Source organism: Vidua chalybeata, chromosome 1 (assembly GCF_026979565.1).
Source record: "Vidua chalybeata isolate OUT-0048 chromosome 1, bVidCha1 merged haplotype, whole genome shotgun sequence".
Taxonomy (NCBI): Eukaryota; Metazoa; Chordata; class Aves; order Passeriformes; family Viduidae; genus Vidua; species Vidua chalybeata.
In genome coordinates, this window is record NC_071530.1 from 19,773,498 (window position 1) to 20,061,855 (window position 288,358).

At 37.7% G+C, this 288,358-nt stretch overlaps 3 protein-coding genes and 1 long non-coding RNA gene across 14 annotated transcripts; 1 reads left to right on the forward strand and 3 right to left on the reverse strand.

The window, feature by feature from the left end:
• Positions 1–2,425: 2,425 nt before the first annotated feature.
• On the reverse strand, positions 2,426–19,963 carry ARL5B (ADP ribosylation factor like GTPase 5B). Of its 2 annotated transcripts, none has more exons than XM_053956363.1 (7): positions 19,762–19,963; positions 12,190–12,250; positions 10,906–11,053; positions 9,159–9,242; positions 7,311–7,462; positions 5,361–5,400; positions 2,426–2,564 (listed from the first exon to the last, which is right to left on the reverse strand). In XM_053956363.1, the coding sequence occupies exons 1-7, from the start codon at positions 19,805–19,807 to the stop codon at positions 2,490–2,492; spliced, it is 606 nt and encodes a 201-aa protein (XP_053812338.1). In that variant the 5' UTR covers positions 19,808–19,963; the 3' UTR covers positions 2,426–2,489. The 2 variants fall into 2 exon arrangements, with proteins under 2 accessions (XP_053812338.1, XP_053812348.1); XM_053956373.1 differs by lacking the exon at positions 19,762–19,963 and adding an exon at positions 14,901–15,001.
• A 44-nt stretch (positions 19,964–20,007) lies between these two features.
• NSUN6 (NOP2/Sun RNA methyltransferase 6) lies at positions 20,008–41,673 on the forward strand. Of its 7 annotated transcripts, none has more exons than XM_053957416.1 (12): positions 20,008–20,195; positions 22,915–23,009; positions 23,719–23,874; positions 25,530–25,609; positions 26,341–26,450; positions 29,109–29,262; positions 30,728–30,809; positions 31,819–31,938; positions 34,034–34,178; positions 35,853–36,001; positions 36,805–36,930; positions 40,081–41,673. In XM_053957416.1, exons 2-12 carry the CDS (start codon positions 22,935–22,937, stop codon positions 40,291–40,293), a joined length of 1,410 nt encoding a protein of 469 aa, XP_053813391.1. In that variant the 5' UTR covers positions 20,008–20,195; positions 22,915–22,934; the 3' UTR covers positions 40,294–41,673. The 7 variants fall into 7 exon arrangements, with proteins under 7 accessions (XP_053813391.1, XP_053813147.1, XP_053813226.1 ...); XM_053957172.1 differs by lacking the exon at positions 20,008–20,195 and adding an exon at positions 20,703–20,761 and having other exon boundaries at positions 22,901–23,009; XM_053957251.1 differs by lacking the exon at positions 20,008–20,195 and adding an exon at positions 20,906–21,139.
• A 4,904-nt stretch (positions 41,674–46,577) lies between these two features.
• On the reverse strand, positions 46,578–149,915 carry CACNB2 (calcium voltage-gated channel auxiliary subunit beta 2). 4 transcript variants are annotated; one of them, XM_053956888.1, is made up of 14 exons: positions 125,021–125,111; positions 124,052–124,171; positions 86,521–86,643; positions 82,158–82,294; positions 80,281–80,357; positions 76,314–76,447; positions 72,845–72,925; positions 72,505–72,563; positions 69,399–69,508; positions 55,339–55,490; positions 54,506–54,601; positions 53,051–53,236; positions 51,579–51,622; positions 48,376–48,406 (listed from the first exon to the last, which is right to left on the reverse strand). In XM_053956888.1, the coding sequence occupies exons 1-13, from the start codon at positions 125,087–125,089 to the stop codon at positions 51,617–51,619; spliced, it is 1,350 nt and encodes a 449-aa protein (XP_053812863.1). In that variant the 5' UTR covers positions 125,090–125,111; the 3' UTR covers positions 48,376–48,406; positions 51,579–51,616. The 4 variants fall into 4 exon arrangements, with proteins under 4 accessions (XP_053812785.1, XP_053812708.1, XP_053812633.1 ...); XM_053956810.1 differs by lacking the exons at positions 51,579–51,622; positions 125,021–125,111 and adding an exon at positions 149,841–149,915 and having other exon boundaries at positions 46,578–48,409; XM_053956733.1 differs by lacking the exon at positions 51,579–51,622 and having other exon boundaries at positions 46,578–48,406.
• Positions 149,916–231,301: 81,386 nt separating this feature from the next.
• Positions 231,302–273,216, reverse strand: LOC128796175 (uncharacterized). The gene is made up of 3 exons (XR_008433747.1): positions 273,122–273,216; positions 231,443–231,553; positions 231,302–231,370 (listed from the first exon to the last, which is right to left on the reverse strand). It is a non-coding gene; the product is annotated as an uncharacterized LOC128796175 (long non-coding RNA).
• Between the last annotated feature and the right edge of the window lie 15,142 nt (positions 273,217–288,358).

Here is a 288,358-nt window from a genome sequence, read left to right on the forward strand (position 1 = left end):
CACTATCAGTCTTACCAGCCCTATTTTTGAAACAGGTTTTCTGAATTTTTTTTTAAAGAACTCAGTAGACATTTTCCCAAACAACAGTACCTTTTAATTAATTTAATTCTAAAATGTCAGTGAATCTGAAACTCACATCTGAAAATTCAATTAATACTTTCACTGAGGTTTATCATTTCAGCTTCCAGTGACTTCATGGTCATTTCAAGAGAGGAATGAAGTGAGATCAAATTCATCTCTGGAGGCAGATCCACCTCATTCTTTGTGGACTCAGCAAGTGCACCGTGTACACTGCAGAGCACAGAAACCTCTGCATAGGGCTTTGGAGATGGCTTCTGTAGGCTGAACAACCCACACACAAGGTGTACCCACAGATCCAGGGTGTGGGGATCTCCAGGTCAGCTTTCTTGGAAAACATGCTTAAATCCTGAATGCTGAGCCAGTACATCTGTCTGAGTGGCTTTGGAAACAGAATGGGAGCACGGGTAAGCTAGGACATGACTGCTCCCATCTGGCCCACCAGATGTCCAAAGATTTTTCAACTAAACTCTTTGTTACAACTTGTACATACTGCTTCTAGTTGGAAAAGGTGAGCTGCCAAAACAGATAGTGAGTTTCAAGAAGCTCTTGTTCATTGCTTCAATACAGAATGCACTTAGAAAAGATATGAAATTATGGTCTTACATACTTCACTCCCTCCTGAGATAGCCCAACACTTTTCACCATTTCTTTTCTTGTTCAGTATGGAGGATGAGCCCTTTGAGACCATACAAGTCATTTCTACCTGTAATGAAGATTGGCTAGCAATAACTTTCAATGTGGGCATAAAAATGAAGTGCTAATTATTAGGAAATACTCTTGTCAATAGTTGTAGTTATAATGTAAACTTTTAAAACCACTGGATAAAGAGAAATACACAAAAATGACATACATTTTATCACTGCACAAGAAACAACATGGGCAATGAAAGCCTGTTGGTGGTACTGCCCACTGCAACAGTTGCTATTTTGAGCACTACTTACATTAAAAATAATCTAAATCATGCAAGAGAACAACTATTTTACTTGAATTTAGCCTTCAAATGCAGGAGTATATAGTAAAGACTACAAATCATCATTACAGCTAAACATACTGCAAGGTGACAGTTCAAATGTTCCAGATCCTTGCAATTTCTGAGGAGTAGCAGTGCAACAGAGCATTACATGAGCAACTGTCACCAACCAAAGTTCAAAAAAAAAAATCAAGCATGTCATGGGCGACAGAGAGAAGTTATTATTAAAATGAAATATGCCAGGAATTGTATTAATTCTTTTTGTTGTCGACATTCTCAGTTGCAGCAACAATAGAAGGTTTGGAATATAATTCTAACCATAAAGGATTAAGACAAAATGCCTTTAAGCTACAGAACAGTTTAATTTTTTTAAAACCTCACTGTAAGCTTTCTTCCCACCAAAGATGTGATTCAAGCTTCCCCTCCTTTATGCTGTCTCCATTTTATCTAAGCACGATCCCCACGGTTCAGGTAGTGGTACACAGCCTCTTCATTTTAGAAGTCTTTCAGATGGATGCCGAAGAACACAAGCTAAAGCAGGTAAGGCACTGTTAAACTGATCTTTTCCTGCCATCTAGGGGACACAAACTGGTGTGCAACTGGAAGAATGTCTTCAGTTACATCCAGGAAATCTTTCTGTATGAAATGCATATCTCTACCCAGCAAAACAGAAATCAGCTAAACTGAAAAGTGGCACACCTAGCAAGAAACAAACCTAGCATAAAGCCACACTCTCCTGTCTGCAGGGCAGGCACACACACACTGTGTGGACAGCGTGCAGCTTTTCTAGTGTACTATCCCCTTAGAAGCAAAATACAGAATCACTCAGTGTTGAAAGATCATCAAGGTAATTTTAGAAGAAATTGAAGGTTGTTCCAAGATGCCAGTTTCTACTGCTAGTGTGGGCATTCTGGCTAGGTTTTTTTCATCCTGCTCTCCTCACTGCTGCCTTCTGGGCCCTTTGACAAGGCAGACTGTACAAAAAGAAAGAGCAAACTCAGCTAGATGCTAAGCATAGTCAGTTGCACACACAAAGATCCATACAAGTTTTTTTCTCAGTCTTGTTTGGATTTGTTTTGTTCTTACTGTGAAAGGGAACAGTCCACTAAAACAAACACCCTTCACTAAAACAAAGAAAGACCCACACTTCCCATGGCTGAAACTATGTGATCTTTAGGATCAAAGCTGGAGCTTCTCCGAGATGAAAAGATGCAGGTGTCCAGCCAAGATGTTCTGTGAACTGGCTACAGCTGCACATGATGTAGGCCCCCATTTTGCCCCAGTGAACAGACTGGAGATGAAATGAAAGTGACAAGGCTACACTGCTGCAATACCTCTACACCACAGAGTACTCAGACAAAAACCCCATCCAACTTCAAAGAACAACTCAATTTTATTTTGATGACAAATATTTTGAGCAGCTGTGCCCAAGTCCTCTTCACTTTACTGAGTGCAGTGTGTTTAAAGAGCTGGAAAGAATCCCTGCTTTGGGGATACTGAACTTCTTTGCCACCTAGACAAAAAGTAAAAAAACATAAACAAATAAAAAGCCATGTGCCAGTACATTTACAGCAGTACAACATAAATGTGCATAGGACACCATAATTTCTTGAATTTAAGGTGATTAACATTGCTCTTTGTGAACAGCATATTAAACACAGAATACTTTCAAAGTGCAAAACTATTGCAAGATATTTACTACATTCAAATTAACAAACATAATGCAGTACTTGGCAATGCAAAGACACACACAGTATTAATTCTAAGGCAACTCTTTAAAAATACTTTGATCGAATCATTTTTAGTTTAACAGGCTCTGAAGTTATTAAAAATAGGCCCCCCAAAATTCCATACCAAGGTGTTTTCCCCCTAAAAAATAATAATAGTAAAAAAAAAAAAAATCACAGCAATAGTGCTGTGAACAAATCAGTATTCTCAATGGAAAACTGTTGCAGAAAATGAAGTTGTTAGGTGATAAAAACCACAGCATTTGTTAGGAATGTTTTATTCTGCAAAGATACTCAAAGGTCTTGAGTGCTAAAAGAAATTAAAAGAAAACATCCATTATTCTGATATTCTAATATCTACAACCAGACCATTTCCCCCTAATCAAAGTTTATGTATTACCTCAGGTAAGACTGGATTTAGAGTAATCAAACTATAGATTTACAAATGGTTTTAGCTAGAAAGCATTAAATACGAAATCATACATTAAAAAACAAACAAACAAAAAAAAAACCAACCAAAGGGCTATACATCCAGCTAGTGCTCTTTGTAAGTATTCAGGACTACATTCTGAATGACATAATTTCAGTCTGCAATTTAGATTTCTTTTAGGGGTTTATTTTTAAGTCACCAAACAAGAAACATCATTCATACTATCATTTTATTTTTTTCCTTTATAATTTGCTTCCCTAAGAGCAAAACACATCTTATTTTCACACATTAAAACAGTTGAACATCACAGCAAGCAGCTTTAATATCAGATTTCAACCTAGCCTTGCATTCATCTTTTTTCTTTATACACTACTTTTCAATGACTTTAATTATTTTCTGAACATTTTGACTTGACACTCAATGTAGTTCTAAATGTGACTTTTTCTAACTGGCAATAATACATAACTTCATTCAACCAATCACTGTTTCCATGTGCATTCAAAGTCTTTCCAACACTTATGACAACATATTTACTGATACTTTTAAAATTTCATTAAGTTTTATTTAAATAAAATGGAAGCAAATTGAAATTTACAAAGCTTAAAATTTTATTAAAGAAAACTCAGTGTGCTTAAATTTTCAAAACAAGATTAAACAAAAACATTTTGTCATCAAAGGCCTGCAGTCAGTTTGCAAAACTGTTCAGGTAACCAAACTCCATGTGGCTTTTAGGCATGCAGAAGTGCAGAACGGTGTTTCTGGAAAACCTGCCAAGCATTTAGGCTGGGTACCTGACTGCTGCTGGGACTTTGCTAGGAATTGGGTGTCCACTATTGGTTTTGATTTGTTGGGTTTTTTCAGTCTTCATGTGGGGTTTTTTAGGGGACTAGTGGTTAGGTTCATTTGATGCTTAATGTTCCCAATTAACTCCATATCTTTAAATTATCTTTAGATTTAACTTAATTCCCTTCAAATTGAATTAGTAGTTACTGGGTCTACTCTTTCATCACCTTCTTTTTCAAGTTTCAGGTGAAGGAACCTAACTCAAACACTGTTAAAAGTTCTCTGCTTGTGCAAATAAGACCAAAAACAAAAATGAAGGCAAAATAATTTCTCTGCAACAGAATCTGAAAACATGTATGACAGTAGATAAATGAATGTCAAGATTACCTTCACTCTGAAGTCTACAGATACAGCACCATGGTTTTGTTTATAGATCTGGCTTCCCTTTTGATTTGTATTCATTTAGAAAACAGCACTCTCACTAAAAGGTGAGGAAGGCTTATGTATACAGAATTTAAAATTTTAACAGAATACAGCAAGTCTACACATAACACTGGCTGCTGTGATTCCAAATTTAATTACCCATTTATCTTTGAAAAGGTATTCAAGTTCTAAATGACTACACCAGCACTTAGTAATAATAATTTTATGCACCGTACGAAGATGTATCTTCAAGTAGAAGAATATAAGAACATCCTAGAACTACATACCAGAGAAACTGAGACTGAAACAGATTTCTTTTAAGGCAGAAGTTCCATTGTATATCAGATTGAAAGCCACCACAATATTAACTATAACTAGTTCATTAAGCACTCAAAAATTTGCATTCATAACTATTAAGTCTCGTGCTGACTAGAATGTTACTAATGTTCCAGGAAGTCCAGCTGGAGATATGGTTATCCTTTGAGGTTAAAGCTATGGCAGAGTAAAGTTAACCTAAACACTACTTTCACTACTTTTAATTATTAAATAAAATGTGCTCATTTATGTTAGTAAATACAACTATTTAGAAAGAGGACATATGAAATATTGAAAATGACAAAACAGATTTTAAAAAGCTATCATTGAAAAAGTTAGAATTCATATTCAGAAGAATTTCAATGCTTAAAAACAGATTCACATATGTTCATCCAGTTGAAGATTAGTGTATTAAAAAAAGTTTAGAAAATACTTTTGTGTTTCAGTTCAACTGCGCTTGATTCAAGCACAGCTTACAGGTTGGCTGATATAAATTAAACACTGGTCACTGCCTCAGCAGCCAAAAGTACAGAAAAATGTACATGTTCACAGGATAAATAGAAGTCTCTTCTTTTGGAGGAATAACAAAAAAAAGGAAAAAAAAAAAAAAAGGAAAAAAAAGCTATCTCACTCCAATACGGGAGGTCATCCACTCCAAGCCTTGGCATAATCTGAAAGATAAGAAAGGTTATATTTGGTACGAGTTCTATTCCAGCATCTTGAAGGTATTTTCTACTTGTTTTTATGTGTAACAAGAGCTACTTAAAATAAATTAAATCAACCGGAAATGGGATTGAAAGCTGAAGAGAGTAACCAGTGTTTTAAACTAAGTCTACTTCGGCTTTAGCCACATGAAAATGGTCAAGCATTCTATTTTATTGAATCTTGGCAGTATTTCAATTTTTTTTTCCTTGTAAACCTAAAAGACACTATCCTTAAATGCTTACTCAAAAGTACATGCAAAGAAAAAAGTTTTTCTTGTTCTACAGAAAGCTAGACCTTTACATACTAATATTAAAAGATAAAGGGCAGGTTATCCACACTGAATTGTCTCATGAAAAGACAATATATCAAAATTACATTACAAAATTAAAAGTGTGTTTATATTGAATACTAAGACTGCATGGGATCTAATCTGCTTCCTAACTCAGTTTGCATCTCCATTTAAAAGTCTTCTGTTTTAGAAGATAGACTTTCCTTTGATTTTCTAGGGTTCTAGTTACCTAATTTATACTCCTTTGAGCTTTACCTTTGTACAGTACATCAGTGTTTAGCTATCCAAGAATGTTAGCTTCACTCACATCAGGCTGATCCCCCCAGATTCTTGTCAGATTTTCCCAAGGAAGACTCAGCTCAGCTATCTAACTCTGGGAATGTTTTTTCTAAGTTCTTCTCACTACTGTCATAGTTTGAAGTATTCTAAATATTCATTGCTTTTTGTTTTACAATATGAAAGAAGCAGCCTAGGATGGCCACTATTTCTAAACTAAACCTCATATTTATTATTTTCCTTCAAATGTCAACTTGGTTGAAGATATTGGTTAGTCCATAAACTGTGTACTCAAAAGAGACTTTAGCAAAACTGGTAGAAGGAAAGTAGAGTTAACTCTTCGAATGAAATAATACAACCACCCTATAAAAAAACACCCACTTTTTCTCACTACACATTCCACCCTAAGGAAGTTAATGGCACCATTCACTCTACAACACATCTCCATGACATTAGACAACAGTTCATGCTAGAAAGTGAGGTAGATGCTCTCCCTTCCCAAATACTCAGTTGGATTTACTATTTTTGATGTCACAAGACCACAGTATTGTAAAGGTTGTACAACACAGCTAAAAAAACCTCTAAATATCACACATTACAAGACTGCTTTAAAAACCAAGATGAAAAATCAGTACACTTCACACCATACAAGCAAGACATTATCCAATTTGTAGAAGGTATCAACATTTTTTTTTAATATTTACAACCTAAGGATCCAAGGCTAGCCCAGCATTCCATTTTAGTAATTGTTAGCATAAAGTATGCAAATGTCAAAATTAGCTACATTAGCCAGATGGAAACAAAGTTTAATATTGGTAAAAAGATTGTTTTATGACAGATCTATATAACTTTTGATCAAAAACAATGTTTCAATGCTAATAAAAAAAGCCAACCAACCAAAAAAACCCTGAACACCTCAACCTCCCAGCTTAGAAGGTTCCTGTAGTTTAGAATATAAACGAATAGAACAGTAGCTTATTTTTTCAAATACAAAAAGACACACAAGAGTAAGAGAGTAGCACAGAGAGAGTAGACAGCTATGTCAACAGCTACATACTTAGGTGGAGGGGTAGTGTTTGGTTTTTGGTTTGGGGTTTTTAACAACAAATGGAAGATGTTCATATGAATTTGGAGTTTGAGCTATGAAAAAACCCACAAGGTTCAATTATGAAAGAGAAAAATTCAAAATGTCCCTCTGACAGCAAAGTTCAGAAAATATGAACTTTCAGAAAATCCACTTTGGTGTCAGCAGGCTTCTAAATCAGTATTCTCATTTACCAGGAACTGCCATAGTAAGCAGTAAGCACTTACCCCTCTCCTGTCAAAGCACAGCAGGACTGAATGTGCCATGGGTGATCCTTTATGGAGCTGAGGGTGAGGTATGCAGATATCTCGGCGGCCGTCATGCAGCCTTTCATGTCCTGCTTGTTCGCAAAGATGAGAACCGCAGCCTTCCGTAAATCCTAGAAATGATTCGGAGTACTCGTAACAGTTATTATACAAAACTAAAAGGCTATTGTGCTAACTTCATGTGTTAAAAGAACTGTACCCAAGCTAATCTACAATTTCTCCAGAGCATTGAATTTTAACCATCTTACTACACAAAGTATTTGTTACAGTAAGACTGAAAACCTAATTTATTCAGAAGTGTTCACCACCACAGAGAATCAAATTGTAATGTATTATATGAGGATCCTTTTGGTGATGACCACATGTTCATACATAACTAATGAAAGTCTTGTCAAAATACATTTTATAATGCTCCAAATTACTCAGTCAGTGGAATTATTTCTGGTTAAACATTGCAAGTCCTACAATAAATACTATTCAAATGGAAAAGCCTGCTAGATATCAGTCTCTTGAAATTCTTTCAACTTTATTAAAGAAGTTTGGTATTGATTAAAGCAGTAATAATTTAAGAAAGCTTTTTGAATTCCTGTTAAGTTTAACTCTAGTGTTCTAAGAAGGGAGCTTTAATCATGCTGCATCAGCTTTTATAACTAATTAAAATAGTTTTGTTCCAGCATGGAATTTAGCATTCTGAACAGACAAGAACTAGAATGTATGGCTTTAAAAGAGCAGAAGCGTAAACAAATCTAATACTCAGGAAGCTGACAGTTGCAACTAAAAGTGTTCAATACATTTCAATGTGTGTTAAATTTTGAGAGTATTTTTCCACCAAGAGAAAAAAAACCAACAACAACAAAGCTTTATGATCTACAGCTGAAAAACCCTACAAGTAGCCCAGTCTAGGCCCACCAACTGATTTCAAGAGATGGTAGATCACAGTTTCTTAAGAGCTTGAGATTGGAAACCAAAAAACTACATGGGAAAATTCTAGCACAAGAAATAATTTTTCCACCTTTTCTGGTAATGAATTTACTCCTTACTATTAGACCCAAACTACAATTACTATTAAACTGCAAAGTAAAAACTCACTTATGTGAAACACAACAAGTCTCTCAGAGAAATTAATTCAACAGCATTACTTGCCCTGTACTACATCCTTTTCTTTCAAAAATGAAAGAGAATATTTAGATTTAAAACAACCTTAATTCAGCTTCAGAGTGATCACAAAAAGTTTTAACATATTTTATCTAAGCGAATGTACAACTTAATTCAGGATGTTTGAGTGAGTTGACCCAATGCTGAACAGTCCCCACGATAACATACAATAAAAATACAAACAAATAATTCTGAAGGAAAATGAACTGAAATAAATGTTCTCATATTGTGATATTTACTCCTTAATTTTAAGAAACAGGATTCGAACAAAGAAAAAAAGGAGGCAATTCCATTTCTCTAAAATAAAAACTAAAATAAAAATGTTTCCTGAAATTTTAGCCATTTAACTGAACTAGTCAGTGGTAAAGGACAACAATACCCAGTTACAATAATATGAAGCACAGCATATTTTACAAGTTCAACATTTGCAAAGTAAAGACTGATTTTATTACAATTAAGTAAGTCCTATTAGAAGGGTGCTTAATAATTTTTCTGCTTATTTATAGCTTACATGGTTTTAAAATGTGATCAACATGAATGCATACTTATTCTCAAATGTTTTTTTTCTGATGGAATTATTTTTGTTAATATAGGAAACATGAAATGTTACTAAACTGTTCTCAACAAAACTATCATCCCAACTCCCCACCATACCTCATGAGCCAGCATTCTATAAAGTTCTTCTTTTGTAATAGACAGTCGCTCTCTATCAATGCTGTCAACAACCAGAATGATGAACTAGGGAAAAACATCAATAGTATAATATGTAAATAAAAACTACAAATTACAGAAAGCACAGTTTCAAGAGACCACTACCACTAGTCTGCCTACAGAAGAGACAGACACTTTCAGAGGACACTAGAAAAGAGAAAGTGACAAAAGAGAGAAAAGAGAGTAGCAAAACAGGAGGATTGGAAATCACTGCAGTAATTCTCCAACATATTCTCCAAATCACTTTGCCTTATAAAATTAAAGGGATTCATTAGTCATGAAAATGACCACAAAGTATGAAAACCTGAGTCAATTTAATGCTGCTGTGACTTTGAGATGCCTAGCAGATGATGTGGAACAGTAATAGAATTATTCATATGAGGGAGGCTAGGATTAGCATAGTAAACAGATCTCTTTTCTTCCTCAGCTGTTTCCAGCAGACTGGAAGCTTCTAAGTAAAGGGAAAGTTCTTTCCAAGTACTACAAGGTACTGAATTTCAAACACTTGCGAGACAGAATACGAAGAACATCCCAAAAGTATCAGAAAAAATAATACATGCATCTCTCCAATTTCCAAAATCAAAGACACTCAAGGGGTAAATGCCAAGAACTTATTCCTCTATACCAGATAATGCTGGTAGAAGTCTCTTTATCTTCATGTGTTTCTTAGTTGTAGCTGCACTTTTCCAGATAAAATAAAAAATTAGTCTAAAATACTGGAGGTGAAGGTTGAGATGTCATCATTATCAGGCTTACAGTAGATCTAGGATGGATCACTGATCTTACCTCTCTTCAAGAGCACAGGAAAAGATATAGAAAAAAGAAGAGATAAAAAAAGCTAATTTTACAAGAGGATTCAATACTTCTTTAAAGAGTAATATCTACAAGAGGTCTCTGCTTTTAGGAGAAATGGTAAGAAATGAAGTCTAGAATATTTTACATCACTGTAGATGTTTCAAAAGCAGTTCTCCGTGATTATATGTGCCTTTTTGTATTGATAACCTCTTGGCCTCAAAAAGACTGTCATAAAAAACAAACCCCACAAAGTAAACTGTTGCTGAATTCTTCTCCAACCTTTCCAGCAACAGCAGCTCTGCCAGTACCTCACAAGTAGTGCACAGCAAGACCTTCCTTCCTCCTCTGGATAAAAGCTATGAACTGATGAGCTATTTAAATACTGCTGCCTAGGCTTAGAGAAAGTTTCATTCCTTTATTCCTTATTACTTCATTCCTCATTACTTCAATTCCTCATTTCCTTCTAATTATCATTATTTCAAAACCATTTCAGACTGGATGTACAGAAGTCCAATTGACCACTGCAAATCATCACAAAATTTGCAAATTACATTTCAAAATTTTCTTTTTAATCTACTTTAAAAAAGCAAGCAAAAAATCTGATCTAAAATTTATTTCATTATCATTTGATTGCCTAGGAAAAATCTAATTTCACAGTTTATAGCATAGACCAAATAACACTACAGTAAAGTATACAGAAAAAATACTTAAAATATTACCAGAAAGATGGCAGCATACCAGCAATACCTTACACTTTTTGAATTTATTCTCTCTCATTAGAAGATAAAAACAATACCACTGCAATCTCTACAAAAGTCTACAAATATCCCTAATAAATAAATAAATATAATTTCAAACTTATTCTATTTGCAGATTTCAAAGCATCTTCTCATACCTCTGTATTTGAATAATAGGTATTCCATGATGACCGTAATGATTCCTGTCCTCCTATATCCCACATTAAGAAATGAGTGTTCTTCACCACTATTTCTTCTACATTGCTTCCTATGGTTGGAGAAGTATGAACCACTTCATTCATTAAGCTAAAGGAAACAATATCACACCATAAAGACCAGTCAGCAAAATCCACAAAGCTTGTTAGAGTTCAGTTATAACATTTTTTGTAGAAAAAGTAAATATATGTAACTGACAAAAAAAATTTAAAATTAGGCATATTTTTAAAAAGCTATACATTTGAACTTATAAAGTAGTGACTGTAGTCATGCTTAAAAAATCAGCAAGGAAAAATAAGCACATAAAAGGCATAACAAATGGTTAAGTGTTATAGGAAGACTGTCTTTCTTAAAGACATTAAGAGACACTTAAAATGCACTTGTTTCAAAGTAGGAGTTGCCATTCTAAAGATCCCAAATACAAAACCAAATACAAAACTGTGCAAAATATAAATCAGAATATAATTTTATCAAAGCATTCTACTTAGTAACTAGATATTAAATCCCAAAGGATTGTTTGGTTACATAGCTGAAAATTCCTCAGTTACACCTTTAAGCTTGCTCAAAGTATTCACAAATAGAGAGTCTTTTTGGAAAGCACACTATGCTGCTTTGATATCCAAATACAAGGATATGAATTTATCTATACTCTCCTCCTTTTCCACAATTACAATAGTAATTATGGTTTTGACAACACTCTTCAATTTATTATGGATATTCTTGTAATGCTGCCAAGATTTGGGTGCAATGATGCTATTGAAAATGAGTAAGGTAGGACCTGGGAAAGCTGAAATATTATTTTTAAGAATTCTCTATCACAAATTTTAGACACTGGAATTGAGAAACATTTGGAAACATTTCTGGATTTTTGCAGGGTGGCTAGAATTTCCATTAATTTAAAAATCATGTTATTTTCTGCAGTTACTGGAAACAGGATTATTTCTATGCATACAAATTCAGACAGGCTTTCATGGGGAAAAAACTGCTGTTCACTTTTGCTTGGATGTACAAATTTGTTGTTCAATTTACAGTTCACTTTTAAAGCACGGCAGTTCCTTCAATTATCCTTCAAATATTTACTCTGTTTAGAACAACTAATATCATTAATGTACAAAGTGTGATCTAGAACCCTAGAGATTACACCAGATTACAAAACTGAATTTTCAAAGAATAAACAATGACAAGTAATAAAATGCAAACAGAAAACATTTAGTTCATATACTTACAACTGGTAAAGAATAGTAGTCTTTCCAGCATTATCAAGTCCCACTATGATTACTTTGTGCTCTGCATAAAAAAAAAAAAAAAAAAAAAAAAAAGACAAAAATAAGTTAGTGAAAACAGGGAAACAACAATAATTATAAGTCTGCTTTATCACTCTCCCTTACTGAAGAAAGTAACTGCTCATTTCTTTTAAGTCAATACCTTACACAGATTAGTGGAGACTTCAGGACAGAAAAAAAAAAAGCCAAACAAAGCCTCATCTTCTCTTGAGACTCCAGTCTCAGGAAAAGTCAGCACTGGAAATTTAATAAAGGTATGGCTACTAATGATTACTTCATCTGCAAGATCTACTTTTAGAAAGAAAAATACAATGAAAAAATATAATCCATAGCTGTGTTTCACACTAAGAACACCAACAAATATCCAAAGACTGCAAGAGATACTACCCTAACATTCAAGGATCAATAATAACCATTTATTAAGGTACCACCATTATTCACACAGTAAAATCTAAGAGGAAACTGTATTTTGAATAGGCCACAGATTCTAATTTTGCAACTTCTGAACTGAAAAGTCACAGAATGATAAAATGGTCAAGGTTGGAAAACACTTCTGGAGGTCATCTGGTCAAACCTCTTTGCTGAACCAGGCCCACAGAGCCAGTTACCTAGGACCATGTCCAGATGGGTTTTTAATATATCCAAGATGGAAACTCCACAGACTCTCTGGACAGTCTGGGTCATTGCTCAGTCACCCTCACAGTGAAAAAGTGCTTCCTGATGTTCAGAGGGAACTTCTGCGTTTCAGTTTGTGCTCAGTGCCCAGTCCTGTGACTGGGCAGCATTAAGACAAGTCTGGCTTTCCCTCTTTGCACCTCTTTTTCTCATATGTGATGTGCTCCAGTCCTTAATCACCCCTGCAGCCCACCACTGCACTCTCCCCAGAATGTCTATGACTCTTTTGTACTGAGGAGCCCAGAACTGGACACACTACTCCAGGTGAGGCCTCATCAGTGCTGAGCAGAAAGGAAAGATCATGTCCCCTAACCTGCTGTGAAGTCCAGCATACAAAATAGTGATCTTGCAATTGCTGCAATACTGTTTGTTTCCAGGCACAGGTGAAACAAAACAGAAATCAACCAAAAAAACAAGATCAGTAAAAAAGTCCTCCAGAATTTATATGCTTCTCTGTAAATAATCCCTCTTAGAATTTCAAATCCAGTAGCACAACCACTTAGAATGGTGGTTCTTTTGCTACATGTGTGAAGCTACAGCATACTGATCTAATTACTGATCAAAAAAAAAAGCAAATCACTTGAGAGTGAAAAATTTGGAAGTGGATACATAAAAAATCCATGAACAAGCTCACTATTAAAAAGATAATATTTACAATTCTAGGGCACTTATTTGGATACATAAAAAATCCATGAACAAGCTCGCTATTAAAAAGATAATATTTACAATTCTAGGGCACTTATTTCAAAGCAAAACATGGTTCACAGCTTAAAGATTTCCTACAAAATACCACACTTGATCTACAGATCTATCTTATGTATCAAATTGATGTTTTTTCCCCCAAAAGTGGGTGGTTTAAGGAAAAATTGAAGTGTTTTGGTTAAAAATCTTTTTATATATAGTAACCTAGGTCTTTTTACACTGAATATTACTGTAATGAAATAGTTTCTTGTTTGGAACTTTTGTAAGTTTTGCTATGCAGTAGGGTCACAACAGATGGTAAAATGTATTTCCCTGTGCCAGTTCCCCTACTACTGCATCCTGTCAACACATTCTAAAAAAAGAACATTTCCTGACTGTAAATGCAGCAATACTTTTAGCCCCACTCACAGCAGCATCAGTAATTAATAACCTTTCCCAATACATAAGTAGTATGAAGTCGTCTCTACTTTCAAGGCTAATAAATCATGCCTAGTAGCTTGACTGTCCATCTCTTCTTCAAACACACTTAAATTTAAAGAGCTTTCAAAGGTCCAAACACAGAAATACCATCCCGTTTTTTTTCAAACCAAACATGTTGTCAACTATTGCCAGGAAAATGATTCTACTTTTGCAGCATTCTATTTAAGTTATTTTCAAGAAAGAAAAGAAATTCTAGTCAGGCATTACACTGCTCTCTCATCTTCTTATCAGAACACATCATCTTAGGCATGAATGATTGGAGTGTTGGATGATACAACATCACACTAAGTAATGAAGAAAAAGCCTCCATTGAGATGGCTGCTTTTGAAAGCCACTGAAGTGTGAATGATCCAACACTAACTGGGAAAAAAAGGCACATCTTATCTGTGTTACTTCATAGTCAAATGGTGTTTCATACAGTGATTGAATAAGCACAAACAATAAACAGTCACACAAGTGTTAATTAATAGTGATCTTGGCATGAAAATAGTAAGATGAAATCATGGGTATTTCATACAAGTAGCAGATTCCAGAACTATAGTAATGGAAACTCTTCACTTACAAACATATTCAAAAGTTGAATTTCTGTCTAGTTTGATGAAAACAAAAAAATTGCACATAGATGTGCATTAGAGGAAAAACATGTGAGCTTAAAAACTACCAAACTAAGACAGAACAGAATTTTAGCACGACAGCTACTTGTTTACAAGAGTAACTAGGAGTAGATGCCACATTTAGGAGGAAGGACAGTTACTGGGTAAATCATAGGCAGTGATTTATTTATGTTCTGTACTTACAGACTAACCCAAGTTTCTCCCTTTCACTGGCTGGTATTCAAACTCAGTTTAGGTTGTATTCATGAATATCTTCCCAGTCCACCATGTTCTTGGCAAAAGAAGAAAATCCATAACAAAGTTGAGAGAGCAGAAGAGTCTTTATTAATCATGTAGGAAGAGGGAGGGAAGATGGGGAAAGTAGAAGAAGTAGGCATAAGCAGGGGAAAAAAAAGAAAAGACAGTATTAGACTACTCTTTAAAGAATCCAAGGACTTCTTGGTTTCATCAACCATTTCTAGCACACTGATTAAAAAATTGATATGCAATACAGTTAAAAAAATCTGTGGCAGTTTAGTATTAGAAAAACACAGGACAGTAAAGATTATCTTCTGGCAGATGTTAGAAGAAAGACATAATATGCTTTTCCTTACTCATTGATATTTCTCTATGGTAAAAGGACCCAAAAGTGGAGAGTCAATTCTCCCAACATGCCTTTTTCTCTACTTTGCAAAAGATAACAATAACAATAAAAAAAATCTAAATACTTTAATGATGAGACTTCTAACATATTTGGAAGAAATGACTACTGAATGAGTACTGATAGCTTTCAAGCTGTGAAACAAAATACTCATCTGGTTCCAAGGAGCAACAACCTTGGAGGACTTGGAGTTGAAGAGAGAATGCAGACAGAAGTTTGCTAGAAAGAAGGCAGGAGGAATAGCATAATTCTGGAGGTCAAAGATGTTTCAATACACAGACTCATTCTGTACACAAACAGCTAACTTACAGTCCTCTCTTAAGCACAAAATAACTGCTAAAATGCATTTTGTATCCCCAGATTTGATTACAAGGAAGTAGAGAAGCTGTCAATAACTTTTAGCAGTCAAAGGAACCAAAAACCATTTGGTTTTTCAGATAATGGTCTCTCCTAACCTGACTGGGAACTGTCAGTAAGGCTAAGTGAAGCAAACTGTGGAGTTACAGAAGCTCAATCATCTTGATTTAGAGCTTACCATTACTTTTCTTAAAGCAACTTTTTAATAACTGTAGCAATTATTCAGACCAACCTGTAAGACGCTGAATAATTACTGTTCCAAAAATAAGTAAATCCCAGATTTGTGAGCTTCTCAAAGAATTTTATACACCACATAAAAAAAATAAGGTACTGATAACAGTCATTTATCTTTATCAGGGTTGCTGACATTCACTTCTATTTTTAACCCACAGTTTAATTAAGAGCTATCTTGGTAACAATGATGGAATGATAAGTTAAGCAAGTTTTACTAAGACATGTGTTAACACAGACACTAACTTAATGGCTCTACCATCTATCCATACAACTACATGCTGCTTAGAAGAATGTGCCATCACTACTGAATCATAGCTTCAGCAGGTCATTTTTGGAGTCTGATTTTTTTTAAACTTCTGAAAATAAGTTACTAATAAAAGTAAATTCAACTGAACTTCTGTAATTTAGCAACTAGACTTTAAATGGCTGCAGAGAATGATATTTTGAATAAAACAATACTTGAGTAATGTTTTTTTGTCAAATTAAAATAAAGGAAATATCACAAAGCCATTAGAAAGTCACCTAGAAAAATGACAAAAGTCTATTTTAAAGCCAACTGTTTCTTTTATGAGTAAAAGAATCTCTATTTCAGTTCACATCATTCAATTATATATTGAGAGCTGAAAGATTTAGACACACCTCATCCGCTATGCTCTACTTGATGGAACACAGATGGAACTTTCAAATCTTTGCTTAGTTCCACCTTTCATTTTGCCAGTCTCAAGTGCTGCAGATTATCACACAACTCACATCAGACATGAGAACTGATACCATGATCCTCACACAGCAGATCGTATTTGCATCTTTGGAATACTCTCTCTGTGCAGCCAAAATCAATGTGTAAGTTACTGTGCTAGTCTGCTCAACAAGCAGCTTCACAGGACAGCCAGTGAATTCTCCAAGGAGCTATCAAAATTTGATGTAACTGGAAGAGCAACCAAAATCAACTCAGAAATTACTATGCTTTATTATTAGTAATGGTATTATTTAGAGAATACAATTGTGTTGTTGAAGAATAATTTCCCATTAGATCAAAAATTTATGTTTGAAGCAAATTTTCTAAAATGAAATTTCAGTTTTGGCCATGAAAAGAAACTCTTTTCTACGGCTACACAAGAAACGGAGGTAAAAAAAAAACCCAACAACCCAAAACAAAGTAAAAACGAAACAAAAGACAAATCCCAACATTAAACCAGGATCAGGACACACCCTAAAGTCTCTTATTGGGATAAATGCCAAGGAGTAAATATTTCATGGTATTATGTCATCTATTTAACTGTGAGACTAATATTTCATGAACCATTTAAATATATGAATGTATTAGGTTTGCAGTGTGAGATTTTGATAGTGGAGAGGGCTACACAGTGTTTTCTGAGAAATTCCTAGAAACTTCTATATGTATGCAGCCAGTGCCATCAGCAACAGGTGTAATGCCTCTGGGATAACATATTTAAGATGAGAAAAAGTTATTGCACAAGTAAAATTACGGTCAGAGAAAAGAGCGGTGAGAATATGTGAGAGAAACAACTCTGCTGACTCCAAAGCAGGTGCAGAAGGAGGGGGAGGAGGTGCTGCAGGTGCCAGAGATCCACCCACAGCCCATGGTGAGGCAGCTGTGCTCCTGCAGCCAGAGGTCCATGGGGGAGCAGAGATCCACCTGCCCCGTGCTAGAGCAGGTAGATCCCAAAGGCAGCTGTGACCCCCACTGGACACCCGTGTTGGAGCAGGCTCCTGGCAACCTGTGGACCTGTGGAGAGAAGTGCACTCTGAAACAGGTTTGTGACCTTGTGGGGGATCCACACTGGAATGGCCCATCCCTGAAGGACTGCGCCTCGTGAAATGGACTCGTGTTGGAACAGTTAGTGAAGAATTGTAGACATTGGGAAGAACACGTATTGGAGAAGCCCACGGAGGACTGTCTCCCATGGGAGAGATCCCACACTGGAACAGGGGATGCAGTCCTCTCCATAACGAAGAAAGAGTGGCAGAGACAATATGTGATGAACTGACCATAGCTTGTTCCCTCCTGCAGGGAGGTGGTAGAGCTATAAATAAAGCTAATCCTGGGAAAAAAGAGGGAGGAATGGAGAGCAGGTGTTCAGAAGATCTGGTTTTATTTCTCAATAACCTGTTTTGGTTTGATTAGCAAAGAATTATATTAATTTCACAAATTGAGTCTGTTTTGCCCATGATGGGAACTGGTGAGTGATCTCTCCCTTTCCTTATCTCAATCCAGAAGCCTTTTGCTGTGTTTTCTCTCCCCCTGTCCAGATGAGGAAGGGAGTCACAGAGCTGCTTTGGTGGGCATATGGCACCCAGCCAGAGTCACTCACAATGAAGAATAACTTTTCTTCCAGGAAATAATATACAATAACCAAAACAATGTGTTTTCCTGAAGATAAATACTGACATCATAAGCTACTATACAGGCAGATACTAAATGCCATCAGTTATCTGCTGATCAGTTCCCTGCTTATAGATCTCTTCAGAGTCTTTGAAATACTTTATGGAAGAAAAGGAGTTGCAGATTGCACTACTTCATGAAAAAAAAAAAGGTACTCAATATTTTTCTGGAGGACAGGGGAAACGCTGGATCTTGTGAAATATGTTTGAGAGTTCAGGAAAACAAGAAATCAGCAACAAATTCAGAAGACTCTGTTAGAAGACTTCAGGAATTATGTGGTAGCATGGTATATGCATGAGAAAAATAAATGATCTGGGATTGGATCCCAATCCCATCCCATGAGAGACAGTTTGATATACAGATATCAATATGCACACACACTGAAGCTGTGCTCTGGTATGTACAGAATTAAACTGGGTTATGTGCAATCACAGGCACAAAACTATTGAAGTACACCAGGTGTATCTGCCTCCAAAAACTTCCAACAGAGCATTGCACAAAAAAGGCTTATCTACATTTTCAGTAACTTTAAAGTGGAAATGAGGTACACATTTGGAAACTTGATGAGAGAATAATTAATGAATTTGTTTATATTGTTTTTCGTTGAGGCCCTGAGCTTGGAGCAGGCAAAATGATATTACTGTTAACTATTTAATTTTCTAATCAAAGCTGGCTAGGTAAACCAAAATCATTAAAACAAATAAATTAACAGACAAACCATAATTTTCTACTTTTATGATATCCATCTGAGGTAAATGTGGTGGCAGATGCAAATTCTGAGCTCTGGATTAGAACATGAGCTATGATTGCAGGGCTGGGTGAACTGGGCAGGAGAGCATGGAAAGCGATACTATCCCCTTACAACCTTTTTTATTTTTGGCTAGAGAAATTATTTTCTTGGGTCACTAACTGTATTTAAGTAACATCTTTGCCAAAACACAAACAGATCTTTACCTCAAAGGCCCCTACATGTTTGGCGTTCTTCCTTTCCTTCTAATTAAAGACTAAAATAACATTATTTTAATAACAGACCCCGACGTAAAAAGGAGGACCGACGAAGCCAAGACGGACCGTCATCGTCCATCAAAGCTTCAGCAGTCCTGGCCGCCGTGGACGCCGGGCGCGCACCGCCTGAAGGGCTCCAGGGGCACAGGACGCGTTTAACGCGCCCAGGGCGGAGGGGGAGAGGAGGGACCACCTCGGGAACTCAAACAAAGCGACCCCGAGCATGAGGCGCCGCGGGACCAGCGCTCACGGCGCTGCACAAAGCAAAGCCCAACTTTTGGCTGGGCGGGCCTTCAGGAGAAGGCCGGCGAGCGGAGCCGGCCCCCACGGCTGCCGGCGGCCCCCGCAGCCCCGCGGGCTCCACTCGCCGCCCGCCCCGCCGCGGTTCGGGCCCGCGCGCTCACCTTGGCTACCGAAGAGGCTCCACAGTTTGGCGAAGATTAGGCCCATGCCTGGCGTCGGCTTCCCGCCGAACGCCCGGGACACCCCGAGCTCACCCAGGCGGCGGCCGCGGCGATTCCCCAGCACCCTCGGCGGAGGCTCCGCAGCGGCCCCGGCTGCGCCGAGCGGGCGGGCGGGCACAGGAGGGGGCGGGCACGCGGCACCGCCCCGCCCGCCAACGGCCGCACGGCCCCGCCCCGGCGGCGCGGCCCGCGCGCGTCACTGCGGCGTCATGGCGGCGGCGGCAGCGTGTCTGCGGGGATAGTCGCGAGGAGACGCCAGGGCCGGTGGAAAGCCGAGGGGCTTGCGGTCGGCACACTCGGGAGGACGGAGCCGTCCCGCAAGGGGCGAATGCTGAGAGGAACGCTAGGCCCCCGCCGCGGTGGTCGGTGCCGGGGTGAGAGGCGCTGGCAGCGCGCCTTTTGCGACCCCGTGTCCTTCAGCCCGGCGGTGCTGTGGCCTGTCACCGGCCTCTGCCATTGGGAAAGGTTGAGGGTTTCAGGGCAGGCAGTGCTCCCGTGTATAGTAAAACTTGTGAAAGCAGCGGATTCGCTTTCAGGGCTGTGCTGCAGGTTCCTAAGCTGAGCTCCTGCGGGGGAATTCACCCGGGTTTCCTCGCAAGCAGCACCTTGGGGAGGGTCAGTGCGCACGAGCCCGGCTCCGCGCTAGCGAGCGAGCCCGCGGGCATTTAGGTGCAGAATCGGTGGAAGTACAAAGCCTGTTATTTTACTCCACGCGGCAGAATTTCGGAAAACAAAACAAAACAAAATAAAAAAGAAGCGATGTCAGCAACGTCTTGTCCGATAAGCTCGGGCGCGCCGCGGGCTCTGCGGCCGTCGTCCCCGTGCCGCGGTGGGAGCACGGGCGCTGCGCCGCGGCGTGCCCGGCTCCCATGGTTACGCTGGCAGCCGGCACTTCCTGCTGCCGCCCGGAGGAGGCGGGGCCGGCGGTCCCCGGCGGTAGGTGTGTGTCGGGCGGTGGGTCTGTGTCTGCGCGCCGCTGCGGGCGGGCTGAGCGCCGTCCCGTCCGGTCCGGCCGGGGATGGGCACCGGCACCGGCACCGGCACCTGCGTGCTCCCCCCTTCTCGTGGAGGAGCCACGTGTGTGCCTCGGGTTCGTTGGCGCTGCGGTGGCGGTGGCGCGTCCTGCTGGGGTGCGGCCGCCTCCCGGGTACCTCTGGGCTGAGGCGCAGGGCCTCGGGGGGCTGCGAGGAGCTGCGCGTCCCGTTCCTCCCCGCTCCCTGATGTTTTCAGTAACAGGCGGGCGAAGGACTAAAGGCGTGAACGACATATTCCGATCCCTGCGACAAAGACCCCACTCGTTTTCCTCGTGTGGCAAAGGGTGGGTAGGGAGCTTTGAAAATCTTGCTCGGCATCTCTGGTGCTGGCTGCGTGTGACTTGCTGGTAGCGTTCATGTGCGTAGCTGGATCATAGCCCTGCTCCTGCATCGCGTTTGCTGATGTAGTTCCCCACAGACGCACATAAAAATCCGTGGAAAAAAAAAAATGTAAAAATATTTTCTTCTAAAGTCCATCATACCTTTTCTGGGACAAGGTGTACGGCACAGCAGGTCTGGAGGAAAAAAAAAATATTCAGGTACTACGAGCCTGCCTCCTGCTGAAAGTTTGAAGCCTGACTCTTGTACTTGGCACTAGGGGCACTAGGCAGTCTCCCTCACCAGCCTGGCTTCCTGCTGTATCTGAACTTACAAGCATCTGTCCTGTCCCTTCTCAGCTGTGTTCCCCAGCTTGGAAGATTGCCTTCATAATGTAAATATTTAAGTCACACATAGGGCTTAAAAACACCACATTTCTACATGTCTGCTTAATTATTTGCAGGATTCCAATTCTTAAGAAAGTTTAGAATGGGATTTTTTAAATGGCTGGTTTATTATGCTTCTGAAGAAAAACCTTTCAAAATATGAGCCATATGGGGATCTTTTTGTGATTGGTTTGTTTGGGTTTTTTGGGGGGTTTTGTTTGTGGGTTTTTGTTGTTTGGTGGTTTGTTGTTGTGTTTTTTTTTTGTTTTTTTTTTTTTTTTTTTTTTTTTTTTTTTGTTTTGGTTTGGTTTTTTTTTTTTTTTTTTCCCTGTAATGTAGGCATTCTAGGACAACAGGGACTTGATATGTCGCATTTTCTGAAATGTTAAATCTGAGCTTTGGTGATTTCAGTTGTAGCGACTGTTAGATTGTAGTACTATTGTAATACTATTAGTTTTTGTGGCAAAAGCAGGGAAAATTCTTGACATTTGGTAGACTTAAAAGGAAGTTAATTCAGTTGCAGTTCCTTTCTTTCAATAGCTGCTAATGTTGTGAATAAGGCTTTGAAATTCCTACCCATGAAACTTTGCCTTTGTCTAGTCTCATAGTCTCATTCAAATCTTAATCTTTTAGCATTAAGACTTGAATTGAATCAGAAATACTAAAAATAAAAAAATGTTCTTGAGGGGTTTTGTATGGTAAAAGTGACAAATAATCTCTTATTCAAATAAAATGAATACCAAACGTTCTGATCTCTCTAAGTATATTTAGTACAATGAAAATGTATTTCAATAGTCAAAATTCCTTATTATGAATGGAATAAACCTAGAGTGATGTTCTCGCTTTCCTTCCATTTAAGTTGTTGTAAGCAAATTCAAATTTTTAGGTAGTCTCATTCCAGACTGAAGTGTATATAATTTTTCAAAATTTTTGAGAGGTGGGCAGATACCATTTGGGAAGATAAGTGTATTTTGTTACCTACAGAGAAAAATGGTAAAGAGTAAAATCTCTATCAGAACTGAGCTACAATAAGACTTTATAGCTGGTCTTTTCAAGAGGAATAAAGCTACATCTTGAAATATCCTGTACCTTTTATCCATGTATTTTTTTTTCACCAGATAGCTTGAAGATTTATTTTAAGGATCAGTAGAATTCTTGTAATTGAGACTAATGTTACAGTCATATCCTGACCAATATTTGGAAATTTGAGTGCAATAAAATGGCATTATTAAAATAGGAAGAATCGAACCAACAGCTTAGTTTGTGGGTACATCTTATGTTAAATTTATAAACTTACAGAATATGATAAGAATCATGAAGAAAATACTTTGCTTATTTCAGTTCCTTGCCAGCAGATTTTAAAAACTAAAGGAAGATGTCCTTTTTCCCTAAAATCGTTTTCCAATATGAAGTTGAAGAGTATCTCACCAAAGTGTTCAGAAATAATGAGGTATGTGACATAGCTACCCCTAACCATCACAAAATAATAAATGTTTGTGTAACTTTAATACTTTATAATAAAATATTGTCTTCACATTAAACATGGAGTTTTTATATAAAATATTTCTATATTTAAAATATAAAATTACTGTTTATGCCCATTAGCTCAAGGTAGCATACAAGTATTTAAATTAAATTGAGTATAAATCAGAGAATTCAGTTTTGGATCCCACTGAAGAGTGGATCATAGATAATTAAGCACATATTCACCACATAATATTGACAAGAAATACTCCATTACCCAATGTAGAATACTACAGACAATCTATTAATTCCTAATGCCAAGGATAAACAAATTGCTTTTTTATGTGCATGTTTATCAGTATGAAAGTTACTGATTAATAGATTTGAATTTAATTTTCCATTTCCCTAGGGCTGGTCTATATACAATAGCAGAGAGCTCTCTAGCAGTTGCTTTGATACTTGCTGCAAACTGTTTGTGGCGATTTTGCTGATACAGCTGTTTTTCCAATAAGTATTTTTCATTAAATTTATAAGGCTTCCAGTGGAATTAGGCTTCCAGACATAGACATTTGTCACTATTGCACACCACACAACAATATCCCTCAATTTCTATGGAATGTTTATTCAGTGGTGTTATTTTGCATTGAGCAAGAGGCTTCTGTGTGAATCTCTTAATATAAAATCTCTTCTTTCAGCTTATCACTGCTTTAGGTACACAGGAGGCAGAGAAAAAATACCAGTCTCTGTTAAGTCATCTATCTCATCCACCAGCTTTTACAACTGTAAGAGTAAATACCCACTTGGCCTCGGTGAAACATGTGAAAAAATTGCTATTTGAAGAGATCCAGAAGGTTTGTACAATTTCTTTGTTACAACAAAATAGCAGGTTATTTCATCTTTCATCTGAACATGAGACCTTTTCATTACTGGAAACTATACCTTACCTCAATGCATCCAGTGGTATTAACATTATAAAATCACACTGATTTCCTGCCAGCATTGAACATTAAATGAAAATGTATTGTCTATCAGTATCCCTCATCTCACCCCTCCAAGAAAGGCAGTAACAGGGAAAAGGCATCCAACTCTTTTTCGTATGGCAGAATTGATAGGATTGAGGTACTGCTGTGGTAAATAATGTAAAGGTGTCATAAGTCTGTAGGAGAAGATGACAGATAAAAAGGATAGCTCAGTGTGCTGTCTTCAGCATGCTTAGAACACTTGTTTAAGACTGAAGGAGAATGTCTGTATATCTAGATATCATTGGAGAAACCGTTTAGGAAAGTGAGAAAATCAGTTTGTTTTGGAAACTGGAGCCATGGTGATGCTCTGCAGCCACTGTATTTTCTTTTTTTAAACCTGTTTTTAATCCTTATATAATTTTCTGCATTTTTACTTATTTTAATTAAAGGTTTATTTATCTGATAATATGTAACCCATTATGTTTAAGAAATGTATTATTTTGGAATTGTGTCCTAGATCTTCACTCTGTCTACAAAGTTCTGGTTCTTTAAGTAAATTATTAATGCTAGTGGGTGTACAGAGAGCTTTTACACGACAGGAGCCAAGACATTTCTGTGATGCAGAGGGAGTTGACAGTGTTCTGCTGGCTGGGATGGTAATGAGTTTTGCTAATTTTAGTTTGATTGTAGAAGTCTGGAAATGGGTATTGCAGGGTTATATTATGTTTTTAGAGAAAAGGATTTGCTGAAAACTGACTTAAGATGAGCTTTTCAAAAACTTCTTGTTTTTTGAAGTGTGATTACACGTTAGAAAAGGAAACCACATAACGCTTTTGAGCAGAGGTATGGTCATGGATTGTTTCCTTTTTTAAGAGAAAATATTTATTAGATGCAAACTGATTTATGGTTTTAAATGCTTTAAGGTTTTATTTTAGAAGGCTCAGATGAGAAGACATCTGAAGACGTTTTGTTTAAATCCTGGAACCTTTATAAAATAGCATTGTTTTTTTCAGCTAAATACATAACTCGGCTATTAGTGCCCAAACTTGGACTGACAAGAAAAATGAAAATTATTGCCAGCCTGGCCTATTAAGTAAGACAACCAATTCATGAGTAAACAGTGGCTTATAAATACTAACATCTAAGAGTTAACACAGAACACACCCAAGCTTCTAGGGTGTTGTCACTGTGTTCTGTGTTCTGATAATTCAGCCTTCTTCCAGAAGAAAGCAATAGCCATTAATAGGGTTATGAGTGTCAGAACACTCTCCCACTCCTTGAAGTCAGTTCTCAGTCAATCTCTTTGTGATTTTGTTATTTCTGGATTTGTTAAATGTTTAGTCTTTTGTACCAGTACTTTTAATATATATAATGTCTCCTTGCACACTATTTCCCAGCTGCTTTTAACTGTTTTCACTACTGTTGTGTTTTGTGCTCTACAGCTAGAAATTATGAATGGAAAAATGGTTTTCAGTTTTAATTAGGTATTTAAATATTAAGTTTATTACTAGTGCTTACTAATTATATTTTTTTTAATGAAACAGCAATTTAAAGGACTATGTGTTCCAGTTCTCGAGCACCCAAAACTTCAGGACATTTTACTAATTCCTGTCATTGGACCCAGGTTTGAAATTTTCAGTCTTTAGCCTTAAAATGTTGTGTAATACAATTTTCTTACAGATTCCTTGTTAAACAGTTATTATAACTAACTCACTATAACTGAGGCACAACTTCATTTGTATTATGACCGCGTGGACAGTCCATACACTAACTAGGTCAGAGTTTTAGTCCTAAAAAATGAAAGAAAATATAGAGCTCTCTCCTTATTTATAAGACTAATGTTTTAGAGGGAGAAAGTGACATGTATGCATCCTCCCTGGAAAGTCAGGTAGGTGGCAGATAGAAGAACCAAACTTTTGCAGTGGAAAATAGAACTATGGCTTAGTACAGGCAGGGCTTCCTTCCACTGGAAGAAATGAAGTGGAATCAAGAGTTACTCAGCAGTTGTTAAACACAAAAAATCACTTCACAATCATCTGGCATAGGAAGGGATAGAGGACTATTTCTCCATCCCAGTATAATTTATTTGTATTCCTGTGTCAGATTCATAATAGTGGCAAAAGGTGCCAGAATCTGCGTTATTTTGAGGATTGTTTTTTTTCTTGATTCCTTCCTTTGATTTCTCTAGAACTAAAATAAATATTTTAAATGTAATACATGATAGTTAACTACTTTTTCTCTGTTATATCTGACAAGATCATAGTTGTGAACTAGGGTTTACTTGGGGAGTATTTGGCTTTTTTTTTTTTTCCAGTATACTTTTCTTTTTTACTCAATTACAATTTGTATTTCTAGGCGAGATTTAAAAAAATATGCATCTGAAGTCATTGTTGGAGCCCAGTGTGGATATGCAGTACTTCGAGGAGCACACGTTTATGTCCCTGGAATTGTATCCACCTCAAGATGTAAGAGTTCTCTAAATACACCCAATTAACTTGCAAAAATGGCAGAAAAAATGTCACCCTTGAATAATAGAAAAATGAATAGTGACACAAAATTGTTTTCTATTCTCAGCTGAAATTAATCTTACAGTTGTTGTTTATATGAGACTTTTTAAAGTTTTTCTGGCTTTTAAAAAAATATTTTCACTTTTATTTTACTTGTAATAAGTTATATGTAATTATTTCTCACTGGCCTGACCTGTTTTAAATTCCTTTTCCCATATAATTTGTAGCTGAAGTATTAGTTCTCAAGGATTTCAGTTTCTTGTTTCTAATTCCAAAATATTTTTAAAGTTGAATTTTCAAAGTAAAACCTGTTTTTAAGAATGTTTTTTTACTACTGAATACTGTAACTTTTAATATGGATGTTAAGTTGAATAAACTTAGAAAAGTTGGCTGCTTAAAAAAAATGGAATACCACATCTGGATGGTGACTAGGTGTATCTTGATTATTTAATAGATACAGATTTTTTATTTCTTCACTCAGTCATAAAGCCACTTACCTTCATGGTTCTGTTAGATTTTAAGTTACAAATAAAAAAAAACCCCAGATTTTCTTTATTTTAATCCATTGACGATTCATTTGTTTACATAAGAGAGATGTAGTAAAAATCTTTTTTTCATTGATGAGAAGAAATTTATGTCAGTTTTTATGTCAGATTCTTAAGAAAGGGAAATTATACATCAATGCATATGAGACAAGATTAAAAAATCTACATATGCATGCTTTTTGTTCAGCAACCTATTTTTGTTATTTAAATGTCAAATTAACTTTATGTAAAACCAGTATAATTTTGGATGATTCACCTTATTATTCTATTGTGATGAGATCTAGTGATCATCTTAATTCTTCTTATTAAACAAAACGAGTCAGAAAAGCATTTATCAAGTCACTTTGTTTCCTTTCAGGAAATAACCTTCAAGAAGTTTTAAGCATGTGCTTAAGTCCAATTCACTGAACAGGAATGTTTTTCAAACTGGAGCTTGATAATGAAATAAGTGTATTGGCATAGCAGTTGTTGGAACTGCTTATTTAACACAACTCCATAAATATTCAAATCCTTCTTTGAGTCAGCTAGTGATTTATCATAATTGCCACATGTAATTATGCATGTAACATCAATTAAAAAAATAAAGATACTATAAAACTTATGGAACACTTCAGGGGAATTGCAGATAAGAAAATAAAATAAAAGGGCACACTACCCACTTGATGCCAAATATAATAAGGCTGTATTAAGCACAGATGGTCTAACTAGGGAAAAAAATAGTACAGCAAGAACACATATTTAATTACTGATCTTGCAAACTTGCAAATGAGGGTAAACTAGTGATCAGGGGACTTTGAGCTTAATTTAACTAATTAAACTCTAACGTTTGTCTTTATGGAATGCTGCTGTAATCTACTTAAGAACCCTATTCAGGACTAGTGTATTTTGAAAGGATAGTTGTCAGCAGAGAGTGAAATAATTTATGTTTGAATACTGCAAAAAACATTGACTGATATGCTTGATGGAAGAGTTAAATTGCTGCAGGTTTTTGTTCAGTGAAGTTTAAGCTGACATTAATACTGAGCAATCACATAATTTTTTGTGTCACATTGTGTAAAAAAAAGGAGTATAAAAAATATATTTTCAATGGCTACCCAACAAATACTACAATTTAAGAATTCCAGGGCATTTAAGCATAATCAGAAGGGCACCTGAAAATGGGAAAAAGGATTCTCTAGTACAATTCCAAGAATTCTTGGGAAGCTGAACTGCCATTAGTCATGTTATAGCTTCTTGTTCCTCTAGCCTGTCAGTCACTTCAGAAGTGCAATTTTGGATTTTTTTTTTATTGCTATCAGAAGAGGCTTTTATTTTTAAGCGTATTTTTCAGCCAGCCAACACATAGCACTTGTTCACTATTATGTAAAATCACCTAAACAATCCATTTTCTATTTTTTTTTTCTAACTCAAAGTTTGTTAAGTCTGTAGGATTACACTTCTAGAGTTTGGTGTATATTTACATACTTTACTGATATGGTGGGTTTTAATTGGAGATACAAAACTCTCCAAGAGGATTATTGAGAACAGCAGTTCCCTTAAAGGGAAGAAAGCCAGACCAGAACAAGAATATATAATCACTTGTGTCAAAGCAATAAGTAGTTAGAAAAAAAAGAAGCTATAGCTATGTTCTAGGTAGCTATTGAGAGGTCATTAGAAAATTTAGCACTCCTGTCTTAGTTCAGTAAGTGTGAGCAGTGTTGTTTCATGTACTTGTGTGCTTGGAGCACACGTGGAGGACTGGATCCTGAAGAGTGTGCTTAAAACTTATGGGTGACCTTGCCATGATAAAATAAATAAAAAGCAAGTTTGTGTAGCCTCTTAGAAAACAAGACACAGTGCCTGACTTGCAGCTTGATGTCTCTCAGTACCTCCAGTCATTTGGTAGCTGTCATTCACTGTGTAAAACTTTAAAGCTTTATATCAGTTGATCTTCCTTGATTACATTTAGGGAGTGTGAAGTTTGGTATGATAGAAGAGTTGAAATAAGTAGTCTACTGAAAATCCTTACTTGGTCACTACTGTTTTGTTAAGTGTCATAATGATTTAAAGCTTTCCATTTTTCTTTGTGCAGTTGTGAAAGCTGGAGATCTGGTTTCAGTGTATTCAGATATTGAAGGAAAATGCAAAAGAGGAGCCAAAGAATTCGATGGAGTCAAAGTTTTCCTTGGAAATGGGATTTCAGAACTCAGCCGCAGTGAAATCTTCAGTTCAAGTGCCCCACTGAAGTAAGTCCATAGTAATTGCAATCTACATGTAAAAAATTTCAAAGGGAAGGAAGAAGATGGGAAAACACTTTGAATTATTTTGTACCTTATGTGAAGTCACAAGATGGCTTTGCATGTTGAGATTTCCAGTATTTTTTGGGAAGCCGTTAGTTTCATAGTGGGATCCAGATAACAATTTACTTGAGAGGTAGGAGGAAATAAGTGGGAGTCTTTTAATAATTTGTTTATTCAGTTCAGTAATATCAAACAGAACTGACAAATATTCTCACTATAGCAAAATTGCATTTTGGTGAATTGTTTAGTACTGTTTCCCCCTTTGGAAGGAACAGAAGTGCAGCCTTGTCAATTTCTCCATATTTTAAAAATATCTTAGAGGCTTTTTTTTTTTTTTTTGGTAGGACAAAGGACAGAACATAACGTCTGGTATCTTAAAAAAATTACTAACATTTGCCAAAATAGTTACCTATTTCAAGATTACTTGCTTTTCTATTTTGTTGATGAAGCACGTGGTTTATTCTTCTTGTGTCACCTAAAACACATATAAAAAGTAATGTAAAAGACTATGGATGTCGAATTAATGACCAAGACTTTACTTCCTGAGAACAAACTACAAAAGTTCTAGAGAAAATAAAGTACATTACCAGAGAATTTCTGATTTATGAGAGCTTAAATTAAGTAGTGGTAGGATGTAGCTATTGAGTTGGTGACAGCAGTATGTGACACTAAATCTGGTGTCTGCAAGTTTGCTTTCTCATATCCTTCCTTCTGGTTGGGCTGTCCAGTACATAGGCAAAATAATACTTTTTCTCTTTAGTAATATTTTGTTTGTAGACGTTTGTGTTGCTTTTTCATGGCTTTTCCTTTATTGTTATCCATTTCCTGGTATTGGTTTAACAATTACATCTGCATCAGAATTTCATCCATATTTAAAACTTTTAGGTGATTTCTAATTTCAAACCATAGCTTTGCAGGCAAATCAATGCTTCTGCAAGGCTTTTCATGTAGGAATTCTGTAGTATGACTGAAATCTCAGGAATGTAGGGAAAGGAGAAAAATCTAACTAGGAAATCACATGCCAGTGCCCTAGTGCATACACATAGCTAGCCAAAAGCAGTTATGGCTTGAAGTTAAGGTATTTAGGTCTGGTTTTATGCATTTCTTTACAGTATCAAGGCTTGGATTACATCTTGGTTTATCCTGTGTACAGAACAAGAAATTTGCTTTATGCAATTTTACAGATAGTTCCAATTTATCATGTAATGATTTTTTGCCATGATTTACTCAACTTAATGATGTCATTTTAGAGAATATCATATTACAAAATCATAGAAGTATTTTTCTTGGTTGTGCTTTCATTCTTGTAAGATTGTTGTCTCAAATTGCTATTTGTAAGCATGATGATTATAATTGACTACTGTTAAAATGTATAAAACTGAGTATTTGATTTTTTTTTCATGTTTTTCAGGGGGCTGGGCATAAGAATGATAGAGCCAGTCTACCTTAGTCCTTCATTTGACAATGTGCTCCCTAGTCATTTGTTTTTACAGGTATATTTGTTCCAAAACCAAAAGTCTGTACTATCTACAGAATAATGAATAGTCTCTTAACACACATTCATGGTTTCTACATTCCTTGTGCACTGTAGCACCTAATTCAGTCTTTGGATTTGAGGAACACAAAGCATTTTAAATTAAGTCAGTATCTACATGTAGGTGGTTTAATCATACTGTGTCTGAGTTATTATAAGGGATTTCAAAGCAACATAAGAGATATTCACTTAAAAACGTAGAAATTCCTCTTGCACAGATACTCTGCATAGAACTACGAGATTTTGGAATCTGCCTATGAATCTTGCAATATGAGCCCCTTTCAAGGTACATAATTCTGTAGATAATCAGGAAAATCTCCAAATACTAGGTTGATTTGAAGCTGTCATTTATGTATTAAAGGCAACTTTAAAAGGTTTTTATTCCTTTGTGTTGAACTGAGAAGAAAGTATTTCCATATTGTCTAAGGTGCAGTACTGTGCACAATTATTGCACATTCATTCCTTTCAGTGCAGCTGTTCTGTTTATACAATTAGTAGCACAGTTCAGCTTCTTCCTACTTTAATTCAACAAGCTTAGTTAGACGTCTGCATTTTGATCTTACTGTTCTTTAGCCGCTCCAATATGTTAATACAGTAAATATTCTAATAAACATGTTAATATAAAGTATTTGTAATAAACAGAGCTGCTCTGCTCTGTGCCAGTATCAGCTTATTTTAGTTGGATTTTTAGCACTGTAGTCTCCTCAGTCATGAGCTCTTAAACTTCAGTCATAGATACTCAGACGTAGCTTTAAATAATGAGCCACTGGAGATTTCTGATGTAAACTGTCCATTATATATAATATAAATAGTTCATTTTCTGTCAAAGAATTGAGAGCAATATCATAGGTATCTTCCCTGCTGAATGAATTACATTTTTAAATGCAGTTGCCATTCCTTAATAAAGGAGTTGATGCAGGGTAAAAAGTTGGAATTCTCCCATATTTAATTATATGTTTTAATTATAGAATTTACCTTCTGTGGTTGTGAGCCATGTTTTAAACCCTCAACCAGGAGAGAAAATTTTGGATATGTGTGCTGCACCTGGAGGAAAAACAACCCATCTTGCAACACTAATGCATGATCAGGTAAGAGATGTAATTTGGCATTTTCTAAGGGAGAAAATCTGACTGCTGTTCATATGTACAGCTCTCATCACTTAACTATTAGAATGCACAGATAATTTACAGCAGCAAACAATATTTTGATATTTTACTTACCAATGAATTTTGCTACACATCAGTTACTGAAATGGCAACAGACAATCTTTATCAAGTATTCACCATCAGCTTTAAAGTCTTATTTGCTACAAACTGACAGTTATATCTAATTTCACTTTTTTAAATATTCTCAATTTATTTTTAATCATAGAATTTTTTTACATGCAGGGCATAGTTATGCAGAAATATGCTGGATTCATGAAACTGAGAGGCATAAAAATCAGGGGTTACTACGGTGTGGCAAAGAAACACACAACTCTCTACAAAAACTTACTGAAAAATATCTAATACAATTAGGATTTTTCTCAGTAAAAATTATCAATTCTGCATAGAGATATGATTTTAGGCTGAATTTCTAGTTTGAATTTGTCATTCTATGGTAGAATGTCACAAATCCAATATTATCTAATGAGAAAGCAATAAAAATGAGAAGAAACAAAAAAAATATGTAGAGAAAGACAAAGGAAAGGAGAACATAATAAAATAAGAATGTAGATATAGGATTACAACTTTGCATATGTTGAAATGTTATGTGCACAGTGAAATACAGAAATGCAGGTTACTCTTCTCTAGCAGAGGGGAAAAGCATGTAATATCTCCTATAAAATTTTGCAAGGCTTTATTATTTTTGTTGAAATAGGGTTATTAGAATATGTCAGATTGTTTAGAAGTCTTGCAGTTACATTATGCAGTACTGTGACAGTTGCCTGTGCATAAATGTGAAGGCACGGCATGTAATGAGAAAAGGCAGGTATTCAGTTCTGTGATGGTCTGTGGAAGTGTTTTCTTCCATCAGTATGGAACAATGGCAGAAGGCCATCCTTTCCAACCCAAACCATTCTATAATTCTATTGTTTCTGTATCTCTGCAGTATGCACAGATGTGCAGCAAATCTCCTGTTCTTGCAACAGATGAAACTTTGAAGCAGAGTCAGCTCCTAGAGTACATGTGCAGTAGGTGTTAGGGGACAAGTAGGAGGTGATTTGGCTCACAGCAGCTGAAGACTGGACACCACTGACACAACATAAATCCATTCTTGCCTCTCAGTCCTAGATCTACATATTGCCTCACATGCCATACAGATAACACCTTACCTTTACTGATTTTTTTTTTACTTCTTGAACTATCTTAGTCATGTTACCCTTCTATAAGACTCTAGAGAGCCATCACCAAATAGAAAAAAGTTGTTTTTTTCTCAGCATATTGTGTTTGCTGTAGGAGGTCTAGTCCAAGTTTTTGTTTCTTGGGTTGTTCTGTTCTGGATTTTACTGATGCTACTGTTTACTTTCCTTTGTGTTTTCATGTAGCAGGTAGTGATGTGTGTCTTTTAAAATTTATTTTGGGGAGGAAAAAAGAAATCTTATTTTTACATAATAGGAATTGTGTAATTGTGATTTCCCTCCCCTCACCTCTAAACTTATTCTAGTATTTACACTATTTCCCAAAATAACTTGAGTGACAATTACTGCAAGTATTCCAATATGTTATGAATCTGAGCAAGTCAGAGACATGGCTGTGGGCCCCATTACCTCAGCTCTGAGCTGTAGTGTGATCATATTTCCTACTCTCTCCATACAAGTTTAAAACCTGTTGACCTATTATGCCATGTATTTGAGGCTTCTATCCTCATTCAAATGATTAAATTTTTATCTTAGTGCCCAGTTCAGCAGTTCAAAATAAACAAAAAGAAACAAACAACAAAACCACTTTCCTGAAGTCAGATATTACAGAATCCCTTAGAGTGACAGTGCCAAGCAGTCAGAATGTCCACAGCTTCAGACTAATGTGGCTATTGTGGAAAACATGTGGGAATAAGGACTGCAGGAGTGTGGATTTAAGAATAAAATAGTTCTGTAGGGAAGACTATACTTTATTTATTACACTGCCCAGGATTGGGGAAAGGAAATCAGAAACATCGATTTAATCCCTATGCTTTTAATGAAAACTTCGGGATTTTTTTCAGGGTGAAGTCATAGCCATGGACAAGATAGCTAACAAGATCAAGAAAATCAAGCAGAATGCTGAATTGCTACAGTTGAATTGCATTAAGGCCTTTTGCTATGATGGAACAAAGGCCCTTTCAGTAGAGAAGAGAGAGGATAAACAAGGTAAAATAAACAATTTGGGTAGTTGTAGCTTCTAGAAGAAAATAGTAATGTTTTGCAAAAACAGTATTAAACCTGTCACAGGTTTACAAGTCCTTAGGCAGATACCGAAGTTGCTTCAGCACTGTGAATGCGCTTTTATTTTCTACTCTTTTGCGATTATCAGCCTCTCTATGAAGCAAATAGAAAGTCAAATTATCTGTCCTTGTCATAACCTAATATTCTCAAAGGAAATGCATTCCTTTCCCAGATAATATCGAAGACTGAAGAAGCCTTAAAGCTTCTTACATGATCACATTTAACCCCATACTGGGAAGTTTATGAGCTAGTCTGAGAAAAAAAAAAATTTTGCAGACTTGCTTCACTTTTCTTCCTCATAATCCTCATCAGTAAAATGGGGTTATTAATACCTAACTCCCAGGAGTATTGCAAGGTTTAGTTCATTGATGTTTGTTCAGCTGTTCAAGGGAAAGTTATATACAAGCGCAGTGTATTATTTTAAGTAATTTCATTTGCTTTTTTGAAGTGATGCAGTTATGATATTGGTTCTGTTCCCATGATGGAATTATTTAAATGGTATCTGCTGCCTTGATTATTTTTAGTTTGTTGTGCAAAGTATGCTGTTCTTTCTCAGTCTATTTTATCTCAGTCACTGGTTAGCCTAAGTAGGAATCAGATTACATAATTCACCTTCTTTGTCCCTATGCATTGCAGTTATTCCTGCTTTGGAGGAACAAAGGTACTTTCTTAAGAGTCTTTTTATGAACATCAAATATTGTAGGTGGCAAGTAGCAATTACGGAGATTAACAAGAGCAAGCTGTAATACAGAGAGATAATGAAGGCTTTTCTGTACATTCCTGCAAGTAACATTACATATTTTGAACATTTTAGTAATGGATCAGAGGTAGATAAACCAGATAGACTCATTTTGTAGTCAGGAAAAAGCTAGGTAGCAGTAGTGTGATAATACAAGTTCGGCAGCAGTAGTACATAGTGATGCTGAGCCAATCTCCCTAGCACTGGGAGATAGAAATTTCTGGGCTGTTGATCCATTGGGGTACAGATTAAAGGATAGGCTCTGCATATGGAAGGATACATATTGTCATCCAGGTAACAGTCGGAAATTGTTCTCTTCACAATCCTTTTTTACTGAATTGTTCTGCCATGAGAAGCTGCAGTAGTTCATGTTATTATGAAGTGCTTTATTTTATCTAGCTATGCATACATCACAAGAAACAGTTATTATATAGACAGTCCAATTATTATAAGGCAGTCTCAGTGATTAACTACGGGTTTGTCTCAGTAAAGGTGTGCACACTTTTGAGCTGACTGTGGTTCTTTACAGCCTACATGTACCCAGCACCTCTGACCAATCATATTTCAACTTTTTTGATTACTTTTACATTTTACTTTCAAATATCTGAATTAAGTTAAAAAAATACTGCCTAGTGTGATCATTTTTGAGCTCACAGAACTTAAACTGTTCAGTTTTCTGGGAGAAGAAAACTGCCACCAGCAGTGCTCAGGCTTGTCTTTAGCTGAGACTAGTTTTGCAGACACTGTCTATAGCACATAAATGTTTTATGTCAAGGAAGTAGTAACAGCTTCTCCTTACCTACAGTGAAGTCTCAAGGAAGGAAACAGCCACATTTTACATTACTAACTGCTTTTTACAGAAGGACCTCCATTCTTATCAGAGTCATTTGATCGAATTCTTCTTGACGCTCCATGTAGTGGGATGGGACAGAGACCAAACATGGCTTATTTCTCAACTCTAAAGGAAGTGACTTCATATCAGCCACTACAGCGCAAGCTTTTCACTGTGGTATGTGTTAAACATTGAGTAGATAAGCTAAATTGAACACAAATGCTTTTGCAGCATAAAACTTACCCAAGAAATGGTGCCTCATTTTCCCTACTTTTTCAGCAGCCAAGAAGTATTAGGGTCCTCTTAACATCTCAGCTCCACCACATCTGTTGCTAGGTGAAGCCAATTCATTGGAGCATGGTAAAGGTCTGTGTAATCCATAATAAATAAAAAGCTTTGTGTTTTTTTACTTCCCTCAATTTCATCAGTTTTACATGATAATAATTACAAAGGTCTAAGTCACAGAGCAGGTGACTTAGGAACATGCTAAGGAGTGTGCTTGGGCTGATGCTGAAGGATAAGATGACACTTGTCAAAATCTGAATGATACATATTCAAAGTGAATGACAGCACTTGAAAAGCAGCATAGATACAGCTTCCATGCCAAATACATGGAAACAGTTGACATCTGATATAACTGACATAAGTATTGTGTATCCATGGTTGGCAGCAGGTGGTGAAAACAGATCTAATCTGTCTGGGGTATTCAGAGCTGCACAAATAACAAATCTTACAAGGTGAATCATCTCAATGACATTAATAAACTGCATGAGCTATAATGCCTATTTGGAAAGAAGAACCTTTCTAATCCATGTTATCCTCTGCTGTATTCCCTGAGAGGAATTAGTATCATAACAGTTTGAGTTTAATTAAGTGTTCAGTTTTAATATTCTAGGGACATGGGTTATTAGTTAATGTTGCTTAATATGAAAGTTTGAAATTTAAAAATAAGCTGAAATATTGTTTATTTCTCCCTGCAGGCAGTGAAGTTGCTGAAGCCAGGAGGTGTTTTAGTATATAGTACATGTACAATTACACTTTCTGAAAATGAGGAGCAAGTTGCTTGGGCCCTGAAAACTTTTCCATGCCTCCAGCTTCATCCACAGGTAATACTATTTTCAGGGTACTTCACACAATCTAGTGATTTTATTTTGGAACTATAAAGTTACACAGTATATTTACTATCAATAAATCTTTTTTTCACTGTGGACAATTTTAACTGCTGTGGATAGAAATAACAGAAGGATTTATGAGGCTTTTAAAAAGTCTATTTTTGTGCTTAATTGAGCTTATTTAGGCATCATTAAGTATTTTCCCACTCTGTATTATGGGTTTTTTTTATTTGTACAACAATCTATTTAAAACACAACAGGGACAAAAGATAGGTCGGACAGGTTAAAATTTCTCTTGCAGTTTCTTTAATGCATATATTTTATTCTCTTCTTTTGCACATTCACAGGAGAGGTGAAGTTTTTTTTTTATTAATGCCACTGAAGTCATGAAGACTTGCATATAAAGTATGGGACATAAATGAAAATAAATTTTTATTTCAAAGAAGGAGAATTTTATATGTATGGGACCTATTTTGGATTTATTTAAAAGGAATGGGAAATAAATTATTTCAGGCTTAATGTCCCAAGAACGTACCTTGTCTTTTTTGGAGTCAGTGTCTACCATTAAGATGTCTGGAAGGAGGTAATACATATAGGTAGATACTAGAATGTTTTTATCTATACTAGCTACAGTTCATACAATTTGGAAATACCTGTTACCTTTTATAGTACTTCACGAGGATTTATCATCAGACCACGTGTGTCCCACTTCCTTTTTAATGATGAGTTGGGTGTGGTAGTTATTTATCATCATGGCTTTGAGGAAGAGTCTAACTCTGATACCTGTTTAGCTTACACATTCCATGATGACTTGTACCTGTCTTAAGAAGCTTAGATGAATCTTTAACTGAAACTTAAAAAATATACAATAGCTGTACAATGAGAAATTAATATGACAGCTGGTAAAGATTTAACAGAACTGAAGCTCTTCCTCAAAGTTTTTTATGGTGTGTTCTTCTGTCTGTATTCTCACCATCCATTCACTAAGAATTTTTCAGTGCCAGACATTTCAACTGAGATAATACATTTAACCTAACAGCATAAAAAATCCTCTTTGATAGAATGACAGAATAAAACACAAGCCTTATTAACTCAAATGCAAGATTAATTCTTGCTATATAAACTTTCTCTCACCAGTAATACCAGTCTTGAATAAAGCACTGTTTTTCACACACATATGCCATATCTGTAAAAATAAATCTTTTATGTATAGTATATTTTAAATAAGATGACACTGAATTGTTTACCCACATGTAATTTATAATACCTTATAACTAGTTGCCTGCTAGTGTAAACTAAGGTGATCTTTTCCAATGAACTTGAAGCAGGAGTCTGCAATCTACTTACCTCATGTTCCTTTATGTATTTATTTCCCATATTCTTTAGTCTCAATAGATGCCTCCTTTTTTATCCAGTCCACTGTTTCCCACTTTCTTGGTTTGGCAACAGATCCTGGAAGCACATTGGGTAATGTGCGCAAGGAAAAAACAGGAGATGGAGCCATAAGCATTGTTCTTGTAGGTGGAGGTTACCACATGGCAGCTGCTTCTTTGTGCAGACTTCCTCTTAGGAGTTTACAAAGGAGATACTGTAGATCAGCTTAAATGCTGTAACTTAGCTGGAAGGAAAAATGAAAGGTCTGCCTTTAAGCAAGTTACTTGAATCTGTGGAATACTGTTTTCCCTAGAATTTTACCTTTCCTTACTTCTATTACATCAAGTCGCTACCTGTGTCTCCCTTTGTATATTACTTTTCTCTCAATTTGCAATAGACACCTCTGTCTTTTGCCTGGAAACCTGCTGAGGGAAAGGAAGAATCAGTCTGTAACCCCTTGGCTACCCAGCTCTCCAGCCTGCAGTACATGGTTAAGCAGCTATCATCATATGCTGACTGGGTGAGCTCATGAGTTAGCAAAGTGTGATGGCTGAAAAAATGCTCTGCTGTAGGCTGCATTATGGACTACATTAGACTAGATTGACAAAGGAGATCTATTTTTGATATTGCAGTGCCAGCTTTTGCACACTTTGTTCCATCTCCTTACTGAATGCATTGAAAGAACAATCCAGCTAAGAATTAATTTTTCTTTCAGGAATTAGGGTATTAAATAAGAAGCAGTCAAGGCTATTCACAAGAAATATTGAGAAGAGGGCTGGGATTTTAAGTCCTTCTCCTCTCCAGGATTTTGAAGCCAAATGTTATCTCTTGAAATAGATTCTTTCTTTCTTCTCTGTCTCATAGACATGCACATGTAACAGTAGTCCCCTTTACCTGTTAGTTTTATTACATGATGAGAAAACTCAAAAGTTACATTTTTCTGCTGCATCATCTTCCAAAATGATGCCTCTTCAGGCAGTAAAATATTCTGGACTGGGGCTTTTAGTCTCTCCAGTTGAAGTTTTTACTGTGAAGAATCCCAGTATTTTAGGTTGGACATCAGGAAGAAGTTCTTCACAGAAAGGGTGAGTGAGTTTTGGAATGGGCTGCCCAGGGAGGTGGTGGAGTCACAGTCCCTGTGGATGTTTAAGGGAAGACTGGATTGCAGTTGGTGCCATGGTACAGTTGACAAGATGGTGTTAGGTCATAGGTTGGACTTGATGATTTCCAAGGTCTTTTCCAACCTAGCTGTCTCTGGAATTCTACTGATGATACTGGTAATGGGCTAAGGACTCATTATTTTTGACTTAACTCATAGCTGTTAAGTCAGTATACAGAAGTGCTGAATGATTTAGAAGTGGCAACCTAAACCCTTTAGACTGGCTGTCTGGTGGTAACAGCTTTCTTGGGATGTTTCAGCCCTTGGAGTGATGAATTGTTTTAGACCTGTTTTAGCACCTGAATTGTTTTAGCACCTATCCTCAAAAAGTGCTCTAAACTACAGAGATAAAGTGGATGAGGGGCATCACCACCTCCTCAAAATACTTGTATATATCTTGTATAAATCTTGTATATATGTTTGAATAATATTGGCCAGATGAAGGAAAGAAATGAAGCCACATTACTTCTGGATCTTATGGTGTGAGTGATACAAGCATAGCTTGTCCATGTTAATTGTTCGGTAGCTCTGCATATCCTCAGCAGAATACATTTAGGGCATTTAAGAACTTTAGAGATGCAGTAATTTGTTTTTATTTGTTACTTGAACAGGAACCTCACATTGGAGGAGAAGGCATGAAGGGAGCTGGACTATCACTTGATCAGTTGAAGCTGCTACAGAGATTTGATCCATCTGCTGTGACATTGCGAGGAATGGATATCAATTCTTTGCAAGATTCTGGAGAAGATGACCTGATTTCTTTGGCAAATAAAGACTGTATAGGATTTTTCATTGCAAAATTTATTAAATTGAACAGTAAATAAGGATTTGGGAATGCAACATGAAAAATACCTCAGTGAGTCTAAGAACAGTTCAGACGTGAAGTGCCTTTCTTCCTGCTGCAATGTTACCAAGCCAACGGGCTGACGGCAGGGTTGCTATGGCAGCACTAAAATCTGCCAGCTGTTCTGATGGGAAAGAGCCACAGGTTGCAGCAGAAAAGTCATGGCTGGGGGAAGGGTAGTATCACTTGTAAGTCTCCCTCTGCTTTTGTGTTTACAGCAGGTCACTGCCTGAATGACAATTATGTTCACTTATACTGCTGTCTGCTCTGGTTTCCCCTTATCTGCGGCATGCCTAGGAAGGGGATGTAAATTACTTTACAAAATGCAAACATAAAAAAATAGATGGGAACTATTACAATGAATTTTGGAAAGGGTAGTTTTCTATGTAGGTTTACCAATAGTTAGTTTCATTAAATAGTGCTTCTCAAAATACTGCAACATTTTACAAAGAACTGTTTTATAAATTGATACTTAGAACCTCATTTCTCTTTTATTTTAATACAAGCAAGATTCTCTGTACACATAGTATATACACAAAATACGATTAGGCTTTGTAGCATGTCTTTTATAGCAGCATGAATATATTAAACCATCTCACTCTGGGAATGTAAATAAATATTGTTTCAACATCAAACTTCCCATGCATAAACTGTATTGGTTCTGAAATAGCCTATTGGACGGGCTGACAAGTGACAGTTTTAAAATCAAACATTTGTAACAGAAGGGGCTACAGTTATGATTAATATATCAAAAGACAGAAAACAATGAATAATACCATCTGAAATGTTGCAAATCATCTTTCAAACAATTAAGGATATTAACTCTTTATTGGTTAGAAAGCATCACCAGCTAAAATCATGAAAATTGAAACTGGGGAAGCATGCTAATGAAAACTGCCTTACTACACTGCTTGAAGTTTAAATAATCTAAATTTCTTAAAAGATGTTAGATGTATTTGAAAATTCTGCTTCAGTTCCAGTTTGAACAGTATTCTCAGTCCTGCTGGAACTGACAATAGCACTAAAGAAGGAAAGCTAAGGACAAGGAAAAACAGAAGCTGACGTCTATGTGTGTTTGGAGTTTTCTTCTCACTCATCAGTTTCCAGTTTTAGAAAGCATTATCTGAAAAAGTCTGTCTTTTCACACCTATTTGGTTGGATTAAAAAAAGCAATAGTTCTTTTATCATTTGTCTTTCTACTGTAAGAAGTGCATCTTTTATTTGCTTGCAATCAAAACAATCTGTACAATTCTCTTTCTCGGTAGTCTGGTTGTTTACTTCTATTTTCCATAAATGTTTTGATACTGTATGTTTCCTACTGCTCTTCAATAAAAGTGAAAGGTTTCTTCTGTCCTGCCAAGGTTGACAAGTACATCCTCTGTAAGACCTATCTTAGCAGGATAGGAAAATGGAATTCTTGTCTACTACTTCTCTACTTCTGTTGGTCATTCCTTGCCATTAAACACACCACGTCTAAAGAAAATGTAATATTGTTCCATCAATAGTAGGTGAGATATCCTATTTAGAGTTACGTAAGTTCATACTATAATTTTTCTAGGCTAAATATGGTGAAAATAATTACCTGGGAACAAAAGGGATGAATCTTATATTGTAGGAACGTGTTGAAATCTTTAATTCAGTGCTAGTAAAAAAACATTTTCTTTTTTGCAGATTACAGAAATTTTGTAAACATTAATCGGCACATATAAACTATATACTGAAGTCTGTATTCATATAAAGTAAGGAACTTTACCTCCAGTTTCATTAGCAGGATTTGTGCAATGCTGAATTTGAAAGAATTAAGATTGCTGAATTTTTAGTGGAATATTTGTTGAGACATCTCCCACTTCCTTTAGTTCTGTGTGACAGGCATTTTAAGGAGGTGACCTCACTTGATATTATAGAAGTTTCTTGGGGATGGGAAGAAAATGTAACTAATCTTTCATTAATTCCAGTGTAATTGCAGAGCAGACTTCATCTGAAAAAATTACTGATACATGAACTTTAGCTATTAGGGTTCTTTCTGCAAAAGTCAACTGCTAGCCTTAGAAGAGCACTCAGCATATTGAAGGGATTGGCCTCAGCTGTTTCCCGAGGCCCTGTCTCTGTTGGGAACAGGGGAGTGACTTTGTCAGGCAGGTCAGAACAGAAACTCAAGTAAGATGCTCTATCCCTTGAAGGAGTCAGCAGCCTTTCTCTCACTACAGGTGTGGCTAAGTTAGATGACTGAAGTTGGATGGATGGCCTTTTTCTTCTTTTCCAATCTTACTGTGACTTTAGAAGTGGTAGGAATACCTTCTCATTGACACAGTTCTGATGGATGGTGTATATATGTTTTAAACATAACATATGATTACTTTCCTGATAATCTTTACACACTGAATCATTGTGCTTCACCAGTTGATGCTGAAGCACAATGGAATATATTTATATATTTATACATATATATGAGATATATATATATTAAATTTAAAAGTTATTGTCATTATAATGAAAGATTAAACCTACAAAATAGATAGATTAGGCATGCAATCAGATCCTGTTCTTAACAAAGTCTGAAAAGTAGTTTTCTCTATTTGCAGAAATAATGATTAGTAATAATGCCAAATCTAAATATCTATCTTGGTCAGTATAAAGATACTAAAATAGGCAGCCTCATATATTATGAAATTATAATACAGTTTTTTCTTGTTTCAGTGTCACGGAATGCACCAGTTTTTTGGATCACAGGATTTCATATGCTTTTTAAGGAATGGGCTAGTGAAGGTGATCAATCAAGAAATGACTTTAAAGTGGGTAGTTTAAAATATAAAGAACTTTGTTTTTGTTTGTTTGTTTGTGAATAAGACATTTATGAGAAAATCCAATTTTGTACTGCTAGAATTCATTGCAGAGTAGGTATGCATGATAGATAAAAGTGGCAAGAATAAAGGAAGAAATGAGAATATGGATGAGTTAAAAGAACCTGCTTAATCTCTATTATATCTGATATAAACCTTTTCTGGGGCTGCGTAGGAATACATTTCTAGGGTGGTAAGATATAAAAAGAAACTGTCTATAAAACTACTGTAAGCTCATATGTAATAGTTTGTTATATAAAAGTAGGGAAATAAATTACAGACAAATTGCCAAGCAATAAAATTGATTGAATAACTTTTGATTAAAAACATTCACAGTAAAAATGGCATCCACATATTTTACAGATGATAGAAGAACCAAGATTTTGGTGAAAGATCTGCAATAAAGTAATAAATATAAGTAAATGTACACTAGAAATGTTATATTACACTCTGAGAAATAAATTTCTCTGTTTAAACTTTGTAATAAAGTTTTTTTAAATGTGCTCGATTTTTATGGATGGACTAGAATTAAAGTAAAAAATATTTGGAAAACAGCTTTCGGCCTGATGTTTTAAAGTAATCAGAAGTCATATGTAACCGCAAATCAAAATACATTTTGAAGAGGCTTTAGTAACTAACAAACACAGGAGGTGGTTTACACCAGCTCTTTTCCTTTGTACATCCATTGATTAAAAGCAGTCAGACCACTCATTTCTTTCCAGCTGAGGGAATGATAATGGACGCCATGAAAACCTTTGCAGGTGTCCCAGAATGTAAGCATGACTTTACAAACCAAGAGAGCTTAAAAATGGTAATTGCTAACAGGTTCATAAAAGACAAAGTATTAAGGGGCAGTGTATTAGATCTAGGCAGGAACTGCCTGTACAGGGTGAGTAACCTGGTATGCAGGAAGAAGTAAAAATGGGCCTCTCCCCTTATTCAGGGTTCAGTGAGTGGAATTTCATTTTCCTATCCTCCATTTATAATAAGGGCTATAGGCTAAGAGTATACAGATTGCTGTGAAAAAAGGAGCTCCACTGAAATTCTTTGTGGCTTTAAAACTGATCTTCATTAAATAGGTCCAGAGCCTTGAATTCATGGGCATTCTAGAAGAATTCTTTAAATTCTAGGCAGTAATTTATAGATCAATTTAGTAAAAATAGTAATTTCAGCATATAACTCATACTGATGCTGCCTTTGTGCACAAACCTGTTTGCTTATTCCTCCCCACTCTCCTGTCCCTTAGCAGGTCTGGAGACTTTTACTGTCACCTCCTTCCAGTCCCTCTGGAAGAGAATTCATTCTTCCATTACTTTTGTGTGACTCTAGACAACTTAGTAATAGACTAAAGCTACTCAGCACTGATGTTTAGTCACTTGAAAAAACACATTAAAATAAGGTTAACATCTAACATACACATGCAGATTTTGAAATGCATCCCGTTCCTTCCATGTACTGAAATTCTTTAGAAAAATATAGATTTGAGCTGCCCAGACTTACATATCACTTAACTATTTTATCTTCCTCCCTTTCCTTCTGTTTCACTGGTTTTAGTTCATCTGAACAGAAATTTGAATGAACTTTTTAGTTCTTTTGAATGGAAATTTTACAGGTTGTTTTGTACCACACATCCATAAGACTCTGGAGCTCACTGGGTCCTCTACCATTTCTCAGATTCAAAACCCCTGAAACCAGGTACAGAAGTATGAACTCATTAGTATCCTAATGCAACCAATATTAAACCTTCTAATGGCAAAACTTTGCAAAGACATTTCATCACAATAATCTTTGATATGTCCTCCATTTGGAGTATTTTTAAAGCTTCTTATTGACATAACTCCGTTAAAGTGCTTTTCAAAGTAGTGCTCAGCAGGCAGGTGGTATTGTGCAATATATGTAATACAAGCTCACATTACAAATGATTTGTCACTCTTAAAACAGAAACTGAAAAAAAGTATCTCAGCTAGTAAAACCTATTCAGTGAGTCTGCCTAAGAAATACATGTGTTTGTTTGTATGTTGTCTATACATAAATAGCAGCACTATATAAAACACAATTCTATGACCAGTTGGATTTGTCTTTTTTTTTTCATGTTTGTACTCCATGAATCAATATATAGGCCATACTTAAATACTAGGGCTAGGACTGTGCTCTTTATTTTCTCATTTATTTGTCTATATACAACTGCCTATGCCATAGTTTTCATATACTACTCAGTGCTTTGAAATTCGGCCAAACATTCCTTAAAAAATACTTTAAGAAAGCTGAAAAATAAACACTCTCTGGAGCAAAAGTAAAAAACGAACAAACAAACAAACAAAGCAAAAAAAAAACCCACACCCAACCAAAAACCCAACAAAAAACAGAACAAAATATTCAAAGCATTGAAGTGGAATCACTTCTTAGATGACATAGTTGTCATGAATTGCAGGGAGCAACACCATTTACTGCACCTGGTAAATTAGCTACAGCCAGGCTATACAGAGCAAGACAAGATAATTTTCTTCTCACTTACATGTGATCTGATATGATTTAAGCAACAGTCTTTTAATGTAATTTTTTACAGATACCCTGAAAATTCTCTAGTATCAAAAACCAGTTTATGTACTCTTCTATATCCATTTAGTAATACAACAGATCTACTTACCTATTCTGCCTTTCTCTACAAAGCCATTTAGTGATGTTTAGAAAATGATGAGAATTTTATTTCTAGAAAAATAACCTTTTTTTGTGTTCCCCACAGTTCATGCTTTGATCCAAAACCTACCCTTGAATAACCACAACAGTCAGCAGCACTGGGAGGAATGGCCAGATAACTGACAGCAGAATTTCCCACTCTTAGTTGTTGTAAAAATGCTTTTAAAGCATCAGGGAGAGGGGTAGGAGAGGAAGGGCAGAGAATGTTTAAGCAAGTTTCTTGGATGCTGGGCTAGGAGACTGGAGAAAGCATGCACCTGCCATATATCTTATCCATTTCACTAAAATGATATTCAAAATCAGGCAATGCTGATATTCCCAGAATTGAAATAATAAATAAAAAGAACTTCCAGCTAAACTAATTATTATCACACTACAGTCTTTATATAATGTGCTATTTACAGGGAAATACAAAAAGTATTTCATTAATACAAGTACTACAAAGACTACAAGTGATGCAGAACAGCTTTTACACTAGGCAAGGGTATGGAACCTGGAGTCAAAAATATTAAGAGAATTTCCCCCCACTTACCAGTGCAACAGGTGTTCAGTGCAAAACAAACTGTGTTCACTCCCTTTGATTTCAATGCATTTTCTCTAGAAAGCTCCTAACAGAGTCACAGTCATTTTTCTATGCTCTCATTAGCAGCACAACAGCTTTGGTGAAGGAAAAGCAGTGAGCCGGCTGCAGAGTGGGAATGCAGAGAATTGGCAAGTGTAGAAAAAGTGGAGAAGCTACAAAAATTTATTTTCCAACAAAATAACTCTCCACAAGCTGTGTAAACTTTTCTTACTAAAACAAATACTCTAAAACACAAAGATTTTACATTTCCAGTGAAACTCAAAGTAACATTTGCCTGTTTTTACTCTCCTGAAGTCTCAACAAAGAGCCAGCAGATTTATGCTTTCCCAATTACCTGGGTCAGTAAATTCCCTCATATTCCCTGAATGCAATTTGGATTTTTTAAATTAAGAGACATAATGTAGAAATAGACTTTTTGGGCTTTTGAGTAACCTTTGTTTTCTTCAGTAGATTCTCACAGGTTGCTGCCTAACGTGCACATACACACGAACATCAATCCACCACCCACCCACTCACATACACACCTCCAACATGTGTGCTCTGTTTACTGACAGTAGAACAAAAATTAAGCTGTGCCCATTGCAATATTGTGACCTGAACAGAGAATAATAATTTATAGTGGTAAGTTCATTATCTTTACTGTAACTTTAAAATGCAAAATTTGGTTTGCAAGGACAGCGTAAGGTATAAGAGTTACACCCTTTATCTCAAGCACTCATCCATATTTACAATAAGTATAAGCTTTCTGCTACAGAAGAAAAAGTATTTAGATTGAACACTGTTACAGATTTCCTAAGTGAGGCTAGTTCCAGTTGCCAGTAATTCAAAAGCAAATCTGCTGACTTGGCATTAGGACTCTAAAACAGTGTGATCAAACTTATATAGTAAGAAGGTGTCTGCAGAAATAACATTTATAAACTGTATATACAGTACACAGTACCAGTACATAGAAAATAGATTTTGACTCCATGATCCCCTGTGTGTAAGGCAAGACTGAATTCTGTCTTCATACGGAGACCACCAGAGGTACAAGCAACAGAGTGGTGCTTAAATCAATATGCAAATCAAGTGCATACAAATTAAAAATCAGAGCAGACAAAAAGTTTTAGATTTTTTTATGTGCTGATCCTGGCTTGCTGAATACATGGGAAGTTATTAAACATCAAATGTATCTTTTTTTTAAAAAACACTAACAACACCTTGATGGCAACAGATATTGTTCAAGTGGCAGCTACCAAAAACAGCTTGAAAAATGTCATAGTACAACATCAGAAACTCTTCAGTTGTACTACACTAATTCATATAGCACTAACCAAAAAAATAAGTATATGAATATTCTATTTCATGCTATTGCTATGCAAGCAACAGCAATACAAATCAGCATACAGAAGGATACCATATGTTCTGCAAAGAAGAACCCAAGATATTTTCAAGGGGCATTGTTACAAGACTTCAAAGAAACACAAGACGGCCAGAGGCAAAAGTTACTGACGGATGTAAACATCCCTGTTCCACTCTCCTGCATCGTTACGTTTTTTCGATATCGCTTCCCCATCCTTGTCACAATATTGGTCCCTTGATTTATGACGACTGCGCTGTTTGTTGCATTCATTGTGGTCCTGCTCGCGGTCCCTCTCCTTTGAGCGATGCCGGGACTCTCTGTGTCTGTGTTCACTGATCCCATGGGACTCGTCTCTGTGATTATGATCCCTGTGAGAATCATAGTGGTCACCATGCTCATGTGAGTAGTCCTCCTTTGGCTCTACGTAAGCTGAATCTCTGCTGTCTTGTGTTTCTGAGTCAAAAGTTTCTTGCCTGTGAAGGCCTCTGACACCACTGCGATGGTTGTGGTGCTGGCTGGAGGAAGAGCGGTGCTGGGATTTCTTGATGGGTTCGACCCTTGCTTCCTCTTCAGTGTGGGAACCGCTGCGCTCAGGGACCGAATGGTCATTCCTCTGGTCTCCTTGAGATCCCTGCTACCAGAAGCAGCAGTAAGGTCATGAGGTACACATTGGAAAGTTTCCCCCAATATCAAATTCAACTAGAAAGTACCATGAAACCAATAAAATTTAAAGTACAAACAAATCCACTTTGAATCTAAACTAGGAAAGAAACCGTTAGTATTCCACTTTTACTGAAAATTCAGTATTATAATACAAACAATTCTTTTTACTCTCATTAGAATTTACGGTGACACTTGGGTTATTCTGTGGCACTTTCTCATTTCTTGTGATGTTTCTGACTACTCCAGTTAGCAGTAATTGTCACCACCCTCCAAAGAAAAAGAGAGCATGCAGAAACAGGACAAACCACAGAAAAATTGAGAGGAGATATCATGCCAGGATAGGGCATATATCATTTGAGAGTTTACAGATGTGTGTCTGGAAACAGCTGCTATGGGAAAGTGATTTTAGAGGACTGAGGAGGTGGATTCCAGCAAAGAACCAAAGTACAAAACCTTGGCTCTTATGGAATAAGTTTTTTTTTAAGGAAAAAAAATGCAATTGAATCGGGTATGAATAAAGTTTGTATTATGATACTAATAGTATCACTGACCTTCTGTTTTCTCAGCAATAATTTGATTTCTTCTTGGTTATGAAAAATTAAGCATTGACCTCATAATTTTAAGAGCTCGAGAATACAGTCCACTGCCAAGAAAAGCAGGAGGAGAGTGGTACTATCACATACAAAATTTCCTAACACACCACTGCTATTAAAAGACTGAAATAAAAATTACCAGGCAATAAACCTACTCTTCACCCGCATTAATGCTTTGAAATCACTGCAAAATGAACAAGTGGCATTATTTACCTCATTTGGGTGTGTCATTACATTAACCTGCTTTTATTGCCAAACCGCAGCTAAGGACTTTTCAGGCTTAATTGCAAAAGTTTTAATAGTAATATTGAAATTGAATTATGCTTCTCACATCAGATGAAGAATGTCAAGACAAAATCATCTCTGCTGCCACAAAATTAATATAGATTTTACCAGAGTTATACAGGCATTTGTTTGTAAGACTGTTCTCATACCTAAGTTAGTCTTAAGCTTGCCCTTCTATGTTCAGAATTGTCTAAAAATAAGGATTGCCCCCAGGGCAGTTCATGGACATATCTTCTTTCTGTCTTTCTATTTTGTGGAAAAGAGCTAGGGGAAGGAGAAAATTTTGTCCTTCAGACACAGATCCTGGCAGGTGGGTTTCCTAGCAACCCAAAAAGTAAAATTACAGGAAATTGGAAAGGAAAATAATCTGTTTTTAATCGGAAACTTATAAAAAGCAGCTTATTTCAAATCAGCAATTGGGTAAATTTGACAAATTTTAATTTTCTGAGACTACATTTTATAATGTAAACATCTGAGAGACAAACTGGGTTTCTAATTTGAAACAATCGGCATAGATGAGAACAAGGTAACAGGAATAGCAGTTGAGTTTCTTATTTGTTCTTGCTTTTGTGATTCTCAAGATGATTCTGATTTGCCAGAAAGGAATATAATTGTAAACATGAATAGATCTGTTCAAGGTGAAATGGAATGACTCAACAGAGGTGAATTGTAAATGAAATTAAGAAAAAAGCAAAAGAGTCCAAAGCAGAAACATGCCTTTGCACGTGTAAACACAACTTTCATCAGTTCATCACCATGACTGGTTTTAAGGCACATAAACATAGTTATACACGTGAAACCCTATAGTTCTCATGTGGTCAAATACAAGTCCCTATACATAATGATGACTAATAAAATCTGTCACTGCTGTGGTTTGAGAAAAAATTTAAAATTTGAACCTGCATTGGAAACACTGCTGCTCTTACAAGCTCAGATGCATCTTCTGTGCTATAATGAGCACATGTGAAGAAACACAATGAATAAATTTAGAACCAATACCTGCAATTTCAGACTAGTGTTAGGCCAAATTCATTGACAGTAACTTCCATTAAATATTACAGCGACATTGAACAGGTAATGCCTGAACCTAGATTAGAGTCCAGCTTTTTGGTCCATAACCAAATTCGAGCTCTGATTTGGAATAGATTCTTCAGTGCAGGAATTTTATGGCCAGATTTCATAAGGGTTTTTCTTTGTCTAAAATAGAAAAAGTTTGAGATAATCCCATTTCAGTACTCAGTTTGTTCTTTCAAAGAAGTAGGAGTTATTGGAAAGAAGTTTTTACAGTGTTGAAAGAGGACAGAGAAGCCTTTGTCCACTGAGTGGATTTGCCTTGCTCCTTATTTCCAGTGGTCCCTGATCACTTGCACCATATGTGTGTGAGGTTGCTCCAGTCCTTTTGGAGTTAGCCAACTATTTCCACACAAATTTGTTCCGAGGCTCTCCCTCAGACAGACACAAGGTCTTTACCTATTTAATTTCAAACCGTCCCAGGACACCTCACGCCTTCAGGCACCTTGTGCCATGCAATGCACACAGGCAGCTTCACGCTGTAAAAATGCTACTCTGGCAGCTGGCAATACAAATCCCTCCTTACAATGTACACTGGGGACTTAAAAACCACAAACCCAAAATATGTTTCATGGCAAAAGGGAACTACATTGGCCCCAGGGGAGGATGATTCCAATGCTCTGCAGTGCGGACGTGGCTCCCCCAGACCAAACAACTGGTGGCTTTTCCCTGTAGAGCAGTCCAGAAAAACAGCACAGGCATAGACTTTAAATTCTCTAAATAGAGGGTCTTAACACCACTGAAAGAATGGGTTCAGCAATCATCATTAAAAAATAGACCCACTCTGTGTCAAGGCAATGACAAGCTCAGGTTTGAGATGTCAGCTGAAGATGTATCATAGGAAAATTAAACCAAAGGAATGGAAAAGTTTTATGTTCCATAAGGGACCCCTGCTGATTCACACTTCTGTATTAGTAGACCTACAAACAAACTTTGAAACTGCAAATACACCCTCATTTTTAGTCCTTAAAATAAAAATCTGTTAGTTTGTAAGGAGACAGCACAGCATTCAGAAAAGTGTTATTAAAACTCTGCATAGTTCCTCCAGAGAACGTGGTTAATATAATGAGTATGTGAGCTATAAATCCACACTCAAAAAGCATAAAAAACTTGAGCAAAATAATTTAGAAGTTTACAAAGCAAAGAAAGTTTATCTAGCAAGGCTGCACACAACAATACTGAATTTCATACTCAGAAATTCTTCCAGCTCACAATTTTTTCAAGGTGTTTCAGCTCTGAGGACAGAAAGAAAGGCAGAAATGAGCTATAGCTTACAATCTCTTCTGCAACTGTACCTGAAAGCAAGAGAAGGAGATACACTTCAAGATGGCTAAAGAATTTTTTCTCGTTAAAGAACGAACCTGTCAAGTCTGTGGTTTTCTAATGAGATATAAATTATTTTACACAAAAACTTGTTTTGCAAAAGCATAAAAAAAGAGCACAACTCTCTGCATTTTAACTTGGGTGCAGATACATTTTTTCCTTTGATTTTCTAAAAGGAGTTGTTTTTCTTAGCCAAAGTTATGAATTGTAACTTGCATATGTATGTAATTTATGGGCATATATTGAATTTAGGTAGAAATTTAGATGTAGTAAGCCTTTATTTGATCTGGGACAGATCTATTTTATCCCCCTCTGTGTACTTCTCAGCCTCAAGGAGTCACTCACTACTTATAATGAAGTAGTGAAGTAGTTTAAACACTTCGTTTCACATCATGCAACATATATCCAAAAGAAAGCATCTCCTTATGCTGAACACCTCAATAAAATTATACAAACCAAAAGTCAAAGGAGAAGAGAGGGGACATGACATGCCCATATCAACAGGCACATCAATGCAGAGGCAGGAATAAAGCCTGCTTTTGCCAGCTCACTGGAATGTCCTTGCTGTTCAGAACATAGAGCCTCTCTCAAGGTCTTTCTGCACAACATGCAGTGCAGAGGGACTTGGATTTGACATAAGTTTGGCTTGAAGGAAGTCTGTACTTTTCACAGCAATGGGCAATGAATAAAAGAACAAAGAAAACACTGGAAGGGCCACTTTGACCTTGAGTCTTTACTAATATAGCCAGTAATCCTCAACCTCTGCAACTCTACAGCCTGTGGGAAGTTCGGAACAGATTTCCCTCAAACATTTGTGGATCTGCTCTGTACATAACCCAGTTTGTCATGCAGGGCCTCTGGGGCCAGGATTTGCCTATTAGCCATAGTGTGCCCATCAGTCAGGATGGTACCAGAGGCTGGAACGTTCACAGTCTTAGTTGAGCTTTATTTCTCTCATTGGATTGCACATGGCCAGCTATAAAAATGCTTGTGGCTGGTACACATATTACTGGCACAGCGGTGTCCTGAGCACAATAAAACCTGAAGTATTCCATTTCACATCAACATATGTTTTAAGTCAGGCCAGCTTAGTCCTTGGAATCAAAACCAGCCCCCTAGTCAATACACGAACACATGCTACTATGAATACAATAGCAATAACAGTAACATGCTTGCATTTGCCTTTTACACTGAAAATGGGTGAATGTCTGCTGAAAAAGCTTTCAATCTATCAACAACAGGAAAACATATTCAGCATATTCTAGAATCAGCCTAACTCTGTGCTTTGGAAGGAGAAGAAGATGACAGAAGAAAAAGAAGAGATGGCATAAAAACTGTACCTGTAAATTAATATTTGGACCCGGGCTAATAGGAAGAGTGGCTGTTGCAAGTGTGCGAGTGAGAAGCTGGTTAGGAGGATTGCTGCTAGGTGGATGTGTGGCCTTCCAGTAGGCTTCCAGATAGTCAGCAAGGTGCTCACAGGCATCTTCAAGCTGGTTCTCATCAAGAATTACATCGAACATTTCCTGATAAAGAAAAGCTTTTAGTGAGAATAATGACCAGGTAAAGGGAGATCAGCTAGAGGCACTTATCATGCTTTCATTAATCAAAAATGGACCACATTTTTAGTACTTGTATTAAGATGTTTTACCTTTTTTTTTTGTTTGTTTGATTTTCTGAATGCAGTTGATACAAAAGATGGTAATCATAACTAGCACTAATATTACACTTGCTAAAGCAAGGCCTTGTGATTTCCACATAGTAATGCACAAACAGTCAAGGGAAGAAGTAGCTTGAACAAATCTTAAATACACAGAAAGAAGGGATAAATATTGAACAATTAACTATTGAAAAAATGGGATGGCAAGAAAGGGATTCAGTCCCCTTGTTGAATAACTAAGAGAAAACTAAGGTAAACTAAGACCAATAACTAACAACCATAAGAATACAGATCATTCAGTTTCCAAGTGTCATACAAATATTACGTAAGAGATTAGTCACACAGTCTAATTTTAGTCTCCTAAAGTTAGGAGGTGAGTTTTATCCATTTCCTCCCTGGTCAGGGAGCAGAAGGCAGCTTTTAGGGCCTATGCAGGTCTCTACCATTCTTCAGTGACTTCCTGGGCATCTAAGCATTGCTTAACTGAGAAGCTTGAACTTAAATGATGAAGACATTCCCTTCACTCAGCTCTGTAACTATGGCAAATTATATCTGCAACTGAACTGTGCTCTTGTCTTCTGGTTCCTTACCCATACTCTTGGCAGCTGAGTATGCAGGCAGCAATGCATGCCAGGTTTAAAACACAGTTGGGGTGCCATCACCTGCACTTTATAGGTGGAAATTGAGAGAATTTGCTTCAGCGCACATCTGAAGAAGAACTGCAGAGCTGTCAGCTATGCAGTACCACTCAGGTCTTTGGCAAAACCCTGACCAAGAACATTAGCAGTGGTGGGCCATGCTGACAGATGGCCCAGAGGAGCTCTAAACTACCAAAGTACAGTCACTAAGAAGGTTCATTTTTCAACCAATAATCCCCTAAAACTTAGCAAGTAAAGCAAATGCTCAGTTTACTGAAGCACTGACTGTACCAGCACACATCCTAATAACTGTGACTAGGACTCTTTTTCCCCTGCACCCTAAAGCAGAGCCCTGAGACCTCAGGAGGTGTTCTACAAAAAGCAATAGTTAAATATGGCCAGAAGAGGGCAAACATTCCCGAAAATTATGTAATTAATCCCGTGCTTGAAAAGAAAGGCACCTTTCAGAGACAAGACATAAATTAACAGTAACTCACGGGTGGACACTGTGCCAGTTTATCAGCTGCTACCATCTGAACATTAAGGTGTTTGGCCTGAGATTTCCCTCGAGATTTTATCAACCTCTGTAAAACCTGTTAAAAATAAGACATTAAAAAAAGTGAGCAGACTCAGACTTAATATACATATATAACCACTTAAAATGTTTACATTTGAAATTGCTCATATGAGCAGAGCAAATTCTTCATTTGATGGCTTCAAGAACATTTCCCATGTTCCCTCATCCAGGATGTGGTAATTTTCATTTACATCCAAATATCTCCTTTCCTTTACAAGCACTAAAAAGTTCCACTCCTGCCTTTTTTTCTGCTGCTTCTGGTTTTGTTTTTTTCCTAAGCTGACTTTTTAAAATTGATTTCCTGAGTGCTCTTCCCACAAATTCAGTTTTCTCTTTCAAATGACTCTTCACAAGGTCTGTGCATTTTTTTACACACAGTGAAAGTGTATATTATCAGATGTTAAAGTTTAGCAATCAGTGTGATACTCATTCAGTAAAAATCATTCTTTCATTTCCATATTATTTTGATTTAAGAAATCATGAACACTACTTATATAATTGATACTGAAACTGGAATTACAATGTAAAATCTCATTGGAACTACAGCATCTTTTCCAAAATAGGTTTTGGTTAACACTAGAGCTCAGATATTTTTTTGATTATTAATGGTTCACTATCCAAAGGGAAGCAATAACAATATAGCTTTGATCCTAAATGAAGATATGTGAATATCTGCATAAGGCCCAAAAAAACCCCAAAAAAACCACCAACCCAAAAAACCAGAAAGAACATGAACGTATCTAAAATATTTACCTTAGGAGAAGAAATCTTTACGTATACTATAATGGGAGCCAGAGAGGTTTTGCTCAGTTGAGCTGGGTGATTAATGGTATCAGCATCAAGCACTACCAACTGCAGTGTCCTGGCCAATTCAAAAATCCGTTCAATTTCACTTTGAACTTCAGCTGCAAAGTAGAAAATTAGAGAAAATACTAAGAAGTGATTAGCTTTAAGAAATGTGACAGTATAGCAGACTGGTGTGTTGCTCCTTCTCTGGTTGCAGGAATTGTTATCCCTGCACATCCCTGGCACAGCAGGGTAATGAATACAGCATTAATGAGAACGTTTCACCCCTGCTTTGCTGCCATTGCAGGCACTGCCTGCCTCTCCAATTCCTGCTATTCCAGGCTGCAGAGATACTGATAACACCATCTTACATGACCCCAGACCATGTATAAAAGAAAAAGGGGTACAAATGCTTGCTGCATCAAATGGCAACTTTAATACGCCACAAATCTGCTACATGTAAATAATGTCAGCTCAGACATTAAACCACCTCACCCAGTAACCACCTTGCTCAAGCTGGAGTGCCTGAGACAGGCATTAGGAAGTACTGATTACTGTACTAGTAGAAACTACTGTTTTCCCATTTACTTCAACTTATCAAAGCTCTGGAAAACAGGTTTTGTTCTACTGGCCACAGTATGGTATCATGTTAAAAATTTGGCTGTTATGTGTAAAACACTTTTATAAGAGAAAATAACTGAATAATCCAAATAATGCTATGGTATTCTCCTAACAATCCCAGGAGTTGTGGAAAGATGATTTTCCCAGAGGAAAATAATCTTTTCTTCTGGTAGCCATGCTCCCAGCTCCTCAGCCCCCTGTCTGATTGGCATTACTTTCCAGGGCAAACCTGTCCAAGACAGATGGGCTGCATCCGCTTTCACAAGTGGTGTAGAATCTGTCTTCATTCTCCAATGAAACAAAACTACATCTTATAATAGCAAAATCATCTTTAAAATGAAATCACATTTTCCTGCTCAGATCTTGCCATTGGCTGATTTCACAGAGGAATTAGAGAAGCTGGGTGATTTATGCAAGTCTATAAAGTAAGTCATTGGGCCAGACAAGATTAGTTCGTATAGGTTTCCCTTTAAAGGTTGTGCATGCTTCATGAAGCAAAAACCAGATTAGATATGTGCCCATTCAAAGAAAATATTAGAAGACAACCAACAGAGACTTAAAGGTCAAGAAGAGGTACCAAAAATTTAATAGAGAGTTTCTTGAAATTACATTATCGGCCTTTTAGCTATTATGCTGGCAAAAGCTTAACTTTTGCTTGAAAACACAACTTATCTGATGTGGCTAGAGAGAAACTTTTCTACATCAAATGGTCTCTTTCAAGAGATATGATGAGATTGATTTTTTTTCTATCTTAGAATAGCAACTGAATAAATCAGGTACTATAGGTTTTTACAGGTTGCAGAATTTCTAAGAGAGAGCAAGGCATCCCAGCTAGTATTTTGGTTCCAAATCAATAGGTGATTGCTATGGTCATTTTATAAACAAAGTAACATCTAAGTGGCCATCAGAAAATCTATATATGATATCCATTATTGGAGGAGATGGACATTGGTTTGGATTAATTAGAGATCACTTCCAACAGTTTGTGATTATCTGCAGTTTTGGGTGAGCACATACAATCAGTCTTTTACAGCAGTGAACACTGTGAGATGTGCACAGTGTGGTATGGAAAACATCGATGCATGGTTTGCTGCTGGTCAATAAAAGCAATGTGGTCCCACTGCAGTCTGAATTAGGACCACATTTTTTAAGACAGAACTTCTGATGGTTCTTGCCACATTCACAATTTATTTTCTACAACTTTGTTGCATAGACATGCTGCTGAAATCACTGAATACCACTGTCTCAGAGTTTTAGTAGAAGATAGTCAATAATCTATCCCTAATTTAAATTCAAATGACAACTAGAATAAACATATCAGAGAGAATTTGTCACACTGTTCTGAGGATGAGTTTAGATTGCTTTCCTGCAATTTCAAACCAGGCTCAACACTTCAGTCAGTATAACAATATTAGTTAATGTATTAAGACCATTTCAGACTGCTCAAAAACTCTTGTTCAAGACAATTTATAATGAGCAAAATCTGCCTCTATGCCATTTTATTGTAATTTTGTCTAGGGAAGCAGTATTTTCTACAATGCTTGCAGCACTCTGCCAGTAGAGAACACATCTCTGTGCACTAGATTTCCTGCTATACTTTTTGAAACGCTCTCTGCCAGGGCAGAGTTTACCTCAGGGTACGTTCTATTGTGAAACACACCCACAGCAATAACTGCAGGTAATTATGGTCCTATGAACCAATAGTTTCCCTTGAGTCTGAAGATGGAGAGAGATCTTTTTTGCCAATTAAAATGTATTTCAGTACCTATTTTTCTTAACTTGAGTATAGGAGAAAAGTTCAAGGAACTCCACTGCATGACTGGTGAATGAATACATGTGCCACTACCTTTTCAGTCAGGAATGGATGGGAAAACACCACAGGGATAGCTGAAGAGGTCCTGATCTCCTGTTCCTTAGAGTACTTCTTCAGCTTCTGGAAAAACTTTCACTTTGCTTGAAATTTTGTTTGAATTCCAACTTTACAAGATTGTTGCAATTACTTACTCTTTTTAGATGACAAAGCTTTATCCACTACTACTACTTTGGTTTTCATTTTTCTTTAGCAATATCTCAAAAAACAAATTCTCTACCTGTAAAAGTTCCTTCACAACGAGACATTCAAGACAAATTATCTCTCAAACATGTGCCCAAAGTAAGGAAATAACTCAAAAAGTCATGTGGGGATAGTAACACAAATGTCACTGGTAGTTAAAATAGGGAGCTGAGAACGGTGACAGTAGGGTTTCTTCAAAGCAGCATAGTAATAGCTTTGCAATGTTTCCACCTCCATGAATACCATCTATTTATAATAATGTCCCTTCTTAGGTACTGGAGAGGCATAAGAGTGAAGTTATACTAAACTCCAATAAATTCTATTTGCCAATCATAATGAGAGGCATAAAAATAATTAGAATTACTGTGATGATCATCATGAAATGCTGACAGCCCAGCTACAACACTCAAACCCAGAAATCAGCTACCAAATTTTAAAGTGACCCTTACAATCTATTTCATATGGTCTCCTTGGTAACCAGAAAGTGAACATATTTTAAATGACAGGAGCACTCAACTATTTATTCCATACAGTAAGGAGTCAGCTCTAAGAAACAGTAAGTACATATCTCCCAGAGAACTTTAAATACAGCACATTTAAACTTACTTCCAAATATTAATTATCAATATCACTACTGTGCCTTGAATAGAAATTCAATGCAATGAGAGGACAAGTAAATCACTTATCCCATTATGGGTGCAGACAAATATTCTTTACACCAGTTGGACCTCATAAGTGAATTCCAAAAATTTCATGTAAAATACAGGCAAGGATACAACAACACTTTAACTCTGTCAATTCACTACTAACATGATGAACTGTGGTGCAACTTAGGGTCACTTATGTAATGCTATGGAACAGGAACATTCTCTGTGGTACACAGCTGGAGAAACACAACCCTCCTGCAAACCTGGGCTCATCCATAGCAGCCAGGAGTCACCAGGACTCAGCTTGAGAGCAGCAGCTACGTCAGCAATTTGTTTCAGCAAGACCCTGATGAAATAGCAGTTCCATGAGAGGGATGAGATGCAAAATGGACATGCATCTGGCCTGCAAAGGCCCAAGTGAAGCACAAACTGCTGCTTAGAGGCAACAAAGAAATTTTGATCTTCACAAGGACAGTGAAATTCACATACTGAGCACAGTACGACTTTTATAGCCTATTAAATTTGACCTTGGCTCCTGTCTATGGTATCGGTGGCTCTGTTTTGTTCATTGAAACAGATAGGTAAATTATTATTTCAACTCCAACAGACACAGAGACAAAGCATGTTTTTTTAAAACAGGGCTGCTGATATTACAGACAGATGGAATCAAAGAACACAACTCTGTCAATGTATGCAATACAAAATGATTAGCAACATCTCACACAAACGGCTTTAAAATAATTATATAAATTAAGGAGAACAGCTATCAGTAGCCATAATTTTTTATGTTAATTATTTTATACCAACACAATTACTTAAAAAATAATTAACCACTAAATTCCATGACTATAATTAATGAGAAGTTTAAGGCAACCTCAGGATTTCCAGAACAAAGGAGAAGGAAAAAAATGTAGTTTTTATCCCAGTGCCTTAAAACCACCAAGAAGGTCTTGCACCAAAAAAACCTGCTAGAAATGAGTAAAGGTCATATCTGAAATCCAAGAAAATTTAAAAAGAAAAAAAAAAAGGAAGTGATAATTATTGAGCTGTGCCTGCACCAACTCTAATAAGAACAAAATCATGAGCTTGACTGACAGAATTAAAATTTTAAATTTTCATTTGTGAGCATGTGTGTGTATACACATGCTTCATATTGAGTGCAAAATCACCAGTGTCTCCATGGGGTGCTGCTGTAAGCAGAATGCAGGCCACAGCAGGCTACCCTGGGCTGCTCCTGGGATCTGTGCTCCCTGGAGACAAAGCAACGAGTCCAAGACGCTACCAGGGTGATCCAATAAGCTACAAGGGGTTTAACCACAGCAGAGCAAGCTAAGAAGAAACCCCACAGGTATATAAGTGTTTGGTCTCTTTCTTTTCATCCTCCTCTTTCCACCCCTGGAGCAGCAATGCGGCTCTGGGCAGGCAGGGAGCGAACGAGGGCTTGGGCTGGACAGTCTCCAGTGCTTCCCCAGGCAGGGAGGTTCAGTCCCAGTCTCCAGGCAGGATTGCATGACCCACCTCTCACCGTGGGGTGTCCCAGTGTGGGGGAGCAGAATGCTTTGTGCCTCTGCTCCTGTATATCCAGCTAAGAAGGAAAAAAATCTTGAAAAACATAAGCAAGAGGGAATAAATGCTTTAGCTTAGTCCTCAGGCAACTGGTCAAAAGATGCCTGGATTACAGATGTTTTAATCAAATGTCTAACCTAAATGTAGTTTTGTGAATATACTTAGATTTCCCTGGCCTCCACCAAATAGCTTAGCCACTAGCTTGTTACGTAAAAAGGGGAGGGTGGGAGTGGGAGGATGACAATATTTTCCAGGAAAAGTGGCTGCATGTGTTACTCATGCCTAACAGATGGGGCTCCTGCAAGGGATAAGGCAGAAAGGAGAGAAGCATGTCTGCTGCTCTGCCTGGAGCTCGTGTCTGGGCTCTGCTGAAGGGGAGCTGTGGGGTGAGATGCTGCAGGAATGCAGGGTTTTCCTCCTCCTGCCTGCTGAGGCTCAGTTTAGGCAGAATTCAGATGGCTTTTAATGTACACACACGTCCAAGTGGTATTGACAGAAACAATGTCATGTTTGGAAACCTCAACAAAACCAAGATCTATTTATAATGGACTAACATCTCCTGAAATGCAGCACTGTAATTATGTGAAAATATAAAACAGATAGTGTCATTTAAAAATACTAAATGGCACATAAAAATGTCTACTTCCTGCCTCATTTCTCTGGGCTAGCAAAACAATAGCATTCATGGAATGATGCTTCTCATGCCAAGTTTAAACTGGAAGTAAATTTTAATGGCCTATGAATGGAAAAGATTGAAAGCAGCAGATTGCAGCAGTAACACAAGTGGTTGAGCACTGCACAAGGGTGCACTGAAATGACTGTGCCATGAAGAACCACAGCAGCTTCAGAAGGTGCCATGCTCCTATCATCAGGCTCCCTCACACTCTGTTAAGGAGTAATTGTAATAGGAAAACTGAGCAAAGAAGCAGTAAAACATTTATTTTGTCCACAGGATCAAGCAAGTGTCTCTGCATAGTTCAGAATGGACATAATCATGTCAGGCTGGCAACAACTTGGGTATTTGTGCACCATGCCTCATTACTCAGTGCAGTGCTATAGGTTTTTACAGATCTAGTCCATACATAGGCACCAAGTGTTCCCTTGGTCTGTTGTTTTTTTCCCAGAACAAACATAAATAAAAATGTTCAGCCTTTTTCACAGACAGGATGTGGAACTACTCCATCCCTGGCTATTCAACCCCTCCTGCTGATGGTGTGCCACTCACCAAACATTTGCGTATTCACTGAGTGGGAGAGATACTGACTCTGCAGCCTGATGCTCAGAGTGGGAGGCAAAACACATGGATTCCAGTTCCTTCTCCAGGGAAAGTTTAATTATTATGCAAAGTGCGTAAGACTCAGGAGGACCAACCAACAGCCATCCTAAAGGTGATCATAGCCCTGTCATGGTGATGGGGATGATGAGTCCATGCCTTTCTTAGCAGAGAACAGAACTGAACTCAGACTTCTTTGAGTTTTGGTTGAATAATGCAAACTTTTAGTCTTGGATAAAATGGGGACACAGACACCAGCTTTAATCAGTTCCACCAGCCCAGGAGAAATAAAAAACCTGGATCAATTCAACCTACAGTATGAATACCTTTAAGGGAAGCAAACTGTACTCTCAAACAAACATGTAACTAGCTAAAAATATTTTATTCACCTATCCAAGTATCCTGTCTATTACACAGATCTCTATAACCTTAGAAATTATTCTAACACATTGTTACACTACTTTGTTTCAAGCACATGTTTTGTTTCAATGCATTATCAATCACACATATTTCTAAAATAGTATAATGAGAAAATATAAGAACAGGTTGCTAAGAGTTATTTCGAATTTACAGAAATCAAGATTTTTTTCCCCCCATATACCCTTTGAAAACACTCAGGAAATTTAATTCAAATGCTTTGCCTGTACTGTATCAAAACCTTATTTGCAAGTTAGAATATTGGTAAGTTAGTAACAAACTTCTAATACACAACTACTGTTCATTAGGGATGATGAATTTCATTAGGGAAACTCTGACCTTAGATGTCAAGAAAATCAAGATTGTCCCAGCAGGATAAAAGAGTATTTTGGGACATGTGAGACTGATAAATTATAGCAGGTTTACTAAATTCATGCTACTCTTTCCCCATTTGCGGGCAAAAAGAAGTATAGCTACATCCTCATAAAACCCCAAAAGCTCTTAGCTGCTATTTTACTGCATCCTGGTTCAAGGCAGGTTCAGGTTAACCAGGTTGACATATTTAACACTAGAGAGTGAGAGTTATGGACATTTGTCACAGCTATCTTGAACATAAAATTATAAAGGAACAATCAGGATTTTCCTTAACACATTGAACATCTCCTTTATTTTCTTTGAACTGTAATAGGTCTCTGTGACTTTGGGAAGGAAACGCACTCTTGGTTAAGTCCAAATTTTGATTTCCTTTTCCTTGGCCTCTGTAAGTAATGAAGGATTTTTATGAGGCCTAGCTAGCACGCTTTTAAATTTATCTTTGATTTATAGTTGAGGAAGCCTTTACTTGAAATTTATCCTGTAGCACAACTGTCATTAAATTACCAGACATGGAGAATACATGGCAATATCATAGATGTATATAATATACAGTATGTATGTATGCAAATATATATATACATATGTATATATTTAACAAATAAATTGCTACCATAGTTTCAAGCATTCATTTGCCTTCTCACACAAATATCAAGGAAAAAAAACCCACAAGGCTGAAATTTGCACAGCTAATCCACAACTATCTCTTCGAGCATTTATATTTCATTTTCAGAAGACAAAACTTTATGGTATCAACCTAATGATGTGAATGGAAGCTCTATACACTTTTTAGAGATAGCCTTCCAAAGGTAGGTGCTCAATTGCACATGCAAACAGGCATGTAATGCCTGACAGGTTACTGCATATACACACGTGGAAAGGAAATAAACGCTCCCAGGCACGTGATGGCAATCAATTTACCATAAAGACAATGACACGTTTTACAAACACAGTCACATGTCTGTGTTAGAACACACAGATTAGCTGCACACATCTCAGAAATACACAATGGGATACCTAATCTGTAGTGTTTACTTGTCAATGTCAACTTTATTTTTATAATCACTTGAAAATAAATAAGGAAAACCAGCAAGGTTTTCTAAAAGAAAGACTTAGCAACACAGTACAGGATCGGCTTTTGTCTATCAGTGAGCCAGATGCGAGAAATACGGTGGTTCTGTCAGGCACAATAAAGCACTGAACACAAAACAGCAGGAAAAGTAATTTGCAAGCTTGTATACATACCTAAAACATCTGGAAAGGGAGAGCATTAATGAAGCAAAGAATGGAAAAAGCCAACACAATCAGGTTTTGTACAAAGCATACAGCATGAGGCAAGGTTATAACAAGTGTAACATACACAGAAAAAGGTTTGGGTCCTTTTGACAAAGAAATGCAGCAGAAGCACAAAGCTGGTTCAGTTTCTGCAAATGGCATGCATCCATATAAAGAATTAACTAAGTCAATTGGGGCTGATTTTCAGATTAATAAGATTTAACCACATTCTGTACATTCTTGGAGAAAAAATCTGTTCAAAATTACAGATTTCTTCTAGCCTTTTAAAGAAATTTGCCCTTTCCTTCAATTTAGTTCTAACATCTCACATGTTAAGACATGTAGCAATATTGACAAGCAAATATTTCCCTTTACATCAAAACAAGCTTAATTAGAGAGTGTCTAGTTTCAAACTAGGACAGAGAGGAACAAGACTGTACTATCCACCTAAATCTTTATCAGCCAGACACTATTTTAAAAAAGTTCTCAAGAACATTAATTTTATACTAAATATTCCGTGGCAGCATTGGTTTCCAATAAGTCAAATCCCAAGCCTATTTTTAACTGATTCCATTACAAAAGCAAACTGTCAGTCGATAGGTGTGTGTAGCATTATAAACTGATTGAGACTCCCTTATAATCCTGTAAATCCAGTTCTTCGTGGCTATTCCTGTTTCTGATTATCACATTGTTGCTGCTTGTCTCTTTGAAATTAATTCTGGTTCGTCTATTAAACCATTCCAAAGAATGGGGCTTACTTCACTGTTTCCTGTGCTATGTACAACAATGCAGACCTGTATTGGGTGATAAGGTAAGAGTTCTCAAAAGGAGGTAAATTTATTTCCCAGAGAAAAGTATTTGATATTAATATATCAAGCACAGAACCTTTTTACTACCTTAAGTAGTTGATGGAACAGTTATTAAAATAATAAAAAACAACCAAGTATTTTCAGAAGTCTAAGAAATAGCCTTCTCTGCTGCAGTTACAACTGCTGCTCACAAATGTGTTCATAAGTGAAGGGTAGATCAGTGGCCTGGCTGCATGAGGTACCACTACACAAAGTTTGATGAGTAAAAAAATAGCTTTCTATTGAATCTGAGAGGAAGGAGGGATTTGGATTAACAAAAAGCAGTTCTGGGGAGCTGTATTTGCTATATATATATAGCAAATATGTATATATTTTTTTTTTTCATAAAGGAATTTTTAAGTTGTACCAGACGTAGGAATTAATCACACAGATCTCTGTCCACGTGCCAATGACTGTTCAAGGAGAAGAGAGCAACTCATCTCCCCACATCTCATATTTGTGCAGTCAGGAAGCCCTTTAAGAGCAAACTAAAACAAACCAAAACAAATACTGTTTTTCCTTAACAAGAAAAAAAAATTTGTGATAAATACCAGTTTTAAATACCTAGACCAGAACTAAGTCATTATATATAGTCTAGACAAAAACAAACAAAACAACAAAAAAATCCAGCACAAATTTAGAATTTAGTATTTGCTGAAATTCTAGGGATTTTTTTCTTCCCCCCCCCCCCCCACCTCCAGTGATTTGGGGAAAAGAACCTATTTTTTTCATTTTATAGAAGGGAAAATGTAGGTAGAGAAAAAATTATTTTCCAGGACTCTGAGCAGACCTGCAGCAGATACTAGAAAAGAACTAATGTGATCTGAGTCCTGATTTAATTATGTATCTATAAAACTTGTAGTAGTAGGGAATGCTATTGGCTGCAAAGCTAATGCTAATAAAATATGAAATACCAAAACAGCTCTACTAAACCAAATCTTTTGCAATCTGTATTTCAAGAGAGCACATTCAGGAACATACAATATAGCTGTTCCTTTAGGGCTGCTGTCTCATTCAGTATGCAGCTCCATACACTGTCAACTGATAAGAAGCCATTAAATAATTTACTTTCTCTTCATTGTCAAAAACGTGTTTCACATCTCATTTAGAACACATGGCTCTAATCTTTCTCTGAAAACAGAATGCATAAAATATTTATGGGCTATTTTGTGGAGCTTACTTTGCTGGTATATGCAAAAAAATATTTTTCTCTTTGAAACATCTCAGTTAGGTGAGAAGCTGGAATTATTTGTATATTCCAAAGAGAAAGTTGAATTACAAAGAATAATCACAAGTTATGAAATTCTGGAGGATTAATTTTCAGAAATGTCTGATTCTTCAGAGTAATTACCAGTAAAATTTATATTCAGAACAGAAATGCAGGAAATCCTGATTCTTGGGGATTCTTTTTTTCCAAATGGAACACAACCTTGAAGCTTGTTTTAGAAGTCAGTACTAAGACTCAGGACATTCCTGATGCTGCTCTGTACTGTCAGTACAGACTATCAGTACTGATCTGAGAGAAGGAAAAAATTCTTTGAGCTAGGCTGGGAATGAAAAGAATACCTTCCCAGTTAAATATTTGTGAAGACTAGAGCCTAAAATAAGAGAACTTCTGGGGAATGAGGATCCACAAGGCTGATATTTTACAAGCTCCCAACAGGAGCTCCAGTACTACATAAAGGACTGCCTGCTTTCCATCCTCCTTCTCCAAGTCAGTGCATTAGCATGCAATATACTGATTTTGATGGCATACACTATTATTTGACAGGTCCAAAGCCTGAATTTCTGTTTCAGCTACAACACTCAGTCTTTTTACAGAAAATGCCTGAAGCACACAGAGAACCCTGGGAATTAAATAGCCATCTTCATAAAGTCAGTAGTGTACAGCAGTTCTGTATCAGAAGCAGTAAAAGCCACTATTGTACTGGGGCAATTGCACTGCATCCAATTTCCCACACTGTTTTATACACTTTTCAAGAATATTAAGGCAGAGGACCGGTGGAAAGGTAGTCTGTAAATATTTGATCAAAGACTGGATCACAGCATACATAACCTTAAGATACTGAAATGCTGCACAGTTAGCCTTATTATCACTTCCTAACCTTTATCTTGCACTGCTTGAATTTGTAAAACTAATAATATTCTTTTAATAGGATATTTTGTTGATTTATAGCAAATTCATCACACAAACTGAAAAAAAAAACCCCAAAAACTCCACTATATAGTGTGATATTACCACTCACCTCTTCTACTTCAGCCAACTAAGTATAGCAGTGGTGTATTGTCACCTACCAGCAGACTACAATGATGTTTTCTCATTCTGACTCTTATTTCTGCCTTGAGGTACATTGCATATAGGCAAGGAAACAGGCTGTAACATGCCCTGTACTTTTTTCTTTTGCCTTCTGCAAGGGTTTTCCACTGTCTTACAAAAGCAGTTACCTTTTCTGACTGCAGTTTATTTTATTTAACTCAGTTTTCCTCCCAACACTGCTGCTACATCACTTCCCTCCCTGACTTCCTGTCTGATTCCTGTCCTCCCATGGTTTATCCCATGACTAGAGCACTGACCTGGAGATGCTTTATCAGCTGGTTTGACTATCACAACTTCTTCTCCGTAAGTCCAACCTTTTCCATAATGGATTTTCACTACTTGCCTTCCTGCCTTAGCCTGGCCAGCCATCTATTCCTCCAGGTGAACATTTTTCAAGTAGATGAGTTTTTATTCCATTCTCCATGCTGCACAGCAAAGGAGGGACTGCAAATTGAAAGATGAGCATCTTTTCACCTCAGTGCTGCTTGACTGCCCTAACTCAGTCTGCTGGGAGCAGGTTCTGCTCAGCATCATTGCTGGACCTTGCCAAGGAAAGCTGAGTCTTCAAGCTATTCAGATGCAAAACTTGGCATGTGTTAATAGCAGCTTCTAATAATTTGGTCAAGTTTTCTCATTAGTTTCATAAAATTGCCCAGAAACATGTAACTGAAATTTTGTTCAGTTCACTACCAAATTTCAAAACCCTGCTAGATTACTAGAACAATGGAAGCATTACAGCTTCTGAAAGAAAAGGGTTTGAGAATATTTTAGTATACAAAATTAATTTTTGCCCTAACTTATGCTAGAATGACCCAGTTGCTCTGGTCAAAGATCTTCAAAGTTATTTTATAAATCAGTTGATTTTTAGAACAATTATACGCAACTGAAAACCTGATATGTAGAAGGAAATCTTAGTTAATAACAGGCCTGTTACAAAAACTAGAGAGATACATCTACCTATCTATCCACATATTTGCATATATATATATAAGCACTGTCATCTTTTGGGTGTCCCAAACTGAGGTTCTGTCAGAACTCCCATTTTAAATACCTCCATATAAAGAAGTACCTTGACACAAAGGAAAAATGTTGATGCTCTCAAGAGACAACATTTATCTCATGTAGAGTTCTACATGAGATAAATGTGTACAAGATTGGGCAGCATTCAATTTTTATTGATTTTTTTTTTCCTGTACAGAATTTTGTGATAGGTGACTCACTTGGAAGCTATAGACTACTTTCAAGCAAAAATTCACAGCCTCCATATAGCTGAAAGCAAAGGTTTTACGAAACAAATTTTCAATAAAGGGAAGTCAAAATTTTTAAGGTGGAGAGGCTTATTCTAAAAAGTACTACTATATTAGGCAAATGTTAAATATTCAGTCACACTTCAGGTATTGTTGGATTTTTTTTTTCTGCAAAACTGATAAGAACTTATTTAATACAATGAATGAAACTATTTTCTTGTTCCACAAAATTTACAATTTTTCAAGATGCAATGGTGTGTTCAGGGGAAACCAATCTCTCTCAAAGGCTACTAAGAGGAACCTGCAGCTCTCTGAAGGCAGAAACATGACTGAGCATTCAGCCGGGATGTACAAGTTGCCCTTTTTTTGGTATTTGATGGGGGATTTGTGCAAGATTTATTATGGGATTTTGTCTTGTATCTCAGTCAAGTATGTCAAGTACTCTTACACAAGTATGTAGATGTAGACTCCTGGAAGGATTCATCTTAGAATCATAGAATGGTTTGTATTGGAAGGGACCTTAAATGTCATCTAGCTCCAGCCCCCTGCCATGGACAGGGAACCTTTCCCTAGACCTCTTGGCTATTTCCAGGTGTCTCTACACAGGGAATGCACCAGTGACAGCAGCAGAGTCCTGGATACATCTCAGTCTAGAGGAAAGGCAAAGGCAGTCAGGAATTAAGACTCCAAAATTATCACCTTTTCCTTCTAACTCTAAGGACACCTTGAGATGGGAAGCTCCAGTGCAGCCACTTGTACTGTAAATGGTTACATTTATTTACAACTTCCCAGCTAAGCTTGTTTTTGTTTATGGGTAATAAATGTTTAATTATTGATACAACTGGACAAGTTTCAGTACAAAAAGACTCATGTAAGTTGACAGATATTTAGGCTATGAATGTAGCTATATAGTTTTTTAAAAACATCTCCCTTTTTACATCCTTCCTTTTTTTGTACCAACCTTATCATTAGTTAAAACTGATACAAAATTCATAAAATCTGTACTTCAATAATTTTTCTCAGGCTTCATGTCAGTAGCTATCACTACTAGTAATCTTATTAAAATAATGCATAATATCAATAATATTAATATAATTCCAAGTATTTAACCAGAAGAACATGTGTTCAGATTTTATATGGATGGCTGCCTCTCCCCACTGAGGCCAACAGCAAAACACGAAAACCGAGCACAAGCAGAATAAACAAAAATCAGCACTATAGGAAGTTTACCTGACAGTGATTTTAAAATTATTTCTAGTGAGAGGATTTCTGAATTATGGGAACTGTGATTTTCCCACAGCAGAGAGAAGGCTATTTTTAACTTACACATATGAAATGAGAGTAGCATACTTCACAGGCAATTTGTAGATAGCATCCTTACAGGTACTTACCTAGGCTCGATCTCGTGTTAGACCGTTCTATGATCGCATGCTTACTGGGATTGTTTAATACCGAGCGTTTGGCAAGCGAGATGTCTGCTGTGACTCGTGTAATTGATATACTGCAAAATAAATACAGCAAAATAGCACTGAACGTTATTCATCTTTCAGGGATGTGGGGAGAAGTCTCATTTAACACTAGAAGATGGCTAAGACTATAGGAAAATAAGTTCTCAGCAGCACAGTATGCTTCACCGAATATGAACAGAGAAAAAACTTTATCTAACTTAATACTGCTACAGTAACTACTGATAAGTCATCCTCCTACATGTGCCTGGGGAGAGGGGAGGCAGGAGGAGGTCAGGGATTGCTGCAGAAGTGACTTCACTGGGGTTTCCAGGTCTGGTGAGGGTCTGACATTTCACCAGTATCCCCAGTATGAACAGGCTGGTTTCTCCTTTCCCTGACTTCTTGAATGGTACTGAATGACAAGCTGGCTTACTTTAGCCATACCTGTAAGATATGTAGGGATATGCAGAATTAAATGGTAAAGGTAAGGCTTATTAGGGAAATGAGTCCAGCAATATAACTGAGGGTTTTTTTGTTTTGGTTTCGGGTTTTTTGGCTTTTTTATTGTTCAGCTTACTAGCATGTGTTTTTCTAACAGAATGCAAGAGCGACCTGTAATTTTCCAGAAAAATTCATGCTAGCAATGAAATGCTAGCACCTAAAAATAGGAAATGTAACTTGGAGAAGCACATTCTTGAAAAGCCTAGGTTGACTATCTGGCAGGCTCAGTTTTGTGTTTATGAGAAAAGATGAGCCAAGAAAGAAGTGGTTACTTTCAGTTGTTTGCAGTGACCTGCTACATAGCCTTCTGCATAATTTTCTTCCTAGGAAAACAGTTACCTTGGTTTATTTTGCTTTACAGAGTCAAAATGCACCCTTAAGTTTGTTTTAAAACTCTCTGGTCTAATGAGGTTTAGAGGTCACATTTTTCCACTGCTGAGAGTTAAATCAGACTGATGATATTCTCTTGTACTTCCTTGTAGGATTTTGCTTGCAATTTAAAAGAGGAAATGTATTTGCTAAGAAGTGGGAGGGCTCCTCTCTAGCAAGCACAGTCAGATGCTGTTTGTTCATCTGAAATGTAATCCAATAGGCCATTTCCCAATGAACTCAACATGTGTATGCACTTATCTAAAAAATGTCACAGAGCCAGAAGTTAATATGAAAAAACAGAATTATGTGCACAATATGATTAGTAATATAATTTTGGAAATCTAGGGGTGATTGAACTTAAGCTAAAGGCATAACCAAAAGTTGTGATTTCTGGCATAGCTCCTCACAGATAATGCCATTTGTCTTAAAATTAAAACAAGCAGGTATATTGGGATACTTGTTAGTTTTCTTTATTTGCTAATGGAAGGACAGTGCAAACTTTTACAGCTTTTGTGTTGATTTGGATTCTTTTATGCCGGTCTTTCTTCCTACAGGCAATAGTAAATTTTTGCCTTTTAAAATGAAATGATGATATACTAAACAATGCCAGATTTATCAGTCTGTTTGTCTATGAAAAATACTATTTTTCATTTTAAGACATTTTACCATCTTTCTGAGGACATTTTCATGTTTTTGAGAAACGTCACATCAGGAAGACCAAGTCTGCCCTTAAAACAAAGGATGCGTATATTGATATTGCAAGACAATTGCAACGAGAGCAGGGACAACAGTGTGGCAGCTCAAAGCAGTAGCATGAACCTGAGAATCTCTGCTGCAAATTTGTTCAGGATATTAAGTAATGATTCCAGTGGCTACTGAAGTTTGGGATACCTCAAACCTGCTACTATAGACACAAATTTTGTTTGGAATATTTGTGGTTTCATCATGCCACAGTTGGATCTACAACTGAAAATCTGACATGCTCTAAAATATTTAAAGACATAAAGATGCAATAATTTTTTTCTGCTTGCAACAAATGTTAACTTCCAATTCTGAAGGTGTGCTTATCTAGGGTTTGACAATCCTGACTAATATAACGAGGGATTACTAAAGCGGTTAGGTATTGACATCATTATTCTGACTGAGAAAATCCTCCAGCTTAAACTGCAATGTGTTGTATTTTAAAGTACTGAAGCTATTGACAAAAAACCTCAAGCTCCCTCTTCAAAGTTTTAACAGCAGCAGGACACACAGAACAGTGTTATGGATCTGACCACTTCCAAACTAAATAGAACATTCCTTGAAGTTACAGATTTTATTATAAGATCTTCCTGTTTTCACATTTTTTCTTCCCATCCATTAGGACATATTAGTCTGGAGCTTGATCTAATACCAGTATAGTCATGTCTGGAGAATGCATCTCATGTCTCTGCTCCATGGGTCTGTGATGTTGGAGTTATAGAGAGGGCACTGCTTTTAGAGACAGACTGTCATTTGACATCTGTACCACAGTAATGCCTGAAGGCTCAAATACAAATCTCACTGTGTTACAGCCGAGTGTGCTGCAACCACTAGGATCAGAACCCAGCTAGTGCAGCCAGTGTGCTGCCAAGGGTGACTGTATTTCAGCAAGGTACGGCACTGCCCCACCCCTTCATCCCATTCCTTTTGAAACTTCCCACTACAGAGCCCAGAACTACTGTCAAACCAAGCTCCTATCTTGAGGGATCAAAAGTTTGACAATCCCATACACCAGATAGTCTAAATCCCCTATCACTCTTTCTCAGCTCGATGCCAAGTGAGGAAGTAGAGCTGAGGAAGAACCGTGGCTCTTGCCAGTTTGCTCAAAACCTGGGAAACATTGATGAGATATCACTTGAAAATATTTAAAATCACTTTTTAATCTGTAGATAAATATCTAGCAATTTGGAGTGGGAATGTCACAGTCATCAAGAAGACATCCTTTTTTCCACTCTCAACAAATATATGCCCCAGAACACTTCTCACTGCAAAACAACCTCTGCATGCTCCGTCAAAGAAACTTCCAATCCACACTTATATTCCACTGATCAAGGAATTAGCTGTCATTCCTAATTTTGTCCAATGTTATTATTTCTTAAAAACCTGGTAATACCCAAATGGAACCTGAAGTATATTTGCATTGCAAAGTACTTACCGCCCTTCGAATCTATGTTTTAAAAAATCAAATAATGCTTTTTGCATCATATCTGTTACCTAGAAGGAAAAAACCACAAATGAATAATTGCATAGGAAATTCATAATACTGAATGCCAAGAATATTATAGAATAAAGCTGACAGTAAATCTCGTATCCGAACAACGGGATTGGAATGCAATTTATTCTTAATCTCAATTTTGAGATGAAGTAAAATAAAAAATAAGCAGCTCTTCAGTAGGAGTAAAAACTGTCTGATGTTTGCCTATGTTATAAATTATCAAATACAAATGAAGCACAGTATTTTGTAAAAAATGAAAGTATTTACAACAATCAGTTACCTCATATCCCTTCAGAGAAGGCCCCACTAAAACTACTGGTCGCATAGAAGGCACTACATCATAGGGAGGGATGTGCTCTGTCTGCAAAACAGAAATAGTTTTCAGTATCACAACACTCAGAGAAAGTGTTATACACTTAAGTATTAGGAACTGTGAATTTCCAGTAATGTCACAAGAATCTCAGATTCATTAACTTTTCCCAGGAACCGGTAGCACAAGATAAGTACATAAGAGGTTCAAAGATTTATTTTGAAAAAGCTTTTCTTTGACTTTAGGGTTTCCTACTGTTTTCATATATACTTTGGGTAGTTAAAAACTCTTATTATGGGTCATGCACATTTCCCACTGCATAATAACTGGTAAATTGAAAAGGTTATTTCCAACAACTAATGAATTGAAATGGTTAATCCTACAGCTGTTTTCTGTTTTCAACAGAAATTTTATATAGGAAATTATGAAAGAGAAAAATAAAACAAAAGGGGATGAGAAAAGTATAATGCATCTTTTTTTTCAAATGTTCAGATTTGCACACTGTTTGGAAAAACATTGTGACATCACTGCAAATTCCCATGGCAGCACTCAGTGTGACATCCACATTTGCACCCACAATTCAATTACAAATTAAATCAAAATAATGACTGATCAAGTTAGTATTTCTAGAAAATTATCATAAGCAGAGCTTGGGATAGCATTTCTTCCACTTTGGGAAGTTCTTGTCACCACCCAAGAATGGATTCTGGTAGTATCATATTTACCAAAATACTAACTGATGTATCATGCACAATTTCTAAAGAAGTATTCTAGCATACAAAGATAAAATAGATTGCCTCCTTTTAAAGGTTGCAAAAATTTGATATTGCTATCACAATAAAATATAAAAAGAAATAAACTGTTAAGTTTGGTTTGTTTTTCTTCTTTAGTAAGTGGCTGTTCAATATATATCACCATGAATGAATGGGTCTAATCAGAAAGAGGTTTTTGTTCGTAAGGAAAGTTTTGGTTTATCATTGTCTTGGGAATAAAAGATTGAAATCCAAACCCAGAAATGTGTGGGTGTTACAGAAAAAGAAATGCCAGATCTATTTTTCAAATGCTTACATAGTACAAATACATCAGTCAAGATCACAGAATACAGACATTGTTCATTGTTCCAGAACTCAATGTATCCCAAGGTGTTTTGCAATAACATTAAAATAAGTATATACATTCCAAAACACAAACCCACAAAGACAGACATTTATAGTGACAGCACACAATGCTACACAAGCAGCAGTCTAAAGCAGTCTAAAACACAGAAAATATTTTTGTGAATGTCCCTCAATGTAATTTATTTTTTGTTACCTGTAGTTTCACAAGATAATTAATAACATAAGAATGAAGACCAGTGCCCAAGGCATCATAAGCATGTGAGATGAATTTATTTTTCACAGTACAGAATCTGACTCAACATGTTTCAAAGTGAACCCCTGCAATTAGGCTGGGCCTGTATCCAAAAACAGTCCTCCACTGTTCTTGCTAACATTTTTAATAATCTGATAAGCGTATTTGAGACAGATTCAAAGAAAAATTCATTACAGTTGTGCAAGTGCTTTTAGCATGAGTGCCCTGATGCAACAGATCTTTGTCTTAATGTGGCAGAGTTAACCAAAGGCATTCATGCTAGAAGTTAACCATCTATTTGACAATCAGGGCAAGCACAGAAATTACCTTATTTGATGGAATATGGGGTATTTTTAAAATCTGTTCTGTTGCAATGGGCATTTTTTCTCTAATTTTTACAACTTGAAATAATGAAGCTGTCAGCGGGAAATTGAGTAGAAGTTATCTAATGGAAACATTAAAGTTCTTTAATTTAGCAATGGAGAATCTAATATTTTCTAAGAGACTGGCACTGAACTATGAAGCTTTCACTGCAGATTCAAGTTCAAATATGAATTCAGAATAAAAACTGGCAGATTTCAACATATGGCTTTTACTCAGTGGTTTGACTCTGTAGATTACTTTGGGATGGCCATCCAGTACGCAGTGTAGATGTCAGTATTACAAACCCCACTAACACTAGTAATGATTCTGATATGGAAGAAAAGAGGCACCACAGAGTCAAAGAAAGATGTGGAACTAACCCTCATCCAGGTCTAAGGTGGTTCATCTGGAAGCTGCAGCTTTGAAAGATGCTTATGCAGACAGCATCCAATACATGTCAGGATGTATTATCCAATTAAAAATATGATTAAGTAAGAAATTACTCAGGAGTAAGAACCCGCTGTTGATTTCTACACCAGGCTTAACAGACCAAACTGAAGCCAACAGTAGTGACTTCGGAAATGAGAAGGATTCAATACTATGCAAAAGAGTTCAAGAAAAGAGAGACAAAAACAAAGATCTACTTATTGAACACGAGACCATCCACAGCAGGGACAACAATGTCACTTGGCACTGTGTAAGCACTATAACAGTCAGTTATTACCTGTAGATTTAAGTGAGTGGTTAAAACCAAATGAATGAGAGCTATGAAGACTACAGATTTTAAAACAAAACAGTCAAAATGTGGTATTTCATTACATAGTTTGGCTGCTACCTAATGTCTTGCTAACTTACTCCAGCAAAGGCCCTAGAAACCTATTGCAGCTTTTTGCAACAGGATGTCAGTTGCATAATTCTGTAGTTATCTAGGTTATCTGTGGAGAGACATAGGCTCTCCTGGGAACCACCAGTACCACTTCCAATAGCTGAGATACTAAAAAAGTCTCAGTGATGGATGGCAAGAACATTTGGCTGGTAATTTATACATAACAACAGGAAAAACCTGAAGTAAACTGTCAAAACAAGTCTGAGGATTTCCATTGGCCTTGTGCACTTGCAGACTTTCCACCTAGTGAATTAGAAGCTTAAGTATAGACTAAATTAAAAATAGAACAAATTTGACAATTTGTTTCCAAAGTCCAAACTGAGTATCTGATAGATTCCAATAATGATTTCAACAGAGTAACAAAGAAAAAAAAAAAAAACACTTGAGAAAGATATAGAAAGAATAAACATGCACTAGAGAGGTGCATTACAAAGCTAGAAATAATTTTCTCAAACATTTTAGAAGTGTGTCCTTTTATTCCATCAAAAAGGATAAGTATGTAGCAGAGTTTCACAGACACACAGAACTTTTGCCTGTTTTCCTGTAATGAATTCACTATCAGCTCAACACATCTCTTCATCCTTAATTCTAGAATAGCTGCACTGTTAATCTGGAGTCATAATGCTAATGATGCCAGTGGCAGGATAAACACAGGCTATGTCGATATAAACTTACCGATTTCTGCTTCTGCTTAGCTACAGCAGCATGGAAAAGAAACAAAGAACAACAAAGCATGCATGTTATTGGCTTGTCAAAGGACGCAGACAGTTAACAGGACTAGAAATGCGACGCAGTGCAGGTGAGCAGGTGGACAGATGGGAGCTTGGAAGTTGGTGTTACCTTCTTAAAGAAGGGCATTCTTTTCTCTTTGGAGTGGGGTGATGTTACACTGTTTGCACTGGGTTTGGGGGAGCGATGGTTTGCTGGAATATCATTTTCTTCTGCATCTAAGCCAGTGGCATCTATGTCTACAGCTATGTACAGACAAACAATTCAGAATTATCAGATGACAGGGAAAGTAAAGATAGGTTAAAAAGGAAATTACAGGTAAACAGAAATAAAAATGTCCAGAGTAATAAATAAAGAAATAAAGAAATAAAAACTAAAAGTTGACCATGAGAAAAAAAAACCACAACAAAACAAAGGGAAAAATTAAAAGTGCAGTACTTTAGAAGATAGAAGGCGATCTGTAAGAGCTACTGTAACATTTACAAAATAGACCAATGGCCAAGTTTGTTCTTGTTACACCAGCGTAAATCCAAAATAATCACTTGAATAGATAAGACTTCCACCAATGTAGACAACAGAACTTGGTCAACAAATCCAATAATTTGGATTATTTTATAGCAATGAACACTAATTGAAAATGGGTATCATCAACTGAAATTTGAAATGTTACTACTGTGTCTATGGAAAATGAAGAATTAGAAGAAAAATAATTCTGTTGACAAAATCAGCCAGATATTGGTACAATTTTATCTACATTTATCTCAGGATGGACTACAATTGGCATTTTTAATCTTTTAAATAAAAATGCATTGTACTCATAAGATACATTTATTAGGAATAATTAAACATAGATCTACTAATAATGAAAACTAAAAAGAATGGATAGCAGAAGAAAGGAAATTTATTCCAGCTTAGCTCAGCAACATGGATCCTATGTAAAGAATCAGGACGTACGTAGGGTAAAATGGAAGTGAATACAATAAACCATTGCTGTTCAATCTCTACCCCAAAAGAATATATAACAAAAAATGCTTATACCATAACCACAAATTATTTACCCTTTTTAGCAAGTAAGTAATAACAGTTTCAACAGGAATCCTCAAAGACTCAGTAATAAATACACTTTCAAAACGCAAAGCCATATTATCCTGAATGCTGAGTAGAACAGATACCTGCCAACCACATGCAAAACCAAACAAAATCTTTCTCGTTTACAACAATCAATCCTAATCTTAAGTAGTGGTTTAAACTTGTCTTCAGAAAGCAAGCAGATGCACAAAAGTGAGCCATAAACAGTCATACATCACCACCCTCATGTGTGAAGATGTTACCCACCCCTCCACTCCCTCTGGTAACACACACTTATCTTGCCATGCCATGATGTCGAACCGAGCCTAACCCTAAAAAGATCTGTAAGCAGAATCGTTTGTATTGATTTTATCCAAATCCTTAATTAATCATTGCAAACTATTATGAAACCATCTTAGTGACCTGATTTCATCTGATTCATGAGTGGGACATCAACTAATACAGTGGCAAGTGCTATTAAATTATGTAACAAATAAATATTTCTGTCAAGCCTACATGCAACTACTGATGGAACAGATACTTGGGGCAGCTATCTCTTTTGTTTGCATAAAGTGCATTTTCCCACTTTAATTATCCACAGATCTAATGCCTTGATGCCTGACATTCCCTGAGTTACTGTGCCTCTGAGTCTGTCCTTCCCAGGAAAAACCCAGTGAGTAGATCCGCATCCTGTTTCTATAATCCTGCTCCTAAAAACAGCCGCAGAAATCATGCAACATTTTCTTCTAGCAACACTATTCCTTCATCCTCTTCATATAGTATAAAAAGAGCATATTATCTTTTCTTGAATACAGGCCAGCACAGATGCTGTAAATCACTCACAATAAGACACATTAAAACTCTTTTGGTACTATGTTCAACCGAAATTGTCTGTAAAGGAAAATCAGTTACCTTAAGCTTTTCCTGTAAGAAAGAAATGCAGGATTTGATCAGCTAGTTACCAATATCTCCTTTTTTCTTTCTCAGTCTTCACATTATGGAACATCTCCTATGACAATGCTTTTACTGTAAAATATCTTTAGTTCACTGGGGTCTTTTCAGTCATTTTCACCATTATTCTTACCCAGTTTGGTGGCTTAACACGACTGTATGGATTGTTTACTATATCAATATTGATTATTTAAATAGATATTAGCCTCTCTTTCATTTGTTATTCACTGGTTCTTCATCTTATTTGTGAGTTTGTTTTGGTTTGGTTTTTCTGTGGCACTATTTTATGTTGAAAAAACCCATCCCTGACTCAAAGTAAAAAATGAAATTAACTAAATTAACTTAGTTAGTATTCTTCAACTTATTAAATAATTGATGTATTTGTAATTGATTATATTTTCAAAGAGAGGAGGTATGGGAATAATAATTGAATTGTGCTTCAAAGTCACTTGAATTCTTTTAGTCATAAACTATGCCTCTTTAACCTTTCTTAGGATGTCATACGCAAAAATTATTGTAGAATCAAAATCTTGGATCACAGAATAAGTTAATGTGCACTATCCATACATATTTTCGAATCTTCACTGTAACTGAATAAACTTTAACAGATTTCCTTCTTTCTCCAGAAAACCATGTTTCTTGAAAGACAGTGTCTGAAGAAATGACTCAATGCAATGAAAATTAGAGGATGGGTGGCAATCAGTCAGCTGGTAATCTAGGTGATATCTGTGCTCCTAACTCTAAATTCTGTGCAACATTTTGGAAATACATGTACTAATCTTCAAGTATTTTTTGATAGCAAATAATATTACAGCATTTCACATGCTCTAACTGTAAAATTACAACATAGGTCGAGTCGATGGACAATTTTACTACAAAAATGCAGTTGTTGAAAAAGTTGGCCTTAACAGTAAACACATAATTTTAAAGCCATGAGAAAATAAAAGATTAAAGTGTGTTCTACACACTTGTTACAGACATACATTAGTAAACTAATATAATATTTTCAAAATAAAAGAGAAGTTAAATTGAGGTGGAATTTTTATAAATAAATTGCAATTGCAATAAAGTTGGTTGTTACTAACAAATCCATGGTTTCACAAGACAGATACATTTTTAAATTGATTGAACTAAATGAAGCCACTACCAAAACATGATTTAATTTCTCTGTCTCCCTTTTAAATGACCAAGTAAATACTTTAAAATCTTCAGGCTCATTTTAAGATGCCTGCTCTGTAGACCAGACTCAATATAAATGAATATGATTGGAGGATACATGTCTTTGCCCTAGTAAAAAAGGCACTAGCAACACTCATTAATATTTTCTGTTTTCAGGTATTTACAATGTATAGGAGAAGATAAAACATCCAGCAGCACAGCAGCTGAATTCAATAGAATTTTTTTTGTGATCTTCTGCTGAGCTTTTTAAACGGAGCTAATGCCAGCATCCTCCCCCAACTTGCCATGTATTTGCTTCATATCACGTGAATCCAACCTAACTAAAGTTAAATCTGTATGTTGATGCTCTAAGTACAAAGCAGTATTTTTGAAAAATTTATCAAAGGCAAAAAATATCCAGCATCCTAGAATTATGTGAAGCACATCCTCATGATCAGAATTGTGAAACTAAATGTTCCTGATGTTTTAAAAAAATGCCTTTCTTAATGCTACTGCAGAAACCTCTCAGGAACTTCTATTTTTATTGCTGTTTTTTCTCCTGTACAAGGAAGTATTTATTGTTCAGTATGAGTGCTCAGACCAGACCAAGCCTTCCACTATGCTACTGTAACGTAATCTCACAGATCTATTATGTCTTTGCTACAAAACTCTGTGATAAGAGCAAAGAGGGAATTTTGTGCATTAACAGCTCTATCATTGTCTGAACTTGCTGGTATTGACCCCATTACTTCAAACCAACCTAAACCAGCCTTATCTGGAAACACGTCACTCGGGTTTTACCTAAGAAGAATGGGAGTAAGAAGAAGAGGTCTAATGGTCCATGAATTTTAACAGATTAGGTTCATGAGTCTCTTTACTGAAGGGTTCACAACCTACTCACCAGATGATGGAGGCGTTGATTTTCTGGAACTAGGAACGATGTCACCCAAACTGGATGAAGAGTTTCCTCCTGATTTACTGGAGTAAAGTAATATATTAGTTTGGAGTTTTGTAGCTTTTTCAATATTTAATCTAGTTTATTTATTATCTGCCTTCTAAATGAGGTGCTAGTTGTGAGACAAAAAGTATTTCTGGCAGAGGTATAAAATATACATCTCCCACAAAATGTGCGTATGTTTTGAGACCTGAGGAACTGCAAACATCAATCATACTTTCTGTGCTGCTGTGCAATTTATACTGCTGCTCTCACTTCCTCAGTATCTTAATACAATTCAATATGGCTACTGGTACACATTAATTAATATTACTGCCCATTAATAAGAGTAATTCTTAAGCCAGTGAGCATATCTGTTTCCTTTAGCTGAGGAGTTATTGATAAATTGCTAATGAAGATGAGACTGTGTCTATCATCTTTTCAATTTAATTAATGTACAAACTCTTTTGCTTTCTCAATACAATACAGCACTTAAGAAAAAAAGTCTCTCAAACAAAATTAAAGCAGTCTAAGGTTTTTGTCAAGTTCTGCTTTGTGAAAACCTATCCAAGTTGTGAAAATGAAACAACAGTTCTAGTCTTTTTTATTTCAGTTACCATAATGAGAAAAACTCTGAAAAAAGTAAGAAAGGTTATTTCACTCTTCAAATAATTCATGTGATTGTACTAGTTTCCACTTTCTCTATCTTGAAATATTAATAAGTTAATGCATTTGTGGTGTAGGACAATGTTATCTTCTGTGAGAATTTCTGGAGAATGAAAGCCTCTACAATTTGGAAAAGAACTGAATCACTGGGACACATCTGGCTGTCCCAGACGTGTCACTAGAGGAATAAGGAATTCAGCATCCTTCTGCTGAGGACAGCATGCTCACGGGAAAGCCATTTCACAGCTGGTGAATGCAGCTGAGCACTGCCCAATCATGGTGTCCTACTCTAGACATGCTCTACAAACACTGCTGCCCTTCCTATGGAGATAGGAAAGCATTTCTGGTTTCCCAAATGGTTCCTATCTTAATTCCAGGTCCATCCCACTCAAATACACTGGGAATATCTGTCTTCTTTATACTCAAAAGGAAACAAGTGACATTTCCTTCCACAGGTATTGCTAGAAAACTACTTCATTAAGAATTCGAGAGTAAAGGTGACATTTTTCTATCTTGTAGTATTATTCAGAACATCTAGAAACAATCCTTTTTCTTATGCAATGATGGCTGCAGTCAGAGATAACAAATGACATGGAACTTCCATCATAAAATGTAGTGCTCTTAAAAGCTGTGATTGTAGGCAATGAATTTGACAAGACTATTTTTTCCCTATGAGCTAACTAACAGGCACTGGCTTTGGCTTACAAGTAAACTCATTTTAACATTTTCTGTAATTTCTGAAATGATATTGATATGTGTTTAGACATAGGAGGATCATCAAAACAACAATGCTACAGAATTTAGATGAATCAATTTTAAGTAAAAAAATTTACTAGCACATAGTAAATGTACTTATTGTAATGTATATTAGCAATTATGTTACAAAAAAGGAAGGAAACCATTTCAGTGGTAGGCCACCACAGATTGCCAATCTAAATATCTACTTTTCTCCCAAATGGCAATGATATTAATAAGCTTAGTAATTAACAATATAATATTTAAAATAATGTTATATATGATACAATAAATAATTCATTATATATTAATTTCTTCATTGATCAAAAATGTTTGTAGCTGCCACTAACAACATTTAAGCATATATATGACTGATACACAGCATCAATTTCCAAGCTGTGTCACAGACAATGTTGCTATTATTAATGATTTCTTGTTATTACCTGGAGTAGAATTTTCCTTGTTTTGCCTTTTGTTCATGCTGCAGCCTCATGTTTTCTAGTTTGACTGGGCTTGGTATGAATCCGATTTCACAGCCTTCTTTTACCAATCGTCCTATCCACCAGTCATTATTAAATTTCTACAGATTAAAAAAAAAAAAAGGAAAAAAAGTAACATACTAAGAAATTACTGTATCTGGGATAACTTTGTTATTAGTTTTAATTTGCAGCTATGCTATTTTTTGTAATTCTTCCCTGCAGTTAATCACTGTGCTATGTTATTATGGCAATGAATAATTGTAGTAATTCTCAGAAATACATTAAAATAATTATTCCTTTCAAATTATTAAAATCCACAGTCCTTAAGTGGAAACCTTCCAGCAAAGACTGGTTTTTATTTCTACCCATTTCACCATCTTCATTTTTTCTTGCTTCACAGTCTCCTCTCATATATGAGAGCTGCTTTTGTTCTCCCTTCATAGTTCTCCTTGGTGAACACCAGAGACTTAGGATCCACTCTCACCTACTGCTAGAATTTTTATAGCTCTGTAATAATCTATTTTTCTTATTCCATTTTATTCAGTTCTCTATTTAAATTAAAAAATACTACTTCATAAATTCCCCCACATCTCACTAAAATCTTCAGAAGTATGACTGAACTTGGCTGCTTATATATACCCTACCTCAGATAGCTCACATGATCTGCATCTCAAACTCACCATGATAGATCCACAAGGAACAGACATCTCTGGATAACTAAAAAAACCTAACAATTACACAAGTCTACCAGATAGCCCAATTAACTGAATTTCAGCTCTGTTAAATATGAGCTATTGACTACTTTAACTCAACACCTTTATTCATACACCCCCCCCCCCCCCCCATGTGTGGGAGACGTTGGTTGATTTGCAGAAGTCTATGCAGCAGAACTATTTGCTTTTTCCATTCTTATTTATCCATCATTTTTGAAGGAGAATAGGTCACTCATGTATGGGCCCCACACACAATACTTCTGGTGTTCCATGGGAATAACTATCATCATAAAGGAATTTTGGGTAATTTGGAATATTTATGAAACTTTAAGAGAACACCTGAATGTGAAGAAAGTAGCTCTCTTGAATCTGAAGCTATTAATGTAGATATTATAGTGCATATTTAATTATATAACAAGTAACTTTAACAAGTGTACAGTTAGGAATAAAACATGTAAAATGTGTGGGCTCCCCTAAAAAGAAATTAATTTTACCATCATTGGTGGATCACTAATATACAACCTACATAGCAGTATTATCTTTCACTTTGGCAGCTACAGAAATCTTGTGGTGCTTGAGACCAACTGTAAGATATTCCAGCTAACAAAAAATAGAGATTAAAATAAAAGCTCTTTTAAGCTCATAAAACATAAGGATATCTATAATCATCCAATGGGATGCCTTTATGAGTAAGAATACCAGCATTCCAGGGAGCTACTCTGGAATAGGAGTTTCTCAAAGCTGTGTTAGACTGAAATGCATTATTAAAATTACACCCGTTCATTACAAAAGGCTAACTAAATCATTAACTTGGTAAGAGATAGATAATTTAAAAACACCATTGAACTAAAATCTGAACAGTCACTATTTTTTGCCCACAGTACAACAGATTACCATGCAACAATATTAATTTTATTAGATGCAATAGAAATCCTAAATCCATAGGAATTTCTTCCTATAGAAATAAAATCATACTTCTGCACGGTCTCAAAGATAAATGCTGTATCAGTATATGAAAAGTATAAGATACTTTCTGAAGTTAATAATAACACACATAATACTTTCTAATTTAATTTTTTTTTTTTTGAAATCTTGGTAGAGTGGTGTCCAGCTCTCAAATTGCTGGCTCAGTTGAGTGAATTCTCTGTAATTCACCTGTGTTTGGAGTGCCAAAGGAAATACAAAAATTAAACACAGAGCAAAATGATGACCATGCATTAAAGCCTCAAAAGATTCATAAGTTACTATGATGCAGCAGTTTCTTCATGCAGGAAGGAATCCATCATCCTTATGTGTACTGAGTTTTAATGAATGTAACCTAATAATGAAGATAAATTTCCCTCACACTCAATCACTGCATTGCTTTTCATCACTGTCCATGTACATTTTGAACCTTTTGGAGCCCTCTCAGCAGCACAAATTGGTGAATAGCCCTTTCACCAAAGAAAAGGACAGCACTGGTCCAGTATGGCATCCTTATGCAGGCAGAAGCTACTGGAGATTAACTCAGCTTTCTTTATTTCTAGCAATAGGTTAGGTATAAAATAAGTAAGCAACACTGCATTTATAGTCTAATATGTTTTTTTCTTTAACCTGCATAAATAATTGAAGTTCGGATAATTCAGTTCCCCCAGAATTACCTGTAGGGAGCACCAAAAGTACTGAAGGAGCAATACCTGGTGGGATACAGAGCCCTGGAGGACGAGCAGGGCCTGGCACAGAAGATGAAGGAGGGGACACGGCTGTGCAGGGAAGGGCTGGGCTTGGAGCACTCTCTGAAGGAGCTTCAAGCCACCCAGACACAACAGCTGCTGCCAAATGCAGGGCAAGAGTCTAAGTCCCAGTTTGACTCCTGTGGATCCCTTCCCATCTCGCCATTCCGGCGGTGCAGCTGGCCTGGTCCCGGTGTCCCTTTCCTACCAATCTCTGGACCAGCACCAGTAGAAAATAACCTGTCCTCGAGAGCTTACAGAGAAAACCAGGCGTTTCTAAAGGCAATCAGCACAGAATGCTATTCTAATACTCCTAGGGTTGCAGGAACATTTTAATCTGTTTTTCCACCCCTCAGCGCTACATGCAGCCACAGACAATACAAGACCTCAACTGAGCTAAGCTCCCCTTCAAGGCATTATGGAGATCCATAAAAGTTCAGGAGACTTTTCCTTCCAGATTTTCTCCCATATATATATATATATACACATCTGAGACGAAGTTGTGCTCTGAAGAAAAATGTATTAACTTTTAACAGAAAACTGCTAACCTTGTGTGTCTGGTTTATATGGAAACAGGGGAAACACTTGATGTAAAGTCTGAGATTACCACTTCATTTGAAGTGCAGATGGAATACATGACTACACAAAACCATTTGATTGGACCAAACCAAGCCTTATTTTCCAGTGCTTAAAGACTCACTGGAGAAGGCTGATGGTCTTCTCTTGCCAGGACTCTGTGCCTGCTCATCTCTTCTTTTGTCACAAGACAGAGCAGAGCAATTTCACAATATCATCAGTCAGAAAGCAAATTTCCCTCACCATATACAGTCTGATTCAAAATTATTTTCTTTTTGTGTGTTTAATATATATGAAAAATTACAACCATTAGCCAAGCATGTTTCTTGTGTTCCTCTAGTCTCTGTCTACCTGTGTTTCTCCCTCTGTATTAGGAATGTTTCTTTTGTCCCCAAAGCACCTGTGCTAGCAGAATCATTGTGCATCATCAATCATAACTACTGAGGGATTTTTCCATAGTCTAAAATGAGGTAAAGACATAATTTCAAATACATGGCTAGGTTTCTCTACCTTAAACTAACTTTCTATTTATTTTCCTATAATTTTCCATATCCAGATGGGGTGTTTTGAGACAAACCACAATGGAATATGACCAAAAGCTAGGAAAACTATTAAAATGAAGGAGTCATTCAAAAGGGAGCAGCAGGCTACAGAGGAGGGCCTGCATGTGAAAGTCACCAAGTTATTTTTTGGGAGTGTCTTGCAAGGAGCAGAGAAAGAAAATTACTTTAAGTGTTTAAAAAATTAAAATTGTCAAAACCAAACTACAGGAAAAGAAAACCAATGCAGCAAATGCAAAGCTCATTTATTGACAGTTGCAATTATCTTGAAACATCATTCCAGTTCTTCAGCATGTAACTGCTAACTAAATATTGTCTATGCCAGGGAAGTAGCTTCAGTAAAAAAACAGGAGACTTGAGGATTTTGGGGTTAAATGAGATGCAGTCACACAGATAAAAGAGCAGCAACCCTTGGCTGCTGCATCAAACAAACCCTTACAGTACCAGATTAGAAAAAAAAAAACATAACTATTTCATCTTTGAATAGTCAGACATAGGCATTTAAACCTACAAATAAGCTATTTTTACTAGAGGAGGAAAGTACTTGCTTTCTGAATTTCATTAATTTGACCGTAATAAATTTGTGCCGTTGCTTCTACAAGAATAGCATTTAAAAGAACATTCAATTCCTTATACACTGTTAGCTTCTTTAACATTTGTAAAGTGCTTTGGCAATGTGAAGTGTTATCAACATTGCAAAATAGTAGCACTATTACTCAAGTATTCGCTTAAAGAGTGATTCACTTACACCTCTGGTTTTACTTACTTCTTTAACATGAAGAAAATCTTTAGCCTCAAATGAGATGGCCATGCCTGGGACTGGGACATCATCTTCATGAGCTGCACTGTACCCAACATTTGTCCGAACTGCAAATGCAACAGGTTTTGACTGCAAAATAAAAGATTAACATCTTGAAGATTTCCCTTGCAAACGCATATATATGTACAAATGTATACACAAGAGATGATTTCTCTGTTATGCTGTTAAAATCATAAAAATTACAAAGAATTCTCAATGCATACATGAAAAACATAATGAAGACTGGTTTTTACTGACATTAGCTATTAATATCAGCAAATTTCATAGAATACAGATTTTAAGTAGGTGATAGAGCTCTGAATTAATTTGAGGTAAGTCAAGTCAGTAATAAGTAATCACAATCAACTTGGCAATCCATATAATATTGTCAGCTTGCAGTTCTGCTGCAAGTTTAGTCTTTGGGAGCTGCCATAAGAGGTAGGTTTTCAAGAGCTACAAATCCTAAGCTCCATGGACAATGGGGCTGCAAAAGGATTTGCAAGAGGAGCATGGCATTGCACCAACATTGCTTCTTCCACACCATTCTTATCTGGACATCCACGTGCTGGTCACCTCAGGATCATTCTAAGGCTGCTCCAAGTGTTGCCCTCACAGCCTCAGCCCCCAAGAACTATGTGGGGAAATTGCAAATTTGGAGAAGAGGTGCCATCAGTTGCCAGTAACCCCTAAGCAAGTCACCTCACTGCACTCTGAGAGCAGAGCAATGTGCCTTGAGATCATCATGTCATTACCCAATACCAGCCACAGAGAGATCTGTTAATTTCCCTAATTTTTTCTTACGCTGCTAGCTGACACCACTGAGTTAGAGGATTTTCCCAAGTTTTGTTTCAAGAAGCAGTTGCCAGAAGAGGCACACAGAAGCCCCACATCTGCACAGCTTCTCCTTACCAGCACCACCAGTGCTGAACACCTCTCTGCACAGGTATGGTAATAGAAGGTGTCATCCAGCTCAGCCCAGCTACAGCTACCAAGGGCTTCCTCCTCTCAAAGGTACAACCATTTTACAGGAGAACAACATTTCTTTCTCCTTTATTCTAGGCTAAACAACAGCTTGAGCTTGCTCTCCCCACAGAGGTTATCACACCATATCCCTAGGACCTACCACTGTCCTACCCCAGGCTGAACCTTTAGCCCACTTTGCCATAACCAGATAAATTGTTAGAAGGGCATCTTGACGTGATTATGTATTCATTATTACATTTCTGAAACTGGGCATTTGTGAGAACAATAATCCAAAACTAAAGTTTGGTGATTTTTGCACATCAATTAAAATATCTTGCAGTGTTGATACAATGGGAATATCCACTTCCTAACAGCCCAAACTCATATCTTAATTATCTCCTCTATAATTTTCTCAATGTTACTTCCAGTATTACCCTACATAAAAGATACCAAACTATTACAGAACTACTCATGCCACAAAAAAAAGGAGTCACACAGGCACTGGATTCAGTGATATAATTTATCTTCCTTAAAAATAAAAGACTCAATAAATTACTGGATTTAAATATTCATACAAACCCTCAAAACTTTCCTGAATGTGGAAATTACTGACTAATAGAGTTGATGCTTTCTATACTATTACTAATTTCAACACTCAAAATACAGATATGAATAAGCATTGAATTGTCAAATCTCCTAAGCAATACTTACCATCAAATAGTAAATAATCAAATAAATAATTCCCTGTTATTAATAATGACCATTTTGTATGACAGTGACCTGTCACTATAGAAATATATTTCAGAACAGGAATGGATCTATTAAGGAACAATCTGTGCCAAACACTGATAGGAGGGATAGAATGCTTACTTATCCATTCTCACATTGCTATATCCTCTAGCAAATAATAATAAAAAAAAAGCTTAACCACTGTTTCTTACTCCTAAAAGTAACAGTGGATGAGAGACTTTAGGTTGATTAAAGACTTTAAAATCTTGGCAGCATTGCAACAAACAGACATCTCCAGGAAGTTAATGTCCTTGACATACTTCTTAGAAGTGATCTAAAATTTCCTGTTAGAAGAAAACACCTGACTACCCAAGAAAAAGAATACAATGGAAACTATTCCAGAACTATCCCAACATGAAAGAAAAGTAGCAGGTGGAAGTTCTCTGTCATTTTCTGCCATCAAAAAAATTTAAAACTCTGAGCAGAAAAACAAAGCAAAACATTGAGTTACAGGTATTGACAGAAATGCCATGTCCCATTTTAGATACTTGCCACACTGGTAGAAAGGGAGATTAAATTATCATGGGATTAGACTACAATAATTCATCTAATTGAATATTTAAAACTAATTAATTTATAGAAGTTAAATGCTAGCCTTTTTACATAAATAATTCTGAAGGTTTCATAGCACTATCAAATTAAGTACTTTTCCTGAACTACATTGTCTTGAACTAAAAAAGCCCAGTTGTTATGTAATTAGGGTCTTATGTAAAAAGAAAAAAATTGACACATTCATATGTATATTTGAAAATGTATCTAGCATTTGCTTACATATCCTGCAGTTCTAAAATAAGACTGGGTCAAAACAGTTAAGCACTTGCTGTTCATCCTCTAAATCTCCATGAAAATGGGATGGCAGTTTAGCACTCAGTTAATCCACAGGCTGGACTACAGGGAGAGATGCTCCCAGATGTTAGACAGTTTAACATGTCATGTCTCTCCAGAGAAACAAAGTAGCGTGGAAAAATTCATTTATCTTCAAAATGAACACTTCCATCTTGTTTTTCTTTTTTTTTTTTTTTCTGATAGAAGTACAACATTCAACCAGCTGAATAAACCCATAAGGAGAACAATCAGATCACGAACATTACCATCGTCTATACCACGAAGGCATAAGGGAACACTCTCTAGAGTGAGGTTCTTCATGAACCAATTTCAGATTCTGGTATAAACTCAGAATATAAATTGTATTCAATCATATTCATAAGTCATATTCAACAACTGTTTAACCAATTTTGGCTGTACACTTTTGGTAATGTACATAAATTAAAGTGTGTCTAGAGCAACCTTACACAACTTTCTCTTTTTCTATCTGGATCTCACCTCTACCTTTACAAATTATATTTATATTGCACATCTTCATACCAACCCTCATTACTAATTTCATACTATTTCATACTATTTACAGTATTATTATATTTTACTACTTATAGTTCCTTGTGCCATGATTAACTTGTATTGAATGTAAACACGAGAATTTGCACATTCTGTCTCGGTCAATTTGTCAGTTTGTACCTGCTTAGTTGAATTTGTATTCAAGAAAAATTTCATTCAATAACAGAGCAAAAGAATACAATCTGTTCTCTAGTAATGTACTTAAAACATGACAGGACCTTTTTTTTTTCCTCTAACTAATTGCAGATTTTTTTATGCTGTTCAATAAACACAGTGATGGCAGCCCCTGGGGATCCCAGCCAAGGAGGCAAATTTTCTGTCATAGAATTTGCTCACAGAACAGGTCATCTCCTTCATGGCCACTAATTTTGGAATTGTTGCTTGATAATCAAAGTATCTATATTCCTCATCCACTACCAGTATGTAGAAAAACTGATGAAAACATTCTCCAAACCATTTTTGTCTACACTTGATCTTGATCTAGGATCTCCGATCCATCTTATTTCTTACTCTGTTAAATCATTCTCATAGTAGAGGCACCTCTGTATTTACACCAGTTTAAATAAAATCAGAATGCACCTCTATGAAGGCAATGCCAGCTGAGACAAGAACTGACTCAGAAAACGATTACAGTTACCATTTCAACAAAATGCTTGTCAAAGCTGGTGTCTGTGTTACAGTTCAGAAAATGTGTCTCAAAGCAAGTTCACTCCCTCACTATTTCTACATAAAGCTACTCATTCTTCATCCTATCCACTTTTCACATATGCATGCAACCTTATCCTGAAAGCAAGGAATTATTCTTCTCTTGGGTAATGAATATAATGGGTGTCTCTCAAATCACTAACAAGTTTGCACTCATGAAAATTTAAAAAGTCACACCATTTCGTTCATCTGAGGAAAGGTGATTATTACTACTGAACTTTTCACTAGCAGTCTTAGTGGGGAGCAAATATGACAGACGATGACCTATGTTCAGCACTTTTCTCACAGACTAGCCCTGTACACAGCATTTGTGCCATTAACAATATTAATACTCCACAAAGGACAAAGATCAATAGCACCGTGATGGCCTAATGACTGCTGTGTTGAAAACATCTCACTTTATTTTGCCCTGCTAATGACATAGAGTCAAATATATAAAGCAGAAGCAGTTCAAAACCTCTATGTTTTACAGAATTATATGATTTTTATTACTATTATAGAGAAATTTACAATGTTATGAAACCTATATTGTCACAAAAGCAGCTTGAGACTACAAATGCAAAAATTATGAAAGAATTTTCTATTTTACCTTTCTTTGTACACTAATTTATGCACCCGTTACACAAGAAAGAAAACCCAAACCCCCTGAGAACACAAAAAATTTACAGGAATTTTTTTATTCTAAATGCTGATTATTGCTGGAGCCTCATGACAGATAAGAAATTGTCCAATCTTTAACAATAGCATCTGCTCAGCAATTTCATTGCTAAGGAAGCAATGACAACTCATGAATGTCCCAACAGAAAATTAGGAGCTGAACAGAAAATATACAGCTGTTGTCACTAAAAGCAGTGATCAAAAATATGATTTCCCAGCAAACATCGGGCCTTCTTTTACAGCCATAGATGTGTGTACCAAATAAGCCTGGTAGGAAGCCAGAAGCACAGAATAATTGAGGTAGAAAGGACCCTCTGGAGTCTTTCAGTCCAACACCTGCCCAAAACAGGTCTGTTAAATCGGGCTGCTCAGGGCTGCGTCCCAGTGAGTCTTAAATACCTCCAAGGACAGAACAACATAACTTCTCTGTGCATCTTCCTCCAGTATTTGACCACCATGGTTCTGAAAAAAACATACAGGAACTATGGTTCTCTCACATATCAATGAGTGAGGAACATAGAAATCCATAATGGAAAACAAATACTTACTTTTCTAGTCCAGTACAAGCAAAATTAAGCATTATTACAAGTAGAATTTATCTATTAACAGTTTTAATTTTAAGCGGTCTATAAAAAGAGGGTTTATGCTGGATTCAGGACTTCCAACAAAGTGAAGGATCTGAGAAGTACAGTATGAGAACAAAACATAGTACAATTGTAGTTAATAAGTAGCAGCCTAAGTACAGTGGTATGATGATATCCAAACTTTGAAGGCACGGGTTAGAGGAGAGACTTTTCCACCTCTCGGGGTCACCCCAATCTGGGGGTGAGCCCTGTCACAAACTCTTCTGAATTATAATGGCTTTGGATAGCACAGATGCTTTCAGAAGGATCTGGGAGAGAAGTAGTTAAACACAAAATTGTTTTATCTGAGTACACTTTCCCATCTGTTTCCAAAATTAGGGCAACATGAACTCTGCCCAGCCATTACCAGAGCTTGCTCTGCTACTTTACAAAGGGTTGGCTCACTGAATTCTTGCCTAGGACATGTCACAACTGCTGCTCTCTGGTGCCTCCTGCAAGAGCAGCCAGCGAGGACTGGTGCCCGCTGCACAATCCCCCCTGCGCCATCAGCTTCCCACCCAGACTCGACACAGGTTGAAAGGGTTGCTGCATGGAAACTCAGCTATAAAAGATTAATTCTGACTTTCCTTAGGATCAAGGTCCATTGGAGAAATTTTCTGAGGAAACTTTTGAATCCTTCCAGTTCCTTGGAATCCCTCCTACAGCAATGCCTGCACTCAGTGTTGAAGAGAAGGAAAATTTAACACATCCAGCTGGTACAAAAGAGAGTCTGCCTATTTTTCTTAACAATAGGTAGATTTCAGAGAATTATTTTTTTTTGTCCTCTAGTACTCTCTAGAGATACTTTTGTTACTATTTTAGCTCATCTTCACACACAGCTTGAAAGTCATGTTTCTTACTTCCTTTTGCGAAATCGTATTTTAATAGAGTCACCAATGTCGGTTGACATTCAGCTCAGGAGGCAGCAACGACTGAAATAGCTGTACTGACGCACACCAAGCTTCCTCATATGAGCAGGATCTTTTTTTATTAGAGCATAATGCCAAAACTCGATGGTGGCCATGTGTTGTCTGCATGCAAGTACACCAGAAAGGTGGCTCTTCCATACCACCCACTTGGGGAGTAAACAGGAACCGCTGGAAACCGGCACAGCTGAAAAAGTCTGTTTGTGCTTACTGAAAACATGCTTATTCTGGCAGCAAAAGCCAACAGATGAAAACTGTCATTTGCAATAAAAATACTGTGCTGGGATTTCAAGTTCTTTTTTCAATGTCGCAATGAGGATGTTTTATGCTTATGAGACATCTTAAGCTTATGAGACAGCATTTTAGCAGATCTTAGCTTTTTGGCTAAAATGAGGTTCACATAGAGAAAAGATTTGCAGTAACATTTTCAGGCTCTTCACAAAAAATTTTCTAGGAAAAGCAAAATTCTGTGACACAGCGAGCTAAAGTAAACAATAAATAAATCAGCAATGCAATGGTTAAAAATGTAGACTCTATTATCAAAATCTCTTTAAAAAATGCTGCTTCGCTGAAATTGATTCTTAATTCAGTGTTATTATGCAAGTTTTTTTGCTCGTTCCAACATTTAAGTAATTCTGCGCCTCATTTTTTTTTTCAATTGGATCAGGAAGTCTCTACAACTGCTAGAGTCAAAGGTTAATGTTTGTTAAAACGTTTCACTTTACATAATATTTTATGCATGTTTTTCTAAGAAACTATGCTGAAAAATTCTTCCTTTATTCAAAACATGCATTTTGTAGCTAGACTGCTATGTTTCCAGGAACTATATGGCTATATGTTCCAAGGATGATATTTTAGAGTCTGAAAAGCCAAATGTTCTATTAGCTCTTAACTCATATGCTGAACTAAAACTGAGAAGCTATGTGAGGATATGATAAACACTACTACTGCCTCAGGGCTCCTGCCCCTTTCAAATTATTACATTTTATGGCCATAGCTTATGTTACCTTATGCCTCACCTGGATATCTATTGTTTATGTAAGTCTTGCACTATATGAGACACTTCTCATTTTTAAATTAAAATGGCATCTGTACTTCAAATCTCCCTGACAGCCTCGATACAGATTACATAAACACAGAGCACATATTCACAGCACATTCAAAGCGGTGGTAAATAAGAATTTGTTAAACTTGAAAGTTAAATATCCCAGGCTTAGGAAAAGTGAAAATGAGGCTACCTTTACCTTAGGGGAATGGTGCTGGTATCTTTAACTTAGACCTCACTGTGTATAGTAAATTTATTGCTTAAATTTAAATTTATGTATAGTAAATTTATATATTGTTCAACCATTAACTTCATGGTTATTTATTTTCTCCCACCTTCGCACTATAGAATCACAGCATCACAGAAGCATTAAGGCTGGACAAGACCTCCAAGACCAAACACCACCTTGACCAAATATTTGACCAAATACCACTTTGTCAACTAAGCCACAGCATTAAGTGCCATGTCCAGTCATTTCTTGAACACTTCAGGAATGGTGACTCCACCACCTCCCTGAGTAGCCCATCCCAATGCCTGAGCACCCTTTCTGTGAAAAATTCTTCCTGATGTCCAACTTGAACCTCCCCTGCCATTTCCTCTTGTCCCATCACTGGCTGCCTGGAAAAAGAGACCAACCTTCTCTCAGGTTGTTGTAGAGAGCAATACATTCTGTATCTTACTTGCATACAGGAGGATCTTTCCTTGCAAAAAAAACAACAATGCATGAAACACGAGGAGCTCTCCATAGCATCCAAAGGAGCTCTCCATAGCATCCAAGAACCTTTCGATGGATTCATTTTTGCCATTAAGTTCTCAGTTCAAAAGTGGAAAAACAATTGGTCTCTAAGATTTCTCTCTTTTTAAAATGTCATGAACGTTTTGCCTGTCTTTATCCCCCAAGCAGGGAGCTAATGCACCAATCCCATGACAACAAAGGAGAAACAAAATAATCAACAACTACTTGTTAATTATTATCAGACTAGACAGTAAAGTCTATAGATTTATATATCTGCACAGGAAAGATAAGATAGCACAAAACACTTTGAATATGTCATTTTCTACCTTTGGAGCACCTGACACTGTATACACGGTTTGTACGTTTTTCTATTTAATTATATGTGTATGTGCAATTAATTTTCTATGTTTAATTAAAACAAACAACAAAAGGATCACCCCAGCAATGTCTTTCTAGTGTCACACTGACATTTTCAAACACCATCAGTATGACTAAAATCTTTATATCTATTGCCAAAAACTGCTTGCAACTTCCAGCATAGAATTAACAGACTGCAAATGGTTTAATATTCTGTAAGATGCAGAGCACTAGAGCCAAGGCACACTTTGGCTCTGCTGTTCAAATATTTGCTGGAAGCAGAACAACTGTGAGACTCGGGAACTAGAGCTTTTCAAAGCAAAGCTAATGAGAAATGTAGTTTTATCTAATTTTTTTCATTTTATTAAAAAAAAACCCAACGTTTACATGAAGCTGATACAAAACTTATAAACTATTAGGACAAATATCATAATTTTGGTAGAATAACACACATAAGTAAAATAAATTAGCTATTATAATTCTCCTGTAACTTGTATCTCTTCTATATTGTAATCTTCCTTTCCTGCTTTAGACAAAAGCTCAGTTCTTGACTCCTCAGCCTGGACACCACTGTGTCTGTGCACATCTGGGAGACAAGTGAGCACCAGCCCCTCCTCCTTTTTGAATGAAGGAGCTCCCAGGAGGTTTAGCACCAGCACAGCAGCTGCTGCACTACAGTTCTCCTGCCCCAGTACAGGAGGAGCCATGGCCTTGCTCATATGTTCTGGAGATGCCTTTCTGCTATAAAAAATCCTTCCAAAGGTTTAGAATTAAGGTAGAGCAGTACTAGGGCTTCTCTGACATAAGCCAGGAACCAAGGAAGAACCATGCCAGCAAAAGAACAGCTAAAAGCCAGGCTTTGGGCCATTCTGTGTCTGAGCTGTGCCAAAAGCAGTCCATCATCAGCACCTAAAGATTTGTGGGAGCGTTCATCTAATCCCTGTCCAAAAACAGTCTCTCACACTAACAAGCTAACCAGAATTACTTCTCTTTAGTATTTCCTAATATTCTTATTTACTTTTCCTTGAGACATCTCATTTGTATTCCTTGCTCAGAGCACAAGATAAAACATGTCTCCTGGTGGGTGTATGAGATGCAGGAGTGAAGTGCTGTGATGATGATATCCTTACAGAATATATTATGCAGCTGGTGCACAGCTAGTCATCTAGCCAGCAGATGAAACATTAGCTGGCAATAAACCTTACTCTTATTATAGCCATAGAACTGCTAAGGTTTAATTCCAGGCTGGATGCAGCAAGAGTTATTATAAAAACATGAAATAAAATGACACAGAATTGTAACTTTTTTTTTTCTTTTTAAGAAAAGAGACATGGCATCAAAATGCAAAGTGGCAGTAAGAATTCTAATTTGGGTTTCTAGACATTTCTAAGTTTACTGTACTTTCCTTGGCTGTGTGGACTGAATTTTCTGTAGGTATGCAAGACATAACTTCTCAGGCTGAACCAAAGCCAGTGGAGTGGCCTGTGTTCAGTCTGACCAGGGAATCAGCCCTATATGATACAGCTGCCTAGGTGCACACAGCTGTTTTTCTCCACACACAGCAGGTAGAACACATACAAGTGTTTTATTCATAAGCAGCTGCCATTTACACTCTCAACATCAGGATTTTACCTCCTACACCTGTTGCTGCAGCTGGTTCTCCTGGGAAGTGACTGCCACTGGTATGAGAATCAGGCCTTCTCTCCTCCAACCCCCAAACTGCCTTGCCTTTTATTTTATAGGGTCTAATTTATATCAGAGAAATCCAAAATTCAGTTTCTTTCTCATTGCCACATACTGAAGAGGGGAGAGCACCCAGAGGATGATGAGGACACTCAGTAGGGGATCACTTCTTTCTCCAGCTGCCAATAAGAGTCTTCCCTTGCCTTTTCTCCTCTTTCTCCAATTTTTTTTCTGATTTTTTCCCCCAAAGTCCCTATCCCTATAAAGAGGTGATGCACACTCTGGATCTGGTGGGGCAGTTGTGTGCACACCAACGAGCCTCAACACACTCTGCACCAATGCCCTTTTACGGGCAATACAGAACATTACTGGACCCCAAATATGGTTCCCTAATAAGCAACTAAAACTTTGCATACTACTAAAGCTTCTAAAAGAACAATTTAAAAATTCTGCATCTTTCCTCTAGTATCAAAATTATATAAAATCCACGGCTATACTCCAAGACCTATAATCCTTTCTGAATTGCTGGTAGTCAACCAGAAGTTTGTAAATGGCTTTATGGCATAATCCATGCACACAAACTGACACTGGAGATACAGGAAAACAGATGGCGGACTTCTGCTCTTTTTTTTTTTTTTTCATTTAAATTAGTTTTTTTAATAGCCATATTCTACTTCTGTATTTACTTAGACACATTAAGAAACTGGAATGAACTTTAAGAGTAGAATAATGAGCTGCAATGCTGTTAAAACATTCTGGTTTTTGTGAATAAAAACTTCATGCAAGTTGTGGAAAATGGAAAAACAAAAAAGGAATAAAATTAGTGTGTTATTACTTAAATTACACATTTTAATCTTGCTTTTAATTTGTATTTCATCCCAAGGAAATACTATTTTTTGCTAGCATGAAGAACTTTTAGAATTGGTTGACTGGTATCAAAGTCAAAATTTTTAGTATGTGTTTTCATGGCTGTGTCATATTTTGAGTCAAATACTGGAAGATAAAGGTATGTTTTACATGTTTTCATGTGAAATGAATTCTCTTCTGCACAATGAGAATAAAAAATTACTTAAAATTAATAAATATAAACCCTATATTAACTTTACACAGCTTCAAATTTTTTATATTACTTTAATGCAACATTATCTTAAATTTTCAAATAGTCACTGTAAAATAACAGTTATTTAATAGCATTTGATATCATGATGGGTTTATAAAGGCTGGTTTCACATGAAAAAATACAGATGGTGCACCTAATTAATCAGCATCCAGTTAAAAACTGAAGACAATTATCTCTTTAGGTATCACTAAACAATTTACACAAAATTTTTTGTCACTTTTTATTCTCAGCAATATGGTAACTAAATGAAATGGAAGTCCACTGCATAACAAAAATCATGTTATAACAAGGTTGTGTAATAACTTCATAATCAGAATTTACATGAAGAGGAAAACATTTCCTATCCAGAGACAGAATTAAAAATACGTTGTCTAGCACAACAAATATACAGGCCTTCTCTGAAGTTCAAAATGCACTGTGAGATAGACCACTGAAACTCTCTGATTTAAGGATAAAATCAGCAAAAAAGCCAAAATAAACAACCCAAGGAAGGGACATGAAAGAGACACATTATAAACAATCAAGCCTGAAGATGAAAAGGGTTTTATCTGAATAATTACCAATTACATAAAGAGAGTTCATTGTCCTAATGGCATCTGTAAACTATGTAGACATTTATGAAGAATGGAATCAAGCAGGGCAAGAGTAACATCTTTGAGTGTGCTGGAAACTACAAGCAGAGAAACAAAATAAAAGGGGCTTCTCTAGGTTTGTTTCTAATCAGTTGGTAGAAACTGTTTAAAGCATGCAAGAAGAATGAAACAAGTGATCAGGATTTGGACAAAAGTCACAATCAGTCAGGAAAGACTGATAACAGGGGAATAGATAAAACAGTCCATATGGAAGCAGATTTTAATATACTTGCAGTACATCCTCAAGTATAAGCAACTCAAGGAAAAAGTTCAGGAAAGTTACAGGTCCTCACTGAAACAATATTAAAGGCACAAGCACAAACTAAACCATATGAAAAAAAGATGGACAGTACCTGAAACTGTCATATGAATACAAAAACAAATAAGAAACAAAGAGGGAAAAAGTCAGCATAAAATTATATATTTCTAAACTGGAAGAATGAACTAAATGAAAAAACAGAGCACAATTTTTAAGGATAGATGCAAATGGCCAGATACTCCTCAACTCTGTATGAAAGAAACACTTAACTGACTCAATGGCTGTCCTAATGACAGGATTTATGAACTGGACCTCAATCAGGAATGACTGTCAAGCATGTCAAAGTCAGGACCCCATGGAAGATGACCAGGCAAGAATACAACTCACATTGCCCCTAAGCAATCATTCTGAGAGGGTCTGGGGCCTCATGCAGCAGTGCTGCACTGTCTTGAGGACAGCACTTCAAGACAAGGTTGAAGGAAGAAGACTAACAGTTTGGCCAGGAGCAGTAATGATGATGGGAGGTGTAAAAAATGGCAGGGAAACAAAGAAAAATACTTATTTTCTAACTTTCAGAGGTTGCAAGAAAAAGTTACACAAATACCTATAATGTATGTAGAAGAACAGACTTGGAAGTACTTTCAAATATCTTTAAGTCTTAAATTTATTTTACTCTCTGAACTTTTTCACAGTTACAGAAGTTTATTTTAAAAAGATATGTCAAACTGTACTAAACTCTTTTAATTTTAGACTTTATCTCCAGATACTGTGTCAAAAGAGGGAGTGAGGCAGGAAGGCAGGCAGGCAGGACGGACGGAAGGAAGGACGGAAGGAAGGACGGAAGGAAGGACGGAAGGAAGGACGGAAGGAAGGACGGAAGGAAGGACGGAAGGAAGGACGGAAGGAAGGACGGAAGGAAGGAGAACTTTAGATTCACAAAGCACTCAAACTCTCTCAGATTCACTGCTTCCACTTGGTCAAACTTAATGCTTTACATCACGGAGTCAAGAGCACAGTAAATCTCTCCTGCATATCTCATAATAGTGTTTTCTATGAACTGAGGTATTTCTAATGAACTATTTTTTATCTACCTTTTGTCCCCAAAGCAAGCAAGCTCCATACACATGTATTTTGGATTAGTTAACTACCCTTTTCTGTTACTCAATGAACTTCTCATGTTTTTATTAATGTGGCATCTAAGTGCTATATATAAAAAATTCATACAAACATTCATTTTCAGCTCACAGTGATGTAGAGAGAAGCATAAAAAAAAAAAAAAAATGACTATACCCAGAGTGACAGAAGAAAAGATTTAAAAGAGACAAGGTGGGGTTTATTTCAACTGAACAAGTCATTAAGTTGTTGGGCAGAAAACAAGCCTTAAAGACTACTCAGAAGCCACCTGTAGTAGGTCAGATCAAGCAACTTACCGAGACACAGAAAGTGCATAAAAGTGGCCCATAAAGCCCTCCTAGATCCCTCACAGGATCTAAGGGGGATGCCTGTATTTGTAGGGAAGAGAAACAAATCAAGCCAACTACAAAGGTGGCAGGTGAGCTAAAAGATGACAAAAAGACAGAAAGAACTGTGTCAGGAAACAGAAGCTCAAAGGAGCTAGAAAAAACAGCAAAACATCCTGGATTGCTGAGCCCAAAGGACTGAGCCCAAGAAGTTAACATGGGTATTCAGACTTGCATGGGTACATGGCTTACATGGCTCTGAATACATGGGTATTCAAGGTCAACCCTCAAAACCTAAGGCACAGAAAGCAAAGCATCAGGTGTGAGATACTACTAGGCTGGTCCCAATCCTAAAGATACCAGGCAGTGCAGTAGCTGCAACACCCACACTCAAGAAACAGCCAGGGGAAAGGCCAAGAGAGGTGGAAAGGAGGCATTTTGTTCAGGATTATCTGCTGCAGGGAAGATAACACAGAGGGTCAGGCAATGATGACTTGGCCTCCATAGGCCAGACAGGGAAGTGTTAGAACTCACTCATAAAACACTTTTTACACCCAACAGAAATGTGATATTTAAAACACCCTGAAGACTGAAAAAACTGTCAGAGAGGAAAAACAAAGAAATAAATAGGCAAAGAAGAGAGAAGGAGTGAGACAGCCTAAGCTGTGAAAGACTCTGTTAGGAGAGAAATGGGTGGTATGCTGTCCTGCCACTTGCTTTAGAGCAGCAGCTCTAAAAAAGTGTTTGCTGAGCCACTGGAAGCAGCCCCAGCACATGAGCTGGTACTCCCCTACATCTCAGCTCTGCTCAGGGAGAAAATCAGTAGAAGGAGATAGTGGTAGGTATGGCCTTTAGCTTTAACTCTAACATGATTACTACACAGCTCTCCCCAGCTGGCAAAAACACAGCAGCCAGCAAAGCAAGGACAGAGTCTATTGCTCAAAATATATTTGAAAATTCATTTCCTTGCCTAATTTTTCATCTGCGCTTCTCCCCATCGCCTTCAACTGCTGTGCCAAGCAACAAATGAAAGTCACAAGCATATCCAAAGTGCAAAACTGTTCGTGCTCTGTATCACTTGGCAGCCCTTCTTGCTAAAATGTGTCTATGATAGACCCAGGGGCCACAGAGAGAAAGGAAAATCTGGGAAGCAACCAGAATCTTTAAAAATTCAGTGTCACAGTGAAATGCAGCTTCCCAAGTCGCTGAGGCATTTTGATGGAGAATCGCCTGGCCTCAGTTAGACATTTCTGTCATGGCTCCATCCTCCCTGGCTGCAGCACTGCAGCCACGTAGCATCAAACAAAGGAACCCTGGCAAACACAGCCCTAGATGGCAGGGCTGGCCCTAGCTACACTGCTCAGGCAGCAGGTCTGTCACCCTGTATATTTATTTGGGGGTTTTTGTTACATTACACTAAAAAGAAATAAATAATTTTAAAAAAATCCAGTATAGACTATCTTTTCCAGCTGCTTGTATTTTTGTGATTGGAAGTACAAAACAAACACCAATGAACTTTTCTTATCAGTTACAACTGTAAATTAATTCCTTTTATTTATCCTCATTTTATGCAACAAGTCAAAGGCAAAAGTTACAAACAGAGTTTAAGTTGGAAGTATTCCCCCTTTTTTATAGTCCAGCTCAGCATAATGTGTTCTGGCCATGTAATTTGATGTTCTCATAAATCCTCCACAGCCCAAAACCTTCTGATTTACCAGAACCAGTGTTATGTGCTCACAGTTTTATTTCTTTTTTTTTTTTTTTTTCCCTTTTCCTGCACAGGATCAAACTGGCCATTTCTGATTTCAGAAAGAACAACAGGGTGTTTGTTACAATGGTCTTTGCATTGAGACTGTACTTTTCTTTGTTATAACCTTCAGAACCACTGGAGCTATGGGAAGGCAGTAAACCAAAGGAAAAGTGTGAAACTTTTACGCTGGGTATCCAGGACTGTGCTCTGGTGCTCATCCAAGAAGCCTTCCCACACACCATAACTTCTGCACCCACAAAGTTTTCAGTCTTTTACTTTATCATTTGATAGAGGGAGTAGAAGTCTAATACTAATAGCAAGAACTCTTGAATTTTGTGATGATAGGTCAGCAGATAAAAGCAAATGTGTAAACAGTGCAACCAAAACACAAATGTCACCACACTTCACAATCAACTAAAAGGCAAAGTCACATAAAACCCGCACTTAATAGTAGCACTGGAGAACTTTGTGGTAGTCCAGTAACACAACAGCTTCAACAAAGAGGAGTTCAGTGTGAAAAAAGATCCAGAGTCTACAAATCACATTTTTTATCCTGAATATCAAGTTCAGTTAAACATTACACTTACAACAGGTAACATAAAGACATTCTGTGAAAAAGCTCTGTTCTTTCAAGCCACCTACAAGAGTGTTTTTCTGCCCTGTTTCAAGCAGTGAAGAGCTCACTGCCTTTCCCTGGCTTAGTACATTATACCAGATTAGAACTGTTAACATCAACACCAACCAATGGATTCCTCGGGAAGCAGAAGCCATGGCTGCTGACCCAGTAACCCCTGAGCAGCTTAGGAAAAGCTTATGGCTTTATAAAGCACAGAGAGACAAACACCCAGAAGATCCTTTATCATAAATACTGTGTCTTCTCTGGAAAGAGAAAATCCTACCACCCCAGTGAAAAGTCCTTGGAAGACACATCCTTCTTCTCTGCGGGGGATATTTAGTCAGGCTGCTGCGAGAAGCACCATCCCATGGGATGGAGGAGGGCAGGGAACAGAGGGAGGGGACTTTAATTCCTGGGAAAATGCCTCATGAGGTCAGGACATAACTGCTGATCCAGCCAAGAAAAGGGATGCAATTGTTCCCAGAAGGAAAAGGGAAGAAGCAAACAACATGAAACCTTTAACCTTTTTGTTCACCATATCAAAGTGGTCAACCAAAGGGTAATGGTAGCTGACTAGCTTTCACTTCCCATAACCTCACAAACCATTAGATTCCCTGGCCTTGTCATTTCTCTCCCATCAGCATTTCATGAAGTGTTTCAAATATTGTGAATATTTTACTTTTCATTTTTAATTTTTTTTTCAAATTATAAATGAACTTGTTTATTAGATCACATTGGCATAGATCTGTTTTTTTTCCATCTTCATCTTACACATAAGTAACTAGTTAAATGAAATCCAAGATATCAATGTCTGACTTTAAAGAAAAATAAATCAGCTCATTATTTAAAAAAAAAAAAAAAGTACCCAGGGCCAAGAACAGAAAAAGGCCAAAAGACCAGGGAAGTAAACTCCCATGTTAAGCCAGACCCAGCATTTCTGTAAATGGGCAATGAATATGAACGAAAGGACTAAAAGCTTCTTAGGCTTAGAAATTGCTACCCTTTCTTTTATATACAGAGAAAAATGAGAACATCCACAAGTAATTCAAGTCTTTGACATAGAGGATAAAGCGTATACTTTGAACACACAATATTACAATATCTTAACATTAAAGTATCCATTTTTTTTTTAACATGTGCAATTTTTCTGTCACCTTTACATGCAACTTACAATACAGGGTAACCGTGCTCCCAGACAGAGGACAGAAATTAAGGTGGCAATGAAGACATGACAGTTCAGATCTACCACTGCTATAAACTTCACTAGTTCTTGTGCTTGAAAAGGATACTGTAGCCTTTCACCCAGAATATCTTCCCTCTTTCCTCCAGCTTTAACTACAGGCATTCTCTTGCCCCTCACAGACCTTTCTGCAGTTTGGAGAAATTCCCAACAGGCTCCTCGATTTCACTGTGCTAACCCCATTCCTCCAGGTTAGGACAAAGCTGCAGCCAAAACCTCTGTTGCTCCCCTTGTTAACAGGCTGTAGAGAGAAAAATCACAATCCCTCTCCAGTCCAGTCCAGCTTCAGCCTTTCCAACCTGGCTGCACCCTCTGGCAGTCCTGGTCCTCAGAAATCTCACTGAGCACTGTGGTGCTCTCACTGATTGCTGCTCTCCATTCAGTATCATATCCCTGCTCCCTCCTGGCTCCCTGATTTCCGAGAGGATGGAAGTTAATAGCATTTTTTGAGCTAGTATTTGATCGTTGCAGTGTTGGGACATCCTGCCAACATCACACAACCCTGGAGAACTCAGCTTGCTCAGTTAACTGAGAAGTTAACGTGATTCCCTGGTAAGTTAAAATGAGCAGGATCAGTCTTGGTTTTACATCACCCTTTCAGTAAGGTAATATCTTGCAAACCCCTCCTCTTAAAGTGTATTGAAGCATGGCCATTTTCCACATTCATGTCCAAGGAAGAATGAACAGCACAGCACACCATGACAACACATTACTTAAATGAAAAACACAAGTACTGCAAAAAAACCCTGAGGAATTTCTGTCTTTGTATTGACCAAAACTCAAGATGTTGAGTCCTTATTGAACTTAATGGAGCTCATCAATATTGACACAGTAAGGTGAGGAGGGAGGAAGCCCAGCTCCCTCTGGAACAGGCAGCTGATGCCCCAAGGGACAGGGTGGCTGTTGTCTGGTGCTGCCCAGCCATTGTGTCCCCGCAGCAGCAGCTCCTGGAGGCTGCACCTGCTCAGCCTCCTGGGAGCCTCCTGCCTCTGCTCAGGCACAGAGCTCCCCACCCTCCTGTATAATTCAGATAAAATACAAAATTGAACACGAAGTATGTGCATTATTGAATTATTTAAGAAAATACTATGCAGGATCTTACTCAACAAGACAGTTTAGGGTTGAGACTAAGCAGAAATTTCCATTAAAACTGTTATGAGAAATGCTGCTTCCCAGCCTTGGTTATGGTATGGGAAAGGCTGCTGATGAAAGCAAGCTAAGGGAAAGCAATTCACTATCTACTGTTTGTGTAAGCAGTCCATGAATGACAGACCTCCAACCTTTCTGCCCTGCCTTTTGACCAATCTTCTACTGAAAAATTTCTCTTTCTAACATAAAAATTGAAATTGTGCTACAGGCTCTAAATTTTTATTTCATTTACTTGTTCCAAATTGTAACTAAGCTGTACTGATCCAAAGTTGCAGACTTCTTTCCCTCAATGATGCTTAAAAACTGATTTGGATTAGAAAGTCATAGGTTTGAATCAAATTATTAGCAAATTACTTTTAGAAAAGTGTAAGAATCACTTTAAGTTACATAAGAAGTAATAGTAACAATCACTTTCCAGAAGTTATTGTATTTCAGAGAAAGTTAATCTTCTCAGTCTTTTGTAGTAGTTTTATCTAAACCTGTACAGAGTCAGATGCTCAATTTTGCTCCTGAGATATCCTGGGAGGCAACTTTTACATCCATCAGAAAGTTCCAGGACAATTGGAAGCACAATTCATTAACATACAATAATCTATAGGGTAAAAAACAATAGTGAAGTGCTCTCTAAGGTACTATCATGACAGGAGAACATAAATAACTTACTGTTTTCAAAGTGTGATAAACCAGCTACTTTGAAATAATATTTATTGCTAATTTAAAATAAAAATCTTTATAAAGATATAATAATGAAACAAGAATGCTCAAAACAGAAAATGCCTCTTTTTTCATCATGTTAATTTACCAGTAACAATTTTGCATTTAATACAAGATTCTTGAATTTAAATTAGCTATCCAAGTATATGATTATATGATCAATTCCCATTTAGCAGGGTTACTGTCCTCCATTCAATGCTGTTATTTCCATTAGTAAGCTTTGAAAATAATATGATAAACCTATCAATTCTGAAAGCCATTACTTTAATGCAATAATCATAAACTGCCTTTCATTTGACATTAGTCCTGGACAACAAAAATGACCAAGCATCACAAAGGGTAATTAAGAGATCACATATATAACTTCCAAGTGCAAAGAATATCACATTGAAGAACCAGTCTTGAACGAGAAGTTGGCAAGACGGAAATCCTGAGTAACAAATCTTTCAAGGAGGAAATGGTAAGTTTCTTCTTTAAAAATACAAAATTACCAGCACATATTCTTGTAAATACTTACAAGAATAACGTATGTGAGCACAAATAGACTAAGACCATGGCAAAGAGTTTTTTCTTTGTTCTTCCTCTGATGTGTAACCAGCTTAAAAAATGGGAGCATTTTACCATGGAAAAATGTTGCATGGGTCTAAAAGGCCACAATAAAGAAGCTTATATTGCTACCTGCATGCATTCATGACTGACTAAACCTTGAAGTTTACAGTACAAAATGTGAAGTCACAGGTATTCAGATCTGTGATGTGCTCTAAATATAGATAATTTAGGTCATAACCATAAGAGATACAAACAGTTCTCTGATATAATCCTCATGTGACACTGTTATTACTTTAAAAGGAGTATTTCTATAATAACTCCTGATTAAATATAGAAATTTGACAGCAGTGACTAAATCTATATGCTATATGGCTTTTCTATAAGCCTTTTCATACAAATTTTGCAGAAATTTCTGGACAGACAGTGCTAGAGCTTCTCAAAACAGGAGAGCAAACTCAAAACTCATTTTCATTTTCTTCTTGATAAATGGAAGTCTCCTTTCCATGTATTTACATCTTTGAAAGATGTATTCCAGAATGTTTTCAGAGATACAAACTCACTGAAGAAAGAAAAAAAAATAAAAATGAGGCTCTGTATAGTCCTTGCCACAAAAAAATTGGTATAGATACTATCAACTTTCTAAATGTCACTAATCACATTTCACCTGTTGTCAGTGTTTCCATTAATTCCCAGAAACCTTGAAATCATGAAGGCAGTAATATGCTGGAGTATCTAAGTTACTTGCTGAAGTCATTCAGAAAAGAAGATTTGAAATGTAGAAGCAGAGGTGCACAGACAGCCACATGCACTAGGAGACAGTTTTCAAAGGTGAAACAACAAAGCACATTCACTTTTCTCCCCTCCCCATCAGTTAATGACTTTATGAAAGCAAGCAAGTAGTGTAGCCAATATGCATAATTTTTAAGTCTTGGATTACTTGGTTCTTACTCTTTAAGTCCATGGTTTTAAAATGTTATAGTTCAGTTACAAAATAAATTGTCACTAAAAAAAGGGCTTATATTCTAGTCCTTAGAAATGTAAAAGAAGTCTTGAAAATATTTTCCAAATGTTGCCTAAAGGCTCAGAAACTTGGGCGCACACTTAAAAAATATTATTTTTGGTGTTAATCTTGTGACTTCTCGAAGTCTGCAACTGAGGAAATAGCATTTACTTCCCTGATCTTTCCCCCCCATTTGTTTCAATCCCTTCATTGTCACTTCATCACAATCTGTGCTTCTCCAATCCCATCAATTTTTAGTTTTTATATTTCTTTGGGGTTTTCTCCTTCCTCTCTCTCAAAGGACTCTCACCACATCCATTCTCTGTTCTCCTGCTCCCTGTGTGAGTATTAACTGAGTAAAACCCTGCCCAGCCCCTCAGCCCTCGGTGCTGTCATGATGCCTCTCTGGTACCTCTACAAATCTTCTTTCAAAGGCTCAGAGGAAAAGATGCAAGAAATGCCAACTGCAAATGAAGAAGCATATAAAATCAACATTCTGCAGGCCTTGGAGACAAGGAAATAAAGTGCTGCTGTCTCTTGTGACAGGCCACAAGCCTATTGTTAGGTTTAACACCACAGATCCGAGGTTCTTGTGCTTCCCTGCAGGGAGACTTGCTCCTACCAGAAACTAAGTCCCAGTAACTGGCACACACTTTGCTTTCCCTTTTGCTTAGCTCTGTACAACTGTGTTGTGTAACACCTACTGGATATATTCCCGCACCTAATCAGAAATAACAAATAATATGTGGAATGGACTCTCTGTGTCCCTACAATAAAGGGCCTAAGGGCTAAAAGCAACCTTCACCGTGTTCTAAGAGTTGCCATTAAACAAGTTCAATTCAGGCACTGAGTAAAAACAGTGTTAGGGGATAAAAAGAGAAGATAAAAAAGAACCCTTATCAGCACACATAAAGCATACCATACTCAGGAGCAACAGTTGTAATGGAGAATTAAAGCCCAGTGCAAGCCCCAAAGCGTGCTGACAAACAGGTAAGAACGATTCATGATGGATCTTATATGGAAGAGGAAGAAACCACCAGTAAGGATGCTGGCATGACTCCCTGAAGTCCTACCCTAATCACAACAGCTGCAGCTGCCACTGACCTCAGGACCCAGTGGTGCAGAGGTAAAAAAGGAAAATATCAAAAAGTTTGTGTGCATATCCTTTTAACTGCGTATAATGCTAATGTCCTATTCTATTTGATAGACATTTAATGGACTAGACTACTGCATTTTATCAATATTGCACATACCTCACAGTCTTTTTAATCACAACACACAAACTGAACAGGAAAAAAAGTTTCAACATTAAGGAAGCCAACAAACAAAGAAACATGGAACTAAGCAGCAATAGCAATACTACTGTCATTCTGTGGACTAGTCCTTGTTTTCTAGGCAAGGAAAAATGTCTGACACGCTATAAGTTTATTAAAAGAGCCAGCTAACTGCCAAAAAAACCTCAAAACAAAACACCAATATACTAAAAAGGAAATGGAAAGGATTCAATGTTCTGTTCCCGATGAGAATGCAAAAAAACAAACCACCAAAGAACTATAAGGAAATCATACAAGTGTGCATTTGAAAAGAATTCACACATTTAACAATCCTTTTTCTCACTGCTGGTAAAAGGAAGAAAGCTCCTGCTCTCTCTCAAGGCAGTTTAATTCTGGCATTGAGAATTTTACCCAACTTGCTAATTGCTTGGCAAAGACATGAATGAAGACAGTTGAGAAGGACCAGCAACTAGCTCAGACAACGAAGGATAGATGATGTGTGCTGTATACACAGTTGGTTTTATTTCCACAACTGAGGAGCCAGCTACTGGTGATGAAGGAATTTCTGCATAGAAGGTCTTAGCCTTCCCCTTATAATTTCCTCTCTCCTCTTTGAACAAGAGGGAGCTTTCAAGATTTCCAAGAATGACACTTTCTTACTAGGATGCTGATGCCTCATCTTCCCACATGACAGGCAGCAGCTCCCAGCCCCTCCTCATCCCCTGCACCACTGTCTGCCTGCAGAGATGCTCCAGCCAAGCAGGAAGGAAAGGAGCAAACTGCCCAGGGACTGGGCACATCATCATCATGACTAACAAGGAGAAACTCAGGAAAAGGTGAAAGGAAAGAATTAGAAATCTGAAGAGAGTAAGGTGCCAGGAAAAATATAGAGACAGGTTAAGAAAATGAGGGTAAAACCAGCACCAAACAGAGCTGTTGTAGTTGTCCTACAAGGTGTTAATTTGGATGCAATCCTCTGTTCTAATGAAATCTAGACAAACCTTGCATTTCAGGAAATTAGGACTAGTCAACTTACATCTAAATATAAAGTAGACATCCACTCTATAAAGTACCTTTTGGAGAAATACAGAGATGAGATGAACAGCCCTGGATCAGATGTCATGTACTCATTATTTATGAGGTGAAGCAGAAATCTTTAACCATGTACTCTCAAGGGTATTTTAATAATGAAATAGAGCCCTAATTCAGAATGACCTTCAGACATGGCTTTATGCATATTTTCAATTCCTTTCAGCCAACATTCTCACTATGAAGTCACGTAACAGCTATTCCAGCAAGAGAGCTGGATCACAGCATTCACCTATAGCAAATTGGTTTTTTATATCATTAACCAATTAGTATAGTCCAACAGGAAACAAACAAAAAAAAAAGCGTAAATTAATTCTGCTTAGAAACATATTTAAATACAGTATATTTGGAATATTGGAATATGTTCCTTTTTAAAATGTAAACTTTATTTAGTTGATGACTCATGTCTTTCTTCAAGTAACTGTGGGATAAAAGCACTTAGCTTCATGGACTACATTTTGACAAAGTTGAAAGAATTTCTTTCGCTATTTAACATGCAGAAATTCACTGCAGCCTTACTTACAAACAAACAGACTTCTTTCACAGTCAGTGCAGGCTCATTTCATTACCTGTATCTCCTAATTGCATACATAGATTATACATGTAATAAGTGCCTGTCTTGATAGACATTCTAAACTGATCAGAGTAATTTTTAAAAAAATTTAAAAGCCTATCTGCTAACTTCTACTTTAACTAGGCTAAATATAATGACTAAGCAAGACTTGAATACAGAATTCATATTTCAATTTAAAGATTCAACAGTAAACAAAATGTTACTCAAAACTGGATTTATGCATATGCAGTCTATCTCCTCTCAACTTAAGAGGAAATAGGAGAGATGTAGGGTCTATTTAATATATGACACTTTTTTTTTTCCTTTTAAGTTCTAGAATGACATTAAAATAAATATATCTAATTTGACCCTGAGAGGAATTAATAATTAAAATATTATGCAAGTGTTACTAAATAGATCTATTTTTTTTTTTTTTTGTAGTGAAGTTGATCCAAGAAATTCACTGTTTAATGGGGTTGAAACCAGGTCTCAAAGCAGATACTGGGAGCAAGACAGGGTCATTATGGGTCTCAGCATCATTCACTTTCCATGCCAGTCTGAGCTGGCTTTTGGCAAGGATGTGAAATATTTGAGCTACTGGTCAGGGAAAGGAAGCAATTTAAATGTTTTCTAGCTCTAAAAGCAGACTGGAAGAGAATCTGGTGTTAAAGCTTCTGTTGGCCATTCCAGAGGGGACACACTGAGGAAGTGTGTGTTGGGATTCAGAAGTGAACAAAAGGATCAGAAACATCTGCAGAATGTTTAAAGAAGATTTGAGGAATTTTATTCTCTCTGCCCCTTTCCAAAATGAAATAACTTTCTGCAAATACAGAGTGCTTCAGACAATGCACAGTGAACCACAAGCAGTGGTTTATGGTGATGCTTTTAACTAAGTTTTCTGTAACACCACTGGCCACCACACCCAGCAGCTCCTTGCATATGATAGTGATAGAAGCTTTGAAGCAGAGATTTTTACTGCTATAATACAGTGTTTAGCACCCATCATTTGGACTTTTACAGCTAATTAGAGAAGCCTTACTCTCCACGCATGAAATTTCTTTGGGTGTTATTCAACTGACTGCTAAATTTGACAGTGTTATGCAAGAACATGCGCGTCCCCCACCTCTGCAGAAGGTTTCTCTCACATGCATACTAGATACTGATTTCACACAGGGCCTAACATTTGCTAAAGCTCTTTCTGTCCTCAGAGTAGCTAAAGCAACACACAGCAGCTATTCAACGTTTGCTAGGAGAAATAATACACTTAATTTGCTGAGTCTTCAACAATTTATCTTCCTTTTACTGTATCAAAGGCCTCATACTTTACTAAAAATCTCAAACTTTATATATAAATGTTAAAAATCAAAGTCACAAAAAACATTGAGTGTACTGAATAAGCTATTAGAAAATAACTTAAGGAGTTTTTATTCAAGCAAAAATCTACAATAATGAGAAGTAAAAAATACTTTTTTAATATTTTGAATTCTGCAAAAATTTGAAAAAGCTCTACAAAAAACATATTTTGACTCTGAAAATCAATACATTTGACCAGATCAATCAATTAAATGTATATTCCTTGAGCAATATAAATGTGTGCTCTTGGACTCTGATTAGCTGCTTAATTTAAAACTTAAATTCACACAGTACATTCAGTCCCAAATATTATATTATCTTTTATTTCCATTCAAAGTTCTTTCACTGAAAAAAAGAGTATTACCAGATATAACTGATTTGATAAGACCTTCTTCCACTTTTATCGCCATCTAAACTTTCAGGTTGGCTCCATAAGAAGAATTACAAAAAAAAAAAAAACTGGAGCAAAAGAAACTAACTTAATTCCTTGATATAAATCAAGAAGAATGGTATCCAACCTGGGTCTCCCACATATCTCTCAAATGCTTAGGTATTTCTTCAGCCTGAATTGGAAGAGGGATCAGCACATGAATTTTTTTCCAGCTGTATTAATGTGACATAAATGCTTATGTACACTTTTTCACTTGATATCTTTCACTTCTCCTTAAACTATTCAACACAAAATAAATAGTTTCAACAGGGAAGAAAATTGTTTGTGGGTTTTGACATGGAGGTTCCTGTGTTACCCATGGTTTATAGAAATTCCTGAAAATAAATGAGCTTATTGATGAAAAGCACCACTTCTTTTCCCATTTTTTTATGTTTTGTTTTTTAAAGAACTAACATAGTATTCTTGTATTATGTCTAGAGCTTGGTGCTATAAGCATAAACAGAATCTTAACAGAGATTATAGCAGTATTGACACTGAATACTCTGTATAAGCACCTAAATGAACTATCTCACATAACAAACACAGGCTTTATGTATCACTCCAAATAAATGAATTTAGGACTTGAACTTATTTTGGTTTGTATGGATACATAACAAACCCGACAGTATCAGTTATGCATCAATTTTTAAAATAGTTTTTCAAAAGAAGAAGTATTTCTGTGTTGACAATTAATAAAATTTATAGCATTGATAACATATGATGAATTTTAATTTCATATAAACACCTGAGAACCAGATACAGATATAGCATATTTAGTGGCCTTTCATCTCTGCAATTCCAGGCTCTCATAAAGGAATGGGTATGGTTTATTACGTGTAGTGTGGGGGGTCTTTCATGCCAACAAATCACTGTGGTGATAACTTCAAGTCAGCATTAAAACACCCAGGGAGACTCTGTAGGAAGTCATGTACAAGAGCAGACATTCATGGCATCTAGAAATAATGAACACAGCTTCAAGAACCCAGTGTGAACAAAATTCAGAAAAAGCTATTACAACTGTCTTTGTGATGACATGAAAGATGTATGCAGGATGGTATCTATATTATATGTTCCAGCTGTTGAATTATGGTTGTCTTCATTTCTGTCCTAGTGTGCAACAGTCCTGCAGTAACAGCAGAGAGCCTATAGCTCATGAACAGAGTGAAATTGCTGCAACATACACTGAAGTTTAAGGAGAAAATGTAGTTTTACTTCTGACTGTTAGAACACAACTATCCACCAGACTGCATTAGACAAAATTTCTACTGGGTTTGCAAGGGCATTCAGGAAGAAACACTGAAACGTAATTTTTGAGACCAAAATAAGACCTTGTCCATTCATGAGAGAATGAAGCAGGTAAAGCAGATACATTCTTTTATGATTTTTTATGTCTTGCTCATTTTCCTGGAATTAAGCAGCAAGTGTGTAGCCATGTCCCTGTTCACATCATACAACTTCTGAAGGAAAAATCCTTAAGAGTAATCAATTCACTGCCAGCTGTTAAACAAACACCCAAGGGCATGTGCTGCTGTATCAGAAACTACGATCAGCAGGAGGTTAAGAGCAAGATCCCAACTCACCCAGGGGAAGGTGGATTTCTCAGCTGAAAAGGGTACACTCACTTTTCCAGCCTTGTGCTGTGGAGCACTCCCCGCTCCACAGCACACCGCTGCCTCCAAGGCTCCACCAGTCACACTGGGCCCAACTAAGCTGGCTTCAAAACAACCCTCCTGAAACAAATGAACTGAGCAGCTGCAGATGGAAATGTCTCAAAACAATGCTTTGAGCCAAAGCCACTGCCATGAAACTGCGCTGCCAGAGAGACACAGCACAGTCAAAGGGTGTGAGAGAAATACTGTCAAGTCTGAGAAATACAAGGTAGAAGTTGAATCTTTCAAACCTGCTCAATAATGCCAAATCAAGAACAGCTCCCTGTTTTTCCTCCCCACTGGATTTTCTTCAAGCCGAATCACAGAACAAAGCTGTGAGAGTCAATCCACACAGTATCTATTCCTTTCCAAAATTTCTAATTCCTTTCCACTTTTGCCCCTTTATCCTTTCCTAACCTCCCCTTTTCCTCAGGCCTCCACTGTAATCATGGGCTTCCAAAAGAAACTCCTGGACTGAGAGCTTCTTTCAGAGATTTTGCCCAGCATTGAGTGTAATGCCAAGACAAGCTCTTGCTCTGGAAGGCAAACAGGGCAGATATGGATTACACTGGCAAATTTAATCTGGCCATTTTCTGCTGAGTTTAAATCTAGGAGTAAGGAACCTCTTCCTTTCTGAGGTGAAAGTAAGGGTTTCATCAGAGTTCACATGCATACAGCTATATACACCTGCACAGCTGTGTCTTCCTTTACCTCACCAAAGGAAAGCACCCATCTCCTTTGGCACAGGCTGCTGGAGCTATTGGGGTCCCCCAGGTCACTGCCAGCTGAGTGGGGACAGGTACAGAAAACACTCCTCTTTCCTCATGTTCCTGTCAGGAAACGTCACATCCCTGTGCCTGCAGAAGGCAGCTCAAGCCCTTGGAGGGCAACTGGATGAGGCAGGCCCATGCTCAACCCCAGCAGACCAGGTCGGCTGAACATGCCAAGGCTACTGTAAAGGCAGCAGAGTTGAGCACTTCCATGGTGGGCCTGTGTTATATCTCAATTGGATTAAACTACCAGGAAACACCAGGGCAGAATGCAAGGAAATGTGTGTTTTGTGAGTGAATCATGTGCCTCATTGCAAAAAGGGAATAAAAGGGTTGAAGTAATGAGAGAGCTGGGATAAATGTAGCTCCCTTATAGCTCCTCTGGGAAGGTTACGTTCATCTGTAATCTGACTGCTTCTGAAAGCCAGAAATAGATTTTCCTTTCCAATTCCTGCCATTTATTACCACTGATTATTAAAAGCAATGTGCACAGCTGATTTACAAGATGGCAGGTTCCCAGCACTTCTCATTTTCACTTCAGTAAGGAAGTGCTTCTCTTATGATAGACAGAGGTGATAGGGATGCAGAGTAACCCCAGATGCTTCGTGTTCACATGTTTTACCCCAGCTGACATATTAGAACCCAAAAACTTTTTAAAATTCATTTTTAAGTAATTAGCCAAATGGATAGAGCCAAAAGGCAGCAGGCACATCTCTTCTCTCACTTCAACCATCTGACATCACCAGTCAAAAAAATCAAAGCAGCTGCAGTTTGATCCTTCATCTTCCCTTTCAAGTTGGTTTTTCCCCTTGGCTTTTCCTTCACTCACTGAAAAAGGATGACTTGCAGTTCAATAACACAAGCATATCTGCACAACAAAACTCAAACCATGGGGTGCATCCCTGCTTTCCATACCTGTCAAATGCAGATTTGTTCAAAATACTGAAAATAAATCATCAGTGTTCAAACTGGATTCTGCATTTTAGATGTAAACAACAAATCACCTTGAAAATATGTATCTTATCTGGTAAGATTTCCAAAATGATATTAAAGAGTAATCTCTCTAACATGTATTTAACTCACATATTTACACACCAACAAGTAAGAGGAAGTCTCACTTCTAAGAATAATTGAATGAGAAGTTCTTATTTGAATGTCAGTTATGACAGGCAACCACTTGAATTAACTAAAAATTAATATAAGAATTACAGTATGCTAAAATCACCCAAATCTCACCAGGGAGAATACTAAGAAAAGTAAAGTTGGAGATAGTTAAAAAAAAAAAAAAAAAAAAAAAAAAAAGGGAGAAACCCTTAAATTCTCTGCAACAATATTAATCAGAATTTTCTGCACCATTGTACTGCTTGACATTGAATCATTTTTTTAAAACAGGTACTGTCTGCGGGTCTTGCTAACAATAAAATTGGATTTAAAATTCACCCTCTAGCTATTTAGCAAGGAGAAGAAGGCATTTAAAAAAATAAGTCCAAGAAGTAATATTTCAGTGATAAATATCTCATCCTAAGCTAGAGAATACCATTTGAAACTTATATGTTAAGATTTCATATCAGATTCAATGAAAGTAATTGCTTGCTTACTTGTTACTAGAGCTGATTGCTTCACTCAAGTAAAAATAAAACTAGGTAGTTGTGAAAGTTACAGGACTAAAGCCCAATGGCAACATTTCTATGACCAAAACGAAAGGAGAAGGGTAAATGGTTATCTATACTTTCACAAAGAATAAATGTCTGTTTAATCTTTGATGTTTTGTGGCAGCCTAAAATGCATCTCAGTATATACATTTTACCTCAGGACTGATCCTTTTAGGAGTATAAAATAGAGTGTTTATCATATTTAGTGTGGGAATGCAACCCAGGTGGTTATGAAATCCTGGAGGAAAACATCAAAGCAGGATTGGAGTTAATATAGAGAGGAAGTGTTCAAAGCTCTCTGCAGGGTCCACAGGTGAAGGTTAAGGGAAGTTTTTTGCTCTAGGATATGCATGGGCTTTACAAAGAATACAGACAAAAAGAACACATCCAGAAAATATCCAGAACATATCCAGAATATAAGCAGAAAAGCATCAGTGGGACCTCTCTGAATCTTCATTTTAAGGTAATTTCTCTAATACTCTGAATTATGCAGAATCTAGATGCTCTTCATAGTTTAAGCTGAGTTTTGCAGTTAAAATTTTCCTAACCTGGGAACACAGAGTATCCTTCTCCCAGGTCTTACAGGATTACTTTGAGTTCCTACTTACTTTTTTTTAAGTTTTATACAACCAGTGACTAGTTTATGTAACTAATATTAAATTTTCCAAAGGAAACACTTTAGAATTGGCATCTAATGTCAGTCTAATTTTGTATCAAAGCACTCTAATGCTACCTATAGTTAGAACTCCTTGGCATCTTGCATGTAATTTTATAAAACAAGTTGCAATTATGATGAAAAGAAGTGATTAATTTTGAAGCTTCCTTCCATTTTTTTCTGATTATATATATAGCCAAAATGATAGATACTTGTGGGTTTTTTCTTCTTTCTTCCTAATTTTTGGGAGCTTGGGTTATGGAGAAAGAAAGAAATTTAGATCTTTGCCAAAGACTCAAGAACTGTCTGGAGGTTTGTTTTCACTGCAGACAACAAGTACTTCCCTGCATAATAAAACGCATCAGCGAGGTGTCTGCTCCAACAGAAATGAGGTTAGCTCCTGAACTGGTTCGAAAATAGTCCCCTCAGCACAGGAAGCAGAAAGCACAGGGCTTTGTTGTCCAAACAAGTTTTTCTCCAAGGCACTGTGCTACATCACGTGCGTCACTGTGCAAGGTGAGACACTCATTGCCTGCACTGAAGTCCTTACTCCAACTCATTCCTGCTTCCAAAAACCCCAAGACAGTCCACTACCAGCTCTGATCACAGGGTAACTTTGTTCTCTGACAAAACCATTGCATTTTTGCACAAGTTAATACTTTGGTACAACAGTTTTCCCTGCATACAAACCAACCATTTTACAACAGGAGGCTGTAGAGCTGTAGAATATAAATGGCCAGTACATGCAGCCATATAACCAAAGGTATATTCATATATACACAGGGATGTGTATATGGATATATATAATGCATACATATGCATGTATAAGCCCACACAGATATAATTACATGTGCATGTCTTCCTTTAACAATTCCTTTATGCTCCTGTTTACAGATTCACAGGAAGTTTGGAGTTGGAAGGGACCCCCAAGGATCTCAAGTAAATAGCACCATGCTCTAGCCAACTGAACTGATCTCTGGCTCAGAGGTCCAGAACCACAGACTTTTATATTCAAACATCACACACATTGTAGCTACCTTCAACAATGGCTCATGCCCTGAAATCCTACCTCCCCCTCTACATTTGAATCATTATTCCCTTTTAAGTTTGAAATTCATATGCTAACCATTAAAAGAACCATGGCATCTAATAGGTGGAGCACCTGCTGATAAAAATTAAATTCTGGATTACAGTGTCTTGGATTACATTACTGTCTTGGATGTTGGAAAAAGTAAATCAGACTCTATAAACATTAAGAAGGTTAATGAACTGGGTCATGTGTGTCTTAAGTAGATATCACTTTGCTTAGAGCAACCAGCAGCATCTACCTCAATCTGATATCAGCAAAACTGCCCACCATCGTACCAGCCTGAGCAGCCTGCAAAGACGTACCTTAATTCCTCCTTTCCCATGCCACACTCACTCCCTACCAGCCACTGAGAACATCCCCAAGACCACTTCTCATCCCCTTGTATGGCTCCTGTGACACTCAGCAGCTTCTGCTGACCCCCAACATGCACATCTGGCTCAACACCCAGATCCATCAGTCACCACCCCTGAGCCACAGGGAGGGCTGGACTGAGCACACTTTATCTGCAGCTTGGTTCAGCAGCCACAGGTGGGATGCAGGCACTTGAGGGTTCAGGAATCTCTGCTGTGACCTGTGCAGTAGCAGCCTGCAGCAGAAGCTTACAGTTCACTGGCTGGGTGTGCCAGGGACCTGTGGGACAAGGAGCAGAAAAACATCCAGGCGAGGATATTTGCACCTGGCTTACAACACCTACTTTAGTTAAAATACTTCTTTCACACTTCTCTTCATAAAGAAATTATTGTTTTACACAAAGTACCACTGGCACTGCTGCCCTTTATGTGGTAATTTAACAACACAGAACAAACAGAACAAAGACATCTCACCAGGAGAGCCCGCTCATGTGAAAGCAGCCCATGAAAGAGCAGGAAAAAAAGCTGTGGTTGTCCTCAGGAACCTTAAAATGCTGCCTCAGTACTGTGTCCATTCTTTGAGACAATTTATCTCTTTTCATTATTATGTGAAGAAAGCCAAGATACTAAAGTATCTACAGCTAGGTATATAAATGGAGGCTGTGTTAATATCCCTGCACTCTTTTTTTTTCTACTCAAACACAAGAAGCAGAAGAAGAAATGCTACTTAGTAAACATATTTCATCACTCTAATCATGGTATGAATGGGAGATGACAGATGTCTTGTAATTAGAAATTGTATTGTCTCTGGGACATTTGATTCCAGGTTATGTGAGACCTCATTGGAAGAAAGAATTCCAGCCCAAACAATGCAGCCCAATGGTAAAAAGGGATAAACTGTTCAGGGAAATAACCAATATAACAGCAGGCACTAGTGTAGAACAAGTACATACACTTTAATTGAAGACAAAATAGATCATGAATACACCAAGAAAAAACTATAGGTCACAGAGAGTAAAAAGGAAGCTGCTTTACATCCCAGTGTTACACTCTCAAGAAAAAAACAGCAGCAATTAATGAAGAAAATGAAGAAAAATAATATCTGTAACCTGATTTGAGCAGATCCAGTAATGCAGAACTCACCTGCAGCTAAGCAACAACCTAATTTGCAACTGTACTTTGGGATCAACAACTCATTCATTCCTTTTCCAGCTAGACCTCTGTGCCAGCTTTCATGTGATCCCAGCAACTATGACACAACATTAGTGATTTAAATGGTTACATGCAATAAAAATATTCTAAAACATAAGGGCAAATGAGAAGAAATCAGTGAAAAAAATATTACCACACACAACAGCTAACAGTACCATCTTGTGTTGCTATAGCTTTGTGTGCTGTTCAGAACCATGACGTTCTGGTAATTGAGAGAAAATAGAAAGAATGTCCATGAGGGAACAAGCTGACATAACATAAGGATGCACATCAAGGAGATGGGCACTTCTGGCCTGACAAAAATGCTCCTGCAGCTTCAGTAGACATACCTCAACTAGCTTTGCAGCTGCCCGCTAGCAGCATGGGGTCATTCTGAGGCTGTGAAACCTGTCTGAGAGTGAATAAATACTCAAATAACTAGTCCTGGCACACTGCACTGGATAATTACATCTGACACTCTTTTTCATGCCCTCAGCCTCAGCAGGCATTATCCCAGCCTGCTACACATTTCAAAGCTGTCGTCCCCAAACCATGCATGGAGGCAATGCATTACATTTAAGACATTGCATTATTACTCACAGTCACAAGCCATCACCACTACTACAGCACACATCAAAAAAGCAAAATGTGACAGCTTATATCATTGCCTCAGACCCAGAAAAGGGACATCTAGTATCTAAATTTCAGTGGTTCACCCTCTTAACATAAAAATTATTTTAATGGCATTTAAAACTAGAAGAATATATATTTCAAATTTTTTACAAACTCCTAAAAGGATGCTAGCAGTGGAGCATTAGGTGGAGTGCAAACAAAGCAGAGTTGAGGGGAACTGAGATTTCCTATTAGTAACACAATTACTGACTTCTCATAGGCCATGATCTGATTTTGACAGTCAAGAAGTTTTAGGACCACAGGATGCTGAAAACAATCCTTAACCGAGAACAAAGAGCTGTCCCATAGTCCCAAGTGAGAAACAGAACCTGAATTATTAACTGGCACTTTCAGTACCCAATGTACTAGAAATACCTGAAAAAAAAAATCATTTTCTAAAATGCTGAAAATATTCTATAGATCTCTGTTGAAACCGTTTCTGAATAAGGAGCTCTAAAGCCATGGGAGGGAAAAAGGCAAAATATAAAAATCTGAAGAGACAAGAAAGAAGCTACTTTTGCAGACGAGAAAAAAGGTTTACAGAACATCTGACTAATTATATCTCAGTCAAAAACTAGATTCAAAATGTATGAAGTACCTGTGGAAAAACAAATCAATGGAATATTTGAATAGATTTGACCAGAACTGGAGAAGGTAAAAAATTCCTGAAGTCCCCTTTCTCATGTAAAAACTTTAGCTCAATTAGTACTGTATTGAAAGTTATTATTATTACTTGTACTTCAGTTTTCCTTTCATCTCATCCCTCTCATTTGCTGATTGCTCATTCATAATAAGGAATATTTAATTGAATACTTGCAAGGAATAGACAACAAAACCACTTTACTTGCTATAATTTATTTTGAATCATCATACTTCAACAACTAAAAAGCTTTTTTGACTCTAGAAATGACAGGTTTTAAATTATTAGTGCTAAACACAATTAACATCATTATTTTTTTGACTTGTCAATGCTGAAGATTCATGGTTTTCTGGAAATAGGAAACTTAGCAAAATACCACTGGAAGCCCTTAGATTTGGATGCTATTAGCATACCCTACCTGGACACAACACAGGTCCTCTCTCTTTATCCTAGATTTAGCACATGCTATGGTCTGTGAGGAGAACACTGAGGAAATCCTCAACGCCTTGAATTTTTTTTTCTCCTATATAAACCCAACCAAACCAAAACCAACAAAAAATCCCATCCTTTTTTCATTTATATTGCTAAACTATTCTACTCAAGAACATTTCATCTCAGCTTTGAGCTTAATAGCTTCACTCCAGATCTGTTTCCTTCAGGAGTAGACACTGGCCTGCAGGTAACCTCATCAGCTGCCTCTTAATTTTCTGTCCCTGGATGACTCCGAACATGCGCCCCTGGCCCCGCCTTCCTTACAGTAAGTCACATGCCAAAGTGAGTCAGCAAAATATGCTTAAGCATTTTCCAGAGAAGCAATGCTTGTATTAAAGAAATATAAAAGTGGCCAGAATGTGGATTTCCTTATGAGCTCTTTTGCTTTTATTTTCCCTCTTTGGATAGGTATAAGAGACACATTCCGACTTCACGTCACACAAGCACTTAGATGCTATAAAAATCCAAATTTAAAAATCTTAAAATTGTCCTAACAATTTGGCATTGTGTGCTCTATCACTGTATTTTTATCTTCAGTTTAAGGTGTTTTCCCTAGCTGTAATAAAGGAAAATGGATGTCACTTAACTCTTTTCATTAACTGTGTGACATGGTTCAATAGTTTTTTATCTACCCTTAATTCACTATCATCTTTCCTCCACCACTGCATTATGCATGTGTGTCACCCTCTTCTAATTCCTGTGACAAATACATTTGTAATGATTTTATTTAGGATCAACACTTCCTCTCACAATGAGAAAAGGCAAAAGTTAAAGCAGCTTTGTCACTTGGCTCTGCCTGGAAGTCAGTCAGGGCAAAGGCAAGGCAGCCGTGGGGAGCAGGCAGCAAACCTGAAGCCTGTGGCAAACACATCTGGGGGGTGACAGCAGCCAGGAGGCACCACCAGCAGCTACTGCTTCATTAATTTTACTGTGTTTCCGGGAGGTGAAGGACTGAACCATCAATAAAGGCAAAAAACCACGTATTTTACATCTACCGAGTTAGGTTTAATTTAAACACATTTTAAATCACTTATTTCAATCAAAAGCACCAATTTTACACATTATTTTATTTAATAATATTAATTTAAATATTACACTAGACTAAATATTACACTGTTACAGCCTCTACATAAAATTATTGCCATACATTACATCCTGGAATGCCTTTTAACATTTAACTAGAGAAATAAAAATGCTAATCTAATTCCAGCCTTAATCTATTTTAAAGGAAAAGGTATTCAAATAACTATTTTTGTGTTTTCTACGACTGGAATAGCCATTGTTACAACAGGTTGGTTTTGGCAGTGCCTTTACTACTTTGACTGTTCACAAGTTGTCTTACAGTTTCAGACGGTGTCAGACCTAGAGACTATATCTCATGCCAGCTGGAGTGGGAACATTGGTTTTATGTATAGAAATACAGCTTTTAGAAGTCAAGGTCTGCTAGCAGATTCTCTACAAACTACAATGGCAGCTGTGCTAGAGGTCATGAATATTACATAAGGGCTGTCCATGTATTCAAGCCAGCATCAGTAATCCAAATTCCCATAGCAACACTCGCATAGATTTACTCATTGCTAAGGGAGGCATCAGTTCAGCAGTAAGCACTGCACTGCTACCCTGATTAGTCTGCAAGATACTATTACTTCAACTCTTCTTTTCAAGATTGTGCGTTTACTGATAAAATTCAAAACTTCACCTGAATTTCAGGGCAGCCCTTATCATCTTTCCCAGGAGCAAAAAAACCTCAAACTAGCAAAACCCACCCCTGATAAAACTCAAACTCCTGACTGTAATCAGCAATCTCTGAGATACAAGGCTGAAGGGAAGAAGTGAGCTGCTTCTTGAGCTGCTTCAGTGTTGAGTTTCTGCTACACTGATCCCAGAACAGCAAGATCCAACTTCAAAGAGATGTTCAGCATCTCCTATACTTGGCACATTCCAGCAGCTCATTAAAAAGCTGCTGTAGGAGCTCTTATTAAATAACAGATAACAATTACATTTTCAAAAAAAACATTTTTGGCTTCCCTATTCAGGCTTTCTGGCCTGATGAAGATGTCTGCTTGTGCATTATAGTACTGTATTATTTACAGAGCTGGTTCTTGCCACACAATCAGCTACAGAGTGCAGTGATCTGGACTCACAGATTTCAGAAGAGCTCTTGTAAAACAGGTGGCATAAATGGGCATAGGTGAAGCTGGCAGTGGAGAATTAAATGGAATAGGAGACGGAAAGGAGATAAAGAATTTTAAAAACTAGGCAAAATGGAGGAGGGGACTCAGAGAAAGTGAGAGAAAAATGTACATCAGGTAGATCTAAGAGGGGATCTCAATGGTGTATTTAAATGTATTAGAACAAGAACCAGATTTTGGAAAACAGTTAATACATTTAAATCTTGCAGCTAGCATACCAAAAAAATAAAAACTGGAATGAAGATAAAAGAATGGTAATAAATAAAATGAGCACAATTTTTACAGGTGCAGTATTATTTAAAGATGTAGCACATATGAAAGAGAAACAAGCCCACCAGTTTCACTGCTAAATCCTTCACACTACTAAATACCTCTCATGGAAAATATATAAACACACAGCAAAAACCTAAAGCTCATTTAGTGTTTTCTTACTACACTGTCACTATCTGCCAGGAGTATGGAGAGAGGAGAAATCTGAAGAAGACCTACAGCAAATGGCTCATGGGGTCACTTAACACACAAACTGTAAAGAAAGTCAGTGAAGTCTTTAGGAAAAAAACCACACTTGTAACAGATTCTCCCTGTTTACATATGACTTGTAGGGACTGATCCTTCATTGAAGGGAGATGAACAGGATGTTCAATTGAGGGCTGATTTTTGACACTGTAAAAGCATGAAGTGCCCTGGCAATCCATGAGCAAACTTTCAGAAACATCTTCAATAAGAACTCCTAGCATTGATCCTATACACTGCAACAAATGCTTATACTTAATAAAAGAAGAAATGCGCACATTTAAATAAGGATATTCTGAAATACATAAGCCAATCAAGTGCCTGCTACAGAAAACTGATTCTAAGTGATTTTTCATGGAACATATATTTTCAACTGCTGTCTGGAAGGTTTATAAGAGATCTATTCTATATGTTAACACTTTAAAAACAGTTTATCATTAATGGATGAGATGACAAAGAATCATGGAATGGTTTGGGTTAGAATGGATCTTAAAAATCATCTAGTTTCAACCCCTGCTTCGAAGCCAATCATTTTATGAGTTTGTAACATGAAACAATACCTTACCTTTGCTTTTTCCAGCTGTGCCTGGGCCTGTCGCTCTGCCTCTCTCCGCACTGCTTCCCTATCTTCTTCCAGAGATACATCTGAATCAGATGGACGGCTGGTGTAGGAGTCCGCCGAACCCTGCAAAAGAAAAAGAAAAATAATGTCACAAGTTCCTTTGATGGTAAAAAAAAAAAAAAAAAAAAAAAAAGTAGAAGTAGAAGTGGTTATACACCTAGCCTTTTCTCTTACTTCTGTATCCCTGAAAAGAGATTAATTGCCCAAAAGCTTAATTTACTTAGAAGAAATTATGTCGAGGTAAACATTTTGTTCTGGAAACTTTCAAAAAGTGCAGGTGCCTTCTCCAGTGTTTTACTTCCTGCTCTATCTCTGCACTCTTATTTGTGTGCTTTTCAGCAAGCAGAGCCAGTTTCTCTGAAGACTTACAGCACTGGTGCAGTGCAGGGCTGAAGGACACACAGCAGCTTCAAGGATGGCTCCATAAAAATTAGAACTCTAAACAGTGACAGAAATAGCAAGCAAACAGACTTTTTATAATCAAAATGCAAATTTAGTATCAATAATTACCATTACACAATGTCACTGCTAAAAGATTTAATCTCTGCTATGCATTTTTATTTTAGGGCAGCCTCTTTACCTGACACACTTTCCCCATCAGAACAGCAAATGGCTCATATCCATCTCTGCCCCTCAGCAAGACATGCAAATGACCACAAATCAACTTCCAACTAATAAAATCCGTCTGGACTCAACACATGTCCCTGTATCACCACAATGGAAGCAGCCACAATGCCAGAACAGCTCTATAAATAATGACAGCTCTGCTTTCCCTCTGCATCTCCCTGCATACAAAATAGAGTTCTGGTAATTCAATCAGAATGAAAACAACTGTCCTCTCCTTACCGCCTTTTTTCTCTCCCTCTTTGCAATATATACAACATAAGGTGATAAGGAAAATGCAGGGCTTACACAGATATCAGAATTCTTCAGACGTCCTCCTTTGGCTCTTTTCAGAAGCCTGATCCAGGTGGCCTTCATTAGCCAGACAGCTCAGTTACTGTCCGCAGCTGCAGCGCCCGGCACTGATCTCATAAAACATGTGCACACTGAGCACTGCAGAATCACAGCTCCTTTCCTATCCATGCTCTGCTGTGAGAGCCTTCCTTCTCTTCCCTCTGCCTTTCAAGCTTCCAGCCTCACTGTTTCCAAGTATTCTACTGGAATTAAATTCTCAAATTTTCTCATGCCAGTAGGAAAAAAAAAAAAAAAATTCAAAAAAACCCCCGAAAATCCACACCACCTCCAAAAATCTCAACTTCAGTGATAAAAACATAAAATAAAACCAGCTTCAGAAATATTGTGAGAGATGCTTCAGCTGATCATAAACTGAGATCGATCACAGAAAAATACCTAGGGCTTTTTCCTTTCTGTTTTGGGGGGCGGATTTGGCTGTTAAAAATAGTGCTTGTAAAAGAACCTTTTAAAATCCTGTGCAAAATGTATTCAGTGACATTTGCAAGTGCAAAGTTCATTTCATCTCCTCCTAGATTGGCTGGGGGTGGGGTAACAGGCTGTTCATACCACTGGGCATGCTCCATATGTGCAGCCTTTTACGCAGATGCTCACATCACACCGGGCTGTTAGCCTATGCCAAATTGCCATTTTACATCTCAAGGGTAAACAGCTGGAAAACGCGAGGTCCCTGTGAAACTGGAAGAGCTGGTACAGTGTTTTGTTCCCGTCATGGATGTCTGCTGCCAGCCACGTTTCCCTTGGATGTTTCCCTTGCTTCTGCCATGGAGTGCTGCCCTCCGCTGCAAAGCGCTGAGCTCCGCTCACATTTCCCTTACAGGAACCAAAAATACGCCTGTTGAGTGGGAATTTAACCCTCTGCTTACTGCGTATATTTTTTCTGACATTAGCAGAGGGAAGAAGCAAAGAATAACTGCAACATACCATGTAACACACAAATATTAGATCCTAATATGACAAAAGACAAACAAAACCTTAAATTTCACTGTTCTGCTTTTCAGAATCACTCTCTACCCTGTAAGATACTGACATGGGAGCTACATGCTAAGGCAGGTTTTCCTAGAGTGTTTACAATTTACTGATGGACATGCAGCAATCTAGTTGAAAAAGATCACTGTAGCTGACTGCAGTGCCCACCTTTGATACAAATTCAGATTCACAAGAAAAACAGCCAATAGAGACAGCTGAGAACACTGACATGCTGCATGCAGTAGGTCAGCATATCCCAGGAATGATCGAATCCTGCCATGATTTGTGTCTGTATAACAATGAAATTGCCCATCACAAGAGATGCAGCAGCCTACATTTCACCATTATTAGAGCAAACAACAGTTGTCACTAAACTCACAGTTCTAAATAAAGCTATTTTTAACTTTACAAATGTTTTACTTTTTTCTTTCCTGAAGCCTGTAATAGTTACGGCATAGAATTTAATAAGCTGCCTTTGAACTGAAATAAAGAAAATTATTCTCCAAGGAATATTTTGCTTTTCAGGAGTTCAGATACATGTGCTAAGTTATGGTGAAATGTCTCCTGAGCTAGAGCAATAGGAGCAGAAATCAAAATAAAATACACTCAAAGTTTATTGCATTTTTAAAAATATCATGTCTGTTAAGAAAATATACAGAGGCCCTGTAACGTCCCCAAAGCCTGTCAGATGTTGCTGTTCTTTAAAATCCCCCTTTGCCACAGCTGCCAATAGAAATAGTGTGAAAAGATGAGCATCGACAAGCAGACAGAAGTTTAGTGCAGTGTTTAAATACAGTTATAGCTGACACACCAGTGGCCTGTGGACAAAACCACTGATGGTATCACAGCACTAATGAAAGGTGAGACTGTGATGAGCTCCCCCAGAGTCCCAGCCCCCAGGACACTCTGTGGTCCCTCAACACTCAATCCTCCTTGGAAAGGGCACACCCAAACCCTTCCCCACCAGCACTGCAGCTCCCTGGTGCCATTCTGCTGCCATGAGGAATGGTGCCATAAACCAACCCGGAAACAACACGTGTAAGTAAGAGGAAAACAAACAGAGCAGCCATTATGCCTGACAGGAGATCATAGGACAGTGTGGGTGTTTGCTTCCTACAGCACTTCACTATGGTGAGCACACAATATTTGACACTGACCAAGCAGCATAGCATCACCTTTACTGCCCTTCATTCTGCTGTGCACAAGGGATGCTACCTAACCAGCCCTCACCCTATAAAAAAAATCATGAAGCACAGTAACATAGTTCCCATCTCCCCAAAGGGGGCAAAATGCCTTTTGGGTCAGGCTAAAATTGCTAAAATTTGAATTTCATCTTCCCAGCCACAGAGATGATTTACAGTGCTTGTCATGTTTTGTGCTGGCCACAGTCCCAACACACATCCAAAAAATCAGAGTGATTCTATTTATTTTAATTATATTGACAAATTGCATGAATGAACCACAGTATTACATTTATTTTCCCTGTGGTACAGACATGGTCATGTAAGTTTTCTGTGCAAAGGGAAAGCTGGAAGCTTTTTTGCTTTATGAACATGGAAAAAACTCACAGCGGGATAATACAGGAAAAGGAGGAGCATACAATTACATTTAATTAACTGTGTAAACTTCTGAGTATTTTTATATGAGCTAAGAATGCATACAATCAAATTAAGATAAAAAAAATAAACCTATACAAAAACTATGATGGAACTATAATAGAAATACCTTGACTAGTCAAAAAAAAAAAATCATGACAGGTGGATGTGCATTTTTCATTCATGACATCTAAGGAAACTATATTTCCTCCCTGGGTTACTGAAGTTTTTTTGTGTTCCTCTGGAGAACAGCAAAAATCTTTTCCCAAGAGCCTCTGAAATTCAGTCTTTGTGAAATTCTTCATGTCTCCAACTCCTTCCTTTGCAATATGGAAGAGCTGCAGTAATATCTGTATGCAAGGTATGTTACTCCAGCCCCCAATTCATCTTTCATGGGAAACTGTCTAATAAAAGTGAGATAATTCATGTTAGTAATTACTCCATCTATTTATTATTATTTTTATTTTATTCCTTACTTTGCAGGTTTACAGGCCCAGTTTGTTTGAAAAATAAATTCTGCTTTAACATGCTTGAAAAATATTTCCCAATTATCTTACCACTTATTATCTTAGACTAGATTCTATGAGCTCTTCTTATAGTGCAAACTCATACTTTTCACACTGCTAGTGGTCATATGTGATTATATTTGAGTTCCTTTTCCTTCAAGACCATAAATGCCTGATGTTTTTAGTATTGCAGAAGTGTGTCATCTTTAGGAGATTGGGTTCTTCAAGTAAAAGGGTTTTTTACATTATTTCTGTTTACTTGCAAGTAGAAATTATTTAGGTAAATTCGGTAGTGCCTCTAGATCTCTTATTTTTCTTGTTAGTTTTCTGTATCCATGCTTAACTTTCAGGAGCACAGTTGGAACTTAAGTACAGATTTTGACTGATAAATTCTCACTGGGTTAGTACAGCCATCACTACTCTCACCAATTCAGTTGTGGCCTTTATATTATGTTTTTCCCTTGAAGAATAAAAACAATCTGAGCACCATGACTAACTTCAACAGGATAATCCAGTTAGGAATTAGGTATCATTACACATTAGAGCAGATCATTTTCCAGATTACTGAAAATTATGAAGTAATTAACTTCTTAGAAAGATCAAGCAAGTTCCTTCAAGTAAAGACTTTTCACATTATCATTTATTAAATGAAGGCAGGAAGCAGTAAGCAAACATGCATTGAGATTTTACTAGGAATAAGGAAATATATGTGACTGCACACATATATAAAACCCTTAATTTATAGCAGTGGGGTCTTCTCTTAGATATTTTTTCATCTTTTCATTCACTTGATGCTAATGAGACTTTTAAATCCAAAAGGAGAAATTACTTTGTCTTCATTTGATTTATACTTTGAATATGGAAAGCTCAGGCCTCAATGTGCCAGTAAGAGGAACAATTCACTTCAATATTCAGAATTTATGAAAAGATATTGTTAACTGCTTATGTTCTTATCCTGTGGCAGCAGTAAGAATGGCATCACACATCCCTCTAGGACATGATTCGAGATAGTGTATTATGTCCTTGTGATGTGCAACTCCTTCTTGTTTACTATGAACTAAAGTAAAGAAAAAGAGTTATTTCCATAAAATGTTAATTTATCTTAAAATATTTTAAAATTTATTCAGAACAAAGGCAAAATGTGAAATGCCAAAGTTTAGTATGAAGTGAAACTGCTGACATTGGTACATCATAATATGCCAGGAAATACAGATTGTTGCTTCACCCTGAACTGATCAACCTGAAAAATATAGAGTCAGAAGTCAGAAGCTCTCCCACAAAGGCACCATGAGTAGAAGGGACCTCAGTTTGGCAGAAGGACCACAGGTGGTGAACATGAAAATTTCTTATCGATGAAGTTTTCTCCAGATGTCTAAACAATGTCATTGATTTGAATTATGTTGAAGAAAACAAAAAACACTGCTCTGATAATGGTATATAATATTATATGGATGTTAATTATTTGAGTGTACAATTTATAGAAAGACAAAATTTAATTTAATTAATTTTTTGCAAGATATATTTGAAGTGTATGACAAACTGTAGAAATATCTTTTAGCAATGGAAAAAAGAGGGTCCTTGTTTTCTTTAAGGCACTATCAAACAGAAATGTTTAATTTCTTGTGTATGGGTCATGGATGCTTCACACCCTGGCAAAGTCTAGTCCTGATGTCCTCCCTGCTTCTTGCAGTGCCACAAAATTACATGAAAATGGACAATTACGTTCCAAGGAGGGCTACCAGCTCCTACCACAGGCATTGAAATACTCAATGTTTGCATTTAAAAACCAAACCAAATGTTGATTAGAATGTTTTTGTTGTTCTCTAGAGCTAATGTGGCATTGCTATGGCATCTACAGCCATGGGAGATGTTCAAATCACAGGACTGAAATTTCAGAACAACTGGGAGCTCTAGGGTGGCAATGTGATTAAAAAGGAGATTATAAAGGAAACCAGTCTTTTCTTTACCCTTAACATGACTTTGGCAAGCTTGATGGTAGCATCCAGCTCTCCACTGACATGTTTGCAAGGCACCAATCCAATCAACAGCTGCCTGAAAGCAGAGTTTTTTAAAACAGCTCTTAGGTTTGCAGAAGACTAGATTTTGGCATTCAGGAACCAGGTAAAAAGCTGTACCACGTACTTTATCAGGAAAAATCAAAACAACAAAACCAAAATAACCCCCACACCAAGCAAACCCACACATTTGCACTCACATTTCATGATACTAGCCTAAATGTTTGCTTCTATGTTGTTTCACTTAGAAAAAGTGGAATGGGTAGGTATTTTTAGAGGAATTATGGTCTTTTCATGGAGACTCCAGAAAATCTTCAAAAATATGCAAAAAGGCAGCTGCCGAGCTCAACCTAGTTGCAAACAAATAGAACCCTCATAGTCAGAGCTAAACTTTTCCCAAATCTGTGGGATGCTCTGGTGTGTTAGTTTACCTGTTTTTTTCCAAAAAACATCTAAGACTCCTTGAGACCATATTGTGCTTGGCAGTGCGCAGTCACAAAGTGAATGACAAACACTGCCTAAACGAGCTTGCAGTTTAAAGGCTGAGAGAATATGAGCAGAAAAAACAACAAAAGAGTAACAAAGGGATCAAAGTAGCAATGCAATAGAAAATAAAGCATTTTTAAATACTCGACACCAGCATTATGACTCATCCCTTGCATAACCACAGTGGGTTGTTCTTTAAGTAAGTTTCCTATATGTATTATGGCAGAGATTAGTTCTGTGAAAGCCTCTGAAGGAGGATAATCTGGTAGCTCTGTGTATTCTGACAGAGATTCTCACATTTATGAAATAAGAGAAAGGGATTTTGAGGAAGAGGGCAATGACAGATATAGAAGGTGGTCTCCAAATTAATTTAAAAAAAAGCTTTATCAATAATATAATCACATCATTGAGAACTTTAAAAAAATGAAACAAGAACATCTACCAAGTTAAAGGAAAATAAATGGAATTTGATGTTTTGAGACAATTAATTTGCTCTAGCGAATGGCGCTAAAGTATTAATGATTTTGAGCTATAAAGAAAAGTCAGAGCGGTGACAGAAATAAGATAGTGCCAGTGGAATGACTTGGAGACAGGTTTCAAAGGAAGAAAAATACCCAAGGAAGTTATTGCAAACAGCATGAACCTAAATCATCTCACTTTTGTCTCAGACTGTCAGCACACACATGGATATTAACACAGACTGATTTACTCATGGGAACTTTTGAAAACTTTGGTAACTTGATTATATGTTTAGGACCTTAGGTGAAGGTAAATCAGACTTAACAGTAACAACAAGCTGACCTGTGGTGCTGTTTACTGGGACAGAAAGGGCTTAAAAATTAATGGTTTTAAGGAAAAATGGAAATATAACTTTTGACTGTATTTATTAACAAGCAGCAAATATCACAAAGAAAGGATTTTAAATTGCAGGAAGACAACTCAGAAAGAAAATCATTTAGAATATAAAATGCTATGTGTTGATATAAGAGCACAGACAGAAAGACAAAGATTGGGTCAGCCATTAAATTAAAAGTGGACAGTAAAAAAAGAGGAAAAATGGAAAACACATCTGGGATATCAACAAAAAAACCAGAAAGCTAGAAAAGGAAAGAATTTGCAGGAAAGCATGGCAACCATCATCCCAATTTGTCTCAGCTCAGTTAAAAGTGCCAATTTAGATTCTGTGTTCCAGATCGTCAGTATATTTTTATCTGGGATTTTGGTTCAAGTCATTAAGATTTTCTGCATACTTAAAAATAGCTTCCTTGAAAATTCAACATGAAATTCTGTTACCAGTGGAGAATTCTGAAGGAAAAAAAAAGACTATTTTCCTTGAATTTTATTTTTGATCTCCATACATACAGGCCCTACCTAGTTTTCAAATCTAACATTTTTAGTCTACTCCAGATAAAAACTTGAAGGTTTGGGGGCTTGCTTTCTTATTCATTTTTTTACCTTATTAAAAACTGTGATGTTAAGCATATGCTTACGTTTGCTTATGCAAACTCTTACATATTTTACTATTTCACAGAACCATAAAACATGCTGGGAAAGAGACCCACAAGGAGCATCAAGTTCAGCTCCTGGTCCTGCAAGAGACCATCTCCATGAATCACACCATTTGTTTGTGAACATTTTCCAAACTCTTCTTGAACTCTGTCAGGCTTTGTCCTGTGACCACTTCCCTGGGGAGCCGTTCCAGTGCCCAGCCACCCTCTGGGTGAAGAAGCTTTTCCTGCTACCCAGTCTAAACTTCCCCTGATTCAGCTTCAGGTTATTCCCTTGGGTCCTGTCATTAGGCAAGACAGAGAAAAGATCAGTGTCTGCCCCTCTGCTTCCTCCCACAAGGAAATTGCAATTGTAATTGTAATGAGGTCTCCCCTCAATGTCCTCCCAGCTCAACAGACCAAGAGACTTCAGCTCCTCCTCACACAGCTTCCCTCCAGACCCTTCACTATCTTTGTTGCCCTCCTAAGCTCTCTTAACAGTTTAATGTCTTTTTTATATTGTAGCACCCAGAACTGCCCCCAGCACTCGAGGTGAAGCCACCCCAATGCAGAGCAGAGCAGGACAATCCCCTCCCTTGCCTGGGTGGCCATGCTGTGCCTGATGCCCTCCAGGACAGGGCTGGCCCTCCTGGCTGCCAGGGTACTGCTGGCTCATGTTCAACTTGCCATGGACCAGGACCTCAGGTCCCTTTCCATGGCGCAGGTCTCCAGCCTCTCATTCCCCAGTCTGTCTGTACAGCCAGGGTTGCCCCATCCCAGGTGCAGAATTTGGCACCTTCCCTTGTTAAGCTTCAACGGTTGGTGATTGCCCAGCCCTCTGATTTATCAACATGTCTCTGCAGGGCATCCCTGCCTTCAAGGGAGCCAACAGCTCATCCCAGTTTAGTGTCACCACCAAATTTATTCAGTATATCAGTATGCCCTGTGTCCAAGTCATTTATGAATATGCTGAAGAGAACTGGTTCTAAGATGGAGCCCTGTAAAACCCCAGAATCCCATTAGATTCCAGAGCCCCATCAGATCCCCAGTCTGGTGTCACTCCATTCACTGTAACCCTTTGTACCCCACCCATGAGCCAGCTGCTCACCCATCACATGATGTGTTTATCCAGCTGTGAGGTGGACATCTTGTGCAGAAGGACTCTCACTGTGAGAGACAGCATTGAAAGCTTTACTGAAATCCAAAAAGATTCCATCAACTGGCTCCCCTTGATCAACTGTGTGGATTGTATTGTCATAAAAGGAAAATAAGTCTGTCAAGCAGGACCTTCCCCTCAAGAAGTGGTCTAGCTGTGACCAACAATGCATTGTCTTTTAGGTGGTTGTCAGTAACTCCCAGAACAATATTCACCATAATTTTACCAGTCACTGAAGTGAGACTGACAAGCCTGTAATTTTCAGGGTCATCCCTCTTGACCTTCTTGAAAACTGGGACATTTTCCAGCTTCCAGTCAACTGAGACTTCTCCAGATCACCAAGACTGTTCAAAAATCATTCAGAGAGGTCTTGCAATGACATCAGCCAGCTCTTTGAGGACTCTTGGATGAATCTCATCAAGCACCACAGACTGACAGGCACAAATCCTGCACAAATTTGGAGCTGACTGTGAGTTATCATTCTCACAGCCATAGTCCATCCATGCTCAGGGCTCTGGGACCCCCAAAGCCCATCATCAATGCTGAAGTACTGCTTTTCCTATGTCCCTGTTTGTCACCCTGTTCTTTTAAAAGTTTTAAAGTTCTTCTAGAATTTTTCTATGCCTTCTGATGTTTTACATATTTCTACTGGCGTTTCTCACACTGTTCATGTAAATAATGATTGTTTTGCATTCCTCTTTGTGGGAGGAGAGAATTGACGGACTGTTGGTTTCACCGGCATGGTTGGACAGGTGGCAATTTCATCCTCCAATCCACTGCCACTTTTGTAATTCTATATATTGTGAGGTTGGGAATAAAGTTCCCTCCTTTTGCTCTCTTTTCCCTCTTTTGCATTTAGCGTGCGTGCGTGAGTTATTTCGTATCGTAGTGTGACACCTGTTTGTGAGGAATGCCTTGCCTGCTGGACCTCTGACATTTTGAAATTGCCTGCTCCTGTGCCATTAGGAGGTGGTGCCAAAAGAGCAACTAGCACTGATGGACTCAAACTTATCTTCAGCAGTGTTTTCCTGGGAACCTTATTCACCAGTTCCCTGAGCAGCCTGAAGTCTGGTCCCCTCATATCCAGCATATTTAGGGTTGAAGTTTTGCTGGCAGTTTTCCACCTGTTGACAGAGATTTTAAACTCAACTGCTTCATGCTCTCTGTCACCAAAAAGGCCACCAACTACCATTTCATGAGATCCTCTTGTTAGCAAGCATCGAATCAAGGAGGGCATCTTTCCCAGCCAGCTCCCTTAGTACCTGTAACATGAAGTTATCATCCAGATGTTTTAGGAATCTCCTGGACCCCTTTTTGCTAGCTTTGTAGTGATCCCAGTTAACACTTGGCAAGTTGAAGTCCCCCATAAGGACAAGGATGGATGATTTAGAATTATATCTTAATTCTTTAAAGAATAATTCATCAGTGTCATCATCCTAGCTGAGTGCCCTATAGAAGACACTCACAATGATATCTGCTTTGTTTGTCCCTTAATCCTTATCTAGGGAATCCTTAGCTGTGCCATTCACAACTTCAAGTTCCAGCACTCAAACTTTGTCAGCTTTCAAAGGTAACAACTGCTTTTATATATATTTTTGCTTGCTAGTCTTAATTTTCATACCATAAATACAGTTTTTTTGTCTGTTTAAATAACTGTCTTTTTTGCCATCTCTTAATTAGTTAGTCTGACAATCAGACACTCTGAAGAAACCACTGTCATACACTAGTTGTCTACTGATAAGTTTATTTTCCAGACCATCTGCTACTGAAATTTTGATTTTCTAGTCATGGTCTCTTGTTAACAACATTTGATGACTGTCATGACATAGAACACTGCCATTTGCTCACCACTTAGATCAGAAGAGGTTTTCTTACCAACACCTTTGTTAAATTATGCATACGAAGACTAAGCAATTAATTAAATTTCCCTCACCCAGGCTCATTGAAACCTCAAGCCCTTAAACAGAGGTTCATCTGTGACTCATCTGTATCTCTTACAGACAAAATGACTCTTTAAGCACCTGCAGCCTTCCTCTCTTTGATACTGCCAGAAACACCAAGTAAGCAGTTTTGCATTGCCTGGCATCATTTATTTCAGGATATAAACATGACAAAAAATATATCCTCATCAATAAGCTGTATGTAAGCCCAGTTTCTAAGCATGTCAAAACCACATGAGTCCTTGTGGTTTCAGATGTTAGTGCTTTGCTTTGGTCTTCATCCTCATAGACTCATTGAAAAATACCAGGACTGTTTCTTTTTACCCATTACCTTTCCACCAGGTCTAGCATAAAACAAAGCAAACTACTTGCGATTTTACCAACAGGATGAGGCTCCTTTTTCACTATTTACACATTACAATTACTCTCATCTGATTTCATGAATACAACAGTCTGCAATACTTTACATGAATGAAAATATCTCTGGAAAGGCCTTTTGTACCTCTTGTTTATCACCTATCAAAATAATCTTGAAAAATTCCCTTTCTTTGGCATATATTTTCATAATTTTTGTTCTAAACCAAAAATACAGCAGTTAACATATAGATTGCATGGTGCCAACTGTTCACATCCATTGGCTCATTGAGATTTGTCTCTAAAATCCACCTGACCTAGTGCCTCCACACAGAGTGGATGAGGGTATCAAGCTAAAGGAAGCACTACATGCCTGATTCTCCCATCTCCATCTACACAGCTATCACTGCTTGCACAGCTCCACCAACTGTCCTTTGAAAGTAGGAGAGTGAGACAGTTTGTGATTCTGAGTCTGCTCATTTTTAGAGCACTATCCCCATCTCTTTATTAAGAAATAAGACTGAAGGCTCTGTATGTTATTGTCCCCATTTTTCATCAGCAAGGAAATGCAAGAATGTGAAGAGTATACACAATACTTGTTTACAACAAAAAATAATAAAAGGTTCTAGGAAACCATCATATAGTACAAAATATACAATATTGAATAAACCTAAATGTATTTTCTCATAGATAAAACAGATCTTGTACTATGGATTTATGCTAACGCTAGAAATAAGATTGCTTAAATGAAGATGGGATGGTTAAAAGGGCAGAGTATGTTTTAGACAACATGGAAACAGAAATGTGCTTGCTGATGAAGATGGTGCTAACCTGATTAGGTTAGATGCTAACCTGAAAGGAAATAAAATATAAATGAATTCCAAAAGAAAAAAATCAAGGAAATCAGAAAAGCATCAAAGGGTGTGGTGAACTTTCATAATTCAGTGTTGGAATATTTTTTGTATTCTGGGACATTCAAAGGTTGGAAAAATACAACAGATACTTTTTCCAGGATAACAACTGAACTCAGGTTTCTAAAATTATTGCAACCTAGAACACCAAGCATTTTCTGGTTTTCAGCCATAGGAGAAACATCAGGAACATTCCACTTCAGAACAGACTTTGCCTGAGGAGAGCACATTACATCATATCCCTCACTGAGCCATTTCCTCTTCGGGAGGATATACCACTGGTTGTTCTTTCATCTGTTGTTGCAATACTGAATACTGGCAGAAAATACATGTTTGATTGCCCTGCCACACACACCTGAGGAGCCTAGCTCCTTGCTATTGATAACCTCCTTTTGGATGCTGAGGGATCTCCACTCCAGGCTGTGCAAGCCCCATTCCCTCAGGCTGTATCTGCAAGTCAAGTGATCCAGCTGCAACCATCCTGGCATGCCTCCACTGAATCATTCTCTCTGATTTATCCACATCTTTCTGTTGGGGCACCAAAACTGGTCACAGTCAAGCAGCTATATTCTAATGAATGCTGTGATCATCTCCTTGGATAGAGTGCCTGTACTACTTTTCATAAAGTAATCATCAGTTTGGGGTTTCAAAAGAATCTGCAACAAGAAATACAGCAGGATTCTTCTCAAAAAGAGACAACATACACCTTTGGCAAACCTTCTTTTTTAGATTTGCTGTGCAACAGTCAACTTATTCAAAAATTTTAAGACAAGCAGTAAAGCGACTCACTTTGTTGTAAAGGGGCATTATTAATGTACTACCAGGTTCAATCAACTTTTTAAAATCCCTCAGATAAAGAGATTTCCTCCAACACAACCCTTGCAAGTTTCTGGTTACAAATGAGTCTCCAGCACCTGCAGGGATGAAAGACAAAAGAACAGAAACTCCAGTTCTGCAAGTCTTAAGGTCTCAAAGTATGTTATGCTAACTTTCATCAAAGAAATACAAACAAGCCTATGTCATCGCCAACAATTTTTTTTTTTCAGGAACTGCACTGGCTAGAGCCTGTTTTTTCCTCTCTGATCCATGGTTTGGAAATGAAATTAATTTTCTCCTTAAACTCATACGGTTATGTTCACTCAAATGTTCTCTTTCTTCCAGTTTACAAGGTTCAACCAGTTTCTGCTTGAGGAATTACCACACAAATGTATCAGCTGTACCTCTGCTGCTGTCACTGCTGGATTCCCACTGAGTGACAGGAATATGACAAAGCTGGCTCTGAGATGGCTGCTATGCTGTGCTAATTAGGAAAGCAACTCGTATTTGGATGAGAGTCCTAAAGATAGAGTGAACCAGGAGCAGCCAAATGTAGGTAGGTGGATGATAGGCATCATTCAGATTATCCAAAGGATGAGCACCATGACAAAGCAGCAAAGATGGACAAAGCTTCAAGAGGAGAAATATCAGGGTAATATGAGAGAAATATTTCAGGCATGTAAGAGATGGATGGTAGGCCAATGAGCATTTTCTGAACTTTTCCTAGTTCTTGCCTCTCTCCAGTTTAGCAGCAGAGATCACAAAAGCAGAAAGGTATCTTTTCTAGGATGAAAAATACTGTATAAAAATACCAAAAACCAAAACAATTACCTCAATGTTTTTTGGGTTTACCCAGCAGTTCTAGGCTTCTGAATTGAAGCACACAAGTAGAAAGAGAATTCCACAACTGTTTTTTTCTTGCTTACAAGCATTCAACAGGTGCTCTGTGTTCACCCTGATTTACATAAAGTCAGTGCCCAAAGTGTGCATGGATGGAAAAAAACTTAAAAATGCTAAAGAAACCCAAGATCTATCACCTCTCCTAGGTCACATCTACGGCCCATTCAGTAGACTGTATATGCACTGCTATACCACAATTCAAATACATTTGTATTCCAAACACCTCAAAGATTCTCCAGACACAATGCTAGATTCCCTGTTCAGGTAAAAGTCAGAAGTCGCCACTAAATTCAAGACAGGATTTTCACACTTTAAGAAATCCTCCTGCCTCTCAATATTATGCCAGCTAAACTCCATTTTGGAGAAAAAGAAAGACATTTTGTATCTTATTTATTCCATTTTTTTAATTTTACATTTATTCTTAACTGATTTCAATTAGACTAAAACACTTATTACAAAATATTGAATATTTTTATTTAAGTAAACCAGAATGTCATTTTTGATTTGCACTGCTCTCCTTCCATTATTCCTTCTGTAAGAGTTATTCCATTTATGATCAGCAATAATTCATACAGTTAGCATCTCCCTTCCTGTTCAAAGTTTTTAACTTTACAATGCTTAAAAAAAGAATCGCGGCTTATTGTTTCCTTTGTCATGCAGAAGAAAAGGAAATTCTTGTTGCTAAAGCTGGCACAGTAACACAAGTGTGCTCTTTTATGACCTCTCATGTTTTGTCAGTTGTCTGCAAACCTGGATCTTTTCATGATTTGAAAAGGTGTCAGTATTTTTTATTCCTGGTAATTTTCAAAATCATCATAGCCTATGATTTCCCTAGAAGTTCCTTCTTGTTTCCTCTCTTGACTATGCTAAAACAGACCTTATTTAAGTTGAATAGCATTGCATTCACATCATAAAATCTATCAGAGAAGTGCAAGGACAACACTTTCAATTGTTACAGGTCAAGCTGATCCACAAAATGTGTTGTGTAACTGGCAGGACTAATCTCTCCCACCACACTTACAGACACAGATGTCCAGGTTTATTTAAAATAACCCCAAACAAAAGAGCAAAATTTGCAGTGTTTGGATTTTTTTAAAATGTATGCATTTTACTGGAAGGCATTTGATTATAGGAATATCTCAAATTTTATTCCTGTGGTGACAAGGCAAAAACAGCTATAGGAAATGGTATCAGCTGAATTATGTTTTCTCCCTCAGCACACCAGGACAGTCCCATCCAGACCATTTCCCAGATGTGCTTGCCTGCTAATTCCACTGGACCTCTGGATCCAAAGTGATGAGAACATTATTTAGTACTAAAAAGACATGTCTGAGCTGAATTATTAATTTTTCCTTACAAATCTATATTCCTGTCAGGAGAGGAGAGAGATAACATTCATGCATGCAAAGGAAACCTCCTAGATGGCAAAGCAGCTTAATTTGTCAGGAAATAGGTGTATGTGGTGGATATTTAAAAGAAAAAAGCATTTTCCCTATGTCAAGTTCAAGTGAAATGTCCATCAGCAAAATCAGAATTTCACATATGGTACTAATAATTCCCTGTTCCCTTGTACAGGGAACCTTATGATTTCACTTAAGCATGTCTGAAGGCCACCCATGTTCTTGCCAGGATGTCTGTAATGAATAACAGAATTACAGCACACAATATGAATTATTCCATTTTAGAAGGAATTAAGGGAAACAACACAACTTTCTTAAATATATGGGGTAAACCACAATATGATACATATGATAAATTGACTATATTTGAGCAACAATCTAATATGTATCTCTTTCATACCTCACTTTATAGATATTATCCCCATATTTACATGGAATCCGGATGAAGGCAAAACAATCACAGTAAATTAAAGATTAAAGGTCTAAAATTTCAGAATTATGCTGGGCATACTTCACTAACAAGAACTAAATCATGGGCAACTGCTGGACAAGATGAAAATTTCTAAGAGTGAGTTTTGACTTATGAAGTAAAAACACTGGGATTCCTCCTTTATGTCCTGAAGATTTTTACATAGCTTGCATCCTCTCAGTAGAATCAAAGAAAAAAAGCAGACTGGTGGGAGGACATGTGGAGGAAAGGACATCTAGTCCAACCTCTTGCTCAGGAGTACCATATTCAAAGCTACAGCAGATTGCTCAGGACCCTGTCTAGTTGAGGTCTGACAATCTCCATGGATTAAAATTTTGCAACTTTAGAAAGAGTTTTAGTTTTATGTCACACTGCGACACGAAATAACTCACAGAAGCAGGCTAGATGTAAAAGGAAAGAAATATAACCCAGAAAAGTAAACTTTATTTTCTGACTCCACTATATATACAATAACTAAAATGACAATGGATTGGAGGGTCTCTACAACCACACTGGTTAAACTAACAGTCTATCAATTCTCTCCACCCACAAAGAAGAATGCAAAACAATCATTATTTACATGAACATGCATGAGAAAATTCAGTTGAAATATGTAAATATCAGAAGGCATTGAAACTTTTAGAAGAACTTTAAAACTCTCAAAAGAACAGGGAGACAGTTTTTAATCTTTGAAGTTCTAAGAGTAATTATGTCTTAGGATAATAAACTATGAAGTTTGGCATTTAACCTCAAAAATTAGCCTGCTGAGCTGCCTCCACAAGCAGACAGAAACAATTCTGTAAAGATATGCGCAAAGTTTTAATTTTAGTAACATTTTAGTAAAGCCCATTTCTTTACATATAATAAACGTCAAATACCTCCAGTTAAGAGATAAAACTAAGTTTGTCGTTTCCTTTCAGGCAAATATACCTCATGAAAAGACATGTACAGATGTTTTATTTCATACTTGTTGTTACTAAAAGGAATAGCTTTGAAATACTATTTTGTTCTTATGATACTCAACTAGTAATATTAATGTATCAGCCTTGCTCCCAGAAACTGGCCTTTTATTGTTCCCTCTGCTTAAAAATTCTTGTAATGGTCTACCTGTTCTTAGACTTAAGGACTCAGCTGAGTAGGAAGCACTCTCATTTTGTATTTCTAAAAGAAAATTGTTTTTCTTATACCAATAAAAACTACTTTGATTTAAAGAATTTATTTTTAATAAGAACATCTGTATAGATATTTGTAAAAAACATAGAAACTGCCTTAAAAAAGTAAAAAAAAAAGGTATTAACCCCAATTCTTATTAACTCAATTTGACTGATTTGTAAGCTCTAACAGAACACTAAAACTCTACCATAAACCATAAAATACAATATGGAATTCTAGAATTTTAAACATCAAAAATTCCTACGCATTGCTAAATTAAAACGTATAGAATCACACTGTGTTGTAAATGATAATGTAAAATGAAATGTGCACAGGAGAATTTCCCAGGGATTTTAATCTTTCATTTCTCAGGCAAAATATTTTTAAATGGCTGGTTCCTATGGTTCTGTAGTTACAGCAATGAAAACACCCAAGTTTTGCTAAATTTCTCCCAGAAGAATCTTCGACATTAATCTTGTCAGAGATGTATAAAATAGTACTAAAAAAGCATGCTATCATTACTCACTTCAGTGTAAATAAAAGACTGCTGAAAAAAGAATTGATGATTCCTATCAAAGATGTGTTACCTATCCTCAGGATTTTGTAATTCTTACTCATCAGCTGGAGTAATTACTGGAGTAAAGTAACATGCAGTGTAAGTACACAAACAGCATTTCATTTAGTCAGTCCTGGAGCTTGTTTATAATTTAGAGAAGACATGTCTTCATGATGATAGATGTCCATGACTTTGATAAAGAGGTAGATGGACTTTTGCTCTGTGATAGCCTTCCTGAGAGCCAATATTGAATAAGAACAGATTATAGATTTGCTCTGATCAGCTGCTACTGAATTTGTTTATCAGATCAAACCATCTTACTTATTATCATCAACTGGACAACAAAAACATATTCCCAAATAGACATAAACACCCAGCCTCAACTGTAAAAGAAGAGGAAAACAAAGGGGAAAAAAAAAAAAAAAAAAAAAAGACATGTGCCCCAAAAAGACTATCAAAGAAACTTCGTATCAAATATTCTGGAATGGGATTTTTGGTCCTTGATTTCCCTGTGTGGAAGATTTCTACCAAAATGCCCCTGGACTATATCCAGCCTGCCTACTAGAAGCGCTTAATTGAGCTGTTGTAACTGCTGGAGTTTTGAAAGGTCAAGAGAGCAACAAGCTAGCCAGGCTGCCAGCCACCACCTCACACACCATTGATGGGAGAGTAGCTGTGCTGCCCAGGATAGAGAGGCTAAAACAGGCAGCCTGCTGCACCAGGCGAGCAGGCAGGATGGCAGACAGCGCCAACATGCCTTCTTGACTTCAGCTTTCCATATGTGCTGTAGGGAAGTCACGATTTCCATTTTGCACATAAAACATCTTCTGCTAACCCTTCTGCTACCCCTTCTGCTACCTCACATCCATCCACAGGCTAAACAACGTAGACATCAAAATGCATGTCACAAATACTTAAGTGGAAAACAAACTTTAAAGTAATGCTATTATTAGAGGCAGAACACTGGGGTTCCTGCAAGACCTGGATTTATTTTGCACCATATTCATGCACAGCATATGCATGTCCCATTTCTTTAACTAAAGACATTCAAGCCAGCTTCTTCTAAATATCTCAACCTTTGCATTTAGGGCTCCACCCCAAGCATTATAAATTGATTACTTAAACCACATGCCATTAGTATTTTTTACCCAGGGGACATCTCTGGCTACATAGGTCTCCTGACATTTAATTAAATAAGAACTATGAATATATGTGGCATAAGAGGGAGGAAGTTGTAAATAATTTCCAAAAGGCTGGACACACTCACACGGTGTGCAGTGGAATCCAAGAATTAAGTATGTAGCTACATAAATCAGGGAAGCCCATCTAACTAGCTTGTTGTTAACTCTGTACTGCCCAGCCTAGATTTCTACTCCTACCATTAACACTTTTTATGGCTACATTAGCATCATACAAATTCTTCATTGAAAAATAGCCATATTTTTCTATCAAAGCCTATAGAATAAATGATGAATATGGAATAGAAAAACTCATATATTCCTGATCATGAAGTTGTCTGGTTATATTTTTTCCCCAAGTCCATGCTAGTTCACATCACTGAGGTAAAGTGCCTTGTGCAGCACGAGGCTGATCAGTGCATTGCCAGGAAGTAGGTCATTATCATGGCCATTTCCCTCAGATGGAAATAAACTGAAACCAAGACCAATAGATGAATTTACAGATTTCATCAGGCCTGGGTGCTATCAATTCACTCAGAAGCCAGGTCCGGTGAGAGACCTCCTTCCCTCCATCCCACTGCTGTCTCACAAATGGGAAAGTAGCTGAGACATTCAGAACTCCCTCAAACACTTTGGTAGGATTTTTAAGTACGTTGATTTTTTTATTTTTTTCTTCATGTTTGTGAGGTGAACTGCACTGGTCCTGCCAACCTAAGCCAGTTTTCACACTCCATTTCTCTTACACTCTATTTCTTAAACAGAAGTAAACTTCTCCTTTGCTATTTCATCACCTGGAGCTGGTCATTGGGGCTGGTTTCTAAATGTCAGAACTTTCACAGGGCTCCCTCTCACACACACCTCAGGCACAAACCTGCTTCTCAAACATCATGCAGTCACCATGATCTTCTCCCACAATAACAGAAATGCTCATTCCCTTCCTTCATTGCATTCAAACACCACTCAGCACTAATCCAGTGCAAAAGGATCCAGATAAATTGCAGTCATTGACTTGCCTCACATTTTTTGTTGGAAATACCTATTTCTAAAAGTTATTTCCTGAAGGGAGAAACCTTGTCTCTAATCTCCCAGAGCTCCACACTCCCCAGGATCCTACATTAAAAAACAGCTATTCTGAGCTCTACACAGGGGACAGCTGACCCACTGCTCACAGACTCACGTACATAACAGGGACTACAGCTCGTGTCTGCACCCATGGCCTCCACAGAGCTCCCCACCTTTGTATTGACTGTTCATGTGTTGGATTGCGGGGGCAGAGGTAGGGGAAGGTCAGATACACTATAAATAACTTCAATATTATCTCAAAAATATAAAAGGCTCCATCCTTAGTCACTGAAATTCAAATTAAAGACAGGAGGCACAGAAATAGAAGCTATATGAAACAAACAGCATCATTATTAAAAAATCTACTTCACATAAACTACAGGACACTAGATTAAACACTGATTTTCTCTGGGGATAGAAGTATGGTCACTACAGTTGTGCAAAACACTAACTGACAAGTACACTGGGTGTCTTAGGAGTAACACAGAAATGACCAATACTTTCATCTGCATGGGTTTATTGAGATCTTCCTCTCTAGTGTTTCCCTATCCTAAACTGAAACTGTTTCAGGAGCCATTCTGCTACACCATCAGAACCAGCAGCTCTCCCAGGCTTCCCTTGGGGAAATCCCAAAACTCATATGCAGTGCTTAAACACAGCTGCAAGGTCTCTGAACTAGTCATGGGGAATGATGCCATAAAGAATGACCCTCATTTTTCCAATTTAGGAAATGAAAACTATGTATTGCTTCTACACTTTGGCTGCTGCAGAAAATCCACAGGAAAAAGGCTTGCTAAGGGTGACTGTTTCACAAATCTACATCCACCTCTGGATGTGACCCCATCTGTCTTCACATATAAGCACTTGTTTCTTCCACATAGGAGTTCTTCTCACTAAACACATGGTTTCAGGCAAGAATAACTCCATTTCTTGTGCAGCTGTACAACATTTGCAATTGAAAATTAACCAAGTGCTATTGTCACTACAAACAAACCAAGTGTCTCCTAAAATTTAAAGATAAAGAATCAAAATGTCAAGGGATTTTTCAAAAGATGGACTTGTGGCTCTGAAGCAAACCTCAGAGACTGAATTTAATTTGACTGCCTTTCAAGTTACACTCATGTGTTGTACAACTTATCTATCTGAACATAGCATTAGTTGTTGCTGCCTTAGGTTGAACTAAGGTGAACGTGGAAAAGTCATTCCAAAATCTTATGGTTAAATTTTTATGGTGTTCTGCCGCAGGTAATTTGCCAAACTATCCTTGTAATAACAAGCATGCAATTCAAATGAGAGGTTCCCAAAGAAGCAATTCTGATTTATTCAGATACATTCCCATGTCAATCCACAGTATGATGAAAACTACCATTGCTAAAAAGTTACAAGTGACTCTCTCATTTTAAACAACATCCTTTCCTCCCTTCACTCAGTTTCTGAAATAAGGTAAGTAGCAATGACTCAGAGTAAATACATCACTGTGTTGTCCCTACTGGTTTCTAGGACTTACAATATTTGTAAAATAGGTGGGGTTTTCCCTTGAAAATGTCCTATCAGCAGAATGCCTGTACACACAGAATTGGAATCTGTCTGATTCCTGCAGAACAGTCAAAAAGTAACTCTTCTCAAACCTGAATGACATTTGACTGCTCCAAGATATTCCCCTCCTTTAGAAATTGAGCAGACAGATTTTCATACTTTTTGGAAGATAATTCTGCCTGGCAGGAGTCATGAATATAACTGGCATTTATCAACATCATACTTATTATTCCAAAAGAAGTGCCCCATCCTTCAAGACGACATATGGAAATGAAGATTTAATTTAAATAGACAAGTTCAAAACTTTTGCCTGGAGAACACAAGTGACAAATGCTCTATTTCCAAGGCAACCAAAACATATGCTCTGGACATCACAAGCAATTCACTGGACTTATAAGAGGTTTCCCACTCTTTTTAAGGATATTTTCCAAGAAAAATATCTATGGAGATCAAAAAAAGCTAAGTTTTGAATTTCTTAGGAAAGTTAAAAGTTGATCACAAAAATCTGAAAGTTGCATGCAATAGGGTAAATGAAGTTCAATGATTTTTCTTAAATGACCAATAACCAAGAAAACTCACTGCCTCTGAATTACTCTCCTAAGAGAATAGCTTCCCAGTGATTAGGTTTCTCTCAGAAGAAATCATAATTAACCCTACACTTACCATCACAGTGTTGGATCATGCTAATGAAACAGAGCCCAAAGTCTCTGCCAGGAGACTGCTGGTGGAAGGAGTGGCGAAACACTAAAGGTGTCCTGTACCCAGCTGAGGACAAGTTGGTGCCATCAGTCCTGGCACACATCAGGGCCCTGGAAAGGCAGGAGGGATGAGGCTGGAGCTGCCCAGCACACACAGCCCTGGCAAGGCCCACCTGAGGGAGGAAGAGCAGATGTTCTGCAGCTGTGGGAAATGCTCTGCTGGGCAAAGTGTAGCCCGGGGACACAGGAGAGCCTCCCAAACTTGCAAGCACCATCTGGAGTCCCATCATCCCTTATGTGGAACTCAAAAGTCTGTTGGGAGTAAGTTTTAGATGCTTTTCTTTTGGGACAGTAATGCAGACTATGATCTACCAAGCATCTGTGAAAAGGAGTTCCCTCTTTCTGTTTCATTTTTGATGAACTACTCCATTCTGTTTAATTTATTTATATATTCCCTTTAACCAGAGGTTTATTTCACAAACAAACAGGAAAAGGCCTAAACAAACAAGTTACAGCCACAAATGAGACTGCTGGGCCTGCACCTTTTTACAGTTTCCTGTATTTATGAAATTAAATTGCTTACTATAGTCAAACATACCTACTTTGCCAGATATGTGGCAAAGAATGCCTAAAAAGATTCTATATGTTTATTTCATCACTCATAAAGAGCTTAATAAGCATCTACTTAAAGTTTTAAAATGTAATGTGAAAGACACTGTGCATCCCAAGTTAGACCATTTATGGAAATACTAATGGAAATAGGAAAGGACCACTGCTACCTGGTTTATTATTAATAAATTTATTTATTTATTTTATTTATTTCATTTATTTCAAAAAGATAGCTTTTGTGACTGTGTCATGACCCTTTGTTTTTATTTTTAATATGAAGTGGTCATAAACCCCAGCTTTTTTCTTTTGATAACTGATTCTTAAGCGGTATTATCTTTGTCAGCTGGGGTTGGTGGGAGATGGTATCAAAGATTATCATTATCAAAAGTTTATGATTAACAGTGCTGTCAGATATCTGGACTTATTATGCACTCAGAGTAAGCTAATAATCCAATCTTGTTTATACACAGGAAAAAAAAAGAAAGCAAAGTGGATGCAAAAGCTGGTAGTACCAGTCTGTGGCATTTGACTATTAAATGCCACTGAGTTAGAATACCACCTCAGATACTCAAGTTTTCTGCAAACGTGTGTGCGTGCTCACGTGAACATGTGTGTGTGTGCATATGAAATGCAAACAATGATCACACACAGTTCCATTTCTCAATTTCTCAATTTAAATATTTAGTTTTAAGAGATGGATTTACTGAATTCCTCTAAGAGATGCCTTAATGATGCTATGTTTCTTTTCATCAGTAGTCTCCTCCCAAGGATAAAAATCAAATTTTATATGCATAGCTAGAATTCCTTAAACTTATTTAAAATTGCTTTAAATTAATAGTAAACTTAAAATTAAACCCTGAAATTCTTCACTGTCACTTTTCACTCACTTTGTCCTTCAGTGACTCAAGTAATTGTGTGGGAAGATAAAACAAATGCCTTTTCCACAGTATAGAGCATATGGCTTCATGAACAACAGATCATGTAGAGACAGAAGTTTCACATTTATTTAGCTTTTACTGAACAATAAAAGTGTTCTTCAAGCTTTATGTACACCATCAATTCTATTTTACTTATCACTGAGTAAAGCAAATATCTTGGTAAGTCTGGCTGCCAAAATAACACCAAAAAAGTGCTTCCTTATTTTCTCCCAAACTGTCCTGCTCTAAAGAAAATCTAAGAAAAAACCCAAATTGTATTTTAATTTGCATTTAGTGACACATTTTATTTGATGAGCTCATTACTCTTCAGTTTCAGAGACTTCTAGAGATATCAAAGTGAACAAAAGAAAAAAAAAGAAACAAGAAAGAAATAAAAAAAAAACCCCACACAATTCATGGTGGGCTTCTTACTTTTTCTACTGATGCTATTTCACTTTGCACAACAATGTCATAGAAAAGGGATTGAGATGGCTCACGTGCCTGGGAAAGTTGTCTGAAACATTTAACTACTTTCTATGAGACAGAGTACTTCAATATTTTATAGAAACTGAAAAAGCATCAGAGAAAGAGATTGAGATTTGAATCCAAAGCTCTAACACCATTCTTCAGTCATTAGGTTATTTTCAAGACATTTTAAAATTTCAGACTTGCTTGCTGTATGAACCAGGAAGTAACTCCACAGGATACAATGGAATGAAGAGCGAAATTCAGAAGTCTGTTAAGGGCTATTTGTTACCCTTTACAAATAACTGAATGTAACTAATAAAAAAAAAAAAAAAAAGCTTCAAAGTTTGACACTCTCTTCTGCTTTACCATTTTTATATACAAGTCAACATTCTATAGCATAATCATTGCAATGCCCTGTGGCTTACCGCTTTGGAAAAACTAAGTTCTTTTCAGCTCCCTAACTTGGTTTGTGAAAGTTTGCGCAAGTCACACATACACAAATGAGTTCAATGTGCATACAGCTGCACTTAAATTATTTTCCTGAATGCCTTCTACATTTGTTGCATCGAAAAAAACATAGCTGGCTGGAATTTAAAAAAGAAAAAAAAGAGGCAAAAATCCAAAATAACTAAATTAATTCCTTGAATTGTGTTCTAGAAACCAGACTGCCATAAAAGGCCCTTTCATACTTCAAAGAGCAACTTCAATAATCAAAACAAAACATTTGCAATTGCCAGTTGTATGCAAAGAATGTAGCACTTCTGAGCTTGTGAAATTCATTTTGATGTCCTATAGTAGAGTTCATACACATTTTTCACTGTTATTCTTCCCCAAAGCTCCTCAGATTTGGACTCGGTCACAAATGTGCGTGGGCGGAAGAATCCATCCACTTTGCTTACAACGTAGCACTTGAACCACAGGCTGCAAAATTGCAAACTTTTATGTCAGCTAACAGTGTCATGCAAAAGTGTGGAGCTGTTAGTGGTTTACTTCTGGGCTTCTCTGACATCATCAATTTATTTCAAACACTGTTTTTTCTACACAGGTACTTAAGTAAAGAGTGTCAGATCTTAACGCGGGTGTTTGGGTTTTTTAAGTAGCTCTTTTGATGGACATTGCAGTACATTACAATGACATGCTTTGAACTTTTGTACAAAAGAAATGGTTTGCCAACATCCCCACAAACATACTATTAAAGCCAGTTCCGTAAGCTCCTTGTAGTCTATTTACATTACAAAGTATGAGACAAATTCTGAATTATGTGGAGGCATGGGTTTGCTTAACTCAGAGTCCAAATAGCCTCATAATACTCAGTAGTTAAATACTTTCAATACTGCCACAATGCAATAAACAAGGAAAGTAAATTCAATTTTATCTACCAAATAGTACCCCACTACTTGAAGAATTTGAAGAAAAATGTCATATTTAAAAAGCAATCGAACTGGTGAATACTGAAGTTCAAACGCAGAAAAAACGATACTGACAGAAATTCAAAGCTGCCCAATAAGCTCTGAGATTGGAACATTAAAAGTAAGTAACAAGTAAGAAAAAAAAAAAATCACTAGTTTACATCTTACCGCTTCGTACTCCTCACTGCCAAAAAGGTACATAGTTACTCCTTCGCGGTCTGACAGCAGCTGCCCAGAGCGCCCAGTCGCCTAAAGTCAGATCTTCCACGGCATCTTCAGCTCCCGTGTCCCAGCCGGGCAGGCTTCCCAGGCTGCTTTCCCACGCCTGGGCTGCTCCTGAGGCACCGGGGCTCTCGGGCATGAACTCGGAGTGTGCTGCGAGGGCCGCGGGACCGGCGGGACGGAAAACTGCGAAACTCCGCGGGCGGCGGCGGCAGCCCCGCGCCCCGGCGGAGCCGTGCGGAGCCGTGCGGGGCGGGGCGGGCAGCGGGACGGGGCGGGCGGCCCCAGCTGGGGAGGGGCAGGACAGGACAGGACAGGACAGGACAGGACAGGACAGGACAGAGGGACGGAGCAGTGCGGGACAGGAGGATGGGGCAGTGCGGTGCGGGGCACGCAGAGCGGCGGTGCGGGCGGCGGGACGGGACGGGACGGGACGGGATGGGACGGAACAAGACGGGGCGGTGCGGACAGCGGGATGGGGCGGTGCGGGCAGCGGGGGGCGGCAGCGCCGCGTTCCGGCCCTGCCCCGCCTGGCGCGACGCCGCCCAAATTGTGAGCGGCGAAAGCGCGGCCGGGAGAGCGCGAGTGCGGCCCGCGGGGCCGCGGCTCGGACGGGAGGGCCCGGGAGGAGCTGCCGGGGCCGGTGAGGGAGCGGCTGCTGCGGCCGGGACGAGCCGGCAGCACCGGGTGAGCCGCGGGGAGCTCGGTTCACACATACCCCTCGCTGCTCTGACCGTGCTGCAGAAACCCATGCAGCTATCTCACTATTTATGTCTTAAAAAAGAAAAATCTCTTCTGAAAAACAAGCAAACAAACAGCCCACAATAGTTTCCCTTTCGCATGGTTCACTCGCTTCATTGCTTCCTCGCACTGATTAGTCCCGGACTGCTCTGTAAACACGGTGTAACTTTATCTCTGTGCCACAATGGTATTCAGGTAACTGAAAAGTTACACCCGCTACCTCCAGTGCACGGGAAGCGGATCCCACGCAATACCACACCGGGACAGAAGAATCCAAGGACCCGCCTCGCTCCTGGCCACTTCTAGTCCAGGCAGAGCAGGCAAGAAAGAGTAAAAAAAGCCAAAGAGAAGGATAAAACACAACTAAAAGACTTCAGAGGCCAATTCCCCGACTGCATTCCCAAACTAACATTAAAATGGGGCTTAAAAATAAATCCCATTAAAGATGGTTTAGGAATACAGCATAAAGTAAACCAGGCACACAGAAATATTGCCCTCTGGGAAAGGCTGTTCTTTACGACTGAAGAAGAGGCCACCAGTTGGCATCCAGTAACACAACCCCGATCAAAACCGCTTTCAAACAGCACTATGAAACCTGTCCCTTCTCAGCTCAGTCCTCTCAATTCTTTATAGTTCATACTGATGATAGCACTATATCCTATAACCAGAACTATACATAAGCACTAAGAAAAAATACGGAGTATGTAATTTCTTAAGGAGGAAATGTGTGGGTGTATGCTTGCCCATTTATATCTATAATCAAGTTAATATAATGTACACAGCATCTCATGACAAGATATAGCATTGAAAATCAGTTTGTGCTACTCAATTTCCTTCTATTCCACAGAAGAAAGAGAACAAGACCTCTTTCCTAACAAAACCAGCAAATTAAGCAGTTCAAATGCATTGTAAATTCTACCCTGTTCCTTCCTCTGCATCATCCCCTTCTTATTTTAAATACATCTCTTGACTAACTCAGTTTCTTTGCGTGAGTTAGTAGAATATTCTTCTCTCAATCTGTTTTCTCTGTCAAAACAGACCTTTTGTCCTCTGTTGACTATATATGATGTGACTCATGAGTCTGGATTTTTTTATGTTGTATGTATCCACAAGCAGAGTTAAACCCAAGAAAATGGTTGGAAAAGGGCAAATCAGAAATCAGAAGACATTAATTTTATTTCCAACCATATGTTTACAAAATAGCATTAGTTTAAATCTGTCAGCTGAATTGGTCACTTTGCATTTTATCAATTGCAAATTATGCTTCAAACAAGCAATACCGTAATAATGCATTCCCAGAGCGTAAATAAAACATGCATCGTTCCTACATGGAGGCTAGCAGGCATCAGACACCTCTACTGGAATGTAATCACCGCTTGTCCAAGTTGGTTGCTGCTATTGATGCTGAATGAGTGTGGTCACACACACTTACCAGCTTTAATGTAATTGCCCAAGTTTTCCCGCATAGTGTTTTTAGTGTGAAACCACACCTGTCAATACTGGCAAAGCCAGTGTCATCACGCATTTCTTTGCTTGTCTGATACAGCTCTTGTAAGCAATTGAAATTTGGGTGCTGTAGCTTGAATGCTCCCTTTTGGATATGGCTCTCACAACTAATCTGGAGAAAAAGAAAACGAGCAGGAATGTTAGAAGTACTCCTAACATCAAAATAAAGGAAAACATATTGCTTTGTATGTATTAAAAATTATGATAATCAGCTCCTGTACTTTGGCAATGAATATGAAATCAGGGAGGACTGCAGTTCACATATATTCAACAGAGACTTAGGGCATTATTCAGGCTGTCACCGTAAGTGACTTTCATGTCACAAGTAATTCTCACTACAGACAGCACAAGCAGCCAGAGTCTGGCAGCTTGGACAGTAAATAAGCTGAATTGCTCATTGCTGTCTTGAATTGAAACATCATGACAGGTACCAAAGTCTGTCTCAGGGCTCCACAAAGCAAATTTGCATATAGCTTTTATGGTTCAAGAATTAAAAGTCTGCAAAAATGCCACCCCTCTTGAGGGTGTTTAAACTTAGCAAAGCACTTCTGGATGACCTGTGCTCCTCTCCCAGCTAAGTGAGAGCACAGGGTTTTTGCTGCACATTGTTCCCCCAGTAGCTGAGTGTGGCAAGGGACTGGCCAGCAGAGGGTGGGCAGCATCTCACCAGTGCTGACCCTTGCAGACAGATTGCCATAATCCACACAGGAGTGAGCAGAGAAATGGAGGAGATGGAGGAGCGCGAGGGGGGCGTGGAGAGGGAGAGAGAGGTTGGAAAAAGGAAGCTGTGAACAATGGGGCCTGAGAGGTGATGAGATAGGAAAAGCAGAAAACCAGAGTGCAGAACAAGGATGGATGGCAGCAGTGTGACCCACAGAGAGGAGAGCCTAGAAGCCAGGCTAGAAGACAGGAATTAAGGTTATGCAAGAAAAATGTTCATGGTAGGCAGGGAGCACAACAGGATTTGAAAAGGCCTTCAAAGAGACAGCTGGCTACCTGACTAGCCTGAAGCTAGGAGGTAACCAGGAAAGAATGGAATGGTGTGGACCAGGACAGAAATGCTGAGATGGGATGCCTGGGCAGAACTGGCTGATCAAGCAAATACGGGCCACTGGAAAACCTGTCAGTTGGAGACTTGAGCAAGAGAAAGTTGCTGCTCTATTTTTGGGACAGAATGGAGTAGGGATGAAGGCAGAAAGTGTCAAAAGCACAGAAATAGGTCTAAAAAATGGTAGATGGAGACAAAGCTAAGGGTGGAATTGTTCCTCTCCCCAGCTGGCACTTTCCAGCAGGACACGTTCTTGCAGATGTGTGACAGAGAGCTACACCAACACGACTTGATGAAGGCTGGACCTTAAGAAACAGCATTCAGACTAAATAAAAATAAAATACTGTGACTGTGAGAGTCAGGATTACAGTCTGAAATGATGAAGTAAATCACAAGGATAAAGTAAATCACTTATTCAATATATACAAGCACTTTTAAAGTAGCTCTTGCTCATCTGTGGAAGCCAACACAGCAATAGCAATATTAATCATGTGTTAACAGAGGCAAACAGGTACAAACACAGGTGTATCAATACGTGTGGAGTTTGTTTTCCCTGATTGCTTCCCAAAGTTTTGTTCCTTACATAAAAAACTATGAAGGTGTGCAGTATCTGGTGGAAGGGGAATAAAGAAGACAGAGACAGACTCTCTTCTCAGTGACTCCTAACGAAAAGCCAAAAAGAAATGAGTATTGACTGAAGTATAGGAAAATACATTTGGTCACAGAGAATTTTTTTTTTTTTTTTTTTTTTGCATGATAGGGTTTGTTTTGTTGTATTTTTTTATTTTACTGAGAGAGTGAGAGAGCACTGTCACAGATTACCCAGGCAGGTTCTGGAGTCTCAATCCTTAGAGACAGTCAAAAGCCATCTGAACATGGTCTTGGGTTACCAGTGTTAGGTGGCCTTGCTCTGAGCAGGTAACTGGAATAGTTCCAGAGGTTCCTTTTTACCTCAAGCACTCTGCGAAATTAAAAATTATCTGATTTACATTGATATTTTAGGGATTCCATCTCTCCATTTTAATTTTCAGGGATTAGGCATAATGACTTTTAAAATTGTCAAAGAGAATAGCATTTAACTCTGGTATTTAAACCCTGACCCATGTCTTTTAAGCATAGCTATGAACTGTCTACACTATAAATAGCTTTGTGTATCATAGTACTTCAACACAGTGCCTTTGGGAAAACAAACAGAAAAAAATGCTGACATGGTTGTCAAGGTTAATAGACTAAACAGGCCTTTCTTGATAAACAAGAATCTTTCAGCTTGTATCCAACAGTAACAACATTTTTTTCTTCAGGAACTCTATGGAAAGCAATTGACTCTCTCTTACCTAATTCAGATTCAAATTCAAATCCCAGTGAAGAATGTCAACAGCTTGTAACACCTTTATACAGCTAGCAACAAGAATTGTTAAGGAAACTTTTGGCAAAAAAAAAACCGAATAAGCTGTTCCCTCTCACATATGGCATGAAAGAGCAAGAGCTATTGCACTTTACCCTGCATCTAGACTATCCCATCCCATTCCATCCCACACCAGCACTGAATAATTTCTTAATAAGTTTATTTATATGTGAAAATTATGATTAGCAACTATTTTTTTAGTTTTTTTCCTACAAATTTTAGCTCTCCCATTGATTTTCTCCCATAGGGGTCATTCTAACTGTGGGCAACACCGTTCCAGCAGCATAAACTTAAATTGTCAGGAGTGTTACTGCCTGGAAAGAGCTACAGCATGGATCTGAAGCCCAGGCTGCCTTGTTCCTCTGGACATCAGCACATTTAGAAGAATGGGTCTTTTCCAGTTCTTCTCATTGACACTGTAACTCTCTGAATGCTGTGTGATGGTAACTGCAGTGTCTCAGCAGTTAAGAACAACTCTAACAGGACTCCACATTCTAAGAAACATCCAAATGTTTTATGAAAATGATAGGACTGCCTCAGCAAGGAAGACTGAGAGCATGCTAACCTAGAAGAGTTAAAAGCTTGCTCATAACACCACATTGCTCAGACAGGTTAAGTAATTCAGTTGCTCAGTTTCATGACAGGTTAAGTAATTCAGTTGGAGTTTCCCAGAGTTGTGCTTAAGCATCCCTATTTTTGTGCTGGGGGTAGGCAAGGAGGGGGTTGGCAGGGCCAGGACACAATTTAGACCACTTCCCTCTCTTGAATGATACCTTTCTTTCTTTTAAAAACATTCCTCAAAAGAAATAGCATTGTTTGGGGGTAACAATGTTCAAGGTAAAAGGGGGATTTTTTTGTTTGTTTAATTTTCGTATCAGCCAAAGTGATGGGCAGCATCCCTGAACATGGTGTGGATTCCAAATTATGAAGATACACTGCATTAACTTCCAGAAGACTTTGTATTTCTTTCCTGAATTTATCCATTTTACATCCAACCACAAAATAAAAATCCACCTCCTTCCATAAAATTCCATGCATCACGTAGGATGCTTTTAATTCTCCCATACAGATGGTGTACATCTGAAAGAGGGTTGTTAAGTACAATTTTATTCTGTGAGATTTAGTTTAGGTATATAATAAACCAGTGTCAACTAATTCAAGATGCAATAATGAAACACTTCCTTAAGATTAATGTCACATCTTAAATCTCAAAATCAAGCTTCAAATGAATGAATAACAAAATCTGAAAGTATGCCCATGAAAGTACAGGAATGCTATATAAATTTTATTTTTAAACATTAAAACTGCTTATCATTTGCAGATTGTTATTGGTTATTATGGTTACCATTCTCTAACACAATCCAATCTGCCTGCACTTTTCTATTTCTGGATGCAGCAGTGATAACATTAACAGCAGACTTAACTTCTCAACTTGAAAACATACATACATTAGGGGCACATGCTATCTCCTGCTGCACTGAAAGATAACGTGAGTATGTTCTCACAGTGTCGCAGAAATAACAAGCTGCTGATCTCCCTGCAGTCAGATGTTAAAACATCTAATCCAACTCGCAATGAGTGTCAGGAACACAGCATGTTTGAAAACATTTGTATTACAGCTACAAAATAAAAATACCTGTTGTATTATAAATCCTCTGCATCACTGAGGTATTGGAGAGGAGCTATAAATGCTATGAAGTTGCAAAATCTGCCCAGAGGTGATTGCTCCCATGTGTGGGCAAGATTTTTATTTTTATTTTTTACATGTGATGTAGAGTCATGTGGAACATTGTCTTCTTAAAGCCTTGCAGTGAAACAGAGAACAGGGAGAGAGACAAAGAACAATTCAACATGTTGTTGCTGGTCTAGGATGGTCACAGAAGTCACTTGCAGCTGAATGTGCTGCCAAACACTTCTGAAACAGCAGTAAATTCTGTCAGAGCTTTAAGGTATTGGAAGAAAAAATTAATTCAACAATATTTTAAAAAAGTAATATCTGAGTATTAAAGATGAAATATTGTTTGTTTTCCTATATGTATTAATTGCAAAAAGGGAGATTAATATACTTTTGAGCACAAGAATTTCAATAAAAGAAACAACCTTCACAGAGAACACTTAATATCCTGACGTGGAATATATAAAACTTACACAACGCTGTAGAAATAGCTTGTGCTCACTATTTCCCCTTTAAAAATACACCTTTCCACTGAAAAGTCACTACTTTAACTCTATAGTGTTACCCATACATTAATACAGCATTAAATAAGCAGGGTTTTTTCATCTCAGTGAAAGGCTTTCACCTCTCACGCTCAGTACTCATCTGCCTCTGGGGTCACTGAAATGTTTCAAGTGCCATGGGCAGCTCCATCATGGTCAGATGCTGATTGTCCAGAACTGGAGACTGAGGAATAACTTTGGCTCAAAGCTGTGCAGAGCAGCTACCCCGGACTAATAGGAATATTACCCTCTGGCCACATCCACATCCTGAAAACTGTGGTCCTCAACTTACAGGTTGTCCTCTGGGACAATTGCCCTGCAGTTCCATACTCAGGACATTAACTTAGTAACTGATAGTTCATGGAGGAGATGTCCGAGCCCCTGTGCCTTTAAAATGGTTTTGGCTTTTAAAATGTCCAGCCATATCTCAAAATCACATTTACAGAACTGCTTGTAAAACTTGTGCTATTGATACCTCCAAATTCTGTTCTCATTTCAGAAAATAAAATGCATCTAACCAGAAGAACCACAACAGCAGGCCACAGGAGTCATTTTGGCTCACTCTGCCTTTGCTTATGCATTTTTGGCACAAGCCATCACTCCACAATTCCATCAATTTAAATTATCGATTATCACCAAACATTGTGGTTTCTTTGGCCTCATTGCTTCTTCAAATCTCAGTTTCCATTCCTCATTTTTACTGTTTTTGAAACCTGTAATATTTCTGATGGTCACAGTTTTGCACTCTTAAAATCTGGATTAATTATATTTAATTTTTGATGGACTAGCTTGTGCAATTTAATAAGCTCCACTGAAATAAGTTCTGGTGAAATGTGAAAGCTGGAAAACTTCTCTCTACAGAAAGAACTATTTATCTCTTGGGACCCACTTGAGAGCTTAAAATAGAAATTAAGTGGAATTTAGGCAGCATATGTGCTGCTGTAATGGCTCTCTCACCTATGAGGCTGGATGTCACCCTGGCACAACAGAAATGTGTTTAATGAGCAGGGAGCCAGATGTGTAACCCTGGCCAGGAACTCGCAGTGTGCTGCAGTGAAAAACACAGCCAGAGGAACCAGCATGTCAGCTAAGCAGAGACAGCAGTTTGCAATGCAATAAGTGCAGTAAGTTGCTCCTCACAGAGAATTAATGCAATGTGTTACAACAACATGTTCAGAACTGCCCTGATGAGATGCATCATGAAGGTAAGGTACTTTCAGTCAATCTTCCTTATCCACTCAAATTAACAGGATCTTGTTAGCAGACAGTAAGAAGGTGAAGACTTGTCAGAGTGTAAGAAGGTGCAAAGGTCTTTCCTCTTCTACATTGAAATGACTTTTATTCCCCTCAGTTATAATCTAGATACAACTGTAAAATGTAAAAATGTGATTTTTCAATTGCATCTTTCTGTACTGCACATTTTCTTCCCCTCCCTCTTGACACAATTGCTCTGAACAGCCTGGTTCCCCCATGCTGACAGCACTGAAGGCTCATGCATCCAAGCAAAGAGCCTATCTCAAACCGCATTTATGTGAGGCTCTCCTTCTCTGTCTGAGACTGCAGGACTCTCATTCTCCAAGAAAAGCATTCAGCCATCTTCTACACCCTGACTGGAGTTTTAAAGGTGAACCTGTCCCTGTGTTCCAAAAGTCATCCCCCAGCACCTTTTACAGCTTCAAATCTATGATACTAAGGTGTGTTGGATGAGGATTTCTGAAGTCACTGAGAAACTCCTCCTAAGTACAAAAAATTTGCTAGACATTTGGTTTAACACGTGGGGAAAAAGTCAGTAATGTAAGAATTCTAATCAAATCCATAACTGTTGATCTTAAGATTGGTAGTTGATCTTAATATGGTAACAACCTACAAAAAGACAATATTTTGAATTCCAAGATCCAAGAATTTCTCCTCTCCTAAATTCATAAAACTGAACCTAAATTGTGTATTGTGTTGTCCATGACATGAACAGAATAATGGATTTACACTCAACCAGCATCAATGAAGAAAGTTGCTTTTAAAATTTAAGAAGGAAATTATTCTCTCAAGTAGTTCAGTTCTGACACCTTAAACTTCTCCTAAGGTAAAATACTCCTGTCATTACAAGGCTGGTTGCTTTGTTTATGTCTACACAAGTTCTAGTGAAGCTGGGAGATCCATGTGAAATCAGTGATCACATTTTTGTGACAGAAAACATTCAGCCAGAAAGTATCATGATGTCCTAGGAACTCACTAATTTACTCTGAATTTTGCAGGAAGCTACCAAAGTGTGGAGTTTGAAAGTACCTTTTCCAGCATTCCACCATAGCATCAGCTATTCAAACTATTATGTAATCAAGCATTACCCCGTTTCTTACACAACAAAGTGACCCTGTTTCCAAGTCAAACTGGAAATACTGATGAAAAATAGTACTTTAAAACTCAAAAAATTACTTTTTCCAATGCCTCCCTTGATGCATTAATTTAAAAGTTTCTAGAGAGGAAATATTGAAGAGATGACTCTTTCAAATAATACTATAGTTTGAAAATATGTGTTTCATTGTTAGCTCATAGAAAAGACTTTATAATTTTACAAGAATAACAAAGTATATGCAAATGTGACACCAAGAAAACCAACCAAACCTTTCAAATAAATATCAGTCACCTAATGTTGCTTAAACAAATAGGCAAAATCATAGAATCATAAAATATTTTGTGTGGGAAGAGACCTTCAAATGTCTTTCAGTCCACCCCCAATTGTAAGCCTTTTAATAAGAGAGAAAATTTTAAAGCCCAAACATGTTTTGGTCACAGAGATCTTCAAGGAAACTCTATTCTGTAGAAGTGAGCTACTGAACTGTGTACTTAAAACTGTGGGAATTGCACAGGAATGATAATACATACTTGGCTGAGGACTTCGGCAAACTGAGAAGACACCAAGACAATTACTGAGTCTGTGAGTCAATCTTTCTACAGGCATCCTCTGATCAGCATGAGCATACTCAAAGTTAAATTTAGCTTTTATATCTAGCAGGCCTTCAAAATTATATTTTCTTCTGATACTAATATTCTACCAATAGCATTAACTATCCAGCTAGTAATTTTTAAGTGATGAATATTATAAATCATCAAACTGAGATCATCCTTTCATCAGCCTCAAAACATTCAGAAAAAAGTTTTACTGGATATGTTTATATCCAGTAAAATACTGCAAAATGCAATGTATCATTAATGAGCTGAAGAAAAAAAGTTGTTTAGTGACAGCAGAAGTAATGAAGCTTGGGTTCCCACACACACCTCCACAATACTTTCAGCTCTCTCTCATTTTCCCTACACACCACATGCTGTGTACCCTCAGCTCCCCTCCCCTCCCCTCCCTGAACTTCTCTTATCATGAGCTGAACAGGAGTGAGCATTTGTTTGCTCTGTTGCAGGTAAAGATGTGCTCCTCAGCTGGATGGATGCTGCCTTCCAGATGCCAGAGGAGGCCAGACAGTGCTCTACATCTCCCACACTGGCCCATTGAGGAAATGGCTTTAAGAGCTCCTCCAGCCCCCAGGAAGTTCTGCTAGAATCACTCGGTGCTTCTGAGACCTCTGCAAGGCTGTTTTAAATCGGCCACTGAAGTTCCTGAGAAGCACAACTAACAGATGGAAAGTGGGATTGCATAAATCTTGTCTTAGGAAATAAACCTAAGAAATCAGAGCTGTTATACAAAGACTGTCTGTGCACTTTAATGCTCAGCAGCTTGTTTAAATATAAGCTGATGCCATGAGCAGCAATGTAAACATTTAATCTGTCAGAAAATTTCCAAATCATCACTGTCACAGAGCATTGGTTGCAGTTATTAAGCAGTTATGAGTACAGTATAAACCACAGGCTTTTGTGTCATGTACATTCAGCACCGGTGGCAGAAAAAAATTTGTAAAGAAACACTGTACTTGTAACAGTGTAAAGGACTTTAGGGATCAATGATTAAAATATTGCAAACATTTAAATTCATATGTAATTAGACAACTTATTTTCCAAATTCTGGAATCCTCTGTACTTTGGCCCATTGCAAAAAAAAAAAAAAAAATTAAAAAAGAGTAAAAAATAAAGAATTCCAGTGGTTTAATAGCCTACAAATTGAATATCTGAATGCAACTGAAGTTTAAAGGACTTTACCTCCTGTCTTTTTACACCTTTTTTTTTTTTTTTTTTTTTTTTTTTTTGTGGCAGCTCCACACCAGGGATCCTGGGAAGCAAATAGCAGAATTTGCCCTTTCAAGTTTATGATTTCCTAGGCTTCTTCACTGCTATTTGAAAACTGAATAAAAAATATTAGCAGCAAATATATATCTCACTGATGCCAAAAAATATAAATTCAGGTAAATTTGCGTAAATTGGAAAAAGGCAGGGTGCCGCCTCTCTGCATAGAGGGTGAGGTAAGGACAAAATGTCCTTACACTTTCTGACATTTACTGAAGTTTCCATACTTCAGAATTTCTATGTTACAATGCCTGTTGGTGGTGAAAATGCATCAGTGGTTATGCAGTAAGTAATCCTTTATTTCATCTTACTATAACATTTTAATTAACTTGAACACATAAGGGGTCAACATGTTCCAAGGGACATTCTGTTATCTAGAAATTTAGAAAAATGTACCCATAAAGCAGTTAACTGAATTTCTGGACAATTACATAATTTCAATATACTTTTGATGCAACAACTGCCATTCAAAGACTATCATCAATAATAAATTTACTTAATTATTCATGCCAATAATATGAAAGTTCTCGAGCTATATCTCTTCTTTAATCTTCCTGATTACTTTTCTCCTAGATATTTAAACAATTTTTTTAAATTAGACAATATCTGAGGACCAGTACTGCTAAACAAAATGCTAATTTGCAAGCACAGCTTCCTGTAAAATACTTCTGAACAAGAAGTGACTACAGCTAAAATTCACATTAGCAAAACAAAATAGCCTTCCTCTCATGACATATCTGGAGACTAGAATAAAAACTGAGGAAACAGGAATAGAATAGTCATCAGCTATCACTTTGAAAGAAGGGTTGACTAAATACTGAGGGATCCATGTATATGGCTGAATCCCTTTTACTGCTTTCCATCTGTGTTTCACTTCACCTGTCCTGGTTTTTTTCTGCTCCTCAGTTTACAAGGGCTGTACATGCACAGCACCACTCCCTGTGATTCCCTCACCCTGTCAAATGATAACTTCTTCCTCTGTCTAACAGATCGTGCTTTATGATCATGTTAAACAGAATCTGGACTTCTCCATGATGGGATATGAGGGAAAAGCTTCCTTTTACTTTATAGACCAGATAAACACAGCTTCTTCTTGCTGACATTATTTGACAACCAGCAGACAGAAAGATGAAAATGCTGCATGGAAACATGTACATTAGTTGTGCTAAGTTTCAACATGGAATTGGTTTTGTTGAGGAAAACAGTAATTTCCAATTTGAGTTTTTTTTTCTTTTTTTTAATTTTACAACAACTTTTCCCCACCAGGAAAAATTATGTTCTGATTTCTCCCCACCTATAATTATATTGGGATTGAAAGAGAATCCCAACACATATTGTTTATCAGAAGTCTTAATAATTGCTTGTATATAGATTAAATCATAAAGACTTAAGCTTTTTATTATATTAATTAGATAAGAAAAGACTAAAGGCAGCTATAGCTGAACTCAATTATTTTAAGGGTCTTTTCCAAGCTAAAGGTTCTGTGATTCTATTAGTAGCTGATTTCTACTATTCTGAACATCCATGCCACAAATAATTCCAGTGGAATTATATATAGTAGTTGTACCCTTTCCTGCTTCATGGCACACTTCCTGTAAGACCCACTGTTGCTTTACTTTCCCCACAAACATAAGAGCATAGTCTAATTAGAGAAAAAAGAAGTTATTTATAAAGAAAAGTTGTCTGTAAAATGAGAACAGAATGGATATTAGCAATAACTAATCAGTTTCCTATGTGGAGATCCCTAAATAACCCGGGAAGAGCGATGATCCAAATCTGATTTCCTTCTAGAAAAATACTGTGGAGCAGCTGTTACACAAGACAGTGCTCCTGACTTCTCTCAGAAGAACCCTGGAAAGCTACTGCCATGCTTAAGATACTGTTCTTTTACTGCAATTTTATTCAAATAGCTCATAAATGTTATAGAAAGAAGCAAGCTTAAGCCAAACATTCAGCTTAAATCTATGCTTATGTTAATTTTATTTTAATCCCCATCCTTTTTTCATACAGTGTAAAAAGAGAAAGCACATCCATTTGAACTTTAAAAATAATATTTGTCATCTATTTAAATTTTATTTCACAGCACAGCTGTAGTGGGATGTCTGCTACTAAAACTCCCTGGCCCCAGGATACACATACCTGGTCAAATGCTGCCAAAGCAAGACTCATGAATGTGTTACAACCTAACCCAAACAAAAATAATAGACAGTATAATGTTTGTGTCTGTAGAGAGAATGTACTTCAAGCTACTGCCAGCAGAGAGTCCCATTGCTTTCATATTGAGAAGAAAACAATTTAGCACATCCCCAAAAATCACTGAACAAAAGGCAAGCCACTTTTAACTACTTTAATAGGGTCATAGGCAGAAGCCCTCAGCAGCAGCCACCTGCAAGTGCTTTCCCTCCCCCTCAACTCGTTTTTTTTACAGTTTTTCCAAACTGTAAGTCAAGTTAGTATGTTTCAAAAAAGGAAGCTCAAAAGTATGGTTTGTATTTCCACAAAAAAGCTGACACATTTCTCAACATTTCAGCTTGGCTAAATGAGAACAAAGTGAAACAGTTTAATTGTAATTAAGTTAACTTGCAAGCCAGCCTCGACATCACATTGTAAAATTAAAGGGCTCCCGAGCATCTGGCCTGCACTCCTACCACATATGCTTACCCCAGGAGCAATGTGCTTAGTTTGAGGAGACATCAGGCGTCTGTCAAGCATGTCAGCCTCACTCCAAGCAGGCCAGCCCTTCCAGCAGCAGCAGCAATGCTTCTTACAGGAGCACAACCTCCGACGCAAAGCAGCGCACCAGCGGGAACTTCGGCCAATCAGCCCACACTGACCATCACTGCCAATACCTGCACTTGCAAGGCCTGGTTTAAAGGGCACAGCTTTGGTCTCTACGGAACAAGACTGTTTGCTGGCCGTTTCTCTCAGCTGTTGATCTGATACAGTCCCTACGTTAGGGACAGCTCAGCAGAGAGCCTGTCACCATCAATTACCAAGGAGGAGTGGGAGGGCTCCGTGCTCATGGTGACGCCAGCCGCTGTAAGGACAAAGCCTGCACACTTGCTGGAGTAACATCACTCTTTATTCATCTCAGATGTATGGCTGGCAACATGCGTGGCCCCCTGGTAACACACAAGTGCCAGAAACAGGAAAGGCATCTGAGCTTTAACAAGGCATAATCGATTTATCAATATTTGTGGATACAGATATTTTTTTTGTTCTTCCCCCGCTGCAACAGAAATATTATGCTTGTATTGCAAGCTGTAAATATCAATTTAAGTTGGAAATTTTCTGTGTAAAAGAAAAATTCTGCTTGACTCTATCTAAGGTAGAAGACCTATTATGGTAGAAGATACATATAAATGAACCTTAATCATGATTTTTATAAACTATCATCCTAAAAAACTCTCACTAGACATTTCATCATGGCAATACTTCTATGTATTAGCCAGTCACCTGAAATCATCAGGAAAACTTACATGCATAATATTATTGGCCCTAATGAGTTTAAGAATTTGCAAGATTAGGGTCAGCTGGCTTAAAATAAGAGCATAGTAAATAAGAATGAGTAAATAAGAGAAGTAAATAAGGATGCATGTTTGTACTGGTCTGAGGCTTCCGGAGATGTAGTAAAGAGGAGAAAGGACTAGGCAGCAACAGGCAAGGAATGGTATGAAGAGAAAAAGAGCTCCAGAGAAGCCATTTCCCCCCTCTGTTACCACTGAGATAACGAATATCAAGGCAGTGATTCCTCAGAGGAGCAACAAGCACAAACATTATTTTGGCTCCAGCTGCTCAACGAGCTGGGCAATCTTCTTCTCTGCCGATGCCTCAAGATGGTTCTTCAGCATGCAAGGCAAGAAAAGCCCCACAAAGTCCAGCCTCTGGCCCATGAGAGCTGAAAACATTGTCCATTTTCAAAGGCTAAACTCTTAATAATGACTTTGTGTGTAGACTCTGGAAAGTCAACGGTACTTGGAGAGGGAAGGGCAGACCCTACCTACATGTCTCACAAAGAGTAACAAACTAGATTTTTTTTTTTCCCTGTTAGACAAAGAGGTCAGACTGGCTTCCATTTTCATTAACTGGTTCCTGCACCTTTTTTCACACAGACACTTTTAAGGTATACTAAGATTGACTAATATAAAGTTATGCTCTTAAACCATAATTTCTTATTTCTATTATCTGCATCCCATATTGTTAAAAATTCTCTCTCACTGAAACAAGAAGTGACTTTTGGTTAATACCTGATCAGGTGGTTGTTCATTTGCAGGGGTTTTTATGTTTTTTTTTTTTTGTTTGTTTTTTTTTTTTTTTTTTAAGGGGACCATGGGAATGCAGGATTCTTAACATTTTATCACTGCTTCAGAATCCAGTATTCATGTTAGGTCCATTTTGGATGCCAAAAGAGAATTAAACTAGTAGAAACTTTGCCCTTATTTCTCATGAAATAGACATTTCTATTTACCTGAAATAGACTGAGCAAAGAAAAATACACAGAACACTGACAACCTCTTGCACAATTTATTTTGACTTCTATAAGGCATTTCTAGGATGGGTATTAAACTCAAAATGTTGAATCAACTACTGGTTTCCAAGGAAGCAGACAGTAAACTTCAGCAAATACAGTTTTAGAAGGCTGTGAGAAGTACAGCAATTTCTGATGCCATAGTGTATTAATGGTGTTGGGGGGTTAACAGTAAAATTACTGAGCAAGCTTTTTAGCAAAGTTATTATCCTTAAAAAATTTAATACATGCTGTGGGACACAAATACCTTGGGGCAAATCAGAACTACTCTGAAGAACACACAATCACAGTCCCAGCTGGAATATTGCAATTAGGACAGAGTAGCTCTCATTCCAGAGGCTTATTTTCTGCCCTTCAGCAGATTTTACAGAATACTGAAACTAAGCTTGCAAGACCACGCTGTCATCATGGTAAATTTTGGTATCATAATTTTGAAACAAAAGAACTTTGCAGTAGAAAACACAATAATGAGATAATTTAAAAAGTAGAAACAGCAACAGAAAAATTTGCCTGTACCAGTCATAGTTTCTAAAGCTCCCTAAATCTTTCAGTCATAGAATAGAAACACCTCTTTTTATTCCTATTTTTTTCCTTTTTAATTTTTTAAAAATTATTTTAACTTCTGAGCAGCAAACAGCATGGAACCAGTATGCAGTAAGTACTAGACAACTTCCACCCTTTTTTGCCCAAGAGGGTGAATCATCACCTAAGAAGTGCCAGATTTGTTAAAAAGTATCTGCTATGTAACCTAACAAATTAGGTGCCTGAGAACAAAGACCTTCAAACCCTTACAGAAAAACACACCTTTACTATGAGAACAGGAACCCAATTAATTCAGATTACTACTCTAATTTATTCTTTGATCCCATATAGTTCTAATGGAGAAGCAGCCTTAACTCTAAATCTTAATAATCTATATTTACACAGTGATTTCATCAGAAGTCTTAATTAATATTAAACACAGCTTTATAAAATTTTACTATGTTTGGACTATAAATGTCATTAAGCACATGAGAAAACCAAAGTACTGATTAATACTCAGTAACATACTAATAGAAGCTTGCTTGTAAATGTTTAAGCTGCTTTGGTTTTTGTGTAACAATGCAGGATGGATGTCAGTCTATAAAAGTTCTTGTTGATAAACCAGATCAAAAATTAGTTGTTAAGAGATCACACAGTCAGTAACTCAGAACTGGTAAAACCTTAAGACATATGAGTAATTTTTCTCATCACCAAGTTATTGTGCATCAGCTGATCCATATGCGGACATGTGGGCATGCTTAGCATATGGCAAACAAATTAAGGCAATTTATTGTAATTCTACCTCATTATGAATTATGTTATCTGACATTTACTGATGAGTATATGCATGAACATGGCAAGTCATAAATCTGAATATCTAAGTCTAATATATATATACTGGGAAATTTTTTAGTTTTGTCTTTCCTTCCCATTTTAAAGGCAGATAATACATTTGTGTTTCTTCAGTTACTTCAGATATCACATTTGCTTTTATTCAGTCATAAAGTATCTCATCAGTCTTACATGAGTTCTCAAAACACAACATCATGTTTCTGAGCTGTCTCAGTAGGCCCTTTAGGTATTCAGGCACCCCACACAAAGAGTTCAGGTTGAGTTAACTACAACCCAAGCTCTTCCCTTTTCCTATGTGAAGGTGAATATTTATCCCTTTGCCATTCCTATAAGTGACACATTATCAGCTCTTCTCACCTGGCAAGAGTCAGCTTTAGAAGAGTTTTCTTTCCCCTTTTAGAAGATCCAAAGACTTTCCAAAAGGTACCAAGGTATTAAAATCCCTCATTTATCACAAGACAGAAGAACACTGTATATGTCTACGCGAAGTTGATATATATGAATTTTGACATCTAAAATTCTTTGTTGAGAAGGGAGATAAAATATCAGCCAAAGCTCACACAGAGATAACAATTCATAAGCAAACAGACCAGACTCATACTTTTAAATTGTTCCAACATCTTGTCCACAGAAAACACACAAACCCACCCAAGCCCTGTCAGCAGGAGAGCACTCAGCTCCCCAGCACATGTCAAAATTCACAAAGGTTCCTCAGACCCTTTCCTCTTCCTGGGTCTGCTTTCCCTCTCAGACCTGTACCAAAGGGCACTTTGCTCACTGTTGTGCACACTGGCTAACACAGCAGGTCCCAGGTGAGATGCTGGGACAGCAGCTGGGTGATATTTCTAGTCAAAGACAGAAAACACCCAGCACTGTGGGGGCTGAGCTTTAGGATCACCCACTGATCACTTTTCCAGTACACTCTGCCCAGTTTGAGCAAAGGACACTAAGAGGGTCTCCTGCCTCTAACGAAAAGTTTGTTCAGTACTGGATTTCAAGTCAACTTCTTGTTTTTCCTTCTGTGAAAAAAATGTCACAGAATAAAGAAGAAAATTCTATTACTCCTAAATATTGTAAAACAGTTTTTAAGGTTTGAAATGGGTGAGTACACAAGCCAGCAGAGTTACTGGTTATAACAGACAGGGAAGAGTTTGATGAGCGTTTTTTAATAAGGGTAATCTAACTTTGTTAGGTACCTACTGGAACAAAACAGTTCACAGCTGTATTTCACAGCTGAAAAGCACAACAAGAGTGCCTGGCTTATGAAGAACTACCTTGATTTTCCTCACTTTTGACTAGCTAACTTGAAGAAACTCTTGCAAATTGTTGCTCCTGAGACCATCAGCTACACCTGAGAGTGGATTATTGCATCTTCATGGCTGTTGATCCTCCTGAGTTCAAGAACACACTGCTTTTCAAAAATAAGTTTAGTGGAACATGAGCGATTCAAGCAGTCTAAATACATTCCTTTTTTTTTCATAACACTTACTGCAAGATTCTCCAAGTATGATCAGCGCACAGCAGCACTTCACAATTAAGTGTTGGTTAGGCAAGCAGGATTCACAGAGTATCTACAATTTGATTTTAGTTTCTGCAGAGAAAGAGCTTCAGCACTAGATGAAATTTTAAGATGGCACTGAGTATGTATTAGGAAATTTACAGGAATACGAGTGCAGCACATCAAACGCAAACGGTTTAGATGACTTCACGCTACTGCTATGAGCAGAGCTCTTGCTCCTCTCCTGCCCCCCTTCCTGGCACCTCCAGCAGGTGCATCCCCAGCTTCCTTCCCCTCTACCATCCCAGCACTTGTCAGACCCTTCCAGGATGACAGTGATGTACCTGGCTTGGTCAGAAACGACTTGTTTGTTTTGTGGAGGTTTTTTCCCCCCAGTCATTAAGATTAAATTGATAAAGAAAAAAAAAAAAAAAAAAAAAAAAAAAAGCAGGGGAAAGGATGCTGGTAGTGGTGTGGCAATTCCATCACTGCAAAGACTTACAAAATAACCCAGCAAGGGTGTAAATCCCTTATGAATTTAATTTCTGTTTCGCAAGTTATGGCAATAGCTATGCAATGTAAAGCTGTATCAGTTTTAAAGCAGAAAAGAGACCTACTTGAAAAACATCTCACATTAAAAATTCTAATAATTAACCACTCCCACACAAATACTTAAGCAAACAGACAAAAAGGATTGCTTTTAAGATAAATATAGTTGGGCTTAACAAAGGGGGTCTTTTTGTTACAGATAATTAATGTCACATTTTTCCCCACTAAAATACAAATTTAACTCCATCCACAATTAATAAGTCACATCCCTCCATTCGTATATTTTGATTTTAGACTTATAATAGATACAGACAATGTTAGCTTACTGCAATCTCCTTTGATGTTAATTCTTCTGAAAATATTCTTATTGGCGTGATCTGAAGCCCACAAGGCTCTCTTTGGTTGGCTTTAGATTAAGCCCTTACATAACTGCAACATCTGGGCCCCATTTCAACTATGCAAATTCCAGCAGACACAATTTCTGTGAGTATAAATTAGTTTTTGTTTAACAGACACCTGTAATTTGGAACGGCTAATACATATTCTCCAAGCAAATAATGAAATAAATATTGCAATTTCATATGCCATTCACATCCAATGTATTCTGGTGTGGTGTTTTTTTTTTTTAATGTCAGTGCTTTGGAAATTAATATCCATATCTGCACAGAGGATAAAAAGCACAGCAGGCCAGTATTGCCACAGCTGGAACTACTGAAAGGTAGAAGACCCAGGGTCAGTACTCTTCTCCTATATTATTTTTATGCAAAGTATAAAAGTATTACATATACTGTGTAAATTCCAGATTGATCTGTGATTTTCTCAGAAGCCAGGAAAGCAATCTAATATTAAAGCACAAAAGACACACTGCACCATTGCAGAGCCTACAAAAAGCATCTGTTAATACATGAGTGAATGCATATTTGTCTATGTGAAACTCCTTAGTGAAGTTTGGAAGGGACTGCTATCAAATAGTAATCCCCACACAACAGTCCATTAAGCTATAGGTAATGAAGAAGTATGATGAATTGTTATAATCTATTTTCTCCAGAAGCATAATTTTTCTCCAGTTAAAAACAAATACAAATTCTTCTTAAATCACTTTTTTTTCCTGCTGAAAACAAAAAACGTCACACAAGGATATCTATATCCCTCCTTGTAAATGCACAAACAATAAAATGTTAACAGGATTATCACTAAATCCTTTCAAATAATTCATTTTTACTACTATAGAAAAGAATCTTGCTGAAATAAATGAATAAGTCAGAACTACTACCAGAGTAAGGTACACTGATTTACAGGAATCAGAGACAGTCTTCAGATTACCGTCTCTAGGATTATATAAAAAATAGGTCAGTACAATAGTTTATTATAAGGACTAAAAATATGCAATTTTAAAATTATTTTCCTAACTCAAATTAATGCAATAGGAGTGGATTATTCACACCCTTTATTTATTTGATGTTCTCCACTGGAGAAACATTTATCACAGAATACTACAGTCTACAAATATCTGAGATTATCTATCTGTATCAACAGAAGAGGTTGATAATGCAGCATTTTCAGTGATCCTTTGCAAACAGCAGTCTCCACCCATGAATCTAAAAGGCACTGGGATTTGCAATTCACAGTTCAACACTACTTATCTGGATTAGGAAAGCAATTATTTGCCAATTAAGATGTAAACAGGCTCAAGAAAATAATGTAACAAGCAAAAAGAATGCTAACTTACTCTTTTTAATAATAGGAAACACTGGACTTTGGATTTTTTTTGTTTTAAGGTGGGAAAGAATGATAAAAATCACAGTCATACCAAGCTTAAACTACAATATATTACACACATAACCTACTTTGACAGAAGACTAGACTGCATAATAAAGCAATTTAGCATTTAGTCAACATTAATTGAATTCCCTTGTCCTCACCTACATAATCATATTCCCATTTCCAGGGAGCTCCTACATTTTTCAGCACTCAGACACATGAATGTTTACTGATCTGCTATGTTATATACTTTTTTTCTTCTCTTTGTACCCCTGAGTATTTGGGCCCCAGGCCTCCTGGATGTTCTGAAACCCATATTGTTAACTTTGGTTTTTTTTATTTCATGAGAAGCTCATCATAAGCATTATCTATAGCTTCAAAAAATTATCTTCACAATAAGAAGCACAGTAAAATGAAAGAAAACTTTTTCCCACTCTTCAGATAAGACTTTAAGCAGGCAGAATACAGGCAAAAGGGGACATAATACCACCTCAGTATTTGAAACTGGAGAATTCAGTCTTCTTGTTGCCTGTAGCACCAAAGGTTGGTGTGCAAGAGCAAGCCTCCTGCTCCCAGTACCAGCGTCTCACCTCCAAGCTGCTCACAAGGTAAGGAATCTCAGGAAGACATGAAGAAAATTTGTCATTCACTCACAGGATAATAAAAAGGAAGAAAGCTTTTTTAAGTAGAAGAAAAGAGCTAATTAATGGGTAGAACAGAAATGGAATGCAGGAAAACCCCTTAAGTCAGGAGCATTTCCTCCTCTTGCATTTTGATCTAAAGATCAGTTGTCAAGAAAAAACTTAAGCCATCACAGCCATCTGCCGTGTAAATTCAGAAACCATATTGCTGTTGAGTAAGTAACATACATAGCAGATGACAGAACTGGACCCAAAAAGTGAGTGGACACAACACATTCTTGGAATACAAATCCACTGAAAGCCAGTAAACACACATTAAATAAAGCTTAGGAATAGCGCTACAGCTGCAGCTCTTGCGCCAGTACTCATGGACAATAAACTGTTATTTGGAAGGATATCACTGCACACTTGCTTCATGCTTATATTTCTCTCTATATCTGCTATTGGCTAATATTGCAAGCAGCTAAATAAATTTTTGATCTAATTTGGTACAGCATATTTTATGTCAAGCGCTAAATTAATCAAGGAGGGGAAGAAAGAGAAGAAAAGGAATCAAGTTCTTCAACTTTCAAAGTTAGCTTAAAGGCTGATATAAAACATAACTCCCAGGAAACATCATGGTGCTAAGCTGCCCCTAAGCTCCCCTTAGGGCTTAGTGATACCTCTGCAAAATCTTCCAGGGAAGGAGGTTGGTGTTAAATATACTTAAAGTTTCCTTTTTGCTCCTTTTATGTTTTTCTCTTTTAACTCTAGTTCTGCTCTTGTGATCACAGACTTAACTTTCCCTCTGGTAAAATAAAACTCAGACTCTTGTTGTGTTAGAGCACAAATTTTCCAGAAACATCACACCCAAATGTGGGGTACTAAGTGCAACCAGTTCCTTTATATTACTGTACACAGGAGAAAAAAAAAGCACAAGGAACTGCTGTGCAGTTTCACTGAACTACACAGGCCAGTACAGACATTTGTACTGTCAAGTACTGGGTTATGGGAAGCAGTTTTTCCAACAGCATTAAACAGTGCTTTTTACCATAAACTAGGCAGCTGAGGGACAGCCGAAGACAGCAGGAACTGCCCAGGAAGTTACATTGTCTCTGCAAATAGAGACTTCAGCTGATAGTGTTATTTTATTTTCCTAATATAATTCAGTCCTTTTTTCCCATTATTTCCCTAATATTCTCCATGGTTCAAGGACATGATATACTCTACATTTAAACCTCATTTTGCCCATAACAGGAAGCTGCAGCAGACACTGCACTTCATTCAAATTTGCTGTATAGCTAGTGCCAGTATTTTGTTTTTAAAACTTTCATTTTCAACACAGAACTTTCGACAAAACTCTTTTCAAAAGTAGAATATGTGGACCAAAGAGTCTCAATATTTTTAACAGTGCAATACCACTGACTGCATTTCAGATCAGCTGCTCAACTAAAAAAGAAAATTATTTTTCAAAGCTTCTACCGCTATGTGAGTTATCAAGCACAAAATGGCTTACAAATTATTGCTAAAATGTAGTCTTGGCAATGCAAATACCATCTTTGATAAAAGAGCAGAAATGGAAATGGTTCTTAATAAACACAGAGGTACCTTCAAGGGCTGGAGAAAGATCTCAACTTTTCCTCCCAGCTCACTGGGCTCCTGGTCCACTCCTTGCAGTTAGCAGGGCAATCACTGCAGAGCCCCAGAAGATAAACTGGTGGCTACTCTCATGGGACACTACTCCTGGCACCTCTTAGTGGAGTTTAATGCATTGACACGCCTGGACAATTCTCCTGAACCAAAGCCAACTCCTCAGAGTTGCCAAGTTAGTATTAAACTGTTAGTATTATCCCACAGTTAGTATTAAACTGACTCTCCTCCCCTTCAGAAGAGCATGGCTGATCCAGTCCCACAGAATCACCTGGCCTGTGCTGTCTCCCAGGCGACACCAAAGAGCTGCCTCTAAGTCTGCGAGTTAGTCCTGGCCAAATGCACGCCAGGGACTGTTCTGACAGCTCTGCAGCGTTGTGCTCCTTTGCCAGGAAACCTCTGGTGCTCCTCAGCTTGGACTTACAGAAACAGCCTTAGTGCTAGACAGCTTCAGTAACTCCTGTAGGCAAAACCACACCCATTTATGGCCACAAATGGATTTTAAAATGCCTTCAGGTGATTGTTTCACCATAGTTTCTAAGCCAAATCAATTATTTCTATTTTATGTCCTCAAGTGCTCATCTACAGTTTTCTTTTAAAAGACAGACTCTCGTTCTCCCAGCAGGCAGGGCCAGGCCATCAGCTGTCCCCAGAGCATCTCACATCTCTTAAAGACTTTGAGATTTTTTTTCAAATTTGAGCACAGCTACTATCAGCTTATCTCTGTTCTGAATCTTCTTACTTTTTCACTTCTCAGTTAATTATTTCCATAAAGATTTGGTAAAGTATGTGAAAGGAAATTTATAAAAGAAAACAAATTGTGTTGGATGCAGCATTGTCATTTAAATGCCTGGTTATTATAATGCAGTTGATGTTTGTTTAACACCTGAGTTATAGATACATCTTGGCATCTTATACATTGATTTTACCACATTTCCAGGCATTTTACACACAGGTTTAGGTTTGCTGACAACATTAATTAAGAAAAATACATATTTATCTTTCTAAAACTGAGTTTATTTCTATAAACCTTTTTAACACAAATTTTCCCTGATACAGACCCACCCCTACCACTGCTTCCCTTCTCATTGCCTTTCCACACAAAATTTAACTAACTTTTAGATACAGGAATATTCATATCAGTATAACATAATACAGATTAAATCACATGCTCACTTTGGAGTATCTGCAGATAATTTAAAACTTTATGGCTCCCCAAGACTATGCCCTCTCCTGTACAGCTGTAGAGAAGAGGTTTGGGTGTGGGGTTTTTTTGGTTTTAATTCTTGGCTGATAAAAGATTTCAGTTGCACAGCAACTCAAACGTATAAAGTCTGTGTGCTTCAGCTCCAGACACTGGTCAGAATCAGAAAGTAATCAGAGACAGGAATTAAGGGAATGATTTTGTGTCCCAGATCCAGGGAATACACAGGATTGCTGGGCAGCATTTAGACAAGAGGCTGCAGAAAGAAGCTTCTAGAAAAGAGAATAAAAAAACCATAACATCAAACTAAAACAGAACACAAAACTGCCATTTGCTGTTTCTGGTACATAACAGATATTTTGGGATTAGCTCATGATGCAGAGAGGTGAATACGTTGTAGAAAATAAATAATGTGAATTATAAAAACAATTAGGCTTCTTATGTAACAGAAATAAAAGAAGGGAAGGGGATTAAGGAAGAAAAGAGAATGAATTAAATGCAAGTATTTTCTAAAAGAGCATATTTTACTGCAGGAGTGATTTTGAATCTGATGCCTGGCTGCAGCTTGCTCAGTGCTGCTCTGCCCACCCAACACCCTCTGCCCACCCCACTGAGACACTGAGAGGGAGGAGGGACACCCCTTTTCTAGCTCCTGGATGATGAAGAAACATGGAATTAATCTTTTGCACCTCTTCTTTAAAAGATGAGAAACTAAAATACATTTGCAGGCTGAATTCCTAATTGTTACATATTTGTTTCATTAACAGCACACGGAAGTCAGAGAGGAAGCACTATTTATCAGACTGTGCTGGCTTCCATGTTCTGTGCAAATGTTGTTGGCAACACAGAAAAACAGAAGAGTTTTGTGATGTCTGACAACAATTAATCCTGAATTAAAGATATTTAACCAATATTTTCCATTACAATTTCGGTACATCTCAAAATATTAAAAGGCCAACAGTATCCCCTTAATGGAATATCTATAAATCAGACATTTTTTTAAGAATTGTCCTGATTTCTTCTGTTTCAAACAGTAACTTCTGCATCAGTCTTTTTTCATCCACCTTTGTATTCAGCCAGCTGTTACTGAACCTGACTTAAAAGCTCACCTTCAATTCAGGATTAATTTTTTCTGTATTATCATTCCCTTCTACCTCTATTTTGTTTGTTGCTGTCACCATATTTGACTTTTTTTCTAAGCAGTATGATTTTCCTTCCTTCTTTTAAGCCACTCTATCTCAACTTATTCTATTGTTCTCCTATATTGGTACTCCTAGAAAAAGCAAACAAAAAACCTACAAGTAAACCCCTGCTCTAAATCCTATTTTCTTAAAACACCCCCAAAATAATAATTTAATCAAGCAGTAACACAGCTTTTGTTTTAAAGACCTGAACCTTACCTAAGAACTGTCAGAAAATAGTTTCCTCAAAAAAAAAAAAAAAAAAAAAAAAAAAAAAAAAAAAAAAAAATTCTTTTTTCCTTATGAAATCCAGTAGAGCAAAATAAAGATCCATTACTTGCAAAATTATTTCTGTTGTAAATCTATTAGCTCAGCCCTGACAAAAATGAATTTGTGATGAAGAATATAAAAAATTCAGATACATTGAAAAGTCAGGTCATTTGGAAGGTGCTACATCTCTAGTATTTTTGGTTTAAAGCTGCTTTACAGGACATTTTGTCACAGATACCTTTTGATGGGGTTCAGAGGCCTCTCTCTCCTTTGTCATGTATTTCTCATCTCCTGATACGCTTCCTCATCAGTCTCTGTGAGAAACAGTGCACGAAAGAAAGACTCTGCTAACAGTTTGCCACCACCGAGCCCAGCAGGGTGATGAAACAGGTCACATAAAAGGCTGCAAAACTACCAGTTTTATTTTGGTTTAAACTGAGATCGAAAGGTATTCTTGCTACTAATCAGAATCACTGCAATTTCCCACCTTCTTTGCAGGGTGGGATTACTTAAAGAAGCAGAACACTGCGACTCTGTTCATCAAAAATCCCCAAACCAACAACATGGGCCATTGAGAGGAAATTCCCATACAGAGCAGAAAAGTCAACTTTCCCTTACATTTGTCATTTTTAGAATTTACTCCCTATCTTGCTGTGACGGGAAATTCAAGCTCAGTCACATTTCAAGCAATCATTTTGACCCAGAGCTCAGTCCCTTGCCCACGCCATCCAGCCCTGCGGCCACGGATGGCTCAGGGGGCAGCAGGGGAGGGAGGGTCTGGCTGCAGCTGCCCAGGCAGAGCAGACAGCAGGCAGGCGTTTGTCCTGGCACCGCTGGGCCCGGGAGGAGCGCTGCCCACCCGCCCAGCCTCCCTCTCCCTGATTGCTTCTTCCTAAGGAGATTTAGGCAGTTTGCGTCAATCAAGGATTTAACACAAGGCATAAATGCCATCCCCTCTTAACACAAACAAACAGCTGCCAGCACCTTTCTTGATGAGCCAAGGGTGCATGGGCGGCTGGCAAAAAGTTAGTGATTTCTAGTGAATTCTCCTCTTTTACTATCTAACCTTATCAGTTAATCACAGGACTGATTTTGAAGGTTCATTTCCCTACAGTAGCAAAAAAAGTACTTTAAAAACTATGAAGGCACATATAAATACAAGGGGAATCCTTATGAAAAACAATATGACTTACATACAGAGCATGAAAACCATTAACAGGGCAAACATAGGCAGTCATTAAACATTTTTTCCAGTGCCTATTGTCTAAATAAGAAAACAGATAGACCTCAAATAATGAGTTACTGCATAAGGCTTAAGCCTTGGTCCATGAAGTAGAGTACATCTATATCAAAACTGAAGGAAAAATTAGCATTCACAAATTACAGGGCTTCAAGCCTTGTCAGATTTTTTCCTAGTAGATTGAATAATATTAAATATTATTCAATTAGAATTCATCTAATATTCTTGCTATTCTATATATTATATTACTAAAAATACCATTATTAATAAATATATAAAAGTTTTGATTTAAAATCTTGAATGTCATTGTTCCAAGTTGCAAAACCAACACAAAACCTGCTTCATTTTAGAAGCAATTGCTTTGGGTTTTTAAACCTGGCCATGTTCAACCACATACTAGCAAACCAAACAATTATATAATGAAATTATGAAGTCTTTAAAAGCTAGCTTAATCATTGCACAATGAACTTCAGGAAATTATCATGAAATTAGCAGTTTGCCAGATGCCCAGTAGAAGGCAGACAAGGAAGCATCCCTTCCCCCTGAATGATCTGTCATCCAGTGGCCAGGTACATTTTTTCCCCCTCACTCCTCACCACAAGCACATTTCGGCATTTTTCTCCCAGGTTAAAATGAAGGGGCCTAAATACAGCTCACATTTCCTCATAAAATAATTTAAATACAAATGTCTCTTCTTTGCCCTAGATTCTCCTTTCAGTAAGCTGTTTGGTAGCTCCCACTGAACACCGTTAAATCAGACACAGTCATCCTTGTAGCCACAGTTCCAAAAGTTCCCTTCACTATGTCAGAAGCTTATTACAATTCTATAACCTCTTAGCACTTGAACTTTTGATCTGATTTTCTTAAAAATAGCAGAGTCTCAGTTAAAAGAACATTATTGAAAGTAACAGTATTAATGCTATTTAATCAGCTCCATTTTCTTCTAGTCTCTTAAAGCAGAACACAGTGGGCTCTGTATTCTATTCTACATTCAGATTGAGTCGAAGTTGAAAGCTGTGCCTTTGAGTAATTTCATTCTGATACTGTTAAATAGCAATTCAGGAAGCATGCAAAGCATCATGCTAAGATTTTCAGGTAAAGCTTGTCCATCTTAACTTCCCATGTTCTTCTGCTGATACATTTTAGGAGTCAAATCCAAAACTTTCTACCCTCTATTTCTTTCTCTCTTTCCATGCCCCTGCAGAAGCAGGGAGGGTTGTAGGACCGAGTGAACTACCTCGCAGTTTCAGCTTGTCATTTTGTGGCTTCCTTAGGACCCTCCCTGCCTTTCTGGAAAACCCCATGTAAACAGCATTCAATTATGTTCTAAGGATGTTTTTTATAAACCTTCAAAACTCTAGGTCCTGCTCAAGGAGTAGTATTTCCAATTTCTAGACAAAATTAAAATCAGATGTATTTCTGTTGAAAATAGGGTCCCAAACATATCCTAAATTTCACCAAAAAAAAGCAAATTCTGTGACTTTGTAGAACAATTTTGTCAATGCACTATCTGATGATCTTTTATTTTCTTTTTACAAATCAAAGGTGTATGAGCCTGCTTCTACCTGGAAATAAATAATGTAACATAGAAATGGAAAAAAAACTATACCACAGAAGTTTAAAAAGTAAAATGGCAATCACTGGGATAGTTCTTGTCCTCACTCATGCTCACTCAATCCTAATTAACACCGGCAGAATTTGGCCCGCTGTACAAGCCCCATCTAATCCCTCCACTGTAGTCTGCCACGCCAGAAGGTTATTCCTTGAAACACTCCCCAGTAAGCCGGATAATTCTAGAAATGACATTTCAATGCCACCAAATCAGTTTGCCCAGTGCTACGATTTAATTTCTAAGCCTCTTCCACTCGACTGTACTTGTATGACAATGTAGAAATTGTGAAAATAAAATCTTTTTTAGAAAGAAATCAGAACTAACTATGACTATTTTTGCCTGTAGATTGGGACACTCATTTGGAAATTATTGAGTCTTTGCAAGGGCAGCATCACCCCTCATTTACTGTATGTATAAAAGGTCCCTAACAAATTACAAAATACAAGCAGAACAGTTAGAACGAGAGTAACAGAGCCAGAGACTCATCTAACGAGTAGGATAAAAATAACAAATCCGTTTGCTTCATGTCTTAGAACTGCATTTAAAATGAGACTCTGGAACAGCAAGAGCAGAGCAGCAAGAACAGAGCAGCTGTTTTTACAATATTTAGCTCCTGGCTTTCACAAAAAGGGCCTGTGAGGGCAGGGGAACATAGGGAGAAGTGATGGGCTGACTATCCCAGAGGCTGCTGGAGCAGAGCTGAGGAGAGTTTAGGTTTGATTGCAACATTTGTCCCAAGGCTGACAACCCCAGAGGCCATTTTACACTTCCTTTTCTGAGCTGCACCTACAGTTCGCTACCTATAACCCTGGAGTGAGGGTTTAGCATAGAAAACTATGATGTAAATAAAACCAGATCCTGCAAACAAAGTGGTCTTCTCTACCAAAGAAAAATAATTTTTCTAAATATTTACAGGTTCAGGTCCTTGCTGTGCTGACACTATAGTCTATGTAGAATAAAGGGCAATCTGCACTGGTGCTGTTTCTGGGGAGAAGTACTCTGTTTTCCCCTTCATGCCATGTAGGGATTACACAGGGCCAGCTTCTCTACCAACTCCAGGGTTTTGCACTCTTTGGCAGCCTGGCTTTATCAGCTTCATCTCCAGCTGCCTACGAGGTGAGGAAGAGCTCACCCAGCGGCACTTGCTGTTTCTGCACAGCTCTGAAACACGGGCAGCTCAGCAAGGCTGAGAGAAGACACTACTTTGCCTGATGCTGAAGCTAGGAGCTCCCTATTATGCAGATAAATACACCTACACTTTTCAGGATATTCATGTCTTCACATAAGGTACATGAATGACATAGCTTTTAATTTTCACCAATGCCCCTCCTCAGAGCATCGGCATAACATTTAAAGACCACGAGTTTGGTTTTTTTTACAGCTTAAATTTCACACAATTTCTTCACCTGTTTTCCACTGCCTTGTTTAAAGCACTCCAATTTAATATCCTTGGTTGTGCTGGTTTCAGCTGGGGTAGAGTTAATTTTCTCCACAGTGACTGGTACAGGGCTGTGTTTTGGATTTCAGCTGAACATGGGGTTGATAATATAGAGATGTTTTTGTTGTTGCTGAGCAGAGCTTACAGAGAGCCAAGGCCTTTTCTGCTTTTTCTACTGCCACAAAGGCAATGGAGCTGGGAGTGCATGGGAGGAGACACAGATGAGATAGGTGACCCAAAGAGACCAAAGGGATATTCCAGACCATGTGACATCATGCTCAAGATATAAAGTCTAAGGAAGGAGGAGGAAGCGGGGGGACATTTGGAGTGATGGTGTTTGTCTTCCCAAGGCACCATTACAAGTGCTGGGGCTGTGCTTTCCTGGGGATGACTGAACACCTGCCTGTCCACAGGAAGCAGTGAAGTAATTCCTTGTTTTGCTTTGCTTGTGTGTGTGGTTTTTGCTCTTTCTTTTCCTATTAAACCAGTTTTATCTCAACTCATGAGTTCTCTACATTTTTACCCTTCCAATTCTTTCCCCCATCTCTCCAGTGGGGGAGTAAGTGGGGCTTGGCTGCTGGCTGGGGTTAAACCATGACATTGGTAGAACTTTTAACTCTGCCAGTCATCAGACTGCTGTTTGGTTTTTTTTTTTCCCCTTTCTTTTTTCTCTTTCTCTTTTTTTTCTCTTTTGTTTGCAAAGCAGAAACATAAAAACTTAAAAAAACCCACAGTGTAGCAGAATAAGGAAATTCATATCTGCTTCCCAGTGCTCCATAGTCCACTACACTTCCTTGAAGACTATTTTTAGTAAGAAAACTAAGACTATCAAGTCAGCCAAATATGAAGTTTTCTTCAATTCTGACAGATACCTTAACAGATATTAGAACAAATACTTAGGCATATGGGCAACAAAACAGATTCTGATGGGTATTTGATTACATATTCAGCATACACTTTTTTTTAAGTTTTCCCAGTAAATAGATTGCCTTCGATAGCAAAAGAACTTTCTAAGTTCTGCTAGAATATAATTTTATAAACCATGAACCACAAAAGAAAACTAAATCTCAAATCTAACATAAAAACATTAAAAGACTTTTGGCATGCCCCTCAACAATCAAATATCAGACCACCTATCTGTAAAATACTTGGGGACTTGGGTTTTTTTCCCATACTATCAACTGGAAACTGATAATGTTATACCATAAAATATTGCAGCCAGCTGTAAATATTTCTGAAGCTCACCAAAATCCTTAGAAAGGGGACAAGTAAGCAAAAGTTGTCTGCAAAAGTATAAAAAAATTCTTCAGAGCAGAGAAGAAAATGGGCTCCAAGAAGGTCAGTTTGCTGGCACTGGCAAGGCTACTTTTCAGAGGAACTCAGGATGAGGTTTCATCCTTGAATTTTAATACTACTACTTTAGTATCTTTTTCTTACATGTATACAATTCAGACTAATCTATTCAGATGTACTAAGGAAAATTTAGAAGACTTATTCTCTCACTTATTCTCTACTAAAATCTCTCGAGATTCATCCTGAAACTGAGACAATACAAAACTTGGAAGGATAAAAACATGACATGCTGACAGCAGTGTAAATTCACTGTATGGCAGGATTTTGTAGAAGGTAGAAGAGAAGAGCAGTTTAAGGAGCTGATTCTGCACCTCCCAGCATAGACCACTGAGAGGCCCCCTGGGCAGCATTGATGCCAGAAAGCATTGCTTCGGTTTTTCAAGCATATATAAAAATGCAATTGAAACATCTCTCTCTCTCTGGAAATTCAGGGCCTGAAAAATACAACCTTAGACTTTCCAAACAGTTTTCAGCTCAGCGCTCTGCAGCCCATTGCTATATCAACATGGACACTCAATTTCAGCATGCCTTTTTGCTCTGAAATATATTCAATGATTTCATCTTTTCTCATGTCAAAATATATGTAAAAGAGAAAATAGGATGTTCAACACAAAACATTAAAGGCATTAAATGGCATCCCGAGCTATAGTTTTTGAAAGGGCTGCAATTTTCCTGGCACAATATGAAAAGACACTGGAATGTTTTAAGGTTAACATAATCTTAATATTTACTATACAGCATTTTTAAATTGAATTAGCCCAACCCTGAAGAAAGGATAATTCATGGCCAGAGAACAGAGAACAGAGAACCTGCACAATGTCCCACCAAGACAGGCAGTGTGGATTGCGTTTGGACACACTCACACAGAGCTGGGCACTCAGAGTAATGAACACTGTGCATGGAGAGAGAACCCAGCACTGCACTTGGCCACGTTTCCAGCTCCCCCCTGACTGCACTGGGGAGCTACTGGCACCTCAGGCCACTCTGACCGGGTCCATGTCCAGCCTGCCAAACAGGCAAGGCAGGCCCATGCCAAAATATCCTGCGCTCGTGAAAGATGGGAGCACCAGATCCGGGAAAGGATCTGGCAATGGGGGAGGTCAAACCTAGCATTTCAGCCCTGGAAGCTCCTTCCTGCTACACTTCAAAACTTCTTCTGGGAAAGCAGCATTTACTCCTGAGACAAACAAGAGCCCAGCACTTGCTGAGATCACAGAGTATCTCTGCACTCTTCCCTTACCAGACCTCACCTGGCAGCTGAGGAGAATGCACAAACAGGAGCAGCCTACAAAACATGAGAAATACTGACACCCAAAAAAATAATAGGACAAAAATAATGAAATTGCAGCTATATGAAGAGTAGGGAAAACTGGCCAATTTCAAGCACCTTGTCTGGTGCAGGAAAGAAGTGCTGAAGGTCATGTTCCATCATTTTTACTTAAAGCTTCTTGAATCATTCCTTTTTGGAAGCTGGGGCCAAATCAGTGTTGTGGAACATCACTTAATGTCTTGTAGAACACTAGGAATACACTTTTTTTTCTATTTACTTTTGCTGAACTACAAATACAAAATTAATAATTTTGAATTAAAAAAATAGTATTTTAAGAATTGATGTCTGATTCAGGACTTGATTTTTAGAAACGTCCAAATTCAGAGTATATGTCTGTAGAACAAGTACAACTCCCGCTTTACAGATCTTTGGGTCTGGGTAATGAAGAGTGTCATGAATTCATTGATGATTTCCCTTTGCATCTCAGTAACAGTTAAACACATCTCACATCTGTCAGATGTCTGAGTTTTCAGTTCCAGCTTCCATACTGCATACTCATCACAGTTAATATTAATTGGTAATCAAACAGAAAAGCACCTGAAGCAAAGAAACAGGACAGAAACAACCTTTTTATTCCCACCAGGCAAGAACACAGACAAGGCAATAGGGTAATGTGTTTACCATTTATGTTTATCCTGTACATAATAAAAGACTTGTCCAACCAGAGTGAATAGTCATTTTTTCATCAGCATTTTTGTTTTTCAAATGGAAGGCTTTTATCATATGCAAAATTGCATTAAGCATGTATAATGATTTATTCAATGATTTGCATAAACATCTTCCATGGCATGCACAAAACTAGACAGCTGTGATTTGCTTTACCCATGCATAAATAACAACAAAATTGGCCCGAAGACTTTTACTTCACATTTTAAATGTGAAGCCTAACAGGGCTAAGAGAAAGGTTATCACTTTCAGAAACACTAGAAAACTACTTAGCCTAGACCTAGCAAGAACACACTAGAAAAGAAAACACGTCAAAAAATTGTAAGAAAAGAATTTAAAAATCCCAAATCACAGGAGATTTATACTCAATATATTGACCTCAGGGCTGAATGGGACTAAATATAGTCATAAGGGATAAATCAATATAAGTTTCTTTCAAATGGTAAAGAATATTTTAAGTGTTTTGTGAACTCAGTATTTCAAATAGCCACCATTTGTAGACTTGGAAAAGATACAAATATTTTAAAAATTTTTAATTAATTTAAAATATTTTCAAAATACTTTTAGGATTTTACAGTAATTTGAAGTACCTTAAAATACTTTGGTTAATCTATTCTGTGGGTAAATTTAAGATATTTACAAGGAGTAGTCACTGGCTTATAGTAGTAGACTACTACAAGGAGTAGTTACTGGCTGGAATTTACTGAAGGTTTATTATTAGCTTCTTTCTATGAAAATTTCTAGGTGTTTAAAACATGCATTGTAAAGTAAATTTGGCTTTAGTCTAGGTGACTACACCGTGCCAGTGGAAAGGCAGGTTTGCTGTCTGAGGAGATGGTTTTCTTTAGATTTAACCAGCATTTAGAAGGTGGGAGGGTATGGAAGAAAATGACTTGCATGACCTTTGCCTTTTTGCACTCTCAGATCTGGACCATTTAAATACTTTAGTTAAAGTATCCGCTTTAAACAATACAGGCTTTATTTAGACAATAAGCTGATCAAGCAGACAGGTTAATTATTTGCCTTCAGCAGGTTATGCACATTGGTCATTGCTGAAAATCAAAACTGCTTTTGCAGTAAGTCCTACAAAACAATAATTTAATGTGAATATAAAAGTCAAAATTGAACCATTCGGTGAAAATCGTTGAGTAATAATTCTTAAATATTTAGAACTAGAAGGAAATTAATTAATACTAATTTTTTAAAATTCAAATAATAATCTTAGCAGAAATATAATCTGTAAAATATTTTTTTTTTATTAACTTGTGAAAGTATAAATCAGGCCAGCTTTTGGATAGCAATCTCTTGAGCTGCTAATTATTTACTTATTTAGTTGTTTAGCAGGAAGGGAGCAGAAATTATGTTACCATCCTCATGCTAAAAAAAGTTTCACAGCATTTGAGTTAAGAGCAGTCTGGCCTTGACAGTAGTTTGCTGTACCGGAAGGCAGATAGCATAGCACAGGAAAAGAGCCTAGAGGCATTAGTGTAATCCATCGAGGTTAAAGTAGGAAAGCTAAAATTATTTAATACTTTTTAAGCCCACAGTACAGTAAATGGTCTGTTGCTAGGAAGCAATCCTGGCTAAAAATATAGCTCTTTTTAATATGCTGACTTTATGTCTGAAGAATTCCAGAAACAGGTCTCACTGAAGGTATTTCTCACGCCCCTCTTCTCACTCCATAGAGCCCCCAATTCACACTCACAAATGTATGGACCTCAAGTGCTCCTTAGCCTGGAGGTTATGTTTGACCAAGGAAAAGACAAGCTCAACAGATGGGTGATCTTTACTAACATCTTGTCAAGAGAGCCCACATCAGAGGACCCATGGTAATAAGTAAAAACTCTTTAAAATTATAAGATTTAAAGTTCTGATCCCCCAGTGTGACCATAGATTTGCCATCATGAAGGAAGAATTTTCTCCCAGGAACCTGAGAACCTTGAAAAAGGCTGACTTCCTGGGGACATCCTCTGGAGGAAATTGAGGGATGCCACAAATGGTCCCAAAGCCTCCATGATAAATTCCCATAAATGAAAGCATTTGATTGTCCTAATTTACAGCTGTAAACAGATGAAGCAATCCTTAGACATACAAATTAAAAATTAAAAACCTCAGAAACAGAAAGCAGAATTTGGCAGTACCAGTGCTGAGGAGTTACAGCCATTTAGCTCTCAGAGAACTGACCAGTCCTACAGTAATACTGGACCAGTAAGTTCAGCACTGTTAAGAAATACAACACGCCAAAACACGACTTGCAAGGGATGAAAGTGCCCTGAATAACTTAAAAATTGTGACCCCAGACTTTCAGGAGAGTCTGGGTGAAGCCACAGTTGTTACATTTTGTGCAACAGATGGACAGTCACACTTCAGAGGATAAACAATATATTAATGAAAGAATAAGATATATAACACTAAGCACAGACTTGCAAAGGTATCATGAATTACTGTAAGCAACTTGAAGACTGTGAGCACATAGTATTACACTGGCCTGTCTATTCAACAGCGTTTACTGAATGCATTCTTTAAGTAAATTGTGACAGAAACCTGTGTTTCTCAGTAGCTTCAAAGTGTCTCTGAAAATGAATGTGCAAGTAGAAATTTATGCTAGCTTTAAAATAAATAGTAAATAATGCATAATGTTTTTCTTTAATTACTAGATAAATTTCCTGTCAACAATTTCTGTTATGGCTGAATTATTTTGAAGTTCAACTCTATTTTTTATGGCTTTACATTGCAATCCTTTCTCCTTTCTAAGTAGCTTTCTGATGGAAAGGAAGATAGGTCTTCATAGCTAGTTCTGCCTTCATCTTTTCAAAAGGTTTATTATTTTTTTTGCTGAAATCCTTTTATGCTGTCTTAAGTAGAGAACAGCCCGGCCACCCTTTTAATTGAGAACCTAGTTTATCACCATCCAATAGGTATCCAATTGTCTCTCTTATGTTCATAAACATTACATTTGGAATCCTGCACTTATCAGTCAGCAAACAGTCCTCTGCATCAGTGAGGTACAAAACTCAACCTCTTCTCACTCTTTAACACATTGACTACTTGGCATCTTTAGGGAGGAATTTTTTCTCTTTGGATTTTATATTCTCTGTCAATTTGCACATCACAACCACACAAGAAGTGGACACCTAATTAGGCCACTTTTTGTGTAGCTTGAGGCAAGCTACCATGGCTGATGTCAGAAATAACAGGTAACATTCACTTTGGAAGCACAATGGTTTTGAATAGCTTTCTTCAACCTCCTCCTTTTTAGTGAGGCACATTCATACAAGAAAAATCCTATCAGAATGTATGCATTAAACAGTTAATTATGGACTTGAGGAATTATCTACATATTTTTACAAACTACAGTCTGGCAATTCATGAAAATTTCAACCTAAACTATAGTTTTAACAGTTCCACTAAGTCTTGTGTTAATGATAAATGCAGCTGGGTCAGGGCAATTGCAAGCAAAGGTACAGGCTGGGCAGAAAATGGACTGAGAGCTGCCCTGCAGAGAAGGACTTGGGCTTGTTGGTGGATGAGCTCAAGACAAGCTGACAAAGTGCACTTGCAGCACAGAGAGCCAATTGTGGGCTACATGAAAAGCAGTGTGGCCAGCAGGGTGAGGGAGGATTTGCCCCTCTGCTCTGCTCTGGTGAGACCCCAGCTGGAGTGCAGCCTTCCAGTATCCAAAGGAACCTGACAAGAAAGCTGGAGAGGAATTTTGTACAAAAACATGCACTGAGGACAAGCAGAATGTCTTTAAACTGAAGCAGTTTTTAAACTGAAGGAGGGGAGGTTTACATCAGACATGATGAAGAAATTCTTCACTGTGAAATTGATGAGGCACTGAAACAAGTTTCCCAGAGAAGTCATGAATGCCCCAAACTTGAATTTAAAAACTATCACACAACATTGTAATTAACTACTCTGAAATGCCTGAGTTATTGCTAAAGAGCTTTTTCATTCCTTTTCCTTCGAAGTGCTGTATTTACAACAGAGGATTTACACAATCACAAGGAGAATATCATTTCCCAGATCTAAGAGGTTCATTACTTGTGATGTAACTTGCAGCATAAGGAGCTCCTTTTCCTTGAAAACTGTATAGTACAAAAATACAGTCATTTCCATTAGTGTGGGAACATGCCACATTTCTCATAGGATTCAAAGTATTTCCCGAGCAACAATAAACTTACAAAAAAGATACAAGATAGTCAAAAGCATTGGCTGTAAGTGAAAAGATGTCCTTAATTTACAATCATGAGCTAGTCTGGTGACATTCCAATCATAAATATGCAGATATTACTCCAGTGATTTAGACCAATTGGGGTTTAGATTTCCACTTAAACAATTATTAACTTTTTTTTTTTCTAAAGAAGGCAATGTGCACATTTTTAAGATTTTAGTTATAAACGCATTTCAAAGGAGGTACTTTGAAAAATAAACCAAAAACTTTGTCCCTTGGAAGAGGTCACTTACAAAACATCTCTTAAAATAATCTCTTTCCAATTTACTAAGAAGATAAGGGATATTTACAGAAAAGGCTGCAATTCAAAAGCCATTTCTTCATGAGTCCTTCAATCACCCAAAAAATAGTTTAAATTAAAACATGTATCCTCACTGGGATCTGATCCCTTAGCATGTTGTTGTCCGAGCAGCAGTTCAGATTTAGAGATGTGCCAGTGCCTTACTTACCCATCAGCACATGAACCCTTTTCCTCCCTCTCCCACCCAACCTGCACGTGTGTGCACACAGTGTGCAGGTAACCCTATTGGCAAGGTGATGTAAGGCCATATTACCTGGGCAACACTGTCAGACACACCAAAATTGGGACAAACTAGAAAAAAAGATGATTAGGGGACATCTGTTTTTATGGATGAGAATCAGGGTGGGAAAGGGGAAGAACTTAGGAGAAAAGAAGGGATAACAAAAAATGGCTGATTGATGCAGTGACTGATGCTGTTTGGGGGTATTTACCAAGTGACCCCAAATCTGGGTCCTTCCACTAGCAGCTTAGAAATCAGGGTGCTGGTTTAAACAGTGCTAGGCTATTAAGAGGGACTGGCTTTCCTTTGGACAGAGAAGTATTTCCCTCCTCACAGCCACCCCAATCCAGCCATGCACAGCAGCTCAACACTTCAGGGATCCCTTCAAAACCCCACAGAGCAGCAGTGCCTGGTCACACCACACAGTTTGCAGGCCCAGGGACTGCAGCCTTGGGGGCTGCTGCTGGTCACTGGATTGCTGATATAAAATAAACTTCCCACTTGTTCTGGAAAGGTGAGACATCAGTTTTATTCATTTAAAAGACTTCCAACCCAACAGTGCACAGAGGTGATTGACTGATAACTTGAGATTTTCTGATAGAGGAGAACAGGCCAGTAACATATGCATTACAGTGCAGCCCACATCACCTGTCGTGCAGCCCACATTCCCTGTCATCCCTAATGCAGGTGAAAAGACTGAAATGTCTGATCTGGTGACACTGGAGTAAGATGCTGTGTGACTGATGCTATTTTACTCATCACAAATATAGTATAACTATACCTCCCATTGTCTTGCAGTTACGCAGCACACAGAGGTTACATCAGAACAGATTTACTGACTTCAAACAAGCATTCAGAGATAATTACTTAACCTTACAGGACAATATTAAGCAGTTGACAGAGCTGACGACATTTCAGATGATACTTGAGAGAACAGTTTGTTCAGAACAAAGTTGGAAAGTCATTTAATAGATTTTGCTCTACCACTGTGTCATTCTGCCAGGAACTGAAGAGCACATCCCTTTCTGCCCTGTCCTCTCTCCTGCTGCTTTGTTGGCCAAAGCACTGGGAACACTTCAAAATATCTGGCAATCCAACACTTTTCTACTTACTCTTCATATAGAAGCTCATAGGACAACTCAATTAAGTTTATGAGCTTTTGTAAGTGACCTTGCAAGGGCCCAATTGTCAGTGCTGAAATAGCTTGCGTACAGATCGTTTAATTTGTTTACAATGGGAAAAAAAATCCTAACACAATTTTCTGTGATATTGAGAAGCATTTTACAATTATAATAAGTCAACAAAAATTGTCAAAACTCTTAAAAAATAGAGCTACTTAAGTGAAAATATTATAGACCCTATTACTACATTAATAATATATTAATAATACATTAAAAATTTTAATAGATATTTTGTTTGTTTTTCATGAAAGAATACAATTTATCAGTTGCTGAATTAAAACTCTGCTATAGCTGGCAATATGAGATGTTGTTTCTTCTAACAAAAAATCTCCTAAAAATATGTTAAGAGGAAATTAATATCTAATCTATAGTTATATTTTGCCTCATTAGCTTTATTCTCTATTGACTCTTAATGACTCAAAAGAATATCACAACATATTAATGTCTTCCAAGCACAGTATTCTATGTATGTATACACACCAAGTTTTTACAAATTCCTATTTTGTCAGTTTTTAGAAAGAGATCAAGACATTAAATACAATCTCAACTTCTGTACAATAGAAACTGATAAAAATTACAAGGAAGTGCTGCACTCTTTTCTAAGTGACAAATAAAAAGAACCAAGAAATTAGTTGTGTGCTCTGTGAGAAACAAGGTACAGTATATGAAAAACTTTAAAGTCTGCAAATCAAGGTTTTTGTGAGGAGAAGAAAAAAGGAGTTGTTGAATTTGAGTGCTGTACTATGGTGCATGTGCTTCATATGCATCTGTCTGAATCACAGCAGACTGTATTAACTGTTGTTCTAATTTCTGACAACTAATAAATGCTGAAGCATTCCAGCAACATCCCATTTCACCAACAGGCAAGAACAGTTCTCGGAATAGACTGAGATTATGGTTTATAAAGAGTAAACAGTTTCTCAGAAGATGTCATATCCGATTCATGCCTTCCAATATGAAATAAATAAAGACACAACTATCAGCATCTGGGATAGCAGTACTTTGTATTTTCTGTTCCTGTTGTGCTTTTGGGATTTCATTTTGTTTTTTCTGATGTCTTTAGACATTCTCGTATCTTCAGGGAGGAACTTTGAACTTCAAGGACATCTAAGTGGCCCTTTCCAGACAGAGTAAGAACAGTTGGTACTTGGAGTTTAACAACATTCACATTCAGAAATGCAGCTATGAACAAATCTGTAAAATAATATCTTGCATATTAGTGCACTCAAATGACCCAACACACTTATATGCTGGTTTGTTTTTATTTTATGAGAGCTGCCTCTGAGTCTTAAGGAGAGTATGTTCTTTGAATGCATCTTTCTCAAATTGTTTACTAGTCTTTTTTTAAGAAGTGGCATTTACTGTTACTTAACAAAAATATTATTCTTATTCACAGTAGGAGCATGTGTTCCATAGAAGCACATGGGCAAGGTTGGAAGGGATCACAGTGGGTCATCTGGTCCAACCTCCCTGCTCAAGGAAGGCAATCCCAGAGCACAGGATTGTGTCCAGATGGTTCTTGAATATCTTCAGTAAAGGAGACTCCACTCCGTTTCTGAGCAACCTGTTCCAATGCTCAGTCATCCTCACAGTAAAGAAGTTCTTCCTCATGTTCAGGTGGCACTTCCTGTGCATCCGTTTCTGCCCATTGCCTCTTGTCCTATTGCTTGGCAGCACCAACAAGAGCGTGGTCCATCCCCTGGGCACACTCCATTCAGATACTGAGAGAGGCAAGGTCTCCTCTCAGTTGTCTCTTCTCAAGGGCAAACAGGCCCAGCTCCCTTCTTTATTCAACACGGGGTAGATACAAAGGGAAATCAGACAATGAAACCTCAAAATTACTGGAATACTCAACGGAGTCTATTACAGAAAATATCAAAATGTCTGTTGAAGTTTATCAAATTTAATTTACTCAATAAATTGACTACAAATACTGTGCATTCAAGAAACAGGTTTGATAACATGGGAGAAATCTCACAGAGTGGGATTTTCCTGGAAGAAAAGCCAAGGACATGTTGAAATGAGGGAACAGCATTTGGCTTGAAAATAGAGGAAGAATTCAATATATTGTATCTATTACAGTACCTAGATAATTATTTACCAAAGCCAACATAAACTGAAAGAAATTAGGAAACAGAATGGGAAATCAGATATAAAAGCCAGCTCTTCAGCCTCTGCAGGTCAGGCCTCCCTGACAGGCTCTAGGTACAGGTCCGGATTTTTCAATTCTTGAATTCTAGAGCTTTTATAGCTCTATTTACTTCTTTCCTGGTTTTCAGGCCAAATTATCTTCACTCCCTCATGTCCTTTGAATCTCTTCTCTCATTTCTGTAATATTTCCACTCGTGACTGAAAGCATTTATAAATAATGTATAATAGAAAAGAGAGATTTTCACTGACAGTGTCTACCTTGACACTGTAGCATACATTTCCACATCAGTAACTTTTTATTTGTACTTTTTTTTCCTCCATGTGCGGCACACCTTTGCATATCTTTGTCCAGATTTATCTAGTCTAGTAATCAACTTATATTTTGTGTTAACAAGTGTGGATGCTATTTTTATCCTAAAGAAGACATCTTACTGACACAGCTTACTGACAGTTGATCATCCAGAGAAACTATGTTAACTGTACTGCTGGGTTTTTTTTTAATTGTGGTAATTTTTATCACAGCTTTTTCTACCATAATAAATAATAAAAATGCATGGTTTATTTGGTTTCATTTTCTGCACAGTGTTACATTCAAATTGTTTCTAAATACTCAAAAATAATTTTCATGAGGGAAATCCTGGTCATAGTTTCCTTCAAGAACAGGTGCCTTGTAAAAACAAAACTTAAGAAGACTTCCAAAGTAATCTGTATCTCCTATGAATTCAGTATAAAATAATTAATGATTAGATAAAAATATTCTCCTATGAATGAGTATACATAGTAAGAAATAAACAGATACAGAATACTTTGAGTATATATTGACTAAATTCCCATGAAATTTTGATCAATTGTATCCATAAATTTACTACTATAATTTGGGCATATTTCTTGAACATTTCTCATAAGCCTTTTTCATTGTATGCATAATTCTCATTCAGCATCACACATTACTCAAAGAACACTATAACTCCAAGGGATACACTAACAACAGGACCTTACAAGATCTATACACAAGCAGAATCCCAGCTGAGATGTAGCAACTGCACTGAGGCCAATTATTTTGAAAGGGAGCAAGATGAATTCAAACAGAAAATTATACAGCCTTAACATACAGCACTAAAAGAAATCAAATAAATAAATAAATAAATAAATAAAAATCCCAATCAGCTATAACATTAAGCAAGTCCAAAAGATTAAAACTTCTCCATCCTCCTCAGTTTTTGCAGAGTATTCCTAGGTTACAGTAGTCCTAAATGTCCACTATCCACTCTTATGATTACCCTTCTGTTATCCTTGGCTACCATAATTTTAAGAATAATTTTTCCATTAATGCACTAATGTTTTGAGTGAAGAATTCATAAATGCTTAGGCTGTTACATGTTTAAATTTGTCATGCATCACTGGAAAAATAAACCATTTACACTTTATTCACTCTGGGCCCATTTATGCCTCTAGAAATGTGAGATGTATCTGAGAATTTGGCATAAATTGCAACCCCAGTCAGTTTTAATCTTTGTAATTCAAATACAGGAAAATTACATTATAAATTTATATTGCAAGCACCTCCAATTTTAGTAGGGGCAAAAACCTTAGGAAACTAAACATTAAATGACAATAAAAATAACTAAACCACTGGAGTATACAGCTGGCATCTCTATATCCAGAGTTTTATGTCCAAGGCCAGTACAAGTACTGCTGAGAGAAATAGGCATAATTTTCTTTTGTCCACAGGAAATTCTGTCTCTAATTTCACTTTCTATTTCATCTCAGACAACACCACTTTCAAACTAAGGTTTGTATTTTTTCCCAACACTCTCCTCTGTCCCAGAAAAACTGAAAGATTCTAAAAATTTCAAGACACTTCAAAGCAGCTCAAATCAGTTGTGACTGGGCCAACAGTTAACTTCTGCTTTTTTGTTAACTCTTAATAGTGGGGAAAAAAAAACACCTTAACTTTTACATCTTAAAAAGTGGAAAGCATATTCCTCTTGCCCTCCTCATTATATCTCTGAGGTTACAAAAGCCCACAGAAATTAGAAGCAGCAATTAGAAATCTTGTGCATGCTGCTACACAGTATGAAGAAGAAAGTACTCTGGAAAATTAACTTCTCCTTACTATATGAAGTCAGTCAACAACAACTTTCTACCTTTAACACAAATCACTCTCAAGACTCTTTAAAATTGCTGCCTGGTAGTCACGACCTTAGAACACTGTACAGAACTGCTAAAATTAATGATAGATTCCAATTTGGAATGCACCAGTAATTTATTTTTCAGACTTGACTGCTTAATGTCAGAAATCATGCAGGCCAAGTCAAGCAGTGTTGTGGATGGGCTGCATGCCCCCACGCAGCCCAGACTCGCAGTGCCAGCAGACTGAGATGAGCGCAAGCCCAGCCGTGCGCACTTGGCCGCGGTGTCCCGCACAAACTGCCCTCCGTGCAGCTCCGCTCACTGGCACAGCCAAGCTGCTCTGGGATGTGGCAGAACCCTGGCTCCCCTGACTCAAGGGAAAACTTTCAGAAATGTCAAGGGAAGCAAGTCCTCTAGCTTACAGCAGACTACTCAAAATTCTGCATGTCCTGATGACCTTTCTGCTAATCAGATTACAAATGTAGCTCCAACCAAAATCAGTGGGAATTACACTGATAAATATGTACAAGAAAAAACAGAAAAAGGGATAATATGTAGCTAAGCTGTTTGCCTTTTCTTTCCTAGTCTCTGAATCCCCTGAACTTTCTACAGGACAGCACTAGAGCCCTGTGCAACCAAAGGAAGTCACCTAGCAGTCACAGGAGTTTTCACAAAAGGTTTGCTTCTGAAGGATGGAGACAACCCAGACCTGCCTCTATGAATAGAAATAAAACCTCTGGTGCCAGCAGAGAGAGCCAAATGTGTCATAAGAAGTTTGTGAGGAAGCTTGCTCTATTACTTGGGAATGCTAAGAGCTGTCTCCACTAGAAACTTGGGAATGCTAAGAGCTGTCTCCACTAGAAACTAAGGACTTGAAAACAACCAGAAAGAAAGCCAATTACAATTTCATTTCAGTCAAGGATTATTTGACAGAGTGAGTATTGTATCATATTGGCACACAGTAGACCAGGAAAAGACAGAGCCAAAACAGCAACCCACCAATTTACTGAAAAGAAACAGAACTTCATAAGCAATGTAACACACAGTATTTTTTTTCTGTTTTTCACCAATAACGGTGCATTTCAGACAAAAAATATCTACAGCTGTTTCAGCTGTGTTAATCTTTAAATGCCAAGAGCCATGATTTATCAAAGGATGAAAGTCCTCCACGCAAGCCAGAGTTGAGTAATCAATTAATTGTCTTTCATGCCACATACTCGTGCAATTATTGGGTGGATACACCTTTGAAGTCCAGGGAGATACTGTTGCAGTCAGGAGCACTCTCCATAGCCCTTCCATCAAACCTTAGCTTACCCTCCCTCTGTACCATTTTAAATAGTGTTATAAAATGAGCAATAGTTTTATTACTGTTTCACAAACAGGTGAGGTGTGCACCTTCAGTACTTCCTGACTTCATGCACTTTTGCAGTCTCTTCACAAGATCTACACTAACCCACAGCAGAGCAATAGCACTAGCATGCCTGGAAATAGCAGGTGCTTCTCTCCAAGTTTTCCTCTCATCCATGTGCCTCAAGAACCTCAACTGAAGAGAACTCATCCAAGGGAATATTTTGTCCTCTGTTAAAAGCATATCAAATTTCATTTGGATTACCACTATCTTTCATGTTTTAGGGTAAACATGAAATCATCCCCAGATAACTTTCCTATTATTTCCAAGTTTTTTCCACTGTGTTTTCTTTTGAACTACTTGTTTCATTTCCTATTTTCAAGCTGACCCCAAGTTCACAAAAATAGAGCTCTTAATGTAGGCACATCCTCCTCTTTGTGTTTCTGTATTTGTTTAATCCTTCCTTTCTACTAATATCACATATCTTAGGAGTCAAAGCTCTATTTTCTTTAGTAAGTCCTCTTTTTCTCCCTTTTGTCCCTTAGAATTGTATTCCCTGCTCTCCCTTTTTATTTGCCTACATAACACTCATTTTTTTCACATTATGGGATATTTCAAGCATATTTCACTATTTACATTCTATTTTTATTCTTTTCTCATTCACTTTCTGTACCTTTGTAACACCGCATGTTTCACCATGTTACTTTTTAAGTAATAACGTGAGATAGAAATATCCATCTCTCTTATTAGCTGAGGGAATTCAGCAGGAATTATAATTTCATTAATTACATAAAAGTCAGTCTTCCTCTGTAAACTCCACTCCTTTGAACCTGAGTGATACAAGGTGTGCAGAGCATTATTAAGTAAGAAGACAGAGATAAAAGATACTCTGCCATTGAGAAGATTTATCTCTTTAATACCAATGCTGGCAACTCAATTTAAATAGTAATAAAACCAGAAATATACTATGTGTGCACTCACAAGCATCCTACTTACAGTAACAACAATGCAGCAATTTTCCTGCCCACCCCACCCTGTGTTTCAGGGAAGAAGAGCTACTCTGCAAAAAAAGCCACACAGATTTTGCTCTTTTTTTGCAGTGGGTACCACAATCTATAACTACTGACAGCAGAGCATGGCAGGCAGCTCTACAGCTTTCAGCTAAAGAGCTAGAATTTATTTTGGGTATTTGTGGCTCAATGACCTTTCTGCTCAGTAGGTTGCCTTGGCACAGAGTCAAGGCTTGCAGCCCTCCAGCAGGGCTTGTATGGTTCCAAAGGCCAGAGGACGCTTGGATAGGTAGAAATGGCTGTAGTTAGAACCCTAAAATGGTGCTATCTTTGCAAAGTACATCAGGTCATTATTAAATGTCTTTTACAGAATACTGGAAGGTGCTTACTCCTTTAATATACTGGTATAACAGACTAGCCAAGTAGCTTACAGAAACCATAGGGGAGGCATCCTTCATTAATATGAATAGAACCATATTTTGAAGATGCTACAGTATTCCAAATTTCAAAGTTCCTTTCTTTTCAATTCTCACAACCATCTGCTGCTTAGGTAAAAAACATAGTTTAAAGAAATACACCATGCCCCACAGCTGTATTTTTTGTAGCCTACTGCCTTTTCCACAGGTACAGGTCCTACCTAGAGCTGTCACAGAGTTCAAAGGTAGCTTTGTTACATAAAGTAGCAAACAATCAAATTGCTTATATTAGACAATGAAAATTAAATTTGTGTCAATAGGAGTCAATTTAACAAAATTATTCAATTAGGGATAATTAAATGATTTCATTTTGCAAATCAAATATAAAAATCCCCAAGGCACTAGATGACAGATTCTACAGTCATATTGTCTAGGTCAGCCTCAGTTCTTCCCAGTGATTTTCAAAAATACTCACATGTGGCAGCACCAACAGACATTAGAGAGAGAGAGAAGTAAAAACTTTCTCTACATAATTTAAAATTAAAGTCTCCACAGCTACCAGAAGACCATTTAGTGCCTTTAAAAATCCAGACCCCACACATCTTGGTTTTAGCACAAAACCAAGGCTGATACTCACAGAACCTGGATCAAAGACATGGAGCTCTATCAAAAGGTATCTGAAGCACTTCTGGGAAAGAAACAACAACCCACTAAAAAGTTGATGACTCCTCAGCTCTTGGAAGACATTAGATATGAACTTCTAAGCCTTGCAATTTTTGATGTGAGGGTGCTTGCAGCAATCAGGGACTGTTAGACACACTGGTGCCAAATTTTAGCAAAGGTTGCAGAAGCTGCCCAGTTTTTAAAGGCTATAGAAAGTTAGAGTTTTCTTTTTCACGGGGGAAGGCACTCAGGGAAGCACCTTGAAGCCTTGAAGAGTAAATTATGCAGGCAGCAGGCTTTTTGTAAAAAGTTACACCAGCATAATGTGGTTTCTCTCCTTAAATCATTAAAAGCTAAAGATACAAGGAAAAATGCCAACATCAATTACAGAATAGCAAAGATTTAGCAAACACTGATTCAGCGAAGTAGTTACCAAAAGTGGCCAAAATCTCAAGTTTAAAGCAGGTGAAAATTAAACTGAAATTTCAGCAGATGTCAAAGCATCTTGCTAGATTACAGCCAAAATATTTATCATCCACTTTTATCTTTGTAATTCATCCTGGGACCCTTGTATTTTCATTGTATATGCACAAAGGTCAAGATCAAATCCCCAGACAGGTAAACTTCCAGAGTCAAAATCCAGATTTTTGAGGAGTTGAAGTTAATCTCCACCGGTTGGGATTTAAACCAAGTGATACTCTGAGCAGGTATCTGATTCTTTAGGGCGCTCTTGTACTTCACTGTAGGGTATCTCAGATTTTCAAAATACTAAAGCATTAAAATAAAACCCACTAATCTTTTTACTTGTTTTAAGCATCCTCAGAGCAATAGGTATTCTTTTTCTCAAGTAAAGTACTGGTCACAAATTATACTTACTAAGGAAGTAAGTATAACTTACTTAGTAGCATAACATCACTTAGTAGCAAATAACTTTTACATTATACTGCAAAAGACAGATTAAGTGAATAAACACACACCCCCCAAGAAAACCAAAGCGAAAGAGATTAATGCAAGACTTAGATAAAACTATCTCCATCCTTTTATAACTACTTATTTCTTTGTTTTCCTCCAACAGCTATCCAGTTACAATCATAAATTACTAATAGAATACACTTAGTTAAGAATGAAGTGAGAAATCCTTACAGATAATTTTTGCAGGTTTATTTGTGGTTTTCATTTAAAGGAAAAAATGGAACATGAAGTAGAAGTAATCCCAGATGCTACAGTGGTTTGGATGCTGCATCTATTTCTTTATATAGCACACAGTTGCAATCATGTAATTTGTCATTTTTGCACTGGAATTTTCAAATCAGTTTATAGTTTATACATATCACATGTGGAATTCTGGGTTTAGTGAAACAATTAAAGGTCATTAATGTCTGCAATGTAGGGCTATGCTATGATAGATAAACTCTGCATCAATCACCCAGTTGAAATGATTACCAAAATTTACCATTTTCATGACAACATAGATCTATTTCCTTTTTTTATGCAAATTGGTAATGAAAGGATGGAGAGTAAGAAAGAACTTCTTTATTTTATCCTTGGTGACTATGACACAGAGCAAAACTCTGGGTAAGAGTAAACATTTCAGCATTCTCCAACATAATCACCAGAAAAATGTATTTGAATACCTAAATATATTTTATATTTAAATAGCCAAACCTGAAGCCCATCACAGCTGCAGACTTATGAGTCCACTTCCAAGAAGAGACACTCTGTATGTGGGCAGTTTATACTCAGTATATTAATCGGGGGATACAAACATCTCTCAACTAGGCTCAAATGCAACCACAACCTGCTTCATGGACACACTTAAATTTCTAAGTAACATGAAACTTAATGAATTTTCACAGCAAGGAGGGAAGGTATCTGAATCTCAGAGCTGGTAGTGACATCCTTTACTCCTGAACAACCCTAGTACTGTAGACAGGAAATGAAGTTCTGGGGAACACTTGGGGCAATATTTGGGACTTGATGAGGTCACTGAAGAAGCCGTAAAGCTATCTACTGAGCAGTTGCCAGCATTTCCAGGACTCTGTGTGGAACTGGGACTTGATGATATTGTGTTTATTCAGTAGAGCAGGCTGTGCACTGCTAGTGTTGTATAATCATACATGATGGGGGCGAGCAAAGGGCACTGTTAGCTCAGGAATTGTACTTCATGGCTTACTTCAGTCCCCAGCAGAAATCCTAGTTTCTGATACAGAAATAGTTGATAAGGAAAAAATAACAATATATTTTCTTAGTAAAAAAAGAAAAAAGTCAACAGAAAAGACATTGAACGTGGACTCCCTCATCCCACTGTGTATTATAACTTGTTACAATGTACCGAAACAACACTTGTTACAACTCCGAAACAACACTATTAATAGTTTTTAAAGATGTGAATCATACTAGACAGGAAAATACCTACAAGCATCAAACCATGAAATATAAAAAAATAGAAATTCAACTACAGTTATTCATTTATCCCCTCAAAATCTTAAAACCTTACGTTTTAAGTCTTAAGTCTGCATCCTGAAAGCCACTAAAATTTTTCAACTGATTTAAAAGGACATAACACAAACCCTTTACTAGCATAGATGGAAAGTATATATAAGAAACAAGTAAGTTCAAAGTCTGCCATTATTATATTTCCTGGTAGAGTTCTTTCAAAAACCAGTGCTCGAAATAATGTGTTTTTTCTTAATTCTTAGAAGTATTTCAAATAATTCTGATCTTTAATGACTTATAATACTTTCATCTACCTTACACTCAGTCTAAGTTTAGACTTCCACATATATAGAGCAGAGCATATTTATATATACTTGAAAAATCCATACTTACAGAAACTATGTTCATGCTTCTGTACTTACCCAGGACACATTTTTAGCCTTGGGTGTTTTTAGCATGGCAACATGCAAGGCTGAAACGACCAACAACAGCCCCACCAGCATGGAAAGTCAGATGGAGGGATAGTCCAGGTGCCTTGATTACCCCAGGATGTAGAGTTCCTTCGCCTGGCTGACACAGGCACACTGAGCATGTGGCCAGGTAACAATAAAAAAAGTCATTTTTCCTCCCGATGTACAATCCAATCAAACTGAGACATATCTGTCTTTAGCAGCAGCTGGCTGTATTTCTGTATATCCATGAAATCCAGAGTTTGCTCTTCTCTTTGAAAAGTTAAAACCAAAAGTCAAAGGGACTTACTTTCACAGACACATCACCTGCCCAGTGAGAAAACACAGAGTCCAGTTATCCTCCAAGCTTCCAGCCAAGCACTGATCCCGCAGGAGAATGAAGCCCAGCACTGGGAGCCACTTGCCTCCAGAGGATGTCAAAGACACACACAGCTGCTGGCTGCACTGTTTAACTGCTGCTATGCCTGACTATTTCACAACCTCAGGATCTTCAGAGTAATAAAGAGAACTAGGATCTCGATGTCAGTAAATAATGCATGCCAACAGCTTGTGCAGGTACCTGTTGCACCGTGTGTGCCTGTGGCGTGGTGGCTGCCACTCCAGCCCCGCAGAGGGCACCTGTTCCGCCAGCACGGACACGCGTCCCAGAGCAGCCAACAAAGGCTGAAAATCACTGTTTCTGCTCGTTTCTCTTTGTTCCTCTGCCCTTCTGTCCTTTTACTTTTACCTCCTGTCAATCTAGATTACCAGTGCAGATCCAGGCTAAATTTTGCAACTATCAGTAGTGATTAGAGTGAGTTGATTGAAATCGGATTATACAGGAAGACCTCTGCTTCCTCACTCAGCACACGGGCCAGTACCATTTGCAAAATACTTATGCTTCACTGCACAGTGTGAGAGCATTTGGAGCAGTCCATTAGAAGAGAAACAGCACAGTGGAAACAAGCCAGACTGCACTGTCTTTATAAATGAGAGAAAAGGGATCCTGTTTTCAGTAGCCGCATGAATTTTACAGGGGAGTGTTTCAGACAATTTCCAGAGGGAAGAGATGGTTGGAGTCTCACAGATTCACCACAAAGCATCAAAGAGTGGCACTAGGTACCTAAAGTGCTCTGTGTACCTGCTTGCTACTGCTCAGATGTGGATCCAGTCCAAGTGTACCTACGTGGCATCTGAGCACTGAACTTGTGAGAAGCATCATCCTTCCCTGGGATAACATCTGCAAATCCTACTGACAGTATCTACAAAACTCACCAAGAGCATTTAATTCAAATGTGCTTTTTCTAAAGCATACCATTAAATGTACAAGGAAGGTGACCTACCTGAACCATATTCAAATATATATATTAATTTAAATATAAATATGAGCTTTGAGATAAAAAGGTACAATCCCATCCTAAAATAGTGATATGTTATCTTGAAAAGAAGAAAACAAAACACTAAATAGAAAAGGAGGTGACACAAACAAGGGAGCAATCTGATAAAAAGCACTAAAAAAAATTACAAAATTAAGTCCAGCTGACAGACACTGTGAATGTGACAGACAGATGCAGTCTGCATGACCACATACCATTTTTCTAGGACTTCCTAAATAATAACTTAATATCATTATCTACTCATGATACAGACCTAGATTATGCTTCAAGCATCATCTGTCACCTTACACTGATTATTTAATGTATTTCCATAAATGCAATGGGTTTATGATTGCAAGAATTCAATTTGTGGATGGTCTGTGATTTGTTTGTGGGTATTAAAATAATATTAAGGTCTTTTCCAAGGTGGCAACATAAACTTCTTATTTTGTTAAAAGAAACTCTAGAAACTGCTTATGTGATTGGGACAGAGATAAAACGTGTGTACTTCCCACTGAAAATAACAATCTGATTTTCAAATAATTACAGTCCTCTGCTTATTTCTAGTCCACCTTGTAGGTAGTCAGAAACTAAGTCTGGTACACTCTGCATTGCATATACTAGAAAGAAGGTTTATATGCACACAGTTTTTAATTAGATCCCCCTCTTTTTCATAAGTCTACTCAGTCTCATGGAGCTGAAGCACTATCTGTAGCTTTTAATGACTGGGACTCAAATAAAAGAGTGGATGATTGACTTCAATAAGTGCCCTGAAATTCAAACTCTAGTAGTTGGACAGGTGGAATACAAAGGTATATGCCTGGATATAAATCCAGGAGAGTGGAAACTTTATGCAGTGAAAAATTCTCAATGATATGTTAAGCAATAATTAGAAACAGTTCTGTTTCAAATATACCCAGTCTAGACATATTAAAAAAAAATATTTCATGGAAAAATTACTTTAGTCCACTCTGAAAGTTAAAGAATGTAAGTCTAGAGTCTGTTAAATTAGCATCAAACACAAAGGTATCCTATAGTACTGTCACTGGTTTAGAATGGATTAGATCAGATCTGCCCCTATACACTATGACAATAAACATACACTTGGTCCTATACATACAAGCTGAAAAACAGCTGGCATTTGAGCTTTCTCTTTCTTAATATTAACTCAGTTCACAGAATTTTACAGCAGCAGCTGTTAATGGCTTGCCAGACGTGCTCAAATAAAATGAACTAAATTTATTCCCTCACACAGAAGGATTTTGAAATACTGAATTTTACTTTAAGCAGCTAAGTTACTGCCAATAGCATACATAAAAAAGTCCTACTGCTAAAATATAATGAAAAAAAAAAGATAATAAAGGTTGAAAATATAGATGCAAACAAGACTAGAAAGTCAAGAAATTAACCCTGTTATAAGTAGGACCTATGGCACAATCTTTAATTCTAGATGTCACAAATCTCATTGTAGAAAACAGAAGGTACTCATAAGAGGAAAAATCCTGAACAATAAACCTAAAATGACAGAAATATTCTGCACCATGCATCCTCTCCTTTCTGATGGGGCACTTTTTGTACAGTCACTGCGACATCCGACAGTTTTTCTGTCTTCAATGAGCATGTTTTCAGAACATGCTTGTGAGGGAAGTTGCTGCTGTTATTCTCATTTAAAAGCTGGAATATATATTCCAGATGAGTCCATTAGTTAATGAGGGATCTAGTCTGAGAGGATTCTGGCCTGATCCTTTCAAGAATTTAACATTCTGTAATGCTTTCTGTATTTAGAGCACACTTGTGGACTTTCTCTGCATTGCATACTCAGCAGTTCTGCAAATAAATCTTCATCACTTCCATTTTGAGATCACAGACCTGTTTTAAGGTGGGTATTCCCAGTGGCGGTACACAAGACACTTAGACTATTAACAGAATTTCTGATTTAAGCAAGATGTTCAGCATTGCCAAAAGCCAAGTAAGCACCAAATTGATTTCCTTTTTACTCATAAAACTATCCTTTCTCTTCCTGCCCTACATTGGTTAGCTCTGCATTCAGAAAGTGATGTCTCACATCAAGAAAATTGTTTTTCCCCTCCCCTGAGTATGAGCCATCCAGTGATGAAAATAGCTATAAACCAAGAAAAAGAGAATTTGGTTCTTGGTTTTTAAATAACATGTTGCAGCATATACACAGAATTCTAGGATGTTTTAGCTTTCAAATAACTGACTTCCAATCTCAATGCTTTCTTATGCAAGGTTTTCCTTTTTTTATAGGTTTTGATAAAAGTTCCAGCTCCATCACCACCAGAATAGAAACCATATGAACGTATACATAGATTTTGATTGCAACAAGATTCACAGCCACTGTCCTCAGTTCAGAGCTATGGCTGAAACAGATGCATGTTACCCAAATCATTCATTTTGTCTCTTCAGAAAAAGCAGATGCTAGAATTATTGTGTCTTCTCTCTAGACATAAAACAGAAACAAGACTGTGGCCTTGCAAAAAAATGCTGCCAATTTTCTCATTAGAGTTTGTGAAGCAATTAGAACGTTACAGGACTGCACTGCTTAATGAAGATCATTAAAGAAAAGCCTTTGCATACATAACAAACCGTGACATGGGCTGCCAAATCACAATTGTTATTCTTTACACAGAGAAATAAATGGCCAGGCTGCAGAAAGGATGAGACACATGGTCAATCTTCTGCTTACTGATAGTGGAAAGATAACTGCAGCTTTGACACTGTGCCCTCCAGCTGCTGTCCCTGACAGCTCTGCATCTCGATGGTCATCTCCTCCCTGCCACCAGGTGACTCCTGACTGTTCAGCCCAGTTGCTGACGTTCCCTTCAAGTCCTCTGGCTCCCAGTCTCCCATCCTCCCCTGAGCCCCAGCCAGCAGTGCTAGCACCAGTGAGCCTGGCCAGCCAAACCAAGGACAGCAGAAACCCAACTGCTTGCTCAAGGCAAATTCCCACAGCTAAATCATATTTGTAAGTGGTGTTTTCGAAGGATCAGCTTATTTCTTCTAATCTCATTCAAAATAAAAATCTTCTGGAATATAGGCCACGGTTGTAGAAAACCTCCAAGTTGCACAATTCAGAGTAAATGTGCCTGGGATGTATGGAGGAGTCAGGCAGCAAGGCAAGAAAGCTGCTGCCCAGCTGCTACAGCCCAGCAGAGAGGGAAGAACATGGGAAGGATTTACAAAGAGCCTCCACCTGCAAAGCTGTAAAACCAACCAAAATTCAGATAACTCTAAATTTGATTCAAAAATAATTCTTCAGCATTTGTCATAGTTTATAATCATCATTCATACTTTCAAAGTATATTATCTGAGATACTGCAGCTGACTCAGAGATGATGTTTCTCAGGAAGAAATTCTATGGATATTAATAATGTACAGTATCTGTTCCTATAGTTAGTTTCTAAGGTTGGTAGGATAAATACTTCTTTCCACATCTGTCCTATTTCAGCAGTACAAAAAAACCCAAAAGTTTCCTAATAATGCAGGAAAGTGTAAAAAAGTGGTTCACCACAAGAATGGGAAAACAAAAAATATCTGATTTTTACTGGCTTCTGTATCATGGTTTTGAGGTAAATGAAAAATTCACATTAGATATTTATAAGTAGAAAATTAATTACATGCTCACAGCAAAGGAAAGTTTAAAGAGTATGTAAATGCAGTATTTCAGTGGTATTTTGGTTCACTGCATATAAATAATAATGGAAATACTAAAAATACTCCAAGAACTGAAATTTAAAGAGTAGTTGAATGTCACAAATTTCATCCAAAATCACTACGAAAAATGAACAAAAGAAACTATCAGTAATCAACAGCAAGGCAAATCAAACCTTTTTGTAAAAGAGGATGTACTACATGTTAGGAAAGGTAGCAATTCCTGAATTAGTATATTAATTCTAATAATGCTTCTATGAAACAAAATTCCTCAAAATTCCTTGGTGAGCAAAAGGAATTCTTACATCTCTCTTTATACAATGTATTAAATTGTTTCTATACCTGAAAAGTTTTGTACAATTCTTATATAAGAAAATCAGAAGTACAGTGAGCGCACTATGGAACCTACTACCCCAACCCACTCATGTTCATCCATTATCCAAAACTACAGATGTTAAATGCTTTTTAATGCAATTATTTGAATTGCTGTGTAACAGTCCTTACTATGAGTTACTGACATGATTTGAATATTTTCTTTCTTATTTTCCTGTTCTTTGTCTTATGACCACTCAAATAGTTCCTTCAGAATACACAGAGAGACAGGAAAAAAAAAAAGGAGCTGACTCATTTGCAACATTTTATACAACAAAACAATGAAAACATTGCACACACATGTGGCATTCTGCTGTCTCTCCCGGTTCCGGAGCAGCCGTCGTGCCCAGCGGGGCACCGCGGTTCCTCCGGTCCTGGTCCCACCACTGTTCCTGGGCGCCACGCGCTCTGGGAAGGTGGGTTGGCCGTTTCTACCGTCGCACGCAAGAGACCTCAATAAAGGGGGTGAAGGAAGGACCAAATTCCTCGCGGCGGGAGCTGACAGCATTTTATTGGTGTGCTCCCAATTCCTGTGTTGGGGAATATGGCCGCGTGGCCCTGGCCTCGTGAGGCTTTTATGGGGGGGGCGGGGGTGTAGAATGGGGGTGTCACGTGCTCTGGGGAAGCCAATAGGGACACAGTAGGGGATGGCTCCGGGGCCGGGGCGGTCCTGCAGCGTGGTGTGGCCCGGGGGAGCCAAGAGGGGCACGGCAGGGGCGGCGCCGCGGCCCGGGGTGGCCCTGGCCATGGGGAGGGGTAACGGCAAGAAAGGACCCACAGGGGGGATGGGAGCCGGGCCCGCATGGTAAGGCAACCCGGGAACCGGCTACCGCAGGGGGGAAAACCCGGGGGATACACGGGGGAAAACGGGGGTGCACAGAATCTGCTAACACACATCAGAACCCTGATCTAAACCCAAAGTCCGGGATGCAACACACGCACAAGCAAAGCCAGGAAGAGTATAGCAGTGCTTGGGGAAACAAAAATTTTAACGTTTTATTTACTTCTAACTCTAATTAAATGCACCATCAGATCATCCTGTTTTCCTGTGGCTATCAATTGAAAAATGTCATGGACTGAAAAGCCAAATATCCTAGACTATAGCAATAACAGAGTTTATTAGAAGTTGCTGTTGGACAACATTATCAAGCATTTCAAGCTGAAATTGCTAAAAACAATGGAGGTTAGAAGATGATAGTCCAAATCACTATTAGAACTGTGAAAACCTTTCAGAGAAACAATTTCATTTTAACCTCACACAATGTTGTCTTTTAATCAATGAAATCATCAGTTCAAATCAGAGTCTGTCCTACTGTGTCACATCATTCCTCAGGGACAAGCAGCATACTGTGAAGTACTGACTTCAAAACAAAAATGCTCTCAAAAATGCTATTAAAAGTAAAGATGGCAATATTGAAGACCATTTATCAAGAAATATTCTGGCTTATACAGCCTTTTTTTAATCTCTCTTTTCTCATGCCTATTTGTATTTGCTGTATGATGGATCTGTACCTCTGCTTCTCATGTTATAGCACCGACATGCAGGGGAGACAGCAAGAGTGGTCAGAGCAGCCAGTCCAGGACAGATCAAGGGAAAACATTTGGCTCTTGCTTAGAGTACCCTTGTAGTTAAAGTCAAAGAGACATTCTAGGGAGAAAAGGCAGAAGTGGGGACAAAGAAAAGGTAATTAAATAAAGTTCAGCTTGGCCAGGTAATATTTATATATTATATACACAGATTATCCTCCTGGGCTGCCCAACACAATCCAATATAATCAAGAGTAGTGTACTGGAAAAAGGCCACAAATTACATCATCCTTCATGCACCAAATTAAATGTTCCAGCAGCAGAGCAAGCTCAGGAGCACATCTCAGGCATTGAGGGATGAAAGAGATCAGCAAATGACACAATGATGGGCAGTGATTTATGGTTAACAGGAGTGTCCTGTTGTAGTAGTGCCAGAGAGTGGTCTCCTGAGCTCAGAAGAGCCAGTGGGACAGACAACTCTGCAAACTCAAAAGAGTTTACGTGAAGGAAAAATGGGAGAGATTCTTATAAAGCTCATAACCTGCCAGAAACATTTTTATCTCAACGTGATTCACAATATGTAACACTGAGGCCGCAATCTATCTTCAGTTTAAGCTGAAAGAGGCAGCATTGCTCCAGCCTCCTCCTTCTCCTCCTCAGGAGTAGGCAGAAAGAGGCAGAAGAGGCAGGCTGGAGGTAGGAAGAGGCAGGAAGATACAAGAGGAGGGAGCTACAACAGCAAAGCAGCAATGGCTTCTCCTGGGGTCTCTACTTTGTCCTCCTTCACAGCAAAGTGCGGCCACTGGCAACATCTTGAAACTTCATTTTCACAAAATGTGGGAAAAGAGATATTCCTACTGATCTCTGAAACTTTAGAGCATTTGGAGAAGAGGTTTACCTAGCACAGCAACAGCCCCCCTGTTCCCATGTATTCTTCTTGGTGCTGGGCTGGCACAGACATCCTGCCTCAACAAGCCGAAACCAAAACAGGAAAACCAGCCTTGGTGGCTGAAAATAGTCCTGATCATACCTTCTCCAGCTTCTTGGAGTTTGCATCTAGTTTTGGAAAGACTCCATTACAATTCAAATCAAATAGACCTTAAATTCATCCAATTTACTTGCCCAGGGCAACAGACTTTACCCTACTGATTTGTGAGTAACTGACACATTTTATTTTCTCATCCACTTCTTACTGGGAAATGTAAACCATTTGTCCAGACGTAAACTCCAGTCCAATGTAAACCCCAGTCCAGAAAGAAGGAATTTCTTATAATATTTTTTTCCTTGGCCCTAATGGTCACTGCTGCTGGCCAGCCCTTCAGTTTGGACAAACTGGTCTGTAATGTCATGATAATGATACCACACTGCACCACTCAGTTTGGGAAATACACTGAGTTCTGAAGTTCAAACTGAAAAAAGTTAATCTATTGAAATCACAGCAAGAGTTTTGCATTTACCTCAATAATTTAGTCATATTCATCAAATCACAGAATTTTTTGGTTAGGAAAGAACTTCAAAGATTTTTCAGTTCCAAGCCCCCAGCCAAGGGCAGTATGCCATTCACTAGATCAGGCTGCTCAGAGGTCTATACAACCTCGCCTTGAACACTTCCAGGGATGGGATATCCACAAATTCTCTAGGCAAAATAAATTCTTATATTAAGAACTGTTAATGTAATTTGTAATGTATTAAATCAAGGAACAAGATTGCAGTCATTTATTAAAAAAGAAAATAATTTTCCACCTTCTAGGGCAGAAATCCACATATTATGTGAATAGCAAAGTGACAGAGAAGTTACTCTCAGCTTGTGATTCATACACCTTCATATTTGGAGAGCACCCCAGAGACTTGTCACACACACAAAAAAAAACCCCAAAAACCAAAAAAACCAAGCTCTAAAGAAATTACTGACACTACAAGTTTTATTTTGTGGTCTAATTTGTCCCTTTTTTAGCATGCTTTGAATTTACAGCATTAAAGTACAGAAACTAAACAGAACCCACAGGCTGATCGTGTGATCATCATTCAATCAGCAAATTGCTTTGGGTCTCACTGACTTTGGCAGTTTTACAATTTTTTTACTTCCAGCTGGTTGAACTGTTCTTGAACAACTTTTTTATTTACTGCAGTAGTCATAAACCTCTTTATTGTCTCATTGTCCACCCATGTACTCTGAATACATTTACTTTTTCTAGAATATGTATGACTTCCCTAATACCAAACAGCTACACTATTCCTTTTTTATTTTCACAGTATCTAAGAAAAAGAATTTTTTCTGCCTATAGTCATGCCATTTCTCTAAGAGTACAGAAAGTCTTTCTGTTCACTGCTCCTGAGACACAGCCTCACAATAACAACTGGAACTGTGAGCAAGCTCTGCAGAAGAAGACAGAGATTTTTTTCTTTTGAATCCAGCCAGAGCTCTGCCATGAATGACTGCAGAGAGTTCACTGAAAAAAAAAAAAAAAACACCTCTATGATCTCTGCCTGTACCACAGGTAAATTTCTGGAAAGAGTTTTTATCCTCTCTGCTCTGTCTCCTTTTTATTTCTCTCTTTGAAGTAAAAAGTACTACAGTCCACAGTACTTTGGCATTTTCTTCAAAATTTACAAGGGTCATGCTAGTAACAGTACTAGCATAACAACATGATAACATGATGTCTTATTTCTTTGAATCCAAAGCAATTTCAAAAATAAGTATAAAATAAAAGGAAAATATAAACAACACATTTTCAAATGCACACCTGGAGGAAGGGTACCCTGCAAGAAGTCTTGGGTCTGCAGCTGGCTGGAGCTTGACAATGGCAAGGCTGAGCCAGGTCACTGCATTTCAGACCAGGAGAGATTTGCTGTGCAATTCTCCAGCTTTGTGTGTGTGTGTGTGTGTGATGGGGGGGATTTGCTGGGTTTTTTTTTGGTTGCTGTTTTTTAAACCTTTTTAATTTTTCAAAAATCCTACTCCATATGGATGGGAAGACGTATCATCATAGACCACAACAAGGGAAACAGTTTTAAAATGTTTTCTTGGCAAGCTCACTGGTGACCCATTTAAAAACTGCTGTCTCAGTTCCCCCACCAGTGACTGGGACACACAGACTCATGTCTGTCTAGGACACCCTTTTCCAGACCTTGTTACCATTCGTCACCCTGGACACATTTAAGTATTTCTTAAAAGATAGAGTGAATGAATTGTTTGACTCACAATAGGTTTGGATGAGGTATGTTATTACCCAGGAGCTTTCCAACCCTTGACACAAGCCTGTTTAAGACTAAAACAAAAAGAAAAATATTTCCTTGAACCATCCAAAACAGTCAATAGTTAAATTTTTTATGAAGAAAAAATTAAGGAAGCAGAATCTTTCCTTTTCAAAGACATTCCTCTGTTTCTATTCCATTTTCCATCTTTCTGCAAATCATTACCCTCAGGGTGCAACTCCTCCTATTTTTGGTGAAGCACTTAGCATTTTATAATTAACCTGATCACTGCATTCTCCCTCAACATTTGTCACTGAGAAAAATTTATTAATTTATTTTCTTACAACATACAGAACTCTAGTTAGTTTTCCTCTTAAAACAAATCCTGTTTTGTTTCCTCAGATGCTAATATTTCCTTCTTAGAAAAGGTATCATTTCATGGGCTTGCCTGGTTTAATGCACACTTCTTTACCTCAGTCAGGATAAGGTTTCTTTCATCTCTCCCGCCCCTTTGGTTACTTGATGTCCTCTTCTAAAATATGTTCTGTAATTCATATACAACCTACACAAATATATTAATCCTTGTAGAGAAAGACTGTTACTAAACTGCAAATAGATTAATAAATAATGGCACAGTGACAATTCAAAAGATTAACATGACAATGCTTTAACAATTACCAGCAATCATTAGACAATATAGTTTAGCTAACATTTGCAAAAATTCTGCTGTCTATTTTACTTGAATTTTGGTACTGTGGTTTCAGACACATGCAAACATGTATCTCTAATGAAATTAAATATATATCTTTAATGAAATATGCGCAGTGGTTCATAACAATATTAACCATTTCCTCCACAAAAGAAGGTGCCATGAGTGTGACTCGTTCCACTTGCATTTTCTATACACATGGCAAACCTCCTCCAGGTCTGCTGACTTCTTCTCTTTGACATCTTCTCTCAATTTCTCTTTATCATGACTCTAATTCTTTCACTTCAAGTAGCTTATTATTATTCCATACAAACATGATCTGAATTAATCTGATTTCTAACCTCTCAATTAGGTTTTCACTGGTAAGTTCTTAAAGACTTGCATGACTAAGACTTTCTTTCCTTAGCTATTGGGGAGGAAGAACCAGATTCTTATATTTATTTACTGATTCTGATGTTGTATAAGGTCATGCTTTTTAGCACACTTTCAGTATTCTGTGAGAAAATGAAGACTAAAAAATCGTTACATTAACTACATTAAAACTTTTTTTTTTTTCTTCTCCCTTGGACAACCTTTTACTGTGTTTGATTCTGATTAGGCAGATAATTAATCCCACTAGTCTATCTCCTGAATCTTTTGCATGGCCTGCAGTGACACAGGCCTTAGAAAGAGTGCTACTCTTAGAAATAGGAAACTATCCAGTGTAAGTAAAATCTGCGCCTTACAATTCAATGAAAACAATATAAAGAGGATATTATGCAATACATGCAGCTCACATTAACAACTGGAGAAACAAGAATCAAACAGAATATTTTTAAGTCGGGTAAAAGCAGAGGAATCTTAGAAAACCTTAACTGTTAGTATTCACAACTTACTAAAAAAACTCATGATCAGAAAATATAGGAAAATTGTTAGGAAGAAAGATATTTTGACTGGGACAGTTTCTGGAATTAACAAATGGAAACAGAGAAGCAATAAATGAAGCAAGAGGTTTCTACTGAAAATAGAGGTATCAATGTCTACTATAGTCAACAAACCCATAAGTGCACAAACCCGTAAGTAGAAAAGATTATAAAATGTGAAGATTGGAAGTGTTATTGCTAGAAGTCTGGCTATAAACTATGAAATAGACTTTAAAGGGATGATGGACAAGATGAAGCATTTCACCAACTGTAGAATAAATAGGTCATTGTTCCCATAGAGATAGTAATTTTTATTACTCTGTAACAGATCAAAGCATGCAAACACTACCTTCCAATTATTTATTTCCAGAAGCAACATAAACCCCAGGAGCATTCCTTCTCTTGCATCATGGTCTAATGCCACGCAGATTGCTCCGAGCCACATATGCACATGAGAACATAAATGCATGATTGCAAATACACACTGCAATAGATTCTTCAGCTGTTAAACAAATAGTATTTCATCCAAGTGAAGCAGCAGAGTGGTTCCATCTAGAGGAAGAGTGTGTAAAAACTACTCATCCCTGATGACTAGCTATTTTTAAATAAAGAGTAAGCATAAACCATTACTACAGGACATTCAGTATAAAGGCCCTGTTACCTGCTACCAGAGCTCCATGAGTATTCTGTTTCTTACACAAGTGTGTGCTGCTTGCTTGGTTAACTGGACATGAATTATAATGTTGTAAGCATCAGAATTATTAACACCTATAATCTGGACAATCTGCTTCTACTATGATGCAGCTCAGGATTTCTGGTCTGTGAGTGCACATTGCTGGGTCATGTGGAGCTTCTCATCTACCAACACCTTCTCCTCAGGTCCAAGGACACCACATCCCTCTCCTCAGGGCTGCTCTCATTCTACTCAGAATAATCTCTGTCCAGCCTGTGCCTATTATTGGGATTGTCCTGATCCTGGTGCAGGTGCTTGTACTTGGTTTTACTGAAATTCAGGAGGCTGGCACAGGCCCGCCTCTCAGGTGGAACAAGGTGTCATCCCTTTCCTCCAGTGTGTGGAGTGCACAACATAGCTTGTTGAGGGAGATCTTCATCCCAACTGGACATATTGCTGACAAAGATGTTCAACAGCATCAATCCCAAAACCCCTTGGGAATTTCACTTGTCATTGATCTCCACTTGGACATTGACCACAATTCTCTGAGTGCAACCATCCAGCCAATTCTGTACGTGCTGAGTTATCCATGTGTCAGATCCATGTCTACCCAGTTTAGAGACTAAGATGCTGTGCTTTGTGTCAAATGCTTTGCACAAATCCAGGTAGATTCACAGAATATTCTGCATTGGAAGGGACCCACAAGGATCACTGAGTCCAGCTCTGGGTGAATGGCCTGTACAGGGACTGAACCCACAACCTCGGTGTTTATTAGCACCATGCTCTGACCAACTTGCCTCATCCATCAGTGCTGTAATCAAATTGTAGAAATACACCAAATCTGTCAGGCATGATTTGACCTTAGTAAAGCCATGTTAGCTGTCACCAATCATATCTTTATTTTGCTTGTGCCATAATATATAGAATTATGTTTCCCGTTTTCCAGTCCATGGGAACTTCACTGGACTGCCATGACTTCTCATACATGATTGATAGTGGCTTGGCCACTTCACCTGGAAGTTCCCTCAGGATCCACAGACAGATTTCCTCGGGTCCCATGGACTTACCCACCTTCAGGTACCTTAGATGGTCTCAAACCTAATCTGCTACAGCAGGCAGTTCTACATTTTCCCAGTCTCTGCCTTTGCCTTCTGTGACTTAGCTGGTGTGGATGGAGTATTTTGCAATGAAGACTGAGGCAAAAAAAGCCATTAAGTACCTCAGCATTCATGTGCCAAGTACACAAGTCTCCTATTTCTGTCTGGAGTCTCACAATTTCCCTTGTTTTTCTTTTATCATCAATACATCTATAAAAGTTTTTCTTGTTGCCTTTGACATCTTTGAGCAGATTTCATTCTATCAGAGCTTTGTTCAGAAAATTTTTCTGTATTCCTTCAACATTCCTGATGGAAGGGGATGTTTAATCAGAACAGAACAATTACAATACTTTTTCCAGAAATGTTTCTACTTAGTGAAGCACTCTTGCTATGTTCAGCACTTATTTAATCTATCTTTTCCATTCAAACCTAAAAGTGTTCTTTTATTTTCCTCTCATTTCCCTAATACTAAGTTACTAATTTTGCCACTTTGGTTTAGTATAAAGATAGTAGGAAAGACATTCAGCATGATATTTTTCCATAGAGAATTCAGGGGACTCAATTAGTAATGCAAGACAGCCAGTTAATTTTTCATGACTTCACACTCACAAAATTGTTATGGAATGCCAACTCATCAGAAAATTCATTAAAATTGCCAAGACTACTTAAATTTTTCCTCCACACTGAAGTCAGTAAGTATTGTACTCAACAAGAGCAGAAAGAAAAAGTAACCACTGAAAGGAAAAAAATACATTCAGGAAAGAACAAAACAATCAAACCAATAAAACACTACAAACAATGGAGAAAAACATTTTACCAAATGAGGATGGCAAAGTTCAGTGTGTATGAAGTGGGAGAAAAGGCAAAGGAGAAAAAGCTGAAAAGAAATGAAGCATGAAAATGGGTTACATTTTACATGTAACAATCTCTTAAGCTAGTTTTAAGTGTTTATTTTTAACAAATACTCTTTTTTCAGGTTTGGTAAAAAATATTCTACATTTGCACACATATTTGTGCAGCAAGATTCTCCTCAAGTTTTATGGAAAGGAAGTGCCCAGGCCTCTATCCATGTGACTTTTTCACAGCCACAGGATGAATCACTGGTGGGTTTGGAGACAGAGCTTACAGATCCCAATTCCCACTTACTAACACCAATAGACTGATCACAGACCATCCAGTGACTGAAGTGTACAGCTTGCTGAAAAGTATGCAAACTTATTTTCAGTAATATATCACAGGTTTCAGAAAACACAAAGCCTTTTTTAAACCACCTCATCTAAACACAGCTTCAAAAAACTAACATTAAAATAAGCATAACATTCAAGTCAAGGGTGCTACTGATGGAGGAAGAGGAGTTTACAAGGGAAGATTTGGTTTCACACATCTGAGCTTTTCTTGCCAGAAACAATGCATATAATGTCACTACTTTGATATATCCAAATTAGCAAGGAATGACAAAATAATGCTCCATTTAAGCAACTGTGAAATAGTGATAGAATTATCAAAGTAAATATGAACTCAGCCTTAAGAAACGAGGGTAGTGAAAAATAGTTAAAATGGGGTTCTCTAATTCTTTACTTCAGTATAAAATTAAAATTTGGATACTGCTGCTGCCTTGAAATTTGACATATTTTAAATCTATTACTCAGGCAGTTACATTATACATAGACTGAAGAAGAAATGACAGTGGGCACTTATTGCAGACATTGTAACAGTATTTTATCCACCAGTCATATTGTTATATAATTTTACTTCAGAATGCACAAAGAGCGGTAAATGTTCCATTTAATTCTCCTAAATGTAGGATTCTTTTTCAAAAGAAGCCTTTTTTGCTAGTTAATAAACTCTAAGGTTGCACCTAAGAAATGCACCAAGAAGAATTTTAAATAAGGCAGACAAGAAAACAGAGGCTTTGTAGTCCAAAATCTATGCTATAAAATCTTCTAAATAGAGCCACAGAGTCAAAAAAAAAAAAAAAAACAAAACGATGGACTCTTAATGATGTTAAAGGAAAAACAATTGGAACACAAGTGTGACATTTAACTTGAAAGGACTGGAGCTGCAATCCAAAGTGTTTAGTACCAATACTACTCCCCAGCATAATGAAGACAGGTTATTAGACAGAAGTAAGAGAGTAAATGCAGATAAAGAGAATTTACTACTTTTAATTTTAGCAGTGCAATGTTTGGCACTCCTGGTTTGGCTGATATACAATGACTAAGGGAGTCTTGGTTCAAATCACTTTCCCTTTAAATATTGCCCCATTGGTTTATTCCACTTTATTCACTGACTCTCTTCTCCCCATGCTACCAAAACAAAAAAAAAAAATAGAAAATTAGGGTATAAGAAAAATGCAAAAGGACTTCCTGGAGACAACTTAAATATAGAAAATATCCCCCCAAAACCCATAGATTATGAGTTTCTTCATAACAGTACTGACGCACCCATACTGAGGGCAGTGCAGTTACTTAAGCAAGTGAAAGGACTTTTCCCTTTTCCAGCCAGCTCCCTTAAGCTGTAAATATAACTATTTTATGCTAAAATAATTCCTTTAAATGTCTTCATCAGTAAACCACAACTCGTTTATACTTTGTTCCTCCTCCTCAGCACGTGCTTTTCTGCCAACAATACACAAAGAAGAGACTCATGGATGCAAATTGTGCTAACAACAGTTCATCCACAGCTGCCTTAGCCTGCAACTTCTCCTTGTGTCCTTGTGAACAGCTCAAACTTCCACTAAAACTGACAAGAGTAGCAATGAAGAAGAGAGGAATAGACACAAGACTAGAGCTGATGGCACAGGAGTATTAGGGGGGTCACAGAAATAGCCCTGTCAGGTGCCATCCTGGGCTGAGACTAATGTCATCAGAAGCAAAAGAAGTTCTCAAATGTGAAGCAAAATTTTGCAGGTCATAACAAGAAATATGGTGGAGAAGAGTAAAAAAGTAGCTCTATGTAGAAAAAAAAGTGTAAATCAGCAATGAAGAAGAGAAAGGGAGGTGGCAAGCAAAAGGAACAAAGAAAAGGACAGCATCTGCTATGATAAAGAATGATTTGGTGAGAAAAATTATTAAGTGATAGATAGAAAAGGTTATGGTCTCAAAAGGAACAGGAAAAAAAAAAAAAAAACCTAGCACAAATGTAACAACACCAAAAAGAGAACGTTCCCTCAGGAGGTCTGAAATATCCTCCAGACACAGGCACAAAAAGTCTGACGTCTGGAGCCCACTCACTGCTGCAGATAGAAAGCTCTCCAGTTACAGTCCCCACCATTAGAAAAGAAGCATCTTGAAACAAAACCATACCAAGGACCTTTAATTACATTAAACTAAAACACACAGTACAAGCCATACCATAAATTTTACTACTAATGTTCAAATGAAGTTTATACTGTTTTGGAATGCATTTTTAAATTTTCTTTTTTTCTTTTTTATATCAAATAATAATAGTCCTTTGTTAAGATTAGAGCAAGAGTAATGAATATTTGCCTTCCAGACATCATCTCAATGCTTTATCAAATTAGTTATATATCTGAGAAAAATATTTAAAACATCAGCTCAGACTTATTCTGAATAGTCCTTCCACATAAACAAAAGTCTAATTTGACAATTCTAAAAAAGAACAAAAAAATAGAATTCCACAAAAATTCAGAAAGTCAACCACATGAGTTTTCAAACAAATCAGTATTAAATTCAGTGTTTGGAAATCCAGACAGCTAAAGATTTTAAGCTATTATTTAAAGTACAATGGATTCCAACCCATGGCTTGCCTATCCAGATTATTGTGTGTTGGTCCTCCCTGATCACACTCACCTACTCCTTGTTTAAACAGCTGTAAAAATAGCAATAAACACGTACTCTGCAAACACACCTGCATCCTGAGAAACCACGAGGCTCTGCAGTACACTGGGATGCTCAAGAGACTTGAAATTACCTGTCTGTATGCTCCAGCAGATGCCTTCCAGATATGGATTTGGTCCTTTCCATGCACAGTGACTCAAACAGTCTTTCAAGAAATTATATAAACCCTCCTCCTCGATCTAACTTGCCATGAATTAAAAAGTTCAGTCAACCCTATTATGTTGCCATAAAACCAATTTTTCCAGTTCTGTTGGCAAGTTGAACCACAGCAAATGAGACAACTGGCAGCAGTAAGGGAAGGCAGCACACATACAGTCAGGCAAAGTGGCTGACAGAACTGCTCTGCTCAGAAATATGCAGACTCTGGAATTATCTTGGACTCTGTGTTCAAACAGCCTTCACTTCCAGACTCTTCCAGGGAGAATAGAGAGCAGTACAAGATTTCTGAGTGACTCCCATCAGATTGCAAGTTCTCCTGAAGGCTGGACCAACAGTGGATAGACTGGACTAAAGTCTGAATAAGAAATTAACTGCTCATTCTTCAGGCTCCAGTGCTTTCCATACCATGTAGGGAGTAAGGATTGTGAAAATATTTCTGGGCAATATATAATTAGTAGTATTGTTTTAAACTTCACTTCCAGAAAGATACAAGACTATTCACTAGAAGGACTTAGCTGCTCCTCCATACTACTCCAAATAGATCCTATTTGACAAATGGCATCTGACAGACATGACTGATGGAATATGATGAAGATATTACTTGGAATTATCTCCAGCTTTTGCCATGAAAATGTCCAGTATGAAGGTCTTTATTTCTGGAATTGAATATCAGAATGCAGTCATAATGTCCATAACGTCCATATAACACTTCCTACAAAAGCTGCAGATTATTCCACACCATGTTAAACAAATTGTATTAAATGATACCTTATGCTCCCATCACCCTGCTTACCCATCCAAAGAAACCACAGAAGAGGAAGAGTGGAAATTCTGTGTATTCAGGCATTACATGGTTCCAGGATGAAGGAAGAGTCAATGATCAGGCAAGCCAAGAGAGAGTGCCTGAGCCAGATTTAATTTTGTTAACATTGTGTGATCTGCACACCACTCAGCTGAAAAACCAGGAGAGAAGGTAAAGATGGATACAACCCATCCAGGACTTCAGTTTTATCCCAGCACACAGATGCAGGACTAATCTCTGTGGATGACAGTCCAACATGCAGGAGATCACAGAAAGGAGCAATATATAAATACAAATATCTTCTCTACCAACAATGCTGCTCCTCCAAAGAAACAATGGAAGCCTGTGTACTAAGGATGGTGATCTATTCCAGACCCAAAACATCATCAAAGGGATTGATTATGCCTAAGATTTGCACAAATTTTAGGACCCAGACCAGAATGACCTGTATTGGTGGCACACAACAGTCAGTTAGGTTTGGTCATATGTTTCAGTTACATTAAGTACAGTACCTTAAACTCCACCCTCCCCCCCCCAAAAAAAAATCCAAACTTCCATGACAGATCATGTACAACTACAATTCATAAGCAACTTCAGAACTGTAAACTAATAACACAGAATAAAAGTCTAATGTCTTTCCCCAGTGAGTCATACATTAATAAAAAGGGTCATATCTTGGCTCACTTTAATTTCAGTGCTTTCATCCCAAAAGAATCACACCGTACAACCTTCATTAGTCCAATGCCATAGGGAGTGCCAAAAAAATTTAATAATAACAGGTTTGGATAATCAAGGATACAAACAACAGAGAGAATTTTTGTTGTAATTAAGTTATATAAAAACACAGTCATCTTTCACGCAATAGCATTTGGACCTAAAAGATCAAGGGCAAACTTCATTTCACTTGTCCTAAGACTGAGCCACTTTCTCCTTTGTAAACAGTGAGATATTCAGAATACCACAAGGTGCATCAGCTTTGTACAATACCCTTTACACAAAAAAAAAATAAAACTTTAGTACTTTATGAAACATTCACTAAGCACCTTTCTCTCTATTACCCACAAACTTCAAGAAATGATGGAGTTCACGGGATTCTGTCTAGATAATACTGTTCAGAGTGGCTAGTGCTACTGCTAAATAACAATAACAAGGAGAAATGAAAGGGTGGGTGGTGCATCTCAAGAGGTCATTATTATCATATGCCCTAAACTCCACTGGCATGCAAGAGCTATCAAGAAGCGTTTTCAATGTATTTGCATTTCAACTTGTGTACAATTGTGGGAATATTACCAAGTAAGTATGTACATAAGTGATATCCAAGTTTTGATTTTATACTGCATTGATGGTTAAAAGTAACTATATATTGTGTTTTGCATAGTTTCTACAAAATACAGTTCTGTTTAAGTTCTTTCCTTTATCTCATCCAATACTCCATACTTCTGCCTGCTTCTTACAGTATCAACTGTTGCAACAGTGAGAACAAAACCCACCCAAAGCCAAATTATCTTTGTGCAAAACAACTATGATCACACCCACATGTCCAGTTATTTACATCTCTGCAATTTGTTCTGAAGGAGAGATTTAGGGGTTTTTAATAATTCAATTCTCTCCATCAATCCTCTACACTAACTTTGACTTAGACTGCACCTATTTATGACCTTGCTTGCTCTGTGATCAATTTTTAAGCATTTCTAAAAGACCATTCTATGACAAAGAGAAATGCACAGTAATTCTGACAACAGAACTATATGTCCTGATACCTTTGCTCTTTTCTTGTGCAACAAGCTACAAGCTGCTTGTTGCTAATACTCAGCAATTTCAATTTGCAGCTTATCCTGATCACTGTGACCTCCTGTTTCTTATCCTGTCTGACAACTGAACAGAAGAATAGAAGAGGAATGTTAAAACATAAATTAATTACTTGAGGGGCATCATGTCAGCTGAGATAATTCAGACATATTTCATCTAGTATTTAATCTTTTTCGTTACTAACACTTAAGCTTTGGTACTGGCCTTTGTTCTGGAATTTATTTGAGACAGCCATTTTGCAAGACAGAGCAGTCATATCATACCTGAGTGTTGAAACACCCTGTTCTGGAAGGCAAATATACCATGCAAAACAACAGGCTATACTTCTGCCACTGTACTACTGCTTTTTTTCAAAAGAAATACCTCACAAGATTATTTACGTATTTCCTCAGGGTCTTTCCAATAATTTTTTTCCCAGTCCATAATTGCTTATAACTTTAATTGATTTTCAGTTATCACATACGGATAAGTAGAGATGTTCTTTCCTAATAACTCAATTTACACAACAAGATAAATACACAATTTAAAAAAAGAAGTCAAAATGGTCAGACTTCCAGTCTTTTAATACTACAGGTCATTAATAAAAAACAAAACCAAACACATCCTTGAGAATATGAACAAGTTACAAGAAAATAGATGACAAGACTCATAGATCCTTGTGTCTTTGGGATGTACAAACTTACTTCACAGGTACTTAGCACTCTGGTCAGTCATTCAGCTATGCATTAAAATACCTGCCTCAGTCATACCATATCATCTAATATACTAATAGTGGAACATACAAGTCAGAAACATTCTAATACAAATGCAAACTTACATAGGAAACCCGTACTTGCCGTCGGTGCACCAGCCCACAGCACTGCATGAAGAGGACAGCAGACAACAATCAGTGTGTGCTTTCACCGAGCTTCGGTCATTCCTGTCTCCTCTGAGACACTGTCCATTTCTCTTCACTTTTCAGTCTCAGGTGCAAGGGAACAGGTAATAAAACGGTCACCCTTCAGCTCCAAAACTATCCCTTTAAATTATCGTGAAGACAGATGAAACTTACTTTCTCTGAGTAAATCAATCTCTTCTGTTTCCGATGATTTAAAAAGAAAGGCAGAAAAAAAACCCCAACAACAAAAACCCAGAGGCACGTCTTTATTTCCTCAGCATCCAGTTATTACAAAGCAAATTCCATATTCCTGTACATCCTTTACTACACGTGGCGTAAGGTTTGTACAAACCATTCTGAACTTAGGAGAGACAGAAATGTAACAGGATCTTTATATCTCAGACTACTGCAATCCCGGCTTTCTGAAGGTCTCTTGCTGCTGCTGCTGCCGCTGCTGGTGTTGTTATTGCTGCTGCTGCTGCTATTAGAGCTTTCTTCCCAATGCACAAACCAGCAATAGCATCCTTGCTTCAGCGTTACCTCTGCTCTATCTTAGGCATATCTGATTTGTTACTGAGCCCTTCCCGACAGCCTGGAAAAATGACAGAGTCTAGACTTGAATTCACTCTGGATTTGCAAGACTACAGAACCACTCTCCAAACAGGCAGATGCTTTGTCTGGCGAGACGTGTTTCACATGAATTGTAGGCAGGACTGCTGAGTGGCCTTGCTACCTGACTTGCATCAGAGGCACAGTCTCCTCTGCTGACACTATTTATAAAAAGAACTCAAGAGAACATTAAAACTCTGAATATGTACTTAGAGAACTAATTAAATACTCGGATAATTGAGACTTACAGATAATGATTTTGAAAATACAAATATAATGAAAAATTATTATCCTTAAAGCAATAAGGGGACACTTCTGAAATCAGGTCAGATTAAATTAACCTGTTTATGATCACAGTTCATTACTTTTCTTATGGGAGAGACTGAGTATTCCAACACTGAAAAGGCTTAATAGCTACATTATATCTTAAAACTCCATCCTTCACTACTTTATGACAGTGGTCTAAGAATCTCAAACATTTCTAGTACTGTTTATTTCCTGTCAGATGAATACATGAGGCACTCTTTTTAACAATGAGGTATACTTAACACTTTCAGCACTGGCATTTTGCCAAAAACTAGGATAAGCATGGGATTAAAATAGCTATTAATAAAAATGATAGTTATCATTACTAAAATAATAGTTACTAAAATAATACTTGCAACATTAACTACAAGTATCATTATACTATAGTATTATTTTAAGTGGCAATGAGAAAATTAGAGATTATACAAGGTATCTCTATCCTGTGTCTTTATATTGGCTCTGATATGATGACAAATGAAAGAGTTAAATCTTCCCCAAAAGGTAAAGTTAAGGAAGCCAGTACTCCTTGGAGATTGGTTTGGATTTCAGCTTGAAAGAGGGGACTCCAAAGAAGGCAAGCTGTGTGGGCAAAATATTATCAGATACTCAAGCCAGTTGAATGGTCAGAGTTTTATTCCAGTGTAAGGTAAGGAGTCTGCCCATTGAAGTAGGAAGCCTTCTGACAGTGTGATGAAATCACATAACAAAGAGAATTAACATTTACAAGCCCAAAGTCTGGCAACTAAATTTCACCTCCTGCCAATTTCAAGTACACTTTTTCATGTGCAACATCCCTCTTAAAACAATAAAAATCAGTGGTGCTAAGCATGTCTGTGTCTTTGGGGACAGAAATGACTGCTTAGCCATTCAAATATCACCAGCTTGACTGGTTTGGGTGGGGGTTTTTTGGTAGATTTTTTTTCCAGTCCAACTAACAACCATCCATTCCTATGGACAACGGGCTGACTGGTCTTTTTAAGTCAAACGTACTTTTGGTGTAAAGCCACAGTTGTTAGTGAAGATATATTGCTGATAACTCATCTCAGCTGGACCTGCAGATGCTCTCAGCATCTTAAAAAAAACATAATAAGACTAATAAAATTAAAAACAGGAAATTGTGGATGTAAGGACATAATATATATACCTAAATCTAAGTTATCTTTATTTTACCTCCTACCACACAGTCTGATATATATTGATTTATCTTTAGCAGAAGAATAGAAGTTGGTACTTCCCAGTGACCCATAAGGAAATGTCCTTGTAGCAATTCCACAGTTCAAAAGCAGAATACCAGATCAATAAGCAATGCAGATCACTAATCTCTTCTGATCAGTACTGCTTATAGTTATTCTAATAAAACCATTAATAATAGCAGTAATGATAACTAGCAGGAAGAACAAAGCATTTTGAAGTAGAACATACTGAACATTACCATAAAAAGTATGGTAATGTATTTCAAAATAGCTAAGGAAATAAAGCTAGACAGAATAATGCAGCAGTAGCTTACATATGTATGTAAAAATCAGTTCTCTAAATTCTCTCCTTATAATGACTATGTTTTACTCTTGGGGAAGATCTGGACATAAAATAACACAAATATAAAAGCCATGCATCAGCTATATGTTACACATTCAACTTGTTTTAAAGATTTGCGAAACTTATTTGGAAATGATCAATAATATTGGCTTCACATAAGTGTTTCTTGCACTGGTAAAGAAACAATACAAAAGGTAGCAATTAATTTTAGAAGTTTCAATTGTTTATGAGGAACATAAATCCATCTAAGTTTTTAACTCTTCCTGAAATTCATCAAGAAGATTCCCAGCAACAACAGGGACCTCTTACAAAACCAGTATCAGAACTCTTACTCAAATTAGTCTGCAACTATTCTCACAACTAAAGACTTCATAATTTAACCAGTAAATCTCTCCTTTCAACACAGGCAGGAAAATTGTTTGGTTGTCTCTCTCTCTTCCAACTCCAAATTACTAAAATACTTTGTCATGACTCTGCGTCAAACAATTACCAAAGACAATTTTTTAAATGTGAGTCTGTGTTGCTTTTTATGGAGACTTAAGGAAAGGATGACTATATGGGGATAGAAGGGACACAAGTCAAACTCATCTAATTGAAATCGGGTAAAATTTAATGTTCAGCAAATATGACTTTGCCACAGTCCTCATAGGACAATACAGTGAATAGACTCAGGCCACTTACATTTTCTGTTAAACAAAAAGACCTCCATGTTACCTTAAACTGAAAGTGTAACAAGGCATCTAACAAAAAAAAAAAAAAAAAAAAAAAAAAAAAAAAAAAAAAAAATTAAACCCTGAAAATCTCACTAAAAAGACAAAAAAACTACCAAGCCAGTAAAAGGTATTTTTTCCCTGCTCTATCGGAAAAAAACAAACAAACAAAAAAAAAAAAAAAAAAACCAAAAAAAACAAAACAAAACAAAAAACCAAAAAAAAAAACCAAAAACAAACAAACAAACAAACAAAAAAACCACCACAAAACCTATGAATCTTGTTTTCCTTGTGATGTGCTTTTGAAATGACCTTTCAGTTAGCCATTATCATTAAGACAACACCAAGGTTAATGTACTCAGGGATTGATTTTGTTTTTGCATACAGGGCAAAATGATAGGACCTTCAAAAAAGGAGCTTATCAGACACATACAAAACATTTAGAAGACTCGTACAGACACTTGGGGAGTAGGAAAAGACAGTGAAATATATACGAACAGGTACAATAAATAAGGAGAAAATTTAGAAGTGTTTTGAAGTAATCAGTAAGGCTAATTTTTCAGTTTTTAGATGCAGCTTCTCCAATGCTGAAAGAACATGGAAGAAAGGACAAAAGTTCTTATCTGAAATTAAATAAACAGGCTGGCATGAAAAGTGAAATAGGAATGAACCTTAAGGTGGTAAATGAATGATACAGCTATTTGTATTCTCCTCAAGTGCTTCATTACACAGGTTATATAAACTGAAGGGTGAGGAAAGAAAAAGAGGCTGTCACAGAAGTGTTATCATTTACTTGGATTGGTTTCTTCAGCTAACCAGCACTGTCTGGGTGCAGCCTCTGCCAGCTCACAGTCAACTGAAGCTCACGGCCAGATCTTCCATAATGTGATCAAGTGACTGTCCAGAGATAATGAGATGGATCTGAAGTGTTCAGTGCCAGCAAGCTCAAGGAACTGCTTCCCTAGCTACCTCAAATGGCATTGCATCCACTCCAAAGGAGAGCAATGACAAAACAAAACCATGCTGAATCCTTCTCCTGGATGAAAAAAACCCAAAAACATAAGACACAACCTCCCCCTCCAAACGCTCTATAAAAAGTCAGAAAAAATGACTGTCCACCCTATGGTGGATTCTTCACAATCCTTTGCAGTTAAGTTCCATTACCTTATTATTTCAATTTATCCATAAAGGATAAATTGAGGTAGGAACGCACTGCTGGAGATCGAGTCCAACCCCCTGGTCAGAGCAAACTCAGCTGCAACAGGTTGCTCAGGGCTGTATCTGAGTTTCAAGTTATCTCCAAGGATGAAGGCTCCTTAAGTTCTCAGGGCAGCCTATTAAAGTGTCTTTGACCATCCCCACGGGAAAAAAAAAGGCTTTATCTTACATGTAACTGCAATTGCCTGCATCTTCTGGCTCTTGGATTGACTCACCCAAGAATATCCATGTCCCTCTTGTCCCAGGAACTCAGAACTGGATGAAGCACTCCAGATGTGTCTCACCAGTGCTGAGCACACAGAGGTCATCCCCTACCTTTCCTAACACAGCCTAGAAGGCTGGTGGCCTTTGCTGCAAGGACACGTTGCTGGCTCATGCTCCTGTGGACTCCACCAGGATTCCAGGGCCTTTCCTACAAAGCTGCTTTGTAGATGGTCAGCCACAGTCTATACCAGTTCATGGGGCTATTTTTTCTGGGTGGTCAACATTGCCCTTCCCTTTGTTGAACTTCATGAAGCTCTTGTCAGACCATTTCTCCAGCCTGCTAAGATCCATGTGGATGGCAGCATAACCCTCTGATATATCACCCACTTCTCCCAGTTTTGTAGCATCAGCAAACTTGCTGAGGGTATGCTCTGCATAAATCACCCACATTGTTAAATAAAGAGGTTAAACTGTACTGGCCCCAGGACTACCCTAGGGGCACAAAACTAGTGACTGAATTCCAGTCTGGGCTGGATTTCATGCTGCTGAACACAGTTTAGTCCAACAGTTCTGACACGTTTCATTCCACTTCACCATCCACTTACTCATTCTATCATTTTGTCTATGAGAGTGTGCTGGGAAACTGCTTGCAAAACCTCACCAGAGGCAGCATAACCAGCATCCACTCTCCTACCCTTGTTTCTAAGCCATTCATCTCATTGTAAAAGGCTGTCAAGGTGGTCAAGCCCGATTTGCCCTGTATAAATGTACACTGACTACTCCCAGTCACCTACTTATCCTTCATATGTTTAATCATGGTTTCCAAGAGGATTTGCTCCAGCACTTCCACAGGGATCAAAGTAAAGGTGAGCAGCCTGCAGCTCCTCAGATCCTCCTTCTTCTTCTTCTCACCCTTCTCACCCAGGTTATATTTGCTTTCTTCTAGTCCCTACAAACTTTCTCTAATCAGCATGACTCTTTAAAGATTATTAAGATCCAATTTGCTGGGATGTCAGCTTTGTGGTATGGATACTCAGTATAAATCATTGTCCCTCAGAAAGGCCTCTCCCTCTAAAACTTTACACACACATTTAGGTCTGATTTTACCAGTTGCATCATAACTTCATTCTAAGTATATGAATAGATTCCTAAATTTACATCAAAATGTTTCTTCTAATTTTAATCATTTTAAAGCTGTTCAGGCTCACTTAGCAGTTTATCCAAGTCAGTGTTTGTGAAATAATGTATTATTTTTAGCTAAATGTTTTTGGCATATTGGTCAGTCTTTAAATAGATTAATTTACTTATTTCCATTTAACATGAAGAACTTCTGAGAAACTGATTTGGGATATTTTAAGCTACTCAGTTACCTACAAAAAAAGCATTTTAAGTATTTAAGCATCCATGCTAAACTGGAAGGGTCTATGGTGACAGAGAAATCATAACAAAAACATCTCAGAGTTGTTGGCAGAATAAGCTGTTTCTGAATCAGTTATTCTGAATTGTAGAGAAAGTGATGCAATCCTTCCCCCTCAAAAATCAAAACTAAATATAAAAACTTACTTTGCTTACAAAGTTACAGGTAAAAAAACCTGTATGAGATCCTTAAAAACAGCACAACTTCTACAAAGCATTTCCTATGTATTATGCAATAACTCACACATGGGAAGAAGGAAAAAAAAAAGAAAAATTGGTTCTCAGAAACTGCTGGAAATAATATGATTTCTCTCAAGCAGTGTCAGCTTTCTCACATGACATTTTACTGACCATGTGCTGTACTCAATTCCTCCCAAGGCTTTTCAAGAACCTGCTTTTATTGATGTCCAACTCTTTCACTGCTCAAAAGACCAAAATAATGTTCCTTAGCTGCTTTTTTAATGGTATTCCAAATTGATAACTCTACTGTATCATCCATATATGATCTCTATTGTCCAGGAAAAAACTAACTGAATTCAATATAAAAAAATACTCAATACTAGCTCAAGAACTCTGAATTTGGAGTTTAAATAACAGTTTGCTGATTTAATCATTGACAATAACCTTTTGCAAAGTATGGCTCCCACCTTCCTGTCTTCCAGAAAAGAATGTTGTTGACTTTTTATTAATGTTATAAATGTCTTCTTCTCTTCTAGTGTTTCTCTGGAAAAGAATATCAGTGCTAAGGAGTCTCCATGTTCATTAAGAGAACTTCATGTTGGCTGCCTTTACCTCAGAGCTGTATTGTTTAACTTTTAATTTTATTTTTCTTATAAAGCTGCTGAAGTTGCATGCAACTATTTCTAAACAGACTGGAAAAGAGCAAAACCCTTTCAACCTGAAGTATTTTGATTTAGTTACCTATCACTATGCTATTTTTGCTGGCTTACATGTATTAATTAGCAATATTTAGATCATGCTCTCTACATCTAGGCACACGTAATTACTGATAAAAAAAAAAAAATTCAAAATTATCCTTTAAAAATCAGTCCCTCAGAGTTGATCCTGAAAAGAAGCAATGTATGCAAACCCTACTGTGCCTGTTAATCTAGAGAGGTAATGCAAACTCCAATATTTTCAAGCTCATTTTTCAATGTTAAAAGCTCTCCAATGACAAATAATAAACAATTTCCTTCAGATGATTGCTAACCTAGGTTCATATGAATCTGTCAAGCTATCATCCAAGCTGTGCTGTTCTCATACAGATTTATGTCAGAGAATTGCAAGCAGCAAGTCACAGTTTAAACTTTAGTTCAATTGTTTGAAATTGATTTCCTAGAAAGTCAAACAAATAAAATAAAATACTTCTTATGATATCAGGCATAAAATTCTGTGGTACTGCCACTGGCAGTACCACAGATATTACTGGAGAAGAGGGGACAAATTCAAGGACAGCAGTCACATAAACTGACACAAATACGAGTGGTCAAGGATATAGCCTCCAAAAAAACAAGGAAAGCAAACACCCTCAAAAAGCCAACAGGCTCTCTCAGACACTCTCTATCTAGCATAAATTTAACTACAGTTAGACTACTGTACTAGAAGGACCTTTCATGCAGGAGGAGATTTTATGTTATCTGGTATCCAACTATCTAGTCTTTCTTAAATGGATTTCTGCTTACAGACACATGTTGTCTGCATGTCAGCTGAGTTCTTAATGCCTCATTGTTCCCTTCGCCTGCAGTTAAGTCTGTCTCTTTTTATCCAGAAACATCAACTGTATTTCAGCTTTTTTTCTTGTGATTCTGTACTTGGATCCATGTGGTGGCATGGCCTGTGGTGGCAGCCTGCTTTTTGGGTTTTCCTGTCAGACAGGTGTTTGAACACAGCATGTTTCTCTGTGGCATCCTCTCTTCTTTGCTCCAATTTGTCTCCAATGCTATTGTTTCCACCTGAGAACTATAATGCTCAGATTTGTTCTGCCCCCAGTTCAGGTCATATCATGCATAGACAGATGTTATCAGAAATCTCATTAGCAATGCACATTTGGCACTTCTACACCCAGTCATCCTTCTTTTCTCTTTCACGTGAAGGTCATCACTCATGCCATCTCACACACTATCAGCACCTCTCCCTTGTCCCCAGCACAAAAGTGAAGGACTTGTTTCTTTCTTATTTAATACAATCTGCACCACCCCCTCCCCTTTTTTCTGGTCCTATGTCTACTTGCTCCTGTACTTTAGGGATTTCTTGAACAAGTTCCAAAAGTTAAATATTTTTTTTGCCCTGAATCTGATAATATGAATGCTATGAAATATTAAGAAGATGTCCATGCTATATCTTATTAGTTTCAGTTCCTTATTGCAGTTTCTCATTGTATGCAGAATGCTCTCTTGGCTCTATTTTGATCAAGATGCATGATAGCCTTTCCCATAGCTTTTTGGATAAGGCTTCTTAGGGAACAAAGCTTTATCTAATTCTGTGATTCTTCCTTTCATGCAGCAGATCCTCCTCCCTTTCACCACCTCATCAGATTCTTCACCTGTCAGTCTATATAATTCAAATAGTGGAAATTTCAAGGATATTTTTTTTCTACAGACTTGGCAACTGCCAGAAGATGGTTAAAGTAAGAGACACACACACCCTCGATAATTACAAAATCATGTTAAATTATAAAAAAAAAAATCTCATGCTTTGCCACAATACTATATCATGCTTACATGTGTAGGAAGTCACCACACATATAAGTGAAACAGTCACAGCACAAGCTGCCACTTGCCTAGAAAGAATTATTGGGATATATGACTTAAAAAGGACATAGAGCAAAAGAAAATAATGATTCTGTAGCTCTGCTGCTCAGACAGCAGCTACTTTTCCCCTTTGAACCTTTCAAGAGAGATTGAAATGTTTCATAATTTCACAATATTTCATGTCTAAAAAACTATTTGCTGTAATCATATTTTCCAAAATTAAATCTCACTGTTAATTTCAAATGTCATGTTATGGATAAAAATGCTTTTTTTTTTCCTCATTGAAAGAGTTAATTTTCCCTGAAGACCTCTCTTTAAGCCAATTTCTACTAAGTGTATACAAGGTCAGCTCAAAGTGTATGAGGAAGAAAAAAACAAAAGTAGCATTTCTGGTTTAAAAAAAAAAAGGGGGGGGGATGGAGGAAGAGGATTACATACAGATTGGGGAACTGCCTTGCCTGTGGCTTTGTGTAATCCAGAGAGAAGACATCAGATGGACCATTGTCCAGAGGTTTAGGGCTCATCACTGCACCCACCACACATTTCTTGCCTACTGCAGCTATTCACAGCACCCGTGCCACCCCATGGTAGGAAGACTGAGGAAACAGCTGTTACAGAGTTTCTATTTTAACAGAATTTCACAGAAACACGGGCTCTGCAACATACAAAATTACAATTTACAGCCAGATTAATTTCTACTTCTTTTGGAGCTGGTTCTGTATCAGAACTAGGAGCAAGTGGAAGAGGAGTAAACAATACTTACACAGTCTTTATTACTCCTACTGCAGACTCAGCCTGCCTGTAAAGCATAATAGAAGCACAAGCACTGCAGGTGCAGGTTTCTCCTCTCTACAATATAGGCATGATAGATAAAGGATAATTTATTTTATATATGCCACAGAGATATTGAAGGAAAAACAATTCACAGTAGATATGGAGACATAAAATTACATCTTTTCATAAGCAATTGTAACAGAGATGATGTTTTTTTCTTTTGAGTCTATTATGAGCAGACTACTTTAAAAAAAAAAAAAAAAAAAAAGGAAAAAGAAAGTATTGAACTCTCCTGTGCTTGGATACTAAGCTTTTAAACATTAGAAAATAGATCGCTTATTTTCATAACATATTATGAGTGGCTTTAGTTGCATCTGAATATTATGCTAATTAAAAAAAATCCTCGAATAATTCAATGCAAAGGAAAAAAAGGCAGCAGTACTGTGCTACACTACCTTTCTTGAAAATACAGAAAACGAGTTGTTCTATTTAATTACAACCGCTAGGTGGCAAAGTTGGCCAAAGAATCAAATGTTTGAAACGGCTGTATCTTTCTATTTGAATACAAAGGGCTTATTTTTAAAAATTACACAGAAAATTAAAGAAGTGTAAAGGAAAAATTGAATTCAGTAATCATAAACTTATTTTATGACATTATCTGTAAGGAATTTAAACTGCTTCATCCATCTATTCAAATCCTTAAAAGATGGTAAAATAATTTTAGTGCATGTTCTTGAAATCAAATGAAGTAATTACTGCACTAAGCAACAATAAAAATACTGAATACAAATTTTAACTTTAGAAGAGAACATCTACTAGCACATACGGTATCTCCTGACTTGACAGCAGGTACAGTAATGCTAACTTACAGAAGACACAGTACTCCTTATGTTTCTTAGTATAAAAGCTGCTCCTTCAAACCAGCACAGTCACTCTCCATCTGGTTGAATTTCAGCAAATACTCTACAAAGAGAGACAGTCGTTAAAACTTTTCTTTTAATACTTTCTTCTTAACCTTTTCTGGCTAGCTCTTACTTTTTCTCTATTTCAGCACATCTGCTTGTTGATTCATGCTTTAAGTTAAACTCCATGTTGTCTACACTTATACATCCCTCTGTACCGGAATCAGTGGTATCTCCAACACAGCTAAAAGTGACATGAAATGAGCATTAGTTGATCCACAAACTCTGCAAATATACTGCAAAGCAAACCCCATCTGACTCATCTGGAACTCATCTTAAAGATAAGAGTTTGGAAGAAGAGCTCTCCTGTCCCATGGTTCCCAAAGAAATACTGAGCAACCACTTAGTGAAAATCTACTCACAATATTAGTATCTCCCTCAAAAAAAAAAAAAAAAAAAAAAAAAAAGGAGTGAACAAAGGCAGGATGATCCTGGCTTGTTCTTTCCTGTTTCATGGGACAGATCTGCTTAGCTCCAAGACAAAAGTATTGTGAGCTCCACAGTTAAGGATTTAGACTAAATTAAACTAATTAACCAGCCAGAAAATTATAAACATACTGTACTGAGTGTGTGTTCCAATGTTCCTCTTGTCATATCAAGCTCTCTACAAGCCACTAGGGCTCCAGCATTGCAAGGGAGGGAGACTGGAGAGAAGAAGGAATCTGAGACAACCACTGCAGACAGTAAATGCTCAACAGTTTTGATGGCATTCTTTATAGTAAAGAAGGAAGATCTAATGCTGAGTATCATCACTATTTAGTTTGCATTTTCTTTTAAATGACAGTCATTAAGAAACATCCCTCTCAGAATAAGGAGGAAAGAAAACAATAAACCAGACTAAGGACGAGTCATTCCAAAGCAGTGAGCACTGCCCCCTTGGAACATTACCAGCTACACGCAGTAGATGTGGAATGTATTTTTGCTCAGTAGCATCCACTCCCATTCCTAGATGTGTGTCATCTTACGTGTCAGGGAACCACTGATCACAGTGAGGCAACTATAAAATCTATGAGCTTCTGTGGCACAGGAGAGGCTAAAAGAAGCAGCCAGAAGTGCACTGAGTTTTTAACCTAAACTGCTGCAAGTCTCTCATCCAAAGCACAATGTGAGGAAGGAGGAGGGGATGATAAAGGAGGAACAAAAGAACAAGGCCCCAGCTAAGCACATTTGAGCAGTCAAGTTTCTGGAGCATGAGAGACAGAGAAAGGTACTCCCACGGCTGGCTACCTTTGCTTTTCAGCCCCCAAAAAAGCAGGAGTCTGCTGACAGGTCACTTGGAAGCAGCTTACAATAATGTCCACAGTGAGGGCACAGCATGAGTCCCTGTATCTCAGGAGGGCTCCAAGTCACTCACTCACAGCACCTTGATGTGGTGCAGAGTTCACCACACACTTTAAACAGGGTATGATCTTGCAAACCTTCATTCCTTCAAAAAATGTTCTTGTCCAGAGAAACACAGCATCATCAAGACATACAGGGACATACTAGAGTGAGTCCAGCCAAGGGCCATGAAGATGAGGAAAGGCTTGGATCACCTTACATGAAAGAGAGAAAGTTGGTAATGCTCAGCCTGGAGAAGAGACTTTATCCATATCTTTACATCCCCAAAGTGACATCATAAAAAGCACCAGCAACTCTGTGATCCCCTATGACAGGACAAGAGGCAAGAGGCACAAACTGAAATACAGACAGTTTCAATTAATTATTCGAAAGCTATTTTACAGTGAGGGTGGTTAACAGGTTTCCTGGGGAGACTATGCAATCTTCATCCCTGGATATACTCAAAACCCTCCTGGACACGGCCCTGAGCAAACAGCTCTAGCTGAGTCCGCTTTGAGCAAGGTGTTGGGACTCCATGATCTCCAGCTATGCCATCCTACTTCTATCATCCTCTAATTCTACAAACATACAAACACTAAGTACACAAAACACCACAGAATTTTGCCTAAGCTTAACTCGCAGTAGTCTTTTTGCTTAAAAAAAGAACTTATAACCTCCATTTCTTAGACTACTTAATGTTCAGCTTCTAAAAAGCAATAGGAAAGTAATGCTAAGCTACTTCTGTATTGTGAGCAAGGACACAACCAGTGTAAATTTTATTTAAAAGAAATCTGTTTTTCTAAATTTGTCCTTATTACTAACCAAAGAATAAATGTATTCAAAAGACAATTACTTGATGGTTTACAATTGTTTTGTGAAGCTTTTACAGATATTAAGATGCTGCAACATTTTAAAAATGCACTGCTATGAAAAAGTAAACATAAAAACATTTTTAAAAAAGCTTAACAATACTTTCCTCTTACAACAGTCTCACTAACTTCCAAAGCCTTCTTCAAATATTCACTTCATAATTACCAAACTTCTTGGACTCTTGGAAAACAGCTGTCTAATATCTTACTACTGAATTGTGTAGTGGATTGGCAAACCATAATATAAGGAATGGAGAAGTTCAAATGCCACAAAAACTACACTTTTTAAGAAGATCAGAGGACACAGTGTTAATTCTTTCTTACAAAACCAAGCAACCAAAACCACAAACTTCTTTTTAAATATATATATCCCAGCTTATTTAAAACAATTTTTTCTAGGAAAATAAGTCTAGTACAATAAAAGCAGCTGGTGCAATATGAGTGGATTTTCTGCAAATTATGGGCAATATTTCACTACTTCCAACCAAACAGGATGAAAAATCACCTTTCAGAGTAGTTTCCTAATAAAACTTATGTCTCCCTCTTTGTACTGGGCTCATTTGCTAGTTTTGATAATATTTGACCTCATTAAGCATTAATTTCCTACAGCTTTGCTTAAATGAGTAGCCAAGTAAAAAAAACCTGTAGGTTCTATAGGAAACACTGAGGGATACACATGGCAACCATTATAAAAAGGGCCTCAATTTTGGACAAAATGCCTTAGTAACTAAGGCTAAATATATTTGAATAGATTTTGAAACAGCAAAATAAATCCTACTTTATTACTAAAATTTCAGTACACTTCATTAAAATAATTCAAAACATTCTTCCTTCTCCAAACTGACCCAAGACCCAAAAAGAATGTCTGCATTACGCAACGGCAAGTGGAAAAAACCACACATTACTACCAGTTTTGTGGCACTCTCTGAGCTTTGCCATTGGGGGGATGTGGGGATGTGGCTTCCCCAGCCCTTGTCTCTATGGGCAGCTTCCACACCCCAGACAATGAAAGCCCAGAAATCCTTGAGCTCCAAGGCTGGGGTCATGGGGTAGGAGGCAGAGAGAGAGAGAGCGAACCACAAGGTACACCTCTGCCTCCCTTTGGGCTCTGCCAAATCAGAGACTTTTCCCAAGTTAGCATTTTGCAAGCAAAACACAACTGAACCAGGAGACCTCAAGTTTCATCCTAGCAAACCCATGACAAACAAGACAACTCCAAGGATGAAAATGTCACAATGGTTGTGCTGAGTATTCTTGTCTGGAGTTGCCTATGTTCCCAAAGTTCCCATGGACCATGCTGAACACACTGCTGGGTAAAGGCTGAGGGACAGAAAAAAAAAGGGAGGGAGAGAGAAGGATATGCTTCTGGGAATTTTAAAGGGTAAATGGATGAAAAGTAGGAGAAAGAGAGGCAGTACTTAGAACACAGCAGTAAGCAGCAGAAAAGCTTGGACTGGTTTCATGGCAAAGAAGGGTAACCTGGGCAACTCCGACGGAATCAGATTTTTTTATTATTTATTTATTTTTAATAGAAACTTTAAAATATTTCTCCCCGTTTTATTTTAGGCACTTCCAAAGCAACTCAAATAAAGCACCTTGGATCTCTTCAGTGTCCAAAAAAGGATGCAACATGTGAATGAACAAGAATTTCCAGATGGCACATCTCGTGAACTCAAATAAGACATCCCTGGGGTATTAACTAATGAAATCTCTACTTCCTCCAGCTACTTGTTGCTTGGAAGAATTCAGATGGCACCAAAGCATTTCAGTGGAAATGAAAACACTTTAAACCTTGCAGTCCTACTTTGCTTGAAACCTGATGCGGTGTCAGGAAGCCCCTGTCTCCTGAGACAGACTCCATACATGATAACTTAAGCCTGACTAATCTTGGCTTCTCTGTTTGGATGGCATGTTGTTTTGATAACAGAGTGATCAGAAGTTCAAACAGACTGGAATGAGGAAAGAGTAGCAGAAGAGGGAGTGCAGGCTTTATAGCCATGCAATGTATAAATCATAAAGAATACAGCCCATCATTGTGAAATGCAGCATGTCACTATTTTTTTTTTCTCCTAGAGGCATAATCAGTTCAAAACTGTTACCAGTTGCAAACAAAAGTATAATATAGAACTTGAACTGTAGTGCTAATACTTGTAGATGCCACTTTGAATCCTGAAATAAGTACATTGATTGACGTGAAATGGTGACTAAAATAACAAAAAAAATAGAAGCTCCATTCTGAAAAGCAATGCGAGCAAGTAACAAAAAATGTGTCAGGATTCAAACCAAGACCTTTATAAAATATTTTTTAAACTGCTACAGATTAAGAAAGTAAATTTGGTTCCAATAAAAAGAAAAATCAAACTTTTTTACACAGTTAAACAGTTCACAAAACAATGCATTACAAACCCCAAACCTTTTGTTTGATCTGTAACAAATTGTTTAGTTTCTGTATTCTTAAACTACTAAATTAAATTAAAATAAAATAAAATAAAAATATGGTGTGCCTTGAAAGCAAAAACTTTGTTTCAAAGCTGGAACTTAAACTTCCCTGAGCTAACTTCACTAATTTACTATGTAGCTTAATATCCGGTAGGGCTTTGCTGTCAGCCAGCCAAATGCTTTCCAACTGCCCACCACGCCCTCCCCAGGGAAAGACTTGGAACTGGCACTGCTATCCATCCCAGATGAACAAACATAGGCCCCTTCCCACACCTGCCAGCAGTCTGGCCTGGATGGAAAGTGACTGCTGGGGTGACAGGAGAGCTGGGGACGGGACATGTCTCCCCCTCACCACGAGCTGCCCAGCACAGTCCCTGGCACTGCTGCACACCTGCTAAACTCCACAGGACCTGCTTCTGGAGCAGATGGTCCAGTTTACCCCACTTTAAATTATCCCTGGAAGAAGGCTTGAGGTAGCCCAACACCACCACTGAGGCTGGTCATGAATAGTTAAAAAATGGCAAAGAGAGGCCAGCATACCTTTTCACACTTCTGTGCTATACAACAGTGCCGGTATTTCCATTTCTGCTTCATGAAAGTCAAAACAGAACAAATCTTTATGCAAAAAGATGTTCTGCTATCCCCTTCAGTCTCTCACCTACTCTTCACAGTGCATAAAAACCTTAACTTCTGCTAATTCAGGAGTGTCTATCCTTACTTGAGGACAATCTCTTCCATAAACGTATGCTATAGCTCTTTTAAAAAGCAATACAGTACTTCTGCTATTCTCATCACAGCTTTACCAGGTCACTACAAGCAGTTACATAAATCGTGCTTTCTGCCACCACTTGACATCATCCACTCTTTTTAGAACTTTTCTTCATACAAAAAAGATGATTGTCATAGGCTTGACAGAATTTTCTTCACATATTGCCGAGGGCAGAAGTAAGGTGTGACCTAACTGCATGCAATAATTAATGAGTTTTGGAAGCAGAACCAAAAGACAAAAATAACCTTCCACAACCAATCTCATATTCACACTGTTTTTCCACGGAGGATTAGTAGTGAAGTTTACTTCATTTACAAAATGGCTGATTTAGACTATGACTGCATATTGCTTTGGTTACAATAGAGCACATAAATTATATTAGCAAAGAGGGCAGCTGGATTCAGATCAATTGTAGATGTGTTCCTGCACAGCATCAGGTAAGTTGTGACACTTGGTAACAGGCCACTATCATGTGGCACACACCAAATGCCTGCTCCTGCACAAGTACTAGCTTGGTTTCATTCACAGATGAAAAGAGTCAGAAAGATGTGTCCCAAATTCTATTTGTCCAGGATCATGGACACAGGAAAGTCTGTACATCTTATGATTAGCCATGCTCTCCGGCTTGTCTGTAATGTGACACAAATAATCAAAATGGTATGTTTATGAGCTGATTTTTGAAAAAAAAAAAAAAAAAAAACCCAGACACTAAAAAACCCACAATATTCAGAAGGGGAATGAAAATATTTTACAGCTTTACTCTCTTTATACCAGGAATTGAAACTAGTTATGAATTTACAGCTCTTTCTCCTTTGAAACACAATTCAACTATGGTTCCTAAAGGAAGCACTAATAATCAGTTTGTAAAGTGTTGTTTTACATATCTACCCATTCTTACAACTATTTTATAGGTAGAAAATGCTAAAAAGATTAAAGAAAAAAAAAAAAAAAAAAGACAGAGGATAAAATCTATACCATAGTCTATTCCCTGATTTTCATCCTCAGGAAAGCAAGGAGAGTAAACAGGAGCTAGGAAGAAGGAGTCCAATACGTCTTTCACATTATGAGCAGCTTGAGACTTTTGCAGGGTAGGTGAAAGAGGATGTGCCTTGAACACACTAAGCTATCACTTCCCTCAGACAGTGCTAATAAAGTGGCAAATAGGCCCACACTGTGCAGAAAGAGGCATCTCACAAAAAACATTTCTCAACACACCCCTATGTCTGAGAATAAGCAAGAGCACTCTTAGCCACCAGTGACTCATGGAGATGAGTATCTGTCCACAGATGTCACATTGCTGGCACTGCACTCATCACAAGGACAGCAACTCACTGGCAGGCTTACATTCTCAGGGCCAAACTACCTTGACAAAGACTGGAGAAAACAAACCCACAATTACAATTCCAATCCTGAAGGACTTCTTTTTCCTTTTCTCCTTTTCCCGTCAGATGGCATGGGGGTTTTCTTCCACCAAGGGAAACGATAGCTGCAGCAATTAGCTGTATTCACAGTATAGGAAATCATTTTATACAGCTGCTGCCACACACACAATAGGCAAGAATGGTTCTGGCATCAAACAAAGGACAAGGCAGTTTTCTCTTGAATGAAGTAATTAGTTGTCAAGCACGTTTATAGACTTCCTGTTTGAATTTATATTATGCTCCAGCAAGTTGCATAGATTTAATTGCTACTAGGAATCTCTATAGTATAAGCACCATTTTTGTTACAATGTAGCAAAGCAAGTTTTGTTTCCTGCAACTTTGACTTGGAATTTAGTTCTGTTTGCTATATCTTACACAGAAATTATAACAGCTGAGCAATGGTGGGAATGCTAAAATTAACCCAAAACAGCTCCAGAATTCTGGAAGAAAACAAATAAGGATATTTTTCCTTTCCCTTTTAAGTTAAAAATATATTTTCCATTTCTTTTCCTTAAACAAAACAAACCAAACAAAACCCAAACAATCAAAACAAAGAAAAAAATCACACCCAAAACTTCCCACCAAAACATACAAAAAACCCAACACACCACCTTATTTTAATCTTTTCATTTTCAGTCTACTTTTCACCATCTAGAATATTACTTGAGAGATTATTTGTAATACTTGATAAATTTCATTGCTTCCAACTGTGCACAGTACTTCAAGGAACTTAAACAGAGCAAAGCATGTGTTCCAAAGGGATTGCAAAGTAATTTTTAGAAGTAGTACAAAGGGGAGAAAAAAAGCACAAAGACAGAAGAAAACCATTAGTAAAATCAACCAGAACTCTATCACTAAGAATAAATAAAACATATTCATCAACAAACTGATAAAAAGGCTTTTCAGTTAATATTCACAGCATGCTGAGCCACTAATGTCAATTTCACTCTCAGAAGAAAATGATTTAGACCAACAACCATTTTCAGCAAAGATGCAATAAACATAATTTCGTGAGCAGCTTCATTCCACTTTTGACTCAACTCTTCAACAGAGAAACTTTAACTTCTAGAAATACATGTATACCTAAGACCACATTCTACTGTGACAAATGTAAGAGAAACCTACCTTTACAGTTAATTATAAAGCACTGCTACATCAAGTCTCTCTTAAAAATAAAATCCCTACACTACTGGTAATACTTTGCCTGCAGTAAACACTGACGTAACCCCACAAAGCACATGGGCATAATTTTGTGGTTTTGCTCTTAAGGTGCTATTTTGAGTCTAACTTTTCTTTAAGAAAAAAAAAAAAAAATAAAGCTTATTTCCATGCTAATTTGCAACCAGACACTAGATGTCTCTCCCTGAAGAGGCACCAATAAGCTCTTACTCCTCTTCTGATCCTATAAAGTCATCCTGCAGTCCAACTTTATGGCAATATTCTCTGGGTTTTCAGAAGCCAGTACAGCTCATCACAACCAAAGAAGCAAGAGATGTCTCACTTTTGCTGAAGGGGGATAAAGACAACCAGAAAGACAGAAATGCAACGGCCTTCCTTGAGGTATAAAGGAAATCTCCGTAGGAAGCAGTCTTGTACATAAACTACAAAGACTTTAAAAAGGAATCTTTTAAGGGTCCTGAAAAAAAACCTCAATGTTTTTTTTTTGTTAGCTTTCAGGTATTTTAAAAAGTCACTTAAGAACTAAAATAGTACAAACAGGCTCAAGGTATAAGAAATAAATGAAAAATACTTCATCAGTAAAGACTATGTTAATTGCTACATTAGTAGCTACATAACTACAGAAAGTAAAACTATACTCAAAATTATCAAGACACACCCGAAATAATATAGTTAAATGTAGTCCAGTCAATAACTGAAAATTATTTCTGCCAGCATGGTGCAAGTAACATTTTCTGCTCAAGAACACATTATGTGTGACTCAGTAATGAACTGTGACTCCTGTGGTTACTATGACTTTTCTGTTTTCCATAGATAACAGTGATGCAACTTAATCATGACTTATAAAAAAATAAAACACCTTAGTTTTTTTAAGAACAATCTCTGGGCTACATGTTACTAGATAACCAATGAGCATCTATCTGCATACCTATGTTCAATACTATCCACATGGACATATATTTTAAGGCAAAGATTGATTTTGAAAACAGTCCAAACCATAAACACAGCACAGCAGTCTTAGTAGCATCCTTTGAACCATAACCACTCAAAATAACTCTAAATATCCTGATGTTTCCAGACGTCAGACTCTCAATACATCTTGAATGACTAGGCTCAATTACCTAGATTAGAGGTCTTTCATTTTCATTAGCTCACATACAACAATAACAAAAAAAACAATGAATGAAGTAGAACAAAAACATATGTTGCCCTCCATTTCAATTTTGACTCCTAGAGAAACAGTTTCAGACAGCTTTTCTCAATGCTGTAGTGCCTTGGGTGATTTAATTTTTAATTAAGCAGACCAGTTAAACATAACTTCTTTAATATTAAAAATTACATTGAAATGTGCATTTACTTTACTGTTAGAGGGTCTGCAATATAGTATTGGCTCCATAAAGGAATGTACCCTCTCCTTTGTAAATATTAACAAAGTATTACAATTGTGAAAATCCATATTATTAGAATACAACAGAGCACACCCATGTTCCTTACAGACCAGTTCCTGTTCTTTCAGCAAAGCACCCATGAGAAATACAAACTCTGTGAGTGCCATTTGTAATGGGTGTTGGAAAGGGTGCAATTTAGAAGCCAGTTCAACATGATAGACAGATCCCTCTCTCATAGAATAAAGAACTGTGCTTTGCACTTATAGATCTGCAATTTAATGTTTCTCCAAGATGCAAAAATTTGCATTTTTTGCTAAACAAAGGCATGAGACCTGAACCAGAAGCTTCAATTATTAAGGTTTAGGCTCAATTACAATAATAAAGTAGGCTTATTTACAAAACAGAAAAATAAGTGATTACAAAACCCAAAAAACAGTGGAAAGTATAAGTGCCATGACTACCTCCTGATTCAGCTGCTCCAATGGCAGGTAACAGGCATCTGTGCTATTCAACTTCAGCACTGTAAATCACATTAAGAAAAAATTTAATTCACCACATTTAACTTCATATATTTATTGCATTGAATAAAACAAAGGTGAAGATTTTTTGGGAGACTTTAACTTGCTGGAACTCTGCTGGAAACTCAGCACATAGAAGAGGAGAAAGTATGCGAAGTTCCTGGAGTGTGTGGAACATAAATTCCAAACACAGCTGGCAGGCAAGCTTTCCAGGGATGGTGCCCCCCTAGAAGTGCTATTTACAAACAGAGATGTGGGAGACTTGGTGCTCGGAACTCATCTTGGGCACAGCAGACACAAAATGATAAAGAATTTTTGATCCTGGGTGAAATAAAGAGGGGGGGTCAAGAAAACCTCTGCCTTGGACTTCTGGAGGGTGGACTTCGGTCTGTTCAGGACACTGATGGATGATAATGTTTATCTTGTTGCCCTTCCAAAGAGCACACACCACTTCTCCAGAATTCTGTTCTGTTTTTTGTTCTGTCTCAACAGAACAAAAAAGTTGTCTTTATTCTTCTTTACTGAAGGTTAAAAATCTTAAAGAACATTTCATATCTGAAAAGGAGATCCTGATGTTTACAAAAGTATATCTCATTGCACTTCCAGAAAGCACATATCACTTCCCAAGAACTCCTCTTAGTGGAACAAGTTTTTTTATTCTTCTTTACTGGAAGCTAAATAATATTAATAATATCTGAAAAGCAAGTGTCTTAAGATTTTCTGTTTCAAAATGGGTTCTGTTTCATGACTCAAAGTCTCTCCCTTGAAACAACTTTACCAAAGCCATACACAGATGCACCCTGATGGTACCATTTTCCCACCTGAAGAGCAGGGGGTTGATGAAGCCTCAGGATGTAGCTAGCATCATCTAAAGGCTCCTTGCTGTTTATTACTGAAATTGCGCAGGGAAAGTGGAAGGAGGATTTTGGAGCCTCTCTGGGATGACAGTACTTGGGAACAAATAAAATCTCCATGAAACGCTCTTCATTTGCACAGAGTGTGCTCCAGGGGAGCACGGCAATGCTGCAGGCTGAGGTGCTGTGCCACCCCAGTGGCTGCAAACTGCTGATGCCCCAGGACAGCCCAGAGGGGAGGCAAAGAGCCACCATGCTCCTAACCTGGGGACTCCTCCTGACACTTCAGATCCAGGGCAAGCTCTGTTACTTTTATGCTGCATTGGCAATTGGGGTTTGAACAAAATAAATTAAGCAGGAGCTACTGCTAACCAAGTCTGGCAACAGGCAACAGATCACTGAACGTTTTGCCATAGTATGTATTAGATATCCTCACTAACCTGCTTCACATAAGACTTTTGTTTTGGATACAATACAACTCTTCTGCATGAAAAATAATCCCATCTTCACCTCTGGATAATGACAGGATCATCATCTTCACTAAGGACTCATTCATGCCACCCTTGTAGCATTTCCTGAAAATTTAATTTTTGAAGTCTGATAGAAGTTGATTTAATTTTAATTTTTAGTTGCCAAAGCCAGTTACGAAGACTGCAACACAGGAGTGTTACAAGTCTTACACCCTACCCCACACTGGTTTTATTTCAGGCTGGCAGAAGGATGAAGGTTGGAGGCCGGGACAGCTGCGCTCCAGCTTATTCACACTCAGTGGTCCCAACTGCTGCCGCCTTTGGGAACTGCCGGAAGGCTACAGCTGTCACTGGCAACTGCAGGCTGCAAAACCAGCTTCTTTGGCTGGTGTAGCCTCCCTACAGACCTGAGGTTTCTGCCTTCAGAGACTCTGGGTGCCTTCTATACACTTGTTCTCAGTTAGGGAGCATGCTACAGCAGGAAAAACAATTCCACCTAACACTGATTTATTTTCTTCTAATATTACAGCATTTAAAGGAAGCTTTGTCTGCCATTAAATTAACTTTGCAACTAATTTCTGCCAAACTGTTGAATCCAACAGTTGGTGGCAGAAAGCATTAATTAGCATGTCACATTATCTGCTGTTAGAAAGTATTGACTGCAAGTTAACTATTACATGGGGTATCACAAAAAAATCTAAATGACACTTTACACATAGCAGCTCTCTGCACACCATAGCAACAGAGAGAGATTGAAGTAAAATGGTCTGGTTTCTATAGCAACTATCACACAAGCCATCTGTAATCAAAAGAAAACCTAGCAGAGGAAACAAAATGGGGGATTTTGCACAGTGGAAGACTATTCACGTACTTAAAATACATTGCTCCTTAATGTTCATTCTGTTCTAGTACCAAAATAATATTTAAGTGCACGAAATCTACGAAAGCTTCTGAACAAAACTTTTTACTTAAGGAAATACTAATTAAAGCTCACCAGGATTATCTCCATCATTACAAAAGACACCCTTTCTAAATAATCAGTTTTTCAGACACCAGACATATGACCCCCAAGATTCAGAATCCATGAACTCATTACGTATTTGGTTACTATATTTTATTCTGAAACTCAAATACTGTAAGAGAGATACCAGTACTATACAGAACTGCTTTTAGCAAGATAGCATTTCAGACAGAAACATTTAACCACACTTTTTCTAAAATATACATAAATACTTATTTAACTTTTGGGGAAAAAAAAAACCAAAGAAATACAGATGTAAGAAAACAACAAAGAAAAACGAAATTAAACCCCCTATAACCAGAGAGGCATTTTTGTCATGCAGTTCATGTCCTGAAGAGAACAGTATTATATTAACGCACACGTGAGTGGAAGGTAAATTCAGTGTTAATGATGCAAGGCACTCTCTTCTTTACCTTTCAGTATTTTAAATCCAGAGAATATAAAAGGTACTCATACTTCTAGATAGGGAACTATTTTAATATTAAATGTAATTTTTGGTAGAAATTAACTGGATATACATAAGCTTTTAATAAATTATAGAACTAATAATCAGTGAATAAAACTTCTTCTTGACATTGGTCCATTTCTTTCACTTGGGAAAATGCTAATTTGCAGAACATCTATCATCCACATGCTGAAGGTGGGTATTTCAGCCTCCTGGGCTCAGGCAAAGTAAAGAGGGGCAATCTGGAATAATAAAATTCAGTTCTGCAGTATGGAGAAGGGGCACGAGAAGATCACTATGGTGATCCGATCCTGTCAGATTTATTCTTCACAAGAGTTTCCCTGACAGCTCCTTAAACCCACTTCCCCAACATCAGGATGGACTAAACCACAGATGCTCAGCCTGTTCCCTGGATGGTCTGCATGTCCCGCTGGCACTTCCCTCGGACAAGGCAGAAGGATGACTAGATGGCAGCACTGCTGACTGCTCCACCACACACTGTCCTTCCCTGCTCTGCTCTACCTGAGGCACCAAGGTTAGAAGAAACGGAAATCTCTAGACAAGGTGGTGGCTGAGAGAAAATAATTATGCCTAAATATTCATCAAAGTTGCAAACTTACTCCCTGCCTGTATCCAAACAGCACTGGAAAAAGCACACAGGCTAATGAATTGCTGTGGCAATGGCTGCGCATACTCTGTCACCATCCTTTCCACCCTTCAGACACGAAAGAAAACAGCCTATCCAGGGCTGCTCCTCCTGGTGACATAAAAGCTGACACACAAAAGATTTGGTCTTCTCACACCAAATGAAAAAGAAACACAGTCTAATCCAGACAGCAAAATACGACAGGAAAAAACAACCCAACAATCAGATTTTCATCCCTAGGTGTTTCTATTCCTGCAAGAAACATAGGCTGCACTGGCACTCAAAGCTGTAAGTTACTTGACTGAGTACAGTACTACAAGAGAGTTCAGAATGAGCCTTGTAAGAAGAGTTCAATCCAATGCTAAAGACTGTCTTTCGTGTTATAGACCTTCTTCACCCCTTTTGCAAAGACATCTATATTTATTCAGATGCGAAAGTAATTTTAACACCCAAGCAGTCTTAGCTTGGATCTATAATTATCCTGAAAAATAACAACCAACTGTAGTCAATGTAGATTCTTTCACAGATACAGGGAAAATTGAATAGATCTAAAGCATTGTTTTCATCATTTTGTGCAAAAACACATTTCATGATTTTCTCATGTTCTTAACATCAATGAACATAGAAGCAAATGTTAAGATGCTGCACATCCCTCCTGACAACACATACATGTGGGGAGCAGCTTCCAAAAATATATCCTCTGGCTGCATAAGCACCTTGTACTACTAACAATCCTTACTCTTTTTTTTTTTTTTTTTTCCCAAAGGTCAAGAAAAAATCATATCTTCTAATAGACTTGAACAATGTGCAAGGAATGGAAGACTAACTGAAGAAAAACTGTGCCTTTATCTCTGATAGTAACAAGTTTTATAAAATCTACTAGCACTTAAGGAAGGAAGAAGTTGGGAGATTGTAGGATGCTAACGAGGAAGCCTTTAAATGGGTTTATCTAAGGAAGTCACTAACACCCAAAGGAGATTATAGTCTTGGCTGCTTCTCCATTAGCAATCATGCAGCACCACAGGAATCATTCAGCAAACCAACAAAAAGTCAGTGCCAATGCCCCTGTAGGACTTCACTGTACACAAAAAGGTTTTTATTTCAGACAAGATTTAATCTTGGACAAAATGTTTATGGGCACACATATGATTCAACCACTAGTTTGGACCCCACTAGAACCATAAAGGATTGCAGAACATTTGGGGCACACCTTGAGCTTCTGCTTTTACACAGCTGCCACTTTAGTTTCCTATCATGCTTTATCATAACCATTCTATAATGAGATTTTCTTTCCTTTCAAATTTTAGAATATTCTCAATATATAAAAAAAGAAGACCCTGAAGTCCTGCCATAAACCAGAGCTGACTTGTGTCCCTTCAGCAATATCATGTAAATTTTCAGCACAAAGAAAACCTATGAGTTTTGTTCAGTTTTCATCTTTCAAACCTCAAAAGTGGAAACATGAGAGCAAATGGACCATCTACAGAGAAAACAACAATTTATAAAAAACCTACCAAACCTCCTTAAAACAAAATAAAAATCTTCAATAATGCTTACTAAAAAACTGTGTGTGATCCAATTTGCTCTGGATTTTCAAAGTACGTTTCTTACCAAGTTAATGAACATTAATAATTATTATACTCTCAGATGTTCATAGTAACACAGAACTTCTTTAATGCAATTGTACAACTACAATACAATTTATGATATCTGGGAATTCTACGCTGATTCATTCATTATGTCCTAATATCTTTGATGCTATATATATGATGAATGCATGGGCACTACCAGAAAAATTTAAAATTATGAAAATTTTTAAAATATCATGCATGAATCTTGAACACAAAATAATCCCATTGGAACAGAGATCTACTTCCAGCATATGATGTTGAAGTTTAAGATGTAATCAAAACTACTCTTATTAGAAAGTCTGTCTACATGTCTGATATCTGTAACACTGCTGCATGAGATATATTCAATTTTAAATGACACTGCAAAAGGTCAGAACTATTCTCCTAACCTTGTCAAGGCTGGCAAGATGTTTTAGGTAAACTTAGCATCCATGTCATGTGTATTGGACTAAATATAAAATTCAGAGAGCAGAGGGAACAAACATATATTTAGAAATTAAAAATGGAATTTCATTTTCCAGACCAACAGCTCTGTATCCAAAAATACAATTCTGAAAAAATTAACCATTTCACTGTCATCTGATTTTTCTTACAATTTATGTGTAACTTGCACACAATTGCATGGAAAGTGAAAGCTTCATTAAACTTCTTGCTGGTCTACCCTTTATAGTAGAATTTCTTTAGAACTGTGGGGTTTTTTTCTGTAACTCTTTGAAATCCGAAGCCATTTAAGTAGGTATACAGAAAAATTAGTAATTGTGCATCATCTTCTTCCTAAATATGCTAAATAACCGTTTACCACTGGCCTCAGCTTATTAAATCTTCCTTTTAATTCAGTGAGATTGATAACATAAATTCAATATTCATTAATAAAATTTCTTTTGTCTTAACTTATTCAGCTGCAGAATTTAGAAGATGCAGAACACATTTGCACTGTAGTCAAAGCCAGTTTTCTTCTCATCAGAGCCAAAGTCAACACAACTGACAAATGATTCTCTATAAGCATCCTTGAATAAGTGATTTAGTACTCCATATGTACACACTGCAGCTTAATTCAGAATCAACTAACAGCCATGATTTTGTTTATTCACTGTATTGAGAAACTTTATGAGACATTAAAGAGTGAAGGACAAAATCAGAATTATGGAAGCACATATTTTTCATGTATTTGTGTCCTTAAGCTTAGATACCCCTTGGTTGACAGAAGAATACAAGATTGAAAAAATCTGTAACATTTAGGGTCACTGAGAGAATATGTTCTAGATATTATAATTACATGCAGCAAAAGACTTATCCTCGGAGATTTTTTGAAAAGACAGTAAGAGGAATCCATTATGCACACACACACACACACACACACACATACACATGTTGCTGGCCAGCCCATGCAGCAGAATACATATTAGGAAAAAATTACACGCATACTGGCAGGGCATGGTAACTTCAGTACAACTATCTCTGTGCTATTCTAATGCCAAAATGACAAGAGATAAACATTCATCTTCAAAGGGACCTAAGTCTGACTGCTGAGCAGAAAAAAAGAACAAACTTATTTCACTAAGTATCTAAGCAATTTAAAATTTTTAAATGCTTTGGCTTTACTTAAATGAATAAAAAACATTCTCCTATAGTAATTATGGACACAGTACCTTAGCCATTAAAAGATTCATATGTAGTATGCTTCTCTAACAAAAACTGACATTTTAGAAACCACAGCTAGAAATATCTTCTGTTTCCCTGAATATATGTTGATAGAGATCACAAAAACAGATTACCCAAATACAGCACACTTTTGTCATCAGAAAAACATTATCATTTACTCCTAAAGAAAGCTATTGTACTTCCACCATGAATATTATTACATTCTGAACTTTTTTTTTTTTTTTTTTTTTATCTTATAATATATTGTAGGAAATTCTAACGTTACTTTGCTCTGTAAGTAACTGGCAATTCCTGGGCAGTAACAATTATGAAGAACTATCCCTTGTGCAATAAACACAGGGACACAGCGTTGTGTTTCAGCAGTGATCACGAAGAAAGAAAGAATAACAGAAACCAGCTATAGCAGCTTCTCTAAAATATGTCCCAAATGCACATGCATTTGTGTTTTGCATTTACAGTATGCTTTGCTCAATTACTAGTGAAGCAGTGATGATTTCTTATCCTCTCTCATCTGATTCTTCGATCACTGTCTCTGATTAATAAAGTTAATGTAGCTGAAGACTTCTGCAGTTGCAAGAATAAAAATAATTCCAATAAACCAGAGAGAACAAAAAGCACTTAAACTCAAACAATAATATTGAGGCTGACTGCCTTCTTTTTTTTTTCTTACGACAATTTATCCTGTGTATATTCTCTAATGGTCAAAAAGAAGAAAAGAACTCAAAAAAAACTCTAATTGTATATTCAACAGATCAATCCATCATGTTCACATATCTGGAATAAAGCTTCCCTGTAATATCTTTCTGCTTTCTTGCCAACTTTCAATAACACCTTTGAGTACTTTTTATCACTTCCAGCAGGATTTCCAGAAGAAGCCAACTGCAGCATGGAGCTCAGCTTCACAGAGTTTACAATTGAATGTGCAGTATTTGTCAAAAAATTAAATGTGAGTTCAGGTGAATTCATTTCCATGCACAGAATAGTGTGTATTAAATTTCATTGTCCATTTTTAAATGTGTCTTCTTTAGTGTTTGCTTTATACATGACTAGATCATTTCCTGAAGTAGGCCAAGAGTAGATCACTGGACACTGATGTTTACAATCTGATTATCTGAACTGCTGGCAGCCACTTTGTAGGCAACTAAAGTGGTATGTTTTGCTGATCAGTGAGGCAATTTATTAATAACACAATATTCATTAATTCTTGCAATTTAGCTCTAGTGCCATCAAATCCCAGCTATGAAAACTCTGTAAGGTCTGACAGCTTTTAATTCAATTTCCTTGCATGGTAAAGAGATACCCCTCTGAACCAAAAAAGAAGAAATATTTCATTAAATTCTCCAGGCAAAACAGGATTCTTGTGGCTATATTTTGAAGGAATTTTCTGTTTAAATAAACTATAAAAATATAAGCTGAATCTCCAACAAAAAATTGCTAATAGCAAACTTAATAAAAAAGCATAAAATGTCATGTAATACTGTACCAAATATCAAAGTTTGACTTGCTAAATACTGTATAGACAGAAATTATACAACTCTGGCCCTAAAGTTGAAATTATTCCTGGCATTTCTTCTGTGAAATACATGAAATCAAAGGCTATGTAACAATTAAAACCATTTGGACATTAGGAGAGAACAGAATGTTGGGGGGTACACATAACCCAGTTCCCATGCCATTAAGAAAAGCAGTCTTCACAAACAATAAAATATTCCAATGATTGCTTTTATAGCAGTTTCCTTCATGTTCATGGTAAATCAAACCTACAACACTGGTTTTGTATACACTCATACTGAACATCTGAGTTTCACAGTCAAATGCTCCATGGCCCAGTGTCTTAATCTTAAGTCCCACCTTTATATAACCATAGGAAATTTCCTATTATGTTAGAGACATTATTAGAAAGTTTACTTGAACACTGCTTGGACACCAGCAAAATATTTATAACAAATAGCTTTGGGAGAGCAAATTCAAGGAGCAAATCATTTAAAGAGGGCATGCAACATGAGTTAATGTCTATATTTATATCATAATGAATTATTATTTAGAAGATGTTATTTTAAAAAATCAACAGAAAGTAACACAGAAAAACCCAAGCCTGGTAACTTTTAAAACAATTCCTTTATAATATGCAGCTGAAGGTAATCTAGTATTTTTATCTGTTTCTTCTTTATATACATGTTTAGAAACATTTCTTCCAGAGTGTTTTTAAGAAATAATCTTTCAACAAAAATATCAAATACAGGAACACACAATCATTAAATGGCATTATTCAAAACTGGACCACTGTCATAAAAAAAAATCCATAAAAATTATTATCTTCTCATTGCCATTCCCATTTTGCATTTTACAGGCAGACTTTCTGCACAGCCGAGGATGGGGTGTAAACTGGTGAGCACGATGCCATCCTGATCATGTTTCCCCATGGCAAGCAACAGCAAGAATGACCACACACTACTGCTCTGGCCAGCCATATGGAACTATCTGCAGAAATCTATATCTCTCCCTAGTATCACATGAATAATGCATTAGCTGTTTAACTGTGTAGGATTTATCTTTGAAAATATAGGTGTAACTCTCAAACAGCACTCTAACCATTCTGTCATATGGTACCCAAAGCAACACAACAGTAGATTTCTTCTGCTGTTCTAAAATATTTGCTTGGTGCTTCTAGCTGTGACTATCTCCTGTTAGAACTATTCATTCGGAAAAAATAGGATTTTACAATGATTCTCTTAACTTAAACAAAAATATTTTTTCCAGATTTGTGTGTTTTAGTACGCTGACAAAAAAAAATTTGACAAAAAAATCAAAGCCCAAACAACTACATTTTACTTTAAATATGTAGCCCAGACCCATGACATATTTAATATGTAAACACAAGGATGGTAAATGGGCTCAGATCAGTTCAGTGGAGCTTAATGGCAGTCTAAACCAGGAAATCCTACAGTGGTCTGTCTCAGCCCTTGGGCATTTCCACACCCCAACCATTGCATTAGCCAATCCTAGATTCCCTAAGCTTCTTCATGCACCAGATTCCTATTCTGGGCAGTACCACAGTGCTCCCTGCTTATACCAGTACCCTCTCCCACCTCTACCTCAGCTTCAGGTGACAGCAGGTGTCTTGAACCTACACATGTGCTTGTTGTCCCACGACAAGCTTCACATCCACTGACCATGTCACCACTGCCATAAAGAGAGGGCAAAGGTCAGATTTCAGCCATCTGCACTGCGGAACCATCCCCTCTGTCTGCTTCCCAGACCCTCCTCTGTTTTTCACAAATTCAGCATAAAATTAACATTTTTAAGATCTCCACTGCACTGCCAAATTTGATGGGGTAGACAATGATTTTGCAGAAAAGTGGTCACTTCACCGGTAGGTTAATCTGAAAAATCTAGGATGCAATCTACGTTGGAGATGACGCAATTACGTGAAAACTTGGCCTGACTAAATTAATTTAAGCCAAGCACACAGATCTATTTAAAGGGGAACTAGGTAATACTTGAATACTTTGGAAAGGAGCAAACTAGAAAGGATAATGAACAATACTGGTTTCACAGAAAGACTTTTTCTAAGCAGGTCTACAGCTTAGAAGGTCAACATGATTTTGAGCCTACAAAGAAATGTAAAGAGAGAGCAAGTAGGTGGTGTTATGGTTATTAGCAAGATAAAGTGATAATGTGTGCAGGACAAACATCCATGCATCTTTTAGGCTGCTGATGAAAACTGTAAAATTTTAGAGGAGTGCCAGAAAAATTACTTCAGGCATGTTAAGGCAGTTGGGTCTGTTTATTGCAGTAAGAAAGTTAAAGAGGTGACTTGAACAAGGATTACACCTAAGCTGGAGCAGGAAGGGCTTATAACAGTAAACAGGTCTTTAATCTAGTAGGAAATGTCAAAACAAAAGCAAAGGATTAGAAACTGAATCTAGACAAATTAGGTGAGACTAACAGCCTTTTGGACAATCATTAAGAACAAATTTAGATGGTACAGCTTAAAAAAAAAAAAAGAGAAGAGGACACCAAAGTGGGTGAAAGGGTTTTCTTAGCATTAACATTAAGAGAAGAAATTTTGGTGATCATCATTAACCACATAAATACTGAAGTGCAACAAAACAATTTTGATGCGCTTAAGTAATTCAGATAATGTAAGGTCTAAATAATGTAACTGGAGACAGGATAAATAACCTGATTCACAATGCTGATTTCAAAAAAAGCCTTTTGTAAACTAATTTCAACCTTATAGTTTCTTCTCCTCCTAAAATCTTGGCATTGATTTATGAAACCTTCTAATTTTCATCTAGCATCTGAAATCCTGCATATAACTTGAGTTTGTGTTTTGGATCATTTGGCATTTAATGTGCCATTTTCCACTCCTTGGTTTGTTGAAGGGAGGTTGCTGGGCCCCTCTGAAACTAATCTGCTGTTCTCTGTTTCACAATTCAGTGTCCCCTGAGTCACCACTTATATTTGCCTGAATTATGGCTCCTCATTATGAGCAATGATTCATAATTCTCCAGCTGCTCACACAGGTTTCACATGGGCCTTGGTAGACTGTGACTACGGAGGGCTTTAGCACTGTAAGGTAAGTCACGTAGCACACTTGCTTCACCTCCTTTAACACCACCTTTTACTGACCATGGCAGGGACAGCTTGTAAGAAGCAGCTATTTCCTGATGGAACATTCACCTTCAAAACTAATAGCTTACCTCAAGTTCAGATATGCAAAGTAATAAACTGCAGGCCAGCTTGAGGAGCCAAATTATTGGCTCTCCCTTCAGCAAACCTGTTACTAGCTTGAGATTCAGGATGACACATTCATAAAGCAGGACTCACCCAGGTGACAATCACAATGAAATCATAGAATGGCCTGGGCTGGAAGGGGCCTTAGAGATCATCTAGTTCCCACTCCCCTGCTATAACCAGTGACACATCCCACAACCCCAAGTTGCTCAGAGCCCTATCCAACCTGGCCTTGGACACTTACAGGGATGGGGCAACCACAGATTCTCTGGGCAACCTGTGCCAGGGCCTCACCACCCTCACAGCAAAGAATTATGGAGTGGTGGGCAGAAGCCCCTCCCTCGAACTACTGCTCACATCTCTTTTTGTGCAGCCCAGGACACGTTCGGCTTTCTGGGCTGCAAATGCACAAGCTGGGTCATGTCCCACCTTTCATGACACCAACACTCCAAGTCCTTCTGAGCAGGGCTGTTCTTGATCTCTTCATCCTCAGCCTGTGTTGATACTGGAGGTTGGCCAAACCCAGGTACAGCACTTATACTTGATCTTGTTAAAACTCCTAAGATTCCTATGGGGCACTTCTTGAGCTTGTCCAGGTGCCTCTGGCTGGCATCCTGCCCTTCAGGTGTGTCAGCTGCAACACTCAGCTTGGTGTCATTGGCAAACTTTCTGAGGGTTCACTCAATCCCTTCATCTGTCATTGATGAAGACAGTAAATAACACTGGTTCCAGTCATACAGGACATTACCCCATGTCCAAATGAACCCTGTTACAATCAGTAGGAGTAATAATCATTAATCCGGACTAGAAGAAAGCTGTCGTGATTTTTACCTTTGGATTTACAATTAAAACAATTCATGGAAAACTCACAAAGTATTAGGCAGTCTGACCTGTAAATAAATTCACACATGATTCGAAGTTTGTATACAAATCCTCCTAAGGGAATTGCAAATTTTGACAACATGCTACTGAGTAGAGTGAACAGAAATCAGACTGCTTCAGATGCATGATATCCACCACTACTAATTCCTACAAGTTTATTATCAATCTAAATTGCTCCTGATCACAAACAAAACAAGAGCTGCACATTCTTTGGGAAAGAGCAACATCCATTCATAATGTATTCTGAATATCTGTGAAGATGAAACACAGCTGCACTCCCCGAAGAAGGCATGATATAACAAATGTTGGGAATGAGCCAATGTTGCAGATTCCACGTCCTTTTAGGGATGCTTCCTGATTCCATCCAAAGAAAGCACCAACAGCAGAAACTGTGGTATAAATGCATAGATTATGCCAAGGAACCCAGCTGAATTAAAATTAGTTTCTTTAGGTGAGATCTGTTAAGACTGACCTGGAGCAATCAATGAAGTTATTCGCATGGAGAAAAGGAGCAGAGCAAACAGTGCAGAACGGGAAACCACAAGAGACTATGCAGAAGAACACCTTGACAGTAGTAAACCCCAAATTCTTGGCTGAGCATTTCACTTGTTCTTAATTAAGCACATGCACACTTTACAGGAAACCATATCGGAAACAATCTTCTCCTGTGCCCCATTCTGGCTGTGCTCTCCTAACTGAACACAATTCTGCTATTATTAGGGGCAGTCATTTGCCACTAAGGATTCTCCATTCATCGGCTAAGACTGGTAAGAAATGGTGGCTTTTTCACCTGTATGATGATGTTGGGCTGGCCACTGCCTAGCCTGGATTGTTTCTGGAGAAAAGGAACCAGAATTTCCTAGTCCATTACATTGGCATTTCTTGCAAGCACTACTGGCACTTTAAAGAGAGAATAGTGGAATATCTGAGTCATAAGAAATTATGCCAGAAATGAAAAGGAGGGAGTGAGACAAAGAAACAGAAAGAAAAAGACACTCAAGATCCATAAATCTACCACAAGTCCTTGAATATAAAGGCTGGGGAATGAATAGCATTCATACTGCCTTTTTAGAAAACAAACTGTATTTAGTCTAGGCATCTAATGAAGCTGCAGGTTCTAACTTCTGTTTACTTTCTGTCACCAGGCAGAATCTGCTGTATCTCAAGTTGAAAAGTTCATAAACTAAACATTATTTTAAAAGTTCAAGAACTACACACACATCATTATATAATGCAAGTGCTTAGTGTCCAGAATACACTGAAAGTTTGCCTCTTGACAGTCCTAAAAAGGCAGAAATATTTTTAAAAGCATTGATTTAGCATCTTGTATCCTTACTAACAATAGCTTTCTTTATTTCTTCATAAATGGTTTATTGCTTTCATTTATCTCACATCAAAACACTAATGGAAATCATTCTAAACTTATTTGTATCTAGTTCAAAGCATTAAGATGAAGAAATTTCCTAACAGAGAACATATTTTCTAATGAATTCCATCTTTTTTTTAGCTAAATTAAATGTTCAGAGAGATTAAAGAATATTGGGATATACTTTAGCTGAGTTTTAAAAACAATAAGAAGACCTTCTGAATATAAGCAAAGAACTCCTGTACATGTGCCAAGAATTTTTCAACTCTATCAACATGATTAATTGCTTCATTTTGAAAGGGGCCATGTACACATACAACCCTGAAACACACGAGGTTCTGCACATGAAGTAAGCAATGGCAAAAAGAACTCAGGAAACATTACAGAACTAAACAGCAAGAACTGTTCCCAGCTATTAAACAAAGGAAAGGGGAGGGCTGTGCCAAAGTGGTGCTTTCACAGAGCTGGACATCTATGTTCTGAAAATCTATGTTCAGAAGCATCAGAGAAAAGTAATAAACTATGCCAAGACTAAATCTTAAAGTTTTGAAAATAATCATTGCCTTTTCGTGACTCCATATTTGAAGATGCACAGTGGGACTGATTTCCTCTTAATTTGGCATTAAAAACCAGCCTCAAGAATGTAGGACACATTATCACAACTGCTCAGTAATCAATCATATCTTACATTCAGCAACACTGAATGTTATCTGGATAAAGAGATATAAAAGTTGCACTGTTAAAGTGCAACTTCAGAATTCCCTCACACTTCATTTTTTTCATTTAGTAAATAAGCAAGTTATTTGACAAATAGGAAAACCAATTAATAAAGGCTAAGATTTAGAGTCTGTTCATACCAAGAAATCATTTTTAGAAGTAGAAAGAAAGCCCTGTTTCAGAAGCATTTGTTCTCCAAAATTTTAGTACCCAAGTTTTTGCATGCCTGCTGGTTTCAACTGGGGTAGAGTTGATTTTCTTCACAGTGGCTGCTATGGGCTGTGTTTTGGATTTGTGCTGAACACAGGGTTGATAATATAGAGATGTTTTTGTTGTTAAGCAGAACTTACAGAGAGCCAAGGCCTTTTCTGCTTTTCGTACTACCACACTGGCAAGGGAGATGAGGGTGCATGGGAGGTTCAAGGAAAGACAGGTGGGACAGGTGGCCCAAAGTGACCCAAGGGATATTCCAGACCCTATTAAATCATGCTCAGTATATAAAGTTTGGCGGGGGGGGGGGGGGGGGGGGGAGGGTCATTTGAGTGATGCTGTTTGTTTTCCCAAGTCCCCATTACACGTGATGGGCCCCTGCTCTCCTGGAGATGGCTGAACACCTGCCTGCCCATGGGAATCAGTGAATTCATTCCTTTTTTGCTTTGCTTGTGTGTGTGGATTTTGCTTTTCCTTTTCCTATAGAACTGTTTTTACCTCAGCTCACAAGTTTTCTACCTTTTACCCTTCTGATTCCTTTCCCAGTCCCACTGCCGGGGGAGCAAGCGAGCAGCTGCATGGAACTGCATTGCTGTCAACTGCAACAGCATGTCACACTGGTTAAGGTGACAACCATGTCACCCCAACCCTTTGCCCTAAGACTCAAACCTTCAACAAGAAAGAAGAAAAACCCTCAGCATCAGAAGCTCATATTTTCCAGCAGTCAAGGCACTCTGTAAAAAATGTTTTCAGATTTGTGAATTGTTGTGAGACACTCGATAATTTTCTTGTTGTATTATTAACTATTCTTTCATCCAGAAACAAGAGTCATCTTTTCATTCTGACAAGGAATTCTTCCTAACATTTCTTGATTTAAGGGTTTTTCAAAAGAACAATATTGCCGATAAAAGCAGTGAATCTGTTAGCTAGACTTTTAGCAACAATATGTTATTTTTAATAAAAGTTTATTTGGGGCAGACTTCTCAAGTTCAAGATAGGACTGGTGGTTAAAATTTCAGATTAAAAAAACACAAAGCATTTATCACAAAACAAATATTTAAGGAACAGAAAGACACCTATTCAGGATGTAGATAGCAGGCTGAGATGCAGCTTCTGGTAGATCTGGACTACTGATTTGGAGGAAAATACCTGCAGGGTAGGACACTCACTCAGTGCTTAGGAGATATTTCAAATGCCTGCTGCACTGAGAGCTGGACAGTTCATACAATTGGGGAAATTTTATAGAGAAAGATTAAGATGAGAAAACTTCTGGGCAAAACCCAGTCCAGCATTTTGGACTTCTGCTTCTTGAAGCACAGAAGAGCAAGGATTTGTGTTGCAATGAAAGATCAGATCACCAGGACCAGTCATCAAAGCCTGTCTCCCATTCCTGAGATCTTTTCTTCACTTGTTTGGAGCAACACTGAAAAATATTTTAAGTTTGTTCCAATGAAGAAAACCTATTTTACACCTGCTCTACTTGAAGCCCTCAATATTCATGTTTCTCCATGAACTGTGATATCAAAGTAGAATGCAATTTTCTGCAGAGGAACCAATACTAAAAATACTACAGATAGGAACAATTACATTTCTAGCCACACTCTCAACTGAGGCTGTCATTTTAACTGCACACAAAAGTTTGTCTCATATTAGGATAGCTTCAGTTTATCCATTACAGATAGTGCTCAGCATTATACCTCTAAGTTGGCTATGTAGGTCAGCTTGCAACAGATACTCTCATTCCATTCAACCCCCCTGAAGATGACAGTGGCATACATAAACTTTTGTCTAGTTAAAGCAAAAAGGGTTCCCATGATATGCACCACCTTTCTGGGGCTTGACAGTTACAAACTTAGAAATAACAGGCTGAATCCATAAAGCCCAAGCAAGCCTTCTCAAGCACAACTGAAAAACAGTATACTTATAATTGCTAACAAATACATTACTGCAACTGTAAAAATGCCCCAGACTTTAATCTACAGTTATCCCTTTGTTGTACCTGTCCAGTCCCAGGTTTAGTGTCCTGAGTTGCTTCAGGAGGAGCAGATTCCTGCAAATCCTCAGGTTTAAGGTCTTTAATTTCTTCCACAGCAGTTGTTTCCAGCTCATCCTCGGGTCTAAGATTTAGAGTGTCCTCTAGAATGTCTGAAGTATTTGATTCCTGCAGCTTGTCCAGTGTTGAGCCCCCTGTCTCACCTCCAAGAGCAGATTCCATCGCCCCCCCGGTGTGGAGCAGGACAGAGCGCTCCTTGCAGAGGGAACCTGGTAATGATAACATCAGCTCTGGCAGGGAATGGTTACAGACACCTGAACCCTGCTCCCAGCCAGGGAATGAAACAAGAAACACATCTGCTTAAAACCAGTCCTATTGTAAAATTGTCACTCTGAGCAATCATTTACTCTGCTCATGAGCTGCATCTGTTAAAGAATAGATTTAATTTTACTTGAAAGAATTATCTTAGAAGTGACTTATGGTCAAAAGATAGCACAGAGGGTCCTCTGAGAAAAGAGCTCTAGGAACTGTAAGGGTGAGAGAGCCAAAACTGATACAAATTACTCATGATTACTGAGCTTTAGTTCATTGATACTAGTGTGATCCAAGGAGTCTTTTTGAGGCTTCTAGTAATCATCCCTAGAGTTCAAAGTAACTCCAAAATGAGGACAGGAACAGGCATGGAAAGAAATTTCTACCACTGTGCAAGCATCCTCAAGAACACAGAGAGGAGATGGGAAGAAAACTTCATCTCAGACTAGACTAGATACAAAGTAGACACTTTTATGATGAGGGCAGTGGGACACTGGAAGAAGCTGCCCAGAGAGGTGGTAGATGCCCCATACCAGGAAACATTCAAGGCCAGGCTGGACATGACTCTAAGCAACCTGATCCAGTTGAAGATGTCCTTGTTTATTGGGATAGCACTAGATGACTTTCAAAGGTCCCTTTCAACCCAAACTACCATATAATTTTATGAAACACTTCAAACTCTGACCTCACAACACTGCTGCAGCTCTCAGGCTCAAAGTTCAAGTAGCATGAAGGAGGAGAGTTACACAGTGGGAATTCCATTTAGTGGTACACCAAACACTACATACAGTGGTAGGAATTTACTAACTAGATTCATGCAGTTTACGTAGAAGATGATGCAAGCTTCTGATAAGAAGATTACCTATTGAATGCAGGTAACCAAATATGTAGTATTAGAAAAGCTGAATGGAAAGGACACACGGAAAAGTAAAGAGCAAACCTGTCTACATCTTCAGTCAATTTAATGTGTTTAATTAGCATTTTTCTGAACTAACAGAATTGTAATAAAAACATATTTGTTTACTTCCTTTTTAGAAAAAAGAAAATTACCTTTTTGCCACATCTCTTAAAGTAAAAGTATACATATAAAAAACTTAAGTTACATAAATGAGGTTTCATTATGAAAGTATTGTGGCAACTTGATAATTGTTACAATCATTAGTAATCAATCAGTAATTACAATCATATTAGTAATATTGCTAATACTGCTCAACTATTTTCCTGCAGGATTATTCAGAAGAGGTAGTACCTGGTAGCTTATTAAACAATGCATGCAGACTAACAGTAAAACAATTTTTTTATTTAATTGCTTAGCATACAAATGAAACAACAAGCTATCAATTTTAGTCAGTCCATGATTATTTTGTCAGGATAACATACACATGTCTCATTGCCTGTCACAAATTGTCCATATATATATATATATATATATATATACACACACATATATATCTCGGCATCTGTATCTAAAATATTAAGGACAGCAAGATAATTATTTTAGGTTACTCAGAGAAAAATCCATGGAAAATGAAAAGAAAAAATGCTACTTGGTCTCATAATAACAATGGTATCAAAACACACTTTTGGTGACTCCTCTCGTATCTAAAAACAGATAACAAGCATGTTAACTTTTGACATTACTGAGAAAACTTAAAACTCCTCGTTCTTTCATTATTTTATTCCATTACAGTTCATATTCAATTTTGCTTAGTTTTGGAAATAAACACACATAATTTAGAAAACAATGCACAGATATCTGCATAATATATTATATTATATTATATTATATTATATTATATTATATTATATTATATTATATTATATTATATTATATTATATTATATTATATTATATTATATTATATTATATTATATTATATTATATTATATTATATTATATTATATTATATTATATTATATTATATTATATTATATTATATTATATTATATTATATGTAATGCATCTTGAACCCAGAGAAGAGAGCATTTTATTTTCTTATAGAGTTTGGCTTCCTTTCTTGTCAAGCCAAAACAAAGCCATAAATTTAAAAACATCATGACCAGAACCAGTTTGTGTATCTAGAACACCCACAAAAGCAAGAATAAAAATGAAATATGTTTAACTTTCACAAGCCTTTAGTAGTCCAGTATAGCAGCCAGCATCTTTAGATCAGGGTGGAAAGTCCAGGCTATTCCACAGGTAAAACAAAGAACTAGCATAAGCTCTGTACAAGGAACAGAAAAAAGGCATGCCTCCAGAATTAAGGAACAGAAAAAAAGCATGCCTCCAGAATTAAAGATATACTAAGTACACTACTCAGTGTCATCAATTTGACCAATGTTTTGTGAATAGCTGTGTTATCAGCTAAAGAAACAGATGGATGGCACAATTTGATGTGGAGGCAGTAAGGGAAAGACCTGGAGCACAGCAACTGTGGAGCAACACGTAAAACTTAGATGCAGAACTGTTGGAGAGCACTAGTAGGGCAAACAGAATTTTCTTCCCCAATGTTTTGAATAAATATATATGCAAAAAAAAATACTCTAAAAACCTTAAATGCCTACAATTTTAGATTTTCTTCAGTAAATGATGGACACTTATTTTACTACTGTTCTTAACATAGTAGGTAGATTTTAACTCATAGGAAAAAAAAAATTCAAATACCAATGGCCTAAAGTACTGTGAAACAAAGCAGGGCTCAAAAAGAAAGATTAAGAGCAGGATGTACTAGTTAACAAACCAGTGCCTCTACATCCCCTCACAGTAACATGACAACTGCTCACAGCCCATGCAGAACTGCAACACTGGTCACTGCAAGGCATCAGCTGCCTCTGCTTCAAGGGGGCAAGAGCCTTTCCTCCAAGAGACAGCCACTCTCACTTGTGTCTATTATAAAGTCTGCATTTCATCAGGAACAAGGAAAGTCACACTCACAAATAAAAAAGTTTGCAGTCTATGCAATATTCTCCCACAATTACAGGTAATTATGTTCATACAATTTACCTGTTCTTCACTTACTCATTTCGATCTATCTTGAACCAAAACATGTTAAAACACCACCTACTAGACTGAATTGCATGTAGGTATACTCTCCAACCTAAACTGGCGGTCAAAATCTCAAATTATAGGAAGTTAAAGAAATATTTCTTAAATTGGAGTTTCTCTGCCTAGTTTGTACTTGCAATAAACAGAAAGTCCCTGGAATGCACACAACGTTCAACAGAGCAGATGTCGTTTATGTGAGCCAAAAAAAAGTAATCACTACGACTCATGGACCATTGCCCTTTGGAAAATGTAGGTTAAATTCACACATCAGGTGCTCACCAGTCTGCCCACAACTTCAGGGCAAGAAAACTACTTTTATGTCCTCCAGACAAAAAGGAAATAAAGCAAGTACACACACACATATCCTATGGATAAAAAAAAGCAAAGCTCAGCTTCACTCACATGTGCAATTCATCATGCTGTCTTACAGCATTAAAAAAATTACAACCAGGGAGTGTGGCTTAAGTTAAGAACTGTCCATACATTTTACAACATTCAGAATTTTCGTTCTTAGTATATCACCATAGCAACTTCACTACACCAAAAATATTATTCCCAGAAGATACAAAAACGCTGCAAACTCTGGCACTTATCCTGAAGGATGTTAGAGCAAACACCAAGCTTTTGCTCCAGACAGGAGCTCTTCAAGCTCACGTGGAGTTGGGCTGTTCAGATCCCAGAAAGCAGGCCCAAAACTGACCTAGTGTTACTATCTTTGAAGTGAGAGGTTGAAGATTGACTATGATCAAGTGTTTTCCAGTGCTCTCTCCACTGTTTTCCAGTGCTCTCTCCACTGTTTTTGCTTCCTACTTTTTTGCTTGTCATTCCTACAATCTGCACATTCCATTAAAATTAATATTGGGAATGATTGTTTGCTACATCAAATATTATCCTCAGTTTCTCCTCACTTTCAAAAAATTTTTATATGCAAAAATGGGTTGTAGGGACCCTTCATTAGTTCTTTTGGGTTTGGGCTTTTTGGGAGGGGGAGGGAAGCAGGGAAGACATGAGACACTATATTCCAAGACAAAGTAAAAACAAATAGTGAAACAAAAAGATAATCAATTTAGTTCTAAAAATTTTTGAAGTAGCTCAGTTAGCTATGTTCTGCAATAAAATTTTTTTCTAAATGAGAATCATAAAACTAAAGGGGAGCAAAGATGTAGAAGGTTCTCCTTTTTTAAATATTATTATTATTATTATTATTATTATATCCCTTTATGGACTACCATTACACAAAACAAGAGCTTTAAAATAGTTTTAAAACCTATCTCTTGGTCAATCAGGTGGTTGTCATCAATCTACTAGATTTATACTGAAAAAGAAAGAAAAATGTCACTGTTCAGAAAAGCTTCAAGGTTGATATTAATGACAATGAATCATATGACTAACAGAATGAAATTGAAGCCTCTTAAAACTCTTGATCCAATTCTCCCTGAGGTCTGAGCTCCAAGGCATCATTTTTAGGTTTCTGTAAAGAAGTTCTTGTGTTCTATTTTTATTTGCTAGAAAACTACACCTAGGATTGTTTCATGAAGACCACAGTACTATTCCATAGAGTAAAAGTTACCGTGCACCATCTGAACAATGGGCTTTTGCAGTGTAATGTTTCTCAGGAATTACAGTATTAGATTAATGAGATGTGCAAATTTTTTATCAACTCAGTCTCCAAAGCAATGAGTCACTCCTAAATGCAGAACAGCAATACAATTAAAAGCAGCTTATGTGCTGCTGTATTCTACACTCCACAGGTATCAGAACACACGATTAGAACAGATGCAAAAGGTTTCCATTGAAATAAGATGTATAGGCACAGAAAACACTACAGCAATGTGCTAAACAGGTGCTATTAATGCTACACAGCTCCAGAAACATCAGCCAAGAAGAAAGCCTGGGCGTCAGACACAGGTATGAGTAAAAGAGACTATTCACAGCAACCAGCTAAATGAGAAAGCTGTTTCCCTGATGTTCCCCCTGCACTCAGTGGGACTACAATTCCTTCTTCTGGAGAGTATTCCAGAGCACAAGACTAATTTAGGCAATAGAAAACTTCTGGAAGAGATGGTCCATCTCCACAACCATCAAGCACACAGCAGAATGCTGCTAGCTCAGACGAACTCAAAAAGTACTTTCCTTCCTGCCTAATGCCAACAGCATCCACTGGAGGCAAGCAAAAGGAGCCAAGCAACAGAGACAATGTACCAGGCTCTCCTTTCCTCCTAAGAAAATCAGGATAAAAGCAAGGAAAAAAGGATTCTAAGACAGAATAGTTCAAATTGTACCCTATCTTCTCATGAAAAAACAGACAAGCTTGCAAAGTGGATAGTAATTAATAGATACTCTCTTAAATGGCAACGATATTCCATATAAGGAGCAAACAACATTTAGCCAAATGCCTCAGTCACCCTCATTTATGGTGCCTAGAGACCTAACAAACAACAGACTGCTAGCAATCTGATAAATCGGTTCTATTTCAAAATCCCTAGAATATTCTATACAGCAAATGGGCCCTGTAAAACGTTTGTAGCCACACTGGGAAAATTTCCCTTTGTTTAACCTGGTATTCTGGGTTTTCTGCTTACGAAGGCTGGGAGTTCTCTGTGCAGACACATTACCTTCACTTCCATTTCTGTCTGCTTCCTGACCTATCTCAACACCTGCTGACATAATGATTTCCAATGCATTTTTTGTCAAAACATTCTTTGGAAACAGGATTTGAAGTCTCCTGTTAGCAGCTGGGGACACCCATGTCAACAAGACAGGTGTCAGTGTGTGGGAGAAGCGTCCAGCAGTCACAGGGAGAAAATGGTCCAGCCATTGCCCAAATTCAGAAACTCCTGGAACACACAGCAGGCTGGGCCTCCTTGCAAACTGCTTCCCTTCCAGGGAAACTACAATGCAGGGGTGAGGAAAAAGGCAATGGTGTTTACGTGCATCTCTGCTTGCCATGCTGCACATAGGGTGTGCTCCAAACCCAGGGGCTTCCCACAGTGTGAGCAAAACCAGAGGGAGAACAGCATCCAAGTTTGATGAGTTTTGGCATGATAAGCCCTTCAACCACACTCTTCAGCCAGGGGCCGTCCTGTGTACAGCAAAAGCCCACAGGACCATTCCTACACTCCTCTGAAACAGCATGCAGCACTTGACCGAAAGCAGCACTCAAGCAACCCTCCCTGGGGCTGGAGAGGACACCTGGGGCTGCTGGGACAAAGCATCCAAACGGCCCCTGGCCACCAGCTGAGCAGCCTGTGCAGCGTCACTGGCCCAGCAAAGCAGCACAAGCACAGTTTGGGAGCTGCAGCATTGGCAAATGGCTCTCCAGCAGCTTGCCCTCTTGTCTCAGGGTGCCTTCCTTGCCCCTGTGGCTGACAACATTCCTGCCAAACAAGTGCAAAACAATGAAAAGCACTTTTGAAGTTGGCAGAGATGGGTTTTATACACATTTCAGATTTTCATAGTGTTCTGGTTTGGGATAACTTACGTAATAAAACAGATGATGCATTTTCAGGCAGATCTCATCTTCCTGGAAATATAAGGGAAACTGTATTTCCAACTCTTGAATGACCACTAAAACACCACTTTCACACAAAAATTCAGTTATGCATATAAAGTCAAACAGACTTGAAAGGGAAGTCCATTAGTACAACTAAGAACAAGTTAAGGTCCTGCTCCACAGCTGGCAGTACCACATTGGTAGGACCTTTCAAAAAGAGGTAGCAGAGAAAGGATCCCTAAGTGGTACTCAGAGTAAGCAGAATTAAATGTTTGCCAGATTAACTCTAAATTGTGGCGGCTTGACTGCAAGCATGTGTTCTGAAAAAACATGAATAATGCCAGTCTTATAAATACAGTGAACTTTCCTAACACGAAAAATAAAATCTTATGTATACTGCCAAGAAAGTCTGCCTAGAAACTTTCTCTTTAAGTTTTTTACAACCTAGGAATAGGACTTCCCCCAAGTCCATCTACCAAATATTCAGGCACTAAGAGGAGGTCATTCAATGTCTAAATCAAGGACTCTTCTTTTTGGATGCGTAAAGTGAACCAGTATTTTAAGTTAACTGACTACAGATTTTCCAGTGGGGGAAAATTAAAACTGTCATGGAAACAGCACAGATAACAATTTCATCTGGCCAAGGTCTGTCTTTACTTGCAAACAGCCTGCAGAACCAACAGCACTGGCAAGTCTAAACGGGTTAGTACTTTACAGCACAAAAATTAGAAAAACAGAAAAGATCAATGCCACCTTCTAACCAATATGCTGCAGTCTTTAGTCAGAAAGACAGCACAAGGAGATTCATTTCAGAGCAACCCCAAGGGAACCATCTGCGAAGACTCCCTTCAGAACTGGGGCTGGGGCCTTTGTTTTGCAGCGTTGATAAAAGGACAAATGATGCACACATCTCCCAAAATTGTAGCATCGTATGCTTGTTCCCATGGGTGAACTTTCTCTCTTTTATTTAATGATGCAAACACTGGAACAGTAGTTTTCATTATTATTTCATCTCTTCATTTCCCCAGCTATTAGTAACTCCTAGCTAAATGTCAGCAACTCACAAGTGCTTTGCCACATCAACAATCAAACAACCATAGCTACAGTTACAGCAGGAGACGTAGTATCAAAAATATGCATCTTCCAGTGGTTTTGGGCTCCATTTACCCTTCCAAAAAGGGTTTAGCTGACCCTGCTTTAAGAGAAAATACACGGTGTAGGATAACAAAGAGAGCGTGACATCGCATGTCAGAGGAGACCAAAGGATTTTCTGAGTGTAAGGACTGAGGTCTGGGCTGATGTAATGAACTTTGCCACAGTAGAAAGCAGATTTCTGATAGAAGGAATACCAGATTAAATCCCCAATGCTGTACTAAACAGGATTTTACCACATTGACTTTTAAGCATATTACAGGACTTAATTAATTAAGTAGAGAGTTGAACTCTGAGTAGGAAAAATTCGCAAGACAGATAAAATGTGATACTCCTATGTGCTTCAAACAGCCAGGAATCTTTCTAAAATAAATAAATATCATATGGAGGGTGAGAATTGTGCAAAAAATTCAAGTATCATTCTAAGTAGCTCTTGTTTATGAGCATTTAATCAGTATGACTAGAAAAAAATCTTCAACCTTCCAGAGTTAAGTTATTTCCTTTAAATAACACACGGCACACTGCCAATTCTTCCAGACTATCGCCAATGAATCACTGCTTCTTGGGCCTCAAAATGATGCTGTCTCTCTTTTACTTGGCTGCATCATCTCATTCCAAGGCTTTATCTCAACACCATACTTTATCATCACACTTATTTATTGTGTAAAATGTTGATTAATTTTCTACATTCAGATTTCAAAGTATAGTAACAACATAATTGTTTAAATCTATTGTTGTGCTTTCATTTATTTGCAATGACTGTAATAGCATTTTAATACTGTTCACTTTTCTCAGATAATAACAGGAACCTGAAGATTTTACATATTTTAACCTTTAATGTCTTCAAACTGTTTATGGTTAAAACCAACCAACTCCTGATTAAACTCTATTACTAACTCTGGCAATTTTCTCAGCAATTATTTCAAGGACAAGGCTAAAATAGTCTTTAATCTTTCCTTATTATAAACAAACATTTCCTTGACACATTACTGTTTCCAAAAGGATTCCTAAAAAATAAATAAGGTCAACAGGAGTTGGACAAAGTGATTGATTTTTCAGAGAACTACACATGCAATAAATAACACATTTTTAGAAAAGTAGCAAGGGGAGATTACTGAATATATGATATACTTTCCTCCATTTGTAGGAAAAATAAACCAAACTAGCTATGCTTCACTGTTTCTACAGGAACAACGATGCCTGCCTTCGTCTCTGTCCCCGCAAAAGCGGGATCTGATAAGGACACTTTTGAGAGCCATCTGATCAACCTTGGCTTAAAGCTATATTTCTAACATAAAAGACATAGCAATTAAAAGTAATTTTGCATAAAAGAGAAGGCTATCTTTCATCCTGCAATAAACTCCCCAGGTTCAATCTGCAAAGTAACTGAAAACTTGGAAACAGCAGTGGAGAGAATAGGAGGAAGAATATCAAAGTCATGTATAATTGTACTTCTCCTTTTTCACTTCATTTTCTCGTGTCTTTTTCACGTCATCCATCCTCCCCTCTTTCAACTTCCCGCCTGCTTGCAGGAATTCTCTTTCTTATCCAAGACCTGATTATCCTATCAGTAAACCATCTGATTAAAACCATTTAACACATAGGGGACTACAGGTTTATATGGTGCTTAGAATTAATACTGCACATCTCAAGAGTATTATTAATTACTTACTTCCTTTGGCAGAGGAAAAAGAATTCACATATTATACAATATCAGATTTTAAGGAAGTGTTTTTATATACCTAGGTTTGCTTAAGGCCCTACTCTTTTTCAGGCCAGTCATATTCGGGAACTAAAATATTATCAGTGGAAACAGCACTCACTAAATTGTGCTCACATGGATGTCAGTCTACAATTTGATAACCAAAAAAAAAAATTATTTTAAATTCCTAAGAAGATTTACAATTATTTTTAGAAGTTCTGGAGCATAAATATTTTCAATGAACCTAGTATTCCAGCAAAGTCTGGGTGAGATCACACAAAAAAAACAACATTCAAGTATACAGGAACATATAATCAGAACTGGAAATACTGTCTAAACACATAGCCCAAGAGAAGACAGATCTCTGCTGCAACTGCCCATAAAACTGGCAATTTTGTGACCAACTGAATAGAAATGGCATGTATATTTTGCACTGTATCCATTTACTGAGGGATGAAACTAAGCACTCCTGAGTTGAAGCAGGAATGTACTGGTGGAGTATTGTGAAAGACAAAAGATTCAGTAAATCCCCCTGGCTAACTGCAAAGGATCTTTCTTTACTCCCTGAGCCCTGCCAGCAACTGGGAGCAGCTCATCTTCACGACGGAGAGAAACTGAAGCAGCTTGCTGCACATTGGCCAAACAGCAGTTATTTTCCTATGAATCTGCCTGCATTTTGGAGCAGAAGATGACATTTGCTTTACAGAGGATCAAACTGTTCTCTTGTGTTAGGCGTTTGTTCCCAATCAAAACCACACAGCGTAAATGGAAACCCTGAAAATCAATGCAATATTGAAAATTACAAAAAACGCTTCAGGAACTAAGCAATTGTTTATGGTGCATTTAAATGTAATTATAAACTGAATTTTGCAAGTGACTTAAAACATGTTATTTCTAAAAAGAACCCCATATTTTAAGGCCTTGTTAAAAAAAATTCCAACTAGATAGGCCCATAAGTAAGAGTTGTATAAATACTGTGTTTATCTTCATAAAACATTTTACAGTCTCTGTATTCACTATAATTAAATCTCCTTCCATTGCAGATATTATGTATGTCTCTACATACTATAAGACATCTATGCTAGCATATAATAAACCTTGCATCTCACCACAAATTTATAGACAATGCTGCACACAAGAACTAGAAACCACATTGAATTTTCTGGGAGAAAATATTTTCAGGGGACAAAATAAAACAAAACAATTGATTCTCATTCAATCCTATTCCTAATTTTGATCTTAACTGTTTACAAGTGCGTAGTTTTTCCTTGGAGCTCCTGCCATACCCCACAAAAGGGAGCAGTAAATACAGGCAAGGAGGTTCCCAGCACAGCTGTAAGGCTCTTGAGATGTTCACCTCTTGCAAGCCCACTCTGATTAGAACAAAGCTGAAAGATGGAGACAGTCAGAGAGCAATCAGCATCTATAACGATATTTGGCCAAAGAAAAAGGCTTGAGCCTAACCCAGTTTAGGCTTCCTGCTCATTCCGTATGCCATCCACTATGATAGAAGAGTCTCCAACTGTATCTTTACCAAAAATCCTTCACCAGTTTCACTAAATGCTTAAAAACCCCTCACACCTCTGCCTGCCCAAACACTTAAGCCCCTGCCTCCTCCTCCTCCCCCTCCTCTGCATGGAGGCAGCTCTGTCACCTGCAGAAACCCCCTGGCTCAGCCATGCACAAGTGCTGTCACACTTTCTGAAGGCCCCACTACAAAATGACAGATCTGGTGCTGCCAAACTTTACTGAGTGATGGTTGTGGCAGACACTGAGCAACTGGAAAGTCCCATTCCTCCTCTCCCTAACAGAACCAGAGAAGCACATAGCCAGCAGCAATAGGAATGCCAAAGAAGGAGGTTCAACAGCTGCCCCACACCAGGGATGCCACCTACCCCCCTTCAGAGCTTGCATCTCCCTTGTTCTCTCACAGCAGGCCATGTTTGACCTCCCAGACACCTCTCAACACCCACCCATTATCTTAGCAAGCTCCAAAGCAATGCTGGCAATCATCTCAGCAGACATCAGGTATGAGCCCCACCTTCAGAATTTCCACTGATGCTTGGAAAAGGATGTGTTGACTTCAGCTGCATGCAGAGTAACATCAAACACGTACACCCATTAAAGGCTATAGAGAGCTCCTACACTTCTGTTTTTATAAAGAATTACATTTAGTTGTTTCCCCCCAGTAATTTTCTCTTACCCTGCTACAAGAAGCATAAATGGACGTGTAAGAAGAGCATAAAGATGTTTTGCCTGTTTGTTTTGGTTAGAGGCTGTGTGGGGATTTTTTTAAACACATGGCAACATTTTGACTTCTATTCTTAGAAACCATTTGAGGCAAAAAAGGGCCCATGAAAGAATTGAAGTCCACAAATGAACTTCCTTTCTGACAGCTTTTTCTCAGCCATCTCCCCTCCAGTCATGCCTGCCAAAATCCCATGCTTTATAGGGGCATCTGTTCTATTCTCTCCAGGCCAAAAAAGGAGACTTTTCAAACCCTTACTACAGCTGAGGAAATCTATAGCTCAATGAGCCTAACGTGATTTTTCCCCCCATGTGGAGCCCCCATGTTTGCAGCTCCACAAGTGCCATCAGAAGGGAAAGTCCCTTTCTCCCCTCTCCCTTCCTCCAGCCCCATGCTCCCAACCCAGGCCTCGTCTAAAAGCTGTCCTCCTCCCACTCCCCCTCCAACTGCTTTTTACCACGACTGAGAAACTGAGAACAATTTACTTATTCATTTATGAGCCATAAATGAAACTCTGCATCAACAGCTGAACTGACATGTTCTTATGAATACCTGCAGTGCTCTAAGTTCTTCACCCTGCTGTGAACTTGGTATACTTCATACAACAAGAAGTACATAAAAAACAATTGCTTTCCCATGCCAGTACTACTCCTGGAGTAGTATCACAACACAGTGATACTACTGTCTCAGTGGATTTGACTAAGAACTGATTCACATTCCTCAATATAAACAGCAGGTCACCCTGAAACTACACTGCATGCCCAGGATGTGAAGTCACATAGTGGCCTTCAGAGGAAAGTTTGTTTGCTCCCACTGTCACCAGAACAGAGCAGTACAGACATCATACTCCCCATGCCAACCTCACTGTAAGATGGCTTTGTCAAAGTGAAATGCATTTCTTTCAATAACTTACAATTTATGGTGAAAAACGTAGGGCACCACAACTGTATAAATTCCCCATGAAATAACAGTTTTAATGTGTCTGAAATAAGCAGACTTTCTAGAATTTATCACTTGTGTAAGTCTTCAATGCAACCGCAGGCCACAAGCATCACTGCTGTGGCTTTCAGTGAAATCTGCAAAAAGAGACCAGAAAAAATCTAACAAAACAACCCCAGACATTTGCATCAGAAATGGGAGATGAGAAAATTAAGCTGAGCAGCAGGTATATATTTTTATGTATTACAATCAGTATTTGCACAATACCTCTAAACGTGCCTCACGTACCTTATTTTTTAAATGGGTAAAAGCTAATGGCAAGTCTGCAAAGCTCCTTTTTCTCTCTTCAAGCAAAACATGTCTCATAATTTGAGGCACACAAAGGATGTAAGAATATATTAACCGGCAAATGAGCCCTATTTGTAATAATTTATTTATATTTTCTGGACAGCCACAATCTTGTTTACATATAAACTTCAAGAAGCAGGAATAGTCCTAGCAGGTTAAATACAGGCAGGTTTTCAGCCTGAGATTTTTAGTACTGGGCATGAAGACCTAAGCTAGTATCTGTGCCCACTCTACACCCGCTCTTTGTGGCTCAGCCTGTAAATGCATAGCCTCACTGGCAGGCTGCATCTATGAGCTGAATGCATAAGCTCTTCCCCTCATGAAAATGAAAAAAACAAATTAAAAATCAAAGCTAAGCTCTATGTCTGGAAGAAAAAAGGCAATTAAAACAAGAGGAATACATTTCTGACACGGCCCAGTTCTCTGGTGAAATCAAGATTAAGAGGCATGTTTATGAGCAAAACTAAGTCAATATTTTCAAATTGGCTTTTAGAGCAAATCTTAGTTTTACCATTCATAAAATTCAATAGGTAATTACACAGCTAGGCAAAAGTCCTTAGAGGAAAGCAGAAGAATAATGAATTCCCTACATAATTATTTATAGCTGTGTTTTTGAGTGAACACAGTACAACAGGCATCAAGCCAATATTTAAAGGGAAAAAAACCCAGATTTGCAAAACATTAAATATTTCTGTAAGCCAGTCCATAGACAACAGCTTATTTCACAATCTAATCTTCCTTTGCAATACATAAAAATCCCAACAACTTTGCCTGCCTCTCTGATTAATCATTACGATTTAAAATAAAACCTTGACAAAGACGGGTCCAGAAGCACAACCACAAAATATGTAATGCTATCAGAACATGCAATTTGCTTAAAATAATGTTCCTGGGAAGTGCCATAGTGTTGTGTGCAAAACATGTTGTCTGATTTGTATTTTGAAGAAACCCTTGGGAACAAAATCATTACCAAGCATCAGTCAAAATGGCAACTAGAGCTCAAATCCAATTCAGTCTTTCATAACTAACCCTAAGAACATGCTGCTTATCACTCCAAAGCTCAAAAAAGATGATGAAAACTATATAACACAATGTCCTTTAGTTCCCTAAAGACATTATTACATTCAGTTAGGAGCTGATTGGTGTGCAATGATGCTTCTGCTTTTCAAATACACAGCTTAATTGCCAATACAACTTCACAAGAAAACAGAGAGGAAAAAATTTCCCTCTCCTGCTATTCAAAAGACAAGCAGTAGCTGCTAGCAAATAAAAAGAAGGCCAAATTGTTGTTATTTTTTTAAGCTCAAATATCATCAATAACATGCTGGAGACAAAACTAAACAAACATTTTTTTTGTAACAAACAAATAGAACATAATCCAAACATTCCCCTAAAGTCTCATATGTATTATAGTGTCATAAGTAAAAATTATAATAAAAATCTATATCAATACATAAAATTCACAGCACAAAGGAGCTCTAATTGGACTGAAAAGAATGGGGGTTTAATTTGTATATTATATACAGAGCTCTTGCTCCAGTTTCTTTTATACACATCAGAAACAATACTGGATAGATTGCTCTGCTCTCTTTCAGCACTCCACAAAACAGATTTAAATGGAAATGATCGCTGCACACAGGGCTGTGCAGACCACATTTCATTCTTCTTATACAACAGCAGGAGTTTTCAAGCAATTTGAATGTTACTTAGTTTCATTTAAAGGAGAGTACAAAGTTGGCATTACTTTTATTACTGTAGCATGTTGTATGCATAGCAGGAAAGTTACCTGGTATATATATTGGAGCAAGAGGGGCATATGCCCTTAAGGAAATACTGAAACCCAGACAATAAAGTTTATCAATGTCAGCAATAAAACATTAAGTCCCTCCCTCCTGCAGCAGCTTTAACTTAAATGCCCAGCAGCTCTGTGGCTTCAAAAGACTGAATCCTATATCCTTGCTCTTCCCAAATACCTCAATTGCCTTCCATGTGCCTAACACTTCCTTAGGACTAGATGTATTTGTCTTCTTTTATCCAGCCACAATATATTTCTGTGTTAGGAACTGCCACTTTCCATCGATGCTTATGACAAGAACCTGCACACCTCTCACAGCTCCCCTAGCTTAAGGATAGGCCCGCTAATTATGACACAAAAGCACCTTGCAAACATTTTCTTCTTTATGAGGAATGCAGACAGATCCTTGTGATAAATGTTCAGGACAAACCCAGGATTCCTTCTTCGGTGCAGAGGGAAGTGCTTGTAGAGATGCACATAAAAGTTGCAGGAGAAGTTAAGAAGTAAACGGGAAAGGAAACAGGAACCAAGGTAAGGAAAGGAGGTTGGAGAAACAAAAAGCAGCTATAGGCATCATAAGCATTGCTGAAGCAAACAGGTTGTGTGTATCTTATGTCTAGATCAAAACCCCCACTAAACAACATCACAAATTCATTTTTAAGGAAAAACTTATTTCTTGGTTTTAATACAGCACTAAAATAAAATAACAGGAAATTACTGGTACATCATTGGCTCTGTAGGGTTTAAATCCATTTGTTTGCCCTGCTTTTCTTCATTTTTCATCCTTCTTGGAAAAACACAAAATTAATGGATTTCTATTTTTTTTTCTGTAAATAAACGGCTTTGCAAAGCAACTTTGTTCATTTATACCATGTAAAATATCCTGCAAGATATCTGGAGATAAACAATACATATACCAAGAGAGTTTCTGGGAAGGGCACAGCAGCTGAGCCAACAGAAAACTCTGCCCCCATTCAGTTAATATGTGGAACACTGGGCACTCTGGTCATGATTGGTGGCAATTCTTCTTTAGTGCAAGAGAAACCAAGCTGTCCCAGGAGGAGAATCAGAGCAGGAAAGCCTGCTCAAGATGGAATCCAAGCTCTGACACAAATGTCTCAGCAGCAACTGTGAAGAGGCATTTATTTCTCTCATACATCTGCTACAACTTGAACGGCTCTGCCTGTACATTACTTGGTAGGAATGTTTTGTGGGGATTTTTTTTAAATTTACTCTGGACAATTTCACATAACATATTTATTTATTAATTTATTTATCCATTAACATCCCTTCATTATCTTCAGTGACAATACAGTTTCAAAGTTGAGTTTTGCTTCTGCAATCTATGAAATATCTAATTTTTCACAGAAGCCTACTCATCTTTCAATCATTTGTATTACATCACTTGGGTAACTACTAAATTTTATTTTATGGAAATATATAAATCTCTTCTGTAAAAATCTACACTTGAAGTCACACTCCCTTTAAAGCCCTCAGAAAGATATAGACACACTTAGTCTACAGCTCACCAAACCTGCTTCCTATAGTAGTTCTGGAGATTTGATAAATTATGCCTCATACTCTGTAGAGACAACCAGATCTCCAGTGACTATAGGAGCCCACCTCAACATCACTACCTGGTTTGATGATCCCTTCCTTGTGGATCCTCTTTGCCCTGCTCCTTTCCATGACAAGAGGAGCAAGAGGAGATACTTCAGACCAACTTCAGATTTCATTTAGGTAAACAAGAAAGGCAAAGAAGCATGTTCAGCTGGTGTAAAATAAACACTCATACTCTGCTAAAAATGTTCCAGGCTGAAATGAACAACCACAAGGAGCTAAGGAAAACAGCAACACAGAATTCCTTACAAAGATTCCTTGGAATTGGGAGATCCTCTTTCTACTCTCAAACACTACTTAGACTCACAGTATTTTAAGACAGGACAAAATGTCCCAAACAAATAATTTACTTGATCCAGGGTTTCCACCTTGATACAGTTGACTGCCACTGAAAACTCCCATGATCAACTAATATTTCAAATCTATATGCAACAGACACTGAAATGTAATAAGGGCCTAACTTTATCAAATCCACAGTCCACCACAAAACCTACCAACACAATCACAGCAGGACAAAGTCGAAGAATTTTGTTAACAGAAGATGTGTACTGATACAATCAATGCAACATCAATGGAGTCATTAAATAATTTGGGATGAAATTTGCATGTTCATGCAAAACAAGCCAGTAGAGAAGGAGGTGTTATGCCTGCTTATGGTAAACTCCACCCCCAAAATTCTGCTATGAAAGTTCCCAAATTCCAGAACCTCTCCGAAAAAGATGGCAAAGTCTGTATTGAAGATACCATGGCTTGAATCAGCTGGGCATGAAGAACTGTGTTTCAGACTGCACAGGCTCAGTCCCTGTGGTGCTCTGGGTACCATTTCTACTCTCCAAGCTGTCAAGCACACGCCCATTGACACACACCCTCCATCCTCAAGAGCACAGTCTCAGTAGCACCAGAGCCACCCTGGGCTCTGGATACACTTCCAGCCACCCTCTGTTGGCCAGAATGAGCTGTCCTGCAAGTACCCACATTGGTCTGGTATCCCCACGGCTTCCACCAGGATCTCTCCCTTTGAAGTAGAGACACAGACACCGAGGCACAGGAGCCTACAGCACTGCCCCATCTTCTACAGGCTCCTTCCAACATCGGTGCAATGGGGGACAAATGCTGCCAAGGATTTCCCCTCCAACTCATGCCTTAAAATAACACTGGAATGTGGGAGGAAAGCATCTAGGTTAACACTGCCTCATGCAGCACTATTTTAAGCAGGAAAACCCTGAGGACTGGTAGGGTTTTGATTCTTTCTTCCAAATGTTGCCACTGTAGGCACTTCCATTAGACTCTGCCTCCTCCTCCAGCCTTAATCACCTGATAGCATTAGAGTAACAAAAATAAGGGTAACTACTATACATGGAAAGGAATGAGAAATGAAAAAGTATTTTTATGCCAAGATCAAAACAATAGCAACCAAATATTTTTCATTGTGCCAGAAGAGACTTCTGCTATTTCTCAGACTACAGCATCAGTCTGAGCTGACAACTTACAAAAAATAAATTAAAAATTATATTTTGAACATTTACACCAGCAAGCAATCCACTCTTTCAGAGCTGAAAACCCATACCTGGCGTACAAAACTGTTGGAGGTAGTGTCAGAAGATGTACTCCCATCTGATCCTTTAAATCGGTTTTTTCTTCTTGCCCCTTTACCGTAAGACTGTTTAAAAAAAAAAAAAAAATTAGAGAAACAGCATTATAGCATTAGTTTGTGTTGCACAGAAAGCTTCCAGTTTCTCCTCGGCTAGCAGGGATTCAGATTATCAGCTTTGTGCCAATCAATAAGCACATACTCAGTAAGTAACTGATGGGATGCATGTGTAAGTGCTCACCAAGCATGGTCAATTGAGCCCTAAATGTTTTGCTGTTGTTGGGTTTTTTACACATTTGGATTCAGAAATGTATTTATAGACTCACATAGATATAGCATTATTTACCTAAGTCACAGTGATTAAAAAGTACAGTTTGTTGTGCAGCTAGCTTAAATAAACAAAGCAGGATAGGATGTACTGGAGCAGCCTCCAGTACATCACAGCTATGAGCCAAGTCAGCTGAGGGAACATCAAACAGCAAGAAGTGACAAACAACTTGTTGATACAATCTTACAACTGAGGGAGACTTTACAATAATAATTTTTTTACAATAAGTTCAAGAAAGTAAATGCAGTATAACAATAAAAAAAAGGACTATATGTGTAACTGGGAAAGGGGTAATATGCTACTAAAAAGCAAGGCATCTTTTATCTACTTTTATCTACTAGGAATTTAAAGAGACATGGAGAAACCTATGATTGGCTGAAACAAAACTTTAAAACTATGGTTTTAAAACCAGAAAATCATGGTTTAGAAACAAAGCAAATGCATACATGTGTCCACAGAAAGCCACTTTTTGTGCATTAAATATGGATCATCAATAAATATGTTTACATTAAATTTCAAGGGAAAAAAAAGAAGTCATTCAAAACTCTATTATTTGCAACCATTTATTTCTGTGTAAGGGAGTGCAGACTGTGTAGACTGTAAACTCTGCCATGACACCACCTCTGGGCTCTGCAACCTTCAGAGCTTTGGGCTTGAGCTTACTGGTTCTCATGGTAGGGAAGAGTGGGCTCCAGTGCAGGCTGAAGCACTTAAAATCTCATAGAGGCAGATTTTCAACGTCGTGTCTTCAAAATCTGAGTGCTGTTCTTAGCAGTAACACATACGTAAGTGTGATTAAATATTTTGCAGTCTAAGACTATCTGAGGAGGATGACAGATAGCCACTACTAACTACAGATCATTTGACAAATCCGGTAACTTGCCTCCACCAAGGGCAAGAGAACAATCTCAAACTGTAACTGTGTTGATTCTGGGTGAGTTTGGAGCACTAGATGAAATCTAATACACCAGTCTTTTAGAAAGGATGACTCAAGAAACAGTAGCTCTGTCAGCCGGACACTCAGCCTCGGCAAAAACAGTATCTGTTATCTCACTAACCTAACAATGACCTACAACAAAAGCAATGTTGTATTCCCCAAAAAACAGATTTATGGGAGAGATATTTTGCCAAGCTCATATGGTTTTTTTCAAAACTGCAAAACAGTAAGAAATTTCTGAAAGGCACCCAAATTGATTCTACACATGCTGGTTAGGGCAGAACTATACAAATATCAGCATGTTGAAGATCATGGGGGTGAAAATAGGACTTTCTGATGAGTCTGGGACTGTAACCCAGCAGGTCTCAAAATATAAAATTAAATTTCAATCAGGAATAGTTTTAAATGGTTGTATTTCTAAAAGGAATCTTTTATAACTGAAGAACTTCTTGGTAATGAAAAGGTCTTCCTAGGTCAGTAAGAGTAATAGGTAGATTGGAACCATTGTTACAAGCAAATTATAAAAAAAAATTTCCAGTTATAATAGACAGTTCTATCAGAACCGTATTTTTCCACCTAGTATAATATAATTAATATAATATTCCACCTAATATAATATCAAAGTATCTAAAATACATAAAAAGTATCTCTGACAGCAGTATTCTTCAAATATAATAACATCTTTAAATCAAAATTAACATGTTGTGAATGGCTCCCACTGAGTTAATTGTCTAGGGTTACCCACAAATATTCTGAATTCCTTTCCTAGAAATTTTGTGGAAGAATATAGAAATACACTTATGAAAAAATAGAGAATTTCTAACATTCACAAAGGAGCTCAAGAATATAAAGCATCTACATGAAGACCACACGGTCTAGGCAATTTCATTAATAGTGTACAGTACAATATTGTGTAATTCCCAAGGAGAAAATTAAAAATATGTACATATATTCTCTCTCACAGTCACACATTTCGTATTTCTCTCCACTTTCTACAATATTTATTTTATTTAAAGTATCATACTGCTCAGTTTGCTAACACAAAAAAAATATGAGAGGCAAGAGAGGGACTGAGTCTAGAGTAATGAGGATAAAACAAATAAGAGCAGAAAAAGAATACATTACAAGCACAGATAGAGAAGTGTGCCTTATATCTGTGTAGCAATGACTAAAAGCATTTATTTCTGGCAACTTCACAGCAAATGCAGCTCAGGCTAAAAGTCACCTTGATTTTTCAGTTTTAGAAGGTTTTTTTGTGCACAGCAACATGCACATTTTTATTCTACTGTTCTATAAGTGAAAACTCTTCAGAAGCACAAGCTGCATACTAACTTTAAACACAAAAAACCTGTTGACATGATGGCAGGCTGTGGCTACAGATTGTAGGCAGAGTCAGTTTTACATCTGCTTCTTTGCACTGCTTCTTCTGAGCAGTTTTCAGTCAGAAGAATGGGGGACAACTTTTGTATGTGGGAAAACTGGGATTTGTTGACTCTTTTCATTATTTTAAAGGATGCTAACTGGAGACTACATTTGTTTTCCATGCCTTTCAAGCTTATTCCCACAGTCAGAAATGCCTGAAACTTTATTCTGAAGATGAGATTAGCTTCCTATAATCAAAACAATCTTATATATTATTAAAACTTATTAATTATCTCTGCCATGTGGAGAAGTTTGCATACTCATCCTGTCACAGTCATTACGTTTTGCTTCTTCATGTGTATTTTTTTTCCACAAGATCCTAATGTGAGAACAAGGCCTTTGTAAATAAATAAATATATAAATAAAAGAAATAGTGATATATCAGTTACTTTCAATTCTCAGGGAAAAAAAACCAGAATATTTTTGCCCAATATGTTACTGTGATTTTCATGTTAAAATACATTCCCTTATCTGTGTTCTGTGCAGCAGTTGGCTGCAATTAGGCAGCTAAAAATAAAGGGCTGAATCACGACATGAGGACATTGGCCAGTAAAAAGAAGCAACATGGGGCAGTCATTCCTAACCTGTGTGGTAGCTGTACCTAACAGAACAACCACTGGAGTCCAAACACCTCAGCACCCCAGGACACAGCCTCCAAACCCAGCAGGGCAGGGCTGGCACACCATCACTTGTCCCAGCTGATCTGGTTACAACTGACTCCAGCCCTGTGAACAAGCTTGTTCATATAAGAAGTTTGCTGACAGTAACATCAGTAACATTCTTACTGGATGTTAGCAGAACATCTTGCTAAAACATAAAGTTATGTATACATGTGTTTACAAATTCAAAAGTGTAGCTTCATTTATGAGTCAGAGGTGTGAAATTCCTTTAAAATTGGCTGAGTTGCCAAAGACAAGAAATAAAACACAAACATTTATGTTCTAAAGCTTCACAAAATACCTGGAAAAACAACATGAAACCTTACCAAAACCAACCAAAACCAAACACACACCAAAGTAGTTTTGTAAAAACTATTTCATCAACCAAGATTTAACACAACAAAGAAAGACTCTGCTTTCCAACTCTGATTAGAAAGTACATTGTGCAAATGTTATTCAATCCATGTAATCAAGTGAAATATGGGAATCATAAGAAGTATTAAAGTCATACACTGCAGTTTCCTGATAATTAAGTTTTATGCACAATTAGTTGTTATTGTAAACAGATGAGATCAATGCTGCTCAGTGAAATTTTTTAATTTTAATGAGGTTCTGGCTCAACACATAAAACACATAACATTTAATCCTGTAACACACATGACAAGCAGAAGGTGTCATTTATCCCTGTAGGCAAAATACTATCATGTGGAAGAGGAAATATAAAACATTTAAAATTACCAACTATCTACAAACAGGGAACTGGTCTTCAGTGGGAGTCTAAAAATGCCCTTCACCAGTAACCACTCTAATTGTATTTTATAGCAAAGCAGTGGTGAGGACTATACAAAGGATGAATCTGAACCTTAACTATTTATCATAGGTAAACTAGCACCAGCCATTGAGACTGACGGCAGGTGGCAGAGGTAAACCCCTAAAAACTGGTCTCATGAAGGAAGGGTACAGATGATTTAGGCAGTAGAGTCACTGACACCAAGTCAGGTCCTTAAACAAAGTTGGAAGAAATAAATTGGAGAAAACAAAACCAGAAAACAAAATTTCAGAGCTACACTGAATCTTACACCATCTCAGATCAACAAGGGACCAACGACAAAAATTAGAAGAACGCCTAAAAAGGTAAAAAGTGACCCCCTGAAGGATTAGGGAATTGCTAGAAGGTCAGAAATGCAAATATGCACCAAGTATTTTTCCTTCCCATGCAAAAGCTTAAAAAATATTTAAAGATGCACATGTTCCAGACACAACACGTCAGGACAGTGCAGAATTTATGCACCCAGCTTCATCCTTTCCTTAAAAGAACAGCCACTGCCTCTTTAAGCAATTCCTTACAACAAGGAAACAAATGTTCCTGTAGGTCAGACCCCCTGGGCCCTTCCTGGCCACTGGCCAGGCTTACCACCACTTAGAAATTAAACCTTCCAGCATCAGCTGCATAGCTGCAACCCCCCACACTCTCACTCAACAGAAAAAGACTTTAATATTTCTGATTTTTGCACCACAAATCATACTAATCTCATAAAGGAGTAAAGCTTCCTGACCACACAGCCATGGGCTGGAAGATGTCCATAGAGCTTGGTGATGTGTTCCCCACTAATCCATAGCTCCCTTCCATGACAGGAATGAGGGCAAGAGGGAAAGGTAGCATACAGCAATATATCCTGGCTTGCCTCCACCTCAGGAGCTGGGTTTTGAGATACCCTACGTGGTCAACATCAGCACAGCCCTGTGACAGGCACCCTGCTCTGTGACACACCTTCAGCAAAGGAGTTGCCTGAGGAGTACAGACTCAGGTTCCCACAGCAGAAAAGAATCCCCAGCTTAGGTCTCAAAACCTGGATTTCTCCAAACAAACAACTTTTGCTATCAGGACAAAACTCAGGAAAGACAGGACTTCCCCACAGGAGTCCTATCAAATTGAGAATCTCCAATACAGTCTTCAAGTCCACACAAGCTACAGGGATAGTCTGCAAAGTCCCTTCCACAGTCATTTTATAAAATCCTACCCCTACACCAAAACAAAAATCCATCCAAACAAACAAAAAACCCTAAACCTCCACCAATAATTCAATTCTCAAAACTTGCAAATATAATACATAAGTATTTGACAGATTATTCATTTTTACCATTAAAACTAATTTCTGCTGAGCAATCTGTAATGGTTAAATCTTAGATGCTCTTTTCTGCTGGCCTGTGATAAAGCCTTGCTAATACTGCATCTAGAAACAGCCCTATTCTTGCCAGTTCCTACACTTGTAAGCCATCTCCCAGTGCTCTCACCCTGGCCTCAGACCAGGTCATCTGGCAGTTTCCACCTGCCAGACAAGAAGCTGGGAACTTGGCTGGCTCTCCTTGTCCCCAGTGGCTTGGGAACCCATCTCAGTGCAAGCCTGCTGCACATCTACTTGTAATAGCAGTGATGAAGATGTCAGCTCCCACCTCAGCAAAACAGGAGCACACTACAGCAGAAGGTGCTGAAGCTCGTGCCCAAACCCCACGGTGCCTCCTGCAGCCCTTTAAAACTGGCAACTACAGTTGCAGGCCACGTGCCTGTGCCTCCTCACCTGCCCTCCATGGATTTCTGTATTTCACTTGCACAAGCAAACAGAAAGAAATCTGACTGTGACAGAAGGATGCCTGCAGGGACCAACAGCCAGGAACAGTTTCCCTCTGCTCAGGGTTTGCTACCCTGAGGACAGAGACCAAGGCAACACCTTGGAGGGCAGGGAAGGCAATTTTGCTTCCTTGATTTTTAAACTCTTCTATCATAGTACAGTAAAGACCTGAGTAAAAATAGCAGAAGTAACTGAGACTCCAGAGAAGCCAGCCTTGTAATAGCACAGGAACTCTTATCCATACAGACTAAACAAGACAAAACCAGAGATTGCCTCTAAAAGATAAGTTACCTGATAAATAAAATAGAACTGAAACTGCTGAACTGTTTCAGAGTGATTTTACACTCTAGGATAATGTAAAGAACAACTATTATATCCCATTTATGCTGATAATGTGTAACATCCAAATGGAAAATATCTCTGGAAGAGATGAGCACGCAAAATCACCTTTTATTGCTTGAGTACAGGATAATGCCAAAAAAACCCTAAAGAGCAAAGAATTATCAGAAAAGTAATAGCTGAAACCTGAAGGGCTTTCTGCAGTGAAGGAGTATTAAAATTTATTTTTGTCAGTAAGGAATACAACACTGAAAGGAGATTACCACTTCAGGACCTCTTGCTGAGGGCCATGAGGAAGTCCAAGGAATGGAATTGGATTTTATCTCTTCTTCGTTTGTATATCCTCCACTGAATTGCTGCCACATTAGATCTGACTTCTAGGGATGCTGCCAGAAGAGAGTAAAACCTTCCATGCCTCTATAACAAATGGGTATTGTTATTATTTAAGCAAGGAAAGGGATATAAATTTTGTTTGTTTATGGCTTACAAAGTATTCTTGCAAGTCAGTACTGGGAAATACAGGGCTACAAAATGTTTGTTTGAAGAACAGGTAAACAGGTATGAATTGGGATAAATCAACTCAGCTGAAAGCAGCAGAGGGCAGTGTGATTAATCTGCTGAGAATAAATCTCTGGATATTGTTCCATTCCTCATTACCACAAGACAGGCAGTGAAGGGATGGTGCTACATAACTGAGAAGGTAGCTGGAGATTCAGGAAGGACAACAGCCAGAGCAAGGGCCTGGAACTAAGCTGATTTTCTGGAGTCACCACATGCTCATCACTCTAAAATTCACCTTAACATCAATCACAGTTGATACAGATGGAAAACTGAACAAGCTTGTCCCCATGCCTCATGCATTCAGTTTACCGTCTGCAACACAATCTGAAAATCAAGTCAAGCGCTCCAGGGATGATGAAACCTTTAGACTTGAAAGGCAGAAGCATTTAGCAGTACCATGTAACGGAGAAAATCTAAATGCAGGTGAAAGAGCTGAAGAAAACAATCAAGAAGAACATTGTTTTCACATAAAATGTGTCAGGTTGTTAGGACGTGCACTGACAGATGATGCATAAGCAGGCAAAAAAAGAACAGGAGGAAAATAATAATGAGGAATAGCGAAGAATTCATCCAGTGTAAGATACCTTCTCCCTCCACAAGGTAGTTTGTAGTTGCTTGATAGAAGGTTTCATTATATTATCTTTGAAATGTCTTTGTGTAATTTACTCATCTGACTTGCTATGACTGTCCCTAATGCACAGCACAGGAAGCTTTTTGATGAGAAAACAGCAACAGAAATTGAATCTAATGATTTTTGAGGACTGAGGGACTTTGAAGAAGGATCATAAGAAAATTACAAGCAAGAGAAAAAAGAAGAGAAGCTAGGAGGTACCATGAAAGGCATTAATGTGCTATGTTATATTATAAACAAATCATAATAGTACCTGGGTTAATTAAAATTATTAAAATGAATATTCCACTAATTCAGATTCCTAAAAAAGGGGGTTCTTTAAATAAAGAAGTAAAGAGAAGACTGAGGTTGATTTAAAAAAAAACTGATCATCAAACACTGATACATTTGAACAGTTTGCTTCTCTGCTTTCAGAAAACCTAATGCTTGTTTCATTACTGAAGGGCCACACCTAAAACCACCACTTTGCACTGACATATACCTAGACATTGTGAATAAGTCCACAATGTAACAGTCAGCATGCAGATTTGTCTGGATAAAACTGGACATCTGAAACTCTACTGCAACTCCATCTAAGACCAAGATCCATCTGAGACTAAGATCACACTGAACTATAACTAGAACTATGTTTTTACAGTCATATGGACCTAAAAGCTGCAGAATTTTAGGTAATACAGGAAAAAAAACCACCAATATCTTGTCCCAGTTGCAAAGAACTTCTTGGAAAAATACAGTCATGATCAACACCAAAAGAGATTTTCTTTTGTTTGCAGATCTTGTTAGGAAAATGCATTATGAAAATAAGAAATAGATTTTCCACAGATGTTATCTAGGAATATTTCACATGTTTAACTGCCTTTTAAGTGAACTACTTCTAGAGTATTAACTACATTTCACTCCTCTGCCCCATGGTGACAAGTTTGGCCAAAATGGATGGACAGGCACAATCCAAAATATTGACCATGATGTTAAGATAGGTTAAAAGAAATCTCAGCTTTGCAAAAGTACAATTCTTGGATAAGAGAATTGTTGTGACTTGGTAGAACTCTACAAAGGCTCTTCAGTAACATTTTCTTAAATCATAATTCCCAGAAGAAGCACTTCAGAGTGAACACTTTTAGGAGTGACATCACTCCATAAGTTCACATGCTGTCTTGGAGTTTTTTTCCCTTGACAGATTATTTGGCAGAAATGTTTCTAGGATTGATATTCAACTACCTTAGAGAAAAAGATAGTGGTACACATAACTGAAGTACCTGTAGGCAATCTACTTGATGATTCACATATCCTCATTAAGCCTCTCCTTCTCACTGTGAGTGTGTCTAAAGCAGCAAGATTTTACAATATTGGGGGTTTTTAAATGTTCATGGAAAAAATATTCAAATCAAAATAATTGTGTCTAAATGCAGTGCTTGCCAAGAAATTAACTTGCAGTATTATTCAGACAAAGGGCTCTTTCATTTCCATAACCTTATTTCCTCTCTACCAAAGGTTTATGTATGACTAAAACGTGTTGAGAAGATGATTCCTGTTCTGCCTAATGACTTTGATTCCAAAAGCTGAAAAACATCCCTGAACCAAAAAGGTGCATTATCACTGTCTTAAAAAGCGAATCTTTTTGGCTGTGAATGTTCAGAAACCTGTTTTATAAAACAGAATATAAATGCATTACCTGAAACATAAATAACGTGGGTGTTGGCAAACTATTCTTCCTCTCTAAAGAGAGGTTCTTTAACCCTAGTAAAAAGGAGGGTTGAGAAATCAATTTTATGATCAGTATTTCACATTTGTCCACAGCAGAGAGGTACCATATGATTTGACAGTTGCTGAATCTGTGCTTAGGGTTATAAAGATATAAAAAGGGGGGATTTGTAGGTCAGAAATTAGCTCCATTGACACTGTTTCTGGAGAAGCTGGCAAAGCATATGGCCCTCCTGAATTATCTGTTCTGTGCTCGGAGGCTACTGACATCCAAAGAGACACTTTCTCTTTTTTAGTTTAACCTAGTCTCTGCCTCAGTGCCTGGATTCTGTTCTGCTGTCACCAGGCCTGAGTAAGTAAAGATCAATCACCAAGACTGTTGACAGACTGATGGCATTTTTTTCTGTCAATCAAGCACTTCTTTAATGGAGCTGGTCCACCTTCTCAAACAAAGCATCAGAGATAGCTTTGGCAGTAACAGTAAAAACTGTACCCCAAAAAGGAAAAAAACCTCTGTCCTAACAAGATCATGCATGTTTGTAATCTGAAATGCACACAATCAGATTTTAGCACCCTTTTACTGGGCTCAAAAACAGCACTCTGAAGTCTTTGTAGCCAACTATTGCAAACTTGAAGATATTAAGCAGCATTCACACATTAAACAGAAACAACCTTTCAGAATATGAAGTCTTTTCTACGTATGCCTTACCCTTCCTCTTTCTCATCACCCATCCACCTGAACACTGCACATGAACTGAGTTGTTAAAATTTCTGAGACGACTGTACAACCATCTTCTGCATGAAAATCGAGCAGCTTAAATCTGCAGCATGTTCAACACCCTCACCCTCCCCAAAATTCCTGCTGAACAACTGGCGTGAATTGCCTTCGCTCACCTACAGACTATCACCAGCCCGTGCAACAGACGAGGGAGGTTTCAGCCGTGCGTGGTAAGCATCAGGTACAGATACAACAGGTTACTGGAGCAGGGAAAAATAGCCCTACCCTGCGAGTAATACATGTGCGGAGGATCAGCTTAATAGCAATGTATTCTTACATATTCATCCTCCAAATAATCGCAAGGTTCTTTTGACTTACGATGCTTCTACGATACAGAGCAACCCATATATGCTAATTAAACGGCATTTGAGGGTGGGGGCGAAGACAGGGGTTTCGGGCGCCTTAGGGGAGCCGTCAAACTTTTCTGACGGCGGTGACCGAAGTTGAAGGACGGGCAGCTCCGGCGGCCCCGCAGCCCTGCCCCGCGCCCCCGCCCGCCGCCGCCGCAGCCCCGCGGTACCTGTGCTGCCGCCGCCGCGGGCAGGGGGTTGTCCAGCAGCTCCATCTGCACCTCCTGCGCCGGGCTGGGAGGCGATTTGGACATGTCGCTCTGGACCATTGGCGAGGAGAGCGGGTGGCGGGGCGCCGAGCCTCTCGGCGGTACAGAGCCGAGCCGTGCCGTGCCGAGCCGAGCCGAGGCGAGCCGGGGCGGCGGGCGCCGTTCAGCGCCCGGCCATGCCGAGGAGCGGGCGGCCCGGCCCTGCCCTGCCCTGCCCAGCTCCGCTCCGCTCTGCTCCGCTCTGCTCCGCCCTGCCCTGCCCTGCCTGCTGCCGGCGGGGATCGCTCGGCGCCGGGGACGGGGCAGCGCCGGCGGCGGGCGCGGGGGAGGGCAGGGGGCGGTGCGTGGGGAAGAGGGAAAGTGACAGCGAGCATCTCCCTCCGGCAGCGCCGGGCGGGGGAGGCGCCTGCATCCGCGCCGGCATCCGCGCCGGCCCAGCCCGAACGCGGCCGAGCGGCGAGCAACAAAGTTGGGGCTGTGGACCGGGGTGCAGGGGTGCGGCCAGGCCCTGCTTTTCCCTTCAGCCCTGCCGGGCGTCTCGACCCTGGCCGCACGGCATCGCCTGCTTCAGCGCGCATCGGCTAAGACCTGTGGTTTTAGTGAGCGAACTTCGCTTCGACGGAGAAAGTTCCATAGGTCTCTCGTGTTGATAGGGGTTTTGCATGTACTTGGAGGTTCCTGTGCACATATCAACAAGAGATGAGTAAGATGAAGCCCACTGTCGAATTTTATATACCTTGTCTATGTACAATCTCAATCGTGCTATCAGGTACCCCACAGGACGCGCTTGAAACACCTGTTTGAAACCCGATCCGGCAAAATCACTCTCCACCCCTGAGATGATCTTTCATTTCTTGTGAATGACAGATCATTTTGGTCCTGATAGAGACCAAACTCTCCGACCCTGTGAAGCCCACAATGGGCCGATACCTTTCTTTCACTGGATGGGATCTAGCTGTGCCCCATGCAGCATGAGAGGGAAACTTATGTTTTCAGAATCACTATGTGATGGTTTGTGAAATCTCCTATCAGCTGATTGTAAACAGTGAAAAGTAAGTCTAGAAACTGACTGGCCTAATGTCACACACTTAAAATCACAACCATTACTGAAAGTAATAAAAGTCACTTTCAGGAAAAGAAGCCAGCAAACCGAAGCCAGCAAACCAAAGTCAGCACAAAAGCCAGATCAATTTCAAAAAGTACTTTCAAGCTTTGTCCAGATTGCATGGTTGATTTATTTCATTTTTCATAATAGCTAATAAGCTTCCTTTCTGAATTAGCTTACCCCTGTGGATTTTCTTATATGAATAGTGAAAATCTTACAGGAACTGCCCATTTGTTTTGTGAAGGAATTAGCTTTGTCTGCAAGGGGAAGTGCTCTGAGGTTTGAAGAATTTTCACTTGTCCATAAAGTTTCATGTTTATTTTTGAAGACAACATTTCAAAATTATTTTCTAGAATTTTAAGGTGTTGTCCATGACAAAACACAACCTTAATTTTAAGTGAAAAGTGTCAGGGTTATTGCTTAACTTTCTTTTAAGTAACTCAATTGACATGTCCAACAATCTTGAAACTATAAAGATGCTAGAGCCTGGACTGTTTCCAGATATTCTTCAGGTGGTTATAACCAAAAAGATATTTTCTTTTTAGACATTTAGT

What these genes read in the sequence shown, in the direction of transcription:
- ARL5B (XM_053956363.1), bottom strand. Translation starts at nt 19,807, where the DNA reads ATGGGCCTAATCTTCGCCAAACTGTGGAGCCTCTTCGGTAGCCAAG. An exon ending in GAGCCTCTTCGGTAGCCAAG is followed by an intron (nt 12,251 to 19,761) that starts GTGAGCGCGCGG and finishes TTTTTTATGCAG; the next exon opens with AGCACAAAGTAATCATAGTG. An exon ending in GGATGACCTCCCGTATTGGA is followed by an intron (nt 2,565 to 5,360) that starts GTGAGATAGCTT and finishes CTTTTTGTCTAG; the next exon opens with GTGGCAAAGAAGTTCAGTAT.
- NSUN6 (XM_053957416.1), top strand. Translation starts at nt 22,935, where the DNA reads ATGTCCTTTTTCCCTAAAATCGTTTTCCAATATGAAGTTGAAGAGTAT. An exon ending in CAACACTAATGCATGATCAG is followed by an intron (nt 31,939 to 34,033) that starts GTAAGAGATGTA and finishes GATTTTTTTCAG; the next exon opens with GGTGAAGTCATAGCCATGGA. An exon ending in AGCGCAAGCTTTTCACTGTG is followed by an intron (nt 36,002 to 36,804) that starts GTATGTGTTAAA and finishes TTCTCCCTGCAG; the next exon opens with GCAGTGAAGTTGCTGAAGCC.
- CACNB2 (XM_053956658.1), bottom strand. Translation starts at nt 125,089, where the DNA reads ATGAAGGCCACCTGGATCAGGCTTCTGAAAAGAGCCAAAGGAGGACGT. An exon ending in ATTTTCTTCATGTTAAAGAA is followed by an intron (nt 82,295 to 86,520) that starts GTAAGTAAAACC and finishes TTTAATCTGTAG; the next exon opens with AAATTTAATAATGACTGGTG. An exon ending in CTTCTCTGAAGGGATATGAG is followed by an intron (nt 72,564 to 72,844) that starts GTAACTGATTGT and finishes TTTTCCTTCTAG; the next exon opens with GTAACAGATATGATGCAAAA.